Genomic DNA, 243,793 nt, shown 5'->3' with positions numbered 1-243,793 from the left:
GAGATTCTGCAGCGTTAAACTGAGACTAAAGATTATTTCACATTACACTGATCCTCTCAGAAAGCAGCAGCCAGGAGCCGGCCATAGAAATTCTGGTCACAAAGACAGAAAGAAAGAGAAAAAGTGAGATTGAGGGAGGACGAGGAAGAGCCTGAGGAGAGAGGGATGAATGGATATTACCAAAGGTCTGAAGAGGCTGAGCTGCAGGACGGGATAAAAAGTGAAGGAGGTGATGTTTGGAAAGTCTCCTCCTCTGACGGAGCAGCTGCTGTAATAAGAAGTGGAGCCTGCAGAGAAAATCAAATCGTTCAAGTTCAGGAATAAGAGAACAAACTCGATCTCTCACCTTCCATTTATCTCTGAGGTGCATGACGCGCTCCTGACCCGAGTTTCACCTGCTGCAACAGCTGCATCACGCAACTATTCTGCATTAACCATCAACATTTCTTTTGAAGGCAGGAAGTAGCATCGTGTGACCCGATTCAGGGGCTTGTTCCTGCAAAAGAGGCCAAACACTGAAGGTTCACGTCAACTTCTAAAGTCAGATACTTCAAGTTTAGAAGTACAGCGCTGCTGCAGCAAGCAGAGTGTCACAGGCTGAGCTAAGAAGAAGTTATTTGTATTTCTATAAATATATATACACATTTCAGTGGGTTTTATTTAATATCTGAGCTTGACTGTGATTGGAGGACATGTTGCAGTTTCATTAGGAGACGGGAGAGATGAAGCTGGAGATCAGCATCATGTGGAAAAAGTTTGTTTCTCACAGCTAAAGAAAAGTTTGAGTGATTAAGAGTTTGGCAAATTCAGTTTGCTGAGGGAAAAAAAGCCTCAGTAAATAAATAAAATGATAAAAATCAAACAACAGTTGACTGAATCTGACGTTCTGCACTGGGATATAAACTCAGTGGCCACTTTATTAGGTACAGCTGGCTGAAGCTGATGTCCCTCCATGACGATAACAATGTAAAATATTTGAGGTGCTGATTCAACTTGCTAATTAATTAACTATTATTATTATTTATTTTTTAGTTATTTTTATCTTTTCCTTTTGCCCTTGTGATCGGATTAGGGGCTGATGGGGTATGGTGGGGCGGGCGGGAGGGATTCGGGAGCTGTTGTGCACACTGTAAGTGTATGCTCTGTGTTGAGTGTAAGTGATTGTATTGTATTGTTTGATTGTTTTAATGTATAGGACCCCCTGGAAGACGAGATAATGCATCTCGAGGGGTTATCCCTTATTAAATTTGTTTGAAACTTTGTGGTCATTTTGGAGGCTGGCAGGGGTTTCTATTATAAATATGAGAAAGCAGCATGAACTGGATCCTCCAAAAGGATCCTTCATGAGGGAGGATCGATTGTTGGCTCCAGCCAGGTGTACCTAATAAACTGGCAGCTCAGTGTTGTTCTCAGCGCCTCGTTTCATCTCTTTATGGACTCTCTGCTTGTTTCTGACTTCCAGCGGGGCTCAGCGGGACCCGTCCCGCCGCAGAGACACTCCCGCCTGTTGTTTCAGCTCCTGCCGGGTGCCGATACAGATCGATGAAGGTCATCGATTCCTTAATGCCCCTTTTGGAAAGTGAGGAGGACGAGGATTCTAAAAGCAGAGAGACAGGAAGCCCAGAGAGAGAGTATCCCAGACGGCTCTTTATTATTCTCACACTACAGTTTAGGTGTGCGACTGTAAAACAATACATGAGTCAGTGTTGCTGCTCTCTACCGCTGCTTTAACAAAAACAGTAGAAATTGATCACATTCCAGTAGAAAACAGAGAGGGGCCTCGTTTATTCCACCATCCAAAGCTTTCCGATGGGAAATTAATCCCGGTGAGAGAATTCTGCAGGTCGCGTCAATTTTCTGAGATAAGTGAAACAATAAAAAATTCTATCGCTACCCGGGAAATGACTTCCATTTCTTTTAGCGTCGTCTTCGATGCAATATGCACAATCGAATCAAGGCGAAGGATAATTCTAATAAATGAGGCCCCTCGGTCGCGCCCCCCCCCCCGTCCCCAGAGAGGCGGATTCATGTGTCGGTCTGTCGGCACGACGCAGACGGACCGTACATCGCCGGCATGCTGAGGAGGGCGAAGAGGGGGAGGAGGAGGGCGAAGAGGAGGGGGAGGGCGAAGAGAGAGGAGACCAAAGAGGAGGGAAAACATGAGGTGTCGGGACAGACGAGGAAGACAGGAAGTGACAAAGGAAAGGAGCGACGAAGGACTCCTCAAAAAGAGGAAGGAGGGAGGAGGAAACAAAACTCACTCCTGCTGCCAGTGAAAGTGCCGGCAGAGCAGAGGGGGGTCGGTCACTGAGGGAGGGGCTGTTGTACATTCAAGTGGCAAAGCTGAAAGATCCTGTGCTGAAAGGTGTGTGTGTGTGTGTGTGCAGCGCTCAGATCACAGGACATGACCTTCATTCTCCGGTCAGGTTAATGAAGAAGAGGAGGAGCTCTCGGCCGCTCGCGTCTCCTCACGCAACCCGACGAGGAGCAAAGCTTCAGGCGAGTTGGCTGACGGGAAAAGCGACGCCGGACGCCGTCGGAGGAGCCGCGTCCTGTAAACCGCTGCCGTGGGTCGTTTTAAAGCGAGTCTTCCTCAGCAGTGAGATTCAGGAGGATGACGAGCTGCAGACACTTGTGGTGGAGCCTGGAGTCCACCGCTGGAGCAGAGGCAGACTTCTGCTGCGTTCAGTTAGAGAGCTTTTAAAGTTCATGAGAAACAAAATGGAAAACCGCAAACAGGAGAGCAGGAAGTGAACTGAGATGTGATCTGATATGCAGACACGTTAAACGGAACAATAAACCATCACATTTAAAAGCACTAACATGACAATATTAAAATTTCACTTTAATGTTCAGCTATTACTTAATTATTGGAACGAAAAGGCAAATAGAATTATGAGCTGGTAGATTTAAAACGAATGAAACCTTCAGCTTCAGGTGTATTTTAGACGAATGCCAACGTGCACACACACCTTTGAACAGCTTAATGGTGATTATTTAAGTTTAATCTTCATCTATGAATTTATAAGAAAACAGTGAAAGCATGAAATTCTCCAGACGGTGGAACATGCTGAAATTATCACTCCTCAGGAAAATATTTGTGCATGATTTCATTTTGTGGTCATCATTTCGACTCGTCTCGTTTAGACGTGGTCGTCCTTCGACGCCGTCTGAGCGTCTCTCTCAGCGCTGAGCTCAGGTAAAGGCTGCCTGCAGCAGCGTGGAGGGAGAAGATTCAGGATGTTTCGTTCTGAGGACGTTATCTCGGCTCTGCAGTCGCTGCTCCACCTGTTGAAAGCCTCTTTGTTCGCTGACATTTATCCGAACTAGCTTTTGTTTTTTTTTATATATATATTTATATACTTGAAGATGATACTGTATATTTCCTGCAGCCCTGAGGGACTGACTGCAGCCTCCTGGTGAAGATCTGGTCCAGCTGCTCGCGTGGTTTGAGATGCCGGACACATTTTTTGGGACACTTTGTCGTAAATTAGGTTTTTACTCTAATTTGCATTTATTTGAGGGACAAAGAGAGTTTTCTTCTTTCTTTTTCAAGATTTTCCCACACAGCTACACGATAAGCAGCTACTTCAGCATCAAAAGTAGAAAAACAAACGACAGGCTGAGCTGCAGTGCTGTGAGGCAGCACTTTCATTTCTTCTGAGCAGATTCTGGCGAGAATCCCAGCGTAAAGGTTCCGGTCCCGACTTCAACCCGAGTCTTACATAACATGTAAGAATAATATATGTACATAACTGTATTGATCGCACTCATCTTGGAGAAACCTCAACAAAAGTTTCAGCAAAGATTTAAGGGAAACTTTGACATGTGATATGTTGGAGAGCAGGACTCCCACACGGGCCGAAAATGATAAAATCAATTTTCTGTTTTAAGCTTCAGCTCTTTTACAAAGAAGAAGAACACTGTTCCAGCAGATGCAGAACAAACACACATCCCTCCGTCAGATTGAATTATGGGTTTTGTTTTTGTTGGATCATGATGTGATCGGTGACAGCTGTCAGGTGACAGGAAGCAAACTGAAGGAAACGTCCGTCTCTGAGGTTCTGCTCAGATTCAGACGGATTTGCTGCTTTCTGGGAGTTCTTCTCTCATTTTTGCTGCATCCAGTATCCCTCCAGCCCTGCCAGGAGGTGATCTCCTGGTTTCTCATAAAGCTTCTGATGTGTCGCAGAGAGGAGTCAAAAACCTCATCAGATCAGACACAGATACAAGCTGCAGCTGCAGTGCATCATGGTCCGTTTTCTGGTCAAACTGGATGGATTGAGAAAAACGTGGACAAAACTTGATGTTGGATGTGTAAGATGGGAAGAAATACAGCCCCCCCCCAGTTTGATATAATGGTGTCCAGTTCAGGTGGATTTGTCTTTCAAATAGAAAGACCCTCGCTGGAGGGTGAAAGTCTTCATGGGTCAAAAACCTGCGATCTCATCTGAAACGTGTGCAGAGAGGTGGAGTGTGGGTGGAGCTGAGGCAGCTGAATGAAGCCTGGTCGCTGAAACCGAGCGGCTCGCCGTCATGCAACGCGGCCACGGCGAAAAATTATGCATAAATTTACACGTTAATATAATTTAAAAGAGGGAGTTATACAAAATTTCTCCTCTGTGCAGTTGTCGCGAATGGAGAAATTAGCTATAGAGACCAAAACTGTTTCCTTCTGCTGTAAAGTTGGACGTATTAACATGGGGGTCTATGGGGACTGACTCAAACTCTAGAGGCCATTCAAGGAACTGCAGTTTTTGGCGTGGTTTAGCCCTGTGGCTGCCACTCAACGTGATGTTTTGTTGGCATTAACCTAAGATGCAACTGAAGCGAAAGGGACTCGGCTCGTTTGTTTAAGAGGTTGGACGTGCGGGAGCTTTAGGCCTGTTGGTGGCGCTACATGAAAACTCATCGAAGTCATTCTGATTGAGAGGAAGGTGTTGAACCGACAGACTCGCTGCCTTCCAATAAAAGTTCGTTTTGATTTGATGCTGCCCGTCATTTGGTGAGTTTACGTGTCACGTTTGGTCGGCGGATATAAATAACTGATATTTCTTCTTTTCTACACGTACAAACAAATCCTCAATCCCTCAAATAGATATACCTGCAGTAATTACCCTCATCCTGCCTTTCCTATTCACACGATACACCGGAGCAATTAAGGTCCATCAGAATCAGCCTCTTCACGGCGATGAGAGAATCAAATGTTGCATAGCTTTGCATGATATTCGGTGACACGTCGGTAAGATAAAGAGATATGAAGCATGCCGGAATGTGCTGCTCTACACAGGGACAGTGATAGCCATCATTGAAATCCTCGAATAAATTAACATCTGCATTCATTGCCTGAACTGCTGCTGAGGAGCTGAGCGAGGCACTTGCCCCCCGACCGGTGCAGGGGATCTGCTCAGTGGCCACAGCAGAGAGAAGGTGAAGGTGAAGCAGGAAACAGCTCCTGTGATCAGGATGAACAGGAGCCATTAAAACTGAACTCTCTCCAGGACGCTCCAGAGCTAAACCTGATTAGCATATTGTGTCTAAACTCGTCTTCGGCGATTTTATGCCGATTAGCATTTCAAAACCCGAACGAGCTGAACGCGACAGACGTCGACCAAGAAGGAAAATAGATGTTTAAATTTCAGGGCAGTAAGAGGTTTGTTGGGATTTTTCCCAGAATGAAAAACTCAAACACTCTGTTTCACTTCAGTTAGGATCATTAAAATTAAAAACAGAAGCTGACGTTTATCTCATTGATTCACCTCTGAGCTGGGGTCAGACTGCACAACACTGGTCTTTGAAAAGACCGGGTTCAGAGGTCAGACAACAACCACACGATGAACAACAAGCGCCTGAACACGTGCACAGTTTGTACCCTCGATCACGTCTCTCGCCTTTCATCCTGTCGTCACCAGAGGCCTCGACCTCTTAACTGGTCTACAGAGCTCCTGGATCAGCAACATCCCCGCATCCACAGATGCTGAGAAAGTAGTTAAACAAGGCAAATGAATTCTGATATGCTCGTCACTACCAACACACGTCTCTGATTGGTCCATTCCGTGCACCCTGACCCTGGATTTAGACTGATAGGTCTGCAAAAATAAATCTTCTTAAAATAAGATTTTTGCATCAGTGCTTTACAGCAGCATCATAAAACTAGAAACCAGGTCCAGCAATGAACAGATCTGCTGCTTTAGCAATCCAACCGGCTAGCACATGCTAGATGCATCCTTACTGTCAGTCTGATCGGGGCTGTTATCTCCATACTGTTGACTGACTATTAAAGGCAAAAAAGCCCCCACAGGTAATCCAGCCAGTTCTTAGCTTATTATCACCTTCAACATGGCCACCAGCAGGAGTGTGAGGTGACCTGAAACCTCTGTTTCACATCTGTCCGGTGACTCCTCAGCCCGTTTTCTGCCACCTGTCCATTCACTCTCACCAGAGATAACGAGATGAAGCAGGAGTGACGTGAATCAAGTCATTTAAAACTATCTGAAGTTTCCATGATGGCTATCACACATGTTCTGCCTTATTAAATATGATCGTGTGTGTGTGTGTGTGTGTGTAATGGGTGGTGTGCTGCAGGGTGAGGGGGGGTGGGGGACGGCGTCTGACTCTCACAAGACCTGAAAAACCTCTGACAAAAGCGACTGATCTGCCTTCTGTGAAGAGAAAGCTTCCCGAGGCCGTCACAGTTCACACGAAGAGACGCCGTCGCACCGTGCATGTGTGTGCATGAGGTGTGTGTGTGTGTGTCAGCTCTCTCTCACACACACACACATGTGTATATATATATATATATATATATATATACAGTATGTACGCACTCTGGAGCATAAAACTACTCCTTCGCATGCAGATTTAGAAAACTGATATCATAAAAAGTAGAGTATTCCATTTTTTATTACTCGAGCTTTTTGCGGCGAAGCTGCTGTCGTTAATGGAATTCAGAGCGAGCTCCAGCGAGACGCTCGCTGGTTAAGACTGCCGTGTGTGGTGCCGGGCCGGTGGGATTACATGTCACTGTGCTGAGTGGACTTTTATGTGAACTAAACTCCGTGTTATTTCCCCAAAGCCTTCTTGTCATCCCAGCTTTACCCAAAGTGCATTCTGCCATCCCTGATTCATGCAGAGGAATGGAACAAAAAAACCCCCCCTTCATTCACCAACATGATAACAGAAGTATAATATTCAGAATATTCAAGCGGCGTACCCGAGCGATGCATAGACACAAGGAGGATTCTAACAAAATAGCTATTTGAGGGTTTACCGGACATCAAACAGAGGCCAAGGACATTTCCGTAATCAAAAATAGAAATTATTATAAGAAGCTAAATCAATAATCAATATAAAAACATACCAGAAAATTCCCTCCCTGTGTTCAGTAATGCTGCTTCATCACATTTTGGAAGTCTGTGTTCTTGGAGGGCGAAGTGAGAGCAGAAACTCTATTTCATCTCACAGGCAAAGAAAAAAAAAAACCTCCATCCCTTTCCATTTCTCTTTTTATAAATAATCCATGCACGATCCCTCTGCCAGTAAACCCTTTTGTTATTCAATGTTTATAGTGCTACCAGTATGCAAACCCTGAATGTCCACATAGTAAATTATCAATGAAAAATATTCATATGTACAGTGTAGCTCAATAAAAGGTCAGTCCTCTTTAAATTCCATTTGCATGCAGTCAACTGCATAATATACAGGCAATAAGTTCAGTAGTTTCTTTGGCAGGCCAGAATCCAGCTGGACATGCATAGAGAGGTATGTACAATCAAAAAACCAGGATCCAGGCCGTGTCGGGACCCGGAGGTAAAAGTCAGTGTGCAAACGTTAAAGAAGCCAGATTTTTTTTTTATCTGGGAGAATTGAGACCAGTGGCGCAGCAGAGCCGGATGCTGAAGAACTGAACCGTGTGCCGTGTGATCGCTGCATATTCCAGGACGCTCTCTGCGCCACCGGCTGAGCTCTCTTCAGAGCCCCTCGTCCTTCTCCGAGTCCGGAGAAACAGGCCTGGAAACGGTGAAAATGTCCTGACGTTGTATTTTGGTTTTGGGCGTGGTGGAGGCGGGCGGCGCCCCCGTGGACGCCGGCTTCTTGTCCGACAGCAGTTTGATAATTTCGGCTACCTGACTCTCCAGGGCGCCCAGACGGCCTCCCAGAGTCTGGATGTCCCCCCGGAGCTCCAGCCGGGTCTCGTGCAGCGCGGCCTGCAGGGCCTGCTCAGGGATGGGGCAGAACGGGTGAGGGGACCCCACTCCTCCGGGGAGAGGGCTGTGGAGGAGGGGGGTGACCGCAGCGGGGGTCCGCGCCTCCCCCGCCCGGTCGATGCGCAGCTCACTCTTGGTGATGCCGCTGTCGCAGGAGTCTGTCTTGCGTAGCGGGTTGTTGCTGGACACCCCGCCCTCCTCGACATCCCCGCTCCGTCCCGCTTCCTGACCTTTACCCTCCTGAGAGAGCATCTCCACGGAAACGGCCTTGACGTTGTTGTTCAGCCCCTCCTTCTTGGCCTCCACTGGAGCCATGTTGTTTTTCAGGCGCATCCAGCCGCTGGCCTTGACGGCCGGCTTCCCCAGCACGGGGCTGGTGCTGACTTTGAGCCTGACAGTCTGCTCGCCCCCCCCTCCGGCGGAGCTGGGCTGCAGCTCCATGATATCGCAGTTGTTCTGCTTGGCGGGAGGCTCGCCGGGATGGCCGTACGCCAGCGAGCTCTGCATGGGCGTGACCTGAGACACGGTCAGCACGCTGCTGCTGGGTGGAGCCCCGTTCTGCATGGAGCAGGGGGGGCGCTGCAGGCTGAGCGGCAGGGAGTGCTGCAGGCTGGAGTGGCCCAGCTGTAGGCTGTGGGGGTGCAGGTGCTGGTGGTGGTGCTGCTCCACCTGCAGCTGGTTCTTCTCCAGGTCCAGCTGAGAGGCGGCCGCCGCCCCCTGGTTGCGCAGCTCCTTCTGCTGCTTGAACTTCTGGAAAAGCTTCCGAACAGGATGGTCCTGCGGGATGGTGAGCTGCACCTCGTTCTTCGCCCGCTGTCTCTCCTCCTCCTCCTTCTTAACCTCGCTGATCTTGCGGAAAATTATCTGAAGGGGAAACACAGAGAAAAGAATAAGACGGTTCTTATCAGAACACTCGTCCTTTCATATGAATACTATGAATAATAATTCTCTCTCCGGCGTTCCTGCTGAGTGTTGCACATTAATCATCGGAGACAACAGTGAGAAAAAAGAGGAAGAATTATTATTATGGAAATCTGTCAGTCTGTCTCAGCTTCTTCACATGTCACATTTTCTCTGCAGAGCACTCAGGTACTGCAAAGAGTAGCTGCCTTCTGGAGATCTGTGCTAAATTATCCATCAGTGCTCCTACACCTCCCCCTGTATTATTCAACCTGAGTCTGGCGCCACTCTCTCCTGGCTCGCCTTACACGCTAATTACATTGGGAATGACAGAAATCCCTGCCAGGCAGGCAGCCAGCCATCCAACTGGTGATTTAAGAGTTATTCTTGGTTAAGATGACAATGCTCCTGATAGATGACAATCTGAGTCCATCTCTGGGTTAAAGAAAGGAGGAGGGGGGTCTCCCACCTTGCAGACTATCAATAATCTACCCAACCGACAACCTTTACCTCCTAAACTCCCTCCTTTCATCCCTCTATGCTTCTGCTGCTGAGAGCCAAATCAAGCAAAGTCTGCTCTGAGCTAAAAGAGAAGAAATGAGGAGGGGGAGATGAGAGACGAGAGACGCCCTGTCAGTCATTTCAAGTCTCCAGCTACCTCGAGGCACAACCTGGAAGATCAACACCTTTAATTAAATCACCTATGACAAGGAGAGTTTGATTAAAAGCCATTTGGAAAGCGAGCACCGGTGGGTTTTGTGTTTTTGAGAACAATGAGTCCACTGTCTCTGGGAAAAACTGAGCAGATGACGCTGATGTGATGGGACCAAATATGATGAACCTCCATTAACTAACAATCACTTCGTATTAACTTCAGCGAACCGCCCCTTCCTGTTTTCATGCTACGAACCAAAATACAGCAGAAATGTCATACAAAGTGCATCCAGTACGTCAGCGGATGAATCTGCAAACAGGCACAATTACTCATGAACATCAGCACACAGACACAAAGTTTTGGAAGTTCGCTGACTTTCTAGTTATTCCAGTATTTCTTTAACTTTGAACAACTATTCATGCTGTCACTCACACACACTCTGGATATTTTCTGAGAGCTGTCCAGGAAAGTCATTGTCCTCAAATGATTGATGGAAGTTAATGGAAGCATACCTTAAGTAGACCTGAACACCAACAAAGCAATTTGTACTTATTAATTTGCAAAGGTGCAGTTTCTGATAGGATGTAAGTGTGTTCACTTTTATTTATTTTACCTCTAAAGAGCATTGAGGAGGTGTCCTGATATATAACAAAACAATGAATGATGGCTAAAAGTTCAAATACTGGATAAGAAACATGTTGTGGAGTAAATAATAAAGTGGTCTGTCTTTTCAGGCTAAAGGCCTTTGTAGGAGCCAAAATGTCTGGGTTCTTTATGAGTGTGATTTATTTTTTGTCCACTGGGTGGCACATGATAATTAATCTTCCGCCAGGTATATAGGTAGGAACTATCTGTTGTTGGTCAGGCGTCCTACCCGGAAGGGCAAAGAGTTTTGACCGCTACACCGCTACACCCCTACGCTACGGCAAAAGCTAAACTAAACAGCTATGCTGTCTTATTTTGTTGTGATTCTGGCTTGTGACTACGGTGCTTAATCTGATGTATTGGACTCGTGAAATAAATGGATCACCCTTGACTCAACAAGTACAGTCGTTTTATTTCAGATCACAGTGAGTCAACAGTGTAGTTAGCAAATAGCCTCAGGAAACATCTAGCGCGTCAGCCTAGCCACCACCTGCGTCAGTGACGCCTCAGTAGTTCCGTATTAGGACAGAACTCCTTTATTGGCCTTATTTTGACTCCAACTACAGTGACACGTCTATAGTTGTGCTTCAGCATCCACCTCGTCCAAACTTCATCACTGTACCGAACACAGGACGGTGGGATGGACGTCGATAGCCAACACACAGCTACATCTTAATCTATAAGATTTCACTCTGTCTTGGCTGGGGCTCACTTGTAAAAGAGGTTTTAATCTCAATGTGACTTCCTAATTTAATAAAAGTCATAAATACATGAGCAATCCAAAGACATTCAAAGATCTGAAATAAGACCACAGAACCGCCGTGGTGATGACAGAGAGTCCGAGTTTAAGCCCTTTTGCTGTGAGAGACGGACGTTTTTCCTAATTCACCTCTGATTAATGGACTGTGGAGCAACAAACTATTCTGAGAGCAAGTACCAAGATCATGTGAGCTTTATAAATGGATAAAAGGCTGGTCTGGGTGCTGCAAGGATTCTAAGTCCAGTGATTTCTAAGCAGCGGTGGCAGTTTTTCCATGTATAACATCCCATAACTGAAACAAATCGAAATATCAAAACAGGAAATTTCTTCAAAAGGGATTCTGAGTCTTTGTATGGCAGTTACAGAGGAAACTGAAGCGGTTGAACAAACTGAAGTTGGACCTGAAACTGAAGTCCTGAAAGAAGCTGAAGTGGCAGTTGAAACAGAAACACTAAAAGAAGTTTAGGTAGCAGCTTCAATGTAAGTGAGGAAGGGCATTGAAGATGCAGCTGAAGTGTAAGCATCAATTCAAAATGCTGAAAGGAGCTAAAGTGTTAAAATGAGAGTGCAGGGCTGACAGGAGAAGTGTCAGTAAATGAGTGCTAACTAGAGCTGGACACGTCAGTTGAGGTAAAATAGCTGAATAGGAGTTTAAGTGCTGCCTGAAGGGACGGTGCTGAAAGGAGCTGAAGTGTCAGTTAAATTGAAAATGATGAAAGGAGCCGAAGTGTCAGTTATGTTGAAAGTGTTCAAAGGAGTTGAAGTGTCAGGTAAATTGAAAATTATGAAAGGAGCCGAAGTGTCAGTTACGTTGAAAGTGTTGAAAGGAGCCGAAGTGTCAGTTATGTTGAAAGTGTTCAAAGGAGTTGAAGTGTCAGGTAAATTGAAAATTATGAAAGGAGCCGAAGTGTCAGTTACGTTGAAAGTGTTGAAAGGAGCCGAAGTGTCAGTTAAATTGAAAATGATGAAAGGAGCCGAAGTGTCAGTTACGTTGAAAGTGTTGAAAGGAGCTGAAGTGTCAGCTGAAGTGAAAGTGTTGAAAAGAGCATCACTTGAAATGAAAGCTATGAAGGAGTTTAAGTGTCAGTTAAATTGAAAATGATGAAAGGAGCCGAAGTGTCAGTTACGTTGAAAGTGTTGAAAGGAGTTGAAGTGTCAGGTAAATTGAAAATGATGAAAGGAGCCGAAGTGTCAGTTACGTTGAAAGTGTTGAAAGGAGTTGAAGTGTCAGGTAAATTGAAAATGATGAAAGGAGCCGAAGTGTCAGTTAAATTGAAAATGATGAAAGGAGCTGAAGTGTCAGTTACGTTGAAAGTGTTGAAAGGAGTTGAAGTGTCAGCTGAAGTGAAAGTGTTGAAAAGAGCATCACTTGAAATGAAAGCAATGAAGGAGTCTGAGTGTCAGTTAAAGTGCTAAAAGGAGCTGAAGTGTCAGATTAAGTAAAACAGAGGTTTATTTCATCATAGCCCTTTTACATTTACACTAACTCAACTGAGTAAATAAATCACCTGTTGTTTATTTGAGTTGAACGTATTATTGGCGCCTCCGTCTTTTTGTCATTTCACAGGTGAAATCAGCAGGTCAGGTATCAGTTGATACACCTGTTAAATTATCCTGGGTTTGAGTCCGGCTGTCAAACCAAACGAATGCTCAGCCCAGCAGGAACAATTCTGTCCACTTTACTGGTAATAAGGGCAGCAACCGGCCAGTAGACAGCACATCATCCCGCTCTTAAAATAGGGCGACATTCACATGACGAAAGCAGAAGAACTGATGACTGAATACAACCTTCCCCCCCCCCACACACACACACTTGGCTTCAGCATGCAGGCAGCTGAGCAGTGTATCCATCAGTTTCTCAGACCTTTTAGAAACCTTTGGTCAATCTGGACCCTCAACTGTGTCTTCATCAGCAGCTGCAGTTTGCTTACTAAGAGCTTGAACTCTGGATCTCGGTCATTTTGTCTTAAAAATTGAGCTCGACAGTTTATTCTAGAGCTTCGAAACCGCAGTTGACAAAATAATCTCCATTCAAGCTCCACTTTCTGGGGATTGTTTACTGACAAGCTAACAACTCAAGCTAAAAGAACAAACCATTGTGTTCAGCACTGAGAACATTATTTCATACTAAGCTCTGATTGGGCAGCATTTTCTGTTGTTGCCAGGATACTAGACAATCAGTGCTAAAAAACAAGACTTTACTCTGTGGTGGATACAGACGAGCAAAACCAGGCTTAAAGTTAATCCAGACTGAGTGCAAATGATTGCACAGACATAAACAGGTGATAGATTTAAGTAAGTAAGCAATGCTTTATCAATAAAGCACTTTTTAAAATACAGGATAAACATAGAGCATCTTAGTAAGAAAAGACACCAGTAGTGTATGTTCACCTGTGCAGCTTGAATTCCCCTCAGACATCATCAACAACAACAGTACAGTAGGTGATACCGTGCTGGAGGTGCAGCACAAAAACATCCAACAAAACTGCAACCACAGAAAAAACATATTAGCATCGTAGCGGAAGCAGCAGTTACGTCAGAGATGCTTCCAGCCAGCTCACACACACACCTGCGTGCTCTGAGGTTTGTTTCTGGAATACAGTCATTGTACAGCGACGCACTTGTGCCATTTATAAAGGCTGGTCTGTCTGAAAGGTACCAGACAGTGTGTAACAGCTGGCCAGACTGTCGCAGAAGGTCACAGGTATGAACGCTGCAACAGCAAATCTGGTGGCAAATTTAGATTTTCTGTTGTTCAGCAAACTAATTAGTGATGTCCAGGTACCGAGACCAGTATCAGGTATTAGGGTCAGTACTGCTACTACTTTATACAACTTTACATGAACATGTCGTTAACCTCTCCACAGTCAGGTGGGCAGAGGAGGAGTGACCAGCAGTTTAGAGATATTTCAGAATAAGCAACAATGACAAAATTTATTGATAGTACTCAAAATCAGCGAATACCCGAATATACTGTAAGTATTTGTACTTCATCTGAAAAACATCCCCGAAACGCTTGCCTGTTCATCAGATCAGCTTCCCATAATCCTCCAGTGTGTTGAACTGTGGGGGTAATCTAAGAGCTGATGTGTATGAAGTCAGTGCAGTCCTTTCATTCTTCACTCCACACTCCCCCGAGAGCGCTGCAGGGTTCTCCTGAGACATCCACATGCAGATTTGAGGATGCATATGCTAATGGGAAGGGGAATCAGCATACAGAGCCTGCAGGGGATTGGCTACCCCCTGACAGAAAGATCGTCAGAAATCACACAGTCACAAAACAACAAATGAGCCATCACAAAGACGCGACATCCGTCAGTCAAACGTGAGCTCTTCATCTTAAACTACAGCAAACAGCCCCACACGCTTCATGTACCGCGGTCACGGCTGGTGCATCAGTAGAATAACACCGTGGCTCGTTATAGATCCCGCAACAAGTCCACGTTAATTAAATTTGCACCTGTCATTTAGAAGGAGAGCGAGGCGTTTTGTGATCTGACGCTCCTGTTAGCGGGCGGACATGATTGTCTGCTTCCTCCAACACGGAACAAATCACTGCTGAAAATTCAGTTTTATGATGATTGTGAGGTTAAAGTTTGTTCAGGATTAGCCACAAAAAGTTCTTTTGTTGGGCTCAGATGAGTACTTCGTAAATGTTAGGGGACCTTCGTCGTCATGGCAGATGTCAGCTCAGAAGACATAGAACTTCTGTTTGTGTATGAACGTTACATCCACGCTCAAAGCTGCTCACAATGCTCGCCGACCTTTTTACCATTTATTGATCAAACATCACAAGCTCACGGGAAGAAGTTTTTCCCCGGCGCCATCGCCAGTGACCTGCTCTTTGGGAGATTGTTGGGTCTCTGTAGATTCTGGTCTTGACCTGCTCTATGAAGTGATCATGCCAGTTAAATACATGTCACATACAGTCAAGCAGTTGCCATGTGTTCATCATTTCTTTATGTTTGGGAGAGCAGGGACGCAGAATTATTCCACGTGGAACAAATGCATCGTGGAGTTCAGTTTGATCTCCTCCTTCAAAGTGTTTAAAGTGTGTTTCTGCTGCAGCTGGAAGACTAATCACACTGATCTGATCTGAACCTGGATCCTGCAGACCTTCAGCCTCAACAGAAACCGTCTTTAGGTTGATTTGAATTTGATTAGCATCTAATTAGAGTTAAAAATTTACACGAACATCATCATAACAGGCAAAGAAACAGAACTCCAAACATCTAATAAAGGGCTGATTTACCAGCTTAAATGAATTCATTGGTTGACGGGACTCAAACCTGTGGTTCTCCTGGTGGTCGGGGAAACTAGTCCTGGATTTCTTGGTTTTGTGAAACTGTAGCATGAGCAGGTGTGATCTGGAGGCAGTGAAGGGATTCGGTTCCCCCCCGCCGAGCCAGCTGGAGAGGAACTGCTTCCTTCCTGACAGCTGTTGCACCGTTTTGCCAATTTTTAGAAATTTGCTTAAAACATTTAAATAGAAACACAACTCTTGATGCATCTGACTGTACGTGGTTTGTACATCGAGCTCTGTTAAATTAACTTTGACGGTTATAAACCTGAATGACTCTGTAATCTTAATGAGAATGACTCCATTTAAAGAGCTGCACATCTACCTTTAGCACTCGTGATGTATGAACAATAAATGAACTCGTTTGTGACTGCAGAGGTGAGAGGACTGCGACAGATTATTATGGCACAGATCCTGAGCGTCCTCCTCTTTACACCTGGAGCCAAATCGACACACAGATCTAATAAAACTTTTCATCATCAGTAAAAACTAATTCTGCTCTTGTGAAATAAAATGCTCGGTCAGTGTCGACCATTCATGCGAGAGGAGCGAGGATTCAGACACTTTTCACAACATTTTGACAGTAGATGAAACCAATGCTAAAACAATGCAAGGGATGGGCTGGTGGGGGCGTGTTTCTGCAGGTACAGGTGAGATTAAGAAATAGATCCATGACTGTTAAGGCTTATAAACATTGGACTGAGATAGGACTCTTTAAGGTTACAACACAACAACTCCGAACCCACTACACACTTTATCACACACACATCCATATGCTGGACTCCATCACACACATATCTATATGCTGGACCCAAGTGTGGACAAACCGACTATTGCACACTGTTATCTATCTATCTATCTATCTATCTATCTATCTATCTATCTATCTATCTATCTATCTATCTATCTATCTATCTATCTATCTAACACTGATTTATGTGGACAGCACAGTCTGTTCTTGGATGATTCTGATTCTGAACAGCTTGAAATTTGCCGTCTCATTTAACATCTGCACAGACAGAAAGCCGTTTCACGTTAACGGTACATTCATGTGATTCTTGTGATGACTTCATTGGAAAATCAAACCGTCAGAAACGCTTTATGAATGAGGGTTCAGCATCAAAAGCCACTGGTTTATGTCATATTCCCTGCACACCAGAACGAACCACAGCCTGTTCAGGACAGCCCTCAGGTCACTCAGCCCTCAGGTCAGTCAGGCCTCAGGTCACACAGCCCTCAGGTCACACAGCCCTCAGGTCAGTCAGGCCTCAGGTCAGTCGGCCCTCAGGTCAGTCAGCCCTCAGGTCACACAGCCCTCAGGTCAGCCCTCAGGTCAGCCCTCAGGTCACTCAGCCCTCAGGTCAGTCAGGCCTCAGGTCACACAGCCCTCAGGTCACACAGCCCTCAGGTCAGTCAGGCCTCAGGTCACACAGCCCGCAGGTCACTCAGCCCTCAGGTCACACAGCCCTCAGGTCAGTCGGCCCTCAGGTCAGTCGGCCCTCAGGTCAGTCGGCCCTCAGGTCAGGCCTCAGGTCAGTCAGGCCTCAGGTCAGTCGGCCCTCAGGTCAGTCAGCCCTCAGGTCAGTCAGGCCTCAGGTCAGTCGGCCCTCAGGTCAGTCAGCCCTCAGGTCAGTCAGGCCTCAGGTCACTCAGCCCTCAGGTCAGTCAGGCCTCAGGTCAGTCGGCCCTCAGGTCAGTCAGCCCTCAGGTCACACAGCCCTCAGGTCAGTCAGCCCTCAGGTCAGCCCTCAGGTCAGTCAGGCCTCAGGTCACACAGCCCTCAGGTCAGTCAGGCCTCAGGTCAGTCGGCCCTCAGGTCACACAGCCCTCAGTTCAGTCAGCCCTCAGGTCAGTCAGCCCTCAGGTCAGCCCTCAGGTCAGTCAGGCCTCAGGTCAGTCAGGCCTCAGGTCAGTCAGGCCTCAGGTCAGTCGGCCCTCAGATCAGTCAGGCCTCAGGTCAGTCAGGCCTCAGGTCAGTCGGCCCTCAGGTCAGTCAGCCCTCAGGTCACACAGCCCTCAGGTCAGCCCTCAGGTCAGTCAGGCCTCAGGTCAGTCAGGCCTCAGGTCACACAGCCCTCAGGTCAGTCGGCCCTCAGGTCTACTCATCCAGCTACTGTATGTTACTGCATGTCTTCAGTCTTTGTATTTTATGTCTCCAGATCAGTTCCATCAACAGCTGTACATCACTACATTTGTGAATTTTATTCTTAAAAGCTCCAACATCAACAAGATTTTCTGCTCTTAAATAATCACTGGACATCCCACCAATCAAATCACTTCAACTGCATTGACTAAAAGGGGTGAATATGCAGCAACATCATCACTGCATTAAGTCATGCCTTCCCTCCTGCTTTATAGTGAGAAATATGACAACGGGTTGAACGTATTTCCCTTCAACAGAAACAAAGCTGCGAGTAGGTTTTATTCTAACAGACGAAGCATGCGCACGCTTGTGTTTTCTGCTCGATCAGCTTCAGACAGCTGTTGGCGCAGAGACGCTCGAAACATCGTGGCACCAAAAATCTATTTTTATCCCAGACTTCAAAGCCCCGGCGATAAAGATAGCTCCAATACGAGCTGGAGTTCAGCCTCGCACGAACGAGAGCACCAGCTGGAGACGGAACAAATGCAACATTATGTTTACGAGCGGCCCGGACGGACGTCAGGCCTGTTTAAATATTGAGGAGCAGAAGGGGGGTGTCAGAGTTTATTTAGGGCTTCGCAGAGAGACGCTGGTCGGGCTCAGCAGTGTCTTCATTTCAGCCGGGCTGTGATAATCTGATAATCTGAGCAGAGAGAAGGTAAACAGGACGAAACATTATGTAATATTATCTGCAAGTCCAAACAGACAGACAGCACATGCATGCATGCACAGTGCAGTGCACCATGTGGCAGTGTTATGCATACTAAGGATTTGCTTTGTCAGCTAAATGCGTACCCTGCACACCTTGCTTCAGCAATATTTTGTTTAATTACAGTCCTGCTAATAAAGCAAATTTACATTTAAAGATAGAGACAATACAGACACTAAGAAAAAAGAAGGGAGGCAGAGGAAGAGGAGAGAGAGAAAGGATATGTATTCTTTATACTGCAGCAGAGGAACGAGATAAAGAAAAGAAATGTTGTTGTAAAGACTGGACTGAATACAGAAACAGAAACACAGGAAGTGTGAAACGCTGAAAGAGGAAAACAGCATCATAGAAGAAGAATGAGCCGGAAAAACAAACAAATAATGAGGAGATAAAGGGATGAAGAAGAAAGGCCTGGTCTAATCCAGCTCCACCTCCAGGTCCGGCTGCAGCCTCTAACCCTGCGGTCCAGAGAGGTGGAGCGGCACCGCCCACACAGATAGAAACAAACTTTTTGCGGCCATCGTTTCTGGACGAGTTCATTTAAAAGTTGGGACTCCCTGAGACCTTCTGTATTTTCACGACAGAGAAAATACATTCTGGTCGTGGCCTGAAGAAACGGACCAGCGTGATGAATGGATGGAGAGAGAGAAGCTATGAGGGAGGAAAAGAAACCGGCGTGTGTGAATCTGCTGCAAAGCATCATGGGTCTTTCTCATGGAGCACTTTTTATTTTGATGCTTCCTCAGCTGGCGTCACTCTCCTCCATCGAGGAGGAAATCGGCCCGTGGTTTGTGCTTCGTGCAGAGCCGCCGGCGGTCACACGGCGCTCTGCCTCGCTCATTCATCACCGTAATCGGCGGGCAGGAAGCGGCTGCGGGTGGATGTGGTGAGAGCGCGGCGTGCAGGAATGACAGAGGAGCCCATTAGAGGGGAGCGTGACTTGTTTGTGTAACAGGTCACATTCAGATAAACCAGCAAACACAACACAGACCAGCGGAGCAGAGAGAACCTGACCCGGCTTCAGGTCAACACGCTGTTTCACGCTTCAGCCTCAACGAGAAATCCTGAGAGTGCTCAGACCAAATCTACCGTTCACTGACACCTGCTGATGAAGATCATGTGATGTGATCTATAACTGGCGCTTTCAGGTGAGATTTCATAATAGTCTCAACTGACGTCTAGTTTCTGACCATTTCTGTTGCTGAAGTTCATTCTTGACCTCAAAAATAGTTTGACCAGAAATAAATTAACAAATAAAGTTGTCTTTTAGTCTTAATTAGTGGATGGCGTTAGCTCAGTTGCCATGGAGATGAATCACCTACAATGAAAAGGTCATTGGTTCGTGCTTTTTTTAATTCTCAAGGTCCATTAAGTGGCTGTAGTCATATCACATGACCTTCATTAGCACATGATTGTCTACAATTCCATCATCATGATGAAGATCATGTGACTGAAAGCTCCTCAGCAGCCACTAAAAGGACTGTGAGGTGAGGTTGTCAGCTGCTGTTTTCCAGGTCAACAATGAACAAGTTATCATTATGTATTGATGTTATTTCAAGTTTTGACTTCATTTTTGTTTAACTATTTTTTTAATTTTTTTAATTTTGTTATTTGTTTAATTATAATTAAGGTTTTTTTTTTGCTGGAAAACTGAACATTTCAATCAAAGCACATTAACACAACGTAAAAATCCAGAAACAAACTCCAAACAGATGAGCGATGATGATTTGGTTGGTTGGATTTGATGATCTATCGTGTCCTGTTTCAGAAGCGAATCTAATTATATTTGACTGAACTGTTGGAATCAATGAGCAGAATAAAATGACAGAAAGTTGCGAGCTTCATGGAGAGCGAGGACGCGACTGGAGAGGTTACACAGGGTCACCAAACTTTAGACTGGAAGCAGGAAACTGAACCAGATAAGTGAGTGACTGTCTCCTACAGTCATGAGTTATTACACGCTTCTGAATACAGAAGATCGATAAGAAACTTTTAAATGGACTCTTTTGATGAATTTAATATTTACTTGTGTTTCTCCCTTTTCATTTGTACCACAGTGTTACATTAAATGAGTTATTGAGCCGAAAGTCTCGAGTTCGACCCTGCTTGTTAGGCATTCAGCCTGTTTGTGGGTTTTAAACACAGTAAATTACATTCATTTCAGTTCATTAAGTACTACAGTACTACTACTACTACTACATCTTGTCTAAAATCACCTTTTCAGCTTTACGATCTTTAATCAAATGTTAAATAATGACTGCAGGCGCCAGGTTTTTGGGACTTCAGTGCAGAGAAGAAAGAGGAAGAAATGCCGACTTTTCCCCTCTGAGTTGATGTTAAAGTGAGTAGAGGAGGAAGATTTTGGCAAACAGGGACACTGGGGGGGTCTAGAACTACTTCTTAATGAAATGAGTTTTGAGGTTAGCATCGAGAACAACAAGGAGCACAAGGTGGGATCAGCAGGTCTGAAGTCTGATTCATTTAAAATTCTAAATCTTAAGATGTTCATGAAATCAGACCCCTGTTTTCGTTGCTATTTATGGTCTGCCGTTTGTCAGCTGTAGCCATGCAACGTGTTTACATTCAGTAATTACTGCTCTATGTGGTAGCTAGTGGCAGGGTCCGCCATTCCTGGGCTGGATCCAAACTGCATTCACATCTAGAAATATTCAGATGAAACAATCTTTACATTTACGTTAAAAGCATTAAACCAGCAAATCATGGAGCTTTTATTAGAAGCAGAATAAATAAATGTAATTCTGGTCATGTTTTGTTTAGTGAATCAGGCAGTAATGGTAGAGGCTAGCTGGTGAACATAGCTTTTAGCAGCTAAAGAGCCTGATATTTCCCTCGGGGGCTGGAGGAGAACAAACACAGAGAGAATATTGGACATTCGTCATGCGGACACAAACACGACTGTACTGAGTGTGAGTTGTTTCTGCTGCCCCCCAGTGGCCAAAAAAAAATCAGTTATTGCAGGTTTAAGTGCAAACAGAATCAAGCAAAGGCTGAAAACAGGTGAAAGTTGTCCTGTCAGACCTCCACATGCATGTTCAACAGATGCATTTCCCCTTCAGGTGTGTAAATGAAAGGTTGCTGCAGTGCATGCTGGGTGTTCGTCTTTTCCCATTCAGACTCATAATGGCTGAGAATCTACAACTGCGTTAATCCACCTTACTCTGCAGGCTCTGATGAAAAAAAGACTTTATATGATTAGCAGCGGTACGGCTGCACGTAGCCGGAGCCAAAGCCAGCTCAGCACACTGAAACCCACCAAACGCTCCCGTCTGCAGCTGCCAACCAGCAGTCTGTCAAACTGTGGAAATTATACAAAGTACTCAGAGAAATAAAACATGATCCGACTGCAGCGGAGCCGTTTCTGCTCTGATCCTGCATTAGCTGCAGCCACACAATAAAACAATTTAAAAAGAAGGTTTGCAGCAGCAGGAAGTGGTGGTTCGACAGCTCTGAGGACAGGAAAAAGGATCCAAACGCAGACATGGCCGGTCGAGTTATGTCTTTGTGTAGTTCAAAAATCAATCAGCCGGCTCTCAGGTTCGTCAGAGGAGGCTGACAAATGCGAGGGGGCTGAGGGGGCTGAGGCAGGCCGGCAGGTGAGACAGGTGAGACACACAGGACGGTTACAGAGTTGGTTTTAGCTCTGATTTAAACGTCACAACCGGATGGAGGATGATAACAGCGTGGTCCAGTCAGTGTTGGAAATGGAAGGTAATGGACTGCATCTATACAGCACAAACACACACACCAGTGGCAGAGCTACCAGGAGGAATTCTGGGCCTGATGTCTCACCTGAGGACACTTCAACATGCAGACTCAACTCTGTTTCCTGAAGTGTTCCTGAGTCCAGGTATTAATCTCTTTATCCAATCACGTGTTGACAAAGTGTTGAACCTCGCTCCATCCTCGCTGTGAACCACTGAGCCTTTCAATCATGATGCTATCACCTGTTACCAATCAACCTGTTTACCTGTGGAATGATCCAAACAGGTGTTTTTGGAGCGTTCCACATCTTTCCCAGTCTTTAGTTGCTCCTGTCCCAACTTGTTTGAAACGTGTTGCTGCATCATCAGCAGATATTTACAGAAATCAATGAAGCTGATGAGGTCAGACAGCTCTCTGCAGGCTGCGTCGGGAGGAAGTCGAGTAACACCTCGGAGGCGCTGTTGGTGTCGAGGTTTAATCCTGAATGCTGGGGGAGAAATCGTGTGTGTATGTGTGCGTGGGGGGCGCTCAAACCTGCACTTGATTAAATTCCTTTTGTCGAGTTGTAGTTCTTTGTGTCTCTCTCTCTCTCTCTCTCACACACACACACACACACACACACACACACACACACACACACACACACACACACACACACACACACACACACACACACACACACACACACACACACACAGACTGATGGATGGATGCTCAGTTGGCTCACACAACAATAGCTGGACTGAATAAAAGGATCTAAACTGGACGGCAGGCTCGCGCGTGTTGGATCGGACTACTGACTGCGATCCCACATGAATGAGAAAATGAAATTACAATGAGCGCGAGCGGCGGGAAGCGGCGGCGAGGGAGGACCGACGCGGCTCTGTTCTGGCAGACATCGAAGGAGCTCGTATCATAAAGCTTCTAAAAATAGAAACGGTGAGAGAGAGACTGCTGGGCAGGAGACGAGTGCAAGAAGAGATAAAATACACCGACTTAAGAGAGGAGGAGGCTTCGATGAGCTTATTCACACACGCACACGCGCATGCGCGCACACACACACACACACACACACATATTATCAGCTCACACACTGATAAATAACTGTACCCACGTACCGTGTGTGAAGTCAGCTCTGTCTGCTGGAAATTAAATGTACACACAATCAATACATGATTAAACACACTGCCCCCCCCCCCCCCCCCCCCCCACACACACACACACACACGCACACACACGCAGGCTTCACTTGGACGGGCCGCCAAAGTGCATGTGACGACCCATTTTAGCATTTCTTGTTGTTGTTTTGTTTTCCGTCAGAGAGAGCGACGCCACCCACGATCGATGAGGACGATGTCCCCTCGCTCTCCCGTCATCAGACGATCACAGACATAAACAGAGAGAGAGGCGTCCTCTGCACTGGCTGTGCTTACAGCAGGCCCACTTACGCCGTTGTTTGGTAAAAGCTCGTAAATGCAGTCGCTTGGTGCCGATGTCGTTTGGTGCCACGCTGCTTTCGATCGTTTTGACGGCTGCATTAACATCGTGAGGCTCGCCTGCAGCTGTGAGACGAGAAAAAAAAAAATCAAAACGCTTCGGGGCGACTCGGGAAAAGGAAGACGAAGAAAGTCGACAGAGAGACACAGCCGGTGTGTGTGCAGCGAGCACAGGTGTAGGTGTGTGTAACAACCTGGGCCTGCTGGAAACAGGCTAAAACACATCATTCTAATGGACAAACACACTGATGTGACAGCAGACAGAGAGAGATCATGGTCAGTGTTAGCTTCTGGGCTACGGCCACTGTGTCCGTCACACACATCAATCATCAAAAACTGATGTTAGAGATGTTCTGCTTGTGATTATGTAACAATCTGTTAAATCATCATGTTGCTTTCTGATGACTGTGATCAATAAATAATGATGAATAAATGTAAATATCACGGAAAAGCTTATTACTGATCCTGTACGCACACACACACACACACACACTGTACATACACTCTGTGTACTGTAGCTTGTTTTCACAGCTCTCTGCCCTAAAGCACATCACAAACGAGCCTGAGGGACTGAGGCCTTCCCAGGTGATCCTGCCTGTCATCGCACACACACTCACACACACACACACACACACACACACACACACACATTCATGCGCGTGCACACACACACACATGTTAACTCATGCGTTAGTGATGTGTTTACTGTATGTGAGGATGTGCAGAAACAGTAAAATCACTATCAGGAATTTAAAAATCTGATGTCTGTAAACTATAAGTATGATAGATATAATCTGACATCTGTAAATGATGATAAATGTGATGATGGAGAATCATGACACATAAGAGCCTGCAGCCAGTGAATGTCTCCTGTTTTTCTGGATCTATCGATGAATTGGTGAATCAGCTGATCACTCTGCTACCCGCTGGCTGCAGGACCTCTCAGGCCTGCTGCAGGACCTCGCCGGCCTGCTGCAGGACCTCGCCGGCCTGCTGCAGGACCTCTCAGGCCTGCTGCAGGACCTCGCCGGCCTGCTGCAGGACCTCGCCGGCCTGCTGCAGGACCTCGCCGGCCTGCTGCAGAACCTCGCCGGCCTGCGTCACAACAAGATGAATCAAAGAACAACATGCGGACTCAGCTGCGTCCACTCCTTTCAGCAGCATGTTAGCTCCTCCGCAGAGAAAACCCTCCCTCGTCTTTCTTTAATGCTGCCGCCACGTCTCCTCGGAGACCAACGCAGGAGGAAGAAATGGGTTCGTCTCTCCTCTTAACTCCAGCGATTCATTATTTACCAGACGGAGGAGAGGAAAATGAGACTGTGTGCACGGATGACTTGTTCTCCTCTCTGCTGCACCTCGCTCCTAATGCTCCTGCTGACTCCCTGTGCTGCACCCAACACACACGCGCACACACACACACACACACACACACACACACACACACACACACACACACAAAGACGCTTCCCTACAGACGCTGCATGTAAGCTTCGATACGCTCGAAAGCTCACATCCATCTATAGACACAAACACAGATTGATAGATTTACAGATGTACTGTGAGGCTGCAGCCAGACTTTTCTTTCTGAATCTGATTCTCGAGGTCAGGCCAATGATCCTTTATTATGTTTAATTCAAAGTATGTTTGACAGATACCTTTAAAAAGTCTACTTCTAAGTAGACGTCATTAAATTCTACTTAAATGTATTAAAAATGAATTTACCAATTAAAATGGTATCAAAGAACTATACGAATGAATAAAGGGTAAGTTATTAAACTATACAGTAAACCCTTGTTTTTTCGAGGGGGTTACATTCCAAAAAGAACCCGTGATAGGCAAAATCCGTGAAGTAGAAGTTTTTTTTTACAATTATTGTACAATTAAATACTCTATTATACATTGAAAAGAAAGAACAAACCATTTTACAGGCTCAAGCATTTGTTTCACAAATAAAAGTACTTTAGAAACGTTTTTTTTAACAAATAACTTCTGTACTGTGCAGTCAAATAATAATTTTAGTCATCGATGTGAACAGAAGGCTTCAAATTGCGGAGATTAGCACCGCCCACCGCGACCCGAGTGATTGGATTAAACGGGAGAAAATTAAAAATGATTATGAAAAAAATACAAAGTACAGTGGGACAAATAGTGACTCAGGTGTATTTCACTGCTCTTCAGACTGAGCCGCTGCATCCTGACTCCGCTCTGCAGTGTTTTCTTCTTCTGAAGCCCGCGGTGCAGGTGTGTTTGTTCGGGAGAAGAACATAGTGATAGGCAAAACTCCAAATTACAAGAGAATTTGCACGTACGTAATGTAAATTTGGCGAGCTGTTTTACGTACGTGTACATATTAAACTGCGACGTTATTGACGCACAGGTAGAGAAGAAGCGGAGTGACTTTTTAGCCAATCAGAATGCAGAACACAATGCACGATGCAAATCCGTGAAGTAGCGAAACCCTGAAAAGTAAACCGCGTTATAGCGAGGGATCACTGTATTACAAATACTGTCAATAGTAGTAAAGTGTACTTATTTTCAAGTCCTTTGTAAAACACTGCTTCATTAAAGTGTACTTAATTTTCACATAATTATCACACAGAGTAACACTGGGACTCAGATCTTCACCAGCCTCTGTCTGTTTCTAGAAGCTACTCATCGTCATCTAACAGCTGCACTCACAGACACACCCTGATGCTTCATCTTTCAAAGATTCATAAACAGCAGACACACACACACACACACACACACACAGCGAACCCCCTCCTCTCCTCAGGACACACTCCTGAGCACAAACACTCGAGTTGTATTCATTATTAAAAATCCAGCCTCCTCAGAAACACTTGACACTGATGCTGCCCCGCAGACGGGGAGAGCTAACAGAATGGATTATGCTCAACTGGCTTTACATACAGTCGTATTAAATCTCACTCTCATGGTAATGCTGTAGGTTTGAAAGGCTGAAAATGAACAAGTGGAATAAATACAATGGGTGCACGTGTTTCACAGACTCATTTCAACACGTCAGCCACGTCTAACTGTGCTGCTGGGAGCCGCAGACGATCGGGAAGCTTGGCTTCGGGTTCGGACTGAAAGGAAAGTTTGTCAGATTGTGTTTTCTCCCCCTCTGAGGTGGAGAGATGTGAGAAAAGAGCTGGCAGGGATCAGATGATTTGATCTGAGGTCGGAGCTCCTTTGTCTTTACAAGATCGGGACCATTTTTTCACTCCTTTCAAGTCTGCAAGATGCAAAACTCCACCTTGTGACGAAGCAGCTGAACATCTGCTGCTGCTCTTTTCTTTGTGCTATTAGTTGAAAATCTAAAGTATTTGTATGTATATATATCTGTACGTACTTCAACTGCACTGGATCTCTGGTCATGTTGGTCAGTTTGGTTCAGAGTGGATTCACCTGCAGTTGCATCTAGACATTCATGGCTCCCAGAGGATGAATCCTAACAACTGTCGACTTTTCATCTGGTGTCACAGACGGGTCAACATGTCATCAGCTAACGCCTGACTTCCCGTCAGCGTGCTGACTGGACTCATGCTTACACGACAACATGAGCTGAAACAGCAGATTTAAACATGTTAAATGCTGATGCAAGGGTTAGCGCATAGCATGCTAACACACTGACTTGTGTAGTGTGCTAAATGCCGAACAGGCTAACTGTAAAAATGCTACCTGTTGAATCAATAGATGAATCAGAAGGTGCTCATTACCAGACAAAATCAGCTGATCACAGATATTCACTATCAGCATACATGTTGTTATGATAGTAATAAACTGTATTTGCAGAGCACCTTTCATCCCTTTCAAAGCGCTTTACAAGCAAGAAATTACATGCACCAAGTGAGTGTTTTACATAAAAACAGATAAAAAATGAATTAAAATAGATGATAATGATAATAAGGATGAAAATAAAAATAAAAATAAAGGCAATGCATAAAACCACTGAATAAAATGATAAAATCTTTGAACTTAGTGTAGCATGTCTGTTAGCATGCTATGTTAGCATTTGACTCTAAACACGGAGTCCAGCTTAGACTGATGGAAGTTAAGATTAAAAGCTTGTGATTTATATTATTTATCAGGACAAACTGGACATTTTTCCACCAGCAGTGGTGAAGATGTAAAAAGAGTGAAATAATTTTGACGTTTTCCTCCATCCAACAATTTTGCCTTCTGTTGTGCAATCAGAGTGACTTCTTCTGAGTGTGGCTTTAGCATTTAGCTTCTTTGTGTTGTGGTCGAGGGACTCATCTGAAATCATCTGCAAAGGTCACGTCTGGCTGCAGAGACGGCCGGCGAGAACAGGTTTAAGTCACTTTGGAGCGAACCACTAATGACCGTGATCATGTGAACACTGTTTCCACCGCCTGTGGACATGCTGCTCTGTGAGCTAAGATCTGGCCTGCAGCTTTTGTTCAACCTTCTTTTACGATAAGCCAGTTTCGCCCAGGGTGACGTTTTACATTTCTATTTTTAGCCTTGGAAAGTTGGGACTAACCCCGCTGCCGAGCCAGGCTTCAGCCTACTTTAGATTGTATCACAGAGAAGTGATAGCCATGGACTACATGACCCTCAGGCCTTGGATCAGTGTAATGTCCCAGAATGCTTTTAGCCCGGGGTTAAATGTAATAGATACAAACATACATGCAAGAGTTACTCAAGCAAATCTGAGAGAGTCAAGACTATCGTGAGCCTCCATTATCTGTCTGTTAGCACGACGTTAAGGTCCGAACGGACACCTGAGAGAGACACTGCGAGAAGAAGTGGAGTCGGCTGCAGCCTGAGAGCTCACAGATGGCCTCTGCGTTCATGAGAGGTCATGAAATACACTCCACATGGGGGGGTGAGCAGACACAGCTTGTGTGTTTTTTGGTACGTGATGCAGATGAGGCTTTTTTAAGCGCACACATCTGCAGCTCTGATGACCTGAAGACCTCAGTTGCTCTCTCTGTTGTTTTAATCCCAGATGTGAACAAACGGGGACGAAGATAAAGTGAAGAATCCAGCAAAAATCTCCCTGGACTTCATGCTTCACAGCGACAGGCTGGTGGTGGAGGCTTCAGCAGCACAGCGTCCATCACGCCGCCTGGATGTCAATAATTACTGAATCTCCAGAACGACTAAAATAGAAACGTCCAGCAGAAGGCTTCTGGCGTGCTGCAGCGTGACCGGATCCAGAGGCGCTGCAGCGGATCCGGACCTCTGACCCTGAAAAACAACTGGGTCCAGTGCTTGACCGGCTTTTTGCAAACATGCTGAAAAAAGCAATTAAATCCAGAGCGAGGAAAGATTCTGTACACATGAATCGTGGAAAAAAACAATTAAAATAGACAAATGAAGCCAGGATTTCTGTATGAGACCAGATCAGAGCACACACGTCTCACAGACCTGAATCTGGGCCTAATAAACGCTAACTGCCCGGATCTGAACGCGAGGGAATAGCTTTTCCACAGGAAGGGGTGAAAGCAGAAACAACTTCCTCTCAGCGATCAATTAATTATCACGTTCACTTTGTTCCGCTGCGAGTGAGCAGAGCGAGGGAGAGGCTTTTGGGAAGCTTTGCCCTGAGCGAGCTGCTGGTCAACAGCCTGTAATGAAGAGCTTCTGACAACTGTGCTGGCTGCTCGCTGCTTACAGCATCATCATCATCTTCATCGTCGGCTGGCTGTGAGAGAGACGGGCACGCGGATGAAGCAGAGCTTTCCAGTCACAAAGGAAAAATACTCCAATCGAGATTTTAAATCCACAGAAAGATAAGATGAGCCTCTTTCTGGACACGCTAGTCTGTTGAATACAGGTTTATTACTGATAATATTTATATCGCAGCCAGTATAGAGCTGGTGTTGTGTTCATGTGACCACTGAGCCAATCAGAGCTTTGCAGCTGGTATTGAGAATAAAGATGTCCTCTTCCTGTAGGAGAGGCAGAAAAATGACCACAAACATGACGCCAAGTGCGACTGAGTGATGCAGCTGATGCATCTGAGAACGTGTCTCCTTTAACGTTTAAATCAGCAATTTATGTAGATTTTACTGCACTCAGATCAGATTTAATCATTGCACTTCTCTCTAAAGGTTTAAAAACTCTGCACACCCAAAATATTCTTCCTGTCGGCTGGCTTTTAAAAAATATGCCCTTAACAGTCACTGAACACACATTTCACTGAGGTGACACACACACACACACACACACACACACACACACACTTTCTTGTCCGTCACATGAATAATCCAACAGGGGGCTGGTAAAAGCCTCCCGGTCTGCAGGCTTCAGCCCTGAAGTCTGTCCCTCCCAGCACACAAGCTGTGCTGCAGCATGTGAAGCCTCCCAGCAGACGCCTTTAACGTTCCCTCCTCATCCAGAAAACACACGTAGGAGCCCCGTTTACTCGTTTGTTTAGGTTTCTAAAACTCGGCAGAACAAGGGCGAATATCCCACAGATGAAACTCAGCGAGTTAACTGTGGCCAGGATCCTCCTGGTGTGGATTCAGATCTGTTTGTCCGCAGTCGCTCTCTGCTGGCACTGCAGGCTGGCTCGCATCAGGAAATCAATTAAGTTGCCAAGCAGAAAAATATTCAGGGTTTCATCTGGGTGAGGCAGAGAGGTGTAGACGACTGAGGGCCAAAACACAGGAGATTTTAACTGTTCTCCATCACTTTATGTCCTTTATTTACATTTCTAATGTCAAACAGGCTTCAGACCACATGTAAGGTGTGAGGTGAGCTCCCCTCCCCCGAGCTTCAGCATAGGCAGGAAGGATGATGTTGCCCTGGAGACGAGTCAGGTGTTTCCTGTTTCCTGTAGCCATAGATGTTCAGGTAAAGTAAAGATGATGATTCTAATCGGGTTTATGGATGTCATCCAAAATGTCGCCATCATCTAGAGGTGTCAGTGATGCTGACTCCGGAAGCACAAGCCTGATGTCTGCATGGACAAAACGTCTCGGAGAAGACGGAGGTTGTGTGAATCTGGTTTAAATGGTTAATAGGCATGAAAATGAAAGAAAATAAGTTCTTACTGCTCAGTTCGCCTTCACCTCGAACCGCCATTGACCAGGACGACACTGATGATACATCATAGACCAACAACAGCAATATTATCACCCAATTTTCCATTAGAATAAAATAAATTAGAAACACTAATAAACTTTGATTGTGTTATTTTTGTGTGCTGTATCGTCATTAGCATTTTTTCAGCAATGAGACGGAAGTTTCTCCCAGCAAAGAGAAAACTGCAGACGCTTTTAAGCAAAAAGAGTTGGAAAGAGCAGATACGCAGTTTTTTTTGAAAGGTAAAATATCTCTTTTAGACGGCTGACGAGGCGTTTAAGAACCTTGGGGAAGTAGTAAGAAGAAGAGTCCTTCCATAATAAGAGCTCTGGTGACTGGAGGCTTGGTGTCCTGCGTCCTGCTGCGCTGTTGCATCTCTTCATTCTCTCTGTTTACCTCCACTAAATCTGCCACAAAGACTAAAGTGATGCTCGTGGAGGAGAGGAGCGAATGTCTCCTCTCTGTTAAGCTCCTGATGCAGGAGTTCAAGGTGACAATGCATGAAAACATGAGACACTGCAGACTCTGCAAGTGAGTCCAGCAAGTCCAGAGACAACAGGACACAAACGATTCCTGACTTCTGCAGCAGAAATGAAGCATTAGAGGAGCTACAGCACCAGTTCATGTTTCCATCTCCAGTTCATAGTCTAATCTTTGATTTTAACATGTTTCAACATTAAGTTAATGTTGGTGGCGCCAATTCTCCAGTCGGGCGCCATTAAACCAACCAAACCTCAAACACATGAACCCGTGTGGAAACTGTGATTGAAATGTGTCATTATGGTTTGTCTCATGTAATGACTCCAGGTCAGTTACAGTCTCACTGCACACAGATCTGATGTCCTCTCACTCCAGCGACACAGCTAATGAAGAGCCAGTGGTTCAATGAACACACATGTTTTTTATTCTGCTCTCAAAAGAGGAAGCAGTGATAAAAGACGTTTGCTAGGGCCGTTAGCGGGTCCATTAGTGGGTGTTTTGCAAACTGACATCCTGACACACCTCGTCTTCTCTTTTCAGGAGACATATTTCATAAGTGTAATAATTTCTTGTCAGTGGCGGCGCTCTTTGTTTCAGGTGAGGCAGGTGCTTCAGCTTTAAAACTCTGCAGGAAACTGCTGATGATAATGTTGTTTTTTTCACAACTAGTTTAGGTCATTTCAGATCATTTATACGGCAGAGAAGGTTCAAAACGAGGTGTAAATAAAGTGTCAAACTGTCTGTCTGAGGAGTTCGTCGATGTGTAAATGGTCTGGAAAGCTGCTAACCAACCTGAGCTGGAGGTGCTGGAGTTTGGTGCTTTGGCCCTTTGAGTGTGTTTACTGCTGTCTGTTTCAAAGAACTCTGGGAAATCAAGTCCTCAGTGTTGAAAAAACGTTTGCTCACTGTTACTTGGGGCCACAGATGTCCAAAAGTTCCTGATGCAGCTTTAATAAGATACAGGTGAATGGGTGGAAAAGACTGATGGAGATACAAAAGGATGTGGAGAGCAACTGAAGCTTTTCCATAGTACCGTCCTGCATCTTTTATTAGTTTTATTTCAAATAAAAGCGACTGTGGCATCAATATGCAAAAGAGAAGACAATCTGTGAGTCAGGATACGTTTAGTTTCAGTACTGATACATTCATACATTCATGGCGTCCATGTTTCAGGCTGCTGAACGTGCCTGGACAGTAGAGCCCGGCATCATGGCCGGTGAATACAATGAGTATCATCCGCTCTGCATCCAAACATGACCTTTGAGAGTTAACCTGCAGACTTGGCTGCGGTCGCTCAGCAGTATCGAGCTGCTGGCTGAATGTCTAGACCGAACTGCTGTGACTGACATAAACAACCATGTCTACCTGCTGCAACTTCATCTGCGGGAGTAACTGCAGTGCAAACCTGCAGGACCTGCACTACAGCAGTCACACACATAAACAAGCATGTAAGTGCAGTCTGTTGCTCTGCTCCACTGCTGAGGACTTTTATTTTGAAAGAGGAAGAGAAGCACACAGACGCGGTGGGACAGTCTCATCAGCATGTCCAAACAGGCTTTGGTCATTTTTCACTATGAGCTCAATTGTAAAGAAAAGCTGAACTGGTACAAAGAATACAAAACATAAAAAGTAGTTAGTAGTGAGCGCAGTGCCACGGCAGGCATCTGCGGCGCCATCTCGGGTCATCAGCCGTTCAATCGTAACGAGAGCAGCAGGTCAGCTGAAGCTGATAAGACTGTGAGGAGACGTTGCTCAGCAAAGGTTAGCATCCACTGCTTTAGCCTAATGAGCGCCGTCCAACCCGCTGCCTGATAAAACTGATCGATAAATGCTCCTTCTCAAACACAAACAGGCGTTTCACACAGAGTCTGAGCAGGATGCAGAGAAAGAGGCTCCTAAGGAGGAAGATGAGGAGGAGGAGGAGGAGGCACTGACAGCCAGCTGGGAGGGAGAGAAAGGAAAGTGCTGATGGAGGCAGACTGCTGGCCAGCCGCTATCGCCTGAGTGACAGGGTGAGTTAGAGCTGACACACATTCTGGTCTCCTCAGAGTCCCACAGGCCACGTCGGAGCTCCCGCTAGAAGTTGTTTATCTTCATCATGGCGGCGCTCTAGCAGCTGTCACGCATCCTGGGAACAAAAGAGCTAACTGAGGAGAGAGAGCTCTGCCCACGTCTCTATTTCTGTTGTGTGTTTACATGAGGGCACCGCCGGGTCAGATTCCTGCTGCACGCAGCAAAAAAGTGTCCGTCCTGACAATTAACTCCATTTAGAGACTGTTCAGCACGGCTGAGGCTTGTTTAAAGGCGCGCTCCTGAATCCTGACACATCCTCTCGAAGCAGGTGGAGTTGTGGTGAAGGAAGATGGTGTTCGAAACGGGAGCCATCATCTCATCGTAATGGTAGTTTTGCTTTCTAACTCTTTCTGAAGCTTCACTGAGCAGATTTGTATGTAAACTGCTGCAGTGTAATCAGTCTAAATCAGCGGATTATTGCAAGGAAAATGAGCATCCTGGTCTGTCTAACTGAGAAGTATTCGTCTCTATAAATAAATGGCTAATTGAACCGTTTCTCAGCTGGTGATGAGACCAATCAGTCAGACTGTACCTCGGTCAATCCACCAGCTCTGGTCTGTAAAAGCAGACATAAAGCCAGAGTTTCTACAGACAGAGTTAAAACTGTGTCTCTATTCTTTACAGAGTGTCATAATTAGACAGGAAGTATGATTCAGAAGCTGGTGAAGCTTTATTCTCAGGCTCCCATCGGTTCCTACGTCACTGTAAACTCACTGGAAGGTGAGCTGTGGTCTGAATTACAGAGCTCTGTTTTAGTGCACATGCCAGCATGCAAAGAGGCAAATATACTGTTCAACATATGTGAAGAGTAAAGTTTTTCTTATAAACTCATCACTGAACTCTAACTAAAACACCTGTGTAGAGTTTACATGGGAACAATTAGACCCCTGAAATAAAGAAAGAAGGAAAGTGCTCCCTGACTCGTGCAACAGATCCACTTCTATCAATCCACACCGACTCAGAGACAGACGAGAGAATCCTCTATTATCAATCTGTGATGCTGGATTAAAACTCCAACGTTATTGTGCTTCTTTAGTGTCTTAGCATGCAAAACTTTGCTACCAAATTTGTGGCAGCCCTGCCAAAAGCTGCTGGAGCATATCACTAAAACCTCACAGGGTCAAATCACATCCACCATCAGAAATCTAGTAAGAAATCCAGCTTCTGGCAGTGGGAACTGAAAACAGTGACTAAGGAAGCAGCCAGTCTGTGAGCACAAGTCTGGAGTTGAAGTCAGACTAAAGCACATTAAAAGTAGCCGGCCGGATCGATGCGCATCACTTTCTTCAGGCACGGACAGATACCTGCAGCCTGCATCTGGATAATGTCCTTTAGTGAACAGCGATAAACGTGTTTTATTTAAATGAATATTCATTGTTAGTCAGGATGGAGCCAGGGTCAAATCAATGCTGTTCTGAATCTCTCTGATATCCTGCAGGTACCGCAGGAATATGCTTGCACACATTTGACAACATGGTCACACGTAGGTGTCGACGCAGGGCCAGGTAGGTAAAACACACACACACATGGCCATCAATAAATTATAAAGCATAAAGCACGAACTTAAAACACACAAACAAACACAGAGAGAATGAAAAGTCAGTCAGAACCGGCTAAAGGCCACAGGACGTAATGAGGCTACCGGCATCGTATGTATAATTTATTACGTTTGAGGCGCGCTGAGAAAAAGACCTACTGAGCCCAGAGAATATGAAGTATGAAAAACAACTAAAGGACAAGTAAACAACAACAGACCTGTTATGAGAGAAAAAGCAGAAGAGAGGATGTGTGAAGGACAGGAAATACGAGGGAGTGTCGGGCAGATGGGCCCGTGTGTGTGATGGCGGTGTGTATGATGGCGGTGTGTGTGATCATGGTGTGTGTGATGGCGGTGTGTATGATGGCGGTGTGTGTGATGGCGGTGTGTGTGATGGCGGTGTGTGTGTGTGTGATGGCGGTGTGTGTGTGTGATGGCGGTGTGTGTGTGTGATGGCGGTGTGTATGATGGCGAGTGTGTGTGTGATCATGGTGTGTGTGATGGGGGTGTGTGTGATGGTAGTGCGTGTGATGGTGGTGCGTGTGATGGCGAGTGTGTGTAATGGCGAGTGTTTGTGATGGCGAATGTTTGTGATGGCGGTGCGTGTGATCATGGCGGTGTGTGTGATCATGGTGTGTGTGATGGCGAGTGTGTGTGATGGCGAGTGTGTGTGATGGCGGTGTGTGTGATGGCGGTATGTGTGACCATGGTGTGTGTGATGGCGGTATGTGTGACCATGGTGTGTGTGATGGCGGTGTGTGTGATGGCGATGTGTGTGATGGCGGTGTGTGTGATGGCGAGTGTGTGTGATGGCGAGTGTGTGTGATCATGGTTTGCATGCTCGAGCCTCTACTTTTGAACTCTGCTCACTCAGAAGGTGGAGAAATGACAAAAATCCTCGATTAATGAAAGAACTAATGTCTCCTCACCCGTCCTCAATCCCTGATTTCCTCTTAGATTTCCCATCAGACGTCCCAGTCATGGCTAATAAAATCTGGTTCATGTTCTCATAGACGCTGTCAGGTGACTGACAGCTGGAGCACTTTGAGGTTTGGATGGATGTTTATTTCTCCTGGTTGAAACAGCAGGACAACACATGAGCAGCTGTGTTATCAGAGAAATATCAGAGATAAAACATCAGGAAGGCTGAAGGATCCTCCAACAGCTGCCTGAAGGAGGCGCTTTGAATGTGCCACAGCGATGATTTACCCTCTGAACGGAGATCTTGAACCACATAAATCAGCCATCAAAGATGAAATAATCCAAAGTGAGTGATGGAACAGAAATCTATCTGAGTTAAAAACATCACTCCTCTGTTCACCCCATCATTACACCTGTGAGGAGCATGAACGCACCACGATGAGCAGCAAAATGAGCCGTCTGACACAAAACATCATCAGGTGGCACCAAACAGGTCAAACAGCAGCTACTTCAGGGTATTAGAAATACAACTGAAGTACAGAAAAGTCATTACAAGTACTTTTACAACTTTTTGAGCTTAATTTAAAGTGTGTTTGACAGATACTTTTAAAAAATCTGCAGTACTTGAAGTGGTATTTCAAAGTACTTATAAAAAGTGGACTTAATTGTAAGTGTACTATAAATTGTACTGAAGTGTACTTTTAAAAAGTGCACTAAATAACAAATATTTTTAATAGTAATAAAGTGTACTTATGAAAAATATACTTTGTGAAACACTGTTAGCAGCTTCACTTCATTTGAAGTGTATTTAAGTATATTTGCAACACAATGGTGATATAATACAATTATACTGCGAGTGTGTTTTGAATGCTCAAGAATCCTGATTTTCACTGGTGGACTAGTTGCAAATTTAGCAACTATTTACACTTCAAGTGTACTCCAGTGGCCCTCAAGGACTACTGGAGTACACGGAAGTGTATTTAAAGGCAACAAAAACAGCACAAAGTGTACTTAGTACATCCTTCTAAAAGTAGAGTTCAAGGTGAATATTTGCTCACCTGAACACGGCTCACTTTCATGTCTGTAAAATGTGTTTCATTGTGATTTGTTAGCAGAAAGTAGGACAAAAATATCAAATAAAAAACAAAAATAAACAAGCAATCAATATCAATATCTATATAGCACTTATTAATGCCTTATTCTGCAATGACCGTATTCTACAACTACAAAGTGTTTTCCATCAGTAACCTCCTAATTACTGCTTATTGAGAATTAGGAAGTTGTTGTGCATGAATTATGATGTTAATGACCCAGAATGAGGCATTAATAAGTGCTTTATAATAACTAATGAGGAGCCAGGATGCTACTAATGTGCATCCTAATAAGCAGCTAGTTAATGGCTGAATCAAGCATTTCGGTCTGTGTGTGTGTGTCTGCACAGTGTGTGTCTGTGTGTGTGTATGTGCGTGTCCACCGAGCAGGACACCTTACCCTCTTGCGCAGGTTGCAGGTGAGGATGAGGTTCCGGGAGAAGGAGTTGGCGAAGGCCGTGTAAAACTCCAGCACCTTGAGCAGGGCTTCCCTCTTGATGACGTGGAGGTCGCAGTACGTTAGCGCTCTGACGTTAGCGCACGCATGTGCCAGGGTGGTTTCCTTCCAGAAGACGTCACCGAACACGTCGCCTTTACCTGAGGACAAACAGGAGGGAGACGACCAGAGCGTGATGGAGCAGAGTTAGAAAAGAGGTTTAATTCTCGATGCATCAATTCTTTGATGGAGGCGACGCCTCAGGTAAAACTGACTGACGGCTGCTTCTCTTTGTCTTATAAACAGTAAACTGAATTTATTTGAGTTTTGGACTGTTGGTCGGACAAAACCCAAAATTTGAGGACGTCATTTGTGGTTTATTGACGGATATTTTTCACAGTTTTCTGATATTTCATTCACCAACCTATCGACTGATTAATAAAGAAAATAACTGCTGGAATAACTGGCTAACATCTGGAAACATCTGGGAGCAGAGCGCTGCAGGATCTGAAGCCTGCCTGCTGGTCGTCAGTGTAAAGCAGGCATGATTCTGCATCAGAAAGCAGACGTCAGGTGCTGTTCAATGATATGATGAGCTCTTATTTAGTACAACACTGAGGCTCTAACACAAACTGAACCTCTGCAGTCTGACAGGAAGCATCATAAAAGTAGATCAAGTCAATATAGAGAGCTGTCTTGGATATAAAGGCACCGCAGAGCCAATCGCTCCAGCAGCAGCTCGCTGAGGACGTGTTTTTAATATTATCTTCATGAAGCCATATTTTTATACCTTAACAACATGTTTGTTCTCATCCACACTGACAGCAACAAGAAGACAGGAGCAGTGAAGCTAATTGAGAGAGGAAGTCTCTGAAAATAAAATATAATTTTTTAGAGAAAACAGGCTGTTGTGGAGCAGAACGCATCACATCACGCTGATTGTCAGCTTAGTTTGTTTCATGTTAGAATATTAGAGAGAAGCTGGAAGGCGGCAGCTCGTGAATGAATAACTGGATGGTGCTGATTAGCTGTACGCACATACCGACTGTAAATCATTAAAAATAAACCATCTGCATCTCTGCGTAAGCCACACACTTTTTCTTCCCTTAGCAACAGCTTTACCTGGCCAAGTCCTTAGCAACCAGAGCTGCTGATTTCACCATGTGCACCATCGGCCGCTGATGCCAAGCAGCTACATCCATTTCATCAGTTTCAGATCCGACATAATCCAAGTGGAATGAAAGGGAGAAAACACGGCAGAGACACAGAAAAACACGCTTTAAAACTTTGATTCAGAGCAGAGGGGCGTTTCATTCTCGACTCGTCATTAATGCTGCGAACCAGATTTTGGTGCCATAAAATCACCAAAGCTGTGCCAGTGCTTTGGCCCTCCTCCATTACTGGGCACAGCACCCTGCCCATTGATTAACCAGTCCATTGTTCTCTCATGAACGTTGTAGTGGCACTCTGTGTCTTCAAAGTTCGTGTGTCACCTTTGCAACTTGTCTACAACCAGTATTTGAATCACTCGACTGAAACCAAGTCTTCCTTTTATGCTTTTTACTTAAAGAACGTATATACACATTTACAGAATAAAAGGGGTTACAAATCGTTTCTGTAATTTCAGTACGGTCAAAAAACTGTGTTGCTTCCTTCGCATCCAGCTGCATTCATGCAAGCAAAATTAAAAAGACGTATGATGCATTACGTAATGAAAGCCAAAATTACATTTCACAGTAAAAGTTTCCTTTTAAATTAACTAAGTTATGTATTCCTATGAAATATAATACCCATCATGAATTTCTTAAAATTATTTTTTTTAACTACATTATTATACTCTATAAATTCCCCATTAATTGGCTCTTACAAACGTAATCAATGACTCTATTCACATATGTGCTACATGTTAATCTATAAAACCAGGTGTGCTCACAATCTAACACATGCTAAATATTTTACATTTTAGTTTGTTTTTCTGCAAAAAGAGAAAACCAAACTAAAATCCTGCACAGCTTGAAGCACTGACCCTCTGCAGTTGACCTGCTTTCCTTCAGCGGTTTCAAACCGACTGCAGCCACCTGGACACTTGACTTATCACCTGCCAGCATAAATTCCCCATGTTAATCATCCCCAGCAGATGAATGCGTGTTTACAATTGTGAGCGTCTCCTGGGCAACGCAACAGTTGTTCTGATAATAATCAGAGGATGAAGAGTCATAATTAGAGGCAAAGTCAGACATGTCATATGTCATCAAAAGCTGCAGGAGGAGGCGATTTGAACGAGAAATAAAATAAAACAGGCTTTTTAAGTAGCCAGTGGGATATAACGGTGCTTCTATTCCACTTTTCCCTGCAGAGATCCAGTCACACTCCGGCTGTAATAGACACAGAAAGGAAAATCTGGGCTAATCAGGACTCAAATCTGTGCCAAACATCAGCTCAGCATTTTAGTGACAGCTGACCCCGATAGGATGTGATGAAAAGCAGCGCTCGGCGTCCACGGGCTGTCACAACACCCTGAGTGACAGACGTACAACGCTTCCAACACACCGGCGCAAAGAGCCCACAGAGAGGGCGAGCGAGCGGATCTCATCTCGACAATCCCTCCTCTGCGCCCCGAGGGCCCCGATCTCTCCCGACATCCAGCAGCGACTCCGGCACCGGGACTCGTCTGGAATGAGCTCCCCAGAGATCCGCGGCTTCTCGCCAATTAGCCGTGTGCGCGCGGTGTCGCGGGCCAGGGGTTGGTGGAGGTGGCGGTCGAGTGCACGAGCGTGACACTTACGGCGGGGTTAAAAATGACAGCGAGGACTGCTACGATTGGGTGGGCGGAGATGGATACATTAGTGCTGTGGCCCCCGTCGCCGGGCTTTGTAATGCTGCTGATTACTCACCCACAGCCGGAACCATCGCTCCTATTATTCTGCCTGACTGCTGCAGGGGCCAAGTGCTTGATGTACGCTGTTAAAGCTGTCTACAGTACGCTGTAAAAGCTATCCTGCCACCCAAAAAACACCTTCCATCAACAAACTTTTGAAACTTTTGTAGAGCTGCAATTAGGTATTTGTAAGGAATTAATAAAATTCGTTACGGTGGATAATAAATGTGGCTTAAATCGTAAATGATGTGTTTTATGGAAGTTATAATAATCCTGTTAGATCCTGAAACATCTGTTCAGCAGCTACTGGTTTGATCAGTTTCATGAACAGCGAGACTGTGAGCATTTCATGCTTGTTATCTGAAACGTCTGACGAAGCTTCAGATGAAACTGTAAACAGTTTTAATGCAGTGACTCACTCTGAGGTCAGTGTTAGGTGGCGTCACGATGATTGATGGTCAAGTTCACCTGTCAGGTCCACGTGGCCCCACTCACCTGTTTATTTACCCGACACCCTGAAGCACAGGTTGCATCCCTGCATCTGTACACACTGATGAAGGCTGGGTGGTCAAATGTGTGTGTGTGTTGCCAGGCAGATCCTGAGTGAGCTCATTAAAGAACGCATGACTGAGTGTGACCCTCTCTGCTTCCTACATGCACTCAGATATTGAGGCTCCAGCTCCATGTGCCTTCTCTCATGTACTAGCCGGTGCTGCACTAGTGTTTATTAGCAAGTTGCATAAAGTGCAGCGAAGCCGGTTAGAGCGTGGTGTAATATACTTCACAGACATATCTGACATGTGGGTCAAGAAATCATTTAGCTTTGGAATTTAGGGGTGCTAGTGGACTAGCATGGACTAGTCAAAACTGAGGTGGTCTGGTGGCTGGAGTAGCTGTGTGTGTAATAATGTCGGGGGGACTAATAAAGGGATGATTCTTCCTCTAAAGCGCAGCTGCAAGGTGTTTACCAAGAACAGGTTATCGATAAGGTCCGATTGATTGAACTATCATGATGTGTGTGCTAATACAGATTTCCCATCGTCCATCTGATGCGTGCAGAAGCACAACAGCATAATGCATCCTCGAGAACGGGCGGTTCTGCAAACCACTTCACTCCACAGTGTGAGCACAGGAGCTTTGTAGTACCTGCTACGTTTGGTTTGCAGTGAAAATGTCAGGTCGTGTCAGCTTACAGACAGACGTGATCGATATTTCTCACTAGCGAGCGTGGACGCCATTTACAGCTCCGCTGTGTTACATGCTAATATAACTGTAGATAAAATGAATATTATTGTAGAAATAAAAATCCTTCCAGAGCGAGTGCTTCCTCAGTGAGCTTTCCACGGTGAGACGCTGGCGAGTGGAACACATTCAGAAGTAAACAGCCACGTAAAGCAAAGAGACAGTTACAGGTTTCACGAAACAAGCACCTTTGATTCACTTGTCTTTTCTTACAGAACCTGGTTTACCCCTCCTGCATCCCTCCAGCCCTCAGGTTGGCTGCTGCAGACCTCCATCAGCAGAGAACCCGGGTACACGCCGGGCTAACGACGGCGTGAAGCGCCGAGCTTTAAACGTGTTTTTCTGATCTTTCAGCGTTCATTGCTGGAGCAGCTGTGGCAGATACAACGACAGATGTACATTTCTCTGTACTTCATTTACTGCAGAGGTTTGTTTTCCCGCAGCGGGTTGCGCCCCAGGTGACATGATGTCATGCTCCTCTGATCCCACGGGAATCACACTGTAGTGCCATGTGGAGTCTCTGCAACACACGGGCAGCTTAATGGGATGTTCAAAGCCCAGAGAGACCCCTGTTTAAATCAGCGGCGGTTAGTCATACGTGCATCTGTTTCAAAGAAACTCAGCTGGATGTTTAGTTTGTCTACACGATGATCGGCTCACAGTTAACGTCCTGACACGTGTGGCGATGGCCCTGAATGCTGCTGCAGCCTGTTCCCCCCCCATCAGCCCCTCGTGTTACTTTATCTCGCTCTGCAGCTCGCCAGACGCCAGTCAGAGGCATCTCAGGCTGCTGCTTTTACCAGTCAGACCATTATCCTGGAAAACCGGGTGGGTGGAGTTGTACAGTTGCTGCGACGCTGCTGTCCTCCAACAGCAGCATTAATGGTCCTTATTGTCTCGTAAGTAGTACCACTATTAACATCTGAAGCACCCTTTAGTGCTTTTAGTCTCTAGATAAATGTTGTTCCTGCCACAGATAAATGGTTGGGGAGCAATATGCCAGAAACAGTTTTAATATTTCCAGTTTTAGACACGATCAATGATTAATGACTTCTACTCAATATGTTCACTGGAGAAAAAGTAATAAAGAAATTTAATGAAGCTCAGTCTGCTCTCAACAAGACGAACTTGATCCGCCTAAAAATCCCAACATGATCAGCGCGATATTAATCAAAACCACTTGTGCTAATGAGGCCATTAATTAAGATAATTGATGTATTAATTATGCTGCTCCGGCTAGTCTCCACAACATATGGGCAGTGTTTATATGAGCTTTAGATCATGGAGGAACTATGTAGCTCTGTAAAAGCTATGTAAAAATCTTCTTTTTCCAAGATAAATATGCAAACGAATGCAGCACGGCCCCCCAAAATGTGGTTGGAGCAGTAATTTGTGTCATGCAAGTGAATCTCACAGCGGCTTACGAGACAAATGACACAAGCGCTGTGAGAAAAGAACATAAACTCTGACAAATAACATGTCATAAATTGCACGATTTCGTTGCGAAGCTCGACAAATAAAGCTAAAAAACCTGAAACACAACGTAAGTCTTTTATACTCATCCAAGCAGCAGACGAGGGACCGTGAAGCCTTTAAATCAGCACAGAAAGAGAAACACAGCTGCTTCTAAATCACATGACCCTCTCTCTGCATGAGATTGAATAAAAACACAATGAAAATTAACTCAAACACATTTTCCTTCAAACGACAAAGAACAGCAGCTTTCTCCCGCGGAGACCTGAGCTCCACTTTAAAGAGACATTTCACTGGATGTTAACGGTAACGCTCATGAAAACCAGTTTAAGGCTTCATCCCTTCAACACATTCCTCTTCTTATGTACTCCACATCTAATTCCAAGATGGCGGCGCGTGCGGACGCAGCGGCTCGTAGCTCCCGTGTTTACGTTTTTGTTTGTTTGTTTTTACTCGTTTCCACTTTTACTTCTCTTCTGGAAGCTCTGACACAGTACAGCAGGTCTGAACTGTGGAACTTTGGAGTACAGTTCGGACTTCACACACGCCCTAAACTGGACTTTATTCCACCGGAGCTGCTACGGACCCCAGAGCCCACCACCATCCCCCCACTGCTGCCAAGGAGACGGAGGAGGCACCGTAAACAAAAGCGGGGCAAGAGAGCCGGCGTGCGTGCTAGGCTACAAGCTAACCCTCACAGACCGGCTCTCCCCAGTCTCTTCCTCACCAACGCCAGGTCTCTCACCAACAAAATCGACGAGGTCCGTCTAAGGATAGTCTCTCGCCGGATGGACAGCTGTGTTACCGTTGTCACAGAGACCTGGCTGGACGACAACATCCCGGACGCAGCGGTGGAGATAGCGGGGCGCTCTCTGTTCCGGGCGGACAGGACTGCAGCTTCAGGTAAGAGCAGAGGCGGAGGCTTGGCGCTGTATGTACACAATGCCTGGTGTACAGCCACACGCACCGTCAGCACGTTCTGCTCTCCTGATTTGGAATACCTGGCGGTGAAATGCCGACCGTTCAAGCTGGTTAGAGAACTCTCGTCTATTGTTATTGTGGCCGCTTACATCCCACCGCGGGCTAATGCTAAGTTAGCATTAGAGGAGCTGTACTGCCTGATCAGCGGGCAGATGAACGACAACCCGGAGGCGGCCGTGATTGTGGCGGGGGACTTTAATCACGTTGAACTGAAGGCGGTGTTTCCCAAATTTCATAAGTACATAAAGTTTCCTACCAGAGACAGTAACATTTTGGATCAAGTTTACTGCAACATCCCTGCTGCTTACAAGGCTGTAGCAGCTCCACACCTGGGCATGTCAGACCACATCTCCGTGAAACTCATTCCTGCCTACAAGCCTCTGGCCTGCAGAACAAAGCCGACCACCAGGACAGTACAGATATGGACTGAGGAGGCCTCCTCTGCACTTCAGGACTGCTTCGAACTGACAGACTGGACTGTGTTCAGAGAAGAGGCAGACCTTGAGGAGTACACATCATCTGTATTGTCTTATGTTCAGTTCTGCACTGATGCTGTCCTCCCTGTTAAGACCATCACAGTGTTTCCCAACCAGAAACCATGGCTGGACAGCACAGTGCGGTCCCTGCTGAAAGCCCGGGATACTGCCTACAGATCTGGAGACAGGCTGGCTTATAGCAGGGCTCGAGCAGAGCTGAAGAAAGGAATCAAGCAGGCCAAGCTCCAGTACAAAAACAAAATTGAAGATCACTTCAAGAACAACAACCCACAGAGCATGTGGAGAGGCATCAGAACCATAACGGACTACAAGCCGAACACTCAGCTCACCAGCCACGACCCCGCCCTGCCTGACACCTTGAACAGCTTCTTTGCCCGCTTCGACACATCAGGCAGCAGAGAAGTCACACACCTACCCCGGCTGGAGGAGCAGCACCAGCCCCTCGTCCTGCAGCAGCACCAGGTGTCATCCACCCTGAGGAGGATCAACACCCGCAGAGCTGCAGGACCGGATAAGGTGTCAGGCAAGACTTTGAGGACATGCGCTGACCAGCTAGCAGGAGTGTTCCTGGACATTTTCAACCTGTCCCTGCAGCTGTCCACGGTTCCTGAGTGCCTCAAGTCCTCCACCATCATTCCGGTACCGAAGAAGACATCCATCACCTGCCTGAATGACTACCGGCCTGTTGCACTGACCCCGGTAATCATGAAGTGCTTTGAGCGGATTATTCTCAGGTACATCAGAGACTTCATCCCCTCGGACCTAGACAGCCTTCAGTTTGCTTACAGAGGGAATCGGTCCACAGAGGATGCTGTCTCCATCACCCTGCACACAGCCCTGACCCACCTGCAGCAGCCCAACACCTACGTCAGGATGCTATTTGTAGACTTTAGCTCAGCTTTTAACACCGTCATCCCAGACAAGCTGGCGCTGAAGCTACACACGGTGGGTCTGCCTGCGTCTCTGTGCCACTGGATCAGAGACTTTCTCACCAACAGGCCTCAGGTGGTGAGAATAGGGAACATCACATCATCCCCTCTGGTCCTCAGCACGGGCACGCCACAGGGTTGTGTGCTCAGCCCAGCCCTCTTCACCCTGTTTACTCACGACTGTGCTGCCATCCACCCCACCAACACAGTCGTGAAGTTTGCGGACGACACTACAGTAGTGGGTCTCATCTCAGATAACAACGAGACCCACTACAGAGAGGAGATACACCAGCTCACCCAGTGGTGTTCAGCCAACAACCTGGTGCTGAACACAGGGAAAACCAAGGAGGTCATTGTGGACTTCAGGAGGTCCAGGAAGACGGATCACGCCCCCCTCCTCATGGACGGAGAAGTGGTGGAGCGTGTGGACAACATCAGGTTCCTGGGCCTCCACATCACATCTGACCTCTCCTGGTCCATGAACACCTCCCGCCTGGTGAAGAAGGCACAACAAAGGCTCTTCTTCCTCAGGAAGCTGAAACGGGCTGGACTCTCCTCTCGGTTGCTCGTTAACTTCTACAGGGCCACAATTGAAAGCATCCTCTGCCTCAGTGTGACAGTGTGGTATGGCAGCTGCACGGCACAGGAGAGGAAACAACTGGCACGGGTGGTTAAAACTGCACAGGGCATCGTGGGCTGCCCCCTCCCTGTCCTAGACTCTATATATGAAGGTCGGGTCAGAAAGAGGGCGAGATCCATCGCCACGGACCCCAGCCACCCGGGCCACAGACTGTTTGTACCGCTTCCATCAGGAAAGCGGTACAGGAACATCCGCACCACCACTAACAGACTGAGGGACAGCTTCTTCCCCAGAGCTGTTAGAACTATCACCCCCAGCAGCCCCTCACTGCAGTGAGAGACTGTGTGAACTGTGAACACTGCACACCGCACTTTACACCTACACCTCTACCTCCACCTGCACCTTCTGTGTACTTGACTTTTATGTACACACATATACTATAATTATATACATTTTAGTATATCAGCACATTTCAGTTTCATTGGCATATTTTATTCTGTCGGTACATTTCACTGTGTATATTTTATATTTTATTCTGCTTGTATATTTGATTCTGTTTGCACATTTCACTTCCATATTTTATTGTTTATTGTTTAGTATATTTTATTGCCTAAGTATATTTTCATTCTGTTATATTTTTAATTGCTTCACGAATATTTTTTTTTATTGCATGTTGGTTTATTTTATTTTATTGTAGTTATCTTAATTTTATTCACTCTTTCTAGTCTTATCTTTCTTACCATCTAACATGGGGGTTGCAACGAAAATTTCATTGACATGTGCAATGACAATAAAGACTCTTGAATCTTGAATCTTGAATCTAAACGGCCCGGCCCTGATACTCATTACTGCATGTTGTAACGCATCCAGACTCATATGTGGTCGGAGGCTCATCTCCTCCTGCTCGCTGCTGACGTACTGCTCGCTGGGCCAGAACATATTGCTGTGTGAATAGGAGGCCAGGCTAAAATCCCCTTCTCATAACCAAGCATGAATAATGGATTAAGAAATTAATCAGCTCATCATTTTGGCAAAACAAAAAAAAAAGAGGAGAGCGAGTGAATTTTCCCAGAGCAGAGCTCATCAATAGATAATTCAGGCTAAAGGGCTGATGTGTGCGGTCATCGGTTTATCCAGCTGTTCTTTCACCGCAAACAGACCAACAATTTATCCAAATGTTGACAGAAACAGGCAATAAAAGATTTTAACTTTGAACAGAAATCAGACAGAAGAGGCCAAAAATGGAAAGTGACTGGATTATCTTCTGTTGATATGTTTTTGGCACTTTGAATTGTCTGTAATAGATGTTGTAGTTACATGATATTTAAGCCGTGGTGCAGAAGACAACAACAATCAGAAATGTGGAACAGTCAGATGTACGCTGTATGTACGGACGCACAGATGTGGCTGCTGCCAACGCTGGTATGTAACACAGCATTTTACTGACCTCACCAGCAAACGCCATCTCTGACTGAAAAGGTGACCCCTGCATAGAAAATTACTTTTAATGAACATTTAAACCCGTTGAAAAGCCCAGTGGATCCAGCTGGCACTGATTTAAGCGTTACTTGTGTTTGCTTTGGTCGTACTCACATTGATCTAAAGCACGGCCCATAGGGGGCGTAATTAAACCATCATAGGGACAAGAGTAAAAAACCAAAGCCAGTTGAACAGCTGTTCCAGTCGTGGGGCTAAAAATGGACACTGTAAATAAGACTTGTTCTGAGTTTGGTGCTTTTGGTGCTACAGTGAAGATTAAGGAATCGGCTAAATAATTGAGGGTTCATCCTCTGCAGACCATGACCATCTGTGAAGAACTCATGTCTATCTGCGTGGTGGCTGTGAAGATACAGATCAAAGTTGGGGATCAGCTGATTCGTATACGGTGCACAGCTGCACACGTTGGGAAACTTGTACTTGAAAAACCATCATGAGCAACATTTGGCAGATGGAGCAAACTCCATCCACTTGGTTTTAACTGGAGCTGAAAAACTCCATCTGCTTGTTTTTCCAGAGATTTCAGCCAAAAAATCACTAATGATGAGAATTTTTTACTGCTGTTTCCAGTTTTAAGCTTCTCAGCCATTTCTTAAATTTGGTGTTGGAACGTTTTGGTTTACAGTCCAGCTTTCAGAAAGTTTTCCCAACTGAACCACAAGATTAGATTTCAATTTATTTGTCCTTTACAAGGAAAGCTGTTTTCCTTCCGTGCAGCCTCAAGACAAACATACAAGCAGTGTGGTCGCAGCTGAGGACGAGCTCAGATCCAGATACACCTGTCAGAAAAAGTCTTGTTCTGATGGCTCTCACCTTTTCACAAACTGATCTCGAGTTAAACATTTATTCTTCCAGCTGCCAGTCGACGAAACAAATCACAAAAACCTGGAAGCTTATTGACTTCTGTTTGGCCGCAACAGGTCTGCTGCAGGTCTACAGTAGGTCTACAACAGGTCTGCTGCAGGTCTACTGCAAGTCTACAGCAGGTCTACAGCAGGTCTACAGTAGGTCTACAACAGGTCTGCTGCAGGTCTACAGTAGGTCTACAACAGGTCTGCTGCAGGTCTACTGCAAGTCTACAGCAGGTCTACAGCAGGTCTGCTGCAAGGTCTCCAGCAGGTCTCCAGCAGGTCTACAACAGGTCTGCTGCAGGTCTCCAGCAGGTCTCCAGCAGGTCTGCTGCAAGGTCTCCTCAGCAGGTCTACGGCAGGTCTACAACAGGTCTGCTGCAGGTCTACAGCAGGTCTACAGCAGGTCTGCTGCAGGTCTACAGCAGGTCTGCTGCAGGTCTCCATCAGGTGCCAGCAGGTCTGCTGCAGGTCTACAGCAGGTCTACAACAGGTCTGCTGCAAGTTTGCTGCAGGTCTACAGCAGGTCTGCTGTAGGTCTCCAGCAGGTCTACAACAGGTCTGCTGCAGGTCTACAACAGGTCTGCTGCCATGTCTCCACAGCAGGTCTACAGTAGGTCTGCTGCAGGTCTACAACAGGTCTACAACAGGTCTGCTGCAAGGTCTACAACAGGTCTGCTGCAGGTCTACAAAAGGTCTGCTGAAAGTTTGCTGCAGGTCTCCAGCAGGTCTCCAGCAGGTCTGCTGCAGGTCTACAGCAGGTCTCCAGCAGGTCTACTGCAGGTCTGCTGTAGGTCTTAACAGCTTCCAGACTATTTTCAAGCCTCCTGAATCAGGATCTTTTTAATCAAGACTTCATCTCCTGACTGTGAGATCTACTCTCACTATTCGACATCAAAGCTGCTGCTGAATGAGTCCGGTTAAGGACACTGTAAGCCTGGTGCATGATGGGAAATGAGAGGGTTATTACTGTTTACTGGAGCTGCCACAGTATTGCCTTGTTACTGTGGGAGAAGTATTGTTTTTCTGTGTTCATGTGCATGTGCTCGCTCATCTGCACTTTTGTGAGATGTTTTTGTCTGCGTGTGTGTGTGTGTGTGTGTGTGTGTGTGTGTGTGTGTGTGTGTGTGTGTGCACATTTAAATACATTATTGTCCCCCAAGAGAAAACTCACAGCCTGTACATGGAGACATTAAAGAACCACAATAAAAAAACACGCTGGCATTCGTATATGTGCCTTTGTTGCTTGTGTGTGTGTGTGTGTGTGTGTGTGTGTGTGTGTGTCCACCTGATGACACTGGACACTAATGAGAGCAGAGTGTGTTACAGCCTCAGGAAGCAGCCTGGGGAAATCAGTGGCTTTCAAACCACAACCAGCACACACTCCCTGCATCCTCTTCCTCTCTTCCCTCCATTCTCTGCTTACTTTCCCTCTTTTCTCTCATCTTTGATTCTCTCTGTTCCTCCACCAAAGCTCCATCCTTCTAACCTCTCCCTTCTCTGTATCACTCCTTTTTTCACCGTCCCATCTTTTCTCTTTATCTGCCTGTCCTCTTGGTCATCAATTCCACTCCTCCTTCCTCTTTGTCCTCCTTCAAATCCTTCAACCTTTCCTCGTCTCCTTCCCACACTTCACTTCCCTGTCCATCCTCCTTTTCTACTCTTTCTCCCTCTATTCTCTCTACTAAGCCACCAACTTCCTCAGCCCTTGGCCACGAAGAAAACAAAAAATATTTCTGGGTGCTAAAACTTCACAGCCATGCTAGCAGTCGTTTTACTCAAGTAAAAGTAGAAAAACCAGAGTGAGAAATACTCTGTTACAAGTAAAAGTCCAGTATTCAAAATTTTAGTGCTTAATTGATGCATTAATATGTGAATTAGTTTTTATGTTGCAGCTGATGAAATGAGGCATATTTCTCTCTTTGTGTGAATTTTAATAAAGCCTTGATCAATAAAGTCTTATCCATACAAATACACACAGCACATCATCATTTATTAGTTTATTAACTTTTCTACTATTTTTCCGAAACTGCAAAGTAACTGGTTACTAAAGAAGTAAAAAATACAGTATTTCTGGCTGAAATGAAGTAGAGTGGAAGTATAACGCGGATAATGGAGCTGCTCCAGTAAAGCTGAGTAAAGCAGTAAAGATCATGTTTCCTGAAGCTGGACAGATTATCATTTATCATCATCATCATCATCATCATCATCATTAGAGGACATTTAGCTTGTCGGGCTCAGCTTGATGATGTCAGACTGAGCTGGACTTTGGCTCCAGGCTGAGCCAAATGCGGACACAGCAGGTAACATAACTACACCTTATATACGCGTGCTTAGAAAGTGTTTCAGTGAATTCATTTCTAATCCTCTGACTCTCACAGTGACTCACACAAGTACAAATGTTTGAAAAAGAACCAACACCAACACAGTTTGACAAATGTAGATCAACAAAACAGACGTTTCTGTCCAGAGACTCCGATCTAACCGCTGATGTGACCCACAGAAGAGCAATCACTGCATATTCTGAGGAAAAGATAAATATTAACTGAATATTTTCTCCATTAAATCATTTTCTTCATATTCACGTTCTGGAAGCTTCTGCCCTTCTGCTCCATCTTGTCCCTCTAGATCAGAGGTCCGAAAAGGGGTCTTTCAGGGGGTCCCCCATCAAAAACTGGAATTATTTATTTCCACTTTATACCATGGTCTGGGTGAATACTTGATTCTGATTGGCTGCAGAGCGTCCGCTTCGCGTCGGACGGTTCACGCCTCCGCTTCGTCCATTCATTTCTGATACTGGACACCTCGTTGGGCATTATCCCTTACATAGTTCCATCCATAAGTGACACGATGGCAGGATGTGACTGTTTTGGTCATGAGTTTCAGGTGCTTTCTGAGATAAAACATTAAAATGCCAACTCTTGATAAACGTCTGGAGTCCTGAATGTAAAAAATTTGAGACAGCTTCAGATCCATCCCAAACTACATTCACAACATGACCAATGGCACAAATTTCAGTGTAAACCACTGCGATGCCATAAACGATGAAAACACTGAACATATCGTCTGTCTGTTCCTCAACATGAGCTCTGCTGCTGGCAGAACTTCCTCTTATTCTCAACACTGTAGAGAGATGAAGAAGTTGGCAAAAAACGAGGCGGCCGTCGCAGAGAAAAGGAAAACTTTCCAGAGAGGGAAGTGGTTTTTAATACGAAGCCTCCTTTTCATGCCGTGAACACATAGACTAACCTCTCATCTCCCTCCTCCTTACCTCCACTCTCTCCTTCAACCGTCAGTCTTTTTCTCGCCTTTGTTCCAACTCTTTTTCCTTTGCCAACTCTTCCTCCATCCACCTCTTCCTCCATCTACCCTCCATCCTCCTCTCCCTCTTGAAGCTGTGATCAGGCTGCAGCTTTGTTCTCCTGCTCAAACACAAACTGCAGCTGTAAGCATCTTTGTTAAGGACTGGAACATGTTTCCGGTTGCTAAGCAACACAAAGTTTAAAAACAACTTGCAAGCGATCCAATTAGCGTCAGGTTAGTCGTTACTGAAAACGGAGCCAGCGGACCCCAAAGGGTCCTTGAGAGGTTTTCAAGGGTTCACAGAAAATAAGCGACTGTTTGGCTCACAGATTTTTAGTCTTCACTCTGCTGGCAGGCCTGTTTCTCCTCCACTGCAGTTACACAAGCAGCTGTAATCAGTCACACTCACAAAAAACTCTTAACTTTCAATGAATTCTCCAATAAAATCTGCTGCTTAAATAATGAATTAATCTCAGAACATCCAGACGTGTGTTCAAATAATGCCATGCTAGCAGCTACACTATAGCACAGCAGTGCTGTGAGCTAAATGTTAACATTAGCATGCTAACACACTCGCAAATACTATTCTGACAGTTTAACAAGGTAACGACCAGCACGGTCACTATCATAGTGACGTAGTAATATTGTCAGCACGACAATATTCGCTAATTACCACAAATAAAAAAACACATTGATTACATGTGACATGAGATTCGTTTTGCAGGTTTTTAGTCCGAGACCAAAGCAGTGGAATCATAAAATGACTACAGCAGATCCTGAGGGGAAGATGAGCACGTTCACCAAAATTCATGACGATCCATCCAACAGCAGTGGAGATGTTTCATTCAGAAACAATCACGCCATGTTCATCACTCCACGGCTTCTCTTTCACTGTTATTTCATTCACTGGTTTCAACTCCACCTCGCTGGGATTTCACGACGTCGAGCCGCTGTTAATGAAACTCAACACTTTGTGCAGATGTTTAACAAGGCGCCTAAAGGGGCACTTTAATATGAAACAGTGTTGATTCTGCATTAACGGCAAACAGCAGCAGCAGCCAGCTGACACAGCAAACATGAGCAGCTATTATCCAACATACCTCACGAAGAAGACAACGGAAAGACGGGACAAAGGCCTGAATCTCTTTTCATCTCTTTCATTTGAGGTTCAGTAGAAAAGCTTCACCCACTTGTTGAGAATTTATGGTAATTTCTTATTAAATAAATAAAGCAATTGCTGTTATCTGAGTGGGTTGATGGTAAAACAAACAATTAGGAAATCCTTGAGTGAAGCAATGAATCAGTTTAAAATGAGGTTTGCTGTACGGGCCACTCATCTTTGATGCAGTTTCCTGTATCTTTATGCAAAGTCTCAAACTTTGTTTGCATCGTGGATGTGAAAAAGTATGTTTTTAAAGCTTGAAATTTCACTTCACATTTCAGAGTGTGTCAGACCAGATATGGCCTCTGGCTTTTTAGCTAAATATTCCTCATCAGGAGCCTCCTCGTCCTCCTCCAGGAGATGATGCGTTTCTCTCTGTGGGACACTGAGCCCTGAACAAACCCGACGAATTCAAAATGTGAGCTGCACAACCTGGACGAAAGACATCAGAGCCAAGTGAAGAAAAGAGCAGAAATGATCACTGTCCTCAGTGTGATGAAGAAATTCATCAAACATCTAATATGCTGCCTCACCTGACTCAGAGTTATAATGAAGTTACAGAAATGAGGAAGCAACTCAGCTGTGGAGGCAGCAGAGATGCTCTGCCGTGCTTTCGACTCTTCCTTCTCTCCTCTCTGACTCTTTCCAGCAGGTTTCCTCTCGTCAATATTATTTCTCCCACTTTTCACATTTCTGTCTCCTCCCTGCAGCATTTCTTTTCTGTTCACTTCCCTCCCTCTCCACGTTCTTTTATTTCTCCCACATCTTCTTACTTTGTTCGGCATAAACTGCAGCTGCGACACAGTCTCACTATCTGCTGCAGCGGGTTTACCGCTCTAACATAATGGATCACTATCTTGCATGGCAGCAACAGGCACCGCAGATCATAATCTCGCTCCAGCCTGGAGCTGCAGCGGTTTCTGTGCACACAGTCTTGGATCACAATCTTCCATAGTAATGTAACATTGATTTATCGTAGATTACATGGCCTATCTACGATAAAAAAGAAAAAAAAAATTAAATTGCAATTTATTTTGACCGGTAACAGACTTAAAAAATGAATGGATTTATCATTTTTTTAACCAGATAAACTAAAGCTGATACTTCAGCCGACTGCAGAGGGCAGCAACACAAACCAGAGGAAGAACTCAAGCTCATGCAAACAAAGCATGTTTTGAAATGTTTTTGGGCTACAAAACAACATTTTGGGACCTATGGTGACAAATATTTCTTAGAATTTAAACATTCAAATACGATTGAAATAATAAATACCTTCAGTATAATGTGGAAGCGGTTGCTCATGCTTAGGCCTTACTTATTTTTATGAGTTTATATCAGTGTGAACAGACTCCAAAAAACATGGAGAATCCATTATGATAACTAGATACTGAACTACAGACCTCTGTGAAGGAGTCAGTCAGTGCTCAAACCCATCAATTCAACTACGAACGAATGAGTCCTGATCTCAACAAAAACTCCTCAGAATACAGGAAGCAAACAAAAATACTCAGTTTGAGACTCAACAAGCTCTGATCAACCCGGAGATCAGCAGCAAACGGCAGACAGACGCAGCCATAGACGAGCTGGTGAACACAGCATTTAGCATTTAGCAGCTAAAGACACAGATATTTTCCTCTGGAGTTGGTGGAGACCAAACCAGAGCGAACAGGAGACCAAAGGACAAACACCAATGAAACGGGATGATCATGTTGCTGATTGTTAACAACTTTGTTAGACAATAATAAATCAGGGCTTTGTGTCTGTGAGGCTGTTTTAATATTATTTTGCCCCCTAGTGGCCAAAAACAGATGAATGCAGCTTGGAGGACGGACAGAAAAGTACATAATTTTTCCCTGTTTACCATCCTGCTGTAACTTTAACCTACTGTAGTTGCTGTAGTTACTTCTACCTACCTCAGGCTGTTATTGCCTTGTTACCAGCCTGCTCCTGATTGCTGTGTTGAAGCTATTTTACAGATGTTGTCGTGTTAAAGAGTAATACTAAGTTGTGATAAACTGTGGTTTTCCTTTGAGATGCTGTTTTTTAAACCAGGGTTTAACTGATCCCGCGGTAAGCTGCGACAGTCAACGTCTAACTTCTAAATTTCACAGCACCAGCAGCCGTCAGACTGACTTATTTTGTTGCTGCTAAGTGAAGTTTGTGTGCGTGAGTAACGGCGAAACCTCTGAACCAAATGATCTCAACAGTTTGCTGTGCAGCTTTGCATCGGCTTTCTGTTGTGACGATCTTTCCTTCTCGTTATTCGCTGTCAGTAAACGCTCAGCAGGGCTCCGCTGATGGTTATGAGAATGTGCACTACCCAGGCTGCTGCAGCCATTTTCGCCATCGGCGCTATCTGTGCTTGTCTCAATAAAAGGCAGTTCCCCCGACATCATCTCTGTTTTCATCTTATTCGTCCTTTCCAGTTCCCTCTTTCCTCTCCTTCTCATGAATAATACAGCAAGAAGGCTGCGGAGAGCAATATGTGCAGCAGCAGTTCAGAGTCTGACAGATTGTGTTCGACGCCTGAAAGTCAGAAACCACGTCAGCTGACTGCAGGCTTTTAACATAACGTTTGCCGTGTCCGCGCCTTCGCTTCCTGTTTAAACAGTGTTTACATCTTCAGGAAGCATAAAAACAGCAGATCGTCATAATGTGTGAGTGACTTTCACTTCAGTTGAAGGATTATGTGTTTTTCTGGATGCGCCGACAGTTTTCTGACCCGCTGGAATTATCAAAACACTTCAGAATCGGAAAAGGTCACGAATGCGCCACCATCATCCGCAAACAAAAACCCCAAAACAAGCCGGTTTTCTTCCCTTTCTGGGAAAAAATAAAAACACATTTGAGTGTCGGCTGGATGATCTTCTCTCCTGGATTTGACTTTTTAGCTGTTTCTCTTTTGCTTTACTGTGACAATCTCTTCTTTTTGACATTAACTTGCAGATCTTTATAAGCCGCCTGTCACACATGGAGATCATGTTTTTATGATCCTTTTATTCCAATATGAATCACTTATTTGGCATTATTATGTGCTTGTACAGCAACGGTTCATCTTGCCAGACTTTGTTTTTTATCCTTCACTTCTTTCCTTATGAGTTTTTTCACTGTATATGTGATAATTCTACATATAAACAGTGTTGAAAAGAGGGTTAGATTCCTTCCTCCAAGCCCAGCAGTGAATCCACACTACGGCTGCTATAAAATCAGAAAATGGTGAAGAAAACCGTCCAGGATCAAATGTCTTGTTTTGTCCGACCATGAGTCAAAAAAAAGTTATTTACAATTTATAGTCACATAAAACCGAGAAAAGTTGGTTGGAGTTTGGTATTTTTGGTTGAACTTGGACATAAACAACATGACAAAATGTTGTTTCAGGAGTTTTGGGAGAGTTTCACTTGGAAATAACTTTCTCACAAGACCACATACCTAAGATGGCGATGACCTCATCGTCCTGGATGACCTCCAGCGACCCCGACACAACAAAACACAGGGTGTCGACGCTCTCCCCGGCGTGGAAGATGAGGTCTCCGGGGGCGCAGTGGGTGGTCTGAAACTCCACCGCCAGTGAGCGCAGGCAGCCGTCGCTGGCTAACCGGAATGCAGGATGCTCGTTGAACACCTGAGTAAGAGGGCAGGAAGTTGTCATCAACCTCTCCAAAGTTTTTTTTTTTTTTTTTTAATTCACCTCATGATGAACATCGATGCTATGAATTCTTAACACTCATCATCAGTAATGTGTATTGTCTTTGGCATGAATTTAACTGTTTCGTCCCTCCAACATTTTAATGTTACTGAACACCTCCAACTTTAAAGCTACTGCTATGAGCCTCTTTGTCATCATTGTTCTTTGTATGTTGTCTTTTCTTCACAGTTCTTCATTTTAAATCTGTGACAGCAGTGTAGATGTTTATTTTCCTCTCTGCTGAGGGAATTATCTGCTGGTATCCATTCATATATGCAAAATGAAAAACAGCTTCACACAATGAGATAATCCACCACAGCAACAGTGAAGCCTTGATTTGGTTTGCTCCTCATTTCACTGAGATGAGCTCAGCGTTTTCACATCAGCGCTTTGTGTCAATCAAGTGAAGCTCTGAGGAGATAATCATCAGGAAATAACCCGTCGAAACCAGTTGTTTGTGGAGACAGTCTCTGTTTCTGTCAGAAAGCCTACATTGCAGCACGACGTGAATGAAGTGTTTGAAGTTTGGTGACTGCAAAACCCCAAAATCCTCTAATGTGACACTGTTAAACTGCATGCATCATATTTAACAACATGGCTAAAATCTGATTTTCCCCTGTTACTCGTGGTCACCATTGTAAGATAGAAAGTATTATTGTAAGTTGATAGGGCAGACATTCGAATGAGACGTTGCTGCCACAGTATACTTATCAAACAGAGGGCATCTGAGATACAGGCCTGCCTCTAATACTAGCCTGCTCCAAATAAAGGCCTGGTACCTTCTGCAGTTGAGGTCAGTATTCAAAGAAATACAGTGCTTCAAGGGTGAAACTCAGGTTTAGTTTTACCACTTACCGTCTTTTGAATTACTTAATTACTGTTTTTTGCTACATTTTTATATCACTTTTGAATTGTAAGCAGTCAGTTATGATTGTACAGACAGAAAAATGGGGTAACTATCTGCCTCTTTTGAAACATCATCTTATTTTGGGAGAAATTATTCAAAGCAGAAAGCTGGAGTGCCCCCTGAAAGGACATCGATCCAGACTGTCTTGTTCTAACTTTGAAAAGAGGTCCGGTTTAAAAGCCCTGGTTGAAATGCACTTTATTTACCTTCTACAGAGAGATATATTGAAGCGTCATAAGAGCGACCTGCTCTGAATGACAAGACACATTTTATAACTGAGTATTTGTCATTGGAGATGGTCCCTACAGCACTGCTACACAACCGAAGGTGTCCTTCATTCAGCGCCAGTTCAGCAATTTGAGTCTGCCAAAGTTTTGGGATCCATATCAGTTGTGTGAAGTGATGCCCAGGAGCTTCTAACTGAGCCCACCTTGCCTGCATTTAGTTATGTAATAAGTGCACCAAGGACAGGTACTCAGTGTGTTCAGTGGAGTGAAACGAATGTCCTACTCCAGATATCTAAAAATCAGTTTGTGTGGGTTTTGTCAGGTCTGTGGAGAACGTTGCTGCCACCAAGGTCAGACATTTGCTTTCTAAGGACGTTCTTGTGTTATGTTTAGTGTTTGTTAGCGTAGTAGCTGCACTTACATTTTGCTATTAAAAATATGTTAGAAAGCAACAATGATGAAAGTTACAGTTTTGGGATATTTTTCACTGTCCCAGATTGTTTTTATTTCCACTTTGCTAAAAGCCATTCAGGGAATGGGAACATTTTCATCTTCAGCTCCCCTCAATGCTAATGTCATGTCCTTTTTACTTTTCTGTCTTTTTCTTTTTGTCTCGTCTTTTCTAGAGCAAAAAAATAAAAATAAATAAAACTTATGTCATCAGAGAAATCCAAAATCACATAAAAGTCTACATACAGAGGCTGTAAAAGTACCATACCTTCCTGTTGAGGTGAACACAGATGTCGGCCCGCATGTCCTTGGGACAGATTGATAAGACCTGGAAGACAGAGAGACATGGGGGGGGGGGGGGGTCACGCTGCTGTTTACAGAAACTCCTAATTTTGACATTGCCAAGACAAAAACTGCTAAAGAGGAGAGCATTAATTCATTTTCCTCTCCCTGCCCAGGTTTCCCTTCGAGGATTCAACCCAGTAAACATATTCACAAACAGTATTTGATGGTGGTCTGTTGGCAGCAAGATGAAGGTTTAGAAGGTCTGAGGTAAGGTAATGAGGATGCATTTTACTCATTCAATTCTCTTTGTAAAGCTGTTTTTGGCTTTTGCAATCCTTCATATCCCCCAAAAGTCTCTTTTCCTCTGATCCCACCTACAGCACAGCCTCGACCCGTCACACTACACATCACAGTCCTGGAAGGTGATCCGTCTCATGGAAGCTGGACCTTTCAGTCGTTCAAACTCTGTTACTGACAGATTGTTGGAAATACAAGCTCACAGATGGTAAGCAATCTTTTGTGTACAAAAGTGGTGTACAATAACAAAAAAATGAATTTACCATGAAAAAGGGAGGGGTGACCTCTGTTGTAATCAATGCAAACCTTGTAAAATCAAAGCCTCATTGACCGTTGGAACAATGTGGGGCTCAGTATCTCGCCAAGGACACTTTGGTAATGTGGACGTGGACAGGTGGGTGAACAAACAACCATGTGACGAGTGGACGACCTGGTCCTGAGCCCCTCCGACCAATATGCCAATCGTCAATAGGGATGCACATAGAACCTGAATTTGAACCATCCAATGGGCTTTAGTCACCAAGTCAACTGCCTCCAATCTGAGAGGTCTTATTTTCAACGTCCTGCCTTAAATACATTTCTAAATTCATTATGTCGGAGTGTCATTAAAGGGGAGGGGATGTCTCCTCAATTACCCACCCAGCTTTACCGCAGGTTACTGTCTGTGTATTACAAATTCCAGCTTGTTTGGTTGGTGCATTCATTAACTCCCTCTGGATCCCTCTGGAGTCTGCCAGAAAGCCTAAACTGTGAATTGCAAGCGCTTTGTCCAGCTCATTACACAAATTCTGAAATCCAGCCTAATTAACTGAAGCATTTAGGTAAAACACAGAGAACAACAAAACTGGTCCTCAACAATCCCGCTTTGTTAAATATCAACAAAATTGACCAAGGGGAAGAAAAATAAATGATCTGAAAGCTCTGCAACATCAAAACACAGTACAACAGTCTTTGAAAGTCATCTTTGCTCTATTTAAAGTGGAAGATATTAGTAGTGCTGAGACGCTTTTGGGAGCCTCTGGTCTTTTTTGGGTGTGCACTCGTATAAACAGCTGACTGTGTACCGTGTAACGGCTCCCAAAGTGGCAAAGCATATCCACTAATTGGCCCCAGCTCTGACTGCGGGGTATTTATACTGAGGACAGACTCGCCTTATGTCTCTTCAAGAGCGTACAATTATCTCAACAGAAACTTGGACAATGGGATTAATGGGGAAGGGGAGGCTAATGATCGAAAGAGATAAAAAGAAAGAGAGCATTAATGTCAACTGGAAAATGCTGATAAACTACATTAAATGGACAAATAAGGGAGACAGAGAAGGGCAAGTCCCATTCAAACAGGAGATCATATGGAAAAATAAATTAACCCCCTGACCTCGCCAGCTTCATGCAGTGCCTTTTTGTTGGAGGATGAAATTGACTAAAATCATCATAAACCTCCTTACAGCCATCTAAGGTCACGGTTTTTCGATTGGCTGGTTCCCAGCTCAGCAAAAAAATTAAAATAAATTGACATCTGCACTGAAAATGAAATTGCATTACTAACGTTCCTGCAGAGGTGAAGCGGGGGGGGGGGGACATAAAAATAAACAGAGTCAGAAATCTAACAGGATTTAAGGCTGCATGAACTGCATTTGATTTGGAGGAGAGGTCTGCCAGCGTTAAACTACGAGAGAATGATTTGTGACAGATTCTTTACATTAATGTTTGATTACAAAAATCAATGTTTACCACAGTTATTACACATCCCTCCATCTCCCCAGGTAATATGAGACCTGTCAGATAAAACAAAGGTGCAAAGGGAGAAAGAAAAGATGCTGAAAAGAACAAAGATTTAAAGCAAAATCTGAGATAAAGAAGAAAAAAAACAACATTTCAAAGCTTGCTTGTTTTCATTAGATTCTTTGTTTTGGCTCGGCTCTGCTCTGAAGGCTGCAGGTGATGCGTAGCTTCATAAACGGCGTCAGCACTTCACATGCGAGGAGTTTGTGTTTGAGCACAAATCAGAGCTCAGGCTGAAGTAGGAAAATAGATCCTGATGAGATAAATCATCTCAGTGGATTGCTAAACACACAGCATGGAGGCATAAACCGCACGTGTTTTTTAATGTTCATTTAGAGCAATCATTAGAGCTTGAAAAATGGCTGTGCTGGGTCGGCTGTCTACACTTTTAGAGGTCTAGTTAATGTTCCATCAAATCAAACTACATGTTTAAATGATCAGCTTCACCCACTGACAATTCCAATAAAGTTTTAATTGAAACAAGATGGCCATGCCCTCAGTGGGACAGACACTGTTTCTTTGTGATATCCTACTTTGAAAAGCAAGAAAAAAAAATGGACATATTTAAAGTTAGTGCTGGGTTGAAAAAAATGATTTTAAATCGATTCTCTTTTTATTTAAAAAAATCGATTCTTGCGTCCAAAGATCAATTTTTTTTTATACATTTATATATATATTTTTTCCTGGGTGAACTTTAACCCCACCAGTGACGTAACCATTGACTGTATAAATAAGGACGTGACTCGTGCAGGCGCAGGCGTGAAGATACTTCTCATAACAACATGGTGTCGGGCGGTAGCAGCGAAGTTAGCCGAGCTCCAGATTTGAAAAGAACAGACTCGCTTAAAGCGGATATCTGGAACTATTTCGGTTTTAGAAATGTCGAGGCAAAAAAGGAACTTGACAGGAGCAAAGCAATTTGCAAGATATGCCAGATGGAGATGAAATTTTGCGGAAACACGACCAACCTCAGGAACCACATGCAGCGACATCACCAAGACATCATGTCCAAGTCCACGGCCAGACCACAACAGAAAAGAGCGAGCTGGTAGTTGTAGAGCTTCCTTAGTTTTTTCTGTGGTGGTCCCACGGTGGACTTGGACATGATGTCTTGGTGATGTCGCTGCATGTGCACTCAAGCTTTGATGTGATTTTTAGACAGTTTACAGTTCACGTTTAAAATGTCCAGTTTACATGTTCGCATTTTGAAAGCAGTTGAATGTCTTATACTTCTAAAGATTTACATTTACATTTTGATGAATTACTTCACAGCTGTTTGTGGACAAAATGGCCAAATTAAAGGTACATTTGTATTTAACAGCAACAGCTTTCGGGTGAATTCTTAATGTCTTTTTTTTTAATAATGCACCAGTAATTCTGCCGTACATAATGTCTGTAAAATATTCGTCTATCAACAATCTGGGAGGGGGATTGGTCCTTGCCATTTTCACTAGTCTTATAACCATCATTAACTGCCAATACTTCATTACTTGCTGTCAAATGTCAATATAAAACTATTATTAATATGTTGCACATTAGACAATCAGGAAACAACTCAAAAAACGGTTTTAATAACACTAACCTGAATCGAATCGAATCGATTCTGAATCTCAAGAATCGGAATCGAATCAATTCTTCAAATTTGAATCGATACCCAGCCCTAGTTAACTGGTCTTAATCTGTACAGTGTAAGATTACATTGTGTTGATTAATTCAGAAAAGTTCAGACTTTCTGCCGCCAAGTTTCACTGTTTCAGCCAAACACCTTGTTGCTAATGGCAACTGCTACACATTTCCATAGCAACTGACAACTGTTTCATCCAGGAGGCTTCCACTTTACGTAACTTCTGACCACATTTTATGATCATTTTCGTGCAAACTGAGGTAGCCATTGCACTAGCTGTCTGAAGCTAATGTGTTGCTGTAGCATCAAGCCAGAACACTGGTAAAACACTGCTAATGATGCATTTAATTTCTGTCTTTTATCATGAAGAGATTAACTCCTGGGTCACACTGTGCTGTAATGTGAACTTGATGTTTTTCTTGTCCTGCTGACTGATGCAGAGCGGCAGTGCCTCGGATTTGATCCTGATTTCATTCTTGCTATGCTGGTTTGTTTGTGATAAAACAACAACAACTTTGCTGTGGACAGAATCATCAAGATGACTGTAATTAGTGAATTACAGTTAAGTTGATACAGCAGCAGCAGCATTAGAGCTTGGAGCACTGAAGTTCACTCACTTGAAACATAACCATCAGTCGCACTAATCCTTTTTATTACAACATCACACAAGAGGAGAATCTAAGCTGTGTGGGCACATAACTGCAGTCTGTGAGCGGTATGATGCGTTCGGGTGCAGTGGGTCAGAAGTTCACCACTCAGCATGTGTTTGGGAAAATGAGGTTGTAACAGTTTGTGACTGCTGACTGCCTGTCAGGCATGGTATCAGTCTCGCGGTTATTTTCTCTTTTATGCGTGTTTCGTCTCACTGGTTTTGCTATGATGGTTTGTTTAAGGCTTCTTTTAGTCTTCATGACTTGGCTGTCTCGTTAAGCGTATTGAACAAATTTGGTATTTTTCTCCAGTTGAATGTGTGACCACAGCATATAAAAGTGTCGTCTTCTAGATTTTGCTTCCTCACATGTGACTTGATGATTGTTTGGCTCTGGGTTTTTTTTTTTTTTTACTGCAGTACTGGTGCTTGTACTCACAGTAGACAAGTACAATGATGATGACAAAGAGCCACATGAGGCACTGACATCATACCGTGTCTCAACCTGACCTTTGACCTCCAGCCTCACCTTCTCTGTGTCGATGCCTTTGGACATGGACCAGGTGGAGACAATGTAGTCCATCACCCGCTCGCTCAGCCCCTTGGGAACCTGGTAGAGCTTCAGGAAGTCCCTGACGTTGTTGAGCATCTCGTGGTAGCGGTTGGTGTTGGCGTACATCTGCTGGAAGATGGTGGTCACGTTTCCAAAGATGGTGGCATAGAGCAGAGCTAGAGAGGGAGACAGAGGAGAGGGATGAGATACATCAACACACACACACACTCCTTCTCCTGTCTTTCTTTTGTTACCCTGTGAGGTTCTCTATAACACACGGTTCATTAAAACATTTCATGAAAGCAATTATTTTTGACTGGAGGAGAATATCCACTTATACCCTGTGACACACAGTGACACACACACACACACACACACACGCACGCACACACGCACGCACACACACACACACACACACACACACACACAGGCCCCCTATCCTAAAACTGTCAGTCGGATTCGCTTTATTTTTTCTTCAGTGAATTTTCCTCTTTGTGAAGAGTAAATTTGTGAAAGCACTTAACACAAATCTGTCTCATGTGATCCGTTAGATAACTCGGCACCTGAAGATCTTTAATGCAGCTGTAAGAGAGAAACCCTGCAGGCAGCCAATCATACCAATGGATAAAGCCTATATTTACACTACAAAATACATCCATACGGTCTGCTGAAGAGAAGCAGAGCATCCTCGCAACCACCCTGAATCAACATATGCATTGTTTTTGGACTGGAGAAGTTCCACAATTGCCTGTGAAGGTAGCAGCTGGTCGGTCCCGCTCACAGACCTGCTGACCCCCCAGTCACACAGACCACTGCAGCAACACTGGCATGGGAGAGCCAGACCAGACCAGACCAGCTCCATTCTCTGGAAACTTTTCAAACAGTTTCTTCCTCTACGTATCTTCTCATCATCATTGTCATACGCTAATGAAGGTCACAAGATGTGGCTGAAAGCTTCGGAAAAAGTCCATAGAGTTGGACCTTGTCTTAAGAATCAGTTAAAATCCTAACAACTGCCTACAAACACCCTTACAATCACCTGGAATCACCCTCGCAATCGCTCAGTAACCACTAAAGTCCTGTCAGTCTCCAAGAAAACCACCTGCAAGCTACATGGTGACACCATAGCAACCTTCCTAAACACAAGACAGCACCACACACCATGAATATATTAGCAACCACCTAGCAATGGCCAAACAACTGTTCAGCAGCACAGCAGGAAGTTTGATCTGTTCTGTTCATGCAAGAAACTTCAAAAAATGTAACCAATCACAATCAGGCCGTCTCTTCTCAGTTGCTAATGTTCAAAGATTTGAAGGACTGCAAACGTTGGGCGAGGAGGGCGATTGTTAAAGTGGCAGTTCTGATTTAATTAGCATCTGACATGCTAAGGTAAAGTAGTGAGGAAAAGCAGGAAAAAGATGACGGTTATAGGACAAACATGCATGACGTCTCCCGCTGGATGACAGGCTGTCTTAATGGTGGCTTTTAATGCTGAGGAGGTGTTAGACGCTGGAGTTTTACCCCTTTCGAACTTCAAGTCAATGTGCGTCGTCTGCTGCCGAGCTGTCAGCCTGCTCTGTGCCCTGCTGCCGCCACTCTGTTTCCATAGAGACCTCCCTCGAAATAGTTCTACCTCTTCTTTCCCCTTCGCCTCCTCCTCCCAGCCAATAAAAATCACAAAAGAAAGAGACGAAATGACAAATTTAAAGACTTTTGTGTTGAAACTGGGGATGGGTGGGAGGTGAAGGTTTCCGATGGCGGCGCATGAGCCACAAAATAAGAGGCTGCGATAAAGGAACGAGTTACACAAGTGGGCTGTGCGTCAGAGAGGAAAAGCCAGAAATAAGTGAGAAGAAAATGTTGGATAATGTTTGAAAGCGACTGTGTGTTTGAGATAAGGTTTGTACGTGTGCACGAGGAAGAGCGGAAAAGCAAAAAGCAAAGAACAACGACTAAGAAGACACTGAAAGCCAACAAACGCGTGTTTTTATCCCATGAAAGCAAAGAGAGTCAGAAACAAAGAAAGTAAGGATTCAAAGACACAAAGAGGACGAGTGTTTGGACGAGAGACAAAGCAGAAGAAGGCAGCCACAGATGGAAAGGTGCAGCGTGTCAGCAGAGAGATAAAGTCGGCTTTCCAGGAACCTCCAGGACCCCGTCAGCTGGTAAAGACGAACTCTGACAACCCTCCTGATCTGGAACTGAGAGACCAGAGACACAGCGTGCACTTCCACCGAACACAAGTCTCCTAATTGGGCGACTCTGTGGCTCAGCGGTTGGCCAATGTCACCTCGGCACAAAGAACGAGCGAGGTTTGACCCCCCCTGGAAGCTCCTCTGCTGAGCTGAAACGGCCTCTCAGTGTTTGCCAGGATGTGACGTGGTTAATTCAGACTCTTTGACAAATCATCCTCTGCTCTGGTTCGTTTATCCAGGTGAGAGGGGGGAATTTTGGTGGCAAAAATCACAGAAAGACGCCTGAAAATGTGAACGGCAGTCTTCTAACAAGGGAAGTGTGGAGGAATCTCAAAAGGCTTTCTCACAAATCCCAGCGTGATGCGTTTGAGCTGAAGCTGCGGAAAAGAATGGTGAACAAATTAGCGACAAACTCAAAGCTGCACTGCTGCAGAGGTTAGCCATATTGGGTGGAAAGCTAATAAGCAGCATGAGACAAGTAACAGAGCTCAGCCGCCGCTTCAGAAGCAGTGAATGCAGAGGGAGTGTTGAAGGTAAGTATCTCCTCTTCTATTCTCAGCTGAGGGCACATCACATCCAGAGCTTAATGGTCTTTTGACCTCCTCCTTCGCATTTCTAATGCAGCACATTGACAACTAACTAAGTTTCTGTTGATTCTGCATTGATTTACCTTGCTTACCTGAGCCGGGAGCCTGAATAAACCACATTCATAAAGTACATGTTTCCAGGGTTGATGGAGATTGATGAGGCTCGACCTTGACCGAGAAAGTTTGTCTCAACTGTATCGCATGGTCTTTGAAAGGCTCTGGAAAAGCTCGTTTAGTCAAAATGTTTGTTGAAGTACTATTTCCAAAGTCAAGAAAAACGTTGTGATGCTTCATTTTTAAGGTGCCACAGGTGAGAAGACCTAAGAGTGCTATGGCTGAAACATTAAAGCGACTGAGCTCGCATGTCCACGCATTGACATGACATAAAGTCATGCTGTTCACGTATTTATTGTCCTGTTTGCTATCAGTACACCATCCCTTTTGCTGCTGCGACACTGCAAATTCATAGTGGGACTAACACAGGATTATTTTATGTTAAATCCAGTGGGATCGGACCAATATAAAAACTTTTAAACTCAAATTTTGACAAATATTGGATCAAACCGGTAATACTGAATTTTATCACTCCAGAGTGAATCCATGGTGAGAGCCTATGAGCGACAGACCATAATCAGAGCAACAACCTCACAACAACCATTCAGATTACAACTGAATACCCAGTCCCTGGGAGCCAAAACGCGTGTTAAAGTGCCCTCTTGGACACCAAAACACGTGCCAAAGTGCCCCCTGGGAGCCACAACACGCACTAAAGTGCCCCCTGGGAGCCAAAACGCGTGTTAAAGTGCCCTCTTAGGAGCCGAAACGTGTGTTAAAGTGCCCTCTTGGATGCCAAAACGCGCTCTAAAGTGCCCCTTGGGAGCCAAAACGCGTGCTAAAGTGCCCTCTTCAGTGGCGAGGACACGCTATATGTGCCCTTTTTTTTCCTTTTCGCCTCTGCCCTTCAAAAAGTCTGTGCACGCCACTGTGAATACCCCTTGTTTCAACCCCCAGTTCTCCAAACACCAGGTTCTAACCAAACAAACCTGCTTGAGCCTGGTGCTACTGATGGATCCTTACGACACCGACGTCAGTCTGCATCAGTCTACAAGCTGTTGAGACGGTTCAATCAAAGCACTCAGGCTACAGTTTAAAGCTGTCGTTTCAATACTATATTTGAGATGTGATATGTCCCTCATGGCTCTATTTATTTAAATCTGTCTCTGTTTCCCCCCTCTGGGGGCCACAGAGATGGACTGTTGGGGTTTTTTTTTTTTTTTTTTTGCTGAGAATGGGGAGCAGTTTTATTTCCTCATATTTATTAGCTGACGGAGCAGCCTGGGGGAGAGAAGACCAGACGCTGTCAAACTGAGGCTCTGATCAACTGGAGGGAATCTTTGCGGCAAGTTTGTCTCCAAATTGACTTTGACACTGAAAAGGAAAATATATCAGAACGATCATTTGGTGGCACTCGGCTGGTCTGTTTCGGCCTCCTAGTGCTGCACTGATCTCATCTCAGTGACAACAGCAGCGTTTTCCCCCTGTGCTGTTGCTAAGCACTCACTACCGCGGGGTTCCTGTACATCCCAGAAACAACATATGAATGTCAATCAGTGTGGGCGGGTCCGTGGCGTCTTTTTATTTGTTATGAAGTGATGTATGTCATGAAACAGGGCCGCTTCATTTTTCTAATCAATCAGGAGAGATCAGAGGCCGCCTCCCTCTGCGTCACGTTTATTTTCCTTTTCCGCACAACCTGCTGGAGGAGTTTAGGATGATTTGTCAGAGTGAATGAGTGCGTGGGACAGAAATCTGTCTGTCCAGGAGGAGATACGGAGACAAAGTGTCAGCGCCCGAAGCCCAGACGCAAGGAAATATCCATCACAGCGGTCCTACATGAGGAGACAGCCAGCACACACACACATACAGTACAGCCCTACACACACACACACACACACACACACACACACACACACACACACACACACACACACACACACAGATGCAAAGACACAGAACAGTTACCTTACAGATCTATGCCAATGATGTGTTTAGCCACGCTAACAGCTAGCCTCTGCCAAAAGTAAAAAGGTCCAAAAAAACTTTCCAGTAATTCCACAAGTGTTTTGTTTTTAGGTTTCAGGCTGTTTCAGCTCGTAAAAAAGTTCACCATCGACCCGATGATCGAGGATTTGTGGGTTTGGTTGAGACTGAGATGTGGAGTCACTGCTCCCAGCTGTATTTGGTCAATAAGTAGCTCCGCTGCAGAAGTAAACTTAAACCACATCGCCTCTTTTTATGTGTCCGTGCAGCTTTATTTCAATGTTTGGTCACTTAACATGCAAAAAACACTTTGTATGCAAATGTACACTGAACAGCTTCTTCTTTTTTAATTAGAGTAAATGATAAATGCATCTACTCTTACTGACCACTCAAAGTGTCAGCATTCATTCATTCATTCATTCACTGAGGCAGAGGCCGTGCCAGGTACCACCTGCTCATCAGGAGCGACAACCGTTCACACTCCGAGAGCAGCTGGTTGTATCTTCCCAGGATGCTTCGATATGCAGACTGCAGGAGGATCGAACACCGACCTGATTAGTGGATCACCACCTGATCCACAACTGCCCCCCCGAGAGCCACAACCGATCCCCGAGAGAGCCTAAGAGAGGCTGTAATCAAGACTTTTCCACTATTTTGATACTTTATAGACTACTTTACTGCAAATAAAATAATCGATTAAGTAGTTAATAATGAGAATAATAAGTAGCTGAACCATGTGCAGCAGCTGCATGAGCTCCTTTGCATGGCCTTTAAATCTGCCGTTAAACCACTATCATCTGACAGATCATGTAGATTTGTAGTCGTTCCTCTTTTGAATTCATGCTAACTTCACACAGCTGCAATCTTGTGATTGGTCTGCTTTGAGCACCAGGAAACGCTGGTGATCAGACATCCACCTGATGGAGCAGGTAGACTTCAGTGTCACTATCCGCTCACTAAATGAAGAAAGAGGAGTAAACATGAAAGAGCTCGTGAAGAAATAACTGATTACAGGCTTGTTAGTCAGACGGTTAGCGGAGCTCATAGATTGTCAAGAACTTTGATTTTCTCATTCTATCAATTCTCATTTTTTCTGACGTGTCAGTCGAAGTCTGCTCACCCACGGGCTGATGTGCAGATGTGTTTCCATGCAGACTGGGAGATCATTTCTGACATGAGTTGATGATCGGCAGATGGATTTAACCGTAGTTTTTATTTCAAATTTTGTCTAAAATCAGACATCGATCACAGAATCCTGCAGCAAACAGATCAAACAGAAGTGTTTTTAAACCAAACTAAACAGGTAAGCGACGAGCTATGAGCAGCCTGTCTGTCTGTGTCTGTTCAGGAGAACATCTGTAGCTAAAAACCCGAACGCCCCTCTGTGACTGGAACAAACCAAAATAGCGAACGGAAAACAAAGCAGCCGTGGCCTTTAGAGTAGCCACCTCCATCACGAGCCATCGAGCTCAGTCCATTTGCTGCTCAGTGAGCCAAGCCGGCGTCCAGGCTGCATCACAACACATTACACGCCGACAGGACGCTGCACTCCGCCAGCCAAACACAGACAGAGCCAGTCAGCCGCATCCAAGTCCAAAGCCCGGAAAAAAAAGCTACTGTATAAATCTGTTTTGACAAGCAGTAATTGTGCATCAAGCGCTCTCTGGGTGAGTAAAACATTCAGCCTGATTGTCTCCAAATAAATATTGACTGAAAAATCTGCAGCGGCATCCCAGTGTTAGTCACAGCGCTGCCCCTCCTCAAGCCACAGCAATCACTTCTGTAATTGTGACTCTCACTCAGTAAATAAGCTTCTTTTGTCACCGTTTTCTCCTGCATTGCAATGTTTACTTCTCATTAGGTCAACTTAATGGGCTACTTATCGCCGTGCAGAAATGAAAATGGGTTTCGGAGAGAGCGGGTTGGGCTGCAGGTGGAGGTCGATGAGTGATAAATGCTGGCGTCCACCGGTAAGTGATATTATACTCCAGACATCAGAGAGGTTTAAGGCCATTTTATACGACCAGCAGCTCAGGGTGACTCATGTGACTTAACATTAGAAACAAACTGCTGTGTAACTGAGTCAAAGTTTAAGGAAAAGTTCAACATCTTTGGAAATGCACTTCTCACTTTCAGCAGGTAAGATTAATATCACTCTGATGTCTGCATCATAAATACGAAGCTTCAGCTAGCAGCCGGTTAGCTTAGCTTAGCATAAAGACTGGAATCAGGGGGAACAGCTAGCCTGGCTGCGTCCAAAGGTAGCAAAAGCACTGCAAAGGTCACACTGCAGCGTTATGGTGGGTCATGTGCTGGACTGATGCGGTTGCCAGGAAACCATCAGAGATTCTTGTCTTTACGATAAGCTAAGCTAAGGGGGCTACAGCTTTATATTTAGCGCGCACACACACAGTCTTATCCACCTCTAAACACTTCAGTTGCTATATTTTAGTGTGTAGTTGGGACCTATTTCACAGTTAGTTTAAATGCAGATGAAACATCGTTCACCTAAACTCACATTTTAACCCAAATGAGCCCAGTTTTAAGATGGTATTTGACTTTAAATCAGCAAATCCATGTTTAGCTGGTGAGAACGAATAATAGAAAGGAGGAGAAAAGGAAGGAACTTTGTGTTTCACGTATTGAATCTTAACTGCAGAATAACCGTTAACCACAGCTGTCACATTAATGTTGCAGTAAATAAAACAACATAATGACGCTGAGGAAAACTGACCGAGTGAAATACCTCGCTACGTCTCTCACAGGACGAGTTCAAAGACACAGAGAGACATACAGAGACGTCAGTGACATGCTGAACGCCTGCTGACGGCGAAGGCTTGGAGCTCAGAGATGAATCGCCACCCTCACTCCTTTAATCACACCCACAAATCTTGATTAAAATAATAAGTTAAGGACGGTCCAGAGCGTAGCAGGGTGACTTCATGGTGCTCATTATGTGTTAAAATGTTCAGGCACTGTGGTACACCTCCTCCAGATAAATATGTCTTTTGCTTCCTGTTATGTCTCTCGGATTGTAAACTTTGATCCACAAGCATCGTGACAGCTCTGACTGTTTTTATTATTCGCTCATTAAAAAAGTCTTTGATCGCCTTTGTAGGAGCTGATATACCTCTGCTCATGTGTATTGTAGTAATTATATAGATTATACTCCATGTCAATACTTTGAACCAGTCTTGTGTTGCTAAACCTCAATATTCACAGTGCAGTAGTGTCATTGATGCACCAAATATCTGTTTAGTAATCAACTCCACTCTAAATGTTCTGCAGAAGGTCAATGAGGCTGTGAATTATTCAATCAATATATCAATATTCAATTCAGTCAATTTGCAAATAAATTATTACAGTCGTGAGCTTGAAGCTTCGTCTTTATGTCTCTACGTTCTTTTCAGGAGAGAACAAAGTTTAACGTTCTCTGCAATGCAAAAGATAGGAGCTAAATGTTTGCTCAGCATACCTATTGAACCTTGCTTGTCATGAGTTTTTAAAGCTTTTTTTTAACTTTAATTCTTTGTACGGTCGTCTGGTGATGGCAGGAAATAGAGTCTGTGCAATAACAAAGCTCATCCTCAAAGGCTCAGCAGATACGAAGATCAATGCCGTGAAGAGCGGAGACATATCTGAACGCTGGTGTGAAAATTCCCTCGTGACACCGACCAATCGCGTCCTCCTCGGGCAATTTGTTTGGTCCAAATGTCATCGATAAAGCCGCTTCCTCCAGGGAGCTTTAATTCCAGCGAGCAGATAACTTTCTGCTTTTCACAGCGCTGATAGGAAAACTCATCGCAGACTAAATGAAACAGGACAAATCAGGAACAGTCAAACTGATTTTCTGACTTAATGTTGTTTCTCATCTGTTTTTCATGAGCTAATAAAGAAAGACAGGAAGAGGCTTTTCTGAAGGCACCAATGGAAACTGATTGCTGCAGCTCTGCAAACTGCAGACAAACCAGGAATAATGAGTGCGAGAGGGTAACCTTGATTATTGGCAGACTTGAAAAAAGAGGGGATTATCCTTTCTATTCTTCTACTGTTTCAGTGAGTGTAAATCCCTCCGAACATGACAACAGAAAATAAGAAGCAGCGAATTCCCGCCTTGTTTTCTCCGTCTGTGCACGAATGTTTTTCATCTCATGTTTTGAAGTCAAGAAGACGGAGAGCTGCGGTTTCACAAATGGGATCGACACGACACAAATAATCCGGAGCCGAGGTTACGCCGCCGAAGGTAACGAGCCCATCGGGGGCCCGAGCCGCGCTCCCTGCGGACTGGGGGCAGGAGTAATGAAGTCATGGAGGACCACTCATATTGAACCACAAGCGCCTGGTAAACAATGGGATGCTTTTTATGAGGCGGGGCAGGCGAGGCAGAGCTGGGCACAGCTTCACCTCAGCGCTGAGCGCTTCACCGCTGTACTAACGTCAATATATGGCAGCGTGTGGTGGGTCAGAAGGTCGCGTTCACATCTGGACAAACGAAATGAGGCCCAGAGTGTAGGTTAGCATACGGCCTGGCCTTAAAGGGTCAGCTAACCCAATTTTAAAAAACAAATATCTTCCCCCTTCCCACATCTTCCCCCTTCCCACAAACCACCACAGTACAACCCTGATCCTAAAACAGTCTGGACGCTGGAAACGGTCCCTTTTTTGACATCCACTCAGCTGAAAACAGTACAGAGACAACATCCATCCATCCATTATCTATACACCGCTGAATCCTCTGCAGGGTCACGGGGGGGCTGGAGCCCATCCCAGCCATCTCTCGGGCAAAGGCAGGGGACACCCTGGGCAGGTCGCCAGCCTACCACAGGGCTACACATAGAGACAGACAACCATGCACACCACTCATTCACACCTACGGACAATTTAGAATTATCAATTAACCTCAGCATGTTTTTGGACTGTGGGAGGAAGCCGTAGAACCCGGTGAAAACCCATGCTGCACAGGGAGAACATGCAAACTCCACACAGAAAGACCCCAGGCGGGATCGAACCGGGGCAGAGACAACATATTTAATGTTTAAATTCAACACTTCCTGAGGCGCGTGGGCCTGAGAGGGTCATCACTGTGAGTAATCACTCTCATCAGCTTTGTGGCCAATATTTTGCAACCATGCAGTTATCTGGAAAACAATGCGACGCATCCAATTCTGTACACGTCCGGCTGTAAATCATCTCTTTTGTGACACCGCCAGCGGTTGATCGCTATTGATCCATTCAAGTGATTCTACTCCAGTGGAAATCAATATAAAAATGCTATTGACTGACTCCTTGTAAGCTTTCTGCTGCACCTGGATGAGTTTTAACCTCTAACACTCCCCCGATCCTTTCCAGGTGTTTAGTTGAGCTCCTGATCTCGGGGTCTTTTCTTGTTCCCTCCTTATTGTGGGCGTGTACATGTTAATGTCACGTTTACAGTTTCTGATGAAGGTCACAGGTCAAAAACTTATTAACGGAGCACACTGGCTGTACTATCCATTGTTTCCCTGATCTACCCATATTTCCCACAGGTGTATGAGGATGAATCCTGTTTTCAGTCTGTTTGGGAAAACGACACCACAGGAATCTCAAAGTTAAAAGCAGAGCGCCTGAGCTGCTGTGTTGTACTAACAGCGTGTGTTACTGTACAGCGTTGCTGCTCTCTGATTAGTCCTTGATGGTCCGCCAGTAGACCCCAGTCTGCCCTGTACAGGGTGTGAGCATCAGATGACACCTGCAGCAGACATTGATTGACCTTCCAGCTCTCGGTTTCGTCTGACTTTGGCTCAGCCGTTCGGGTTTTTCAGCTCGGGGAGGATCCGAGGGCGCACTGGCACCAGTTAGGAGACTGTATGTCAGGGGATCATCCGAGGGCGTTGTTCACATCCTCGCACCTTGAAGTGGCTTTTTAGCCACGGTGACTTGGATCAGCAGGTGAGGCAGGTACGCAGTGACTATCAAAGCTCACATGCTCTGAGACTCATGATAATCACAGCTTGGCCCAATTTCCCCCACTGTCAGCAATTATATTGAGAAGGACCGATCTATCACGCCTGGCACCTGCTTGATTCACTTATCCCCATGCTATCCGACTGACTGCAGGCTCCACACTTTGGCGCCGGCATAAATTATAAGAGAAGAAATTAAAAAATTATAATAAAAATAGGAGTGATTGCCTCCTTTAGAGGCTTTTCACTGTGGGAACGATCGGGAGATTGGGTTCATAAATGAATGAGCGGGGAAAAGATTCACCACGAGGACGATTACAACTGGCGATAATTATGGAAATGGAGTGTGAATCACTACACACCCAAGCCCCCGGGTGATTTACTCAGAACACATAAAATAGATGAAGCTGATATTAATTATTTATGGCAGAGTGTAACGTTGTGAAATTCATCGCTGGTAATGTTTTTAGTTTTTTTTCCTGCACTAACAGCAAGCTGACACTCAGCACGCTTCCACACACGTGGCGACGAATGTGCTTTAATGTAAGCACTCACACATACTGTACATCCACAAGCTCTCTCACACACGCGTGCAGATACACTGATCTACATACGGACACACACTGTGCACTAATCTGCACCAGTTAGACAAAAGCACAGCAGCACCCTCGAGTGCACAGAAAAACAAGCAGCATCATGTACAAATGAGACACAGATGAAAGAAGAAAGGGTTCGTACACCACGAACCTGCACTGGACGTCCACTGCAGGTGTTAACACCTTCATTCGCTTCATTTGATGCTGTGATGGTGGTGGTGGAGGGAGATGTCAGACAGCTCATTCATTTCAGAGAGACCTCTGTTTTGGCCAGTTGTCGTCCAGCAGGGCTAGCTTTATTTTCACTAACATCACTTTCAGCTTTTACGCGTGGTTGCTGTTTACATTTTGGCATGCAGATCGAAGATAGCACAAGAAGGTGGCGTCCCAAGACACAAGGCCTTTCGATTGGCAGGAAAAATGACCAACGTGGGCAGCGAGGCCCATGATTTCAGAGAATCACAGCCATTAAATATAGACTTCAGACCAATACTTTCACATCTCTCCCGTTAATCTACACGACGCCAGCTGAGCAGAAACTCTTTCCAGCTACGCTCTTTCAAAATTACCTTTTTTTCCCTTCTTGCCATCTTGATTCAAAATCAAGCTCAAGTGGTCCTGCTCAGCGTTTCCACACATGTCGCAGAGCATGATTACGACGTGAGCAGGTAACGGATTGCTTGGCTGCAGCATGCAGTACGCTCACTTTTTCTTTCATTTGTCACCTGCCCGGGCACCTGTTTCCACGCGGCCGACTTTCCGGGCTCGTTTTGATGAATTTTCAACCCCACACAGGTACGATAATGTTTCATAAGGCCTACAGGTGTAGAGCTCTCTCCAGTGAAGAAGCACATGCTCTTTCAACAGAAGTAATAACGAACTCCTCAAAATAGGAGTCACGAGGCTTTCGGGGGGGCAGTAAACTCACAGTGTGAGCTCTTGCTCTTTCTGCGGTTGCCATGTCAACAAGTAAAATGAGGCAGGTCAGGGTGAAAGAGGGCCGAGGTTTCCCTTCGCTCTGCTGTTAAATGTCTGGAGAACAGACTTTCCTGACAACCTGTGCGTTGCCTGATGAGGCTGAGCAGACATCTGACCGTCTATCCATCCACCTGATAGCTGACATCTTTCCTCTGGTCTGATCACACTATTTGACGGGTAAAAGAGTAAAAGCCGAGCCTGATCTGCAGCCAGTGGGAGTGAGTTAATTTCCTGCAGTGGTCAGATCAGCAGGTCGGGGTTTAAGAGAGCGGTGGGTGCAGCAGGGGGAGGTTTATTAATGGTCAGGTCAGTCAGTCCGTCCAGGACCCTACACGTTGTCTGAAGCTAAAAACAAGAACATCTGTTCAGAAGTGACGTTGCAACATTGCACAGACACCTTCAGTTGGAGTTTAAATGCCTTCACAGCCCACAAACCCACTTTTCTCACCACTACAGGCGACAACCATCCTAAGAGAAGCTGTTACACAGGTTTTAGTGGTGAGAGGGGATCTTCACTGATTGTACATGTCAAAGTCAATTGTTCAGTCCTGCTCAGCACGTGAAGATAGTCTACTTATATTGTACAACTATTATTAGCTCTATGAAGTCTGACGGTTACTTCAGAGACATCACATGAATATCTGTTCGAGTTTAAAAGACGTGGGATGTTACCAGGCAATGAGAATCTGACAAAAGACTATCAAGTTGCATTATGGGAAGTGTAGGACCCATACTAGGCACTAAAGGTCAGGCTATGTCTGCCTCTGCTCCACTGATTTTTTATGTTTTTATAAATTTGTCCATGCAGAGAACATGAATGAACTCAACCAAGGTTTCATGCCTGGCTTGAACTTAATGATCAGGGCAACCATACATCGTGGATAAAGAAGGGTTGATCTGCATCCCAGTTCAAGGGCTGGCTCTTTAGAAGGTCTTGCCACGTGGTCGAACCTCCTCAAAACGAGACAGTCCAGCCTCACGAAGATCTCCGTAAAATCATTTAGTCCAAAAGTTTATGGTTAAAAGTCTATTATTCTAATTCTAAACGAGTGATATGTTCCTGTGGAAAACTGGGACAAATTCCATGTTAACCAGCGTGTTATCACAGCATGTAGTGACCACATGATGAATGAGCCAGTGACTGATGACCACCGGAGCCTAAATATGTGATAAATGTGATGTGACCTGCCTTTACAGGTCCATCAGCATCACCTGAATGCTCCACAGCTGCTCATTACACAATGGATTGTGGGATACGGAGTGCTGAGAGCTAGAGCACGGGTTGTGGCCTGTAAACTCTGGCAAAACAAGGCTGCATGTCTCCGCCATATCTGAAGGAGCTTTTAAAAAGACGAACAGGCCTCGTTAGCCCGTTTTGACACGTTCGGTCTTCAGACGCAGCAACAGATATTGGAACAAGTTATTATATGCTTCCAAATGCACAGCTTCCACACAGTACAAAGGCAAATTACCAGAGTACATGCCTGACAACAAGATAGCCAAAAGGTTTGTTCCATGCATCTCTGTTTCAAGAGACCGATGGGCTGGATCGAAGCATTCACAGATACATAATGAGCCACATCAGCTTATATAGATCCAGAGCCTGCTGGATCGTCAGTGTGTATAACCTTTTTGACAAATAAGCACATCATTAGACTGGTTGGATTTGCTTCCTAAGGTTTTTCTTGAGGCACTACGGTGGCGCTGAATGCCACTTTGCATCAGCTGCATGTGCAGCAGGACAGAAAAGCAGATTTGTAGAGTGAATAAATGTCCAAACACCTCACAGTGTGTCCTTTGCTTTGCTTGAAGCATCTCAGTGATAAAATCCATGTTTGGAGAGCAACTTTGCTCGAAGACCTTGTGGTGAAAACACTGCAAGGAAAGCAAGAAAATTATCCTCCTCCCTTTACATTTATTATTCAGTGTTTCAAGGTGCCCAGCGCGCTCTCGTCGCCACGTTTAGCATTCTGTTACAAGTCACACCATGACTTTCTAAAGCCGCTGAGGAGAGGACGGCATTGTGATTAAAGAGAATAGGACCACAAGAGTGTGGATGGTAATGCAACCTCCAGAGGACAGAGAGAAATGATTGTACAAACAGTCACAACCAAACATGCTTCCCGTATCAAGCCACGAAGGAGACTGTCCAAAAAGTAAGAACGGTAACAGAAGGTCACTGCAGCTAATCCCGAGACGAGCTGGGAACATGTGGGTGGATGAAGTAAACAAGCAACACTCTGCTCAACCTCTGAAGCTAGCGCCGGGTTGTCCAAGGTAAGCAAGTGTACAGTATTTAAACCCAGAGGAGCTGCCAAGTGTCCAACAACAGAAGACTGCAGCTGTAGCTCCCAGGAGTGAATGTGAGGAGCTGTGTGAATATAAAGCAGGGTACCGCTGAAAAAACTGGAAACATGCTCACAACGGTTTTGATAGAAAGTTTTGAGTTTCGCAACAAGAGACTCAGTTCAAGCGGACGAGATATCCTCGAACAAAATTCTGAGTTGGAAAGAATACCAAGTAAAAAAAAGTTTCGCAGGCATGTACGTCCGAACGCATCCAGCAGTGAAACTTCCACCACATTTCACATCTATTCTGAATGACAAGCAGCTGCTATCATTACTGCAAATGACCTGATTGACTGAGTTAAACCCGTGAACGATAAATGCATTCATAGATCTAGTGATCATGGTGAAGGAAGTTGACCTTTGCTTCACACTGTTGAAGGATCGTGGTCTGTTGCAATGGAGAAAAAGTCTGCAGCATTCAGGACCTTTCCCCGACCTTAACCAAAGTGCTCTCGTTGCTTAAACCTGACCACGGTCTGGACGTGAACCCTGGATTCTGGTGTCACAGTCCTGCACTCTGCATGTCCACCACCACCACCTCCCTGCGTCTGCAGCGCAGAACACTAACATGTTGTTGGCTTTTGGTCTTTTAATTGAATTTGTTGAAAATAACAAAAATATTGAATATTGCCCGCCTTATCCTTTAAATATGCCATCTTGCTGTCACACCACCAGCAGGTGAAATACCTTCAAATTGTGCAGAATCTCCCACAGATCACATGTGTTCACTTATACAATTCATTCAAAATGTATGGAAAATCCACACTTACAAGAAAACTGATTTCACAGTGTGGAATATCAAAAATAACCGAATCCCGTTTAGATTAGCTAAACTTTAGTAGCAGGAAACCTTCAAACTGAAGGAGAGTGCATCGCCTTTATAGACACAAACTAGTGGAACAAAAACATTATTTTGCTTCTGTGCCTCACAGTTTAAGAGCGAGTGAAAACATAAAGTTTTAATGCTACCATGATGACTCTGTCTTCACCAAACTAACAAACCACAAACGAGACAGCAAACTTGACCTCCATGGGGGAGATGAGGAGGTAATGGATCTGATTTCAGGGGCAGACTGCCTCCAGAACTGGGCTACTCGATGTCCACAGACTAATCCCGACCCTGGTGAGTCAGAGGAGAGAGAGAGAGGCTGGGCAGATATAATGAGGAAATGCCTCGGAAAAACGGTGGGAGGAGAAGAGAGAGGGAGGGTCAGAGAAAGTGAGGAGGCGGGGGGGTAATGAGAGAGAAGGACAGAACAGGATGGGAAAAGACAAAAAGAGAAAGAGCAAGATGGCTCTTTATGGATTAGTGGACTAATCGTCTCTCTATTGCTGCTGTCAGAGAGCGAGAGGCCACACACAGTACAGCCTCCCACAGGATCAGCAAACACATTACAGAGCCCCCCCCCTCTCTTTCCACTCCTTCACCATCCAATTGTTTGTGAGTTATGTGTTTCTCTCTCTCTCTCTCTCCAGAGCTTGCTTTCCAAACTAATCAGGGCATCTCAGCTGAGAGGCTGGAGGGGAGACCGAGCTGCTTCCTTCTCTCTCTGCCTCCCCATCCTTCTCCCTCCCCCTCCTCCTCCCACACCCCATTTCTGTTGTCCTTTCTTTATATTTTCGCCCACTTCTCCTTCCCTCCAGCTCCACCATCTTATCCCCTTCCTCCTCCGTCTCCCGGCATCATTTTCATCAACCCGCCTTCTCCCCTCCAAGCCTCCACGTCCTCCACCTTCCCCCTCCCTCTCAGGCCCCTGTGGAGAGTTAGATAAGTGGGCTAGAGTGGATGGGTGGGGGTGAGGGTGGAGGGGGTCAGGAGGACTTCCAATCCACTCAGTGAAACCCAAACTCGTCCTGGGATTGTGCGAGAGTCCCCGCTGGAGCGCTTTTAGCGTTGGGCGGGGGTTTAAGTCGGATAAATACTTGGCCAAGGGCGAGAGCGTCGAAGAGGAGATCTCTCCTCTGTGCCTTCCTTCGCCGCTCGCTTCCTTCTTCCCTTTCATCTCCTCTTTCCTCTCCCGCTGAGTCTGGTAAGTCTCTTCCGCTTAGGATGCACGGCCATCAAGCCAGGTTCCTCGGGCCAAATCGGGCGCATCCTTCCGCCCGGCTGCGCGCATCACTGGCACCGCCAAACCATTTCGAGCCCAGGTAATTCCCATAATTCCCTGCGAGCTGGAGCCTGTCAAGTGAGCCTCGTACTCTTGATCCCCATCCCCTGCCTCGGACTGCCTCAACTCACTTTCCTCTTCGCTCCGCACATAAATACACATCCGAACAAGTAATTTCATCTGGTGTCGAGTCTAAAAATGGTGTGAAAAACAGAACTGCTATCAGGGTAAGATCATCGCCACCGCTCAGTTTAATTGATTCCTGCTACGAGAATCTACTCCTGTAAAGCGACAATCTCTTGAAATCATCTTCATTAGCGGAGCAAAACGGATTGTCTGATTAACTCAGATGAAGGTGTTCAGACTTTAGATGGATAAAAACCTTTGGGGGGATTTTGCACAAAGGCAATTTGCACTGGAACCTTTTTCTAGTTTGATTAAGACGTTAGACCAGGACTCCACGCTGGACTAAATGACTGGCTAACATGGAAGTCGGCTCTGCAAAGCTTTACCGTGCAGCCAGGATCAGAGCGCCCTGTGGTTTTAACCTGCCTCACCTCTGTGATCCAGCTGTCCTATTAAATTACTTTCACACCTCTCTGTTCTGTATCATGAAAAACAGCGGCAGGGTGACACTAATAGCAGGGGCTGACGAGTCGTTTTCTCTCTACTAATATCTGTGATGGCTTAGTTTTCACCTTAACAAACAGGAAATTTAGAAAAAGAAAAAAAAACACAGTCATGATGTTCAGGATGGAAGAGGAATCATCAATCAGCCAATTAAAGTGTGTGGCAGACTACAGGTGCTAAGGTTAACACTGAAGAGGCCTGACTCTACTCTGGAAATGTTTTAGAATTCATACTTTGAGCCAGAAGCTGCTTTCCGTAACCTTTCCAGCTCGCGGATGAAGTGTCAAGAACAAGAATGCACTACATGGCAGCGTCAGTTGGAGTTGGAAGATTATAGGAATCAGACTATAATCTTCCCACAGGAATCAGAGATTCAGTTTAAAAGAAAGGTCTGCAACAAGGCTTCTGCAGTCCTTGTCAGACTGTAATCACTGTCTGAGCTCTGAAATCACTGTTATACTATAAATGCACGTTAGTGTCCGTTTAGAAGAGCAAGACGTTCTTTTCTCCCGTCTGCGATCAAACCACTAAACAGACGACGTGTCGCTGTTCGGGTTAGAAAGCTGCTCCACATGACAAATACACGGCTGTCGAGATAAAATGAAGGCGGAAGGAGGTTTTTACGTTGTTTTAACATGTCCTTGTTTCAAAGAACACCCCTCTGAGTGTTTAATAAAGGCTGAATATGAATAACCAAACTGCACTTATATTCTAAATGTGGTCATCACAAAGACTGCACCTGCTGATCCTAAACAAACACCTGGTCTGTTCAGGTTTTGGTCTTAAATGGGACTTTTTGATCATCTCTGGAACTGGTCTCTGCAGCGATCGACCCTCAACTGATGAGAATGCTGCATTTTAACTGGTAAAAGTACGAACAAGGAGGCCGAAGGAATCCCTGCCATCATCCTGGTGCCTCATCAGACGGGACAGCTGAGACACGATCTGGCTCTGTGGCTGGAGCTTTTAAATAAAGTGCAGCATCCAAAACAAGAGGAAGACGAGATAGCGGCAGTGAAGATATTTAAATGTCGTACTCCAGCTAATAGCTGTCTGTAATTGAATGGACGGATTCTGGGCTGCGTGTCCAGCCACTGGCAAACTGCCACTGCACATACAAATAAAACATCAGAGAAAAATAACTTCCTCATGTCGACCAAATTCATTGTTACAACCGACGGCACCAGCACGGATGGATGGGTAGATAGATAGATACATAAGCTATGTATCTACCCATCTACCTGGCATGTTGCCTTGCCTTCGGACTGGTCATGGGTAACATCAGTGATCAACAAGACCCCAAAATGAGTTGAAGTATCAAGCAAAGCTAAGTACTTTTTCTTCACTGTGGGTGCACAGAGGTAAGCGGTGGGTCTGCATCAGGGTCTGTGAGGTGCTCTGACCACACACTCAGCACAGAATACTTCGCAGCTCAAGCAGCATTAATGCAAAATAGATGCTGTAATCTCCCACGACCACCGTCTGTATTATTGCACGTTACAGTGCGGTACAGTTGTGTGCTTCAGTAGTGCTGCATGAGAGGGGGGGGCATAAGGGCTGAACAAGTGCTTCCATGAGCCTTTGGCATTTGTGTTGCTGACTTTACAGCATCACAGAAATATTAAAAAGAACAGTGTCCTTTCACATTAAATCACTTCTGCTGCTCGATGAATGTTTTAGAGACTCTTTACATCCTGCGTGTACTTGAAAAATAGAAGTTATAAGAGTTCATCCTGAAAGTGTAGTTACTTTACTCCGATGAGGATCTGCTGGTGAATAAAAAAGCCTCTGTATTCATATTGAAGTTGCTGTACAGACACTTAACGTTTACTGTCCTTTTGATAAGTATTATTTAGTAATATAAAAGGCAGATGGTCCACATATGAATGTTTCTGTGTAACATTATGTGTATTTGAAAAAAAAAAAACATTTAATTTGGTAAACTATGGAATGCATGAGAGCTGATGAAGAGAGCAGTCAGCATATGATCAGCTGTGACTGTACTGTGTTATCAGCACAGATGGAGGATGTTTCTGTTTCTTTCTGTCTGAAACTCTAAATATTACTGATAACTTGGAAAACGGTGTTTTATAATGAGCAGAGGGTGGGATGAGCCACGAGATGGTGAGAGACTTCCACATCTTTCTACAACATGCTGATGATATTAGCTAATTACTGTACTGAAATGATATGAAAATTATTACGGCTGATTATGCTAATCGCTCTTTAGTGGTGCTGATGAATGTTTCACGGTCCTGTACATTAACTACTGTGTGTCTGCGTGGAGCGCTGCGTGTTCGCTGTAGGTCGAACGCCATCGCATGCCCTCTAACACTGAGGTCTGCATCGGTTCAGAAAAGCCATTCGGGTCTCCGCTGATGGCCGCAGACACGGTTAAGTGGCCCATTAATCCCGAAGAGTCTTGTGACAAACAGGGTGTAAGACATGTGGGAGGACAGCTGGGAGAGGCAGACAGAGGGAGGGATGGAGGAGGAGTCATTCGGATGTCAGCGTACACTCAGTCCTTTGGCTCGATGTGGGTCGATCAGAGGAGACGGCACACAGACAGACTGACGGACAGACTGGAGGACAGATGAGCACACTGACAGAAGGACAGAGGGACAGATTATCGGACAGGAAGCAGAATATCCTGCTGGAAAACGCTCTAAAAGACACTGATACTCTTACTTTTGATAAATAAAATGATCACGTGCGTTAAATTCTCCAACAAAGTAGAACGACACAAAGTCCAAAGTCCTTCGCCAAACGAGAAAACCGGCGCTAAAAATGTCTAAAACGTTGTCGAGTCAGGCAGCAGAGTGTCGATACATGTCTGAATGATGAAGGTGAACCGGTTTTTATCAGCCCACAGTGATGTCCTGAGACGAGCTTCTTCTCTCAGGCTGGATGGAAGCTCTCACTCGAGTCTTTTTATGATTTGGGCCTTTCACCAAGACGTTCCTATGAGACCCCTGAGCCTTCACACTGGTGAGCTACAGCACGAAGACACATTTCATGTAGGAGTTCTCACAACACACGGTCATCATCCTCCCGCTGATCGGTTACTGAACGTCCAGACGGCAGGTTTTTCAATAGAAACCTGTCACGGGCAAAGACAGAGACAGGAAGGAAAAACAAAACCTGGCTGCTTACATGAACCAAAACACAAGCCGAGCTGCGAGCCGTCAGCGCAGGTCGCTGATGCTCAAAGCAGGTCAACAGGTCTGGCTGCCATCATCCAGTGACGCAACACAGATGGAGACCAGTCAGAGTGGGCAGGGCTGAGGGGGCCGATGGCTCAGTTTCACAGTGGAGGAGTCGAACGATGAATCTCCACCTGCACCTTGTTGTGTTTTTGTGGTCTGCTGTGGTCTCATTCTGGTCGTGTAATTAATAATGTCAAAGCGGTCTGTGGTTCAACTGGTTAAAAATTAATAAGACATTGTAATTTTAACTTAGCCAGACAAAGTCCTCATCACAGTATGTGTATGTATAAATATATCTATATTTATTACTCACCTGGCTACCTCAGCATTATATCTTATTTTATGTTATATTATATTCCTGTATTTTCTGCACAATGTGATGTCTCAGATTCGAATTAGATTTTATTATTATAATTATTCTTATAATTATTATTATAATTATTATTATTATTATTATTTCCATCTGCAGAACTTTCACAGGACATAATAACCTGCGTCTTGAATGTGCTTTAAAGACGTCCTCACATCAAAAGCATCAACCGATGAACTCGTCCAGCTACGCTCTACGCCGCCAAGCTCGTCACCGCCAAACTTGGCATGTCGACGCTCCACCACAATCAACCACGGGGCCAATCAGGGCTCAGCAGGGCCGAGCCGTCTGCCATTTTCCCCCAAGACAAGACATCTGTGCTGCTCGGCCTCCTGTCGCCAACAGAGAGCATTTGTCAAGTGAGATTAAGTTTGAATTAAAGGGAGAGGGGGTCGGAGAGGAGTTTAAACAGGCGGCGGGCCTCATGTGTCGCACTTGACCCGGACTTCGTCTTCGGTTTTCATCAGTTTCTCTCTGTCCTTTGTTTTACTTTCCCTCCGCCCCGGTTTGTTTGGACAGAACGTCTTTGTTGATCTGAAGCTACTGAACGTTTTCATGCAACCTTCAAGAAAATCTGAGGCAAACACTTGACATCTCACCAAAAAAAGAAAAAAAGTCTGAATTCATCAGGAATTAACATCTTCTGCGAACTGATTCGAGAAGTTAGTTTTCTGTGTTTCTCTGACATGCAACAAGCTGCTTTAAATAATTACTGTATTTTCTGCACTATAAGGCGCACCGCATTATGCGGCGCATAGACAGAAACTACCGTACTGTGGTGTCTGGGGTTGCGTTATGCATCCACTAGATCAGGGGTCGGCAACCCGCGGCTCTTTCATTCCTCTGATGCGGCTCCTGAAAATAATTAATGAGCATTTATTTAAATGTATTTTATTTTTGTTCGTTCGTTTTGAAACAAACACCGCGCGCTCACAGATGACAGCTGATCCTGCGTAAAGATGCAGGTGACGGCACACAGCGCTGATATGCTGAGGTTCAGGAGCAGAAATCACATTAACCACGTTTGATTAATATTTGAATTGCCTATTATTTAGCATATATTCATATTTTTTCATTGTTAAGTGAAATAGTCATTCAGTAAAAGGATGACGGCACGCAGAGAGTGGAACGCCCTTTACACTTTTACCGCTGTTACTTCGGCCACGCCCCCTGACTACGATAGCCATAATTAACCAATATTGATCCATATAAAAGGTGCATCGGATTATAAGGCGCACTGTCGGTTTTTGAGAAAATTAAAGGCTTTTAGGTGGGCCTTATAGTGCGGAAAATACGGTAATTAGAGCGCCGATCAATCAATCACTGTGACCTGTGAAGGCAGCCTGAACAACAGCCTCCGCCCTGACTCTCTGAAGGTTACGGTTTCATTTTCCTTCTGACTGACTTCCATCAAACAGAGGACGCTGCTCGTTTTGCCGTCGCTCTTATTCTTCTGCCTCCACCTTCAGAGGACTCAGTTTCTAAGATTTGCTTCTCCTTAAAACAACGCTGATCGTTCCTATTGTACTTCTCAGAGAAAAACTTGGAAACCAAAACGTGCGGACCCCCATCCGCCCGTCCCACTATCAGTTCTCAGTAGCTGAGGTCAGGAAAGCGTCCACGCAGCCTGTGTGATGGTCTTCCACGCCAAGAAGACGATCAGTCACGGCCACGCAGGAGAGACACATCATGTGTCTGCATTGTTTACCCCTGAGCCGAGGCCGTCGACTGTCCAGCTGCCAGGAACAAACAATATGGAGAACGGCCCAGGGAGGCTCCGGCTTGGCCCTGATACTAAACTCCAGGGCAGAAACAAACAAAAACACGGTCGTTCCAAAATGAGATTTGGCTATTTTAAAATGTGTGCTCTCACAGAGTGACTGATATTGAAAAAGGCTTCGCGGTGCTTTTAAAGTGGCTAAATCACAGCGCTTAACGCAGGCGGGAGCGTCTGGAGTTGTGGCAAAGCAAAAATTGGCTTCCAGGTTTGTGCGACATGAGGAACGCTGGTGTTTCCTGCCAAACACTTTAAGGAAAGATATGAAAACACTTGAACACTTTTAAAAATAAGCATTGGACATGTGCCTTCTGTTCCTGGACTCACAAGTTGTTTGCTTTAGACATCTTCTTTCTGTGGATTTCCAGCAGCTACAGTTGGGTCTGATTCCAGGTTTTCACCCTCATCAGATGCTGCTCTAAACATCTGATCAATTTCAAACTTGACCTTATTTCAGCCACAGAAACAAACAGTTTGGTAACTGTGCTAGACAAATGCATGAACGTGATTGGATGTTACTGGTCAGCTGCTAGGCAGACAGCAGGTGAATGAGCCAGCGATGGTGAATCATGAATTAATCAGTTAATGGAAGCGACGAGCTGCAGCCACACGACATTTCAGTGTACAACCAGTGAGAGAACAGCAGCCTGTAATACAACAAACACCTGTGTTTCCTGTGTTTCACAGCCCCCAGAGCTGCACAACACCACCTTGCAATCATAATCTTGGTAAGAAAACATTAGCATGAAATGAAGCCCACAAGTCCACCAGGTGAATTGGCAGATGGTAACCGATGGCACATCCCTGCTACCTGGCACAGAGTGATTTCTTTAATATCCGCACATAGCAACCACAGTGTGGTTGAGGCTGGGGAAACTGTGGTTAAGGTATGGTTAGGTTGAGCTGAGGTTAGGGAAAGGATGCTGGTCTGCGACAGGACGTGGTAGAAGCACATCCACCCACCTCTTTCTGCACACCGCCTCCCGGGGATACCGGGCAGCTGCCTCCGACCTTGTGATGCACACAAGTTGTACTGCTGCTCGTGTCTGGAGGGCCTCGGGAGCAACAAATAGACCAGAATGCAATTCACCAGACAGTTTAAATGCTGAGTGTTTTTAGGAAATGTGGGGAAAAAAAACTAAGCTACAAGTGAAATGAAAGAGGAAACTAAACATATTATCTCTGAATGTCTGAGGGAAGATTTTCTCCTCACCCATTAGCAGCTAATAGACTTCCTGCTAAAATGCGCTGCTCCAGTCTTAAAATAAATAGCCAACAGAAGCAGTTCCCATTGGGTAACAGCTTTCTAGGAATCGTTTTCATGTTTATCGAAGAGAAAACAACAAATCCAAAATGGTTCCGTATCAGCAGGCTCACATGTGTGCAGCTTATTTGCATGATGAGTTAAAACGAGCCTTTCCCGTGACTGCTCGAGCATTCAGAATGTGTTGAATAATGTACGCCGGCTTTGGCTCGAAGGCGGCGAGCTTGTAGGGAAAAAAAAACGCAACTGAGACACAATCTGTCAGCAGGTCGAACAACTGCGAGATACAAGACAGGTACAAGACTCCAGGTGCCGGTAAAGAACATACGCACTATACCTGCGTGCAAAGATTTAAACAAAGAACTGCATGTCATTGTTATGTTATTGCTTGACAACTGTTTTCTGCTATTTTACAAAAAGGTCACAGTAGCTGCGTATCTGTTTAACCTAAATACCGAGAGATAAACACAACTGCTCTGCTTATTATGCCTTGTCAAAGCCTCCAGGGGACCACTTGGTATATAAAAAAAGTACTAAATGTAAGAGTCTGTACTCTCAGTTTTGCAGACTGTGCATACAGTTTAATAATTGATGCCCTGAAAGCAACTTTTCCTCCAGGATATAGACATTGTTACACAAGCTGCATCAGGCCAGCGGAGACAGCAAGAAAACCAGAAAGAAAGGCTTTTGTAATGAATTAGCCTCTTTTGGAAAAACAAATCGCCAAAAACAGACAGATGATCATCTTCTTCCACAGGACGCTGCTTAACATCCCATCATCTTAAACCATGAAAACCTGAGAAACACTGATAGCATCTATAACTTTAGATCTCAAAAAGCTTCATTACAACAGAAATGCTCGAAGAAGCACTCGCCTGTAGCCTGAAAATCTGCACACTGCTGTGTTCTTCTTCTCCAACACAGTGTACTCACAGGGTGATGTTGTTCCAGATGTCATGAAATGTCTGTGAGCCTGCAATATTCACCTTTATTTCCAGTGATGCAACACACAGGTGCTGGATGTATTTGCAAAGTGAGGACAGGTGAAGGAACAGGAGACAGGTCATAGTAATGGAAAGAACAGAAGATAAACTGCAGATCTTTGGATGGGACGTGAACTCCAGCAAACTGTGCAACAAGCTGAAGGATGTGACGAAGCCTGGAGAGGTGACCGCGTGAATAATTCTTTCTCATGAAATGCAAAATACTGAAGTGTTTTGATTTAAAGACAAAGCCCTTTCTGGAAAGATGAGGGGAATCCATATCTTTTCTGGCTATAAACTGCAATATCAAGATGAGTTCAGCCTCCTCACTGTTAACCACCAATGTCTTCCTGCTCCCTCATTTCTTCAGATGATTGGTTAGATTAACCACAGGGAGTACAGTTTGCCATTAATCATGTCTGTCACATGCTCGCTGCTATTACTCTGTTCACTTTTCTGCTGCTTTCATCATCAGCATGGGGATGCTAACCCTGCTGTGCAGATCTGTGCTAAACATTAAATTAACAAGAGACTGTGAGCAAATCCCAGCTCACTATCTGCATTAATTCCACTGGAATAATTCCAAGAAGTGAGATCAGTACTGAAAAAAAGGTTTTTGCTGTCACACCTTGAAACTTCCTGATGGCATCTTGATTTTCCACATTTTCCAAACCAGATTCTGGACAGGTGTGAACATAACAACAAGAACAACAAAGCGCAGCAGGCAGCAACAGCCAGTGGCCATCGATACACATTTCTCACCAACACGTGTTTCTTCTCAACACATTTGACCCCCAGGAGGAAACGCACTGCGAGAGATGTCCTAAAAACGACAGACATCAAACAGCTACGATGAGTGTTGGGGGTAACGAGTTACAAAGTAACGAATTACTGTAACGATATTACTTTTTTGGGTAACAAAGTAAAGTAACGCATTACTCTAAAAATATCGGTAACTACACTACAGGAACGCGCTTTCCTGCGTTACCTTGGCCGTGTTTGCCTGTGCTGTGTCTGTCTCTTTAAGTGGCGCAGGAATTATGTGCGTGCGCGACGCCTGCTGCATAGAGATTGGGAGGGGGGCGAGTGACGTTGCTGCGGGTACGAACAGGAGAGAGGGAAATGGAGACAGTGACTGGGGGCTTCGGCCAGTGGCGATATTCCCACTACTTTCAGTTTATAGCTCAAAAGGACAAAAATATTGGAGTGAAATGCACTCTATGCTCAGGCGACAGGCTCCTTTCAACTGATCAAAGTCAATGAGCAACCTGTCCAAGCATTTGTCATCCCAGCATGGCAACTGTGGCAAAAAATCCTCGCCGGTCATCTGCAGGACTCGACGAGCAGCCGACCCCTTGTAATAGGTACAAGAGTTTGTGACGGCTGTCAGATAAAAGATTTGAAAGACTTTTACTTATGCGATATAATCGTTATTTTGAAGAATAGAGAGAAAAGTTGGGATAAAATTGCACTTCTTGTTCTCTCTGTTGCACTTTGTTTCCTGCATCGTGATAATTGCAACACACAATATTTCACTGATAGGTTCAAGAGTTTGTGATTTAACCAGCTTTATACAATAAACACTAAGTGTTGATAGAGCTGTGATGTTTGTCCTGTATCTACTTGGTAAATTAAGAAATGGGAAAGTAAAGTAATAAGTAGTGAAGTTACTTTTCAAATGCAGTAACTAGTAAAGTAATTTCATTACAATTTACAGAAGTAACTAGTAATACTACTTCTACTTACTTTTTTGAGTAACTTCCCCAACACTGGCTACTATGATGTTTGTCCACAACAAACCTGCAGAAAAAAAGACTTCTCCCTGAAACATCATGGCTCGAAGCTGACGATGAAATGTGTTGAGGGATCTGTCGTTCACGTCCATGGACGAAAGGTCTCGGAGTCCCACAATCATTACAAATCACCTGCTTACAACAACATTCGGTATCAAATTTTACAGTACAGTGCTGGACTGACCATCATCAGGCTGTACCGACCATGGCAAAAACTCCAGCAACTACTGAGACTGTCACACAGCACTTCACACTGCTTCCAACATTAATACATCATAAAATCTCCACCACCAGCATTCTCAGCAGAGCAGCCCCCTCAGGGGAATTTCTTTCCATAAATATATATATATAACACATTGCAAGGCAGTCGAGAGATATCTGCTGAATGAAAATGGCCTCCTGCGTCATTTCCCTCCCCAAATGACACCAGAACCACAACATAAACCGTCCGGCTCCCAGCAAAGTGGCAGCGCAGCAAAAAGCAAAAAGCAAAAAGCACATCTCGTACTTACATCCCACCATCATCATGGCCACAGAGAAGATCTTCTCTCCGTCGGTGGTGGGGGCGATGTTGCCGAAGCCGATGGTGGTCAGGCTGGTCATGGTGAAATACAGAGAGGTGATGTACAGAGAGTCCTTGCCCGGGCCGCCCTCCCATTGGCCCGACCCGCTGGTGTTGTAGCGGTAAGGCGATCCGATGCTGATGGCCAGCTGGTAGAGCCAGCTGTCCATCTTGATGGTGTTGGTGGCCTCGTCGATGACCTCGTAGTCTCCGATGCTGTACCTGTTGGATTTCAGCAGCAGAGTTTAAACTAAACGATCCATCTGGTTGCAAAGAGTGATGAAGTATTTTCCATCGTTGCCTCAAGACTGCAGAACAGTTTCTCATTATTAGATCTTCCCTATTCATTTTATTTAATTACAAGCTGTCTTTTTACTGAAGCTTTCTGAATTGCTCATCACTATTCTGTCTTCATTAATCAAAGGGTTTTTGTGCAAAACGGCAAATAATATTATAAATATATACAATTAACACACTGCCTGACTCCATGTCTGTGTTCACGTACTGCTAACATGCAAATACATGTTGGTAAAAACACACAACATCTTGGATTATGTTTTTTTTAATTGCATAATGAGAAATGTTGGAACTAAATTTACCACTGTCAGATTTCATTTATTTTCCTGTAATATCCACTCCTGTATGTATGTATCCCTCCATAGCAACAAAAGCTTGATAAACCTATTCCGAGGTCACGTTTAGGAACTCGCAGCCGGTTGGCTAAAATCAGGGAAATAATGTTGCTGATTTGACTCAACGGTTTTTACAGTTTTAACATGTAACCGAAACCACAATCGTGAGGCAAACGTCGCCACTGAATGTACATTTACGTGCAGGCAGCTTTCCCATCAAATCGTATTAGCAGATTAAATTAGCATTAAGTAAATGGAATGACACAAAGTTGCCTGACTCGTGACAGAAAGTGCTTTTAGGTAGTTCACAAACGCCGATCTTAGACTCGAGGAAAAAACTCCTCTTAAAACATTTAAAATGCTTCATCTTTCCATTATTTATCGCACGTCCCTGAACATATACTCAGGGTCCCTTAAATCTCTGAATCTAATGCCTCCAATAGTTTTAACAATATATGATGGACCACTTAAGCAAACCCTAAATATGGTTATTAAAACCATTAATCATTCATGTAAGAGCAGACTGAGCATCATAAACAGCGTTCAGGGCTTCGCTTTGGTCCGTCGACGCTCATATTCAGTTATTAGGGTAACTTACTTACTGCACTTCTTACTTTTCAAAATGAAAAGTTAATGCAGCTTCGGTGGTTTAAAATTAAGATGCTCTGCCTGGTAAAACTGTAAATATGAGCTTAGATTCCAATTCTCTAAATACACAGAGCAGTGATGCATTCAAATATTGCTTTTTGTGCTTTTGTTAGCGAGTATTTGCAGTTAAAGGTGGGCTCTGTCCTCAGTTTACACATTCTGGCTTTATAAGGTGTCGAAGTTGACACAAAACAAACATTATAATATAAAATGGCATGAAACCAAAGACATGCAAGCATGCAAACACAGTGTCCTGTGAGGAGAGCAGGAGCGATTCAATAGCTGCGTTTCCATTGCCCCTAGAAATGTGCAAATTCTAAATATCGCAATAAAAAAACTGGTAATGGAAACGAAAATCCTCTCAAATATCGCAAAAAACATTTTTACGCTCTCATGAGGTGTTTTTTTTCCAGACGTGCCGATATAAAAGTGTATCGCAAAAGTGTAATGGAAACACTTTTTTCGCATTTAAACGTCACCGAGGTGAACTTTAAAGACACACGTGTGCACAGATGTACAGTGTTTGCGATTGTGATGAGTGTGTGCACCTCAGCTATGTGGGAGACACGCGTGCACGCCATCAACTTTAATATTTACACATAATTGCTGATAGAAAATATGTTCAAAGGACACTTCAGTAATTCACAGTCCTGTATTCTGCTGCTGCTCCGTGAGCAACACAGTGATAAATAATAGGCCATTAAAGTCAGTGATCACTCTAAGTCAACAGATCATTCCTTTATTTCACATTCAGCATTTGTGCATAAGAGTCCTACAAGGCCAGGAGCATGCATGTGCTTTTTAATTGTAGGGCTTTGTGTTACGTTTTACCGACGCACAGCACGCACACACATCTCTGCTGCATGTTTTATGACAGTAAACTGTTGACTCACATTTTTCTGAATATATATTTTAATATGTTCTGTGTATAATAAAGATAAATAAATAAAACATCTTCCCGTTTCCCGAAACGGGAAAGGGCTTCGCCTTTGAGCAACTACACGGTGCCTCCGCCTTCTGTTCATAGTAAATACAGCAACAGCCGCAGCAGCTCCCGAAATCAGTGTCCCGAGACGCATAACACTTACGGCCGTCTTCCTCAAAATGAAATCTCGCGGGATGTCCGAGAATTTATGAGAATTTCGTCTGGTTCGCCAAACCCTGTTCAATGGAAACACCTGCAAGTCACAACTGAACCTCGCCGAAATTTCAGAAACATCGCTTTTATTTTGCGAACAACTAATGGAAACGCAGCTAATGGCGCTAAACTGTGAGGACATGAGAGAAAAAAAACAGTTTACCAGATGCAAGCAAGCCAGTGAGCCACCAGCCCGAACACGCAGACCAGCAGGACCAGAACAGCAGCACCGTACTCCAGGTAGTGGTCCAGTTTCCTGGCCACCCGGCCCAGACGCAGCAGGCGGACCACCTTCAGAGAGCTGAACAGACTGCTGATGCCCTGAGGGGGGGATGAAGGGAGGGATTATTCCAGGTGAACGTCTGGATTCTGCTGTGTGAAAAGTGGATGCATTCCCTCTGTTACAAATGGCCGCTTGTGAAGACCGCCCCCCCGAGACACTGCTGCTATGTTTCTATTTCATATCTGCACAGACAATTATGATCAAAAGTCTCAGTCATTTTTGATTTGATGGGTTTCAGACCAACACAAGCAGTTTCACAGTTTCATCACACGACACTTTGTTGACTTTGCTAGCTGTTAGCTGCTATCAGATTTTATCAGCTGTAACGAGCCAATTAGAGTCGGCTTTGTGAGGTGGTTAAAAAACACCATTTATTGTTTCTTCCTGCTTGTTTTTGACAACAGGAACCCTGTAAAAAGGATCTAACAGGAAATATTGAATTCATGGTTGGACACATGAGGATGAGGCCACAGGTCCCAGACAAAAAGTTCAGACAACATAACAGTCTTGAAATGCAGGTACCTCATTAGCCTTAGTATTATAGTACAGTCTTATAATGAGAAATATTAGAGAAAATACTTTATCATCGTTCAGTATTATGAGTAAAGTTAAATGTTATTTGGTTTAACATCCTGTTTGGTTGTTTAACGCAGGTCCTACTGAGACGAGCAGCACAGAGGTTTCTATATTCTATATTATGGTTTGTTTGTTTCACTTTAGGCGTCAAAGGCTTTGGGGATGAGACAGATTTATTTTTATCTTTGAGTCGCGTTTCCAACCAAAGTAGCCAGAACTTTGTAGTACCAGGAACCACTTTTTCAAGGAACTAAAAGTTTCCTTCAGCTTCTTCTTCTCTGCATTTCCATTGTAGTTTTAAGACCTGCACAGATCAGGATTATGAGTCTGCAGCCGTATGAAAAACGGGTCTGTGTTTACATTTTTTATATTCAGAAATGTTCAGTACTGCAATCCCGTCCCCAAAGTTCCCGTAACACCTCCCAGTACATGAATGCATCAGAGAGCCGCTGACGTTAGCCTGAGCTCTGACATGTATCATACAGAACCAGGTCCTACTTGGATGTTCCAGACCTGGATTCGTCTTTTTCTTCTTCACCTGCAACCCCACAAAATAATCTTTTTCTTGCTATAGGTTAATCCTTTAGATACTGTAGGTGACTTCTCAGGCAGACATGCTAACAATCTGAAGTTAGAGCAGATAAACACGTTTAATTCATTCTGATGTTACAGAAAGGCTACAAGTGTGCCAAACACTTCATCAAGCTGTCAGTCTAATATTCACGCCGGCATACTGACAAAAAATATTTGAAATACCTCAAACTCTTCCTAAATTTTCATTTGACATCATTCCAGGCTCAAATGTTTCCCAGATACACCAAACTAGCAGTAATTTGGAGACTCATCATACATTTCACCGTCTTGTGTCTCACGGCCAGACGTCTCTGCAAACAGAGAGCTGGAAGCTGAAACTCTTCTAAAGACATCATAGATCTGAAAGGCTGATGCAAGAGTCACACAAGAGAGGAATATAAATGACAGAGTGAAGGTGTACAACCACGACAACAACGCGTCTGTGAGCGCTCGCGGTCATTCAGGTCACGCTTGAGCCTCTGTGGATGACAACAATGTGCTCGGCTTGTTTTCGGTCCGCCCACAAATGAACAGTTCCACTTTAAATAAGTGCTATAATGAGGCCTTCTGAAAGAAAAAAACAAAACAGTTGATAAGAAAGGTGTTAAGATGCTCATATCTTGTCAGTGAGTCGACTTCCTCATTGCTGTCCAGCACTTTGGAACAAAACTAAAACTGGCGCTGTTGCTTTCTGAGCCACACTTCAACATCCATCAAAATTACCTCTAAATGGCATTTTGTCCGTGTTATGCAGCTCTAAGCTCAAGGGCAAACCGGAAAAGGTCCCAACAAAAACAGCTGTTTCCATAATCCATAAATATCTTCCAACGCGATATCAAAAACGTAAACTATTAATCCACTCATGGCCTCTGACGAAGCCGAGACACAGTGCACACTGCAGTCACAGCACAAACTGTGTGCATTAACACACAAAACTGATTAAAGCAAGCAGCGTTTTATCAAAACACAGCAAATGAACAGCTGTCCAGCAGAGTGAGACCACATTAATCAACATGCACACATCCACAGTGCACAGTCTCTGGGTGAGCCTGGTGCACCTACTTCAACCAGGAAATCCTAAACCACGTCCCATCTCCAAATCTTCACCATCCAGCAAAGTCCAAAGGTGACACAGTCTCCAGCATCATCACCACCTGCTCTCCAACAGCTCAAAGCTGACTGGATTATAACAAAATGATCCTTCTATTATCTCCTTTCACTTACATATGAGATTCAAGTCAGTCAAACTTAATGGTTCCAATCCGGCCGTCACCGGCTGAGTCTGGGTTCAGCACAGATACTATTACTGATAGAGATGCTGATGCTGAGCCTCAGTCGTGGCAGTCACAGTTTAGGCAGAGTACAGTGAGCAGAACGGCCCGGAGCGTCAACAGCGCGCCGCATTTTCCGCCTTATTTTACACGTCAGTGCGTATGAATGGGACACAGTCAGTAAACAGCGCTACTCCTCCTCTTGGTGCTACTGTACGCAGCATCAGCGCCGGAGCTGGTGGAGGGTCCATCGAAACGCAAACACACACAAAGAAACATGAAGCCTGCAGCCAATTTTCTTACTTCAGCTTTAAAAACTACCACTTCAAGAACAGCATATAACTTAATGACGCACCTTAAATTTCTCTTTATGTTGAAGTAGTTTGCATTAGTAAGATAATTCATTTCTTACACATTGTTTGACAACATCACATGCAGAAGATATGTCCTACAGGCTGTTGTTTCAGTGCAAAATGAACTCAGATGTGTTGTGCATCATTAGATGAACATTTCCCTGGAATTAAACCAGATGTTTTTTTAAAAAGCTGGGAGTTTAGCAGCACAGCGTTCATTTGTATTGATCCATGTACCAAAAATGAAAAAAAAACTCAATCATCAGAACAACCCATCATGGCAAAGACTAAAATTTTACTATGTTTGACATCACAGAGCATCAAAAATAAGAGTTATAGTTTAATCACTATGACCTGCTACATACAGTAGATACTCATTCTACTCAGGCTGATATCATTGACTCATTAACTCATCACTGAAAATCATGTTAATTTATCTGCACAAGCAACTAGAAATGTATCCACCAAAGAAGACTGACAAGCTTATTTATTGATGTTAAACTCACACACACGTTGGTCACAGTTCTTTAATAAACAAATTGACAGAATCCCTCTGAGAAATCTGATAAAGGCCGAGCTGAAACTCATAAAGACAAATATAATTCGATGCACAGCACCACAGAGCGTTCCAGCGTGTGTTTCCCCCAACGTTTTGTTCGGTAGCGCAAAACACATCTGGCTGAGAAAGACACTCAAAAGTGATTGTTTTGCAGCAGAGGAGCAGCAGGCGGGCCCCCGAGGGGTCGGCACGCTCTGCACGAGCCGTTTTAACACAACTACCAGGGCCAACGCTGAGCAACCTGAAGCTAAACATCTACCAACATTAAAAAATTAACAACTTTCTCATTCTGGAGCATGGAGACATGAAAGCCACCATCTGATCTAATGATGTAGGCAATGATGTTACGTAATACAGCGGGAGACTGCTGAGGACGAGGCCAGCCGCTCTCTGCAGCTCCCTTCAAGCTCCACGCCCTCAGCTCAGCCTTCACCCCCACCCCGACGTTCATTTTCAGCCTCAGTCGCTCCACCTTCAGCTGAGAACCAGCTCAGTCAGACCTGGTTCCTCTTCAGGCATCATTCAACCCCAGCAGCAGACTGCAGAGTTCAATTCATAAGCATCTTTGATAAGAAACTACAGCTCCCATAATGCTTTGACAGCACGCCAACAGCTAACTTACATGGAATTAGTCGTTTTTTTAATGCTAGTTAAATAACTGGTTTAGAATATTATATTTTCATCGTGTATTACAGTAGTTTACCCGTTCACTGACAGATGCTAGTGGGACCAGAGCTGAAGATGCTGCAGTAGTTTGAGAAGTTTCTGTGATTCTTCTGATGAACAAATTCCCCAAACTCTCTTCAACAGGTGTTTGAAAGTTAGGAAATACTTGTCGATATGGGAAGCACTTTAGATAAAAACTGAGAAGAAAGAGCAAACCGTCAGCCATGAGCTGTGTTTTGCACACTAAAAATCTCTAAATGTAATGATAAAGGCAACAGATTTACTGCTTACTGGATTCAAATGAAACAGACTTGTTGCTGTTGAGCGTTTGCAGTGAGCTTTTGGGCCAAATGCTTTAAATTTGCCTGATTGGAAGTCATTTAGGAGACTAATCAAGATCAGTTCTGTTGGGAACCCAAGTTGCTTTTCCTGTACAAAAAGGTCCAATCACTCAACCATTCAAACAAAACACAACTTTAAAAATGTCTTAACATCCAATCATGTCGGCTGTTTATGTTGCTAATTCAGCCTCGAGCCCGAGCTGCATCTGTCCCAGTCCCAGTTTTAGACCCAGTCCTCGTCACAACAGCAGTCCTGGTGCCAGCGCTAACATTTAGTGCCTGCAGTCCTGCAGCTGAAGTCCCAAAATACAGAAAACACTGAGAATCTGAATCAAACTTTCTCCAGATGGATCTGCCATCTGTCTCTTGACTTGTCCTTAACCCTTGATTTAACCAGGCCTGGTTCTAACCTCCAGTGGACTAAGGAGGTCTTTGCTCCACCTTCGCCTCAGCTCCTGCTCCTGCGGCAGGTCCTTACATTTCCCTCTCTCTGATGCCACAGACCCAGCCAGCCCTCCCCAGCCCTCCCTGCCTCTCTCCAACCACAGCTTCAAAGGCCTCCCCTGGGACTCAGACGGTTCCCAGCTCATATGTAAATGCCTCTAAATTAAGTAGCCACAGGACAGAGCAACACAGATGAAAAGAGCATGAGTCAAGAGCACGCAATGCATGTAAAATCACGGCTCATAAGCACCTGTTTATCCAAACACAGCCCGGCGAAGTGAGACGGCGTATAGACGGAGATTATGTGTCCACCGGGAAGCTGTTTTCACAGCGCCGGCTCGTTCTCTCATTATTTTCAAAGCAGACGACGCACTGTTGCATATTCCTGACAGCGCTGGGAGCTTAACGCGTTTTCAGTGCTCAATCCAGCGAGCATTAAAAATTCAAAATGTCTCAGCTCTTAGCAAAAGAACGCCATGCTTCAACCGAGTTTTCAATTGTCACTCCACACCTACAGGAGCTGAACCTCCCCGAGCAGCAGGAGAAAAAAGGAAGGGTGCTTTTTAAAGTTTTTAATCCTGTGAGGATAAACGTCAAACTGAGGGTGTTTTTGGTAATTAAGGACTACAAATACATTTGGTTTAATGAATTGTTTCGCCACATTTGACACATGACAGACATAAAATGCAAACTATCTGTGGGGATTAGAAGAATTAGACATTTAACCAAATCAAATTAGACTGAAACATGTTGAACAAAATGAGCAGCAGAGAGAGAAAATGTTTACACGAGTTCACTCTCCTCCACCATTCTTCCTTTCAAACACCTTTCCCTCGATCCTTTCACCCATCTATTCATCTCCCCTTCACAGCAGACATTCTGACTTATCATAGCAGCAAAAGCACAGGTGTAGCTAACAACATTAGCAATGACTGCTCTATTCAAGCCCATGACAGCGATGCAGCATCCACAACACCAGGGCCCTGAAATCTGGAATGCAGCCATGATTAATATCACTGATTACACCTTTTCCTGCTCGGACGAAAAGGTTTATTTCCTTTTCCTTTCCTTCCTGGTTTATGCTGCATTTGCACAACGCTGGCGAGCAGAAAGTCCTGTTCTGACACATGATTCCAACATGGTTACAGCTCGAGTACAGTTCTGATAAGCAGCGTTTTGTAATGGTAGTGTTCGTACCACGTTCTCATCACAGCTTAGCAGCCAGTGACTTGTTTATATGACTGAAGTTAATTTAGCCAAGCGTGAGGTATCATAGCTGTCAGAAAATCCACACATCTCCTACTCATAAGTGCACCTAGGAGGCCGAGCGAATGGCTTTTTCCCACTCAGCTGGGCTTGTATAACCATCCGTATAATATGAGATGAACGCAGCATTATTGTGTCACCTCACCTCCCCATTTCCCACTCATCTTCCATTGCACTCACAGAAATAACAACAAATTATACGAAAATGAAAAACTTTGATGCGCTGTGTCGATGGTGTGCATTGCGACGCACATTGGGCCAATTAAACCACATAAAGGATTCTATTTCTGACCCACCATATGGCAGGTCTTTAGGAAAACAAATGCACAGCGAGGCTGGAAGAGTAAAAAATCCCACTGCATGCTATTATTTTGGTATGGAAACTCCAAAGTGCTGGCACAGAGAGCCACAGCTCTGCAGCCCCTACACACAAAGAGCTGCTGTGGATAAACGAGGTAACGAGATATTGTCGGGATGCTGACATTCTGGCTGCTTTGAGTTCAACAGAAAACGTATCAGTGATGTGTTTTGTAAACCCCGATGAAAGGCCGCGCCAGCAGACAGGAAACACGACAAACTTCATCATTATCCGACAGGACAATCCTGCAGCACCAAAGACCGGCAGCCCGAAACGACCAGCGAGGAGAGACGCCGAGCAGCAACACGAACCGCCTGCCTGCTCCGGTGAGGTCATCACTGGCGCTGACTGATATGAAGCCAGCCATGCCTCGCTCCCTCCATCCATTTACATTGAATTCATTCAGCCCCACCCTTCCGTTTTCTGTGTGAACACGCAGCGTTAATATGGCACCCCCGACCGCACGGCGTAGAGCATCCTCCCGGCTCTGTCAGCTTGGCCGGCCGCGGCGGTGGCAGCATGCACGCCACGCAGAAAGGTCAGCCTGGATGAGACCTTTCTGAGCCGCCGCGGCGCCTGCAGACGCACGCTGTGAGCCCCCATCGGCCTGCCAGGCTCCTCCGTGACAGCAGGTGGCTTCAGGACCCGCGGGGGGTTCCTCCCTGCTTGACTCCAACACGAACCCCCCCGCGTCCCACACACACACACACACACACAACACACCACCTCTGCTGCAACCTGAGGGAGCATCAGCACAGCTCCTCATGAGAACGTTACATCACTTTGACCTGACCTGTATGTGTCGTCGTGTAGGTGTTGCTATTCTGGAGAGACGGAAAAAACTTGTATCTCCAAAATGTCAACAGGAAGAAACTGAGAGAAAAGTTCTTCCACCTCGAGGGAAAATTCTGCTTTTGTCTAACTTTCTCTCGTCTTGTCGTTTTACTCACCGTCTTAATAGCTGAGATCACTGGGACGAAGTCTAACAGCGAGACGGCTCGTAAACAAACCCCATGGCCAAACACTGCATTAAAACCCAGCATGCATCCAAACCTTCCACACACTTTGTCGAGTCGGAACGTGCCCCGGCCCCAAAAACTTGCAACCAAGCCGATTCTTTTGGCCTACAGAGTTCTGAATATACAACCACTGAGACTAAATGATGATTTTTTTTAATTAAACCTGTTTTTATAGATGTTAGACGTTTGCTTCCAGTCTGTTAAAGAGATAAATATACGCTGTAAAAAGCTGTTGTGCCGTCTTATGCTCTGGATTCAAAGGGATTGTTAAGTAGCACATTAAACTGTGTTTTGGTTGTGAACTTTGCATAGAGAAAACCTTTAGATGCTCGGGATGCTCGGGGTACTTTAGTGCTCGTTTAATGAATGAATGGTGAGCAATTTGTTCAGACTGCAGGCAAACCAGATTTAAGACAATGGCGATGCAGCTTTCTAACGCAGAAGCATGAGAAACGGCGATCTATAATCTCACACTTGTCCAATGGCGTCGCAGGAGGAAGCTGGTATATATATCACGATGCTCAGCTGCTCTGACGCTCTTCTGTCGCTCTGGATTTGACGTTGTCGTTGTATGAGTGAAGGAAAAGTCTATGAAATCCAGCCAGAGTATCCAGACTGAGACGCTGTAGAAATCCAACTGGAATTACAATTCAAAGCACCTCTGAATGTGCCTCGGGTCTGATTTCCAAGATTTTTTTGCTGTCCAGACTTTGTAAAATCATTCTGGATACAGTCTGGTGTGTGTGATGTTTGGGCGGCAGTCAGAACAAGGCCTCATATCCTGGAAAAGGTTCCCTGTAGACACCTGAGGACGACAGATTAATCACTGCAGAAGAACTTTTTAATGAGGGCTTGTTTGCTGAAAAGTGTCATCGTAGGAGATAAAATGGTAAACTGGGAGTTTTCCCATTATTAAGAGATGTTCTTGTGCTTTTTTCAAGTGCCGCTGTCCCAGCGTGTGAGCTGCAAGCAAATTACAAGCTTCAGCTATGGCCGAGTGCAGCACAACAAAGTTAAACCAGCGAGCAGCAACGAAAGAACAGACGTTTTCACCAGCTGAGTTAAAAAGTTTTACTGTTCAACCACATTTTCTTTTCCAAATAATGTCTTTAGAAATAAAAGGGGTCAGCTGTGGACTTGTTGGACATCAGATAGAAGTGAGCTTTCCAGGCTACTCATGACCCATTCACTGGTCTGTTTTTGTGTTGATTAATGCACATTGTTTCCAACTGAATTAAAAACTAGTATGATTAGTGATTAGCTGAGAAATAAGATAATTGATTAATTGTTTAAGCCACAATTTAAGCAAATACTGTATGTTATATGCTGGCTTTTCCCAATATTTGAATGTGAGAATTTTTATCTTATAGCTTTGCAAAGTGAATATCTTAAGGTTTCTGGGCAGTTCAACAGACAAACAAGCAATTTGAAGACATTATATAGCAACACTATATAAACTAACTTTAGAAAGATGACTTCCCAGTTTCTCAGTAAACGATTAATCAGTTAATTGAACAAATAATGAACGGATCCATTGATGTTATCAAAAACAAAGAAAATAAGACCTGGAACACAACTTTAATCCTTTAAAGTTGTGTTCTTACATTCAAATGAGGCTGATAATATGCATTAAGAGATAAGGAAACTTGTTGTTGGGACTAGTTAGGACTAGAATAACTTGTAAGGTCCTCACAACGCATGAATGTGTATGTGTTTATGTGCATGTGTGTGTATGTACGTGAGTTGGCAGCACCTGCACGTGACCAGCTCGGCACGGCTTGGCAGAGTCTCGAAACCTGCATGAAAATACAACTAAAAATATTTCCTGCCTGCTTCAGCCATCAGAGACGGCAACGGGGGAATTCAGTCTGCAATGAGTCTATAATAATCACCGCTATTTTCTTTCACACTGCACCTTAAGCCGCCCACACACTGTCCTCAGTCAGCATCCATCTACTCCTCCAGTCTAATACGGGAAAGCAGCAACAAAAACGTCAATTTAGCAAAGCGGGGAGGAAAGAGTCTGTAGTGGCTGGAAATTTACGTGCCATTGATTTCCTCTCAGCCTGCCTCCCCTGCTGTCTGCTGTTTAAAGGACAGCAGCAGAAAACTCCACCCAGCAGGGTCTCATCGGATCCATCAGCGACCGGCAGCGAGAGGCCGGAGGCCGAGAGACACCCGCACCAAGACGCGGCGCTGCTCCAGACACCTGCGAGAGGATCCCTGATACAGCCCACCATTCAGCCTGATGGAGGACACAGTCAGCCGGCAGCAGGAGGGCAGAACGAGCACAAACACGGCGGAGAGGAGCCTTAACACTGAAAGTTACACCGAGACACAGAGGCCCAGAACCTGAGCATGTTTCAGATGCTCCTGTCAGGTTAAAGCTACCTAAAACATATTCTGCAGGGGGGAACGCTTTGTTTATTCACTTAATAATGATCTCTGTACCTTAAAAGAATAATGTTTCCCAGGAGGGCCATTACGCCTTAAAGTCCTTTACGGCCTGTTAGACAGTGTTCCAGGTTGTAATTTAGCCGTATTAACGTCAGCAGGGCCATGGGAAATATTCCTTCCTGACTGGCTGCAAGTTGTTAAAAAGGTATATCAGAACAAAAAAAAAAAAAACAGTTCTGGGCAACAGTTAAGTGCTTTCCTACATCCTTGCTCAAGGTATATTAAACTGCAGGTAACCATAGCAACAATACTCCTGTATTTTACACAACCCCACCGGTTACCGCTCCCTGGAGAAATCACTTCAACGAGAGGTTGAAGCTAAACGCGGGGTGAAAACTACTCCCTCGGTCTTAAAGACAGACGGCTGGAGAAGCATTACTGCGTCACTGTACATGAGGAACAACAGCTGTGTCCAATGACTGTCACCATCATTATTTTTGGCCAGCCAGATGTACAGCCTAGACATTTGAGCTGCTCAGATAGACGTCCTGAAGACTTCGGAGACGCTCTTAATTTTATTGATCCCTCAACTTTTCATCGAGAAGCCTCACGAGGCCAAAATTTTTATTTGTCCAACACTTTTATGACCAAATATCTGCAAAACTAATGACACTCCCATCAGCCTCAGTCGCACTTTGGGTTTAATGGCACTTAGCAAATGCTAGCATGCTAACAAACAAAATGAAGATGACAAACATTAGCATGAAGCTCAAAGCTCTGCTGGGCCAAAGTACAGCAACAGAGAGATGCTAACACGGCTACGTTCTCTTAGCCTTGCTTTTATTAGCATTTGATCTGTGGATTATTTTTAAGTTTGTTTAGCCTATAAAAGATAATTGTGAAACTTGTTTGTCACAAGTACCCAGAGTGATGTCTTTAAAGTGTTTATTTTGTCCAAAAAACAGTCCAAAACCCAAAGATATGTTAAAAAAACATCAAAATTTTCTGATAACTTGATGCATCTACGAATAATTTCATTAAAAACCAAGAGTTTACTAGTCTTAATAGTTCCTAGTATCAGCGTTATACTGTGCTGTGTCGGTCTAAATGTTGTTCAGGAGCAGAATAAATTCTGAGGGAGGTGTGGAAAAAGATTCTTTGGCATGAAAATTAATAGATGTTAAAATTTCAGCTGCTGGCAGCTTAAATACTGGAATTATTATTATTATTATTATCATTATTACTGGCATTCAAGTGCTCATGTGATTAAGCCCTCACTTGGCAGACACACATGTACACACAGATACAATAATGGGTGTCTATGCACAAACACACCCACTCCCACAGTGAGCGTTCACAAGCATGTGCGCGCACGTACACAAACAAAATATACACGCCCCCTCACGAAAAGACGAAATGGTCCAACATAAAACACTGAGAAATGCACAAGTGCGACATTAGCAGAAATCATTTGTTCTTTTTTTTCATTTTACATTCAATAGATTCTTCTAGTCGGGCTGAGGTCTAATTAATTCAGCGGGAAATCAAGTGGAAAATCACCGTTAATGGACTTCAGGCCATATTGATATAACTCCTCGATATCTGACGGGTGTAAATGGCCGTGAAAAATCCTCAGAGAAGGCGCGGTCCCTCGTAGAGCATCATCCAGAGCTCAGACAACAGGTTCAGCATCGAAAAACTCTTATTCCCAGCAGCAGGTATATCCAACAACAGCTGTTTTCTCAAACTAATTAGACAGTAAACCGCTCAGGATCAATGTGCTCTGTGAAAGCTTGGGAGGGAAAGCAGCGACATTAGCTTCCTCTCCCACCGTCAGACCCGGCGATGGTTCTCTGTTCTGAATGTTTCGAGACCAGAACACAAACCTCAACATCGCCGTCTGTTCTTGCGTCTGATGGAACTGTTTTCGGTTAAAATGGAAAATCGTAACAGTAATCCAATCATCATTACACTTGGTCTTAATTTAATTCAATGTGCTTGAGGTTTAAATACCCCCCACGACCTCAGAATCATGACGGTATTGACTTTAAAGGATTTCAATAATGAACTTCAAGCCATTATACAAGGCCTGCCGAAAGACTACGAGGAAGGTAGAAATTACAATTATTCTCCACTTTCACGAGCAAACTGCCTCCATTATCTCAGCCAGAGGAAAAAAACAGCACGCTATCAATTATTAATCAATAAGCTTCATGAGCTTATTAACTAAAAATGACACCTGCTGCTGCAAGAAAACCAGCAGCTGCTCAAAGCTACGTGATTACATGCTGATGGACTGTCTTAGTGCTGCAGGTGTTCAGACAAAAACCAAACTGGACAAACTGAAATTCTGACTGATCGTGTGTTGATGATCTGATGATCTGATGAAAACGTACGTGTCTGTGTCACATTTCACTGCAATCCAAGCAGCAGTTGTGGGAAACGTTTACTCAGAATCTAAAACATCTGTCCTGCAGGTGGCCCTAAAGAGTCAGAGGATCACCAAAGTCATGAAGATACATCGTGTGGAGGCCATGAATGTGAATGTCATGTCTCGTCAGATCTGTTAAGTGTTTTTGTTCACGAGCGTCATGTCTTGTCTTGCACTTCCTGTTTTATTGTGAAACCTAACTCTCCTCTCATTTCAGGCCCTTGACTTCCCGGTGTGTTTCCCGCCTGTCTGATTGTCTCCACCTGTTCATTGTTACCTCGTGTATATATAGTCCGCGTCTCCCTTTGTCCTGTGCCAGATTGTCTCATGCCATGTCTTTGTACCAAGCCGTGATTTATCCAGCATTCCTTGATCCTTGTCTTCCTGTTATTGCCTTGTGTTTTTGTAAGTAAGTCATTGTTGAACAAGTATTTTTCTAGTCTAGATTTGATTCATTTGTTACTTTGTATCCTTGCCATTTGAGCCTTTTTGAGTTTTTGAAATTGACCTTCTAAATAATCCTTAGTGTCTTTTGTTTGTACTTTGTTGCCATACGTTGTATGTGCTGTTGTTATTTATCCTGAGCGCCTTTTGTTAATAAATTATTCCTTTATTTTGAAATCTTGCTGAGGTGTCTGAGTTCGCATTTGAGTCCAGAAACCTCGTGCCTCCGGGCTTGTCAGAATGTTTGCACCACCTTTCATAACAATCTGTCCTCGAGCTGTCGAGACGTTTCAGTCCTAACCAAAGCAGCGGACTGAACATCCACAGTCCTTTCCATTAGGGCCACATTTCATGTTTATTAAACTCCACAGCATCCCTGCGACTCCCAGCGTCTGTAGCCCCTGCCCCAAAACACACTGTTTGTCTCCAGAAACCACCTTCAACACAAACGCTCACTTCTCCATCTCTTCCAGCAGAAACACTCATGTTTCTGAGGACGGGAACAAAATCATTTTGAGAATCTTTCCTCCTCATTTCAGCCAACAAACTCGATCTCAATCCTGGACGGTTTTTCCTCCAAAACACAGTCACAGAAGCAAACCTCATTAATCTGAGCTCAGATTTCACTACGAGATACTGAAGGACCCCATTTACACCTGCTAATAACAACGTGACCTGCTATCTATCATCTACACTCTGTATTAATAAGCATCCTTAGTCTCTCCAGTCAGGCAACCCTTTTGAGTGGATTTCTTTTTTTTTTTTTCAGATTAGGTCTGATCCATCTGATTGCATTCTGATGCATTTACACCTGCATTAAATGAGTTTTTGCTGATCCAGATAAGATATCCAGACACAACAACACGCTAATATCAGCTGTAAATGAGGTCGCAGATGGCTGCAGAGACTCAGCTGAGTCCAGCAGCTGGAGGCCGGACCAATCAGCAAACTGCAGGACACGTAATGACATGATGACGTGACGAGTCTTCACTTCCTGAGCCCACTTACGGTAATAATGACACTCTGCATATAACATGAAGCTTAGTTCTGCAACGTCATGACCTATTTCTTACCTCCGACTGTGATAGAATTTAATTGTTGATAGAAACCAGAACCATTGGCATGTTTTCTAGCGTCAAAGTCTAATCACATCTTGATCTGTACTCACACCGAAGCCAATTCCAAATCAGAAAACAACCAGTAAAGGAACATTTGTGACTGAAAATGTCTTTTATAAGCCTGAGAAGCAGCAACAGCTCGGTCAACTTCATGCAGCAAGAAAAACTTCTCTCATGGAAGGTAGCATCATTCATATCGTCATTGTTTGAAAATCACAAGTTGCCATTTGTCAAAATGTCTGTGAGAACGTCTATTATTATAATATTTGTACTCAGTAAAAACAGTAAAAGCAATAAAAGCAGGCAGTGCTGCAGAGAAATCATCCAAAAGTCTCAACTGTACCTCGTCCACGTTCTCGAAGGCGTTGATGATGTCGTAGGGCAGGCAGGACAGCAGGTCGATGACGAACCAGGTCTTCAGGTAGTTCATGCGGATGAGCTTGGGGTCGGATATGACCTCGCCGCCGGGCCCCACGAAGGTGGTGTGGAAGTTGAGGACGATGTCCACCAGGAAGATGACGTCCACCACGCTGTCCAGCACCAGCCACACGATGTTGTTCTGCTTGGTCTTGAAGGAGACGTTGTAGGGCACCATGATGGCCGTGTAGAAGGTGAGGATGAGGATGACCCAGTCCCAGGTGGTCTTGAAGGTGCAGTAGTGAAGGATAATGTGGGGCGGCGTCTTGGGGGCTTCCTGCTTGTACTGCGGCAGGATGTCGGAGTTCAGCTGCAAAACCTGGAGATGCGACGAACGTTAGCTCAAGAAAAAAAGTCGCTTTTCCTTTAACCAACTATTCTCTCAAGAGTTCATTAAAAGCACCTTTTAATTTATGTAATTAAAAGCTAAATATGCTAATTAAGAAAAGACAAACATCTTTAGCGGCTTCATTGGCAAATTTATTGTACAAACTGGTGTCATGTGGGCTCTAAGCAAAAAGAAACACTACTTTGTTTTTTAGTCTAGTCATAATTACCCCCTGCTGCTAGGTGTGTGTGTGTGTGTGTGTGTGTGTGTGTGTGTGCGTGTGTGTGGAGAGGGAAGGGAAATCATGCAAGAAAAGTAAATAAAAACATGTGATGTTCTTCTTCTCCAGCTGTCACGTGTGTTCATCTCTTTCTGTTCACGATGAATCAATGTGGCTCGAAATGAGACGGAGACGCAAAACAGGACAAAGAAAACGAGACGAGAGACGAGTTAACGGAACGCCGCCATATATTTTGCAGCGTGTTGACGATCACCCCCGCTGAGCCCGGCCTCCTCTGCAGAGCTCACACACAGCGGTTTGATGTCCTCCGCAGGCCACACACAGATCACACATCAGCCATTCAGCTCATTTTAAACTGTATGTTATTATTCTGCTTCTGTTCATACAGAGATGAACTGCGGCAGTCTACAGCCCCCACTATATAACACATGATTATACTGCCTGAAAACACCACCCACATTTCTTGAACAGCGATACTAACCTACACTAAGTAGTTGCAGCTTTAAGACGAGTTCTACTAGTAATAATACTATTCGACAACTACTACAAATACAGATAGTAGATAAGACTTTATTAATCCCCAGCCGGGGTAATTTGGGTATTATAGGCAGCAGGTAAAAGCAGTTGAAAAAAAAAAGCAACAGAAATAGAGAAATACAAAATTACAAAATAAAAGCTGACTATATATGTACATTTATACAAAAAAAGTACACAATAATATTGATGATACAGTAATATTTAACTACTACTGCGCTTGTACTTATTACTTATTAGAACTGAGTTACATCTCATATCACAGCTATTACTGCTAATGTAGTCAGTATGACTGCTACATGTACAACTACTACTGATAGTATTTATTTCTGCATAATACTGTAATAATTACCATTATTTCCACTACTTACAGTAGTGTTACTGCGAGATTGGTGTGACTACTTCAAGGGCCACTACTACTACTACTGCTCAGCATCCATGACTTATGGTATGATTAACATCACCTTTACACTTGTACTACTACTGCTACTACTCATGCTAGTACTACTATTAATAATGCTATCATTACAACTACTGTTATTGGTAGCACTTGTACGCCTGCCTCTACTAATTTGTCCACAATTACTGCTACTACTATAATACTGCTGCTACTGCTACTACAGCTTCTACTACTACTCGTACGTTTCTACACTTTTACTGCTACTACTGCTGTTGCTGCTACTTCTAGTACTGCTTCTGCCACTACAGTGTCTATCACTGCTACTAATACTACTCGCACCTCGAATGCAACTGCTACTACTGTTGGTGTAAGTACATATACTTCTATAGTACCTCTGACACTGCTTCTACTGCCACTTCTCCTCCTACTACTTCTACTAGACTAAGTACTGCAGTGAACTACAACAGGCCTAGTGTTAGTTACAGTATGTTATAATACTACAATCCCATAACTACAAATGATGATAAAGAGAATTCAGAGGAGTTAGCTTTGGTTAGCCTCGGTTAGCTTTGGTTAGCCTCGGTTAGCCTCACTTGTCCTCACAGCGGGACTCAGTCAGATGTCAAGTAACAAGGCGGGCCGACAGAGCGGAGGATCAACAGCAGGCTTCATGACGCCGGAGCTGCATCTCATCTAATCCTCATCATCAGAGCTGCCAATCAAACAGCCCCTGGTCAAGAGCGGCACCAACGCTCAAAAGTGATACTGCCAATTAGGAGCACAGATGCATTGTGGGGGGGGGGGGGGGGACTGTGCTTATGTGACACTCGACATCGCCCTCGAAAGAAGACGCCAGCTGTGCCTTTCAGGCTGTGGAGCAGATGGATCACCTGCGATATCTATTGAGCGTGCTCAGGACATTATGCAACCCTCTCCCATCCGACGCCAGGCTGGGAAAATGGAAAGAGGGTGTATCAGCTTGTATCTGATTCCGCCTTTTTCCCCTTCCTACCTCCCTGCCAGCACTACATCTTTCTCGCCTTTACGTTCTTCTCTTCCTTCCTTCTGCATCGCTTTCCTTCTGTCCTTCTTCACTTGCTTCCCTTCTCCCTTCACGTCTTTCTTCTCTTTTCCTTCCTTAACTAATTTTCAGCACAACTTGCCCTCCCTTTCAAAGAGCCACAGTAAAACCAGAACTTTAGGTTCTGTTCCAGCAGCAGAAAGCCGCATTTAAAAATCCAACATTGGAGCACGCTGACTGGTTTTTAAAGGAAAAACCTGAATAAATGAGTGGAGAAACCCAACGACTGCAGATGCTTTCAGCACTGTGGAGCACTGCAGGGTACAATAAGGCAATTAAAGGATAACTTTTGTTTTTTACAACCTGGACCTTATTTGTAGCATTAAATACGACCATTTACTCACCCAGACAACTTTGGTGGCATTTGGAGTCGTTTTGAAGAAATTAGCCCCAGAGGAGCGGCGCGTATATCCGTATAATGCGAGTACTCGGGGCATCCATGCGCAGCCTCTATATAACGCATAATCTGCGGCGAAACTCGTTCATATTCCAATATTTAGTTATGATATGCTGGTGCTATTCCCCTCTGAGCCCGTGGTGGCATGTTATCAACATCCGACGTCTCTAGACAACTACCTCTGACGTGGATGATGTCATTACCGAACGCCGGGCGCTGCGAGCAGCCAGCCACAACACGGCTGACTCTGCGGCGGTCGGCTACGAATACGCAATAACGAACCATAGCTGTGCCAAACTACAGCTAAACTAGCCGACCGCCGGTTCAGAGGGGAATAGCACCAGCATATCAGAACAAAATATTGGAATATGAACGAGTTTCACCGCAGATTATGCGTTATATAGAGGCTGCGCATGGATGCCCCGAGTACTCGCATTATACGGATATACGCGCCGCTCCTCTGGGGCTAATTTCTTCAAAACGACTCCAAATGCCACCAAAGATGTCTGGGTGAGTAAATGGTCGTATTTAATGATAGAAATAAGGTCCAGGTTGTAAAAAACGAAAGTTATCCTTTAACCTGTGATCATGCTCTGTGGTACGTATAAAAATACTGAGCAGACCCGGTCGATCCTGATTTGGCATCAAGATGACAAGAGGAAAAGATCTAAGTGACTTCGAAAGAGGTTCGTTGTTGGGGCCCAGATGGGAGAAGCTTCAGCTGGCTCATGTTTCAATAAGTGACTAAAGTGACTTCTTCATTTAGATCTACGGCCGGAAATTGTGGTCGACGGCACACACTCGATGACCCCGATGCTCGATAAGTAGGGAAAAACAGAAGAGCAGCTCCTCCTCGGATGGCTGAGGATGTCAGTGCAGGACGTGGTCAGACTGCGTTAGCGGGAACAGTCCATCGACTTGCACACAGATATTATAACAGGGTCGGAGCGCATGAACCCCTCATTGCAAAGACAAACGCACATTTGCCACAGCCAGGTCTGCAGAGATGTGGAAAAAAAAGTGATCTGGTGAGATGAGTCATCCTTCGCCATATTCTCAACAAGTAGGTGAGTCTGTGGCGCACACCCAGAGAACAGTACAGGCCTGAGGGTTTGACCCCCACGGTGGGGTGAGGGGATCCGGTGGCTCTGTTATGCTACAAAGTGGCTCTGAGTGATCACCTTTATCCAACGATGAAACATTTCTGAATGGTTTGACGAGTATGAAACAACGTGGATCATATGTTACGGCCTTCGCAGGACGGGAGATCCTGCACCGTGTTGGACAGCGCCCTCCACCACCATCATCACAACACGGAACAAGAGCATGTCTTTTGGAAGAATGGAGTTCCATCCTCCCAGCGCAGCTCCAGAGACGTGTAGAATTAATGCTAAGACACATTTCTCACCTTACTGGATAAAGAAGATGCTATTAAAAAGAAAATTCAATCATGTTTCTGGCTTGTAAACAGCTTTGACGCCAATATTCAGGTGGTAATTACGACCGTTTTCTTTGATAGCTCCGATATATTCAGCTCAGTGCGTCGTCACACCGAGGTGCCTGAAAACCAAACAAAAAGTCTTTCTTCAACAAGATTAAACTCAAATCGAATCGATATCGTCCTCTTCTGTCTAACACAGTATTTTCTAGCCCTCAGTCGTCTGACGACGTGAATGTTTAAGTCATAAATACGTGAACCATCCCTAACAAATGTAGTCTAAGTGAACTATAGACTGTACAGAGATTGTGAGAATTTAACAAAAGTTATAATTAAATAAAATATGTCTTCATAGGAGAAGAAATAATACAGTAAAAACCTACAAATGTCTGCTTAGAACTACATTATCACATGTTATAATTTAATACATGTGTTGGGATCAGACGTGTCTGAGAGGACTGACCGTGTGAACGACATCGTCCTCACAGTACGTGTAAATTATCACCGGAGCAGTAATTTTTATTTTTTGAATAATAATAATGAATTCCTGTGATTTAGAATGAGCGGAAAGTTGGTGAACTCGCAAGAGACAGATTTTAATTCATTTGAAAAATGTAAATTGAAGCAGCAAAAGAAAAATATCCTGACTTTTAGACCTTAGCATGGGTCAGTCTTTCCCAGTTCCCATAATGCAAATACATCGTTCATTCCACACACACACACACACGCCTCCCTCTTGACCTCCTTCTCCTCCTTCCCTCCTTCCTCACATACATAATTCCTTGTTTCCTCCTGCTTCCTTACTTGACTCATTACCTTCCCCTTCCTCTCTTATTCAGTGAATCTTTTTTTTTTTTACCGCTCTCATTTCTCTCCTCTTTTCATCTTTCCTCCTTTTCCATTCAATCTTCTCCTTCCTCCCCCTCCCTCATCACCTTTAAACCGCCATGGAAGTGACGCTTTTGCCAAAACCCACACCGCTTCGCCTGACGCGCTAAGCGGGGATGAAACTCAAAGAAATTCTGATTAGAGGCGATACACCTCACTCAAACCTTCATGAATAAAACAGGTGGGTGAGCTCCAGCAACAGAAGACAGGAGCCATCTTTTTCCCACCCCGAAATCCATTTTCTAAATTTCCAGCAGCAGTCACAATCACTCGGAGTGCCCACAGCACCCTGCCTCTGTCTCCGCACCCAACATGAAATATTAATAACGCCCGCAGTCCACAGGAGTGCGGCGTTCCCGCGAAGAGGAAGCACCGCTCGGTGTGTCAAACGACTGCAGCTCCGGGGAAGCTGGCATGTGAGTAGCTGGAGGAGGGTGGGGTTAGGGTGGATGCATTGAGGGTGCGATAAAGTACAGTACGTCTGCATGCCTGTGTCCGTCTATTAATGCATGTGTGTGTGTGTGTGTGTGAGAGTGTGTTTTATTGTGGTGTTTAATGTTTAATATGAAGATCTATCTGTGCAGAAATAATGTTAAGAGGAGAGCGTTGCTATGGTGGCATATTTGTAGCGTGTGTGTGTGCACAGGCGTGTCCAATGAGAGGCCTGCACTGACATCCGGGCGACAGGTTAGCTACTGATTACTGTTGTGGTGCTGAATATATCCGATTTTCAGCATTTTATTTTGTTAGTTTACTGTTGTGCCTCTGAAGAACGAGTGAGAGCCACTGCTCAGCGACAGTCGTAACATTTTCACATCTAATCCCAACTGAGTTAACGACGGAGCAGTGGAGGCACGAACCAACGCGGTTTGAATCATGTGTGTTTTATTCGTTGAATTCAAGGGGTTGGACAGTATTATGTTTAATAAGGAAAACGGGAGTGAAAGCATTACGCTTTTTGATATTTTGTGAGTTAATTGTGTTTGTTTATTAGACTAATAAAGATAGCAAATCACACACATCTCACAGGTGACACTAGGGGGCGCCACTGCACACACACACACAAACCTGCGCAAAGACATCAGCAATCACTGGTTGTTCAAGATTCCCTTTATTGTCATTGAGCATGACGTGTCAATGAAATTTGCATTGCAACCCCCATGTTAGAAACAAGATAATAAGAAAGATAAGAAAGATTATAAAATAAAATTAAGATATTAGAATAAAATAAACCAACATGCAGTAAAATATTCGCACATGCAATTAAAAATATAACAGAAATGAAAAATATACTAAGACAATAAAAATATACTAAACAATAAACAAACAATAAATATACCAGTGAGCAGACGGTGGCCCCTGGCCTGAACTTTTTGAGCACTGAAGAGATGATGCTTCATCGGTGTGAGGTTAATAAGGCTAATAAAACACCAGTGAAGCCAGAAATGAGTAGTGGGTTGATAAGATCCTCGTCTAAGCCCTTTTCAGGAAGACTAATGAGAGATGAGCTGAGTTTTAGGCGCCGCTGACTGAACGCAGTACCATCTGATGTCGTATTGATGTTAGCTATGTTGCATTAGGACGGAGCCCTTTTAACTGATGCTGGATTGCCGGCGGTTTATCTTGGCTTAGCTAATGTTTTGTGAACTTTGTGGGCTACCAGTATGTCCATCTGCTCACAGCTCCGGTCCATTAAGCTAATGCCTTCAAACGATTTGGCCAAGGAATAAGCATGAAACTGTGCAGCATCAGAACTATTAAGAGAATGACGAAGACCAAGAGGAAAGGCTGGACGCACTGGACAAAGCGAGCAAGCGGACCTCGAGTTAAACTTCTTTTGTCACGCTACTGGATCACAAATGAAGTTTAAAGCTCAAATAATTTGCTTGCAGTCAGTTTAACGAAGCAGAAGAACTTGGTTTACTGTGGAGTTTCATGGTTACCTGCAGTTTGATGTATCATGCAAACTCCTTTAGAGCAACACTTACACAAAAAGCGTGTGTGTGTTTGTGTGTGTGAGCTCACCTCTGCCAGTCTGGACTGCTTATGGCTGACTTCATGCTTGCTGATGGGCGCCAGCTGCTGCAGCGTGTTGCGGTTGTTGGTCAGCGCCCGCGTCAGCCGAGCAAACTTGGTCCATCCTGCAGGAGCGACACGTTAAACACAGTTCAGATCACATTCAGCACGACCTCACTGTCAGCCGGTACCTCAAGAGACACCCAGCGAGGCCGCGGTCAGCTCTCAGCCTCCGGTGGTGATGCAGTTCCCCAGTTCATGAGTCCAGGGACATACTGGAGCGTCAAAATAATCCCACCGCTTTCACTTGTACGTGCCACTGGGGGGCTGGTAGGAGTGGTTTTCCCAGTTGGTAGACCATATTTACATCGAAGCCAGCACGATGTGAGCGCAGCACAAGCCCTGCTTTCGTGGCAAACAGCCACCCTGCAGAAGGTGTCCTTGGACAGAACTGGACCTCCAGCAGCTGCAGGGTTTCCGCCCCCCAGCTGTCCGATGTGCTCTGACCTCCGTGTGGAAGCCTGAGCTGAAGGAGAATTCCTCCTTCGGGGGATCAATACCACCAGAATCACTGACGGTTTAGCATATGTTTGTCCGGTCAATATGAAAGCTTAGCAGGCAAAGCTCCGCCTCTGGTTCATTTCAGTTTGAGCCATTGATGATTTTCCCAGCCGTGTCCCAGCGTGGACGGGGCTTTCACCTCTGGTTGACTCATTTTGTCTACAGTGTTTGTCTGAATGAGTGGCGCCCATTGGTACTGAGTTGATATTAGACATATTATAAACACAACTAAAATTGTTTTGGATTATACTGAAGCAAAAAACTTTTACAAATTATGGATAAAAAAATAATTTCACAATTGAAAAATATTTTAAAATGTAATTATTCCACATTTAGCATGATTAGATCAAAGCTACTTCACTGAGACTTTTGAAAATGTAATTTTATTCGTTTTTCAGACAGATGTGTATAATAATCAATGCTGAAACCTTCAATGATCCCTTTGGCTGCTGAGCTTAATTGTCCCAATTAAAATGATGTCCTAAAAATATTGATGTGACGCTTAAAAGCATAACACGGATTCCAACTGATATTGATCAACTATCGGCCAGTGTGAGCTGTCGGCGTGCGACTGCCGTCAAGCTGAAACGTATGTGGCAGTCAGCTGACACTAAATCGTTTATGAACAGACCAAAAACGTCAAAAAAAGAGAAAGTCACTACTAATTTGAATATTAAGCTAATTTTGAATGAATACATTTGACGACTGATTTGACGAGTGACGGGGACGCGCCGTGTGTGGATAACATCTTCGTAATGCTTCCTGATCAGCATCCTCATATTCCCGGTTTTCTTCCTTCACCTTTAATTTTTTCCTTGCGAGTTTAACTTGCATGCGACCTTTTTACTTTCCAACACAATGCCGGTGATTAATATACTCCGAGCATTTTATCATACTGTTCTGAAAGGTGCTACAGTCATCAAGCTAATTATAAATGCAGCGGAAATGCGTAGCAAGCATTGTGAGAAATGGTCACACTGTTCGAGGCAACCTTGTGCTTCCTCGTTTTATCCAGTCCTGCTTTTATCACTGCATTAAAACGACTGCTGCTACAAATGAAGCATCCGTGTGTTCGCTGAAGTCTGTCTGGATAACACAGGTCTGTCCAGCAGCGGTCATTTTCTTGCCATGGTGCTGTCTCAACACAGAATGCAGTTTTGGGAGGACGGGCGCTCCTACTGTCGTGCTCTAAAAATAAAATCAAATGTTTGAAAGGGCAGAGAGCGGCACAACAGAGGCACGGCACATACAGCAGTCACACATCGCGATCGACCCGACCCTTTGAAGAGACCATTACGAATAAAAAGTGGACTTTGAAATAGCTTTTAACCCTCAGGCCTCCAGCTGTCTGAAAACCGCCCCCCCCCCCCTTTCATTCTCTGTTCAAATGGAGCCAAATTCAGCCGTTCACTTCTCTGTGCAGTGGTGTGAAAGAATCCAAACACAACACTGTGCTGAGACCCATATAGGGTGAAAATCAGCACAGTATCTCGTTCTTTGTGAGCACTGAGTCCTAATCACCTCGGCTCCCCTCGAGGACAAACTGTTGTGTGACTTACTATACATCTCCCGCTGCAGAGCTGCTTCTTTTATGTGATTTTCTATATGCTAATACCTTAAATTGGCTCAGGATCACCATAGATAATAAGCGTGGGTGCTCTTAGCCAAAATGGAGTTTTTTCAATATCTTCCCTGCAGGGAAACTGCTGCAGTGGTGCTTGTGCAGCTCACTGTATATAGTCGAGTTTATTGTTGGCTGTTGAAAAGCACTGCAGAAAGCCCAGAGTCATCTAAGTTTAATACTACACTTAAGAGCACAAGTATTGAATTCACATGACTGTTTACACTGTGGGAGGCTTTTTCAGACTTTCCTAAACTACATTTCACATGAAAATGCTGATTTTTTTTTTTTTTTTTACTTCACTGTTGTTACCAAAAAAAACCCTTCTGACTCTTTACTTTAAGTTGCACAAACTTTCCTCTTGCAAACGGAAACTTTAATGAGCAGCAAACACGTCCTCGCTCAGCTGAGGAGCTCTGCTGCTGCGGTCTCGGTCTGGTATGACCAGCAGCTTATGCTCGCTAATAAAAACAAATAGCACATAGAGCATCTAGCCCTCAGCTGTATATAGAATATCACTGTCAGTTTGTTGACCTCTTGAGTCTTTTGCACTTGTGCAACTGTTAAATTTGCCATTTTCCCATAATTGGGACTTATCGCCACTGTTCAGAAAAGTTTTAAACCGTAAAGCGACTCTGCATAACAATCTGCCAAGATTGTGTCCAGCTGCCCACTTTAATGACTTCATTATGAAAACTGAGTGCAGGAAAAGGAAAAACAGGCTCAGAGGTATGTTACCTGATGCTTCGCCTCAGAGGAGTCTGTCTGCGAAACATGCCCAGATACAGAACATGTTTACATACAGGATGTTGTAATGCTGCTGTGATGTCATGAAAAGTCATGTCTTACATTTGCGTGTAGGACACTTGAATAAAAAAAAACATTAATTCACTCATTCATAAGCAGGAAGCAAGTGTGTCTTAATAGCTCGTCTTGTTTTCCTGTTGTGATAAAACCACTAAAACACTGATCTGTTCCACACTGAAACGATTGGAGAAGCCAATAAACTGACCCAACGTTAGCCACCGGTTGTGTGAGTGCGCTGAATTGAGCTTGGATCTGTTTTCCGCTCATAAATTCATCCTGAAGATTCATCATTTTAAAGTCACGCAGGCTAACTGCTCGTTAGCTTTTGCTGAAGCAGAAGCTTGAATGCAGCACTTTTCACGGCACAGTGTTCCATTGTGGTATGACTCGTTTACTTACGCAAAGGTCTTAAGTGCTTTTTCTATTCTGCCTCTTCAGTAGCTGTGGTTGCATAATTCACTGTATAGCGTGCATGCATTAGAGTAGCACCATGCCTTAATATGGTCAAAAGTAATAGCGGGCCACTATAGCACGCAAAGCAAAGCCCGTGTGTTCTTTTTCAAACCAGAACCACTTTCATTATGAGCTGAAATGGAGGAATTTGTCTTGGTGGCAGTCATGTGAATACACAGTGACAGCTCACAGGCTTCCACCGCACATGCTGACACATAAGGACGAAAGGACCTCACACGAGCGAACTGCAGGACTGCAGGAGAAGTAAATAAGAGGTCTTTTCATGGTGCAACAGTAATGCTCCTGCTATGGGTCCCCTCAAGAACGCAACACTGCTTGATGTACCACACTGGAGCACAATAGACGGGGAAATTAAAAAAAAGTAAAGGCCTGTGCTAAAAATAACAGGGGAGCAGAGCTGGTGCACGCACCACCAAAGTGAATTCTGAAATGAGATTTTGATCAGCAGTTCTACACAGAGGACAGCTCGCACCTGCAGCCGCTGCACAACACGACTGAATTCAGAGACAACAGAGCGTCAAACCAGACGACACACGTAGGATCGGCACACATGCACCGCAAATCCTGCCCATGTTTCACGCCTTTCTTTCACATTTTGTTTTGTGGGTACCTTTTGTGCTCACAGATCGGGCTCTGCTGTTAAAGGAAAGAGGGAGCAGGAGAGTTCAGGTACTGTTTGTCACTGAGGTTATCACACGGGCGCGTTCGGGTGAATTAACTCCACAGCACCTCTGAGTGCAGAGACGCTCAGACAGAATGCAAAATATTAATTCACACGTTTGTTGATAAGAGAAGAAAGATAATAAAGCTGATGATCTAAAGCTGCGTTCACATGCACCGTGTTTGACACAGAATGTTTGGTTTCCACAATCGCATCCCACAGTAATATTTCTGGGAGTTCAGCGAGCTTAAATTCTGCAATTACACGTATTATTATATTGTTATAGTTGTTGTTACTGTTGTTGTTGTTGCAGTTGTTGTATTATATGTAGTACTAATAGTAATAGTCGATGTTTGGGGATTTTTTTAGGCCTAATCGACCAAAGATACATAGCATCATGGACATACATAGTAACATTTTGACAATAATGTACAGAAACAAATGTGCAAAAAATATATGTCAACATACAAACAGATAAAGAAAATGTAAACTGAGTCTGGTTGGTGGCGAATCAAAACTTTCTTCAGTGGATGAGGTTGTACTGACCTCATTAGTTTTAAAATGCACCCTGTTCATGACCATCAGAGATGAAACCATACACAGCCGTGCTTTGCAGTGTGGAGTCACTGAACTAAGCCTGGTTTTGATTTTCCCCTGAGGGCTCGAGTGATGCAGGTGATGCAGATGTAAACTGTCGATGAGGTACCTGTCGGTCCATGTGCCGTATGTTTGCATCTTTTGGTCTGTGTGTAGAGTCACTGTGAAACTGGCAACAGTAAAAAAAAAAAAAAGCAGCAGCAGAGAGACCTTTGCTCTCTGCTGCTGCTTTTTATGGTAATGTTCTGACACAAGTAGAAAAGATGTCTCGGCCCAAATCAGCCCAAATCCAGCAAGCAGCAGGGACATATGTCACACCCTGTTACAGAGAGTACAAATGGTTGTAGCAGCACATCCGTCCTCATCTCACACACTCATAAAGGGGTTGAAAGTATTGGCATTTGTGTTGATCTGCAGAATTGGTAGAAACTGTCTCTTGTTGCGTCAGCAGCTTGTAAATTTAGTGAAATGGGCTCCTGGCTGGTGGACTAATGAACTGGGGCCAAGACTGGCTCAAGTATTGGTCCAAATCTGGGGCCCAAAGCTGACTCAAATGCAGCTACCTTGTGTGGATTCTGAGCCTAATCTATTAAATCTTGTCTAATGTAGTAATCTAATCTCGTTTTTGCAAGAAGACCAAAGGCCAATTCATGAGGTAAAAAATATCACGGATTTGGTTTAACACCGAAGGCACCCGTGCTGTTGCCTCAGCTCTCCTCTTTCATTCTGATCAGCTGTCTACCTGAAACGATGTCTCGCCTGAGGCTGAGGTAGATGCCATCTGTGAAATTTTTACAGGTGCTGACAAAGCAAACACTGAACACTGAGCGTCTGCAATGTTTGCAATGTGTTTCACTGCATGTTGCATGTGTGTGTGTGTGATTCCCCAGTGATGGGTTAAATGCAGAGAATAATTTCCCAGTCTTGGGATCAATAAAGTAAATAAACTTAAACAATGAAGAAGCAACAAGATGCTCAAAATTTCATGTTCAGCTTTGCTCTTCTTTCTTCTCTCACTGCTTTCCTACACTGATGATGATGATGACGTTATTTACTGTACCTGCACGCAGCAAATCTCAATGCTGTTTACAGTATGTCCTCCTGATGAATCACTACCAGCTGAATAAAACTAGCTGGTCACCAATAAATGTGGTAGCAATGATACAGAATGTAGTGCACATTAAAAAGGAGGATGATTGAGTAAAATGGAAAAAATGGTTGATTTTAGGCCAAATATAGCCATGAGCACACGTCACAGAGTGCAGATAATACATTTACAATCTATTTTGCTATTGTAAGCTGAGGACGGACATCTTTAGCAGACCGGGATCTCTCTCCCGCTCAGCTGACGCTGACGCGTTGTGGCGTGCCGAGCCGCAGGAGCGGCCAGAGACGGAGCTGAGAGCGAGTTTCGGTCCGCAGCACGAGCGAACTCAGCTGCCAACGCCTGCAGCGGCGAATCTCCCTTCCTCACAAAGGGCCCCTCCCAACCCCTGTGCTCACCAGGCGGGTTAAACTGCAGCCCTCAGTGCGCTGCTCTGTGACACAGCAGGCTAGTGCTGCACCCTCAAATGAGCCAGACCGAAATACGCCGTAGTGTGCTGGCCGGCTCCACTGGGACTGCAGCACGTCAGTCGGACCACACATGGGGAAGTACAGCCATGATGCTAATGTGATTTTTAGGTTGAAGATGTGTCTGCATTGCTTCATTTCAAATTTAGAAATCACCACAACAACAAAAGATGCCTCATGACACTTTGCATATAGAGCAGGTCGAGACCACACTCATCAATGTGCAGAGACTCAACAATGAGCCCATGAGCAAGCAGCGACGAGGAAAACCTTCTTTTCAACAGGCAGAAACCTCAAAGAGAACCAGGCTCTGGGTGGACGGCCGGTTGAGTGGGTAACTGGGTACGTAACAATAATAATAATCATAATTTTTATGTATATAGCACAATTCATGCTTAAAAATGCAACACAAAGTGCTTAACATAAAAACAAATAATAACAATATATGAGATAAAACAATGAAAGCAAGGAAATAAAATAAAATGACATGAAAACAACAGGATAAGACAGAATGAAACAGCTGTCAGGTAAAAAGGAAAGACACTGCAGGATAAGTGTCATAATAGTAAAGTAAAGTAACTTTCAACACTGTTTTATCTCATTTCAAAATGTAAACGAATCAGAAGTGACACAGCTCAAGCCAATATTTAACCTTTCAAATATTGGCTTGAAGACGGTTCATGCAGGTGAATTGAATCTGCAGGACACATCGTGTTCTTTTGTGCCGTGACTTTGGCTGAACCGTGGTCATCGTGGTTCGCAGACCTGGTGTTCGTTTCAAATCGCATCTGAAGTTTGTCTTCAAACGACAGCAGCAGGAACTAACCGGCAAAGACATCAACACACTGATGTGACAATATTAGTTCCACTCAAGCTCTAATTGCATGTTCAACCCACGTTATTCATGTGTCGCTGAGCACACATAATGAATGAGCAAAGAAATGACACGACAACTGAGAGCAGGTCTCTGCGGGGGGGGGGGGGGTCACCTCACCGCATGTGTGTGCACACACGTGTTTGCCGTATATGTTCGTGTACGTTAAGAAGGGGGCAGGGTGAGGGATCCTCGTCAAAGGGCAAACATACCCGCTCAGCGTCGCCGAGAACGACTCCCGGGGCCGGAAGCTGACACGGCGCGTCAGCTGGGGCGCAGAGGACGCCGCCGCCACCCACATCTCCTGTGATTCCTGACAGCATCACAACCTCCTCAAACACAACCTGACAGCTCGAGACGCAGCCGCATCGCACGGAAACAAGACTTGACTCGCTCTTTTCCACCCAGCCGCCGCTCGGGATGAAATAAAGAGGGTAGAAAAAGATTTGTAGCAAGAAAAAAATGTTCCGAGTCAGTGGGAGAGAAAAGACAGAAGAGGAAGAGGGAGGAGAAGGAAGAAGAAAAGAAGAAGTAGTACAAGGATGAAGGAACACGTGGAGGAAGAGGAAGAGGAGAATCTGGAGAAACAAAAAGCTGAGGAAGAACAAGGCGGAAAAAGGAAAGAAAAGAGGAAGAGGAAGATGAGGCAAGAGGTTGAGAAGACAAAGAGTCTACAGCTCCGTCAAGCACGGCTACGCTTTCAACTAAATGCTAACATCAGCATGCTAACATGCTAACATTCTGACATTAACAGGTGCATGTTTACCACGTTAGTTTAGCATGTTAGCATTCCGAATTAGCATTAAATAGTTTTGCACTTATTTATTTTCATAAAGCAAAGTATTGGTAAAAAAGGAGAATAAAGAATAAAAAGCCAGAGAATGGAAACATCAGGGCGGGGGATGACGAGAGAGGAAGGAAAAGAGGAGGAACAAGACGTTAAAGGAGGAGGAGGAGGAGGATGAAGAAACGTAATTATATGTCCTATCAGAAGCCAGCTGGCATCACATTACATACTGGGGCATCCAGCCATGTACTTTGCTTCCCACTCACAAATCTTGTCACATGTCATCCTCGGTATTGCCCCCTCCCTCCTGTAACTCTTCACTGTGTACTATCTAACAAAACAGAGGCGCCATTAAAATGATCTATTCTGGTGGCTCGGCACACTAAGCCGCACATCATGTACTCGAAGCAGCAGGTTCTCAAATCCATCAAAGACTTTTGGTCGCACATCATTCTCTACATGCCTCCCTGCTTTTTAAATTCTGCTGTGAATTATCTAATAATAAAACAGACGTCGCTAAAAATAATCTTAAAAAAAAAAAAAAAAAAACAGGCATTGTTGTCGGTGCAAAGACGGGAGGCTTCTCTCCGCCTGCAGCAGTCAAACACTCACCTTTGGTGGTTTCGTCTTCGATGGGCTGCTTGAAGAGGGTGATGTCCTTAAACGTGCAGAGGAACAGAACCACCTTGTCGTTCTCGTTCCTGATGGGAGCCACTTGCATGTAGAACCACACTGGACTTCCTGCAGAGACATCAAAACGTCTTAGCTGAGTCCAAAATGACGGGATGTTCAGTTGACAATGATAAGAAAACAGAAACGCAGCCAGAACCAGACGAGGCCCGACATTTACACTGCTTCATACCTGACTAACAATAAAGCACTGATCAAATTTGATTACCTTTGTACCAATATCTCCTCAGCAGACTCAGCAGTTTTTCACACAGGCATAACGATGAATGATCACACATGTTGACGAATAACAATGAGGACAAAAGTACGTGGACAACCATGTCCCAAAGCACATATCAATCACATATGAGCAGAACGGTTCGGTGTCCGCAGATCTTGTGCTGTATTATCAGGTGGAAAAGAAATAAAAGTGCTGGAACATCTGTAAAACTAAAAATCAAAGCGGTGTTCTGATTCCGTACTACATTTATTTAGTACACCAGTTTTCTAAAGGTCTGGTCAGACCAAACAACGGCCTGAAAAGGAGGGTCCAGGTCTGCGTCTACCTGAACTCTGATGAAGACAACGAATCACTGAGCGGTGCTTCAGGTGTGACAGATCAAATCAAAGCCATCCCATAATTTAGTCAGCTTTTTCTAACTGTTAGAAGTTCCTTTGTTTCTTTGGTGCATTACATCGTGGGACGATAAGTCTACAAAGAGCACAGGCATAGCTCGAGCAGATCTACTGAACACCTGCTAGGATGTGGGCTGGAACAGGGTCACAGCTGAGGTGTCCTGTGGGCGTCGAGGTGGGCACCCCCACATCGCCCACCATCATCACCAACACTGTGTTATGAGCCACTTCCTGTTTATCCTCCAAACTCATGACTGTCTCAGCCCCTCCCCCCACAGCAACGCATTCCAGATATTCAGATAACAGCCACTTCTCAAGGACAACAACACAGTCCAGCCCCCCCACCAGCCCTGAGGAACTCCTCACTGAAACCAGTAAAGCCAGTACATCTCCATCAGCATCAACATGACCAACCCTCCTCCTCCTCCTCCTCCTCCTCCTCCTCCTCCTCCTCCTCCTCCTCCTCCTCCTCCTCCTCCTCCTCCTCCTCCTCCTCCTCCTCCTCCTCCTCCTCCTCCTCCTCCTCCTCCTCCTCCTCCTCCTCCTCCTCCTCCTCCTCCTCCTCACAGTCACCAGCAGAGGCAAAGCCCTCAAAATCACACACAATGCCTCTAAAATCATCTGTCTCCCGTCTCCCAGCCTCCAAACCCTCGCTGACGCCGTCATCACACCTCAAAGCACATGACCCCAGCCGCCCCCGGAGCTCCTGCTCCACTCTGCCCTCGTCCGGCTGCGGACACTGATCTCTGATCTGTAAAAAGCACGTCGCAGTAAGAGCTTCATGCCCTCGACAGACTGCAGCAACATCTCTATCCATCTATCTAAATTCATTCTTGGAGGAAATTAATGAACGGCGGACACGGAGCAGTCACAGTGCTCAGCTGGTTTCCCCCCTCTTCGTGCACATGTTCATTATTTCTTACCTGCCGTTTAAATTATTCATATTCAAACAGGATGTGGTTTTAACATCTTAATGTTCAGGTCGTCACATTTCGGGAACTCACTGTTCTTCCAAGCAGCTGAGGTTTTCCGTGACTTTATTACACCCTCGCACTCTTTCAGAGAGCCAAAGCTAGAACTGCACACGCCTTAATCTCATACTTTCTGTGGATACGCACCGTTCGGAGTCATCATCCATCTCATTTATATCCAGGGCCCCGCTCTCCTGATCTGTCAGCAAATTTGAGCCATTTTAAAATTGATCTTTTTCATTTTTTACTGTTTCTCGCTCCGTGCCTCGTGCCCCTCCACCTTCGCGTTTTGCCCTCGTGGGTCATCACTCCTGGGAGACGGGAACATTTGGAACTATTTTCGTCTACACACTTCGTCCATTGTGCTCCTCAACGATGCCGCTGATCCAGGATTTACTGCTCGCTCCGCTGCTGCACAGAGCAGGCTGACCTGTCGAAGTTACATCTATCCGTATTTACACTAGAGCTTATTCAGTTTCATCATTTAGCCATAAAGGTTTTATCTGACCTCCATCCATCCCTCCATCCCTCCATCATCTGGCATGTAATAGTAGCAGAGATTTAAATTAACCTCTACTCTAATGACTATGACTAATAAAGATTATAGAATTTAAACAAGGTGGAAGTCAAATGAAACATGACTACGGCAACAAAAAAGTCACAAAAATGTAAATTTGCTGATTTAAAATAAGAAGAGTGAAGTCAACACAAGAATTGCTCAGAAACTGCAGATGGAAGCTAAGCATTTGGCTAAACATGTCTCTTTGTCATCATTAAAGGATAACTTTCGTTTTTTACAACCTGGACCTTATTTCTATCATTAAATATGCCCACTTACTCACTCAGACAACTTTGGTGGCATTTGGAGTCGTTTTGAAGAAATTAGCCCCAGAGGAGCGGCGCGTATATCCGTATAATGCGAGTACTCGGGGCATCCATGCGCAGCCTCTATATAACGCATAATCTGCAGAAACTCGTTCATATTCCAATATTTTGTTATGATATGCTGCTGCTATTCCCCTCTGAGCCGGCGGTCGGCTAGTTTAGCTGTAGTTTGGCACAGCTATGGTTCGTTATTGCGTATTCGTAGCCGACCGCCGCAGAGTCAGCCGTGTTGTGGCTGGCTGCTCGCAGCGCGCGGCGTTCGGTAATGACATCATCCACGTCAGAGGTAGATGTCTAGAGACGCCGGATGTTGATAACATGCCACCACGGGCTCAGAGGGGAATAGCACCAGCATATCAGAACAAAATATTGGACTATGAACGAGTTTCGTTGCAGATTATGTGTTATATAGAGGCTGCGCATGGATGCCCCGAGTACTCGCATTATACGGATATACGCGCCGCTCCTCTGGGGCTAATTTCTTCAAAACGACTCCAAATGCCACCAGAGTTGTCTGGGTGAGTAAATGGGCGTATTTAATGCTACAAATAAAGTCCAGGTTGTAAAAAACAAAAGTTATCCTTTAATTTTGATTTGCTTTGTCAAAGAAATAAATGAAGGCAGACAACGACAAAACAATAAAATATATATGTGTTCGCAGACAGATGCTGAATTCCACATCCAGCAGTTATGGAGCAACATGATCATCCTCTCATGAGTCTAAGTCCAATATTTGCTCCCCCTCAGCTCAGTCTTTACCAGCTCCTGAGGAAAATATCTTACTATTCAGCCGCTAAATGTTCCACTTTCCTCAACAGCTTGTCGCTAGCTGTGTCTGTGTGTGATTTGCTGATGAGCAGGCGGCCTACAGCTGATTCATCAGAGCTCGTTTGCTTAAAACAGCTGTCTGCGACTGCTGGAAACTGAGCTGGTTAAAGCAGCGAGAGCAGATCAGAACTATGAACCATGAGCAGAAAGACACTGAAACGCTCCACTGCTAACAGAGAAGTATTGATTATGGCCACTTTCAGGGAGAAAAAGCAGTGCAACAAAGCCAGATTCAACGTGATGAAGACAAAACATGAACAGAGCTCTGAGCCACAGCTGAAGTGTGAAGGTGCATTAGTCGTTAATGGTGAAAATGGTAAATGATCTGCTGGTTCAGGCTGCTCTTCTGTGTCTGAATGAACATATCTGGGTTTGGTTGAACAAAGCAAGAAAAAAAAAAAGACGTCATCTTGGGCTGCGGGAAATTAGAGAAAGCGCTCAACAGATCATTTGATAATGAAAGTAATGGTCAGCTGCAGCACCGCCGGGCCATGCAACATGAAGTCATGTGTGATTCTCTCAGTGCTGCAAACAGACGACACAAGAGACATGATGTCGAGTAACGATGGAAGCGAGCACTCACTGTTCTTCCTGTACAGCAGGACCTCGAAGCAGTTGGACTCATAGTTGTCGAACGTCTGCCTGACTTTGTCGATGGTCTTCTTGTCCGTCAGCTCTCCGTACATAAAACTAGAACGGAAACAGACAATGTGAGAAACGGCAGCGATCGATACTCAGCTGACCCTTTGGCCTTCGCCCCTGCGTTTCGGTATATCACGCTGTCTGAGCGGCACTGTCGATCCCATAAAGTGTCCATTTAGTTTAACGTTTGATTTTTTTTGCAGAGCGAACTGACGCAGCAGCAGCGTAAACTTCACTCACAGTGAAGGATTGTGGGTTGGTTTTGGATTGTTGCACTGCATTTCCTGGCATGGTTGTAATTATTCCTCAAAGGGCTGAGGACATTTTAATCTGTGCTAATATAATTAGCCTGAGTGATTACTTTCTTCCCAGACAGCCGCAGCGTCTCCAAGGACTAATACACACACAGAGGTGCAGATACACAATGAAAATATCCAGCCGTTAAGTATAAAGTACATGTTTCCTCATTATGGATCACAGAAAAAAAGGTTTTATAGAGTATTTGCTTGAGTTTTATCACCAAAAGCCTAAACTGACGTTCTTTCTGCTAATGAAGCCGCCTTATGTGTTTGTAGCTGGCGCCGCTGTTTTAAAAATGAATGAACCTCCATCATGGCGGCCTGTTGACTGCACTCACATTTGATAACCAGGTACATTAAGTGAAAAAAGTTCGGGTTTAAACTGAAACTCTGAGGAAACGCTGATCTGGGTCTGCCTGGGTCTCGGCCCGTCGTGTCTCCTGCAGGTCTGGCTACAACCGCGAGCGTAAAATCACCACACAGCCGAGCGCCGTTCCTGCAGGCTGCAGGATTCACGCTCAGAGTGCATTAATCAAAATCCAGGCTGATTGACAGGTGGAGGCTCAGAGTGCTTTAAATAAACAGACAAAAAACTATAACCCGAACATGTGCGAGGACTCTCCGCCAGCTTTGATTCTTTTAAACATTAACACGGCTCAATCAGGACAGACGCTACCAGAGAAGAAGAATGCTGATGCTTTATTTGGGAGACTTTGGCATTGACCTTGTTGTTCGGTGGATCGATTTAAAGCAGCACCGACAGAGAAGAAGACAAATCAGCTAACATGTTCATGGGTTGAGAGGAAAGCCCGTTAACGGATCCCAGAGAAATAATTGGATGACAATTGAGAGGCTGATAAAATTAGATTGATAATTGCTTCCAGCCTGAACTTGCACTTAAAGTTTAATTCCACATTCAAATTTAAAACGTATTAGCAGCACTCAGGATGGAAATCTGGAGACTATAGCAAAGTAAGAGGAACTCAACTTTAACAGAAGACTTATTTTCCCTTCAAGATGTCTCAGATTGTTTTAGCAGTCGAGTCAATTTTATCTTTAAAACAGCAAAATCATAACAGAAGTTATCTCAGGGCGCATTTCACACAGAGAAGGTCTGGACCGAACTCTTTATGATATTATTTAGAGAGACCCAACAGTTCCCACCGCGAGCAAACACAGACACTGATTAGGAAAAACTGCCGTCTGACCAGCAGAAACCTCGAGCAGAACCAGGCTCTGGGTGGGCGGCCATCTGCCTCCACCATATTAGAATATGCAATTAAAAAAAGCAAAGATTAGAGGAAAATCATCACATCTTTCCTATCAGTAGCTGCGTTTCCATTACAGTTGTTCGCAAAATAAAAGCGATATTTCTGAAATTTCATTTTTCAAGTTCAAATGCGACTTGCAGGTGTTTCCATTGAACAGTGTTTTGCGAACCAGCCGAAATTCTCGTGAATTCTCGGACGTCCCGCCAGATTTCATTTTGAGGAAGACGGCCGAAAGTGTTATGCGTCTCGGGACACTGATTTCGGGAGCTGCCACGGCTGTTGCTGTATTTATTATGAACAGAAGGCGGAGGCACCGTGTAGTTGCTTAAAGGCGAAGCCCATATTAAAGTTAATGGCGTGCACGCATGTCTCCCACATAGCTGAGGTGCACACGCTCATCACAATGGCAAACACCATGCTGTACATCTGTGCGCACGTGCGTCTTTAAAGTTCACCTCGGTGACGTGTAAATGCGAAAAAAGTGTTTCCATTACACTTTTGCGAAACACTTTTATATCGACACGTCTGAAAAACCACCTCATGAGAGCGTAAAAATGTTTTTGCGATATTTGAGAGGATTTTCGAAATTTAGGTGTTTCCATTACTGTTTTTTTATTGCGATATTTAGGATTTGCACATTTCTAGGGGCAATGGAAACACAGCTACAGTAATCATCAGACTCCCAAACTGGGACACGGGTTAATAGCACTCCTTTGCTGAACTCCACTACACGTGACCTTCTCGAACCCGTGTGTCATTATGCGAATTGTCAGTATTTCTGCACCAACGTCCCAGAGTCATAAGCTTGTACTGCAGTCAAAAAGATCAAAAATTACTCTCCCACGACGCCACTGGGCCCCATTAACCAGCCGCCGCCTTCCATCACGTTGGCAGCAGCTGTAAGTTTAAGCTCCTGGTGGGCTCCTCCATCCTCTCAGTGTCATGTCTGAGTGGACGGTTGGTCTCAGCGCTCCCCCCAGCTCAGAGCAGCAGGGAGTGGACGGGGAAACCTCAGCGCTCCGATTCTGTCTCGGCTCAGTGTCCGGTGGAGGCCGTTTTTAGCCGCCGGCTAGTCAAGGCTATCGCCCCGGGTTTGATCTGTGAGGCGCCAGAGGACGGGAGTCATCCTTTGGAGTCAAACTCTAAAACGTGTTGACTGACAGGCGAGCGAGACACCGTCCTCGAGCTGGACCGAGCAGAGCTCCCCCGGCAGCTCGAAACTGGATTCATTTCAGAGTCTCCCTGAGCGGCGGCGTGCCATCTCTTCCTCTCTTCCTCTCTCAGAGCGAGTGGAGATGCCAGATGCTGATTTTTTTTTTTGGCAGTGTTACTCTGCTGAGCTCCACACTTTCGTTGCGTGATACCGGAGCGGCTCTCAAGTTGTAAACTAAGTTAGCATCGTGTAAACATTTCTCCAGAGCAGCGCCGTGTCGTTTTAAGGATGCCCGCTGAGGGACAGAAGCAGGAAGGTACAAAAAAATGTCACTTTTTAATCTTTTCTCCCTTTCACTGTGCTTCAATAATGGATGAATCTGAAAAACGACAGTCAGAGATTCTGAGATAAATGCAGCACTTTGAAAAGGACATGGTTTTACTTTTAAAAACAATGACTCATGGCTACTCTGGCGTGGTGTTAACTCGGAAAGGAGTTGGTGTTAAAAAATATGGTGCAGTTTTTATGAGTTCCACTTAAACTCATGCATGAACCTGCATAAACCCAGGGGCTAAATAAGACACGCTGTATGCCTGCTATAGACTCAGTAGGCCGGTGCATGCAAATGTAAAGGGAGTTATACAAATAAAAAGCAACAACACTTATGAGTTATTATCACACACATTAACACACTGTAATTGCTTCAGACTTACATTTAACAACAATAACTGTGCACACTTGCAATGTTTGAATGTTCAGCCATCACAGAAAACACAAGGAGAAACGTGACAAGTTTTACCTGCATGTGCTGCTCTTCTGCATGACCTCAGCCCTGTGGAAGCCCGACAGCTTGCAGAATCCGTCATTGCTGTAAACTACAGGCCACTCCACGATCTGAGCGTTTCCCAGGAGGAAGCTGGTCTCTGGTGGACGGACAGGACGGAGAGCACAAGATCAGATAACCGGCCGCGGAGCTGCTCGGCCTCTCGGTCTCGCTCACTTTTAGTTTTGCTCTTCGGCTACTCAAAACATCAACTAATGCAAAAATAAAGATGACAATAAAGAAAGATATTTTGGTCCACGCTAAGGGTCAGTTTGACTGATGTTTAATTGTAAACACCTCATTTAATCTACTTTTAAACTCTTCATCGCTAAACTGGAGGTCGAGGTGGTTTAACATTGATGTCGGTCTCAATGATTCTGTCCTATTCTGCATTTTAAACTAACATTCAACTCAGATTTAAATCATTAAAATGACTTTTATCAATCCCAGATTTAATTTAAACACATTTAAACCTGGTTTCATCATTTTTAAACAGGTTCAGTCAAACATAAATTCCTTTAAAACGGCTCAGTAATCAAACAGTGGAAGGAAAGATGAAGAAAAAGTCTTCAGTGTAATATTTTATTATTGATAAAGTGCCTGTTTGAGCTACTTATTCAAGCAAACCAGCAAAAACTACCAAAATAATCACACAAAGCAGCCAGGCCCCTGACAGCAGCTAGCATGCTAATCAGCACTGCTCAACAAACTAGCTAGCAGTGTAGCCTTATGTTACAGTAACAAGTGTTTAGCTAGCTAGCTAGCTTAAAACACCAAGGCAAATGTGACCGCAAACTAACTAAGATCAGCAAATTTTATCTAAACAAAAACACAAATTACACAATTAAAAAACACAAAAGCAATATCTTCATATTTGTGCTAGCTAACCTTAAAAATGTCGTCTCAATCAAACAGCAACATAAATCAACAGTACAAATGCCAGCTAGCTTAGCCTAGCTACAAGAAACAAGCTACCTCTGCTTTAGCACCGCCAGGTCCGACCAGCAGCCACCTTTCAGCCGTTCACCGACCCTCACTGCAGTGTCAGCCATGTTTGTTACAACCGGTTTAAAGCTCCACCTGCTTCCACCTGAAGCCCCGCCCCCCTTCTTGCTCAAGTGTGATGTGTTTGAAGCCCCAGGAGAAGATGGGAAATGTGCCTTTAGGTTGATTGTTATGAGGATCTACTACTCAACGCTAATTCACAAGTGTCAGAAAAGCATTTGTGGGTAAAAGTAGCCCAACTTCACTCAGTTTAAAACCATATTAGGTTCTTCTCACTCTTTACTTAAGATGAAAAATTAAAAAAAAAGATGCTCATTTCAGCTGTTGACAGATATTACTTGAATGTACATCTTCCTCCTTTTTGTATTTGCACATATTAATTTATTTCTGTGGAAAGTTAACAACTACCTGCATCATCCTTCTATTTACTTATTTAATCTGAATTTGATGTGTAATTTAATGCTTTTATTCCCTGGCACTATGTTTTCTCCTCTTGTTCTTATGAATGTCTTCATGTGACTGTATTTGTGATGTGTGTGTTTTCAGTGAAGAAGAAAAGAGGTAAAAGGGTCATTCTAGTCACCCAAACCTGATCCTTAGCCAGCTGCACTAATTAGCCACAACGATGAATTCATGCAGTAAAACAGTCCGCAGGCGGGTGAGGGGCTCGTTTGTGTGAGGATGACGATGATCGTAGGCATCTCCCTATTAGCAAAAATGAGCACCATCCCCCCAGTGCTCAACTATGAAATCCATAAGATATGAGGGTGAAAATAATTTCCCTATCTGTCAATCCCCTTGGTAGACCTGAACAAGGGGCCTCGCGGCTACAGTAGCTGCAGCCATGGGACACACTGCACCATCGGAGCGTCTGCAGTGGAGGCTTGTTCCTATCTCTCTTTCATAACCACACAGATATTAATTATTAATGTTCTATATTCTACATGACGATCGCTTTGCTCACCAGGGAAAACAATAAAAGCGGTTTCGACTGTTTAACAATTAACTACAAACCACTTCCATACATCACAATGCTGCCAAACATTCTTCACTGCATATCAAATGTTTTCAGATGGATGAAAATCAATCGATTCGATTTTTATTTGCTTCCATCGCAGTGAACCCTTCGTCATCTTTATATTGCTTTATCAATGGGAACTTTAAGGTTTTTTCTTGTAGCTTTGGAAAACGTTTCCATTAGTTGTGATGACAAGAAAGAAATGTTGCAGCGGATGGATGTTTGGGAAATAATTTCAGCCGATCATCTAACTGTTGCTTAACGTGCTTCTTGATTATCAGTTTGCACGGTCGGGTTATAGCTAAGATTTTAAAAACACTGGCATGACAGGTATAGGTCAGGTGGGTCAGGTATATAGTTTTAGCACAGAAACACCTTTTAATTTATTCTATTTTTTGCCTAAAAACGTCGTAACATTTTAAGGTATTTTGCCTAAAACAAATCCAAAGCAGCCTTAAAAATACAACATGCGGAATATGAAAGACATGACGTCATCAGGAAAACAAACGTACATACGAGCCATATTTATGTTCACTGTAAGGCAGCAACCTCTAGTGGCCGTAGTAATTACGACGGGAGCAAAGGAGGAAGCCAGGTGACTAGTACAAAGACCAAGAAAGGCCACATATGGATGAAGGTGGGGTGGATGGATGGTCAAACTTAAATAAAATATTTAACAGTCCATAGTTTAAACCATGATCTTTTCCTAAACCTAACCAAGTAGTTTTTGGTATAATGACTGCTCATTAGCAACCTTTAGCAAACAGGCAATCAACCTATTCAGTCATTTAAATATGAAGGTGTGTTGAAGCAGAGATGGTCTGCAAACTGTCCTTTTAGTGCGTTAAAAAGGACACTCAAACATTCACAAGTTGACAGTCAGCTGCTGTACAGTGAAACCCCAGAAGACTTCAGTAAGTCTCAGATGTCGGTTTGTCCTTGAAATCACCACAAAGAAGACCCAAAGAAAAACAACACACAAACATGAATCTTTTCCTTTCCATTTTCTGTGGGTCACTCTCAAATCCTGGAACGAAGATGACTTTCCAAAGCAGATCCGACAGCAGCTACAGCGTCACACGTTCAAGTCTTGCAAGTTATTTTTTTTTAAAGCAATCAGCATTCATCGGCTCCTTGAAAGGTCAGAAAGAAATCACCTGAGTTAGACGATAGTCAGCAGTAAACGCAGAGTAAATGCATTTTGTAATTAATGGCCTGAAACTGCAGATAATGTCCCTCAGAACCTGCCAGATCTGCTGCAGCGTTAACTGTGGCAGCTAATCATTCATCGATTATCAGCCTCCTCTTTTCCAAAAAGGAGTTGATTGATGAAAGAGTGAATTTAGGGATAAAATATGCTGGAAAAGCTCCTTAAATTTAATAGGTGCATGCTGATAAACACTCCAAGCTTGCATTGTTTCCCACATATTTACAGCAGGGAGGGAAACCCAGTGAAACAGCGTCTGAACTGCGAACAGAGCCGAAAGTTTCTGCAGTGAAACACAGACGGATGAATTCCTGAAGGTGTGTCAGCAGCTCTTTCAGCCAGGTCTCACTGCAGGTTTAACAGCCTGCGAGTTACAACCAGCCAACACTCGATGGACTTCAACGGGCAGCCGTGATGATATTATAAAAGTGTCCTAGCTGTAGTCAGGGAAAAACCAGCAGCAGACACCAGACCAGGTGATGTGTGATTCTTAATAAAACAACAAACTGGTTCTGTGTATCATTCTAACTCCTTAACCACACAAAAACTGGGAAAACTTACATGGCATTTAGCATGAAGCCAGTGTATTCTAAGCTTGTGCAGTGACCTTTAATTTAATGTTAATGATCTGCAGGAGGTGAAACAGGAGGCTGACGTGACGACAGCTACAGAGGGAGAAGCTGCTTTACCAATTTACGCCTGAAAACCATCTGGGTCATTTTCAAAAGAAGCAGTTCTTTTAGCTCTGATGTCGCCACGCGTTCACACGTTTCCGTCTCTTCCGCCACAAGAAAACACCCTTCACTGCGTCCAGTGATGAAGAGTGTGGAGAGAAAGCACACGAGCAGCGGATTATGCTCCATAAATGGGATTTTGTTCGACAGAAATGTGTTTCCAGAAGTAACATAAACTACAGTCCAAAAAAATACCCCAATAATATCTTATTATTGGGTAGAAAATCCCAATAATTACTGCTGCCAGTGAAGTCTACGGGCAGCAGCAGCCGATTACTGATGATGATGATCAGCAACTATCAGTTGTTCATTTATATAATTTTCAAGCAGAAATGCTAAACATTAGCCTGGTGTAGCTTCTCAGATGTGGTGAGAACTTACATGTAGCTATGAATGATTGATCAGTTGAGACAATACTTGGCAGATTGATTGAAAATGAAAATCAACTGCTTAGTCTGATGAAAGCTGAGCTGAGCCTGACAAGCTGAGTCTGAGATGTCCTAAAAAGGCCCCCGTACAGAGACTGTGGAGAGAACAGTTTTAATGAAACATTCAGTTCAAATCAAACTTCTCATTGCAGTTAGTGTGAAATGTTCGAGGCTTTCCGGCAGGCGGTGGCTCACCTTTCTCACTCAGACTGCAGAGCATTATGGGTAAAGTGTGAGAGGGTCTCCCGTTTAAAGCAGAACAATCCAGAGCGAGATGAGCCTCATCTGTTCTCTGCCTCTCTTTCCAAACAATTACTCAAGTGATTGTTCAGCACAGAAAGCAAACTGCAGTTCCTTAAATTTATCACCTCCTGGTTTAAGGGCCGCAGCCTCCGGCCGCAGCCTCCTGCGCGCCCTTTGGAATTAAACAGCTGACTAAGACTTAATGCAACACTCACAAAAAAGATTCATCTCGACCTTTTCTGCTCTCCTCTTTCATCACAATCAATTACTTAGCCGGACCGGGTTCAACCAGCGGGGCCGCCTGAGGGCCGAGAGCAACAGAAGCTGCTTGAAGGAAGGAGGTGGAAGCCTCTGGAGCAGCAGCCGGAGCGCCGGGCGATGAGATCACTTAGCTCTGATCCGATTGTCGGGGAGTTCTGTAACAGGCTACGTGAGACCTTTTAATTTTCCATCTAATTTACAGTGAAAATGAAAGAGCCACGTGAAACAAAGAGCGCATTTAATGCAGAGAAAACACGACGTTCCTGCAGGTTTTCCAGCCTCAGATGCAGCTTTGGAGTCCCTCTAACACACTCATTTACTCAAGAACTGTACTTGAGAAGAAAAACTTAGTAGTTGTACTACAGTTCACTGCTCCTCCTCAACATCTCAGTGGGAAACATTGTGCTTTTTGCTGTAAAATCATTTGATGTTTGAGCTTCTCAGATGTTTGATTTGCTGCTTTTCCTCTGAATGATCTGAATGATCTGAATGTGTTTGTAATAATGTGGAGCTTTGGACTAAACAAACACTGTGAAGGCGTCACTTTGGCCTCATCGTCACCACATTTCTTCACAATGTTTCCAAACCCAACGATCAATCGATTAATGGAGGAAATAATCAGCAGATTGATCCAGAATGAAAAGAATCATTAGTTGAAATGAAGCTCAACCAGCTCCAACAGTAAAATCCTGCTTCAACATGAACGACTTTCACTTTTTCATGATTATACTTTAACTGAAGTAAGATCCTGAATGCAGGACTTTTATTGGAAGAGTATTTTTACACTGTGGTATTAATACTTTCACTCAGTAAATCTGAATACTGCCTCCACCATTGCTGTTACTGCTACTTTACGACGTGCAGCTCAGGCTGAACTCATAACATCACAGTTTCAGATGATAGAAGTAGATTATTGCATACAAACATTCGCTCTCGTGCAGTGAACTCTGAAAAAGCATCTGAGCAGCATTTCTCTTCAGTGATGGATCACTTGGGCTTCAGGAAGGGATTCATTAGTATGATTAAAACTCTGTATGCTGCTCCCTCTGATGGGCGGCAGACTGGCACTCGTTCTCAGAGCTGAAGCAGAGTTTCCCTTTCAGCTCTTTTCTGTTTGCAGTCGCTGTTGAACCGACGTCTCAGACTGTCCACACGCTGTGGTGCACGTCGCTATCCACTGACTCCCAAAACAACATGTGACCATTGGAGAGTACAGCGAGAGGCGCTGACCACAAAAACATGTGGTTAATGTTGTGAAACAGCACCAAAACTACATCTTTATCCAATCACGTGTTGACAAAGTGTTGAACCTCGCTCCATCCTCGCTGTGAACCACTGAGCCTTTCAATCATGATATTATCACCTGTTACCAATCAACCTGTTTACCTGTGGAATGATCCAAACAGGTGTTTTTGGAGCGTTCCACATCTTTCCCAGTCTTTAGTTGCTCCTGTCACAACTTGTCTGAAACGTGTTGCTGCATCAGATTCAGAATCAGCAGATATTTACAAAAAAATGAAGCTGATTAGATCAAACGTTAAATATATTGACTTTGTGCTGTTTTCAGGTGAGTTTGTGTCACAAAGGATCAGTAAATTGATGGATTGTCTGGAGTATTTAACATGTTTGATTATTGTTGTCTTAAATTCTTAAAGTGATATTATGTAATGGAGACACTTCCTGAAACACATCCTTGGGATTTCTCTGTTAGACTGTCTTGTTACTGATCAGCCCGCACCAATATTGATCTGTGATGAGCTATATTAGCTTATTACAGCTTTAAATTAGAAAATAGCTAAAGCTCAGATTGAATGGGTTGGGGGGGGGGGGTATTTTGGATGATGGAATCTCTTCATGGAACATTTTCATGACTTCAATAAAAATTTGACTGTTTAGTAGACTTTTATTTTGTATGTGCAAATAGATATTCTTATTGATTTATTTATTCATTCTAGCTTCTGCTCTCTGTCTTCTATTAACATGTTTTAGCAGTTTTTGACTGATTATTTCTGTCTGCGAGTCAAAGTGATTCATTGTCTCATCTATTTTACTTTATTTAAACGCCTAAACACATCTGTGTGTCAATAAGTTACTGAACACAGATCAGTTTTTGTGGGTTAATCTGACTCAGCCTGTAACACTGAAATGATGAATGGTGAACTCAAATAATTTGGACTGAAATAATAATGATGATCCTAAAAACTGCTCGATTTCATGAGTGAGTAACCTGGTTTTGAGTTTTATTCAGTGTCATATCCATTCCAGCAACTTCTCAAACTAACAACAAAACTGGTATATTATCTACAAATTTTATGCTCTGAATCTGAATTACAAGGCCCTTAAAACTGCATCTGTGCGGAAAAACTGTCTCTCATAAAGGTTAAAACCCCAAAAACTAGAGCAGGATTAGATTTTTCATCATTAGATTTTGTCAAAGAAGTAACCGAAAACTAAAAGGAATTAAAACACTTCAAAAGTCTGAATAATAGAAACCCACTGAGGGAAACTGATTCTGGTCTGCGCAGATAAAACTGACTCCACTTGATCACGTCTCAGTCTTCGTCCCAAACGTGAAGGCTGCAGCATCTGATCGACGCTCTTCTCATCAGTGAAGTTAATTGCTTGTGTGACTTCTCAAGCAGAAATACAAAAAAAAAAAAAAAAAAAAAAAGCCCAAAACACCGACCAACTTCAAGCAACAGCTCTCCAATTAGCGCTGAACCCCCCAGGAGAGCCGCTCAGCAGCCCCGTGGCGCTCCCGGAGGCGCAAACACCGCGATGACAGACCGAAACACAGCTCTGGAACAGTCTTCTTGACCTTATCTCCACCACACACCCACCCCGTCACCCCACCCACAGCCCCGGCTCTCATTCCGGCCAATTACTCCTCTGACTTTTCTGGGAAGACAAAGGAAACCAATCAAACTAATCAGAGGAGGGAGCGCGTAGTGATCTCTCTCCGGCCGGTGCCAAGTCCGGCGCAAACAAATAATCAATAATTATAATTATTAATACTGCTATTATTATTATTACTATTATTATTATTATTATTATTATTATTATTATTATTATTATTACTATTATTATTATTAGGCATTAATGACCAAAATAAACTTTTAATCTCTCGCTGTTTGTTCGTGTTGGTCTCACAAACCGATCTGAGATCATTTGGAGAGATAATCTACATCATTTAATGTGGAAAAGTCAAACACAGGCTCGTGCAGCGGAGAATAAATCGGTGCGTAAATTGTGGCTCCCAGCGAGACAAACAAACCGATGGGAACACAAAAATTCAATTCTGTTTTTCTCAAAACCGCAACACACGTTTCTCCCAGAGGAAATGACCCCTCGTGCATGTAAGTTACATCAGTTTAACGTTACTTCTGATGATGTATTACAACAGAAACACTCATGGAGCCTGAGAGGGGGGTAAACTCCATCACTGCAGAAGAAATGCCGGTACACAGTCTATCCTCTGCCAAACCTCCGTGGTGGCACTGATCTAAAAACACACTGTATTCCAGCAGAGTCCGGGTCCGGACCGCCTGGTGAAACCAGACCGGAACAAGCCTCGCTCCGACGCGCGGACTCACCACTTGAACGCCGGACGATGTTCTCCAGAAAAGTGTTCTGCGGTGCCACAAGCCCTCTCTTTCCCCCGGGCATCCTGCTGCGGGCGCGCAGAGCTGGTGTCGGTCGGGGTCTGTGGCGGTGTGTCTGCTGCTCGGAGGTCGGTACTGACGCTGGCTCTCTGTCGGACCGATGGAGAAGCTCATTGTAACCGTGCGCTCTGGCTGCTCGGGGCGCACTGAGCCACGGCGGCGGCGCTGCATCGCGCTGCCTGACCGGAGCGCCAGGACGCATGCGTGTCTGCTGCGGAGGACTCGGTCCTCAAAATAATGATACAGGCCGACTGTAATATCATCATAACAAACAGAAAAGGTGGATAAAAGAACCTGAAGGGAGAAATCAATTATAAACTGACTTCTGAACCGCAGATTTCAAAACAGAAACAATCATTGGATTAAAGTGTCACATCGAGCAGAAGCTTCACATTCCATAAAACAAGGCTCATGAGACCATAAATTCACTGAGATGGTCAAATCAAGTGTTTTCCAAACGTAGTAACCCATTTGGGTTATTGTCCGGTTAAAATCTCTGTGAGAGCAGAGAGACCACATTTTATTTTAAAGGCTAAAACCTTTTGTCCCACATTTTGTACATAATGACAGCAACCAACAAAGTTTCAGTGTCCATAAGGCCATGTGAGTAACATGGACCTCTCCGTTCAAATGAAGCAACCAGCACTGGGTCCATATGTTCCAGAACAAGACACAAATATGATAGTGTGATATGAGCAGTGCAGCAGTGCAGCAGTCAGTCGTTACAGCTGACACACTTGCTCTCATGTTGGACTGTGATTCAAAGCCTTATTTACAAATCTCTCATCTCATTTGTGCACTTGTTAACACCCGCTGGTTCCCATCCAACGCTGTCAAGTAGTCTGTTGAAATCACCTCAGAGAACATATTACAGCAGTGTGTGTGTGTGTGTGTGTGTGTTGTCAGTGTACGTGCACGCTTCCAAACGCTCCTGTGGGACGCTCTTAATTGGCCCACTTGCATCATGGGGTATCAAACATATGTGACAGTGCAGGTCGGACAGCTGTCTCTGTCTCTCTCTCTCTCTCTCTCTCTCTCTCTCATATTTAGTGAATATCTCTCGCTCTTCTTCTCGCTGCTCATGTCTCTATGGAGGCTCAGTGGTGCCAAATCTGCTGTTGCAGAGGACTCAGTGAATTAGCGGAGCGGCCTTTGGTGACATGTATTGCCTCCTGCTCATCTGCTAACGTGTGACACACTGTCACACCCTGACCTGGAGGCTGATTGAATATTTAATTTGTTTACTGTTAATAACAGTAACAGTTGTGTCATTAATAAACCTCCAGACAGCATGTTAGCAGTGATGGCAGTGAGAGAAAATGAGGAGTCAGGGTTAGCGTTGTTGTGTGTGTGTGTGTGTGTGTGTGTGAACGTTATTTCTTCTTTTATCTATATATTTTTTGAGGATCATTTGTTCTTGCAGTGGTGTTCATCATGGTGATGTTTCCGCACTTCCACTTGCTGTCAGTCACCAGCTAGTTAGAGGCTAGCGAGTTAGCCGGTTAGCAATTAGCAGCTGAGGAGCCACATATTCTTCCTCAGGATTTGGTGGAGACCAAAGCAGAGCTAAAAGAGAGTGAATGTTGGACTTTGATTCCAGTAGGCCGATCACGTTGCTCTGTGTCTGCTGGATGTGTGGACATGAAACTGTCAGCTAACACATATGTCATAAAAACACACAGTTGTGTGTGTCTGAGGGCTTGTTAGCCACCAAAGACATGATTCATGCAGCTGGCTTCAGGTGTGCTGAAATGAGGTACGAACAAAGACTCTTAAGCTCTAGATGTGTTTCTTAAAATGAAGAAGCAGTTGGAGAAACTTGGCCTCTGCTTAGTAAGTCAGGAAAAACAGTTGGGAGATAAAATATGTGCTGGAGACAATCAGACTGAGGTGGACTGACAGCTTTGCACGGACAGCAGGTAAAGATTGACTGACGGCTCAGTTTAAGAGCCGCCTCCCTCAGTCAGCAGCAGCTGGAGGAAAACACCACCAGCATACAGCAGGACAGCAAGTCCAAGTGAAAACGCACCATTTTAATGGCGTTCTCCTGACTGTGAAGGGTTTCTGTTATCAGGAAATCATGCACATCTCTTGTTTTTGAGTACTGCGAGAGCTCCACGTAGAGCTGTAGTTGGTCAAAGCTGCTCAGAATTTACTTCATAAAAAGGTAATAAAAAATACAATTAACCTCTATTTATTTAAACCTTTTATGACGACTGCCTCTCTCTCCTGAGGCGCTCAGAGCAACTTTCATGGACTGCAATTGTGATGAAAAATTAGAGTAAAATGAACAAGTGACGTCTGTATTGATCGACTTGACTCTGGTCTGTTTGGTAATTACTGAAGACAAAAGAACAGAAACTTTAAAGATTGTCTCCTGATTGTCTTGCAGTTGTGATAAAACCTTGAAATCTTCTAATTTAAATGCATGTGGGTAACAGTCAGTTGGTACCTGGTTAACTCATATAATAAAACAGCCCTGCTGATCAATGCAGATATTTACTCTGCAACAGATCAATGTGCAAGCCATTCTTGCTTTTTTAATGCTGTTATCTCAAGATAATAAAGAATTACAAGAATAACATTTTTTTCTAGTAAAAACAGATTAATTTGTCTCATTATCTCTGGAAAACAAAAGGCTGATTTCTTAAGATCATCAAGAGAAAGCTTCATCTGGTTCATAAGCGTGGACCATGACATACACACACTTTTGCCACTTGTTGTAAGAATATGATTTGAAATTAGGGCATTTACATTATGGCTAATTACTGGAAGGGATCTGCTCACATACTGGGAATCAACTTAAAGCAGACGTGTTTCTGTTCAGCAGCTACAACCAGAAGATCTGACGTTATCAGACGGGCACCAGAAAAGAAACCGGGCAGGCTGGAGGCTGTTTGGATGGATTAATAAAGTCTCTGACGAGCTGATCAATAATGGACTCATTGATCTGACATTTTCAGCTTATCGTTTGTTGTCAAAATGATCTCTAACAAACATTGTCAGTAATAAGAGGACGCAGCTGTTCAAGATCATTATCTCATTAACTCCTGAACTCAAGGTGACGTCATTAAAAATTACCTGTGAGCCCAGTGGTCCTCAGGTTCTGAACCCTGACGGTCAGAGATTTAACTCGATTAACATCGTTTTCATCTCCTACACAAACAGACACATGAGTTAATTCTTTAACAATGGAGCAAAATAACACAGACAATATAGAAAAGACAGATGTCAGCCATGGTAGTCCTGGAAAATGTAAATATATTCAGAAAGGGTTTCAAAAGGCTGTTTCAAGCTTCATACTTGGTTTTAGCGTTACGGTTACACTTAGATTAAGGGTAAGGTTAATGTGTGTGTGTGTGTGTGTGAAGCGAAGTTTGAAAATGAGCATCATCAGTTGGTTTAAATATCTAAAACAGCGTAAGTGAGCTCGTACCTTTAATTTAGCTGATTTTGTTGCACTGTTTCTGATGATATAATTCAGTGTTTGTGCGGTCTTTGATCCAACGTGCACGAGTTTTTCATTGCTGCTGAACTGCTGCACGTGTTGCAGAGCGGCTGCGTTGGACATTGAAGAGCGTCTCCACGGGGATCTCATGACCGTAATCACTCTAATTACACCAAATTACTAACCTCCAATTACGCCCAATCAGCATTCAGCATGCGGGCCGGCTCTGATCATGTGGAACAGGCGCTCGTGGCCACCGGCCTCGGAGCGAGCCGCACGCCATGAGTCTGACGAATGTATTTGTAGACGTACAGCTCCAAAGAGAAGCTGCAAATCACCTCACTGACTGAACAAAATGCTGCAGCAGGAGGAAGAACGCGTCGCTGCAGCAGGAACAACGCGTCGCTGCAGCAGGAAGAGGAAGAACGCGTCGCAGCAGGAGGCATAGCGCGTGGCTGCGTCGCTGCAGCAGGGGGAGGAATAACGCGGCGCTGCAGGAGGAAGAATGCGTCGCTGCAGCAGGAAGAGGAAGAACGTGTCGCTGCAGCAGGAGGAAGAACGCGTCGCTGCAGGAGGAATAACGCGTCGCTGCAGCAGGAAGAGGAAGAACGCGTCGCTGCAGCAGGAAGAGGAAGAACGCGTCGCTGCAGCAGGAAGAGGAAGAATGTGTGGCTGCAGCAGGAAGAGGAAGAACGCGTCACTGCAGCAGGAGGAAGAATGCGTCGTTGCAGCAGGAAGAGGAAGAACGCGTCGCTGCAGCAGGAGGAAGAATGCGTCGCTGCAGCAGCAGGAAGAACACATTGCTGCAGCAGCAGGAAGAATGCGTCGCAGCAGGAGGAAGAACGCGTCGCTGCAGCAGGAAGAGGAAGAACGTGTCACTGCAGCAGGAAGAGGAAGAACACGTCGCTGCAGCAGAAGGAAGAACACGTCGCTGCAGCAGGAGGAAGAACGCGTGGCTGCGTCGCTGCAGCAGGAGGAAGAATGAGTCAGTTATTTCCACCGCTGCTGCTCATTGAGGAGAAATGTCACATGGTGGAGATCAAACGCGATACTGACGCCTCCTTTGGGGAGGCAAAGTGGGAAGAGACGGGGATGGAGGTATCGAACCCCCCAGCCCCGATCAATGCACCGCCTCCACATCTGGGGGGAGACATAGCTGCATCCCTCCTTATTGATCTCTGAATTCATTAGTGCGGCCTTCACCAGAGCTGCCGGTCTCTCTCCGACCCGCAAGAAGGGGAAGGGGATCGAATATCAAAGCACCGGCCTAACTAACCACCATCGACACCGCCCCGCCAAACCTCCACCACCACACCACACCACACTTTTGTCCTGCTGACTTGATGAACTCCATCGTAGAAAAGGATGGTGTTAATGTCTGATGGTTATGGCGGCAAGAGTGAGATGAGGCTGCTAAAAAGGGTTTCGTCCACTATAGACATGTTTCAGTGGGGGGGGGGCAGCCAGACGACTTAACTGCTGCATTAGTCAATAAAAAAAGCATCAATAGATTAATTAAGTAAAGGTTCCCCCAGAGCTGGATTAACCTGTCAGGGCTAAAAATTTGCTGTTGGGCCCCTGTTGACCCCGACTACCATTCTCAGAGCATTGTGTGTGTGCCGCCCTAGAAAGTCCAGACCACATGACACCTCCACCCAGAAACCAACACCACCTGAGCCTGGTTCTCTTTGTGTCCGTCAGTTTGTGGGATGTGCACCATGTGAGCACCATGTAACATCAACATCAAGCTGTACTTTTCCTCCGTCATGAAATGTTTCTGAGGCCGATTCTTTTGCATATTTTGAAATCTTCATCGTTTACGTCGTCTAGATTTTCCCCGCTTTGTTGAACTTGATGCAAAAACCCGACAATTTCACTTGCAGGTGTCGGTAGCAACCGATGAGACGTTTGTGCTCCTCTTCCTCATAACTGTGTTTTCCAGCACGACACATTTGCATGACTGTCCCTGATCTGCAGTCACGAAGGAGGTTTGTTAATTCGAACAACAAAGTTTTATTAAATTCTGCTCAGCAGCAGCTCACAACACAACACAGGAGATTTTCTCCATCCAGCCGTGAATCTCCCTCTCTGCTGCAGAGCAGAAACCAGCACGATCTCACCACAGATTACAGGATAGTAAAACACTCACACAGCAGCAGGGTTTCAGAGGAATGTTGGCAGCATTTTTACCTCCGTTATCATTTCTGATGAACACATTTGCCAAGTTACAAAATGCTGATGAAGAACATGACTGCGTTCACTGAAAACTAAAGCGTAAGAAGTGTGTTTCGGTTCATTCAGTCGCTCACACAGCTAAAGCTAGTTAAAGTTAGGCAAAGATCAGATCAGGGTCTTCGTTGAGTATTAAATAAAGTTTACAGTGACTTGAATCACAGGACTCTCCGGGTCCAAGCTGGTGCAGAATGAACCAAAAACTCTATTTCCCAGCATACACCAGGATTTATTAACACAATGCATTAAAAACAAAAAGGTTTGGAGGTGTTTGCTCAGACAAGCACTGTGACTGAAACCTCCTGACAGGATCAAGATATTCAGAAACTAACAGACCTTCCTGCCCTGCAGAAACCCCTTCCAGCCATTCCCGTCACCTGAGCTTCCCTGCCCACCTACTCACCTGTTCTCCGTTTTCCCTCATTAGTCTCACGATATATTCACCTGCCAATTTCTGCCTTTACCAGATTGTCCAGTTTCATCCACCTTAGCTTTGCAGGCTTTGTTCTGCCTCTCTGATCCGCTGCTTGATCCGTGGATTGAAGATTCTCTGCCTCACCCCAAACTGGATGAGTTTACCTGATCTGCTGCTTTTAATTCAACTAAACGTGAACTTTCATCTCAGCCTGTCTGCCTGTGAGTCCAGGTTTTAGGTTCAACTCAACAAACATGACTTCTATAAGCCAGGCCAGCCTGAGCGCCGCTAATGATCCTCTGGGTTCCTTTTAAAAGCTAGAACTGGACAGAGGACCCCCTCTTCAACACGAGGCCACAACCCACCAATATTGCACTTCAGTGGTGATAATCTAATAATCCTAAACTAACTGATCTGCAGTGAAGCTGGACTGTTCGGGGCTGCAGCGCAGTCCCCATTCAGTGGTTCTGGTTAGTTTTCTGGTAGTGGGACTTCCTGTTTCTCTGTTTCTCTGTTTTGCTGCTGAGGTGGTGTCACCTGGTGGGCGCATGAACAGCTTGCCGTGGCATTTAGTAAAGCCTCTTCCGCTTAAATTGCAGCCTACTCTCTGAATCACAAATGTAAATGTTTTTTTATCTTGCAGGCGGACAGTGTGGAAGCTTCTGGAGGAGGCGCCTGAGCTTAACCTGCCTGTGATCGCTTTGTCTCCCTGTTATTGCTAATTACAACCGTGATGCTCCTTCTGCAGTCCGTGTCTCTCCCCGACTCCCTTTTCCTGCACCTGAATGCTGCAGCTTGAACAGGCTTATTTTGGAGCCGTAATTTTGTAGCTTTTCGTTAATAACGCCCCTGTTAATCTTGGATACACAGCAGTAGTTGCAGTGGCATAAAGACACACACATCCGCACAGGATGCCGTTAAAAAGAGGCTCAGTGGAGGAAAGACGAGCCTGCCGTAAAATCAGAGCTATATTTGAGGACTGTCAGCAGGAGGCAGGAGCGTCATAATGCTGCTTTCCAGCTGAAAAAGAAAAAAGGCACATTATTTTCAATGTACCTCCACCTGGCTTAAATAAACAGTTGGTGTCAGTTTTGGGAGGGGGGAGGTGAGCCAAGACCCTCACAGCAACAAAAAGCTGAAAGAAAATTAATCTGTTCAACATCTGATGCCATCTTTGGTCCAAATAAAGATCTGACCACAGTCCCCGATCGACTGGTCCAGGACAGGATGTCTTGAAAAACAATGCCGGGATTTCCATAATGTTTGCTGCATGTCGTTAAGGTCCTTAGTGGGAAAATCAGGCAAAAATGTCTCCCTGGCCAGCAGGTCCAGGATGGTATCACAGCGTTTCATGTAATTTATCGGGTGTATACACGATTTCTAGAGCAAGAAAGTTTTGGTGACTTCCTTACCATCACCGTTGGTCCAACGTCTTTTACATCTCATTGCGACAGCGGCATGCCGTTATCTTTGAAGCTAATGCCAAGAGTTCTATGAAATTTGCTGCATGTTCATTATCCCCAGAGGGTGAACGTTAACAATTTTAACAATTTTTTTTCAACAAAATTTCTCCTTTGCATCTTCTCAGCCTGGCTTTTTTTTTCTTTTATGAAGTTTTATGTTTTTTGTATATTCATGGTCCCCAGAGGATGAATCCATGTAATTTTGTGACCCTCAAAATTGCTCTTTTTGACCAACTGGTCCACAAATGGTATCTTGAAAACTAATGCCTGGTTTTCCATGTCATTCACAATATGCATCATGGTCCCCAGAAGAAGAAGAAGAAGAAAGATTTCCATGAGCTCTTATATATATATTAAATGGGACAAACTGATCCATTGTATCCAGAAAACTGATGCCCTGATTTACATGACATTTGCTGCATAATCATGGTCTCCCGAGGATGGACCATAACAATTTGTGACCCCCAAATTTCTTTCACTAGTGAAACCATAAAGACAAAATATTTCCTTTTCCACATGATCCATCACAAGCAAAACGAAACACCAGATTTCCAGAAATTTTCTGCATATTCTTGGTCCTCAGAGGATGAATCCTTTTTTACCCTTTTTGAACTTTCTCTTGTACCATGATCAGATCTAAATGTCTCCTTGACAAAGTGATCCATGAAATGGGATCTTGAAAATGAGTGTCCAGATTTCTAAGAAACTTCATATTTATGATCCCCAGAGAAGAACCGTAAAGACTTCAGTTACCTCCTCATTGGCAAGCCATAATATATAAAATATAATGAGCAGAGCGCTGTAAGATTTACCGATCATGTCCATGCTCCCCAGAGGATTGATTCCTCTTCCTCCATTGACTTTTAATTTTCACAGTTTTAGTTTTACTGCAGATCGTCTGCTGTTGCTGTGGAGACCTTACAGACTCTCATTATGTCAAGATAGATGACAGCTTGCAATAAACTTCACTGCCTTGGGTCAAAACAGTCTGAATTTTAGATTTATATTACTTAATTTGTTCCTAAATTTCAGTTAAATAAAAGAATGGTTCTTCCGCAGATCTTTGGGTGAGTCACCATCCTGCCTCGCAAACTCATGATACTGAAGGCGAAATCTTTCTGACTTCAAGATGCTGTCATTTTTCTTGTGGATGTCTCTTAGGTAACTGCTATAGCTTCAAGCTTCAAGACAAGTGAAATGATCTCCCCAGCTCGTAATGCTTTTCCACTTGTCCCGAGAAAAATTAGATCAAGTACTGAAATAAATCACTGGAAGATGCGATGAGCCTCTGTTGGTTGGTTGGTTTGGTAACAAATAACAAAACTGCAAACGAAGCAAATCTGTGGAACACGAACAGAAGTTTTCAGGAAAATGCAGTGAGTCACCTTGTCGCCCACAATGTGCTATTAACGGCTTTGGTTTCCATGTCAACACGGCGGATTATGTAGTTTAAATGGACAGAAAGGTGCATGACGCTAAGGTGAGATCAGAGTCTAGAGTTACTGTGTCAATGAGGAATGCATGACACTTCTTTTTCTGTACATGCAGATGAGAGGAAATCAATAACGTAAACTGACGGTGAGATTTACATAAAACAAGATTTCAACAATGAACTGAAACATGACAAAATTAGATGAGGTGAGATGAGATGGGAGGCTACACAAGATGAGATACATGAGGTAAATTTACCTGACAACAATAAGAAAGACCCTGAAACTAAATTAGAAAAGAGGGATGTGAAGAAGGAGAAGCAAGATGAAAACATGAAAAAAGGCACATGAAATGAGGTTACATGAGGTGAGGTTACCTGAGACAGTAAGAGGGGAGACGGCATCAAAGGTCAACACAAAGTGAGATGAAATTAGATGAGGTGACGTACATTTGCATGAGATTAGATTCCACAGAGTGAAGTGGGATGAGAATGAGGCTTCAAATGAGAATAGAAAGGAGAGAATTATCGAAATGATATGAGATTATATTAACAGAGATGACGTTAGATGACACCGTGGTACTGGTACAACATGAGGGAGGAATAAATGAGGAATAAATGAGAGCAAGCTGTTATGACAATGAGAATAATGAGAAACGAGAAGTAAAATTTTAAGATGACAAATGAAATGACGAGACATTACAAAGCCTAGACTGAGAAAACAAAAGATAAAGTTGTATGAGATTTGTATGACACGACATCAGTTGAAATGACACGAGATTACATGACATTAAAAATGACAGAATAAATAACACTGAGGCAAAAATGAGAAATGAGAGAAGAGGATGACAGAAGATGACATAACAAATCAATACCTGTATCATACAGACGACATGATATGAGATGATGCTACATGAGATGAGACAACAGGGCAAGAAAATAGTTTATTTCCTCTTTATGCCACTGTGTTAGAATTATTGGCTAAATGAGAAGGACGTCTGTTTACCAGCATGCAGCAGAACAGACTCACGGTCCTCCCTCATCAGGTGTGACTGAACCTGTGCCATGTGTGCTGGGAAGAACCACAGCAACAGCTCCTATCATCGCTCATGTCAGGCAGCATCCTTTGAGATCGTATCTATTTTCTACAGAGAGCAAAAAGGTCTCGACCAAGCTGCCCTCCTCTCGCCCACAAACACCTCGTCTCATTCTGCCAGCGCAGATCATGGGATGCGGATCGCTGTCGTTTCTGTTTGAGTGGGCACTTTTTGCAGCTCTGATGGATTTTGGTCTGGAACGGCAGGGTTCAAGATGTCGCCGTGACTCACGCTTCTGATGTAACGCAGCTCTGCTCGGCATACAGAGGAGGTGAAGTGAGTTGAAGTTTAGCAGCAGACACGTCGGTCACTTGCTGTCATTTCTCGTGGGGATCGATGGCGTCACAGCGTACGACGCTGAGCTCAGAGTCCCGACTGGACAGCTCTGATACCACCGCTGCATTTTTATTGGTTTCTAGTTACAGAATTTTCTGGTGAATAATTGTCTCTGTAATTGATTTTACTGTTTTTTGTTGGGATGCACACAAAACTTTGATCATGTGAGACCCAGTTATGTTCAGACCTTCATGCCACAGTAAAAGTTTTTTCGCTTTGATCCACTGAATCTTCTTATGAGATGTGATGAGAAAGTGAAAATGAGATTACATGGTTGAAGAAATATGAGATGAAGTTAGTTGATACGACTGAACTAAATAAATGACAGACATACAAATGACATAAACATGATCCAGCATGAAATGTGAAAACAACATGAGATGAGTTACAACAGTGTTTCTCAATCCTGGTCCTGGAGTACCACTGCCCTGCATGTTTCAGATGTTTCCGTGCTCCAACACACCTGATTCAAACGCTCAGCTCGTTACTGGGCTCTGCTGAGGCCTGATAACGAGCCATTCATTTGAATGAGGTGAGCTGGAGCAGGGATACATCTAAAACATGCAGAGCAGTGGTACTCCAGGACCAGGATTGAGAAACACTGAGTTACGCGATGAAAAAATAGTGATGACATGAAGTCTTAAACTGATCCTGCAAAACAGATTAAATGACTTCAGATGACATGATGAGAACGTGGAATGAGATCATTACATGAGATATGAAAATACATATGAAATGATCCCTTCATCCCTCCATCCCTCACCCATCATCCCTTCACCTGCACCCTTCTTTCCCTTACCCCCCATCATCCTCTCAGTATGTAAAACACCTTTATTTTAGAGGTAAAACATATTTGTTTCAGCACAGCAGCCAAACATTCATCCAGAGGAGACGCACCTGTCCATACGAGTGCACCTGTGCATGAACGAGCCTCTGGATTTGTGGGTCAAGAGGTTTTGTGTTCTTCCAACGACAAGCGGCGGCAGCCAGGAGAAAAATCTGACTATTTCAGGAGAGTGAAATCCGGCTTTTAAAACACTCGGCGCCGCCACCTCGGTCAGGGAGCCGGAGCAGGAGCGGCTGTGCGAGAGGGGGGGGGTTTCTACACCATCTGACAGCCTGTTTCTCAGCATGGTGCATTAAGTCGTGTTAAATATTTAGCTGCGCTGCCTTGAAACAGCCAAAATGGATGTTTAGAGTCCTCGGTGGGTTTCCGACCTCTTCTGGCCTGCCTCCTAGTTTCTCAGCGTCCCCCCCCCTAATAAACAAGCCGAGCTCTGTCGGCCCGTCTGCTGCCTTCACTGGGATTAATAAACTCCACAGCGAGAGGAGGGTGGAAACGTAAAGATGCAAACATTTCTTCTGTATATTTGGCAAGCACACAAGGATCCCAGACCAGATTCAAAACCAGATTGTGTCAATTAAATGAAATTAACCGAGCCAGAAGCTAAAAATACTCCTGCCCCCTCAGCACAAATCATGAGCCGGCAGAATCACAAAGAAATCCTGCAGACAAACAGATGAGAGCAAAGAGTGAAAGCAGTGAGACGGTTCAGCTGACGCAGCACGTGCTGCTGCCTGTATACAAATACAACATGTCTGTTAATGTGTCTGACTCCAGCCTGCAGTTTGTAAATGTGTGGGAGTGTTTTGACGCTTTCTGTCTGCCAACATCTGCTCACACACACTTAGATCTAATATCACACTCATAAAATATGGAGGAGGAAATCTAAATCACCCTCTCATCTAGACAGATATAAACACAAGCCGTCAAACCGACGATATTCTACCGATTTTATTTTGACAACACTTGCATTTCTTCATTTATTGGAGTTTTAAATCAGCTCAGTCTGGAGGTTTGTCTGATTCAGAAGCAGTTCCTGAGGAGTCGGTGAAGCTTTCCACAATCTGCACCTGAAGAACAGGTTTGCTCCTGCTGCACAGGACACTGAAGGACACTTGAACAGCCACCGAGTCCCTCTGACATCACTGCGAGGAGGTCATTTTAGGAGAGAAGTGCTCCTAATTAAGAGGCCGCATCCTTTGAAGCTCATGGCTTACCCTGTTGTGGCCTTCAGTGGACTCAGGGTTCAGGATGAACCTGCACTTCGTCTCTAGATGAAACGTTCGAGCCTCAAAGAGACAAAACTACGGGTGTGAGCAGTTCTCATCAACATGTCAGGGGAGACATCATCATCTGCACCTCACAGAGGAGGCGACTGTGAGGAAAGAAAGGCCAACATGAAAAGCAGATTCTCAGTTAGTGAGTTGGAGGTGAGCTGTTTTAGCAGCAGCATCGTGCTAACCTTTGAGGCAACACGACAACTGTGCTCTGAAACTCTTTATTTCCGGGCTTCCGCCGAGCCAGGACGGCTTTTTGCTGCACCGAGCAAAGTTCACACAAACCGCTGAACCCAGCAGCTCAAATCGCGTCGGATCTGACAGGACCTGAAAGCCTGCGAGGCCGCGTCCCGACTGGAATTAACCCTGTGTGAAAAAACACAACCCCGTCAGTCCAGCAGAAGTTCAGCCCGTGTCTGCGTAATGTGACATCCTGCGTCAGCTGAGCTTTCTGACTCATTCTCACTGGTCCCTTAAATAGCAGCCCCCCCCCACCAATGCAGCGTGTGCATCTGGACTAAAACACAGTTTTGGTCTGAGCGCTACTAAATCAGCCATTAATGGACTTTCATCACATTTCTCCCTCCAGTCAACCTCCATCGAGGCCCAAAGTCACACAAAGTGAAGGTTTTTTTATTCACAGGGATTTTACCTGTGAACATCTTTACTTTTTTCAGGTATTCATACCTTTGGACCTTGTTTTCCATCGAAATGGAAAGTTTATGACCAGTTGTTCTGAACGCTGGTGCTGCAAACCTCCCACAACTTCCCTGATGCAAACAGATAAACTCAATGAACAAGATTAGATATAAAACGAACGTGAAGCAGTCGAAGCAACAGGAGGCGCTTCACGAAGCGACGCGTGTCACTGGCGTGTCGGTCTGCAGGACCGAGAACAGTGTGATTTCATGTGGGGCCACACACACACACACACACACACACACACACACACACACACACACACAGCCCATTTGTATATGACAGATTGTGCATTCATAGCTTTGTGTGTGGGCTCGCAGCTCCTGCAGCAGCATTATTTATGGCAGGCGAGTGGGAGGCTTCATACATTCTAACACTTTTCTGTCTTCATTGAATAAAAAGGTTAAAAGCTTTTATCTCATTCATCAAACGAGCACAACAGCACCACTGTTTTAGGTCTCATTAACATTACAAAAATGTTCCTTATTATACATTTTGTGCGTTATATTCTCAGCGCATTGATGGGAAAATCCCTATAGGCGCTGCATTTCCACATCACAGAGTGCTAATGTGGATTGAACTCTTGGCTGCGTGTCTTGTTTTTATATTGAGAATCACAAAATGGCAAAGATTAGCCAGAGGCAATATGGGATTAAGAAGCTTATATCAATATACATACATTCATTACTGCATGGAGATTAAGGTGCAGGAGGACTGAGGAAATATCCAGACGGAGAAATGGGGCTGGAGCGGCGAGAGACCACCGAGGAAAGATTAAAAGAAAGGAGGAAAGATGAAACACAAGAGGGCAAGAGGAGACAAGGGGAGAAGATGAAGGAAACAAGCAGAGAAGGACAAGAGAGGAGGAAACGAGTATCTGAAGAAACATGGAGGAGGAGACAAAAAGAGAGAGCAAAGGAAGCAGAAAGGAAAGGAAAGGAGAGGGAAGGAGGAAGGCTGAGAAGAAATGAGGAAAGAAGTGAAACAAGGAAACAAGGGCAGGAGAGGAAATAAGAAGGAAAGGAGAGGAGGAAATGAAAGGAGGATAAGAGGAAATGAAGAAAGAGGAAAAAGCAAATAAGGAGAAGAGGAGAGGAGAGGAGAAAAGAAAAGAAAAGAAAAGGAGGAGGAAATGAGTATCATAAGAAACATGGAGGAGGAGACAAAAAGAGAGCGCAAAGGAATGGAGGAAACAGAAAGGAAAGGAGAGGGAAGGAGAGGAAGGAGGAAGGCTGAGAAGAAATGAGGAAAGAAGTGAAACATGGAAACAAGGGCAGGAGAGGAGATAAGAAGGAAAGGAGAGGAAAGAAAAAGAAGTGGAAAGGAGAGGAGGAAATGAAAGGAGGAGAAGGAAATGAAGAAAGAGGAAAAAGCAGAGAAGGAGAAGAGGAGAAAAGAAAAGAAAAGAAAAGGAGGAGGAAACAAGTATCATAAGAAACATGGAGGAGGAGACAGAAAGAGAGTGAGAAAGAGTGGAAGAAACATAGAAAGGAAAGGAAAGGAAAGGAAAGGAAAGGAAAGGAAAGGAAAGGAGGAAAGCACATAGAAGATGGGGAAACAAGAGATGAGAGGAACAGAATAGAAGAGGAGGAATAATGGAGATAAGAGGGGGAACAAGGTGAGAGGAAACAAGAGAACAAAAAAAGACAAGAAGATGAAAGGAAAGGAAGTAAGAGGAAAAGGGAGGAGGAAACAAGCATCAGAAGAATCACAGAGGCGAGGAAAGGAAAGAAGGAAAGCTGTGAGGACATGAGGAAAAATAGGAGGAGGATGAGAAGAAAAGAGAACATGAGGAATTTAAAGAGGAAACAAGGAGAGAGGAAAAAATAGGAGAGGAACAAGAGGATGAAAGGAAAGGAAATAAGCTGAGAGAAGAGGAGGAAAGAAAGGAAAGGAAAGGAAAGGAAAGGAAAGGAGTGGAAAGGTGAGGAGGAAATGAAAAGGCGATGGGAGAAGACAAAAGGAATCGATGAGAGAAGAGAGGGAAAAGGAGAAGAAAAAAGCAAGGAGGAAACAGGAGACAAGGGAGTAGTGGAGATAAGGAGAGTAGAGGAGGCGAAGGAAGGAGAGAGGAGGAAACAAGAAAGGAGAGCAGAGGAAAAGAAGAGAATAGGAGAGAAGGTAAAGAAGATGACAGGAAAAAAGAAAAAAGAGGAGAGGAAGAAAGGAAATGAGGAGGAAACAAAAAGAGAAGGAGGGCACAAAGGGAGAGGAATGATGGAGGGCTGGAGAAATAAATACTGCAGCATGAAAGAGAAGAGAGGGGTGGAGCTGAAAAGAGAGAGAGATGGAGAAAACAAAGAAGGGAAAGAGATGAGAGATAAGAGATGCAGAGTGATACCAGGAGAGGAGGAGGAGGAGAACAGGATGCTGTCTCTGCAGTGATTTGGCAGAAACAGAGAAAGAGGAAAAGCAGAAAGGCGGAGGAGGGAGGTGGATGATCTTTTTCTCTCGTTTTAGTGAAGAAGCGTCAGAAACAGAAGGAGGGAAACTTTCTGAACTCCAAAATAAAAGCCTGAACAGACGACGTGACTCAGCCTTCAGCTGTAGATCACAATCTGAGTCAGGGAGGATTTCCTGTTAGCGCGACTCCTTCACTGTCTCCTACCGTAACATCTGTATATGTCTCCTCGGGGGGGCATAACGACTAATCCAATGAATGAATTGATTGGAATTTTGTGCTCAAAGGTTAAAGGTCCAGTGTGGAGGATTTAGAGACATCTAGTGGTGAGTCTGCAGATTACAACCAGCTGAAAACCTCTCTTCTCACCTCCCCTTTCTAAGCATGTCGGAGAACCTACGTTGGCTGCGAAACTTCCTTCGAAATCCGAAAGGCCCTCACCTGACCCAGTTTGTCTTCTGGGGTACTGATACAACACAGTAAGTGTCTGAAGACACACTGCTGCACAGAGCCTGGCTGCTTTCTGGGGAGAAAATCTTTCCCAAATCACACATTTGTGTCCTCTCTGTGCTTATTTAATTAACCCAGCTACTGATTTGCACACTCAAAGCACCAAATTGTTCCCTAGAATTAATAATTCATACCCTTGAATTAAGTTACGCTCTCAGGCAGACACGCAGGAATGATCACAATGTTCAGTGTCAGTGAGAAAGAGCACGACTCCCCCCACAGGTCAATATCTGCTACTACAGCTCAGTGCAGCATCAGGCCCTCATGCTGGAGCCACCTGCTCAAACCTGCAGACAGACTGAGGGTCTAAGAGACGGACTGAGGGTCTATCAGACAGACTGATGGTCTAAGAGACGGACAGAGGGTCTAACAGACGGACTGAGGGTCTAACAGACGGACTGAGGGTCTTACAGACGGACTGACGGTCTAACAGACGGACTGACGGTCTAACAGACGGACTGACGGTCTAACAGACAGACTGAGGGTCTAACAGACGGACGGACGGTCAGATCATTACCTCCCTCAAACCAAAGCAAACTGCAAACATTTCACAACGTAAACCACATGACGATTAAGGTCAGGTGGGACACAGGTCTGTCTCACCTGTTGCTGCCCCTCGCCGGTGGGCATGTATGTCATTTTGGGGGCCGCTGGCCATGGACCCATTGAGTGTTTTAGGTATGAGGACATGTTGATATGAAACAAACTAAATAGAACATTTGATCAGAGCTGCTGCGAGGTGTGTTTATGAACTTTAGACAGAGCCAGGCTAGCTGTTTCCCCCTGCTTCCAGTCTTTATGCTAAGCTAGGCTAACCTCATCCTCGTCTCACTCTGATATAAAGTGAATTTCCAGACTGGTGAATTATTCCTTTAAAGATGTTTAATAAGGGTAATTGCACCAGGTCAGTTAAACTGGGTCACAGTGTTCATCCATATGAAGCAGAGAATGAAGCTAAATGCATATAGAGCAGTGGGGGTGGGGGGGGGGGGGGGGGTAATCAACTGGATTATCAGCGCTGTGGGTTAATTAACTATGACAGTGCTCACAGCGGGTCACAGCCTTTTTTTAAAAAAAGAACTTGAAATCAAAAAGTGCACTGAGGCGTTGAGAATCTCCCAGTAATTAGACCGAGCCCAAACACAGGGAAGACCAGAACGAGCCATCTAAGAAAGTTCTTCTTTGCTGTCAGGATTTTCTGCTCGAGGATGATCCTAATTACATAAATGGCTACGAGCTCCACCTCCACACCTCCACCCACACCTCTAATTACAGTCCCTACTGTCTCCAGTCTCCTGTGTGTTACACCAAAACGAGACCTCGACTTCCTTTAAATCACATTCAAGGAATTCTGAGAATTAAAGGAACAGTTTACATTTTAGGAAATCTTCTTATTAATGTGTTATAATAATAATAATAATAATAATAATTATTATTATTATTATTCGTATTATTATTATTATTAACTTTCTGGTGGACAACTGAATGTAAATATCAATCACACTGGACAAGACAAACACAGAACTCATGCTAAATATTAAAAACTTTACAATATCAGTGTTTTCAGGAAATGGTGCAGTTTCTGACTGAGACCAGAAACAATCGATCACACGTTTGATTGACATACGAATATCTGACAAGTCATCACTTCAAATAGTTCATTTATTCTTCTTTACATTTTTGTTCTTTTCAAAATAGTCAATAAGAACATAACTTCAGGTAAAATAGCACAAACAGGATGTAAGTGTCGTCATTTTCTAACCTTTTGGCTCATTTTTGCTGAGAAGTTTTGACTCATAAATCAAAGTTCTGGATGATTCTTCAGATCAGCCATCTCATTAGTTCTGGACTCAGACCTCTCTGAACTGCAGGCCTTTGCTGACCTCTGGTGGCAAACCGAGGGACTGCGCCGTTCAATAAACAGGAGGCACATCTTTAATCATTAAAAATAATTTTAGGAATTGAATGTCTCTGATTGCCTTTAACACTTTGACTGTCCACATGCATCTTTTCTTAGTGAGTTTGCATTTTATTGGTTTATTTGGGGATTTTATGGTAAAAAAACAACAACAATTAAATCAGAACCTGAACTCTTTATTTCAACAAGAATTGTCTTTCTAAAGTCTTTACAGTCGATTGGTGTCTTAATCGTCTGTTAATCATCTGTTCTGACAAATTGTTGGCCTTCAACAAGCAGACCGCATCAAACTGAATCTTAGTGCTCAGCAGTCACATTGGTCAAGTCACAGCTGATGAATTAAAGGTACCAAATGTTAGTTTTCTCACTTCCAGAAATAAAGAGAACATGTTTAAATTATGTCTCTTGATGCCTCATTTTTCTAATTATCAACAAATCAGACTCAAACCAGCAGTGAACGTATCCACGGACAAGTGGATCACAGGCTGAGCCATAGAGCTCCATTTAAATCCAAAGGTGGATTAATCCGCCGCTGAAAATAGTCCCCAACTGGGAGTCTCTGCCAGGTGTGTCTGGGGGCACGTGGGTGGGCAACAGGGGGTGCAGGCAGTATACATGACACTGGTGGAATGAAGTGGTGACATTAAACAAACACGTCATCTCAAGATGCCAAACAGAACGCTTTCTGATAACTTGCGCCCCCTGCTGGAGGAGTTAGGAGTCAACAATCAATGCTGGTATAAAACAATCAGTCAAAAAAATGTTTTTCAAAAATTGTGACTCACCTGCATCATGAGGTCCCTGAGCACACAGCCATTAATGTGCTGCACAGTCTTAGGCTGATGGGTCCAGTGATATGTGAGATTAGCATTAGCATGACCCGCTCCAGGTCTACACCTGGCAGAGGTAATAAATCCATTTCATCCGGTTTGTCGGTAAAAACTAAAGCGAGCAGCTGTTGTTTTGAACGTTTAACATCACACTCACTCATCACGCACTCACTGTAAGTTGCTTTGGACAAAAGTGTCAGATAAATAAAGGTTATGAGATGGACCAATGGGCTTGGAGCAGAGAGCCACAGACAGGAAGTCAGACGGCACAAAGAGAGGATTTGTTTACAATAAGAAAAACATGCACTGGACAGACAGACAGAGAGACACACACACACACACACACACACACACACACACACACACACACAGTAAATAAAGCAATCCAGCATCTGGGCTTTATCACAAAACAGGTTTAATTTAATATCTCTTTATTTTTTAAAATAATTAAACATTTGTATTTCTCCAACCCTTTTTTATCTTTTTTTTTCAGTTTTTAAATCATATGATATCTGGGCCGTTCTAAAGCACACATTAATTCTGCGAGGGAGGAGGGGGGAGGTTCGCCGTCACACCCCCAACAGGGCAAAGTGGTCTGCTCCGTGCCTTCCCTCTCTACTCCCCCCACCCTCCCTCCCCCCTCTGACCCCTGACCCCCTGCCAACCCCGCCCTCACCCACCTCCATCCCTCCCTCCCTCCCTCCCCAACTAAAAAAAATATATCCAATGGTCAAAAGAAACTTCATCAAAATATCCAAAATGAGATAAAAACCAAGAGAAGAGGGAGGAGTGAGAGACAGAAAGAAAAACAGACTAAAAGGGGGGGAACACTATCATAAATACCAGGAAGTCTTGTTCCATAATACCTCTTTATATACTGGATACTCCTCTCCACAGTTTCCTAAGCAAAAAACATAGGCTAAATTACTACAAGATACAAGATTATCAGTGTACTGCATTCAATAACAATGTACAGGGTTGTCTTTTTTTGTCACTGTTGTTGTAATACTGTGAAGTCAACGCGGCGCCCCCCGGTGGGCGGAGGGGGGAAGGAGTGGAGTGAGGCGGGGCGCTCGTCTTTTCACAACAGGGAGGAAGATTTTTGGCGCTCCTCTCGAGATTTTTTTTGTTTGTTTTTGTTTGTAAGTCCCCGTTATGGCCCGAGGGTACCAGTGCCAGACTGATACCGGGGAGACCTGGTTCGGCAGGTCGAGAGGGGTCAAAGGTCAAAAAAAGAAGGCTGAGGGAAGAAGAAGAAGAAGTACAACCGAGTGATGAAAAGCAGTCCATCAGTTTTGGAGGAGGAGGAAGGGGGGGGGGGGGCGTAGGAGGAGGTGCAGATGAACAGAGTGCGTTTACATGCGGAGCGTTCTGGATTGACGCGCTGAACGGGAGTGACACCGGGCGTAAGAGAGGCCAAATCAATGATTAGAAATAAGCAGGAAGTGAGTTCATCCAAGCAACAGCAAAACAGGAAGCAACGCTCGTTCTCGTGTCCCCGCTCAGGTGATCAGTGGTAAAAACATGAAACCATCTGAGCCTTCAATCAACCTCTGATGTTGCCTGACTGGGACATTTGTTCCCCCAGTTAATTCACTCATTAGATCAATTTAACATGTGTAGGATATTTATATGATCTCGTCATATTTCAGATTATTCTGATGACTCTGTTAACCACCAGATGGCATCAGAGTTAAAGGGAAAAATAATCCTCACTTGTGGTCGAACTAATCCTTAATTTTCATTATTTCAAAGCCCAGTTGAGAGCAGAGGCTGGCGGCGGAGTCCGCCACTCCCCCTCCAGATGCAAATGATGTTTACAGGAAGCGGTAATTCATCTCATGATGAGCTGAGTGACGCTAACTAACCGTCAGGCAGCAGACACTCACTTTTTTTTTTTCCTTTCTCTTTCTCTGCTGGTCAGCCGGCCCAGTTTGCGCCGTTGCCATGGCAACATGCGTACATGGATTTAGCATGTTCCTTCAGCATCAAAAATCTGAGCGCAGAATCGCTGACCTTTGACCCTTCCCTGAACACACATGTAAACGCACTCACAGAGGAGATGTGTGTGTGCACTGAGAAAGTCCCTGTTGTCGTTTTAAAATGTGTTCGTGTTCAGTTTTTTTTCCCCGTTTGAAACAGGAAGGAGAACCTGTGGACAGGTGGGCGGGGCCACAGAGGAGAGGGAGGAGAGGGGACCCTTTATCAGTCCGGACGTCCACACGGGGGCAGAAATGACAGATGCACCATTAGGGAGGAGGGAAGGAGGGAGGGAACAGAAAGATGGAGGCAACGAGAGGAAAAGCAAAGAGGAGAACCAGGAAAATAAAAGTTACGCTCGGGACTGTACTGAAGAAGAGTGGGATGAAGAGTTAAAATCAATCTATCTTCTCTTTTTTGTTGTTTTTTGTTTTCCAAGAGTTCGTTTCATGTCCTACAGTCCAAAAGTTTTTTTTTTTGTTTTTTTTGTCGTTTAAATTCCCCTCCCACACAAGTCATTTTCTCATTTTCTATTTTTTTCTTCCTTTTATTATTTATTGTTCTGTTTTTCCGTTTGCAATAATATCAGGTTAAGGGAAAAAAAGAAAAAAATAATTATTTACAGTGCTATTGAAATAATGAAAACAGATGTGATGAATCTACTGTAAAGTAAGTCGCACAAACACAGGAGAAAAAAAAACATAAGAAAAAAAAAAAAACAGTTAAGAAACCAGCGGGCGCTCCGTGTCGGTCCAGAGACGATGGCCTGTGTCGGGGATTCTCGGAGCTCTGGGCAGACATGGCTGATGTGGAGGGGGGGAGCTGGGGTAAGGATGGAGGGAGGGGGAGTCACAGGGGGAGAGCAGGGGGGAAGGGCAGAGGGGAGCGCAGCGCTGTCTTTGTTAAGTTGGGATGATCCCGTCGCTCCTAAGGCCCCGCTTCAGCTCCAAGTCCTCCAGCTTCTTCCACAGCTCCTCCCGCTCCTTCTCCTTCTTCTTCTCACTGAAACAAGAACAACATGGAGCGTTTGAGACACTGTCGCCTGGCTACAAACATCTCTGCCGCCGTTCGACCAGTCAGAGCTCTGTAGTGCGAACGTGGAGGCTATCGTCCCACACAGGGTCGGCAGCGAGCTCCACCCATGACCAACCATTGTTGGTGGTCTCACAGGTACGGCTTTGTGAGGCTCTACTGAGGCGCAGCAGAGCTTTGAGCTAAAAGCTAACATGCTCACAATGACAACATGCAGCTGTTTAGCAAGCATGTTTAACACGTTCGCATTAGTGTAGCATGTTAGCATGCTAACATGTTAGCATGCTAACATGTTAACATGCTATCATGAGCATTTTAACATGCAGGACAGTGGTGGCTGTGGCTCAGGAGGCAGGACAGCTCATTGACTAATCAGAGGGTCGGTGGTTTGATGCCCTGCCTCTTAGGTCTGCATGTCCACGCGTCCCTGGGCAAGATACTGAACCCAGACATCAGGATGAATGTGTTGACACGTGTTGTCCTTTATATAAACACAGAATGTCAGTATATAACGAGAGACAAAGACAAAGAAGTGCATATTCAGCCATATTTCGGCCTCATGGTGGCGCTGTGAAGCTCTGAGCCAACACGCTGCTCTTCAGGTGCATCTCAACTACCAAACATTTAAGTGCTCAGTGGACTCTGAATCCTGATTGGCTAATTAACACCAAATCTTATTATGTGGTTAAGACATTCTGTTGATTCAGTCTACTGAAAGCTTCACAGATATGAGCTTCTGCTTCTCTTCCTGTTTATCCCTCCTTGTATTCCTGCTGTTAGCTGTTAGCGCAGCTCCTTTTATCACCACAGCTAATAGAAATCCTGATATCTGTAAAGTGTGATGTCGTCGTGCTGAGCAGCTCCCTGCAGGGATCATAAACTATCACATTATTCATGACGATGATATGAATGTGAGCGGCTTCTCACCGCTGGCGGTCCGACTTGTAAGTGGCTGTGAGTTCATCGAATAAGGTACTGTTCATCTCCATGAAGGCCTTCAGTACGTTGTACACCAGCGCCACGATCGCCCTGCGAGGGGGGAGGACAGACAGAGATCACACCTCACTTCTGTCGACAGAACATCCACCATCGACAAAACGGTCCATGACTGCATGAAATGTGGACAGTCCATTTAAAGAGCAACTTGTGGGAAGGGCTGCAACAGAACGAGGCAACTCTCAGAAAATACTCTGGATTTCACGGTGTCATATTTCTTTATGTTTCATGGAAATCATGCTTTGAAAAGAAAAGACTTTTTCTTATAGCGTTTGTTGCACAGGCTGTCAGGACGTCGTGCTGCATGAATAACCAACAGGCTCAAAATGACGAGACTGAGGAGGCTGAAAATACTTCTTATATTCTTTAAGAATATGATATGAAATCACCTGGAAATTATTTTCCTGATTTTTTTTGGCTTAAGGTGGACTAATGGGTGCAGGAGGTGGGAGTGCTGAGGGGGCTGAGGGGGCTGCAGCACCTCCTTTTATCATAATTAGAAAATTCATGATAAAAGCATTTAATGTGTCGTCATACGGAGCGAGTTTGTCTCAGCGTCCCTGATTGGCTGTATTGAGCTCTATTAAAAACATCAAAACGTCATCTTTAAATGACTGTTGTTGTTGTCAGCATCATAGTTTGAACTGACTTCCACCTGCAGGTGTTTTCTCGTGCCCGACAAAGTTTCTCTCTCTGCTGTTTACAGTAAACAGAGTCGTCATGTGACAAAGACAGTGAAACCTGATGACAGCTGCTGACGGTCAAATAAAATCCAAAGCCACCACGTGACTGAGCGTGGGAACACGAGAGAAGTGCCAAAGTGAGTTTAAACCCCAAAGAAAACCAGGATAGTTCTTGTTAAACGTCTCTTAGAGTCTTATTCATCACGCAGCTTTTTTAACGTCACTCACGGGTTCCAGTGCTCTTTGGAGATCCTGTAGAGGCTGGCGAACATGATGGGCAGGATGACGCTGGAGTTCTCCTCGATCAGACTCATGATGTACTCGTTGTTCCAGTAGTACAGAGCTCGCTCTGCGACCTGGGACACAGGACACAAACACAAACTGGGCTGAGTGTCTGAGATCCACCGGCCCAAATCGGTTCTGTACAAGCTTGTTTCCACACTTTGAATCCCGACGGGCCGTCAGCGCTGAGCGTCACTGACCTGGAAGTGTGGGCTGGACACACATCTGGAGATCTGTTTGAAGAGCGGCTCCTGGATCTTGACGAACTGTGTTGGCTCGATAACGTCCAGGATTTCCTCCAGCTCCCCTAGAAACATCACCTGCACGGCAGCACGGGGTGAAAGTGTTACTACACACACACAGACACACACACAGACACACAGACACACACACACACACACACACACACACACAGTTCATACAGACACAGTTCAAACTAAAAGACACGACCAGCCTCACCTCTTTTTGACTGCAGGTTTTTGGCCAGAACTTCAGTAAGCCTCTGATGACCTGAGGGGCGAGAAGAGACACAGACTGAGCTCGTGCTGACTGTTCTGGTTTTTTCTCTTGTTATTTCACTGTGTAACTGAAAACTTCGTTGCTTTAACGGCTCTGTAAGATAATGTATCCATCGTTTCCCGAAACTCCTCCTTTCACCTGAGCGAGGCGCTGTCTGCAACGTTTCTGTCGGAGCTGCACCTCAGCTATAGGAAAGCGTGATGTGTGGCAGCTCTGGTCAATGATTGGCTCGTGACAGGTGCCGAAACATCGACTTCAGACAAATTTCTGCGGCATTAAATGATGATTGTGACTGACTCCTGGAGCTGATAGCAAACAGCTGACTCTGCTGCGGTGGAGGCTGCTGCTGAACAGTCCATGCAACGGTCAAGTACGGCAAACATAACTATCATCAGCAACGGCCACAGACAGCTGAGCTGTTGGTTTTAGTTGATACTTACTGGTTCTGTTAATGTTGGGTCTTTCTCTAGGAACTGTACAATGCAATACGCCAACTGCAGGGAGAGCAGAGACCACATGTCAGAACGCGCTTTAGCCCTTTAGCTTAGCTTAACAATGCAACGATAAATGCTTTGTGACAAAAGACCATTTTAACCTGGCAAAGTTTCAGAATTTTCAGCTTTTGTGCGCACAGTATGACACATCTGTATATACAACATTAAACTTTATGGCAACTCCTGCCGAGCAGAGAGGAAATGACACAAGTTTGGTTTTCTTCATTTTTAAATGTAAATATTCCTCTTTTTAAGTACACTCGCATCACAGTGTGACACACACACACACACACACACACACACACACACACACACACACACACACACACACACACACACACACCAGCAAGGCTTTAAGAGGCTGCACAGGTTTAAAGTTTTACACTACTGTTAATGATCTCCAGAAACTCTGTATACATAACTTTGACTGCAGGGAGTTCACAGGAATCACAGAGTTCAGATTTCTAAGAGCTTTTCAAATCTAAACATTAAGAAATTAAAGGTCGCTCTGTGGGACTGTGAGCTGGAGGAAACTTTGCAGGCAGACACACACATATCGTACCTGTGCGTGGAAGAGGGACAGACTCCTGACAGTGTGGAGGGGGATCAACACTTTGACCAGAAACTGTTTATGCTCCGCTTTCAGTGGCAGAGCGAAACCATTGATTATACTGGGAGAGAGAGAGAAGAGAGAGAAAGAAAGCATAAATTAAACATGACCACATGAAACAGCGTCAGTGTGACCCTCTGAAAGCGACTGAAGATCAATGAGCAGCAGACAAAAAGATGTTTATACGGGCGATGAAGCCTGGAGGAGAAAGAAAGATCACTTCCTGTCAGCCGGGACTCGGGCAGTGTTTAGAAAACTGAAAACTGGAGAACTGATGCTCAGAACTGTCACAGGCTCGTCCTTAATCGTTTTGGCTTCATTCTCTTCAGGGTTCAGAGTTTAGGTCCCGAAAATAACTAAACCAAGAAATAGAAATGGTCAAGGTGTCACTGAAGTTCAGTTTGGCTGTGAAATATTGAGGAGCGCAGAAGCAGCTGTAAGGGGATTATGCTGATATATTTCAGACATATTCAATTTGCTTTTTATTACAAATATAAGCAAAAACTGAACAGTGAGAAATCCAGCCTGAAGCCTTTCTGCATGCAGCTCCTGACACAAAGCTGATAAACTGTCTGTGGAAGTCAGCTCTTTTTTTAATGGATTAAAATGGATTTAAAAGGCTGTTGAGCTGAGAGGATTCATTTATTTTTTATTTACAAGTTAAACTCAGCTCCTGACTACCCTCAATCTAACGTCTCTGAACTGTTCCAGGCTCGTTTATGAGGAGCGAGTGAGAGTTTCCAACGTTTCTTATCAATGGTTTGTGTTCCGGGGTCTCTCTTGATCTCCATCTCAAAGACCGTTTGATTAAATGAAAGATAGAAACATCCTCATATTGTTACGACTTCAGGAAAACAGGCAGACGTCCAGGCTGAGCTCAGTCCTGCTCGTGCTCTCGGGTCTACGTGGCTCCAGCCGACAGAACAGAGTGTAAATGTGCGTCTGAGGATCGGAGGCCTTCACATACCTCCCGAGGATCTCCAGCAACTCAGCCACCCCGTTGAAGTGCTCCGTCTCATAAACAAAACTGCACAGAAGACAGAGGAGACAAAAGACAGGAGACAGAAATGAGACTGAGGCAGTGAAAGACCGGACAGCTACAACAAGTGAGCAAAGAAGGCAAAACCAGACGATCTGTGAATGAACAGATGGACTGAAACTAGACACAATGAAGAAGTCCACGTGTTAAACTCTGTGTTGATGCTGCCCTCTACAGAAACCAGAAACTCATATTCCACTTAAAAAAACACCATGAGCGCCTGTATTCACACAACATCCTGAGGCTAAAAGTAGCTCCTAACTGGTGGAGAATCTCCTAAAAATAGACGGTGTGCCAGCCCTAACTTTAGGACTCCGAGAGGAATTCACAGAACACTTTTACACTTAAAGTAGGTCCTAAGTCTGAGGGAAGTTAGAGGCAGCCGAGAGGACTCGTTCAATAAGGATTCAATGGAAACAATCCTCAGTCGTCTGACGGGATTATTCATCACACCAAAAATTCACCCTTCAATGTGTTTGACCATCGCTGAACCAGCTGCACATTAAAGGTGGAACAGAACATTGAGTTCACGGTTCAGTTTGTACGTCAGGTTTAGGGTCATAGCTTGGAAAGTTTTCGGTGCAGCAGGGAAACATTTTAGTCACTTATTGTGAAAAAATGTGAACATTCAATGGTGGCTAATGGTCCATATTCTCACTGTGACATTAAGACACTCATACAGCACATGTTGTAATTCCTGAACAACTTGTGCTCGTTCAAACAGAGCAGCGCGGCGGCCTGACGGCACATGTGAAGGCTCACATCAGCAGAGCTCCAGCACTTTGACCACATGATGAACTCTGTGTTCTTTAGACTGAGCGTGGTCACATAAGGACTCGTCTTCCAGTTTCGGTCTTGTTCCGCTAATCGACACATTCGGGTTGTAAATAAAAAAAACATGTATCGCTACAGCGCTGCTGCATGAGCCAGAGTTTACCCCCCTGCCACTGCAGCACCAATAACTTCAGCTCAGCCTGTTAAGAACATCAGACGCTCCCTTAAAACCACTGGATGTGCATTTTTATCTTCTGTTAAAAACAGTGTACTTTGACAAGAAACTGTCGTTCTACTAAAATAATTAACAAATAAGTGAAATTTCTGTTATTTCAATCGTCAACCCTTCTCCTTCAGATCACTGTCATGATGTTACACACAGGGTTAGAAAGTAAATGTTGGAAAAGGCTTGAGCTGAAATGTGGAAAGGCAATAAAAACCCTGTCACTGGTGTGGAGGAAATAAATGACCAGTTAAACAACGTCTACTCACCGTAGAAAAATATTATTGATCTGTTTTCGTATAAAAGCCCTCAGCCCCAGGAATTTGCCGTAGATTCTATGCAAGACTGTCTTCAGGTAGTCTCTCTCCCGAGGATCCTCGCTGTCAAACAACTCCAAGAGCTGGACGGAAGGAAGGAATGCGGACAGGAAAATCAGAATCAGACCCAGAAAGGAAAGCAGGTGGCGGCTGAAGCTGACCTTTGACCTGAGGACTGACTCTGCAACTCACCTGTAGGACAAACTTCTGGTCTATGTACTTTTTGGCAATGCTGGGCTGGAATTCCTGACTCTCCAGGAACCGGATGAAGAACTCGTATACCAACTGGAGAGGAGAAGAGAAAGACGGACGGGGGAGGGACAGAGGGAGGACGAGAGAGAGGAGGTTGACGTTAAAGAGATAAAAACCTTCACTAAAAGTTCAAAGTTCAGCGTCGTTGATCAGCTGAGTGCTGTGCAGGAAGACTGGTCGCAGTTTGTGTGGGTTCAGTTTTGATTCATGAAAACTGTGATTAACTTTGGACACAAACTAGAGTCAAACTTCCTGCTCTGCAACAACAAGCTGATTAAAAATTTGAAGAGAAAAGACTGACATGTTCCTCCCGAGCCTGTAAACTCACCCCGTAAACACTGGGACTACACCGGATTAAAAGGAAGGGTCAGAAGGGTCAAAGGTCACAAGGGGACGGTGTAGGGTGGGTATAGCCAGGTAAAAAATGTGTGGATTGGCCAGGATGTGGGTAAATAAAGAGGTTTTGACAGAGGAAAAAATCATTCATGACTTTGGAAAAATTGGGCGAATGAGACAAAACAAAAAGAAAAAAGGTTTTACCAGGAAGCTTCTCCTTGAGATTTGCATCTCATTTCTAAAGGAGTCCTGGGCAGCAGGCACACAGAGAAGGAGGAGGGGAGGTGAGAGACAAGAGAGCCTGGCTCTAGACATGGAGCAAAAACTGGACCCGAAACAGAACCCACCCAACCACCAGAAGCCAAATACAACCACCAGGTCAGTGGCACCAAAGTACTGATGAAGCAATTCATTCTGTCAGCGAGTGAATCTACACCACCTCCTGCCTAGCTTAGCATAAAGACAGAAAGCAGGGGGAAACAGCTAGCCTGGCTCCGTCTCAAGTTCAAGTTCAAGAATTTGTGCAGCATCAGAGTCTTGTTGTCACAGTGAGGTTCAGTGCAAGTCCATCCAAATGAAAACACGTCACTCAACTCTATGTTTTCAGTTTCTGCCTTCATTAGTATGGTGCCCTGATAGAAAGTGCTGCAGGAGAGCTGTGTGATGCATCGACATTCAAAACAGTCACAGTGCGGTTGCCAGGTTTGATGAATTATGCCTGTACGGAGACTAAAAAGCTGTGTTCACCAACTGTATCTGGCGACCTGCGCTCCAGCTGGTAACTCTGCACGGAAACACTGGGCGGATGGGTGAGCCATTGTGAAGAAAGAGCTCAGAGCACATTTCTGTTTGTGCACCAATTAAACAAACAAGATAAAATGTGTTAACTGGTGAAAACACACACTTTTCCGGCCGCCTCTACCTGTAAGTGTGGCCAGGAGGCCTCGAGTGTGGGCTCGTCTTCCTCGGGGTCAAACTCATTACTGTCGCTGGGCGGAAGGGTCCGGAATATGTTGTGAGACACCTGGAACAAAACACAAAGGGGACATGTTAAACGTTTGACTGTTGAAATGTGCATCAGCTGATGAGACAGTGGTCCTGTTCCTGAAGGCACCCCAAGGACGCTCTACAGCCCTGAAGTCCTAAAACATGACACTCTGATAATCGTGATCAGACACAACAACTGGAGGTAAACAAATATTAGCTTTCAGGACACTGGAAGCTCTGTAGTATCCAGACAAAACGCAACGTGAATATATGTCTGACTCTTTTCATGCAAATGTATCTGCTGAAGTGTGTGTGTGTGTGCTGTCTGTGCTCTTTCCCTACAAGCAGACATTAGCTGTATCCGGCTCACAACACGCACACAGACTCCACCTCTGGTACTGGTACAGTTTCTCTCCTCGTTGTGAACACACCTTTAGACTCACGTGCATCAGCGTGTTTTCAGGTTCAGTGTTAACAGTTTGGTCCTGATGTCACACAAAGATCACAGAGAAATATTCACAGGACTAAAACCTCTTCACTTTTTAAAGAAATGTTTTCACGTGTTTATATTGGACTTTGTTCATGCTGTTATTTGGGGGTCAGATTGGGAACATTAGTCATATGCGTTTTCACCATTACTCGAGCTTCCGTAGTAACTGTACTTCACTCAGTTTACATGCACACACTGACCTCGGCTCTCCACCGCTGCTCAGTTCACACTTGTGTTTACACTCTGAGCTTTTCTCTGAGGTGATGCACAAAGTTAAAGTAAAGCTGTAAAAATCTACATACTTGTTGAATGTTTTGTTTCAAACCATACACACGTCATGAGTGTTTGAGTATGAATCATCTGCACTGCATCACAATGTTAACACATTTACAGTAAAACAGAGAAAGTGACTGTTGAGACAAATATTTGGAGAGACTTTTGTGTGAAAGCACTCCTGAACTTGCATCACTTTGATGTTGCGGTGTTCAATTTTCCCTTTTCTTTTGCAGGAAGTGTCTTCTGGGACACTCCAAGTTAAATCACATGAGTGTGTGTGTGCACAAGACAGCCAGGGAGGAAAATGGGACAGGACCTGAGGACAAGTGTGGAGAGTTTACGGATCTGCAGGAGTGAGTGTGACTTCTATCTGCAGGCGCTGAAAAGCAGCAAGGGAGTACGAACCAGCTTCAATGTAATTATCTCTGGATTTAGTCATGTGAGTTTATGAGTACAAACATAATCACAAGTGTGTGTTTCTAATCTATTTGTACTGTGCTTGGTAATTATGGTGATGGTGTGTTAGCCTCTGTCTCTGTCTTTATGGGTCAAAAAATGTTAACCTAAAAAAAATAATTACAAATAAAAAAAAAGTAAAAAACTAACTCTACGTAGCTAACAGGGCTGTCAAAGTTAGCCAAAAATGATGTTCAATATTTCCCTCTGAAATACACACAGGTTCAAACCACTGGATTATCTATTTTTGCACATTATGTCCATAAGATGGCAAACCGATACAACAAGAAACCTACGCCTTGTGCATCATTTCAACATAAACGTGTCTTTTTTAGAGATCTACATACCTACACATTTCAAAATAAACAACTAAAATTATGTCCTGCACTGTTATTGAATTATTCGCTCCTTTCAGCTTGACCTACATTTCATTTTCTCTCAGTCAAAGTGACGTGTGCAGAGTTTCCAGTTGGTGCTGGCCCACGTGTCCTGGAAGACTTTAACGTCCCGGACAAACTAGAGAATTTACGGTCACATTTTATTAGATTATGGATCCTATTTTTCCATGTTTTCGTGTCAAAGTGACTCCTGGAGACAACAATTTTTTAAATTAGTCCAGTACTGAACGAGAGCTCTGCAGCCTACAGCCATGAAACGGGCGTTTGTTCGCCGACAGTGTACGTCCACTAAAAGTGCTTGTTATTGCCAATGACAGGGTCAGATTGCCAGAATAAGTGTCGGACAACATTTTGGAAAGGATCTCTGCAGAGATAGAGCTTTTTGTTAGAGAGTATGATCCTTTTTGTTTAGCCAGAAATGTTATATCGCGCTCGCTAAAGCCACCAGACTCCATTCACAGAAGCAGGATTTTTTATCATCGTAAAAAACGCTTTGTTCAAACGTGACAGAAACACCAAAACCTTCTCGGTTCATCTTTCCACTGTTACAACAACCAACCAATGTGACCATTTTTGGCTGAAAAAGAAAACAAGTCCAAGCAAGCAAGCAATGCTACAGAGCTAAACGTGCTAACACAACGAATTTAACAAAGCAGCTGAAGGACACAGGTCTGAGAACCTCTGTAAGGAATTTCGAGAGGTTGGTGACAGCTCCCATTTTTTCCCATTATTCCCACAGCATAACTGAAGCGTTTAAACAAGATGGCCCAGTAGACTGTTGCTGACACTCTGAGCATGTTGTCCTGTTGTTTTGTAATTCTGAAAGCTACGTTAATCCCCTCAGAGCTTTCAGGAACCTCCGACTGCAGAGCTTCAGTTCAGAGGAAAACACTTTAACTATGGTCAGAGGTAAACTGACTTCATGCTGTGCTTCAGCGGTGGAAGACGTATTCAAAACCGGAAGCATACCACATACCTAGTAATCATACCATAAGAACTAAGAAAGTTAAAGTCCTGCATCTACATCCTTACTTCAGTACTATCAGCAAAATGTACTTTTGCATCAATGCATCATATTCTGTGTGAACCTTTAATAAAAGGCTTAAAGTTATGGCTTCAGTGTTGTGTTGATTTTTTTCCTGTGGTACACAAAATTTTTAATATCGATATTTTTCAGGGTATTATATCAAAATTGAAAATTCCAGCATTGTGACAATGCGACTGTGCTAAGGGGTTTCCAGTACATAATGCTTTATTTTAAGGGGTCACAAGCCAAACAGGCTAAGAAACACTGAATTAAAGAATCATTTTGGTGTCTTGAGTCTTGCAGCCACTTTAAAAATATAAACTGGTCACACTGAGACATGTCTGGGTTCCCGTAGTGTGTGTGAGTCCGTCGTGTATGCTGAATGCACGCCTTCCTCACTCCTCACCATTTTGACGACCTCGGGGTAGGCCTGCTCTGTCAGGTAGCCCCGGCTGACGGTCACGTAGTCCACCAGCTCGTTGAGCGTGGAGCGCTTGTACTCCTTCATCTTGAGGTCCGACAGCGTGTCCATGAAGTCAAACACAGTACAGCACTGCTGCAGCTTCTTCAGGAACAGCTCCGGCTGCTCCGGCGCTGGCACGTCTGGACGCACAAATCAAACGCACACAGGAACATCAGACACACACACACACACACACAGGCAGAGGAAGAGAAAGATGAAGATAAGTCAGTTAAATTGGTTCAGACATAAATGTGAACCATGCAGATGTTTCTGATTCGCACAGAGGTCAGACAGCTGCAACACCAAACACTTAGAACGACAACAGTGGCAATAAAAACTGAGACGTGGGGCGTCCTGGTGAGGCGGCGGTCTGAGACACTGCTGACACGAGGTGGGACATCAGGTACACCCTTTACAGGTCACCAGTCAACCACAGGGCTGAATGCATGGAGACAGACAACCATTCACACTCACAATCACACCAGTTCACAGAGGCTGCATGTCTTTAGACTGTGGGAGGAAATCAGAACACCCAGAGAAAACCCACACAGGCAGCAGGAGACCATGCAGACTCCTACAAAAATAAATAATATTTTCTACCAAAAAAGAAAAAGAAACATGCCATAAACACACAGAAAAAGTACTGCTTTCCTTGTTTAGGAGACGATAATGAATTAGTTTCGTAGATGCTTTGCAATCATTCAGTAGTTTCTCTGTATTCATAATTTAATGTATTTTGTATTCTGTTGCTGACGACAGACAGGAAGTGATTTGTTTTATACTTCTTTAAGGACTGTTTGGTATAAAAAGAAGATGAACTGGTTGATTAGCATAAGCAGGGATAGCCACAACAGCTAAAAAATACACCTGCACATTACATTGTCAAAAAACGAGAGTTAAGCAAAAGCATGATGAGTTTATTACGTTCTCCAAAGGTGTATGGATGTACGGATTACAACAAAGGATGCTTCAACAGCACGCCGCAGGTGAAGAAGTCAGTTTCCTGCTCTGCATTAGCTTTTTATTTATTCAGCCTTTCTGCGAGCCCAGTCTGAATGGAGAGGAGGAGCGCGACAGCCTCATTATCCTGCAGAGCGTTTCTGAAGGGAGCGACGGACGCGCTGCTGTCACAAACCGTATGGATGTACAGGAAGAACAAGCCGGCAGGTGTCTTCATTCTGATCCTACAGCGACAGACATGGCGGAGGGTCGCGCAGAGTTCAGACCTGCAGGGAGACGCATGGCGCTCTTCGCTGATTGCCAGACCTGATCCCAGTAGGACTGGGCCTTTATTATGTAAGAGATAAGCTGCTCTGAAGGAAACACAGCAGCAGCTCTGAAGTGTGAGCGTGCTCCAAAATTACACTTCAAAGTGCTCGTTTGTCATTTTGCATTCTGCTGCACTCATGTTGACTCACCGAGTGTGTCGAAATGAGTGAGAAGTTTTCCACAAAACACTGACATGACTTTTTAACCTCTTCACACTAATTCGTTGGTTGTTAATTTCCAGACAGTAGCTTGGGCTCATCATTCACTGAGTAACCGAGAAAATAGTTGGTAGATCAGCTGAAAATGTGCTGCAGTCCTACAGCTGATTCTCATCACTATTTGCATTATTACTTTAGTTTGGTGTTTGCTTTAGAAGTTGATAATATTCTCAAACCATTCAATCTGAGAGATTCTTGCATAAATTATCCGATCTTTAAGAATGAAACCATCAAACACCTTTGTTAACTCCCTCCTCTGGGGTGCCTGCTTCACTCACGATCAGAGATATTTAATGAAGCGATGTTTCGGTATGCAGACCCTGATCAGGTTATTAAATACCTTGTCAGCCAGTGGTCTTCTCTTCTACACCTGTCGATCCACAGGTGTGCAAAAGTTTTGCTCTTTTGAGGAATGAATTTAAAGAAATTTGATTTTGGACAAATAAGCTTTCTGTTGCAGTTCTTTTGCAGGCTGGACAAACAGATCTGTCAGTTTTTTACAATGTACCAGGCAAGTGTACAATAAAAGACATTAGCAACCGCTGTAGGGTCAAATATTTTGTTAATTGTATTTAAATTCCATTCAACATTTGGAATAAAGCTATAAAATTCAGACAGAAACTTACAGAGGATACTTTCTATATTTTAAGAACAATAAACTGAAAGGTAAAACAACATATTTACATTTTGAACCAGGTTTTCTTTATGCTCCTTACCTACAGGTTTAACTGGAAGGCCTCGAGCCAGAAGGAGAAGATAATCATTCTCATTCTCTAAAGGATTTCTTGACTTGATAAGGTTCAAAACATGATGTCATAAAACAAGTATTTGTAACTCAAGACAATGTTTATGGATGGAGAAAGAAATATTTAACTTAGAATTCATGATAAGTTTACTTTGGATCTTGTCAAATCAAGAAATCTTCAGACATTTTTCAGGTCAGACTTATTATAATTAAACAGGTCATTCTTTTCCTTTAAATATATCAATTTCTAGGATTTTATGGGAAAGCTGGGCCTGGATTCAGTCATTGTCTTTTCTTCAGTTCAGCTGTTCAGACTGAATGGTTGAATTCTTGAAATCCTCTCTTCCTGAAGCTCTGACCATTCAAACAGAAAGTGCAGCTTCCTGTCCTGGGAAACAATCCCGAGCAGATCTCATCAAGCGCATATAAAGTGATTATTCCCAACATGTTTTGATCCAAATGCCACCAGTTACTCACGACCTGCTGGCCTCCTGTTTCAGCTCAGCTCACTGAGGTTGAGTCCAAGCGGGCCAGTCGCAAACAAACTCAAACCCTGATTGACTGGCAGGAGTCCTGGTCTCTGCAGGCCTTAATCCCTGCTCCACAAACTTGGTGGGATGGAAGAATCGAGAGCTTAATGCTCGCAGCCACAATATCGAGTCATTTATCAGAGCAAATGCATCGGAGTCTCTCGACTTCAGCAAAACGTGAATTTTAAACGGAGACGTTGAATCCTATGCAACCAGGATGGAAAAAAAAACTACACTGTGTGGTGAATGTTAATCTGCCAACAAGATGAAACAAGTTCCTCTTTGCCCTGCATGTGATATGATCACTCAGTGCTCCACATACCTAAAAAAAGAGTGCTGACCAGAATATTAAGGTGGCTGCACGGTCTACATGTCCTTGAGCAAAATATTCAGTCTTTCCTGCTCATTCTTTTGAAGTAGCCCTGGATAAGAGCCTCAGAAATTCTGCGGCTGTCAGAATGTGGAGAAGAAACCAAAACCGAGTGTTAAAACTGCTGTAATCAATATCTTTGTACAAACAGTGGATCAAATGAGTACACGTCATGTGTACCGATGGCAGTGTCACAGCAGTGCTCAGCACAAAGTCAGACACAAGTGGAACGTTTAGTAGCAAAGAGTTAGTGGAGACCAAACCAGAGCCAAAAGGGGCACGGGTGCTAAACTTACATTCATCAGGTGGAAGAGTCCAGATGTAAGCTAATGCTGCTCCATCTGCTGTTTGTGTGAATGTGCAACTGCTAAGTCAACAGGGTATGAGGTGATAAACTGGATGCAAACATCACTGACTGTCTCCACAGTCAGTGATGTTTCTGCCATGTTATCCACCTGCTCACATCTAGTCCCTCTTAATGAAAGCAGGCTTTCTGCCTCACTATCAAGTGAGTTACCGACATTTCTACCTTTAGACATGGACGGAACACTAAAATGAAAAAAATGGCCTCCTATGTTTTCTGGGCGGTTTACAGATTAACAATGAAGAAGAAAGGGGACATCTGGAGGTCTAGTGATGAAAGACTTTCTCCCACCAGGTTTTTGATCTCTACATTGTCAGTTATCAAATAAAATGCAAAAATGTCAAAAAGATGGATTTTTTCAAAAAGCCCAGACCACATCACACTGCAAGGGGGTCTGTATAGATGTGTGAATACATTCTTGCCTCCGGGTGTGTGCATATATATAAAATAAAAACTACTTTTGAGGCCAATTTCTTCTTCAATCAGATGAACTTTGAAAGGTTTTGCCTGTTTGGTACCTCAAAAATGAGTTCAGCTGGCTGGAGTGAATGTAAAAACTGTTCCTGTCCTGAGAAACAAACCTCGTCAGATCTTGTGCCCATCTGAAGTGATCATACTGAACAAGTTTTGATACAAATGTATACAATGCATGTACTGTATATGAAAAATGGATATGTGCAAATCTGCAGGGCGCAGCAAAGTATTCACAGAGGACTAGACAAAGCTGAGAGGTCAGCGTCCACCATCCTGCCGGAGAGAAGAAACTACATCTTTGTCGCTCTGCGTTGTGACGATGGAGGCGTTTGCCTGTAGAAGCTGGAATAACATGTGAAAAATAATATCTGGAACATCAAAACTACACATATCCATACAGGACCTTTCATTGCTGAGTAAAGAATGCATGCATGTTTATTTTGTAAGTGTGTGTAGGTCCGTGTGTGTCTTCCTCCCAGCACAGTACTGTACAGTACGCTGTACTTCATTACAGTAATTACTAGCTGCAAGATTCAGGGTCAGCTTGTGTTACGGAGCCCGGGGCCTCGGGATCCTGCAGCTCTGCCGCTATAGGAGCATGTGAGCGGCCTTAAAGGAAACTATTAATAGACAGATAATCACACAGGACACAGTAATCCCTGTACAGAGACACAGAGAGAGCACAGCTAACCAGCTTGGAGCAGGTCGAGAGAGCATGAGTGTGAATGTGGGAGAGAGAGAGAGAGGGACTCTGCTGGTGTGTGCATGTAGTGTGTGTGACTGTACTTAAGCGTGCGTGAGAATGTGTGTGTGCGTCTGTAGCCTAGAATAACCCAGAAACTACACTTCATACACATCAGCAAGCAAGAACCCTGGAGTGGATATGCTATAACATGCACACGCACACGCACACACCATCTCATCCAGGTCCAGACCACAGCACAGAGCAGCCCGCACCATGATGTTGTCCGTCATCAGGACTCAAACATCACATTATTTGTTTTTCGAAATTGAAACATCACCATCAATAAACAAACTATCATCTATCCCACTTTTCTGATGAGACCTTAAACATTCTCATACAGTGCATTAACACAAGAAACTACTAAAACTAAATGTTATTTAACAAAGGTCCCCCAATCGGGAGTCGAACCATGGATGCTGCATTCATGTGGCACGCACTCTAACCATTAGGCCACTGACATAATTGTGGGAAAACACCTGGTGTGACTAACCCAGATGTCACGTCTTTACATTACTTGTCATTGCACAGTGATATAAACCAGAAAAGCAACAAATCCTCAAATCTGAATGTAACCTATGAAGTTATACAATCATGAAGGCAGAAACAAACACATACTGTCAGTATTAATTTTGGTTTGTCATGTGGTGTATAATGTAAGAACACAGTTGTCCAATAGTCCCAATCTCAAATGTATTCAGCTAACCATCACAGAAGATGAATAAACGAGATCACTTTCAAATTAGAGAAGATGGAATTATTCAACATTTGGCCACTTGAGTTTTACAAAATGATTTAATCCACAAATCATCTCATAGTGGAAACTTCTGACTCTGTAATCAATGAACTTTTCCTGAAAGTAAAATTCCAGCTGTTTGTTTCAGTACCAACATGATAACATTACCAGGAGTGTGGGGATACAGTGCATACAACAAGCACGCAGTGACTCAGAGGGAATCAATCATCTGACCTTGATAGTGTCAAATAATGTCATTTTCTTCAATCTAGTGATCGTGCAGGTGCTTCTGTGAAACAGGTGAAGAGCTCAGCCTGCTCAGAGGTTGCACTCCTCCTCTACAATGGTTTTACCTCAATGCAGCTAATGTTTCCTCTTCGGATTAGCAATTAAAACACACATCAAGGATAATAAGACACGTTAAATAGTTAAACATTTAAAGAAATATTTGCATATATTTCCGATAAGGTTTGACACGTGGATTCAGTCTCAGCTCCGCAACCCAATGTCAAACCGCAAAACACCTTGAAACCTACAAACCGCCTGACCCGCTGTTATTGCTGGCTACTCGTGCTTATACCAAGAACCAAGCAGAAAAGCAGAACGAGAATAAATACACCAGCCGCGAGCAAAGTGCTGACAGTTGTCAAGGCAACCAGCTTCTTACAAATCACAAAAACTGTGTATGTCACTGCAGGGCTGTACGTGAAGCTCTGGTGCTACGGAGGTTGGGAGTTTTGTAGTGCAGACCACAAAATTGGAGCACGAGTATAAAATGTCTGCAACCATCTCAGAAGAGAGACCACAAGGAGTGCAGTTCGTCACTTAAACAGACATGTGACAGGAAAAGGACATCCATGTTGCATACAGGGCACCACCTAAACCTCAACAACACATATTTTCAAACAAACGTGTCGTGTATTTGCCCTGTCAATGAACATTTTACAGTCAAATCTAGTGTGTTTTATGATGACAAATGTTCCTGTGAATGGAGTCCGGTGGCTTTAGCGAGAGTGATGTAACAGCTGTTACATCCTCTATCCTATAACTGTTCTTATTGCATGTAGCATACATACATGATGATTTTAATTGTGGTCAGACCTCCTGCCTCAACATGCATTTGGGGTAATACAGCGGCCATTCCACGGGAATTGTGGGAATTTGTGTTATATGTATGGATATATATAATAAGCATGTATAATTCACTAGAATAGCTCCATTAAAACAGCCAAATCTGCTCACTTTCTTCAACTGCAAGAACATGACACTCGTGATAATGTTCACACGTGTTTAATTCATGATAAATTCAGATGATCTCCTTTTAAAGTCAGTCAGATAAACACACTGACCAGACCAATTTGTCCTAAGACCTAAACTGAAGCTCTTTCATGTTTTAAAATACCCATATCATTGCGGGCATTTACTTTTCCCATCCATCTTTATCCCCAAATCCATTTAGCTGGTACAAATGTGATCTTTTTTTAATCCAGCAGCCACTGTGGATGGAATCAGGGCTGAAATGGGTGTTTGGCAGTTGCTGAGCCACTCCATCAGCCTCTCTGTGCATAAGCCAACCATCATTTTGATGAAGATTATGGCTCCATCACAGCAGCGACAGCTAGTAGACGTCAGTGTGGCAAGTGAAGTATAGGCTTCTGCCATAGCTTTAAACTGCATGAAGGAAGTCTGTGTTGGCTGCTCCAAACCTGACAAACGTGTGTTTTGTATATAAAAACAGCCTTTGCACTGCGCTGTATTGTGGGAAATGTGTGGTCATCCAGGATAACTGTTGACACCAGGTCAGTGAACTATAAAAACATCACTACTTCTTACGAACCAACTGATTTCATACCAACACGACTATTCTGAGTTACTTTACGAGTGCGGCCCCAGCCTGTGGAAACACTGATGCTCTGCTCTGGCTTCAGCCTCACCCTGCTTTTCTCCTTCCTGCCTGTTCTGTTTCTCAGCTTTGGAAGAGACTCTCATCTGGGCTCCCTTGGCAGAGGAAGAGAGAAGTCGCTGCTGCTTAATTAATGGTGGAAAAAAGCTTAACGACTCGCAGCACGAGAGAGAGAGCAGTCAGATGGCTCGCCACAGGAACTCCTTTAAGTTAGGCTAATTACATAACAGCCTCAACCTATTGAACACAGGGTCAGGATCTAGCACTTTAGATATGCATGCATCTATTTTCAAGAAAGAGCAGCTTGTAAAATCTGTTGTTTTCATGTTGTTAAATATGAATTAAAATGTTTTACAGATCTGTGAAGTTTGAAATACAGGGTCTTCCAGATTACATCAGCTGCTGATTATTTGAGTTGCCGAAACATGATTTGGCAGTGTTCAAGGAAACTAAAACAAGCTCACATGGTGTGTTCACGGCAAAGAAGTCATAAAAATCAAGTGCGGACCTGCTCCAAAACTGCACAAGTGCAACAACTGCAGCACTAATAATGGCGGAGACACTAAATGTTTTTAAAATGAAATACTCACAGGTGTCACTTTGTGATCGGTACAGAGTGACAGAATAACAGGAACATGGATGTTAAGGAAGCCCCAGGAAACCAAGGTGTCTGCTTCAGAGCACTCAACATAAGAGTGTTAGACACTCTGCAGCCCAACTGGTGGACTCCTTCAGCACTGTTATTTAATGGCCTGTGGATGTACTCAGTAGCTCCCCATGTTGATGCTGCATAAATGCATATGCATTGTCTCTTAAGGCAGTTAAAAATGAATAAACAGGTTTCCAAAAACAGTTCTGGAAAAAGAAAATAAGAGCAGAGAGTCAACACGGATCCTACAAGTGATCCAAACTGTTCACTCTTACTGCTGCAAGGAAGTCCATTCAAAAAAGGCCACAAATACTAACAAGATCATAGTGTAGCTTCTGGGGTTCTCTATAGGACGGAGCCTAAGTCAAGGGGCTGCAAAGATAAATGACAAATTTAACTTAAATCTAAATCTCAGACTATGACTAAGATGGACACTGTGGCCAGAACACCCATCGTCAAGAACACACACTGCAGCCTTCGACATGTCGCACAGTGAATATACTGTGGTGCATTCAGCCAAAAGCTGGTAAAATCTGAGCAAACGCCAGCTGCAGTTTGGGCAGGGAGCCAGCCATCACTGGACAGTTATTAAAAAAATGTGAATTCCACTAATACAAAACGTAACAGCGTTGATTTGTAGAGAAAATGCATCTGGGAGAGGCTCGAGTGGAAATATTTAAATCCTGTAACTTACACTTCCACTACTGTCCAATTTTGTGTTACAGTCAGTGCATTCAAACCTCGTAGCAGCAAGAGCTACGTATCATCCAACAACGGGAGCACGTTCCTTTTAAACAAATTACTAAATGCATGTTCAGCGCAACAGTGCAAGTGCTTAGAGATAGTACTTCCTAAAATTATACATAGTGCTAAGAGGAGAAAGTTAAGTTACATTTAGATTTCAGCTGACAAAGACATCTCTGATCGACAACATTTATAGCTTAGAAATATTTTGATGCGTAGTAGATACATGCATTTGAAAGAAACCCTCATTTGGCAGGAGCATGTTAGAATACCATAGATACGATGGTCAGCTTTCGTTTTACTATCTGAACAAACCTTGACTGCTGTGCTTCACTATTCTTAGGTTGTACCGTTCTACACACAGCACTGCAGAGATTTTAGTGGAAGCACAAGTCTAGGAAGGTGTAAGATGACCAGGCGACGCACTCTTTAAGAACAGTCCTCACACACACACACACACACACACACACACACACACACACACACACACACACACACACACACACACACACACACAGTGTAAAGGGGAAAGCCCCTTGTCTCTAAAAGCAGTGAGCGTGTGTGACCGGGCGAGCAGGCTTGAGTTACAGCAGGAGAGAGAGTGAGCAGCTCCAACAGATGGGACTCAGTGACGAGACCCCTCTGCCTGAAGGTCAATTTGTAGGATATTATGTACTGGCTATGACGATATTATGTATGTACACAAACTAAGAGGGTTCTCCGCCATCACAAACAGCCATCATCGAGGTATAAACAGCGGGGGTTAAGGAGGTGCACTGGAGATTAGCAGAACAATCGGGTCGACGTGCAGGGTTATTGACGGGGGAATGTCAAGGCGCTGTGGGTGTGACCTTTGCTCTCGTCACTGCTGGTGGCTTCTAATTAACCTTATTTACACAGAGAAAGTTGCCGCCTTTCAGCCGCGCCCTGGTTCATCAGCCCTGAACAACCAACCAGTTTTCTGCAGATAGTCACTGGATTAGTCAGGGATTATTACAGGCCCATCAATAGTGATTGAGGAAATGTTTTACAAGTTTTGCCTCACCTTTAACAGCTGGTTTCTTATTGGATCAACTGTGACTCACTCTAAACAGGAGCAGCTGATAAATACGTTAAAGTTAAGCACAGTTTAAAACATAAAAATGTGTTCTTATTCAACACAGAGGTCTGTTGTCTCCAACAACAGCGCAAGACAAAAAGTTCAAATGAACCTGGATCCAGCAGCTGGTTCAGTTTTGCATCCTGTCCCGGGTTCAGGGAATTTCTGGATACACTAAGCTTCATTTCTGACAAATCTCTGATCGAATTTCAGAAATATGCAAAACATTTCGGTTATGTTAGGAAGTTTTTACACTTTCGACGGCGCTGAACGTCTTGTCACACAAACGTCCCGAAGCGGCAGATTATACCTGATGGAACTAATTAATGTTAATGCAGTAAATTGCCAAAAGGACAAACTGAAACTTGGCTGTTTGATTAACACGTTCTCAGCGAGCCTGTGCCTGTACTCAGCCACAGACAGCGACAAATAGCGATAACAGATCGCAGCTGAGTCATTTAGTTATTTATTATTTCGCTGATTTTAGTTTCAAAATGCAGAAAGCTGTATTCTCTAAGACTAAAATGTTCAAACTTCAACTCTTGTTCATTTGACTCACTAGTTTGTTCTGTTTTCAGCGAGTTTTTTTAAACACTGCCAACAAACTGAATTTTCAGGGGGTCAGTATCGAGTAAGATGGCACGAGGCACTACTGAATTAGTTTCAACTTTCAGCCCAGCATCCTCTTCTGTGGCAACAAACGTCAGCAAGCTAAAAAGTCACGCATATAAGCACCGCCATCAGAACAGAAACTGTGTCATGTTTCCTGTCGAGGAGAACAGTTTCCCAGCAGTTGCTGTCGCTACTGGGCCTATAAGCCACTGGGGTTGAACATTACATAAAGGATTACAGTGAGAAGAGATGATAAATGCTGACTGTCACAACATCTGTTCTGTTTGGTAAAAAAAAAAGAAAAAAAAAACAGGAAGACAGACGTGACCCAGCAACATGTCATCAGCTGTCGATGCAAATCGCCGCAGGAAGCGGGCATACGATCAACTGGCAAACAATCATGGCGCTGTGTTGACATTCATGTACACATGTAAACACATATGGTTGTCGCAGTTAAGCTGTGTCCAATCCCAGACACGCAGCACAATACACATCAGTTTGACTCCTGCTTCGAGTATGAAAGGATAGTCTGCTGGTACATTAACCTCTGCCAAATTCAGGCTTTTGTGTTTATGGATAGATTTTCATTTTGATAAAAATGCAAGAAGACAAAAAAAAAGCCATTAGGTCTTGTTGATTTTGCTAACGATGCACCTGTGGGATGTTTTTGTCTCATGCTGCATTCATTCACACAGAAAAGTCTGACATCTGCACATTCAAAGTCTGGGGCTTAACAGTGTTGAATTTTCATGCCATTTTCTCAGAAAATCAATGATGAACAACAAACAAAGACGACTCCTTATAGATGTGGAAGGAGCTTGATCGTGCCTTTGGGGACAGCTGTGGCTCAGGAGTTAGAGCAGAAGGTCGGTGATTCGATTCCTGGCCCGTGTAATCATGCAATCCCATGCAATAGGCAAGATACTGAATCCCAAATTGCTCCTGATGCTGTGCCACTGTTCTGTGAGTGTGCTCCTGATGAGCATGGTAGCCTTTGCCTCAGTGTATGAAAGTGTGTGTGAATGCTGGCATGTGTTGTAAAGCCCTTTGGGTGGTCAGTAAGACTACGAAAGTGCTATATAAATGCAGTCCAGCTCCTGGTTACCTTCCTTTCTTGGTAGCACACTGCCTTACCAAACAGATGCACTTTCACAATTAATATCAAACGGATCACACTTCTTGCATGTAACAATAATAAGCTGCAGTTCCATTCCATGATGAGGATTTAAAGATGTAAACATGCAGACTGGAGCACATAAATGGAGACGAGAGAGGACAGTGCGCCACACCAGTCAGAGTGAAACAGCTGTAACCATGCCAACCCGAGTCAAACAGTCAACCACATGCTGAACTGGATCACAGTGCACCAAACGTGGTGCAAGCAGTGCAATCCAGAGCTCTTTGGCTGCAATTACTTTAACATTTTGTTGCTGACTATACTTTTTTTTGATTAACCCATTAAATTAACCTGTAAAATTCCATTTAAATACCAAAACATGTCAATCACAAGCTCCCAGACTCCATGATACAATAATATAAAACAGTGACAAACAGCAGATGTTTGACATTTCTGCTCAATCAAGGACTATAAGATGATGAGTATGTAACTTTTGATGCCATTGTGGCCACAAATGACAATTATGGGACAGTGGTAAATACTAAAACATACAGTAGTCTCCAAAAGCACTGAAAGCCAGAAAACTGACTCAGTAGTGGCACTCACACACCAATATGTAGCTCAAGTTTGCTAACATTAGCAACTGGTTTGACCACAGGAAGTGGGACTTAGTATTAAAATCCCTCAGTGTATTTAACTGAGCAACACTGTGTTTTTTGCTTTTAATTTTTCATTTGTAAGAGGAATAAAGTATTTTTTCTTCTTTAAAAAGTTATGTAGTCTCACTTTAAGCGTCAAAGGTCACTCCAAATAAATATGCAGCATATCACCAGAACCGCTAACTGCTGCTCACTATACTCCTTCCTGTCTTTGGCTACAGCTACTAGCGGTCATTAGCCACTTAGCTCAATTAGCCTTACAGCTAGTCGTGGTTGTATTAGCTCACTGGAATCTGGCCCAACCGAGAGCCAAAAAAGAACCACATTCAAGCACCAAAAACATGTCCAAGTATGTGCAGTAGCACAAATTTGATGTTACTTCTCTGTTTGAAACTACAGCGTGATAAATTTAGACTTCAGATACAGATCGTGTGGCATGGTACTATGCATGCATGTGCTGTACATACATGTGCTAGCCCAGCGCAGGTAGCAGGGCGGGATGTGTGTAATGGAAGAACTCTAACATATAAATATATGTTCATGGCCCAGATACAAATTACCCGTGCCCCTATCTCCATGTTCCCTGCAAGGCGCCAGGTTGCTGTCAATCATTAACACATGCACTCGTCCTGGGCAAACTTTGCTCTCAGCTGCTGTAGCCAGCAACATGACAGATGGCAGAGCTGTGGAGGCCTTTGTCACTTTCTCTCCTGTGTTTAGGTAACACATGAAAGGTACTAAACATCTGAACTATATCTCACTGAGGCAAACTACAAGACTCCTGCAAGCTCCTAATGAGAGCAAACACTCCAGACTCCATGATCAGAGCTTCAGCAGTGACAGGCAATGAAATGACAAAGACCTTCTTCAAGCTGAATGAAATGCCTGGTGAGCTAACATGCAACAGACACGAGGCAGAGTTCTTCTTTAATTTTTCCTTTTGACCTACACTTGTAAACAAGTCTGTCTTAATACAATGGTCTGGTGCCCAATTAAACACTGAAACAAGTTTTGCCTGCTGTAAACTCTTCCCGTTTGTACTGTGCTGTGTCAAAGTAAGTGACAGCAGACAAATTCCACAGGCCTTGTTCTGTTTGAGGTTAAAAAGTGGAGTAGGAATGGCCGGTATGAACAGGACGTGTGATTACAGCAAGATAAACATGTTACAATGTTCATATGGACTACTGTTTTACAACAGACTTATGCTTTCAGAGTGTGTTGGAGCGATTTACAATGCCTTCAACCCTTAACCTAAGAATACCTTCAATAAATACCATCAGACACTAAAGACCAGCAGCAGCACTCCGTGTCCTTCTCCTCTTTAAGTCAGTGATGTCTAGATTTGCTCTTGAAGTATTTTCAGTAATGAAAGCAAGTATTTCCACTCACTGTGCCACATCTTCTATTCTTTTAGTCTTCTATCTCATCCTATTTAATTTGCTTCAATGCTGAGACATTAGTACTCAAGCCGGCAGGGTAGTGTTGTTTGGTGCTGGCTGGACAGACCTTCACAGAACTGACAGGTTATAGGTTTGAACCCCCGACAGCTGATGTGTCATGTCAAAAGGTTGTTTAAGTGACAAGCTGTTCTGAGAGCATCAGCTCGAAGCCTGAAATGTAAAAGCTGCTCTTTGAGACCGCAGCAGCGACGATCATCTGGGACGGTTCACACAAAGACGGCGTTCACGAGCCAGGTGAGAGCGCCGGGTCGCTCACAGGACTCACATAGCAGGAATTCCACCACATACGAGCACCACTGAATCAAACTCAACACAACACAACACAGGAGCTACCTGTGCGCCACCTCGGCTCACTCATCACCTCCTGCTGTGGCATTTTCCTGACTCCAGAGAAAAGCCACGCATTGGTCGACATGGGTACATGTTGTGTGGTGTCAGGAGAAGATGTGTCTCCATCAGTACACGCTACTCTCCACTGTCATGAACTGGATTAGGTTGGTTTTGTTTAGATTTTAGCAACCAGGGCTGAACCTCAACACCTTCTGTAATGTTTCTGGTTCTGAATTAAAGGTGCCCAAAGTACCAAGTACCAAAAATTCAAGGACAAATTTGTACCATCTTTACTCATTCTTTGATTAGTTCCTAATTAGTTACCAATTTAAATCAGAATTCTGACATTTTCAGACTGTTCATTTAGGCAAAGTTCTTAAAACTGCTTGTATTCAGATAAAATTTGATTGTGAGAAGTTTGGGGTCTTTGGCGGGTTTTGTAGAAAAACGTACTGAAAAGGTATTGTTTAAAGTGTGAGAACCAAAACCCAAGTATCTCACCAGCAGTAGTCCCAAATTTTCTAATTAAGCTGATATAAATACTATTCTCTTATAATCAATTCTAATTCCACTGAGGGTTTAACAGGAACCAGAATTGCGAAGCAAAGTTTTGATGCAGACTCTTGTTATTTTTTGAGAAATAAAACTATATAAAAAATATGAACTGTAACAGAGCTTCCTTGATTGATCTTAAATCTTTGGGTTGAACAAAACAAGACACCTCAAAATTTTCAGATATTTTATAGAACAAACAATCAGTCAGGAAACATGATGGATGGATTATTCAAAAATGAAAATGATGAGCAGCTGCAGCCCTATCCTGTAAACACTCCGCTCGTGTCCTGGCACATGCTTAACAGCAAAGATGGAAGCTCAGCAGGCCCAAACTTCACTTTCAAGAATCTCAGCGCAGACTCAAAGGGTACGTTCTCACTGAATCCCTGGTTCTCCTTTGGAACTGGTTCCAATTCAGAACAGGCTTGATATCCAGCCACAGACTGAAGTCACCCTCGAAGAATGTCAACACTAACTTGAACACGATGCAACACATTCTTCCACAGGGGATCATACAGATAAAATGTACTCAATCCACCAGTGAACTTTCCATTCTCCCCTCAGCCAGTGAAAACACTCGTCTTCTGTTACCGTTCCCAGTCCATTTTAAGTCTACCTTTCCATCTGCTTCACACACATGACAGGCTGGGCCGGCTGCTTGCAGCGACAGCCCTTGACAGCAGGGGCTAACTTTAACACTCAATGCTCCTGTGCTAGCTGCTGAGCACCCCCACACATGCACACACATTCATGAGCACTGTCACTCACTTAATCAGGATTCCTCTTCCTGTTGGGCACCAACAGTAGAAAACGGCAGTCATTAACGTCGCGGTCTGAGCTGATTCGAGCCAAACATGTGGACAAGAGAGGTTTAGCTGACCCACGCTCCTCTTGTGGCTTGTTTGTAGCGAGCGGGGCTGGAAAAATGTAAAGAGACACCTCATGGATCAGGTTTCTCCTAAGGGGAGGACGTGGAGGGGAGGGAAGATGAGGCAGTGGGTCGGTGGGCTTCATTGGCCAAAGGGAGACTGGAGGAAGCGGCTGAGAGAGAGAGGGGCGGGCTGTGCAGCATTGTACATCTCAGTCTCTCTATTTTTTGCTCCTCTCTTTTTTTAAAAGCCTGCTGCCCAGAGAGGTCAGACGAACATCAGCCCTCCTACATGAGGATGGAAGTGAGACAAACCTAATTCAGGTTGAAAATGCCAACAACACACTCAGCCACACGAGGGTTTGGCCCACATTAGCCCGGGTTGCTGTTGAAATCAGATACTTTTGTGCTCCGGCAGGCTGTGTTTGTCACGTTTTTCCCATTTTACGCCACAGCATCTGTGATACGAGGTGGTCGAGAGACGTCACGGCAGCTGAAGTCAGCGTGGAATGAGAGGAGAGCACCTCCAGGAGAGCTGGGAGGAGGAAAACACTCAAGTCGCAGGTGCAGAAGGAGGACAAGAAACCTGATTTTTATTCATAAATCCTTTTCCTCTCCTCACACGAACGTTGGTGGACTACAAATTCAACCAGGTACTTTCAGTTTAACAGCCAGCCTGAACAGACACAGGCAAGTGTAAAATTATTGGCTGGTGGTAAATGTCCTTTTATTTGTTCTGTGCAGCAGCTCTTATTTAAATATTTTTGTCTACTGTCTTTTGTTTAAAGAGAGGCAAATAGGAGTTCAGACATGTTTTGGGGGGGTAGTGCATTTTCCTACATTTTAATTATATGTATGCTAATAGAGTCCTTTTACTTTCAGAATTGTAAATGAATGAAAGGAGTACTACAGCAAGCTAATATTGTGCCTGCAAGAGACGGCTTGAGAAAGCTGAATGTTCAAAATGGAGCTTTTGTGTGAAATTGTTGGAGTCGCCATTTAATGACGTTCAACTCCAATTCAACCTCAATAAAGACTCTGAAATTAAAAAAACAACAAGTACTTCTACCTGCAAAGCCAGGGTCACATGTCTGACACAAGTATCTGAGCTAGCTCTGCTTCGAGCAACCTAATCTGCAGCACGCTACCTGCTACTTACTGTTGACTGCCTGTTATTACAATGTGATGTTATAGACCACACTGGCTAAATCTGTTATTGAAAAATTACTATTGTTGTCTTTTTATTACAGTGGCTGTAAACTGTAAGCTGTAGACTCGTCGACATCTGAAATTTGAACAAAGCTGCTCCTTCAAAAATGTTTTTTTTTATATCTGCAATAATAGATAACACAACAGAGATGAGTAATTTATATTGAAGGGAGGTGTTCAGAAACTGATAAACTAGGAGTTATGTTTGCACAAGCATTTCTGGAGGGGGTAATGTCATTATTTATTCACTTTGTTTCTTGTAACTATTGGTTTTATTTTGAAAATGTCGGCACTGATTATCTGAATCACAGTGAAAAGGCAGATCTCCATCAACACTAACTATGGGCGAAAGAATAAAGAAACTTTGCAGGTTGATGAACAAGTTTCACCACGCTTTTCTTGGGGAGTGAGGGAATGAATAACGGACGGGATGGACAGATTACTGAACGGAGAAGGAGTTGAGTTTGTTGTAAGTTACGCCGTGAGGAACCATCTTCCTCCCTCCTCTTCCTCCTCCTTTCCTTTCTCTGCCACAGCACATTAAAGGACTCATAATCCTTCCTCCAGGTTTCCTGCCAGCCTCTGCACCTCTCTCTCTCTTCTGTTTGCATCTCCTTGAGCAAACATTTCTGAGGAAACACTGAATGAATCTTAAACTCTGCAGCAACTGTTACATGTATGTAAATGAGATTATGTAATTCCTACTGTATATTTACAATATCACTGCAGACTCTTCTCATACCGTGGCACATGAAGGCTGGATTCATCCAGGCAATGTCATCTCTTTTGTTGCTATGCCAACCCTGGCGGTAACCTGGGAGCATGCTGGCAATTTTTCCTGCCCTGATCTTATGAATGTTTATTACTTTGGAGAAAACTTTTCACCGTTCAAATGTACGAGCACAAAAACCCTTAAAAACCCCCGGGGGTCTACAGGCAGCAGGAGCAGGTAATGCTTCCAATTTCCCCTTTCCATTTTTCAGTTTTTTGGCTTTTTATTTAACCTTTATTGATTCAGGAGCCTCTGGCGGGATGTCCATGTTTTTTGTTTTTCTTCACATTCACAAAGCTGTACAGATGCCCACTTTGAGTCTTGGGTTGGAGGATTAAGGGTCTTGCTCAAGGGCAGTTTGCCAGCAGTTGTTGAGGGCTGTGAGAACAGCCTCATTCTTAAATTATTTTTTCAGATTTTGCTTTTCATCACAGAATTCAAATCAGTAACATCCAGGTCCAACAGTACGTGCGTCAGTCCTGAATCATTTGGGACAGGGTGCTGAGTTCTGCAGTCACGTTTCTTTGCTTCTGTGCACTTTGTGAAAAAGACACGACTGAGAAAATTAGCCTGCTTCACTCCAAACAGGTTCAAGTCTGAGCATGTGCAGAATAGAAATTCTGAAGTGCATTTGTACAGCTGTGTTGTCTAAATGTTGCTTGTTGGGTTAGCCGTTGAATGTGTAGCTCACATACTGTAACGAGCGTTGTTGATGGATCAGACCAAACTGTGTGCTGAAACTGTTTGACCGAACAATTAAACCCGCTTGACCATTTTCCAAAGCATAAACTGAATCCATCTATTAAAGGCCTTTAAGGGGCTTATTTCCATGTTGCCTCATGTGTATACTTTGATTAGTATACTGTGTCTACCCTGTTTAAACAAGCACAAGCTATAACAACAAACCATAGCCAACCTCAAAACCAAAATATGTACCAAACTGTAGAGTTTGTGTACTGTTACCCAGACTGACACACGGTACTAAATTAATTTCAGATGACAGATGGCAGTTTAAGGAAAAAGATTTACTGTGGCAGCTTGTGACAGAATGCACCTCTCAGCCAATCAAGGTCAAATGCTTTACAGTCAATGTGTTGCATGATAAGAAAACAAAACACACACTCCTGCCAAACCTGTGAGGGTTCTAATCATATTAATCTAATTATATACCTGTTGGATATTGTGAAATGGTCATTTGTTTCAGACCAATGGTGTTAGTACATACAGCAAGGACAACTATGTTCATGCAGGTTTTTTCCAATAAACGTCCATACAAAACTTCTGGATTGAGCTGATTGACAGCAGAAGAAGAAGAAAAAGCCCCACTATCCAGGGGGCGTGGCTTTGGCTATGAAGAGAACTCTACCGGGTCTATTGTGAAAATTCCTACTACTTGCGTCATCCGTTTGCCCAGGGATCCCCTTGAGGAAACTGCGCCCTCCTCATCTTCCTCTAAACGTCTAGGAATGAGCTGCGCTGCCAACGACAGGATTTATATAATCCACCGCTTGTCATTTTTGGCTAAAGCCTGACCTGTGACGGCGACTAACCCGCAAAGAGAAGGAGGAGAAAGGGGGGGGGGGGGGGGGGGGGGGGGGGGGGTGATTTGTGCATCTTGATGATGTGCTTCCGCAGTCTGCTAGCAGAGTACAGCTGTCCAGATAAACGCCCACCTCTGCTGCTGCTGTGTACATGTGTACCTAAAGGCAGGAGGTAAATGCAGAGAGATTATGGAAATGAGGGGACAGACACGTCTCAAAGCAGCTGCTTCCATTACAAAGAAAGAAAGAAAAAAAGGGAATAGAAAAAGATGCATCCCAACAAGAAAAGGTCAAATGAAGGACAAGCTGGGGAACAGGCTTGTTTTTGTGAGATGTGGCCTAAAAATGCAAAAAAGAGAAAACATATCCCCACTGCCACAATAAATGATAACATCCTCTACAGGTACTAAAAAATGAATAGAAAGCAAGAAAACAGGAAATCCTTTTTCAAAAACAGAGGAAGTTGTGGTTTTTAAGAGTGTCCTAGAAATAAAAAATACCTGTTGTATCCCCCCTCTTTCTTATATAAAACAAACAATCCTGAAATACCATGCAGCGATTTACACGCAGCAGGACAACAGGAAGTTCAACTTCAAAGGAATAGTAGACTTGTCTAGGGAGTATTTTAAGAAAAAATGGAAAGAAAGAATATCTCATGTGAAAAAATGCAGCATGGCGATAACAAATAAAAATAGAACAAACTGGAGAAACACTGGAAAGAAAATCTTAGAAAAGATAAGAATCTTGAAAAATAGAAATATTTATATATACATACATATATGCCTGACCTCTCTCTCTGAATGCTAGTGTAAATTCCCAAATGGGTCGAGCCTTGGGGCGGCCTCAGAGACTGCCAGCCAGTTCATAAAACATAGCTCTGCTCTGCCCATCTCCCTGGCAGTTATATAATGCAGAGAGATTAGAGGTAGAAGAGCTTGTTAGTAAAAGAGACGACAAAAGACACCCATTGTGTGGCGTATCTGAAGGCCGCGCATGTGTTATGGCTGTCTGAGGTCGGCTCTGTGGGTCCACAATGGCTGATTGCATTCATTAATTCAATTTTAGTGGCTGGTGGTTTAACACAGGACTTTTGGCATTTGTCACAAAGAGTCTTCTGTTTATATGTGGCTTAAAGTTCACAACAGACAAGTGGAAGAGGCAAACTTAATCCCTGTTCTTCCACTTGGTTTATACAGACATATATGGGAGTGGAGGGAGGCTCAGAGGTTAGAGAGGTTGTCTTGTGACCAGATGGAAGGTATCTGATCTAAATCCTGGGAAATAAATGAGACACTCCAGCTCCTTCACAAACTACAGGCTGTGGTTTGCTTTTGTATTTTAGCCACTCAGCATGAACTAAAGGACACAAATGCACCTTCAGTGATTCTTTGCAACCGGTCTGCAATATCTCTTTTGTTACTTTCAACAGAAAGTGCTTCCAGTTTACTTTTGTGAATTCCTGCATTTGCTTCCTTCTCACAATCTGCATGCTGAAGCTGTTTCTGCTCACTTACGACCATCAGACAACTTCTAGCTCTTCATTATCCCACAGTCATCCTGCAATACAGCCTGGGAACTAAGCTGCAGACTCCAACTAAAATGATGATGATATGAACATATAGTTGGAAATAATGGAAAAACCTTCATATCTGCTCTGAGCAGACCCTCCATATGGAGGCCTGGCACCACCCTCAAACAGAACTACACAGCTACGATGCACTAAAGCCAGGATTTCAAAACATGATTGTCTGCACTGAGTATTGGTTCATGCTGTGCAGTATGTCTCTGCAGGAACAGAATACAGTAGAGAAGCAGCAGACAGGGAATAGCACCTAGCACTGAAATCTGTTATCTGTGACGTGTCCGACTACGTTTCTAATTCCGTTCAGCCCGACTCCGTTGTAAGTAAGCCGCCTCCTGAAACGACTGCGAGGGGTAAAACAGGAGCTCCAGCGGAGCTGCTCGGTGGTCAGGAGCAGCAGACTGTGACTGTGCCGGGGAGGTGAGAAATGTGTGGAGCTGTGTGAATGTGAAGCGAACGTGTGAAACTGAAGCAGGGAGGTGTTGAAAAAGACCGACCATGTGCCGGCTCAGTCACCGAGCCACAGATAAGTACAGTACGACCATAAAAGACAAGCTTAAAGAGGCTATGACGAAAATTGAAAGTACATTCTGACTGTCTTACACATACTTGTTGCTGGCAAACTCACAGTACAATTATACAAATAAAACTGTAACCTACATCAGAAATACTACTGTAGTAAGTGCTACTCTTTTATTTACTTTCTAGGAGGGATGTCCTGATAGAATATATTGTTCAACAAATTGCTCGCTGTGATGTGAATTAGAGATGATCAACTGTTTCCCATGAAAATCCCAACAAAAACCACAAGATTTGAAGGTTGACAGTTGAAAGCGCACTGGGCTGTCACTTCAAATGAAGATATAAGAACCAGTAAGAAAGCACTTGAGTCGCAGGTAACAGGTTAAGCCTGGTTCCAGACCTCTGAATCACCATTCACGTCTATTCGTACATCAATTAAAAAAGACAAGGAAATGGCAAGTCAGTCCGAGCATCAGACACTAACAGGTGACTTCAGATTTGTTGTCATGGCAATGCTACAGTTTGGCGCTTGCAATGTTAGGCAGCAAACAGCATTACCTTCATTTATAATTTGTCCTTTTACAGTGGCAAGAGTCTAAAATAAACAATCTAAAAAAGTGGCAGCCCATCCAACTAAAATAAAACACTGGCAATTGTTGGGAATGCAGAGCAACAGAAGACAAGAATCTGATACTGTGACAGGAAAATTCAGAGTCAGAAAGTCAAAATGATTGATAGATTAAAAGCAGATCTTTGTTTTTTCTGTTTAGAGAAACTGTGACATGAAATACTGGTGAGTCTTTTTTTACTGCTTCTTCTTTCAAAAACACCGTACTGAGAAGTCAAATTATATCAATTTACAGGTTGCACAAAGTGCAATAAGGCTATTTTACCTCACCCACACTTTAACACATAAACACAAGGAGGGCTCAGGATTCCCTCCCTGTCCTGAATGTAAGCCCCACCCTCTATGAAGGGGCAGGGCGGAGGTTCAGCCCGCGAAGAAACGAGGAAGTGGTTTCTATCAAACTCTGACAGGTGGAGGATCTGTCTGGTTTCTGTGTGGCAACATTCCTGCTGTCACCACCAAACCACAACGCTGCTGTAGTCTCACAAGTGAAACGTGAGGTGGTGTTTCATTGTGTATTACTACACCCAACTGCATACCATACATCGCCTAACTTACTATGATCTGCCGCGTAATATGTGAACACACAACACTGATTAATAAAACACTGGCATTCCTTAACTCACGAGTCAGAGACAACATGGCATCATATCAGGAGGTCGTTGCCATGTCCAGTCCCTCATACAGGAGTATCACAACAACATGCATCATAAAATATGTGGGTGAAAATCTACAACTAGGTCAGCGGTCCTCGAAGTAGGGGTCCAGACTCCCAAAAGGGTTGCAAGATGATCCAAGGGGCCACATGATGATTAACAGGATAAGAGAATTAAATAACACACTGTGATCACTCACAGCTGCACCGACCTCAACAGGTGACATATGAACATAGCGCGTTTATTGTATATGAACCAATTTTTTCTGTCAGTGACACAGACAGACAGCAGCACTGACCTGCCCTGTGTGATCACCATGATGATATACCTGTCTAGGCACGTAGCAGGCACGTAGCGCACGCACACACAGACACACACACACAAAAACAACAACAGCAGTCAGACAGACAGAGCTCGAACGAGCAAAGCAGGAAAATAAAGTGACTCAAGTTTAGCAGCTCCAGTTGACGCTACACCAGTTTCACAATAGGTTAACATTTCATGAAGACATCTCAGAGCAGAGAAGAGCTCAGGAGACAGACCACCTGCTCAGTGAGTGGCTTACATGTTAAAAGATAAGCTGGGGTAAAGGTGATGTTAATGTTAAAATGCTGCAAGCATGCTGGTCACCATCTTAAAACCTGAGACCACCAGGGTGCCCCTAAAGATCCACCTGAAATGAGTTTATTCACCCGTTTTCTGTCATTCCAGGTGATTATATAATTGTGATTTTGACAGAACTCAGTTAACAAGTGCTTAAAGTTGCAACTTGGGTTGCGTTCAAGTTGATTAAAACAGATTACGTGTTAGTTCTAATTAGTTTTAACCAGAATTTCTAAAAAAGTGACAACTCTGACAGCGCACACCTGATTTAAAGAGCCCTAAATGGAGAAGTCACAAGTTCAAACTGAATCTGATGATGCAAGACTTTCATAGAAGAGCTTCATCTGTCAAAACCCTTCTTAATGTATCTGTGATGTGTTCAGAATAAACTGAATATAAATACCTTTGCAGAAAAACAGCTACAAGTCGATTTAATGTAAGGGCTTGGCTGGGTTATCACCCCCACATGATAAACCCCAACATTCACACACACACACACACACACCCTCCTCCCCTCTTACCCTTGAGCAGTGGCAAGGGCGTGAGCTCTATGGGTTTGCCCTGAGAGCGGAACTGGGACGAGCTCTGCGACCGCTTCTGCTTGGCCTTCCTGACAGACTTCCGTGAAAATCCGTCCACTTTGTCCACAGATGGAGATGTGGTGGCTGCCGAGGACATAGCCCTGCTGGGAGAAACACACAGGGGAGCCAGCGGTTAACACAATCACATTCGCTGTGCGTTCAGAGAGCTCGGTTCACTGAGGGCTGAATGATTAACCACAGAATATTAACCGTTTCACAGAACTGAAACTGGCCTTCAACTGATGTGGATGTTTGAAGGCAAATATCAATTCTCTGACATGTCTAACTGGAGATGGAGATATATATCAGGTGGTACTCATGTATAAGATTTCTCTTTATGCCTTAAACTTGATTCATATTAAAAGTTACTGCATTATTAAAATGCCTTGAGGTTTCCTCACTTGAGGTTGAAGAAGTTTTATAGCCCTCTCAATGTATGGAGGCCTATAGTGTTCAATACTGAATAAATAAATAAACCAATAAATTGTGATTAAATAATAATAATGTTTTAATAATTTATAAATTATTAAAACATTGTTCACAATAAATGATTCCATTCAGTCTTCATAAAAAGAGTTTTATCTGGCCATTATCATGCAGCTCAACATGCACTGTCTTCTTTTTTTTTTTTTTTTTGCTGTCAGTCCACTTTCCTCCAGCATCTCACAACAAACCTGTGCAGCCACACAGACGGCCTCATTTTCCCAGCTTGGGAGAATATTTAGGCCTCTGCTGAGGGCTGGTTACAGTATACAAACACACCGCCTTCCTACCTGCCAATGGACCATCACACTTAAAACACATACACACACCAAAAACACCAGCGTCTACCCACAACAATGAAGCTGGTTCTGTGGCTGCGAGGCGCCGCCGCAGTAGGCGGAAGCTGAGGAAACGTCCACTGGTGTGTGCTCACTGCTGATTACGTCTAAAAAACTTCTAACAAACTGGCTGCTCAGGCGCGACAACAAAAACAAGCCGGAACAGAAGTCACACTTTTCACAGCAAACTACTGAACTGCTGTACTGAACCACTCCCGGGAGGAGAAATAAAAGTGAAGATTTCTTTTCAGGTTTCTAAAGATACTCATCTGAGACCAAGTCTGAGGCTGTGACGCTCATTACACTCTACAAACAAAAAACAAAGTTCTTTATTAGAAAACTTTAGAAGCTGACCACACAGTTTGGCCTGAGGCATGCTAACAGCTTTGTTAACAGTTGCTAACATGTTGATGTGAGAATTAACACTTTACCATGCTAATGGTGCACTTTCAGGCTCATGTTGGTTTAATATCAATGGCTCATATTGTTGTGCCCTACTGGATGACTATTTGGGCGTTTCCCGAAAGCATTACATCTGCAAACTAATCTCGTTTTTGATCATCAGTGTACTGTCTATGTACATATTGTATATGGAGCCATTTTAATGCTTGTTCATCGATCTGTACAGACATATTGAAAGGTTAGACCAGCTGTAAGGGGAGTTTTAATTGATATAGTTTTAAACATGGTAATGCTAGCATGTCAATATGCATACATATATTAGTGTATCTTCAGGATTGTATTGCAAATGTTTTTTTTTTGTGTTTGTCACTTGTGCCAGCTGTTTGATGAAAACTTTGTAGGATAGGATGTAGGATAGGAATCACACCCTTTCCAGTCCAATAAAGTTTTGGAAACTTTAACCCAGTTTTCCTTTGCTGAAGGTACCTCATCATGAACAGAAGTGTAACATATGTGTAACATTAGACCTGCAGATGGCACAAGATGAAAAGTCAGAGATCACCAATGTCATTGGGATTTATCTGCTGGGGACCATGAACATCAGTGCCAGATTTCATGGAAATCCACCCTAGATGTCTAAACTTCCACAAAAGCAACAATAACTGAGGACACTGATGTCAGGAGAGAACAAAGGTCCTGATCCAGTCCAGACTAACGAGGCAGGATGACATGAAGGCCTTGAGAAGAAATGAATTACAACACCAGAGAAAAAAACGTTACATAAAAGGACGTGACTGAGATGCTGCAGGCCGTAGTGTGTGCTAGCTGCATCTCAAATGCTCGGTCAAAGTCACACAGGCGGTCGTACGGTATGTCCATCAGGCCTCGCGCAGAATAATGGACAGACACCAGGGCACACACACTCTTGCTGCCTGAGGATATGGATGCCACTAGCTGACAGTGAAAGCCTTTCACAGGCCACGTGAGGCTGCACAGCTGATCGTCCGTCATCACAGACTGCAGTTTTAAAAGTAATTATTGCAGAGTAGACTGTATGTGGTTAGACAGCGCCAGGGTGTTGATGCAATACGAGTGTAAGAGGAGGGAGATACTAATCAAGATTGACATCTGTGATTAATAAGTAGAGTTCCTAAGCAATTGAAAATGTCTTTTTCTGGTTTTCATGGTATATCATACACATTTAAATCAGCTTGCCTTTATTAACCGAGCTTTTAAAAAACATTTAACGATGATCAAATTCAGAATAAGACAATTCCCTTGCTCTATTCTTTCCCAGAGCCATATCTGGACCCTACTCAGGTTTCCCCCAGGAAATTGGTTAGCAGAAGTGGTAAGCGCCCTACTTTCCTAACTTATGACAAGTTTTCTTTTTTTCCCCCAGACATTGCAACGTGCTGCTGATTAATTACTAGGACACAAACATGTGACGCGATCCAGACGCATTTCTTCTGGTTATGAATGTAGCTACAAGAAGACAGTTTAAACAGTCGGCTCTCCTGTGTGCTGTAGCACCAGTCTTTAACACAAAGCTAAGTAAGCCTAATATCACACTGACACCGAACGACGGAGACGCAAGCAGAGACGTTCTTTAATTCAGGCAAGGCAGGACGAGCTGCTATATCACACCACAGGAACCGTGGCTATTCAATCACAACATGTCTAGTGATGAAACAACTAGTTTCTTATTGATTAGTCGACTGACAAAAAATTAATTGGCCACAATTCTGGTGATCAATGAGTCGTTTGAGTAAATTATCAATCAAAATTCAGCTACAAATTCAGTTTCTGAAAGCTGAGGATTTGCTACTTAATTCTGTTTGTAAATTAAATATCTTCATAAAGTGGACTCTTTGGTTGTCACCACTGGGCTCCAGGAACTTGTGTTGAGTATTCTTCACTATTTTCTGATATACTCAATGGCTGATTAATTGAATAGTGGAAAAACTAATTGACAGATTGATCGATCGATTTAGCCCTACATACATCTGAAAAACAGAATCGAAGTCATAACAGATCTACTTTAACTTCGTCTCAAGTGATATTTTTTTGATTTACAACTACACACTACAGACACAGATTCACACACGATCAAACTAATTACATGTGAGGATGATGAGTCATCTGTCAACACTGTGCATTGTCCTCTCGTTCATAACCACACAGCTGTAAATGATCATACTGTATGAATGCCATCTTTTGGGCATCAGCATTGTCACCAGGGTGAGAAAATACTTTTAACTGAACACCGGTCTGTCTTATCAGTGGCTGCAGGGTTTAACTCCTCCACCAGCCAGTCTGGCAGGTAACTCACCATTACTCTGAAAGTCCTGCTGTGTTCTACAGTCAGTGTTGTGTGGGGAAAAATAAAGCTGCAGCTTAATACAAAGCTAATGGAGAGTTCAGTACATGAACAAAAATGTTGTTGCCTTATGTAGTTGACAGATTTCCCTTTCAAACTTTGGCAGAGGACTATTCAAATGTCATACAAAGTGAGCCCCAACAGCATCTCAGCCTGATTGCAAACCTCAGTGAGAACAACTGCAAATTGCGACCTCAACACCTGTTCTCTTTGTGCACCTGAGCCTCACAGAGACAGGACAAAGCAGGCCAGAGCCTCTGAAGATCACCCCCACTCTGAGATTATCTCCGGCTAATGGCTTATCATGCAACAGCTCTGACGTACACACTCTTTGACACCTTTGTGACTATCAGCTTTTATTCCTGTAAAATCCACAATTCAAGGAGCTACAGCGATGGTGAGAAGAAATTTCACTCACTGGCTTTTTTTGGGCATTTTTCCTCATTCAAACTAAGTGTCTAAGAAGAGGGGGAATGACATATAGCTCAAACAATGAGTTGGTTAATTGATTAAATGATGCACAAGAAATTGTGCAACTATTTTAATAATCAAATCGTTTGTCATTTTTTGAGCAAAAACATCCTCTGTTCTCTTGCTGCAGCTTCTCCAATGTGGAAATTTACCGCTTTTGTCTGTTTTGTATCACTGTAAATTGAACATCTCTGGGTTTTGGATATTGGTCAGACATTCGTGGACGATTTAACAGGAGAATGACCAGCACATTGAACAATAGTGAAAGTAGTGAGTTTTAACTAAGCCTAACAGCATCAGGCAAAGGGACGGTTGATGAAAACAAGTCTTTCAGGTGCATTTACATTTGTTTGAATATTGATTAATGTACAATCCCTTTTCAAATAAATAATTGTTTTTTTTTTTGTTTTTTTTTTACTACCCTCACATACACGCCGCATCCTAATACAACTTTTAATCTCTGCAAGGATGACTAAATACAGCGAGTCAGCTCCATTCAGCTCTGATCAAACAGATTCTGCCTGCTGCCTTTTGGGATGCATCTGTGAAGTTGTACATCTCAATGAGCAGTGAAGAAAAAATGTAGCATCGGTGAGCGACTCTCAGTTTCTGCCTGCTACATCACCAATGGCAACAATGAATATTCAAAGAGCCGTCAACGCTTTTATGCTTATGCCACCTGGTGAATGCCACCAGTAGAAAAAACTACAACCATTCTCCTTCAGAAAAATCTTTAAAATATACAAACAGACTTACTCTCACTCCACTTACCTTTGCAAAGGGGCACTGGAATCCCCATGCACAACCATCAGTGCCTCACTGTCTATCTCTCTGTCAGCCGGCTAATGGCGAAAACACTCCAGCGCCACAACACACGAGGGAGAGCAAGACTACGGCGGCTGGTCAGGCGTATGGCACCCAAGCACCAAAGCCATTCCCCTCCCCTGTCTCTTACATAAGAGACCAGATGACATCCAAACAGGCTCAGGGAGGGTGGGATTAAAGAACGAGGAGGAAGGAGAGAGGAGGGGGCACAGTGAACAACAGGGAGAGCAACAGAAAGGGAGGAAGAGGAGGGAGGGAGGAAAAGGAGGGAGGGAGGGAGCTGCTGTTCGACAGGAAGTCAACAAATAGGCAACGGCAAGGCAGAGAGAAAGGAGCTGAATCCAAGGAACAAAACGCACACACAGACATGTACAGGAACACATACACGGGAGATAAAAAGGAGGCTGGCAGCGGGAAAGCTCAAGGATCTCGCCTGTGCTCCAACGTTAAAATTCAAACCCCACAGAGCTGCAAAAATCAAACATCACAGGATTTTTGATTTCACTTCGGTTATGAATATCAGTTCTGCAACACTTCAACTGAACTCGTGTGATTACAGGGAAACAAACTTAATGTGAATATGATGAACAGCAGGTAGAGACACTGACTCCTGATTTCACTCAACTAGAGCAGTAAAATCGGAAAAGTCCAAGAAGAACATACCGCCTTATATTATTATGAATATTATTAACTTCTGCAAAATCCTAAGATATGAAGGGTATTTGCAGAGCTACAGCGCATCACTTCCAATGAAAATACAATTCAAGTTGCCAAAGTCCTCTGTGACATTATCAAATGTCATGTCTTGTCCACCCAACAGCCCCAACCTCAAAGATTTTCACTTTGTTATCATAAAGGACTAAAAGAAATAAAAATATTCATATTTGACCTGCTTGAACCATTAGATTTTTGCCATTTTTTGTTTGAAAAATTACTTAAACTCTTAATAGGTTGTCAAAATTGCTGTCCATTAAATTCTGTCAATTTATGAATAAACTAATCAGCTCTGGATATTACTATTGTTTTAATTATGAACTGCACACATACTTAAATCAATATTCAACATTTGTGTTCACATCCTGTTGTTGGTATCTACAGAGGGGAGCCACAAAGCATCATTCATGATGACTAAACCCAAGAAACTACATGAAATATCCTCAAACGGGGGCAGCAAATATCGATCAATTTATCTGCCAACAATTTTCTGGATTAAATGATGAATTTTTCGGTCATAATACGTCAGTAAACAGTGACAAATACCCATCGCAGTTTTCTAAAGCCCAAGGTGATGTCTATTAGACAGTCAGCAAACATTCACATTTGACAAGCTAGAACCAGAGAGTTTATGGCATTTTGCTTAGAAAAAATTTAGATAATAATCTGATTACCAAAATTGTGGCGAAATAATTTTTTGTCAACCGACTTTTCTTGTCGGCGGTGTAAACTTTGCACACACTCAACAGATTAATATGCAATGTCTGTGTTCTCATCCTGATGTTTGCATTTAAAAAAGAGGGAGCTACTAAACATCATTCATGAAGAACACATGAAGCTAAAAGAAACGTCCTTGTGGCAATGTATGAAGTTCAAGCCAAACCACCTTTCACTTTGCAGCCATTACCGACTCCCGGAACCAGAACCAAGCCCACCATGCCCATCATAGAAACAAATTATTAATTATTAATAAAGAGGCCAGATTATTTTACATATCAGTTTCTTAGATTTACTGATAATGGATAAGTGGTCCCAGCACTAATTACATCAGTATGAATGCCAGGTCTACTATTTAAAATCCTTCTATTACTCACGTCTTCGGAAAGTCTCCTGTAGCTACTATTAACTGAATGCTGCAATCTGACAGCACGTCTAATTGGTGTGATACATTCATGTTATAATTACACTGTTCACACATTCAAGAACAAATGAACAAAGAAAGCAACTTTGTAACAAACGCACACAGACACGCACACACATGCATACAGAGCTGATAAGAGGGAGGCAGTTACTACACCGCAGTTATCAAAAACTCTGGAGACTTTGGATGTTAAGATATATCTCAGCTCTGGACCAGGCCTCAATACGGTGGATGAGTCTGTGGGACTGTACCAACACGAGGGGTAGACCTACACAAAAACTCACACACACACTGGCATTACAAATGCCATAAAATGTAAAGCATAAAACCAAACCTGGCCTCTGGCATGCTGCTGCCATTCACACAACTGACAGGGCAGAGGTAAAAGTTTGAGCAAGAAGCTTGTTTTTCTCTCTATACAACACAGTCAGTCCAGCACACTCCATCAGCCATTATGTTTATCTTTCTGTAGGTCACTGATCGCTATCTTGCTACCTGTCATCATCCATGTCACTACAGTGTCATTAGCGGTGATGATCTCCTTCTCTCTCTGACCGTGTATAAACACTACACAAGATGTTGAAACAATGTTGGCCTATACAAGAAAACATGACTGACGGTGGTATATTTACAGCTGGGACTTTATCAAACACAGTAAGTTAGTGCAAAGCCAGTCAAAGTTCATATAGGATTATCACACATTTGACAGTTGGCTTCACTTGACAAGAAAGCTAAACTTGTCTCAGAACAGATTCACGGGGCTTTTTCAATCCATGAGGATTAAAACATCAACATTTACTTTTAAGTAAACCTGCCCATAACCGAAAGCTTTCCTGACATCAGCACTGTCTGGAAACATCAGCCACTAAAGCCACCACCTAAGACAAGTAACATAATAAAGATTACATCGATTTACAACGTAATTTGATGTTACATGTTTACTGTTATCAGTTAAGGAAGCAAAGTAGGCCAGCAACTGCATGGGCTCACAAAACAAGCCGTTTAGGAGAGCTGGCGTTAGCTTGGCCATGTTGGGCCTGGCAGCAGCAAGCAGCATAATATTCAAAACTTGACAGCGCGATAACCTCACTAACGCTAGCTAGCTAGCAACGATAGCTTCCCGATTAACCGTTACAAAGCATGTAAATTTGACGTTTATACTGTTAGCTAGTTGTCTCCTCAATGGACACAAAACACTTAAAAATTCTTAACATGAAGACAATCTAACCTTTAACCAAAGCTGTCAATCTTTATTTCAGAAAATGGCATTTTAGTTAGTTAGCTAGCTAACGTTAGTGCTACGGCTATCGCGGGTTAGCTCGAATTGAACATGTTGCCTTAGCTCGTTAGCCGCCACCAGCTAGCTTTCAGTGCATCTTGCAAATGAAACACAAGAAGCTGGCATGAAAACATTGAATAGATCAAATCTAAATTTACATGTGTGCTAATAAAATAACGTTACCTGGGCGGGCTTGGGCGATCACCCATCATCCCAGATGTAAATACAGGGGCAGTGCTAATGCTGCTACCGTTAGCTAGCGTTCAAAGACTGACAGACCGACTGGGTTGGGAAACACACAGCGTCCCGAGTCCCGACCTGAGCCCGACAAGCTGCAGCCGACCGAGTGGCTGTTAGCCCTCCAACTGTAGTAGGCTACTTTACCTTGATCCTTTGCGGTTCGCAACGGAGACGGCGGCGAGGAGTTATCCTATGTTTGGAAATCTATCGGGCTATCTGTTAGGCTACCTCCAGCTCGGTGCGAACAGCCTTTCCCAAGCAGCGGCGGAACAGCAGGAAAATTTGGCCTGAAACAGCCAAACCCACGAGTATCTTTTTCCTTCCAACGGAATAATCCTCAAACTCCCATTAATAACAAAATGCGGCTATATAAAACGATTAGGTTAACGCAATTACATTCCCGTTACTGATTCAATTGCTTGTCTTCCCCAAACCCCTGGATTTTGGTATTTTCCTTAGCTCGTTTATGATTCAGGGATGTTTCTTTTCACCCTATTGTCAACACTGCTGGGTTGAGACCATGGCACACATAACAGAAACGCACAGTAGCGTGCTTGACGGGTTAAAATCGACGTACGACGGCGATTGGCTGCCGGGAGCAATGTCAGGCGTTGTGATTGGACATTAGGCGACGTCAATCATCGCAAAGGGAAATGAGGCTCTGAATCCGTCGGTTAGGTGGAGGAGAAGGGACAAGGAAAGAGATCGGGGCAGAAAGAAAAGTGCCGTGTGTGTGTGTGTGTGTGTGTGTGTGTGTGTGTGTGTGTGTGTGTGTGTGTGTGTGTGTGTGTGTGTGTGCGCGGAGTCTCCACCACACAGCGTGCTGGAATGAGGCTAAACCTGTCCGGGGCCCAGCCCTTCGCTTCCTCACTCCTTTAACCCGCACTTTGACGACCGGTTGGACCCCGCTTTACCGTATATGTGTCATACTCCAGCCCGCTTCATTGCTGTGTGAAGGAAGAATGGATTTCCATGCAAACCCCGAGATTAGAGGAGGATGTGTGAGCGGGAGGAGAGTTACATAACTATAATATAGGTCTACTATGAATAAAGCTAATGCTAGAGCACGTCCATGGGCGTGCATGCGGGGGGGGTGAAGGGTGGGCATCTTGTTCCCTTCACCTGCTCAGTTGTGGCTGCTAATAAAATGTTACTGTGATTATTTTTTTCTTTATAAATAGTTTTTAATGTTCCAATTTTGCGGAATAAAATTAAATGAGTGCTAAAAACTGAACTGCTGAAAAAGATTAATGTACTGTAATACTATCAGACTGTACAATCCAATGTATAGCTACTTTGTGCAGTAACCTTCATTCTTGTCTGATTATAAACACCCAAATCCACTACTGCAGGGCAAAAGTCACTTTAAACTTCTACAGTTGTAAATTTTTTGCTCCGTTTGTTCTCATTTGTTCCTTTCTCACTATAAACATCCAGATTCACTACAGCCGGGAAAAGGTTCACTGAAACTACAGTTTTGCTGTTATTTTTTGGCTCCGTTGTTGGTTATTTGCACCTTGTTCTTGTTCTTCCTATTGTTCTTATTTTGCATCTTATTGTTCCTATTCTTATTTGCTGCATTTGCTGTTTGCACCGTGAATTTCTCCATTGTGAGATCAATAAAGTCTAATCTAATACAATCTATACTGTACTATAGTAAACACTGTGGAGGCATTAAGGCCTCTGTGTTACATAATTATGTATTATGCATTTGGTATATAATTACTGATGCATTAATATGTCAACAGCATTTTATAGCTAAAACATAACTTTTCAGCCCCTTTGCGCCAATGTCGCAAAGAGGAGCGGACGGTTTTCCATTTTCCTCCGAGCGGCAACAACACACAACACACTGCATTTGTTTCCACATTTCTGTGAAGAAACAATCAACGTCACTTTTGAAATAAGAGAGAAAGACGCATGTCCACTGAAGCGGTGAAGCATATCGATCACAATTTTACATGCAGTAACACCATAGTTTGAATTTTGCTTCACACAAACAAGTAACTACAGCAGGGGTTGGTGTCGGGAGAAAAAGGCGAGTTCATTTATTCATTTCATGTAAAATGGAGACATGAAAGCAGATATAAATGGCGCCAGCTGGACTGGATCACCTGCCAGCCTTCATTTTCCCATGAGATCGTCAGATCAATAGAGGTGCACAGTGGAAGCGAGGTTGACATTGCCGTTACACTGTGCAATCAACATTTACTCTAAAAACTTAAATATTACCAGTTTGATATAATAGTTGGCTGTGGCTGGGCTCATTTTGCCCACTTTATATACTGTAGGTTTATTTACTGTATAACACAGCATTAGATTTTATATCCAGCAACAGGATTTTAAAATGTTAATGTGTAAAATGACTATATATGTCATATAAATGAAGCAGAGCAAGAAGTGCAATATTTCTCTTGGAAATCTTGTGAAGTATAAAGGAGCATAAAAGTAAAATATTCAAGTAATGTATAAGTACGTCAGAAATATACTTAAGTACAGTACTTGAGTAAAGCAGGAAAATGGCTGGAGGTGTCAGTAGTGAACATGAAAATCCCAGCAAACATACCAAAGTGGCTGTTTTTAGACCTTCTTCACACACAATTCACACAATCTAAATCAGGCATGTCCAAACTATTCCAACCAAGGAGGAGCACACCAGACTGGACTCATTTAATCAGCTGATCTCAGTCTTCAGCTGATAATTAGGTGACCTCTTGACTGGTTGAAACAAAAACCTGCAGCCACGCTGCCCTTTATAGTTTGGACATGCCTGATCTAAATATTTGAAATAACCACTTTTTCAACATTTTTATCGACCACTAGTTTTACCTTGAAGTGTCTTTGAGTGGTTGCATTTAGTGAACTGTAGTACTCAGTGTAGTCTCCTGCTCCCAAAGGATGGAAAAGTAAAAGTCTCGTCAGGAAAAGGGTTAAAAATTGACCTTTTCCTTTGGACAATAAATGCACCATATAAATAACATGGTTAATAAACAGTAAAGACTATATATTAAATATGGATACACACACACACACACACACACACACACACACACACACACAGACATATATATATATACATTTATATATATACATTTTAGTATATTTCAGCTGCTGTCAGTACATTCCACTGGTAAATTTTATTCTGTTGGTACATTTCACTGGCATATTTTATTGTTTATTGTTTAGTATATTTTATTGCCTTAGTATATTTTCATTCTGGTATATATTTATTTGCACGTTAGTTTATTTCATTGTAGTTATCTTAATTTTATTCTTTCTAATCTTCTTTCTTACTATCTTGTTTCTAACATAGGGGTTGCAATGAAATTTCATTGACATGTCATGCTCAGTGACAATAAAGAATCTTGAATCTTGAATATATATATATGTGTGTGTGCATATGGGCGATCACCCATCATCCCAGACGTAAATGCAGGCGCAGTGCTAATGCTGCTACCGTTAGCTAGCGTTCAAAGACTACTTTCACTCCAGCTGCACCTAACATGCATAGTTTTGTCTGCTGGTCTCAGATAAAATACTGGATATTTGCTTTGAAAAAAAGAATCTGCTCTAAGGTAAGCTCCTCTGTTCATCTGGATTTCATAAATGAATGACTCAGCCTGACTCATCCCCATATAAATGTCTTTTGTTTCTTTATAACATGGCGTAAACTTGAATAAATAAAACCCCACACAAAGATCACTGAGTCACCAGACAGAATTATCGTTTAATGTCTCTAATGTGAAGGAGATTTCTCTTCAGTCGCTGCAGGATTTCTCTTCAGTCGCACACAGAAACACAAACACACACTCGCACTGCCAATCATGTTATTCCACTCTTTGCCATTTGAGAGCAGATCTGCGCTCTCAGCGTGATCCTGCTGTGCCGAGCGGCTCCGGTGACTTTCGGGATGTGACGCAGTAACAGCAGTGCTCCTGCCGAATGAACCAGAGCAGCTTCAAACTGGAGTTCTTCACAAAAAGTCACAATCATGGACATTTAGACAAAAATCTGCTTTAAAATGAAAACATCAAAGAAAGCTTGGCCGTGGCCCAATTTCACACTCAGCACACAGTACGGGCTGTATATTAAGATTCACAGTGTTTTCAGTTAGTATTCAACAAATCAGTGTACTTCACTGTTTTAGATGTTTCGTCGATCAAACGCCACCGCCTACCAAACTTCACAAAGAGAAAACAAATCTTTTCCAAATATCTATAAATGTTTTGTATGTTTTCACAGATCCTGGAATATTTCTTCTGTTTCCTTTGTGTGTTGCAATGCAGGAAAACAAAATCACACATATAACAAAAGTATTTAGTCCAGCATCTTTGACATTTTGTCACTACTCCACCGTGAACATATTTCATACTCAAGTCCTGCTTAGACCTGGTCTGTGGTTCAGGACTGAGACTCAGGACTGCTTCACTGAGTGGGAGACAACATTTCCACCTTGTGTTAACAGTCAGTCTGTATGTGGACATCTACTCTGGATCGGGGAGAACGCAGGTTACAGCTGGTTTTAATGTATGTAGAAGGCGCTGCAGTCAGAATGTGATCAGACAGGCCAGACCACAGCTAAAGGTGGGCCAAAACTAGCCCGCCTGCCATTACCAGTCTCCATCTGTCACAATACATTAGCCAACTAACTCTCAAACTGAATCAAGACCAGCTGCAAACGCAAAAGCTGGTGGATGTATCCAGATCACATGTTAATGCAGGCGTAAAGTACAGTCACATGACCTTTCTGTTCCTGGAAAGGGACGTAATGTCACGATGATGCAGGTAATATATAAATATTGATCAGAGCGATCACGGACTGTAAACTGATGATCATTTCTTCATTTCCAGACTCAGTGCATCAGCGTTTCTATTGGCCGAATGAACACATCCACCTGGTCAAAGGTGGAGTACGGTACAGAGATCCCACCGCCACAGGAAACGTAACGGAAGCAACCAAACTTTTAGTTAGATCAGACGTTTTTCAAAGGTTTTTCTCTCCTGATGGTCTGTCCTGTACAAATTTTTATTTCTGTGTAAAACTCTTAAAAAACATGAAGTCTGAATATTGTTTCTCTCAGAGATAAATGTTGGCAGAGGAGCAGCCGGCGCAGTCAGTCGCCATGATTCAGTGTTTTCAGACGACGTCATTTGGCGACGTCGCTGCCTTCTTTTCTCTCTGGTAGCCGTGTTTTTTATGTGGCCTGGACTTGAGTCTCAAAGCTGATTCGCTCTTCATGGACCTTTTCCCTGTCGTGAGTCCCTCCCCTCCTGGTTTCCATAGCAACAGTTGAGCATCCTCTCCCCCGGTGACCAGAGCTTCCTCCGCTGCGTCCCACAGGAAGCAACGCACCGTGGAGGTGTGGCCGCTCTCGAGGCTCCTCAGCCGACGAAGCCCCCCGCCATCACACTCCATCAGGTGGAGATCCCCGCTGTTCATCCCTGCGACCACGAGCAGCTTTTGGGCTTCTTCCAGCCACCTCCCCCCCACCAGGTAATCCACGCTGCCCCCATCAGCCAGCGGAGTCAGGCTGCGAGCGTCAGAGGTGCTGAAAATGGTAAGAGGCTCGTCCGTGTCCAGCTGACCCAGATCCCACAGGTGCAGCCCCTCGTCGTGGCTGAGGCACAGCAGCTGAGTGTAATCTGCTCCAGACCAGCAGACCGAGCCGGCAGATGAGTCGCTGTTACAGGTGGCCAGCAGGGCCTCCTCCTCCGCCCCCCGGCTCAGGTCAAAAACATTCACGAGGCCGTCTGTGGAGCTGGACGCCAGGCGGTCTTTGTCTCTGGGATGGAAGCGCACCTGTGTGACGTCATCACTGTGCGACTCAGAGTACACCCCCAGAATGCCACCGCCTGGCTTCCTGACGTCCCAGAAAACCAGGAAGCTGTCTTCATCGTTTACCTGCTCAGTGCCAGCACACAGGAGCGTGTCGCTGCAGCTCAGGTCGAAGCTGCAGTAGCTGTGTGACGGGTCACTTTTAAACATCTGAGCTGCCTCTGTCCCGGGGCGGCGGGCGTCCCACCCCCGGACCGTACCATCAGCAGAACCAGAGTAGAGAAAGTCTGGGGAGGTGTGGGAGAAGACGACACCACAAAGCGGCCCGCTGTGGCCCTGGTACTCTCCCACTAGGTTCAGAGTGTCCTTGTTGTGGAGGTGGATGGTGAAGTTGGAGCAGGTCACGGCCAGCAGGCCGCTCGGCTGCAGAGCGACGTCCAGCAGGTAGGTGGGTTCCTCTGGGCGAGACCACCGAGCGATGGATAGACCTCTGAGCTTCTCCTCCAAAGTGTTCATGGCAGATCAGCCTGATGAGATTCAACCAGACTGAACAGGACAAAAAAATCACAAATTCAAAGTCGTGTTTCTAAAGCCAAGCAGCTTTTTGTTCATCCAATCTCTCAGAGAAACACAAAAACGTTGCCTCCTCTTCTATGGCAAGACTCAATTCAAAATTCTGATCCTTTAATGTATCGTTGCTTCTTGACCATGGTTATGTACACATTGGGACAAAACTTTTGATGTTTTACAGTCAGTAACAATAAATGATAACTGAAGTAAGTTATTTACCCCTATTTAGCTCGTTATTCCAGCCATCTTCTTTCATTGCAATTTATTACATACAAACGTTTGGTGGATGCAAACAATACCGAATTATGTAATCCAGCACACCAATTTATAAAAACTGTAAGTCACATTAATGTAATGTTCATGATTGCCATGAAACAAAAAATATACACATTTTTAAATGGAGTTTGGGGTTAGCTTCTTCACCTTTAATTGATTTAAGCAGAGATCGGGTCACATCCACCGTTTAAATCAGTTAATGTTTTTGCGTGTTATGTGTCGTTATTAATGTGATGTTATTCATGCGTCGAGTGTTGTTATTTTCAACCTACCTACGTGCGAGAAATTTCAACAGATTAAGGAAAAACCGTGAACTTTCTACTTGGACGCCATTTTGGACGAAAGACCACGATACGTCCTGACGATATTATGAACTATTAAAACATTAATGTTAATCGAAAACCTCATAAAAAGCTCCGATAATGTCACCACATTACTTTCAAAACACGCATGGAGGATGTGTCATTACTCCGTGTCACAACATCTGCAGCCGGGTCGGAACATTTCCTCAATAAATGGTTCCGCTGGTACAAAGATATCAACCGTTCAGCTAGCGGATGTCGTGCCTCGCTGTTTTTTAATCTGTTATTTTTACAGATGAATCACCACCGATTACATTTGCTTTTACAGACTATTAATGGCATTTTATTCTTTTCTATTTTTCCATTTATCAGTTATTACGCTTTATTTTGTTTTTTTAGGAGACCTGAACATATTTGCCCTTCAGTGACTCCTCTGCAAGTCTTAAGTCAAAATATCCCTAAAACTGGGCTTGTAAACTTTGTAAAGGCAAGTATAGAAAAGAACTGACACGTTTCTTCAGAGTTTCCTCAATTCTGTAATAAACCTTCGATTTTTATCTGGGTTCTTTCTGATAAAATGATAATTCACATGGTTTTCACACTGATCTTACTCTGTTTTTGCCTGATTACAATTTAAAATGTAACTGATTACTTTGCTGCAGAGGGTTTTACAAATATTTCGCCCATTTCAAGAGATAACAAGGACACACAATAGAGAGAAGATGGTCTTCTTTTTCTTAAGATGTCTTTATAATACGTCTAAAGGATTAAGGCATCATAACAGCTGACACCTGATATATAATACAAACATATCTTGCTAAAAAATAGTCTTAATTTTTACCAGATTTTCTTTGTTAGTATGAATAACCTCTGGAAAAGCATTTGCACCATCACAGGACCCTAAAACTCTCCACTTAAATGAGAAGAATGTAATTCATAGCAAATCAGTTCATCAATGAATCAAACCAAATGTGGACCAAATTTGAAATCTGGTTAAAAAGTGAATTCTCACCCTGAGGGGTCGAGGCTGGTTTGGAGATCAGTGACAAAAACAAATCTTATCTTATCTTATCTTATCTTATCTTATCTTATCTTTCAGAATATTCCAACATACTGGCGTTCAGATGTGAGTCGTCAGTCGTCCAGCAGGTGGCAGCAGCCGCCTGTTATTTGGCTGGAAGTTTTTCTGCTGACCCACATCTGAAGTGGCACAGTTCAGTCACAGTCCAGGCAAATAAAATAAAACCTCAGTTCTTTATGGCAGCTAGAGCGAGAAGAAGATCCTCCAGACGGGATGCAAACAAACACAGAAGCTGCAGTCTTTCTCCAGTCTGAACCTGAGGACGCTCTTATCGCCATTTCAGTTATAGAGGAGCCACTGCAGCACTCACACTCACTCACACACACACACACAAATGTAAATTGAAGTCCTGCTAAAATAAACGATGGGACCAAAGACACTGAGATCAGAGCAAAGCAGAGAACATACTCCTGTGAGTGTGGCATCAGTCGTGGCCTGAGTGGCAGCAGGTGTCTTCAGTCCAGCCTGTGTGACTCAGACATTTCCAGTGAAACATTCACAGAGTTGAGCCACAGCTCTGTGTGCTTTCACTTGTGTTGACACGCCAGTGGGCAGAAGAAGAAAAAACAAAGAGAGATGTCTTTAATGTTGGCTCCAGCAGCTGCAGTCTGTCTCCTCGGCTGCAGCTTTGGCAGAGCGAAGTGGAAAACTGGTCTCCCTCCGACACACCAATCACCACATCAGCATCTGTGGATGAAGAGCTGTGCAGCAGCAGAAAGGAAAACACTGAGGCGGACTCATTAAAAACCTTCATGGACTAATCCAAACATGATCAGCAACCAGAGCTGCTCACATGTGCTCTGTCACACGTTAGAGGAGGTTTTACCCAGGCCCAGCGTCCAAAGGACAAGTTTACAATGTCGCCCAAAGACTGTAAATAACGAGCCTGAGGAGCACAGCAGGGGTAGACAAAATAACATGAACGCCTCCCAGAAAAAAGCTCTTTACTTTGAAGTCACTAGTGAAACTGTTTCACATCGTCATGATTTGTTCCAGACTGTTTCATTGGACGTCTGAAATGATTTTGCAGTTTTTCTGGTTGGTGCAGCTGCAGTTTGGTCACAGATGGTTTAGAGGTCTCGTACTTCTCCCGTCATGAAGCAGGGCCGGGGAACCTTTTTCCCATCAGGGCCACTTCTATTTTTATAACATGCTTCGAGGGCAATGCTAAATTATTGAATACATATATCACACTCTCCTCTGCGATGGCTGAACTGCTTCTCTGATGATGGTGATGATGAAGATGATGAAGATGCTACTCACAGCTGGTCAGGCTTGAGCAGAGCTGCTCTCAGTCGTCCAAACAGAGATGCAAACTTCAGGTCGTGTCTCTTCAGAGAGAGAAAATCCTCAGGACGGACATACAGTTTAGAAAGTGGTGCAGAGGGAGCTCGTTGGACCTTTTAGCTGGTTGTTGCTCTGCAGCTCAATGATTAAAAAAATACATATATACATTATGAAAATCCTACAGAGTAAAAAAGTCAGATGAATGAGATCAATACTTGAGTCCATACTGACGGTGAAACATTGTTTCCCAGATGTTGAGTTTTTAAAAGATGGTAGCTAACATTAGCTAACAGAAGCCACCAGTTACCTGAAGCTTTTGAATAATAATAATAATGATAATTAATATTGTGTGTGAAGGAAGCAGAGTTTGTTTCTCTTCTCTGGACTTTTCTCTCTGCTGTGACTCACATTAAACTCGTAAACCGCTGCAGACTCATGGTTTTACCTGCAAAATGTGGCTGAAAGAAATGCTGTTTTTTTTTTATTCAAGTCTTTTCTTTGGATGATCAACATGTAACTCCAGACAAAAAACATATTGGTACCAATTTTAAATCTGTTGAAAAAAAACTATAATAATAAAAATGCACAGGCTAAATCAGTGTTTGTGTCTTCGTATCTGCAGCAACGAACGGTTGTTGAGAATTCAAAATTCTCAACAACCAACAGACGAACATGACACTGCATGATGGGCTGAGTCTTTGTTGTCCAGGGCAACAGTCCTGCGTTGGTTTGGAGTCAATAAGTCACATGACATGGAAGAGATTGAAAAAAATGTCGAATATCAAACTTCATCTCGATTATTTTTACAGTAATTTGTTACGATGTACAGAGTAAAAAAGTCAAAAGAGTGCGATGAGTTGATTCATGTCCCAGACTGACCCCGTTTTGGACGGTGCATTGAATGCTTTTTAATTTATGTGTAAAACAGTCATTGATCCCAATCCACTGACCCCACAGGAGACACCAATAACAGCTCACAGTCACTCCACCAGCTCACAGGCGCTGGGTGGAGGAAGTCATGTTTCATCTCCAACTGGAACTGTTGAATCCACAGCTGGGGGCTCCACCCAGAAGCATTAGAAGGTCTGGCAAACATTTCTGTGCATTAATGCAGCTCAGTTTAATTCTATTCATTCTGCGTTTACCTCATCGACTTCATTATTTGGTGGTTTGTGGCGCACAGCTGCTGACGCTGACTGTCGCTCCATGACCGCGAACACATCGCGGAGCGTTCACCACGTCACCTGTTCAAACAGCAGCAGGCAGTATTTTATTTTATTTCATCATTTTTATTTCAGTTAATTTCACACAAACAATCAGACAGAAATTGATCCTCATTTTGAATCAAAGATCAAATCCAACAATAAAATCTGCAGATTAAAAATAGTGTGAAACTGCGTCACGTTCACATCTGTCAGATCAGGAGTCAAACTGGTTTCAGACTGGAAATGAAAAGATGATAATATGACAGAAAGATTAGTGATAGTGATGAAAAACATGAAGCTCTGTGTTTTAAATGACTCGTCAGCTGAGAACTCATTTACCTGAACTGGATCAGGTTTGGAATGAAACCCGAGTCAGATTTATTTGGTTTTGGACAAACAGAAAAAACTCAGTGACTCATTTCCACATTTTTTCATGCAAATATGACCGAAGGTTAAAGTGAAATCACGTTGAATTCAGTGAACGCTGACATACATTGATGAGGTCTTGCTCACTCGCTGACGGCAGTAATAAAGAAGCAACAGTGCGGGAAACTAAACTCAATCATCAACCAGGACATTTTTCCTTTTTCCCTCCCTGCAGGGAAACATCGATGCAGCTACAAAGTGCAAAAGGCAACAGGACAGACGGACAAATACAAACACGAAGGATAAAATCTTCATCTTCCTGAACGATAAAGGCACTAAAGGGAAAAGAATCAGCTAACTGAGCTACAAGCTACACCGCTCAACCACTTCAGATTTGGTCAAAAATCGTTTTTATAGAAAAGTCTTTTATAGAAAAAAGATCCAGAATTTCAAGAAGAAAGAAAACACATGAAACAGAAATGTTGCTGACAGCAGAGCTGGCCCTCAGCCTTCAGACAAACTCTCCGATTCTTCAGTGAGTCGAGACGTTTGGCTTTAAAATGACAAATTAGGGATAAAAACAACGTTTGGAGATCAATCAATGACATCTGCTGTTTTCTGATCAGCGTCAGCACATCTGGACTCATCACACAAACACATGAATGACAGATAACAACATAGTTCAGGAGTGTGTTCGCAGGATTATAGCACATTTTAGGATTCTACCAAATTAAAATAAAATTGGCCAAGAACAAACTGGATTTTAACAAATGTGCTCATTCTACCAAATTAACAACATTTTAGATTCTGAGATACAATTTTGAATTTTTAAAAAATGTGGAGATTCTACTTAATAACAACATTTCTTTAATTAAAATGCAGGATTACCAAACATTTTGTAATTCTACATTATTTATTTGTTTTTGAATCATTGAGTTATTTGTCAAATTTACTTTCTTCGGTTTATTGTATTAAATTATATTTTGTGACCTTCCCCCAAAATAAAGTACACAAACAGACTCAGATCCACCTGAAGTCCTGAACCGGCTCTGCTTCAGTTCTACTAATCCAACACACACACACACACACACACACACTAACAGGCTGGTGGTGCATTGAATATGGGGGGGGGGGTCTTCTGCAGCCTCACAATGGAAGCACATTTGTTATCATCAGCATCAGGAAGTTGGGTTTAATCTCGCTCCTCATCTCATTTCCTCGGTGGCTGCAGAGGAAACTTCCTCCTGCCGGGATGTGAATACCACAGCCGACACACTGAGAGCTGCTCGGTGTCGGGGGTCACTCGTCGTGTATCTCAGGACGTGAGACGGTTTTGGTGTCGTGACTCCAAGAAAACCTGCAGACGCTGAAACTGCAGATTTTTAAACCGAAACATTCCAGGACCTGGAAATGACCCTGCTTGGTTTTCAAGCTGCTCCATTCAGATAGAAAAGTATTTCATCAAAGTACAAGTACACTGGAGCAGTAGAGACACGTGAGACTACAAAACTAATCCCAAAACAGGATTAACAGGAAGTCAACAGAGACTGACTTCCTGTTTCACTGGCACAGAGAGGAAACCACATCAGGACAAAAACGCTACAACAAACAGAAAGATGCTAGTGCGCGAGGCGAGGCCACAGGAAGTGAAACGAGCCGGGCAGAAACTCCTCATCCTCACTGAAACTGACCAATCAGAGCCTGATGAGTGCTCAGGTGAAGCTGCTCCACCCCGTTCATTTGATAAACGTGAGGAGGTTTGACTGTTTAAACAGTCTGCGGTCCAGATCAGTTCAAACTGCAGCAATAATCAATCAGTAGAAAATCAATCGTACAAATACTCCATTACAAGTAAAAGTCCTGCGTTCATTTGTTACTTCAGTAGAAATATTTAATTATTATGAGCAAAAAGCATAAAAAATCATCGTTTATTAAGATGATCACATGCTTTGATGATAAAACCTTCCAGCTGTCAATTACTGTCCTCCACTGACGACTGAGACCTCGAAGCCTCGTTTCAGTCATTCATGACAGAAAAACAACAAATATTTGCTGGTTTAAGCTTCTCGTATGTGAGGATTTGCTGCTCTTCTTCTCTCTACAAATCACTTAAATCCATGAATCAAACAGATCCATTAATTGAGAAAATAACCTAAAGAATAATCGTTAGCTGGAGCCGTAATTTCGATATGAAAAACTAAATCCAGTAAAAACCTACATCGGTTGGAACTTTTTCGTGAAAATAAAATGAGATTTTACCCGCATTTAGGACCAGCCTCACCTGTTCTGCCCGGCTCAGGGGGAAGCAGTGCATTCTGGGAACAGTGCATTCATATTAGGACAGTACCGTTTACATCGCCACACAGCAGGCGAGCTGTGGCGTCCTGCTGCCCTCGCTGAGCAGAGTTAAGACGCCACAAACGTTTGTTTTTCTCTGGACTTTGTTGGTCTTCGTTCGGAGGTGAAAGGTCACCAGCAGAGGGCAGCAGCACCCGACGCTCCGCCGGCCGCCCTCTGAAAAGTGCCCTCGAGCAAGGCACTTCACCCACGACCGCTGCAGTGGATGAACAGGAAGAGGAATGTGTGAATGAACATCAGGCTTCAGTCCAGATGTTCAGTCATTATTGCCTCGAGGAGACTCAGAGAAACGTTTGAGGCTCTCATGTTTCTCTATAATATTCTGGTGCAGGTGCCCTTTAGAGCTGCTCAGTGACCTTCAGCTACACCTGTCTAACACCTGGTGTACCACCGTCTTGTGTTTCAGTTCAGAAGCAGCGGAGGAAAGACTCAAGCATCCAGAATCAGTCAGCTGCTTCTCTGTAACACACAACACAATGAGCACAGTCACATGGTCCCTGAGCCCAAACCGGACGTCCTGTTCGAGCTCGACATGTTAGGAACCACACGCAGAACGGAACCGGACAGGACCTGGATCCCTCCTTCATAACACATAAAGCAGGCACAGAGGAAGAGGAAACTCCTCGTCACATCGGTCCGGGCCTTCAGGCGTCCATCAGGGAGTCTACGCTGAAGGTTCGGGGGTTTATTCAGCGGCAGTGGGAGGACGACAGGGGGACAGAAAGCTGGACTCGGGTTTTTCTCTCCAGCTGCTGCTTCAGTCTGAGTCAGGCTGTTTGCTGAGGCTGAACAGTTCAGCGTTCTCACCACAGATTCTGTTTCTCTGCTCATTAAACTTTACAAATTACACAAAGGTTTGTTCTGTGATGGAGCATCACGTCTGATTTAAATAAAATGTATTTAATTTCTAAATTTCTGTATTTCAGAACACAAAATTATCAAAGCAAACTCTTCTTCTGAACATTACTGCCTTGGATCAACTAAATCAGATTTATCAGCAGAAAATCAGTGAAAACTGGTTTAAAATTAGCAGCAGATCCACTGTTGTTCCATTTCTTCTTACAATATTTAAAACCTCTGGGTACAGATGCATAAATAAAACATTACATGTTCTTTTTTCTGAGATGTATACAGGCCACCCTGCAGCTTTGTGTGATGGCTGTAAACACGCCGTTAATCACATGTTTTCAGATACCCGGGCCCGTCTTTGACGGACCAGAGCAGCTAACAGAGGTGAGGCTACAGCAGCTAACAGAGGTGAGGCCACAGCAGCTAACAGAGGTGAGGCCACAGCAGCTAACAGGTGAGGCTACAGCAGCTAACAGGGGTGAGGCCACAGCAGCTAACAGGTGAGGCTACAGCAGCTAACAGAGGTGAGGCCACAGCAGCTAACAGAGGTGAGGCTACAGCAGCTAACAGAGGTGAGGCCACAGCAGCTAACAGCTAACAGAGGTGAGGCTAGCTAGCAGAGGTGAGGCTACAGCAGCTAACAGAGGTGAGGCTACAGCAGCTAACAGCTAACAGAGGTGAGGCCACAGCAGCTAACAGCTAACAGAGGTGAGGCCAGCTAGCAGAGGTGAGGCTACAGCAGCTAACAGAGGTGAGGCCAGCTAACAGAGGTGAGGCCACAGCAGCTGTGGATGTTTAACGCACATATCATTAATTTATCACGTGTGATCGTAACAGCGTCGACAAAGTCTCACCTGAACCAACAATGTTTGAGTCGGTCTCTCGTTTTAGTCACCTTGACCCTGCTCTGAAACGTTTACCTGCTGGTCTGAAACGTTTACCTGCTGGTCTGAAGACTGTTAGACCTGCTGGTCTGAAGACTCTGTCAGGTGGACACAGTGTTTCTGTATGGATGCATCATTTACACATCTGGTCCCTGTGACTCTGTTCAGATCTGATCCTCCTGAGCTGCGTCCTCCCCTCACCCCTGACCTCCCCCCGGCCTCTCGACCGTCGGCGCTCCACGCGTCCTCCCTCCTGAGAGCAGCCTTATCTCCTCCTGTCTCCTCCCACTATGAAACTCTCCTCTGCGCAGGAAGTGGTTGCGTGCCGTCGAGAGCATCTCTAACAGGAAGTCGGTTTGCAGTGTTTAAAATTCCCGTCATCTGAAAACTATTAAAAAACCTCTCTGTCCGTTTCCCGAAAAGTGCCGCTTCCATCCTTCCTCCTCTATCGTACAGTATGTGCCGCCGATGCTTCTTCACAGGAAAAGCAATCGATCTCAGCAGAGAGCCGACGATCATTGGTCTGAATAAAGACAGAAAGAGTAAACAGAGCAGACGGAGCAAGAAGAGCCCTTCAGGAACAGGCCTGTTTCAGTCAGACAAGGTTCAACAACACAGGTGTGTCCACTCCACAGGGGGTCAAAGGTGAAAGGAAACCTTCCACCATTAAAAAAAACTGAAAATCAGAAGGATCTTATTGCTTTGAGAGGTCAGAAAGAAGCTTCCTGACAAAGAACCACACAAAGATTAATCAATGAAAACTGTATTTGATCATTGATTAATCACCATCTTCCACTCAAACACTCTCTCAATGTGAGAATTTGCTCTTTCCCTGTTTGATATCATTGTAAATCAACAGCTTCAGGTTTGGACAGAAAGTCCTTCAGGTGCACGAAACATTTAGAGCCTTTAGACGCTGGAAGAGTTTCCCTCTTCTAAAAGCGGACTTGTGTGGTTCTTTGTCTGAACTCTTGTAATAATTATAGCGTTAATAAAAATGTAAATATTAAGACACAGGGAATTCATCAGTAGCAGTCATCAGTGGTTTGTCGTCTTTCAGAGGCCACTGCTGAAAAGCTTGTTGCGCTCTGACATGAATCAAGCCGGTGGAGGAGGAAGAGGAGGATGTTCGGCCCCGTCTGTCCTCGGATCAGGAGGAGCCATCTGATTTGATTTGACAGAAATTTAACAAACAGAACTGAGAGATATCGCTTGCCACAGGCAGAACTCGGAACAGTCGAGGCCAAATTCAGCAGATTTCCGGCCTTCAGGACAGAGAGGACGAATCCTCCTGAACCCAACCTGAGCCGACGATGGCAGGAACTGTGTCAGCATCCAGATCAGTTTTTAGGCTTTAATTCACCGTGATCCCAAACCAGGGAACTCAGGAAAGGTTCTGGATGGGGGATCTGATCTGATTACAGCATTAGGTGTTACCTGAAGGTCAGTGTTGGCCTGGCAGTGAACTATCATCCAATCAGGAGAGCTGCATGTAGCTAAAGAGCAGCGGGACCAGGAAGAGCACGCTGAAGCCCACCGTCCCGTAAACGATGTAGCGGTAGGGCAGCTCTACCTCCATGTGCTGCCTGGCCTTCCTCACATCGGCGCCGGGCACGCCGAACGCCCAGCACACCAGCGGGATGGTGACGGCCTTCATCAGCGCCCGCGTGGCTATCAGCACCAGCGTGCCCAGGAAGAACCGCACTGCGGCCACGCCCACCAGGCCGGCGCTGAGGGCGGGCACGGCGAAGGGGAGCTGCTCCGGCGTCGGGTCGGGCATCAGACCCAGGAGGTGGTTGACGTGAGAGGCCAGGGCCACGCCGGCGCCCGTGCCCAGGATCTGAGCGGTGTCGCCCCGCGAGGTGCTCCAGGTGTCCAGGTTGAAGGAGAAGAGGCCCAGGCCCAGGTGGAAGGAGACGATGATGAGCGGGGCGTAACGGCAGGTCAGGTTGAAGCCGTCGATCAGGTCCAACGCCGGCAGGAAGAAGAGCAGGATCAGGACGCTGTACAGGACGCCAGCAATGACGTCCTGGAGGAAAAAACACAAACAGAGAAACAGAAACACAATTCACTGATTTAAAATCCAAAAAGATCTTCTTGGCCTGTTAACCTGTCAGGCCTGGACGCCATCTTTATCAGATAACTTCTGTTATGGAGATATTTACTGCGACATTTTCTGCTGATGTACACAGGAAGTTGTGTGTTGACAGGAAACAGGAAATCAGCGAGCTCCACATGGCAGTGAACTCTGGACACAAAGGTCATCACAGTCGTTTAGCCGTTGACCCGAGCAGCGAGCTGACAGTCAGCGTTTACTGTGAGCGCGGATTCAACCTCGACGTCACGTTTGTGCCCAAATTCACCTGCTGAGCCTTTCAAAACTGTTCCTGAACTGATGATTCAGACAACACTTCCTGCATCTGGTCAGCATTTTAACTACTTTTAGAGACAACCTGAAATAAATGTAATGCTTTTACACATTTCCAACAATTATCAAAATTATATTCATCATTTATCAAAATGTCACACCAATTCCTTACAATTCATTATTTCAAATAATATGGTTTAAAAATTGTAAAATACCTAAATACAAAATCTGGTGACATTTTCTCAAGTTGCTGCCACAGCAGGGACTTCTGCAGAAACCAAATCATTTTTCCTGAAGTTCAAGCTTCTTCTCTGTGTTTTATGTAAGGGATAATGCCCGACGAGGTGTCCATTATCAGAAATGAATGGACGACGCGGAGGCGTGAACTGAAGTCCATTCATTTCTGATAATGGACACCTCGAAGGGCATTATCCCGCTTATACCATGGTCACTTACGAAAAAAATAAATGTTAAATCAATTATGAATACCTTAATGTTGTTTTTTTACCGTTAAAATCCTAAGTTTTTCACAAGAAGTGGCTGAGCGGACTATTTAATATCTCTCGTTGTGACGCGTTGCCAAGGTAACCAGCTCTGGCCACAGAACCTGCAGCTCAGTTGGCCACAGCTCTTATATTAGGCCTGATCAGTGGAGGGAAGTGAGATGATTGCTTAACGTTATGTTACGTTACAAAGCATCATTTCAGAGGACAAGTGCACCTCTTACCGCTCGTGTTTGTCCAGAGGATGATGCCAAAATTTGTTTCAAAGAATCAAAGTCCAAAGATAGTTTCCTAAATAGGTTAAATGAAACTATAAAATCACTCATGTTTTGTCTACTGTCTTGCCGCTGTGATAAATAAACTGTGAAATAACGTATGTTAACGTATGTTCTGAGTTTCTGTTGCCACGGTTACCAACTAGCGTTTGAGCCAACACAATAATTTAGAACAATCAGGCTATTTGACCGGAACTTCTTTTATAGGTGTCCTATAACACTTTTTAACGGACACCCTGCAGCCAATCAGAATCGAGTATTCACCCAGACCATGGTATAAATCACAGTAAACTGAACATCTCTGGAACTGTTGGACAAACCAAAGACATCTGAAGAGGGATCATGACTTCTGAGTCTTCAGTGTGTATGTGTGCTGCAGGGTGTCATTATGTGTGTGTGTGTGTGTGTGTACAGTGGGTGCAGAGTGTATTCAGTTATTAATAGTCCCTCTTCAGGCTGATTTGGGTGAGTACAGTATTTAATTTCCCTGGATGAGAAATCAATGAGGGTTACAGTGAATTCACACCAGTCTCCACCTCTCAGCCAAGCGTTGGACCATTTCAGCCCACTGGGAGGCCTCACTGGAAGGAAACCGAGGTTCTGTCACAGTTTAAGTGTCTGTTTGGCTGCTTAAATGTGCATTGTGGTGATCTCACAGTCACTTATTAACCGTGCTGAACTGCCGTGAGAGGCAGAGTTTGCTTCACACGCTGGCGAAGCAGTCGCGTCCCAGCAGTCTGACTGACGTACCTGGACACATTTTACTGTCCGCCCATTCAAAGGTGGCTCAGCAGCTGGATAACCAGGAAAGCTCTCAGAGGGTTACTGTGATTTATCACCTCACTGCTGCAAACAGTTATCAGCCCCCCCTCTCTCTCTCTTAATGACACACTCTGTGGAAGCTTTCGGCTGTCTGTAATTTTCTCCTCCACTGACACAACTAGAACGAGCTCTGAAACAACGAGCTGCCCGACCAGACTGGAAACACCGCCTGGCGGCTGTTTGCTTCCACCAACCAGTCAGGTTGCATTTACATCCATGTCTGTCCAGACCCACATCAAATATGCAGTGAAGACTATGAAAGGTGTTAAGTGTATTTTTTGGCGGAATGGAAGTTGTCACTGTATTGATGTGTATGATTCCAGAGAGAAACACGCTGTCTTCACTTAGAGACTGTTTGTCCAGAGGAGTCCAGGGGACTGAAGGAGAGCTGCATCCCATGGAACAACAACAATCACCTGAAGATCAATATCAGCAGAATCAATCAGCTCGTGGTGACTACGATGCTTCACATATGGACGCTGCTGCAAAGATGCTATAAACTGTAAAACATGGACCTTCAACCTGACAGCACAGCCTGTGAATATTCTCATTCATCCAGGTCATTGTAAGCTTTAGGGCATTCAATCGTTCGCAACTGGACCTCGTCAGTTTGTCTTAGAAGACGTTTCGCCTCTCATCCGAGCAGGCTTCATCAGTTCGTACGCAACCAGACTAGATAGGACAGCTCTAGTCCAATGCAATGATGTTAGGTTCAAGTATTTCTTGTTTTTGTGGGTTGGTCTCACTCAGGGGATAAATACTTGAACCTAACATCATTGCATTGGACTAGAGCTGTCCTATCTAGTCTGGTTGCGTACGAACTGATGAAGCCTGCTCGGATGAGAGGCAAAACGTCTTCTAAGACAAACTGACGAGGTCCAGTTGCGAACGATTGAATGCCCTAAAGCTGACAGCACAGGATATAAACCTTCTGGATGTAAAACATCATCACTTCATCATTTTATCTTTCAGTCCAAGTGAATATTTAAACATTATATTAAAACATGAAGTCAAGTCAGATCAACTGTGTTTAATCAACTATTTTCTTGATTTTCTTCATCGTTGGGCCTATAATATCTCAGAAAATCAGGAAAAATGTCTCTACGTTGCTTGTTTTGTCGAGAAGATGCATCCATTTCACTTCAAAATGCATGAAAATCTTCGGCTTATCTAAGGGTTTTATGAATTTACCTCATAACACAAGACTTTTGTGAGTTTTTGCCATCAGAAAAAGGCTGAACTGAACACAAAGACACTTCGAGAGGCACGATACGTTGCTAACTAGCTAACAGCTAACATCTGTACAGTCTGTACATTGGATGTCTTTGTGGAATAAACATATGACTAAAATTTGCTTCAGACAAAAACCTTTGATCCAGCCTCATAACAGAACAAACAGAAGAACTAAGGGTTAAAATCTACTTCTTTACAACTAACATAAATTAAGCCATTAAACGAAGGAAGAACAGCAAAAACGTGATAGAAAGTGCTCAGTGAGCAGTCTGCTAAAAGGTCAACAGATGTCAACAACATCATCGGTAGCAGAGCAGCTTTTTGTCTCCGAGCTCTTCCTGCAGAACAAAGGAGGAGGAAGTAGTTTCATTGGGCGTGATGATTTCCAGAACACATTAAGCGGCCGGCAGGCCTGGCAGAGCGCAGCGCTAATGGCTCACCATGTGTTCAAGCCCTACTCCCTGAAACACAACAGTCCACCACACGGCCTTTCAGCCCTCAGATCAGACTGACTGCCATCAGGTGAAAATGAGCTCTGAGCATGTTGACGCTCAGACTGATCCAGCTCTTATAACTTCAGTTCTGAGGTCTCGACCCGAATGCTACAACGCTACGAGTAGCAAGCGTTTGTTTGACAGCTTTATTACTGATCACTGAGATAGCATGCAAAAAATAAACAAAAAAATAGCTCTGATGTAGTAAACTACTTTTGCTATGCTGCTGTAGCTTAGCTTGCTACGTTTCTCTGGGGGTAGCTTTCGTGCAGTGAAGCTTCATTCAATGTGTGCTACCTGGTAGCTTTAGCTCACTACACTTTCCATGTAGCTTGCCCAACACTGGTTGTCTGTACATCCATGGACACAATGCAAACAGGAACTGCTAACAGTTAATTTAGCATACTTTAATGTGCCAATGCCAAAATATGAAAAAAAATGCAGGCTAAAAATAACGGGGCTCACGTTGTAGCCCACAGTGTAACTCGCTGAATCCATGGCAACGTGACACTTCCTGTTTACATCACTCAAAGCATTATGGGAATAGCAGTTCCAAAACAATGCAAGTTGAGACCAGGAATAGCAAAAGGTATTTTCAAAACATTTTTGACCTTGCTAAGTCTCAGCATGTCTACATACACATACACAGACATGTGCTGAAGACCTGTGGACACACCCACTCTGAAAACAGCAACAGACATCACAGCATGTCTGGATAATACCTGCAGTGATGCTACTAAAAGCTTGTTAATAGAGAAACAAACGGCCGAACAGTGTTGAATCCAACCATGACAGGACATCTAGATGTTTCCCAGTTGACGTAATGATGCTGCAATAATAAATAGCGTCTTTGGTTTGAATATTTCCAGCATGACATAACTTCACTGAAGCGTTGAAAGAAGCAGATACAGATGATATGAGACGATGTGTGGAAAAATAAGGTTTCTTTAAGCCGAATGGAGGGGACATTTCAGGGAGGAGCAGAGTTTAAGGAAGATCTTACCGATGAACCGAGGTCACTGGTTACTGGTGGAAAGTGAATCAAAAACACAGGCCCGGGATGAAATGTGAAGGTTGCTATGGTTACAGCCATTATTTATCTTCGTGATATCGAGTGTGAGGGAAAATGACCATGAGGAAGAGCAGCAGGAATTTCCCAGAAACAAACAGATGATTTTATCCAGACCGCCTGACAGAACCAGCAGCGGGTGACGTGGGAACAGGAGGAGGAGGAGGAGGAGGAGGAGGAGGAGGAAAGGGCTGAGTGAGAGGAGGAAGAGAGGGACATGTGGAGTACAAACTGCAACAGGAAGAAATAGTAAAAGTACTTTGTATGAAGGAAACAGGTGGTTAAATGGTTCCTTGCTGAACACAAACAATGCACTGAAGTGTGTGATATCTTTAGTGGTTGGACGGCGCTGCATCCTGCAGACTGAGCAGCTGAACTGTGGCCACAGTTAAAAACACATGGTAGACACTCTGTACATTCCATTTCAAAATGTGTTAGTTCTTCTAAAACTTAAGGTGCAAACCAAGATTTTTACATGCAAAAGTCAATTTTCTATGAGTGACATTCGTGACAGTTTGTGTAATATGTTCTGTGGCTCTGGAGGAACTGGGAGGAACTGGAGCCATGGAGCTTGAAATATGTGGGCCTCCTGTTGTACGATGTTCACTGCTGCCTCAAATCTTTACACATTACATTTGTGGTGTATGAAACATGCAGCGGTATCAAAAGCACCATCAAGCAAGCTACTAGTTAAAAAAGGCTGCGTGTGGTGACAGCTGAGTTAGTCAACCCAGGTGAGTAATGCTAACGCTAGCGGCTAACACTACCTACTAACCTTGGATGACACTGAGCTGGAGACCAAGTCAGCAGCATTTCAGTGAAAGTAAGTAGAGTAATAAACTCCCTCTCAGGCATTATTATTTCTCATTAAATGAAGGGGGGGTTTGGAATGGCTGACAGCTGTGGTATTGTTAGTGCTGGGATTCACTTGAAGCTGGTTCGAGGCCAGGATAAATCAGGCGTGTCTCAAGCTGTTGCTCAGTTCACCAGGATGACTCAGGCCCGCGTCCTGTAATTTACTCACTGTGAATTGTAAATCTAATTAACTGTGAATGAATGCATCATCTTAAATACTTTTTCTAGGTCAGGCCTTGTTTATATGAGGAGAAAACAGGAATATTTTTTTTATTTTTTCTACTGAGATGGTCACAGATGGAGCAGAAAGTCCTGCTGAGATATAAAGCAGTGGGAGCCGGCAGATGTGGTTCCTGAGGTGGAGGTCTAAGCCGCGACACCGCCTGCGGGCCGCCACAAAAAGCCCTTAAAGAAAGTGTCTGATGTGGAATTACCTTCTAAAGTTTGTCTGGGAGGACGGCCAGAGCTCTGTAATGTCTGCTGGTCCCGCACCATCCATCAATCCTTCTAACACAGCCATGACTGTTGCCACGGAAACAGACAGCCCAACCCCAACAGCGCACCATGACATCATTTACCAGTGGATGAAACGACCCCAAACGAGGGTTAATGTGACTGGCGTGTGGACAGAAGACCGTCTGTGGTCACCGTTTGAACTACTTGTCAGAAGATTGAGGTCCCAAAGATAATTTATGAGCCAAAACACTGAACTCAGGGTCTTTAACTCAGGTCCACGGCCATCTGGGGGTCCGAGCAGGAACTGCAAGCAGTCTGTAGAATCACTTTGCAATTAAGATTTGTATTTTATCAATTCAATATTTTCGTATGAACACTCTTTTTTAATCTACTGCGTAACATTTAGAATTCATAATGGTCCACAACAAAATTAGCCGATCAAATCTAACTTAAGAGGATTGAAAAAGATTCTCTGACTACTGAAATTTACCAAAACACAGGCCCAAATCACAGATTTTTACATGTGAGTGCGCTCAAATGTTCTCCAGAGATTGCTGTTATTAGCTACCTCTTGGCAAACCATTCAGAGCCCATCACAACCCGCGAGTGGGTTGTAACCCCGGCTTACTGTAATGCTGCACACACACCCACCCTGTGGTGTCAGATTCTGCCTTTCCTGACTGTACCTGCATGTGACGCAGTGATCTCATCGAACCGAAGCTCCGCTGTCGGCAAAACAACCTGCTGACGTGAGAGCTGAACACAAAAGGTGCAGGAGCAAGTTTTCGCAGGCATGAGTGTGCCTCAATAGTTCTCCAGTAAGAATGGTGAGATGCCTCTGATTACTGAATAAACCACCTACACCTTCACCGAGCATAGACAGAGACAGGTCTGAACACGCTGGAGACATGACATTCCAGATTGGCTGTGTGGTGCAGGTAACACAGGTAACACAGGTAGAAGCTGGAGAGGCTCAAAAGAGAGAGAAGACAGAGGTACAAAATGCTAAAAACTGGTCAGCTTGGACATTGTGAGCTGTAGAAAACAGCATACTAGAAAAGCAAAAAGTTTATTTTGTTTTACTTCAACTAGAATCGGTTCCTTCATCGTCTACGTACATTTAACAGGGTGCTACAAACACTTCAGGCTGAAGCGCCTGGAATGAAAATGTACTCAAGATAACAAAACTAAAAGGTGATGTCAGGAAGAGTGATGTTCAGAGGGTCATCATCTCAGACACAGTCCAATAAGAACAACCCCTGCTGGGTGTAAATGAGCCGCAGAAAACTGGCAGATGTCGGTGAACTCGGGTTGTTTTCTCTTGTTTTCTGAAGCAGGAAAACCATTGTTCGGGGGCTTAGCTTCAGACTCCCCCTCCTGCTTAAAATCAATGGGTGTGAAGGTTTCCTGTTTCTCACTCACACCATACAAACAACACAACAAAGACTCACAGTTTAAGACATTTTCTAATCAAAAATGCTTTTTGTTTTAGCTTCACTGTGCAGATGCACATGTATGTGCAGAGTTCAACACCAGAAGTCTATTTTCACATCTACCTGCTGCAGGAGGAAAGTTTTGTCTGAGCTCATCGCGGACGTACGAAGCGATAAAGTGACGTCAAGCGACAAGCGTCCTAACAACTACTTTCTGTTAATGTTAGTTGAACAGAACATTACCAATGTGTCTTTCTGCACACTTTGACTTGTGTTGTTAATGTTTGTTGTTCCGTGTGTTGTACTTCAACAGCTAAAGACCTTATCTTATCTTATCTTATCTTATCTGCGCAGGTGACACCAGAACCTGACGCCAGTGCAGTCCTGGAGCTGAGGCGACTGCTGGTCAGATACTGTTTCCCTCGTGTCAGCTATCATGTTCAAATGGACTGAAAGACTCCAAAGTGGCACTGCAGGTGGCAACACTGGCACCACCTGTGTTTCTATCTGTGTGTGTGTGTGTGTGTGTGTGTGTGTGTGTGTGTGTGTTCTTACCAAGACTGAGTGCATTCCCATGTAGATTCGGCTAACACAGACCACCAGACACCAGCAGAGAGCCAAGCTGAAGCCCAGTGAGAACGGGTACTGTGGAGGTGGAAAGAGACAATGTTCAACACAACTTCCCTCAGCTCCGACATTTCCAGATGAAACTCGTGCAGCATTAAAACACGTGAAGTGACAGAGGAAAAATAATCCTGTTTTATAATATGGATGAACATACAGTTATTGGTGCCGAGGCAGAGCTTTAAAATAGCTTTTGTTTGATCATAGCTGTTGAATTAAATTACAATGATATAAAATAGACAGAGGCTAATAAATATTCATGTTTGAGATTTCGTTTTACTCGATAATGACGGTGACACGTGGATGAAACAACGCAGGTTTTTAACAAACTGTACAACGTGGATGCTTCACACACGTTCGCCCGGCAGTTTCTGCAGAACATCATGATGTCACAGTGAAGCTTGACCTTTGACCTTTCGTCATAATTAGTGTATGAATTCTTGAGTCAGGGCCAGCAGTGTGTTTTGTTTGGTCACTGCTCATCCTTGAGTCCAAGTAGACGTTTGTGCCAAATTTGAAGAATTTCCCTGAAGGCGCTCCGGAGATATCACGTTTATAAGAGTGGGACAGAGGACCGGACAGAAATCATCCAAAGCCTGCAGCCACAGAGCGGCTTTGCAGATGATTTATGATGAAGGAAAGGCATCTATTTATTTAACTCACATGTTAGATGTCAAAGACACACACAGCGAGTAACACTGAATGTAAAAGAAAAGCACCTGCAGGCATCGAGTGAAAATCAGTCTAAAAATATTGAAGCTGATTTCATTTACATGCACAGAAAGTCGACTCTGCTTTGTATGTGTCAGACTATGGTTCGTCTCTGATCTGCACCGTGTGGCGCTCTGCTCCACATTATGCAACACATTGCTAATGTATATTGTATATTTGATAACAAGTCTCTGCCTCAAAATGAATATATTAAAGAGCAGCATGTTTATTGTTCTTCTTGGCTCAACGTGCAGTTTGTAACAAGCTTTGGTGCGATATGATTATCTGCTGATGTGTGCTGGACTCACAGGACCTCATAAATATTTCAGTGATTCTGCTGTTTCCTTATCAGATGTTCTTGGCCTGTAGCAAAGAGAAGACGGAGGAAATAAAGGCTGCGTCCACGCTGCAGCTGAAAGTGTCTGAATGTGACTCAGATTATGCGTTTCCTAATCAGCATAAACTATAATAAGTTCTGATTCGGGTCACGTGAACGCACCGACGGCTTAAAAATCAGATCCAGAGACAGCCTGTCTGCACAACGTCAGCGAAATGAACAAAGAAAAGAACATCAAAAGGAACCAAAACCCAAGACGATCAGTTCACTCAACAACATCCCAGAGCCTGTGATCCACACTGAGGCTGCAGCTCATGACGGTCTTCATCACAGCTCAGTTTGCTCTTTGTTCTCATGACTCATCAGTTTATCGGTAAAACGTCTCAGGGAGGCATTTTTAAATTCCACATTTTGTCTGATCAAAAGTCCAAAATGAAACCTGTTCAGTTTATTATCACACAAGACAAAGAAAAGCAGGAATTGTTTGATAGCGTTTGCTTCAAAAATGACTTGAACGATTCACTGACGATCAAAGTATGTGATCATTGATACATTCATTGTCGATCTTCTGCACAGTGACCGGAGCTCCGGCTGCAGCTGTGGTCCACTTCAACCGTATCAGAACGTAATATTAAAGTTAAAGTCCCTGTCGGATTAAAGAGTGGAGTCACGACACGGGGAGAATTCAGAGATGTGAAAAATGAACTCTTTTATCTACAGTGATTTTGGAACTTCCAGGACTTCCACGTCACGTCTATGCAGGCGTGACGGGCTTGTGCAGGTGCAGCTGCTCTGTGCAACGTCACACTTGTGTATTTGGCGTGAAAGCGGGGCAGACTGTGACGGGTTTCAGACCAACAGTCGAAAACCCAAATATATTCCGTTTATTATGACATGAAACTGAGGGCGGAAACAAGGCATAATTAGCATTTGCAATTTAAAAAAATCATGTCAATGTTAGACAGTTATCAAAATAATTGTCTAATAATATTAATTTTCTGTCAGTTGACTGACTGATGTATTAAATAATGGCTGGAGCTCTAAAAAGGTGGCTGCGAGCAGCAGGTCAGGGCTGAGTGTGCAGGTCTGTCCAGACAGACTGAAAGAAAGAGAAAAACGAAAATGAGCGACAGCTGAGCTGAAAGAAAGAGATGACAGATGAAAGCTGCTGAGGGTTGCACACTTGCTGAAAGCCTTTTGTTCCCTCCATTGTCGCTCCCGTTGTTCAGATAGCTCAGATTTCCTCTCACAGACCAGAATTACACGGCAGATCCCGGAGCATCGCCGCCGCTCACAGGCCTCCAGTCTTCAGGGAGGAATGATGCAGCAGAGCTGTTCGATGGTGCTGGATGCTGATTCAATTAAAGAGATAAGGCTCTGCTTCATGGTGCCGCCTCACTTCAGAGCCATGTGAGTCTGCCTGCGACACCTCTGACAGCTGTTAGCTGCAGACTTCATCACATGGGTATCTGTGAGGAAGCTGACTCATGACACCGTCTTACAAACACATTTATGGTGCAACTAGAGGTGAAGAGTATGAAAGCAGTAGCTGATGTCTCAGCTGCACTGCAGGCATCATATTAAAGACAAAGTCACTTTAAACCTCTCTGTTTGCACTTTATGAACCCTGCTGTCCTTTTCGTGAGTCAACCTGTAATGTGTATCTGTACATGTTTACTCAGGTGATATCCCATGTTTGACTTCTTCCTGCAGTCAGGGTTTCAAGGTGACTGAATTAAAACATAAGACGGCCACAACAATCCGGGCCATGTCCCACCCTGCTTTAGCCTGATGGATAAAAAGACAGAAAGCTGCTCTGTGCTTACTGCCAGTGGTGGCAGCTCAACTCCAGAATCTTCTTATTCTACAAATGTTTGTTTGGAACAGAGAGATAACCTTTAGTCCAAACAATGGCTGCTTATCTGTCAAAGTAGCTGTGGGTGAAGATGACAAACTAACCACAGCTGAAATGTTTCTGCGTTTATTCGAAGGCATGTGCTGATTGTAGAGCTTGTGCTTCATGGAAAAGTAAATAAGCATCCATGTGCGTCATTCACATATTTTACTGCCATTTAATTTATCCAGACTTTCTGCCCAATTCAAAAAGTTATCGTAAAAGGGATCATTCATCTTTTATGCTGTTGTTCAAGTTTTTCCATGCATGCTCTGAGAAGGCTCACGTAACAAGACTGTCATTTTTTATAGACCTGCATCTTTGTAGATAAAGCTATGTTGTCTAGTTATGCTGTCAGACAATATTCCACACTGTGGAAATGAAGTTCATCACTAACCAACTAACTATACTACAGTTACTATAGCAAAGTAAAACACAGAGAGCAAAGATCCTCAACAGCAACACAACGAGCTTAGATAAGGAACAAGAGTAAAAATAATACAAAGCTGAATCAGTAAAGGAATAAATAAAACAATATAAATTTAAAGCAGATGAATCAACTACGAGAGCTGTTAGAAGTGAAATAGGATGAGATTAAAATTAGCTTTAGATTGTTCTGTTTTGTTCAGTGCTAATCAAAACATGCTAACATGTTGCTAACATGCCAAGAAGCAAAGATAATGACCTTGACCTGCTAAACATCAGCATGTTAGCACTGAAACATGTTAGCATGCTCAAACATGCTCACAGTGATGTTAGCATTTAGCTCAAAGTAGCTAGTGTGGGTGTAGATTCTTAGTCTTTCCTCCAGCTCGCTAAGCTAACTCTCAGCTGCAGTCGGCACATGAGAGTTACAGCTGTTACTTCTCATATTCGTCACAGTAACTAAGTATTTACATTTTAGCCGTTTGGATCCACAGTCAGAAACATCTTCCTCAAGGACAAAACACAACAGCTGATCACAGGCTGCTGCGTCAAATCTGTGACTGTCAGGACGGTCAGAAAAGTCCTCTGAGACGCTGCTGCAGGTGCTTCTGGACCACCGCGCTGCACTTTAAGGTGTCAATTATAGACTGAGAACCCGTTGAAAAATGAGGTCAGCGCAGAGGGAGGTTTTGGTTGGGAAACAGGCGTCTTTATGTGTGAGGATTAGCTTTGAAGCCGGGTCAGGCGCAGCCACTGCGCTCAGAACAACCTGCATCAAGTCTGAGGGAAGAGACGAGAAGGGGGACTGTGGAGACGTTGTCAAACAGTGTCCTCTGTGCGCATGGTCGCCAGGTCCCACAGCCATGTCTGCCTGCTCGCTCTGGCCTCGCGCCCGCGACCACGGCGGTGCTGCGGCGGCCGCCTCGTGCAAAGTTTTATGGGCATGGTGTTTTCTTTTTGTGGCTTGTGGTTCCCTGTACACTGCTTATTGGCTGTTAGCCTCAGTGTCGGGGTTTGCTCTGCGCTCCCTCACGTGACATATACTGCAAATACATACATACGTGCACACACACACCCAAACCACGCCGCTCTCAGGGCGTGCTGTGTCTTATGCTGGAAGTCGAACACCGCAGAAAAAACCCACAGTGCTTACTTAATTACTTAACACTGCTATCACGATATGTTTAATTTGGTAACTACAAACTGCAAATTCACACATTTGCAGCCAACAAAAGAAAGACGAGTACAAATACTGCTCAGACCAGTTTGTAGCATCTGTATTTGCACTGTCGCAGAGTGACAATTCATCCAAAGACACAACTAAGACACAAGCAGTACTGCTACCGCTACTGCTAATTCAATAACCAACCTTGGCATAACTCCAACACTAAGTTTATACTAAGCTATGCTTGAACTGCACTCGGTTGTTGCAGGATATGTTAATGGGACGAGCCTCCGTTTCCTGTTTGCGGGCCCTCGTTGTCATAAAAATCTGCTGCAGCTCTTCAAAGTTAAACATTATTTCCCTTCTTTTCAAGGCAACACATCTGTAATTTGAATGAGTAAAACTCGGGTTTGGAGTTGGGAAACTTGTCCACGCTCGCAGGAAAAAGTTGCACTGTTCCCACCTACTGGCCCCCGCTCAGGGGAGGAAGTCTCACACAAAGCCTGTTTACCATAAAGTGTTCTGTTCTGGCTCAGTGGACGTCACGACAGTTCACATCACACAATCTGACACAACCTCGTCCTGATCTCCCAGTTACATCTTTGACTACCTTCATCACTCCTTTCCTTCTCATCCTCTCCTCTTATCTCCCCCTCCAGCCCCCCTCTTGGTCCTTTAGTCTATTTTCTCCTCTTTTATCCTTCCTCCCCATCACTTTTCTGCATTAATCCTCTCTTCTGTCCTTGCCCCTAACCTCTTCTCTCTCTCTCGCCCTCTAGTCTCGTCTAATCTCCTCTCATCTCTCTAATGTTTTCTTACTTCCTCCCTCTTGTTTGCCTTCTCTCTCCCACTTGCTTTTCTCTGTTCGCTGCCTCGTCCCCTCCCTCATTTCGCTCTCCCCTGTGTCTTCCACAGAGAGACATCTGGCTCTAGTTACTGTGTGAGCTGGAGGAGGGCGGTGGTGGGATGGGAGGAGGACCGTCTGACTGAGGCCCATCCAAATCCGAACACTCCCGCTCTGCTCAGACAAGTCGTCTGAGGCCGCCATTCAGCAGGAAGCCTCGCAGAGCGGCTACGGCGAGCGGCAGGGGATGAGGAGGATGAACCCGGCCTTCTGTGTGAAGGCCCTGACATCTCTCAGTCTCTCAATCCATTTTGAAGAATCTGAACTGAGTATGACATCTTTACCATTCGTGATTCAAGTCATAGTCATGTGACTCTGGCGTAGAGCAGCATTTAAATCTGTGCAGTGAGTGCTATCATCCTTTCCAACACTATCTTCATGCAAAATTCAATAAAGCAGCAAACCAACGCTGTTCACTCAACTGTTTTCCAGCCACTACCTTCTAACAGCAAGTTTACACGAAACATCCTGATCCTCATTTATCATTCAAACTGTCAGGAGCAGGGTGTTTAATCAGGAAACTGCTGTGAGCAGCGAGAATAACGTGCCGCTTTAAGACGAAGCGCTGTTCGAGTGCGGGGCAGTGTTTCCACAGGCTCTCCACAGAGCTGATAACACCAGGGCACGACAGAGACGGCCTACAGCTCTCAATGAATCAGGAGTCGCAGTAATGCCGGGCTCAGACGACACAATACCACAATACTGCGGTTAAATAAGCCTCCGCTGTTCAATGTCGGCGCGGTGAAGACAGACAGCAGGTCGCTGCAGGCATGAGCACACTGAAGTTAAGACCTCCAAAGTTAAACTGACATAGTTAACCAGAATACATGTGAGAGCATCTGAGTTTTACACTAGTTCTGCATTTTAAAGTTCAGGGTGACGAGTAGAGAAAGATGTGTTGAGGCAGGAGAAAGCTGCAGACACTAAATCTGCCTTATCATGGAGTCCCACACATGAGGGTCAGGGGGTTAGCGCTCTTATCTCCTGCTCTGGCAGACAGACAGGGAGGCGCAGTGTCGTACAGCAATCCCACCCCCTCCTTTGCCTGCTGTGATTCACACGCATGTTTCTCTTTAAACTGTAGAACATCAAGCAGCTTCTGGAGAATATGACAGGGCATTATGGGATTTATACTGAAACACAGGATAGAAGCTACAGGAGCAAAGAGAGTATCTGTTTAACAAGTGCTAATCAGCGCAGCCTCCCTCAGTAATACTGGCCTGCTGCTGATAACAGCTGCAGAGGAGTTATTAAATCAGAGGGGGAACGAACTTCATTTGGGTCATTTCACCAGCGTGAAGCTGAACATGCTCAAAACATGGTTAGAGTTAGCATTTCATACCCTGCTGGGTAACAGTGACGTGAAAAAAGTGGCAAATACTCATATTTTTGTGCTGAGAGCAGAAATGTTTCGCGAGAAAAAAAGACTAAAATGAAACGACTTATTGTTTCAGCTCTAAAACAAAGAGCCATAAAAAGTCCACTCAGCTCAGGGGCGCGATAAGTATCCACATATTGTTCCAGTTTTCCTCATCGCTCACTTCTATGAGAATCAAATGGACTTCCTGATCACGTTGCTCCCTGCGTGGACGCACAGTAAGATAATGGAAGTGGACTACACAGCCTTTCTGTTGGCTTTTACAGACTCAACACAATGGAGCGTTGTTCCTCCTGACTGAGTACGAGGTGAAGAACAGAACAACAGAGAAGCTTGTTAAAACAAAATTCCAGCAGGCATGTTATTCTAACGCTTTGGGACACTTGGGTTAGTTTTAGTGAACTTTAACAATGCTGGAAAACAGGAGGTGGAACATGAGCCGATGTTAAAACACTCAGTGACCAAAGTGGAGGAAGATGTGAACATTTGTTTGAATTTGTAGGTGCAGGTTCATGACTTGTTGAGCTGTTAACACGCAAATCTGCTGAACGCTACGAGCCAAAACTCACCATGTTAACATCCAACAGGTGTTAGCATGCATGCTACCATGGGAACAAGTTAGCAATGAGGTCAAAGTACAGCTGGGTCAAACTGAGGCTGACAAAATACTTTCAGGACTGATTAATCTGACACCTGTTTTCACAGTTACTAATTTCTTTTGGTTTACAAAATGTCAGCAAATCGACATATTTTAATTGCTTGTTTTGTCCGACCAAAAGTCCAAAACTCAAAGACACTCAGTTAATTATTGCAGAAGACTGAAACAGCAAATATTTACATTTGAGTGTCTGGAACACTTAGCGTTGCCATTTTTATCATAAGTATGACTTAACTGGTTACCTGATTATAGAATATCTGCAGAATTTGATATAGAATATCTGCAGAATTTGAGCACATTTTTCATGCAGCTGCAGTCTTTAAACCTTGTTGTGCCCACACTGAGCTTGATTTCACTGTAGTACAATCAGTAAAGAGTCAGCAAACGTGCTCACACAGCTGTACAGCCGCCCGCGCTTCTGTTACTGAATCTACTGGGCCAATCGCACATGAATTGTTAATGACACAGCTCCAGCAGACTGAGTCTCAGTGATCCTGTATCAAGAGTTGGCACTTTGCACATTTGCTTTTGTCAGGGGGGGGGGGGGGGGGGGGTTTGGCCCCACGTACTCCAATGTCATAGTGTCATTGACCACGGCAGTCGAAGCCAAGTGGTGCCATAACGTGGACTAAGAAACAAAGTCCTTCTTGCAAGTCTGGGAAAAAAAATCATCTATCTGCAGGCATTGTATCACACACAGGTTCATCGGTGTATATTTATATTTATATGAGGCTGTGAGTGTGTATTGATTTAAATTCATTGTTGGTATCTCAGGGGGCATTATACTGTATGTAGGCTGTTTAAATATGCATGAAGTCGATATATTGTGCTGTCAGAGGGTGGTGGGCAGCAGAGATGAATGGAAATCCAGTCATTCATTCTTCTATCATCTCCCATGCTGAAAACTACGAACAAGAAACTGCAATATTTTGCTGCATTTGTGCATGTGTTTAACTCAAATGTGAATACTGGTACCAGCCCCACCCTGCTGCTCTATACTTCACCTGCACTCACTGGCTGGTTAAAGTGGGACTGTGTGTGACAATCCTGATCATCACGGAGGAGAGAGAGGAGAGCATCGAGAGTCTCAGAAGCCTGAACACATAGTGAAGGTGCTAACAAGGTGCTTCACATTGGGAGGGGGCACGCAGCATCACTGAGCTGCAGGCTCACATCTTCTCAGCATCTTGTTGATAGATATGCTTTATATTTACTGCATTGTTTATATAATTATCAATGCAACCGTCTCAAATACAAACTGATTATTAGATTGATGACAATATTGTGGTCGCATCCCTTTTAAACATGGGGGGACATTTATTTCAGAGGTCAGTAATTCCCTAGAATTAAAAAAAGTATTGGAAGTTTCTCCTATTAACTGTTATCGTAAACTAGACAGTCTGGAGCTGAACTGATTACTCAGCAAAAAGCGACTGACCATTTAAGTTCTTACCTGTGCCAGGTGTCATCCTGGAGAGGTTCGTGTTTGGTCGTGTGTTTGGTCGTGTGTGTGTGTGTGAGTGTGTCCATGCTTGTATCTGTCTGCAGCTAATCTCACACTCTTACTTCACCATCAGCCTACTATTGGCCGCGTGTTGCTGTTTCTCTCTGTTTCAGATCACTGAAAGACGAAACATCTTTGAGCTTTGGACAGCTGGTCAGACAGAAAGAAAGAAATCTGAAGACGTCGCTGACTTTTCTGATTTCTAATTAAATGGAAGAATAAATGATAAGATAGATGGTAACTAACACGAGTGAGTGACAGCCTTATACAGTGTTTAAGTGTGCAGGTGGTGAACTGAAAATGCAAAAATGGGACACTAATGCAACATATATGAGAATAAAGTTTCCATGAACAAACTGAACGTAATTAATTCATATTAACTTGAATGGAGCCATTGATTAAGCAAATTATATTCTTCATTCCAGGAAACATCCTTGGAAATTAGGAAATTATGAACTCTAAAAATAAAGTGCTGCCAAATATTGTGATTGTGGCAAATAGTTTTCTCTCAAAATGACCCCTGAAGGAAGTCCATTATGATGCAGATCAGAGGTAACGAGCCATGTGATCCCTAAGTGATAAATATCAGACAAAAGTCTTCAGGTTATAATGTTTATTTCCTGCAGGTCTGTGCAGATCTCAGAGATGCAGTTTTCTGATTTTCAGCTCTAACTGCTGGTTCTGAATCAGTAAATTCAGGCTGATGTGAAATATCACAAAGGGAACTTTCTCAGTTTCCTTCTTTGAAATCAGGAGGAAGTAACTCCTGCCAGTTTCTGCTTTTTTCAGACTTTTTTTAACCGCTTTGACAGCGAGTGAGACGGGTTTACTGTACCTCCCAGCGGCCGTAGGTCATGAAGAACAGGGAGAAGGGGATGGCCGTGCCCGACATGGCATGTGTGGACGGCATGCTGTACTCCGAGTTGTAGAACATCTCCACCTTCACCACAGGTGGCGAGGCGGGCCGAGACCACCCGATCACGTCCTTGGTGCACTGACCCAGGTACATGACCCAGACCCACACCATGATCAGCCTCCTGCTCACAAAGGCGTCCACGTTCCACATGATGAAGGGGAAGAAGGTGATATAGAAAAGCTCATTTCCCAGCTCGGTTCCAAACGTGAAAAGGTAGAACAAGAACCGGTTCTCGATCAGGAACTCCTGCCCGGCATCGCCCGTTAGAGAGTTTTTGCGAAGGGGTTTCAGGGTACTGCTCCCAGGCAGACCCGGGACTTCACAGACCCTTTTATGCTCCCTCTCCTCTGGCTCGGTTGCCCCACGCTCGCCCTGATCCGCGGCGGTGGACCCCGCGAGGCTGCGACCGTTACTGCCCACACCAACCGTTTCTCCGCCGGCGGTCGCTGCGGACACCACCGTCCCGTTCTGAGGAGGGTTTTCACTTTCCTCTTCGTGGTTTTTCATAACGTTAGACTCGGTGATCCTCTTCCGAACACCCACGGCTGTCGGTTGTACTTTATCGCCAGATCCGATGATGGCAAAGTTTTCACTCTCATTTTTCGCGGCAATGCGATGGTGGCAAGCCCCGTTGTTGTGCGCGTGAGTCCGGTCCGCTTCCTCGCTGCAGCTGGCGGCGGTACTACCAGCGGAGACGGTTCTCGGAAACGTCCCCCGTACCCCACAAATGTGCTGAAAGCGGGCGACAAGGAGGGGGTCTTGCAGGTAGTGGAACAATTCTACAAAACGGCTGCTTTTCTCCATGTTTAATCCGGTTTACTCGCACTCACACGGCTGAAACAAGGAGCTCGGAGTCCGCTTTCCCCGAACAGCGGGTGATGAACGCTAGCTCTCCGGCTAACGTTAGCTAGCTGACCCGTGCATCATGGCAGAGCACGACCCGGACCCGTTTAAAACTACCACAAGTTATGACGGCGGGCGGTGTTGTTCGAAAAGAGATGAAATGTCGTTGGCAGTACGACGGTCACGGATAAACCGACCGGCTCGGTAGTTGTTCGACACGGGTTCAGCAGCGTCCGGATGCGTTCACTGTCCCGTTACCTGACTCGTATCCTGCAACTGACAGATCCGCGGAGCAGTCCAGGGAGCGCGCGCCTTTCCTGCTGCATTAACGTGCTGTCGGAAATTTTGCCATTGTTCGTCCATTCGGTACCCCAATCTTTTATTTTATTATTATTTTATTTAGTTTTTCTGGGAATTTAGAGGTTTTTAGCAACTGTGGGGGGAGTTTACACCCTACAATAATAACATACACACAGTGGTTATTTTACAAACTTTCCAGTTTAGACTAAATACGTTATGACAACTTTTAGGCCAACAAAGAATAAATGAAAAAAAAGTCTACGACCATAGTAGGCTAATAATATCTTAATATTTTGACAGTCATTTGTTTAACAAATTATTTCGAACTTCTCCATCCGTTGCTTTAAATAAGTTAGAAATATCACCTGACTGGAATTAGGAAATGCCTCATCAAAGAAAAAGCACTGGTTAATAAGCTTTTGTACCAGGTTTCTATATTTGGCCACTTTTCGAGAGCCTACTCAATACTCAGGACGCAGGTATTGAGGATCAATACCCAGTCATATAAAATCTGAATCAGGTTTTTTTTCTTGACAGTGTGGGGACTGCTTTAACAGCACACTTAGACTTTAATGCTGTTAAATATAATTTACAGAAAATAGAACTGTACAGATATAATATAAAGCATCTGTTACCTTTGGAGGTGGGGTGTATCGGGGAGAATTTGCCTCATTACCTCAGTATTTCTAAATTCTTGACTGCAGCCCTGCATATACACTGAACTGAAAAATCTTCTTAATGGTGACAGTAAATCATATTAATTATAAGGGCCTTTTAAAAACATTTTATGACCATAGCTTCTAATATAGGCTTTGTTTGGGAGGTGGTTTTTGGGTATAAACTGGGCATTGAGGGCATTTAACACTTGAGCCTCTAAAGTTTGACTTTCGCAGGAGCATTTAAAGGCAACAGTAGTTCCGGCGCGCACGTACAACAGACGTGCGCAAGACATCACGACGTAACGTGACCGCGCTTAGTCTGTAGCCAATGATTTTGTGGCGCAATTTACACATCATCTTAAATCAACATCAGGAATAAAAACAAACAAAAACAGATAGATAGATAGATAGATAGATAGATAGATAGATAGATAGATAGATAGATAGATAGATAGATAGATAGATGTGTAACTGCATCTGTTAATACGACAGAAAGATGCATCAAAACACATTTGAACATTGTCACCTTACATACTTTATTTGATAATCAATCACCTGAAAAAAAGTTTAATGGCCGTTTTTCAAAATATTTTATCTAAATATTGAATATGCATTTTCATCAAAATATAAATTCTTGTTTTAAAATATCAAACTTTTTTTTTAGTTGCCTGCAGTTTGTTGTTTGTTTGTTTTTTCCATTGTCGTGATTGTTATCGAGATACAAATTTTCAAACCCAGTGAAGCTCCTGGACAGAGACCAAACACTCAGAACACAGAAAGAGACACTGGAAAAGATGAATCATAATCACAGTTGTCATACAGCAGATTAGTCAGCTTTCTAAAGCACCCACTGTGTCACATTAAATAATAAAATCTCTTCTGATAATTTAGCAAAACTCAGCCCCTGTGACAACATTTCAGCTGCTGTTCAGTAGCAGAAAAGAATTGTTGTGACGTCTTAGATCTGAACATAATGAGAGGAGATACCATTTTCCTTTTTTAAATCACGAAAGAGCAAAACATGACTTCTTTCACCATAACTAAAAAGGGAAAACAGCAAAGAAAGATTATTACTTTTTTTGGTAAAACTTAACGTGAATCTCAACTATTTAGCATCATAAGATGTATAGAGTATAAACACTAAACACTTGATTTATAACACACTGTAATGTAGTTCTATGCAGAAATAAAGACATTTTAAGTGTTTATTAATGGACTGAGTATTGACTATTTTTCAGCAATTATAACTTCTCCCATGAAGACATATTTTATATTTTCATATCTGTATTTTACTATGTTGTCATTCATTATGTTTACACACCAGCCTCCATTGATCAGTTGTATTTGTTGGCAAATACATGAATAAACACTTCTATCAGCTTACGACTGCATTATAGTGTGCTATAAAACCATTCATTAAATGTTTATATGCTGCTTATAACTGCTAAGTAGGAGGACAAAGTAAAACATGTCCGTATCATTCACCTGCATCATGAACACAACAGCCACCAAGGGCTTCAAATATGAATTATTTCACCAGCAGAGGGCAGCAAAGTGATGCAAAATGAAAATAACTGACAGCATATTGAATGAACACAGGACATCAAATACAGAGAAAGATTCAGTCTTCCCACAGGCAGTAAACACACCTCAGAGAGTGAGTATCTTGAGCTAGCATGACAGTTCACACAGTCCAGGGAATGTTACACGGAATATTTCATAAATCACACCGTAGCATAAAAAGATAACAGAAGCATATCAGCGTATATTTCCCACGCAAGCCAAGGTGCATCAAAAGTAGCCTGCAGTCCGTAAATCCCTGAATATGCTCACATGAGCAGCAATAACAATAAAAATCAATAACACAACATCAACAGCAAAAAAAATCCTGCCTGCTTCAAGTCTGTCACATTATAGTAAATGGCAGTGACGCCGCGTCAGAGGTTGCGTTTGACATCAACATCAGAGACCCTGTTGATCCTGAGGCAGAAAAAGAATCAGGGTTTCTCAGCATCTCAAATCCACCGCTGCCTCTGAGCAAGGTGATGAGAGGAGGTGACATCCTGGCAACAAAGAAAACACACCCAGCGACACGAGTCCCTCGGAGAGAGAAAAACTGAGGGAAAACTTCAGCAGCTTTCCTCCTGATCGTTTGTCCACATGCCCTTAACATGAGCTGACGTTGCACTTCCCAGCTTTCAAAGAGGCATGACAGTGAGGTCTGGACAGTCAGCCGTTGTCGTCCAGGTTGTACAGAAGGACCTGGTGGTTGGGGGCGAGGCCCGGGCAGGTACCCAGGCTGTACAGGCATCCAGCTGACGGGTAACAGGGCACCAGCCGGTAATGCTGCAGCTCCTCCAGACCAAATGTCGGAGAGCAGCAGTCCATCACCAGCACCTTCACCCTCGTCCGGTCCGGGTACAACAGCCTCCGCTGCCCCCTCTCTCCCATTACCTCCTCTCCTTCCTCTTCTTCCTCTTCTTCTACTTCATCCTCTTCTTCCTCCTCCTCTTCAGCCTCCAGCTCCTCCTCCTCATGGTGGATCTTCCTCAGCAGGTTGTTGATGAGGACGGAGCGCCTCAGGTAGGCCTCGGGGTCCTCCAGGAACCTCAGCTTCTCCAGGGACAGCTTCAGGATGCAGCTCCGGTCCTCCTGCAGTATCAGGTGCTGCAGATGACAAACAAAAAGGTGGATGATGAGTTTGTGCTTTGACATTTTTACTTGACACTTCACAATTTTATCCCAAGCAGTTTAGAACAAGGATAATTTTAGAGCTTAGATCTGCAGCTCATACAAACAGACAAAACTCTCAGGGTCAAATCTACGACACAAAAGAACTAAAACCTTGATGTGATTGACACGAATTTTCTTGTGAAGACATCAGGAGATAATCAGAAAAAGCAGACGTAAGCTGTAACAGCACTTCTCTGCTCACTCCTGAGCCAGATGTTCTGAATTTTTTTAGCTTGTAAATTACGAGCATCTAACGGAAAATTCAAAGCAGACATGAAAAGATATTGACTTCTTTGACTACAGGGAAATCTTCAAATTACATCATAAACATGTAAAATTTGTGTTTACTGTTTGGCTACATGACGTTTAATATATATAATGAACAGTGATAGAACTGAAGGCTTCAGTCCAGTTGAAAAAGCAGCACTTGGCCCCCGGGAGCCCTGCCTCCTAGAAACGATTTATATAGAATAAATTAGCAACAGCAAATATGTTTTTGAGGGAAACTTCAAAACCAGCCAAATTCCATTTTGTATTAATATAATGAGGAAATGTTATTCATATGTAATGCACTCCACTCACAATGACGACAGAATTATTCTCCTTTTTATGGTTTTGTTCAGG

The 243,793-nt window shown here is 44.0% G+C and overlaps 4 protein-coding genes across 8 annotated transcripts; all 4 read right to left on the bottom strand.

Moving 5' to 3' along the window:
* Positions 1 to 7,970: 7,970 nt before the first annotated feature.
* On the bottom strand, positions 7,971 to 139,315 carry kcnh5b (potassium voltage-gated channel, subfamily H (eag-related), member 5b). The gene is made up of 13 exons (XM_041953353.1): positions 139,243 to 139,315; positions 130,730 to 130,853; positions 127,149 to 127,255; positions 123,189 to 123,317; positions 114,632 to 114,747; positions 107,226 to 107,618; positions 92,947 to 93,104; positions 90,316 to 90,587; positions 62,960 to 63,159; positions 58,063 to 58,122; positions 55,955 to 56,147; positions 37,100 to 37,296; positions 7,971 to 9,071 (listed from the first exon to the last, which is right to left on the bottom strand). The coding sequence occupies exons 1-13, from the start codon at positions 139,313 to 139,315 to the stop codon at positions 7,971 to 7,973; spliced, it is 3,123 nt and encodes a 1,040-aa protein (XP_041809287.1).
* Positions 139,316 to 158,917: 19,602 nt separating this feature from the next.
* Positions 158,918 to 204,171, bottom strand: ppp2r5eb (protein phosphatase 2, regulatory subunit B', epsilon). 5 transcript variants are annotated; one of them, XM_041953349.1, is made up of 14 exons: positions 203,800 to 204,171; positions 195,323 to 195,486; positions 171,788 to 171,984; positions 168,670 to 168,771; positions 167,352 to 167,444; positions 167,112 to 167,242; positions 165,774 to 165,833; positions 164,759 to 164,867; positions 164,143 to 164,196; positions 163,643 to 163,693; positions 163,384 to 163,503; positions 163,130 to 163,257; positions 162,150 to 162,251; positions 158,918 to 161,192 (listed from the first exon to the last, which is right to left on the bottom strand). In XM_041953349.1, the coding sequence occupies exons 2-14, from the start codon at positions 195,477 to 195,479 to the stop codon at positions 161,093 to 161,095; spliced, it is 1,404 nt and encodes a 467-aa protein (XP_041809283.1). In that variant the 5' UTR covers positions 195,480 to 195,486; positions 203,800 to 204,171; the 3' UTR covers positions 158,918 to 161,092. The 5 variants fall into 5 exon arrangements, with proteins under 5 accessions (XP_041809283.1, XP_041809281.1, XP_041809279.1 ...); XM_041953347.1 differs by having other exon boundaries at positions 195,323 to 195,483; XM_041953345.1 differs by lacking the exon at positions 203,800 to 204,171 and adding an exon at positions 203,599 to 203,783.
* Positions 204,172 to 207,363: 3,192 nt separating this feature from the next.
* On the bottom strand, positions 207,364 to 210,722 carry wdr89 (WD repeat domain 89). The gene is made up of 2 exons (XM_041954297.1): positions 210,550 to 210,722; positions 207,364 to 209,977 (listed from the first exon to the last, which is right to left on the bottom strand). The coding sequence occupies exon 2, from the start codon at positions 209,945 to 209,947 to the stop codon at positions 208,793 to 208,795; it is 1,155 nt and encodes a 384-aa protein (XP_041810231.1). The 5' UTR covers positions 209,948 to 209,977; positions 210,550 to 210,722; the 3' UTR covers positions 207,364 to 208,792.
* A 3,287-nt stretch (positions 210,723 to 214,009) lies between these two features.
* Positions 214,010 to 239,729, bottom strand: sgpp1b (sphingosine-1-phosphate phosphatase 1b). The gene is made up of 3 exons (XM_041953234.1): positions 238,554 to 239,729; positions 228,673 to 228,762; positions 214,010 to 220,638 (listed from the first exon to the last, which is right to left on the bottom strand). Exons 1-3 carry the CDS (start codon positions 239,436 to 239,438, stop codon positions 220,087 to 220,089), a joined length of 1,527 nt encoding a protein of 508 aa, XP_041809168.1. The 5' UTR covers positions 239,439 to 239,729; the 3' UTR covers positions 214,010 to 220,086.
* Positions 239,730 to 243,793: the final 4,064 nt, after the last annotated feature.

The sequence above is a fragment of the Chelmon rostratus genome, chromosome 15 (genome assembly GCF_017976325.1).
Source record: "Chelmon rostratus isolate fCheRos1 chromosome 15, fCheRos1.pri, whole genome shotgun sequence".
In the NCBI taxonomy this organism is placed as follows: Eukaryota; Metazoa; Chordata; class Actinopteri; order Chaetodontiformes; family Chaetodontidae; genus Chelmon; species Chelmon rostratus.
This window is presented reverse-complemented; position numbering and strand designations above follow the sequence as displayed.

Coding starts and splice junctions, on each gene's coding strand:
- kcnh5b (XM_041953353.1), bottom strand. CDS start 139,315: ATGCCCGGGGGAAAGAGAGGGCTTGTGGCACCGCAGAACACTTTTCTG. Junction 107,619..114,631: donor AGCAGTCCAGACTGGCAGAG/GTGAGCTCACAC, acceptor TCGCATCTCCAG/GTTTTGCAGCTGAACTCCGA. Junction 90,588..92,946: donor CACTGGCTTGCTTGCATCTG/GTAAACTGTTTT, acceptor GAAATCCAACAG/GTACAGCATCGGAGACTACG.
- ppp2r5eb (XM_041953344.1), bottom strand. CDS start 200,265: ATGGTTGTGCATGGGGATTCCAGTGCCCCTTTGCAAAG. Junction 164,868..165,773: donor TTGCTGGAGATCCTCGGGAG/GTATGTGAAGGC, acceptor TCTCTCTCCCAG/TATAATCAATGGTTTCGCTC. Junction 161,193..162,149: donor TACAAGTCGGACCGCCAGCG/GTGAGAAGCCGC, acceptor TTCTTGTTTCAG/TGAGAAGAAGAAGGAGAAGG.
- wdr89 (XM_041954297.1), bottom strand. CDS start 209,947: ATGAACACTTTGGAGGAGAAGCTCAGAGGTCTATCCATCGCTCGGTGG.
- sgpp1b (XM_041953234.1), bottom strand. CDS start 239,438: ATGGAGAAAAGCAGCCGTTTTGTAGAATTGTTCCACTACCTGCAAGAC. Junction 228,763..238,553: donor TGACCTACGGCCGCTGGGAG/GTACAGTAAACC, acceptor CCACCTCCACAG/TACCCGTTCTCACTGGGCTT. Junction 220,639..228,672: donor TGGGAATGCACTCAGTCTTG/GTAAGAACACAC, acceptor TTTTTCCTCCAG/GACGTCATTGCTGGCGTCCT.